Source organism: Pogona vitticeps, chromosome 1 (assembly GCF_051106095.1).
Source record: "Pogona vitticeps strain Pit_001003342236 chromosome 1, PviZW2.1, whole genome shotgun sequence".
In the NCBI taxonomy this organism is placed as follows: Eukaryota; Metazoa; Chordata; class Lepidosauria; order Squamata; family Agamidae; genus Pogona; species Pogona vitticeps.
In genome coordinates this window covers 22504921-22793278 of record NC_135783.1, presented here as the reverse complement: position 1 = coordinate 22793278, position 288358 = coordinate 22504921, and the positions used below count along the sequence as shown (strand labels likewise).

The following is a 288358-nucleotide window of genomic DNA, read 5'->3' as shown; positions in this document are numbered from 1 at the left end:
GTGCAACTTAGACACGGAACGCTGTTACCTTCCCACGAATGTGGTCCCTATTGATCTACTTGCATTTGCATGCTTTCGAACCGCTAGGTTGGCGGGAGCTGGGACAAGTGATGGGAGTTCACTCCGTCACGTGGATTCGATCTTACGACTGCTGGTCTTCTGACCCTACAGCACAAGCTTCTGCGGTTTAGCCCACAGCGCCACCACGTCCCTATTTCTATACCACCTGCCAAATACAAGTTATCAAGAGGGATTATATAAATATAAAGCCAAATACAGTTGTGTAGTATAATCAAGTCTCAGGAGGGGAAAAAAATCACAACAGGTACTGTAAATTCTCAAAATGGATACGCATATGGACAGCTTTTTAACATGCACCTGAACAAGAACAAAGCCAGCACATGCTTTTATTTCTCAGTCATGATATTCCAGAAAGTGGGTGCCACCAAAGAAGGACCTTCTCCAAATTGTCACCAAAAGGATTTCTGCAATATCCCAATCTTCAACTGTATATGGCCTTGTGGGTTAATATCAGAATCTTAAATCTATGAAATGCTACATTTTTGGACTGTAACTCCTGGAATACAATACTTAAGATATGAGGCTACCAATGCATGGCTAGGTTTTCTCTGTCCCTGAATGTTTACGGTTCCTGCACCTGCCAAAGTTGGGAAAAAGCTGTTTTTATCACGGAAGCTACTTGGGCTGTGATGATCAGAGAGCAAATGTTATGGTCAGCAAAGGACAGAAGGGACCCCCTCACCATTGCAGGAGTACTGTATACCGGATACCTTGCAGTTGTGGCCAGGTATACATTGGAACCACAAAACGAAGCATCCACACCAGAATCAAAGAACATGAGAGACACTGCAGACTAAAACGACCAGAAAAATCTGCAGTAGCTGAACATGCCCTAAAACAAACTGGACATGAAATTCTATTTCAAAATACTGAAATACTAGACAACGCCAGCAATCATTATGTCAGACTGCACAGGGAAGCCATTGAAATCCACAAGCACCAGCAGAACTTCAACAAAAAAGAGGAAAGTGTGAAGCTCAACAAAACTTGGCTCCCAGCTCTCAAGAATGCAGCGTGCAAAAGGTCAACAAACTCCACCCAGCCACAAGACCGGGGATCACTACACACAAAAGACCAGCTAATGCCACCCATCAACCACAGTGACAGATAATCTCTTCTACTTAGCACAACAATACACCCACAACAAGACACACTAATCACCCATCTACAGAAAAAGACAATATCACAGCCATAAATACTGCACTCTCTAGCCAACTACACCAGAGCACAGAGTGCTGTCCTCTGAAGATGCCAGCCACAGAGACTGGTGAAACGTCAGGAAGAACAACCTTCAGAGCCCGAGAAACCCACAACAACCATTAGATCATGACCATGAAAGCCTTTGTGAATACAGCAATTTATTTATTTGTTAAAGCATTGGTTGTATGAGTTCAAAAGCATTTCCAGGTTATATAATTGTGGTTTTTCCAGTCATGATGTATGGAAGTGAGAGCTGGACCATAAAGAAGGCTGACCGCTGAAGAATTGATGCTTTCTAATTGTGGTGCTGGAGGAGACTCTTGAGAGTCCCCTGGACTGCAAGGAGAACAAAACCTATCCATTCTGAAGGAAATCAACCCCAAGTGCTCACTGGAAGGAGATATCCCAAAGCTGAGGCTCCAATACTTTGGTCATCTCATGAGAAGAGAAGACTCCCTGGAAAATACCCTGATGTTGGGAAAGTGTGAGTCCAAAATGAGAAGGGAAGGACAGAAGATGAGATCGTTGGACAGCGTCATTGAAGCTACCAACATGAATGTGGCCAAACTCCAGGAAGCAGTGTAAGACAAGAGGGCCTGGCGTGCTCTGGTTCATGGGGTCACAAAGAGTCAGACACAACTAAACAACTAAACAACAACAACAAAATGTGAAGCATGTACAGTGCCCTGCTGACACAGCCTCAGCCAAAATATGGTGCACACCGCTGAGGGCTAATCTGCCTTTTGTCATTTGGAGACACTCCAGTCCCGTTTTGTGAAGCCCATGATGGCATGTCCTGGCAATGCCAGGTCATAGGCTGGATGGTACAGGCAGAACATAAGCATTCCTGGCCAGGGTGGTGGCAGCGGCGGAGCTGTGTCCTGTTTTATTTTTACTTTTCCCCGTCTTTCTTCCAGCCACCATCAACTTCCTAAGACAGTAGCTTCCTAAGGGAAGGGAGTAAGGGAGGGAAATTAAAAGGGCAATGGACACGATACGCTTTGATTCCTCCTTAAATGGGCAAGGCAGAATCCCTCCATATCTGAGTATTTGCCATCCTTTTCCTGGCCTCCACCCAGGCCACTCTCTTTCTGAAACAAGTGCTGCTACAGTCGCACGATGAAGAGTTTGCCAATGACTGTGCAGCTGAAAAGGCAAGGAACGGGCATACTCTCCTTCATCTTCCTTAGTTTTTCTTCCCCTTTAATTGGAACATATGAATGATGATTTAGCCCAAAGTGCCATGGGCTCTTTGTCAGCTCAAAATGCAAAAAATAAAAATAAAAAAATGCCACTGATTCACTCCAAAGACAGTGTGCAGCCCTATCCATTATCTTTTCCCCGGGCTTAACTTGATAGTCAAAGAGTATGTGCCTCTCTCTCTCTCTCTCTCTCTCTCTCTCTCTCTCTCTCTCTCTCTCTCTCTCTCTGTGTGTGTGTGTGTGTGTGTGTGTGTGTGTGTGTGTGTGTGTGTGTGATGGCAAATGCAGAAAGCACAGTTAAGAGAAAGAGCACTTAGGGTAATGAAATGATGCCGCCAGCCTGTTTTCTCAAGAAAAGCAATTTAAAATGACATGATGTTAATGTAAGTCAATCCAGAAATAAAAACAAGAGCATTCACCTGCAAGCAATTCCCTGAGACTGGTCAAGGCTGTCTCACAAATTGCCCAGTGTTTAACTTGAAGTCCATTTGTTAATTTTGTAAACATGGCTGTTTCCATTTCATTTTGACATGATATTGACACTATGGCTCTAATCCTACCAGGAAGGAAGTCTCGGATTTCAGCCAACCATAGTTCTATCTTCACCTGAAGGGCTTGGGCAAGACATTATTGACCTAAGGCAACATTCTGGACTTCAGGATACAGGTGACTGAAGCCCATCTGCCATTTGCACTGCTTCAACACTGGAACCAGATACTCAGTATATTAGACTCAGTTGATCTACCTATCTGTGGATCTAATTAACTATCTACCTACCTATATTGAAATATTTCTCTACTACTTTTTTAAGGATGCCTCCTTGTTTTTAGCCCAAGACGTAAAGGACCAGAAGGAATGGTTTCAGTTACAAGAAAGGAGATTTCAACTAACATTAAGGAGAACTTCTTAACAGTGAGAGCCATTTAACAATGGAATCAATTGCCTCAGAAGGTGAAGCACAAGTTTATTTTATTTATTTATTTTTATTTATTTATTTTATTTATATCCCGCCTATCTAGTCGATTAAGACCACTCTAGGCGGTTTACAACAAAGAGTACAACAATATAAATAAAAACAATTTTACATAAGGGGAAAACTTTCAACAAGATGGGACAAACACTAGGGAGAGGAAAGAGAGGGGAGATTAGGAATTGGCTGAGGGGAAGGCCTGCCGAAACATCAATGTTTTTAGTTGATTTTTAAAAATACCCAGCGAGGGAGCCGCGCGAATATCAGGGGGTAGGTTATTCCAAAGGTGAGGAGCCACCGCTGAGAAGGCCCGATTTCTTGTCTTTTCTTTCCAGGCCTCCCTCGGCGTTAGGCTCCTCAGCCTCACCTCCTGGCTCGCGCGAGTGACATGTGTAAATCTTAGTGGGAGTAGGCGTTCCGCCAGGTATCGAGGCCCTAAACCGTTTAGGACGTTATACGTGAGCATCAACACTTTGAAGTTGATGCGGAATCGGATGGGCAGCCAATGCAGTGCGGCTGGAGTGGGTGAGATGTGTTGGTATTTTTTCGCACCACTAAGGAGTCTGGCCGCTGCATTCTGCACCACCTGAAGTTTCTGCAGCAGCCTCAAAGGCAGCCCCACGTAGAGCGCATTACAGTGGTCTAATCTTGAGATTACGAGCGCATGCACCAAGGTAGTGAGCGCCCCAACATCGAGATAAGTTGAATGGAAACCTGACAAAGTCTTTTTAGCTGTGGGTTTCCTACAGAGATAGGGGGCTGGACTGGATGGCTCTTGGGCTCTAGCTCTCCATTTCTGTGATTCTAAGGCAGAAGCTGCTAAGGGCCATTCAGCCCCTGCAGTGCCTATAGAGACAGTCAAGCCTAGTGTGCAGACCACAATATGGGCAGTGGCTGGGAGGAAGGTGCTGTGGGCCAAAAAAGTAACATTTCAAAGTTGCTCATTAGATTCATTGAAGCTTACTACCAGGTGAAGAGTGCATTGGATTACAGCCCTCGTCTATGCACGGGTGCTTATAGTGTAAGCTCACTTCCCAACCCTCACCTCATTTTGGGAAATGGCTGTAACTGCATAGCACAACACATGGATTGTATGCAGAATGTCACAGAACTGATCCTTGATATATCTAGAGGCAGATGAATTTCCAGTCCCTGTTTGTTTTTACATGCATTCAATCTGATGCATCTCTATCTCTATCTCTCTATCTCTCTCTTTCACACACACACACACACACACCTCTGCTTTCCTGCCAACGAATTATATACTGTTTTACAGCTTCTGAGAAGATAAATTCCAAATAGATGATACTTGAGAACCCTGTGCTTAGCTTATACTCATAATACAGACAGGAAGGCACCCTAGACAAGTGGCATGGAGAAAGCATAAAAGAAAGATAATCTTGGCTTCCTGCCCAAGTTCCAGCCATTGCAGCTAACTAATCTTAAGTTTAAAATAGAAATAATTATATACATACTTTTTGATGACGGCCCTTGTATCTCTGAGGATAATAGATTAGCATGTTAATTTGGGGGTGTTGTTTTTTTTTTAAGACTCAAAGATCTTCTATTGCACACATATCAAATATTGAATTGTTGGCACCGCATTTTTTTTCATGCCATGCGGAGATGCTAAGGATTCTTCGCTCTGTGCCAAAAATCTCACACAGAGAGGTTGTATTGTCCTCTTTCACAGTGATTTTGTCAGGACGGAGAAGTGGCCTCAAGATACAGCTGGAACCTCTCAGCCATTGAATTAAAGCCCCCATTGGCTTGAGAGAGAGAGAGAGGGAGGGAGGGAGGGAGAGATCCTTATCTGTGCAAACTTATACAAGTCACACTCCCCATGTTTATTGAAAGATTTCCATGTCCCCATGAATACTTTAACAAACTTCACACTATTTGTAGCATCATCGGTTCCTTTCCCCCCATTTGCCAAACCCGCCCTTGTTCCGTCTATAGAGAGCTCTTTGGAAGGACCAAGGTGGTAGCCTTATACTCAGTCACACCATTACCCCATCTGGCCCCCGTTTGAGGCAGGATCCTTTCCTAAGCGTATCTGGAGATTCATAGGATTTCTTTAGTGGGCTGCCATCCAAGTGCAAACCAGGTCTGATGCTACTTAGCTTCTAAAACAAGATGAGATTGATATGCTCAGGGTGGTATGGTTGTATCAGAAGAGCTTGGACAAAAATCAGTAACCTCCTGTGCTCCAAGAAGATAGAGGGTTGTACGAGTCTGCTCATCTCATTTGTGCCTGATTTCGTAAAATCCCACCAGTATTTTCAGCCCCCCACCAGCTCTGTAGCAGATTTCAAGACTCCTCCTCCTTCCTTTATGGAAGTATATTTTTGTGCTGATTTTGGACACATTTTTATGCCCTTTTTACTCATTGCCCTGTTGACTAATTTTTTTATTATTTTATTATTTATTTTTTTGCACATTTTATGAAGGTTTTTCTTCTGGATTACGAGCCTCCAGTAACAAGATGTAATTGCCAAGCTAGGGAGATGCAAAAGTGGAATTTTTCTAGGATGGTGTTGAACCCTGTACATTTCTTCTCCATCCTTAGTTGTTATCCATGTATTTTTTGCATTGTTACATTCTTCATTCCGGTTCCTCCACCTTGCCTTGCTTTTGTAGCTTCTGATTTGTACTGTAACTGACACTAAGAGAAACAGAGAAACAGGACTCAGTATCACTACTCTGAAATATGTTGTTTTATGTTACTGTTTTACTAGCTGTAGGATTCTGGATGTTGTAGTCCAGAGCTTACCCACCATAGTCTTGGACTAAGGCAAACCAAAACATAACCCGTAGTTGTGAAAAAGCACTTCTGTATCCAAGTACCACAGATTATTTTTGATTTAACCCAATGCAGTTCTGGGATTTTCCAGTGGAATGACTACAGAAAGGTCCTGAACTGTATGGGGCCTGCCTTAAACAGAGGGATACTCTGTCAAACTAATATATCCCACATCTGGAACTACTGAGGAAAGCTAGGTTTGCTCTTTCTCTGTTGTCCTTCCATTAACAAGCAAAGAGGTTTTATTGAAGCAAGCATTTGGCGTATAAGCTTGTCTGCTCTTGAAAGGGATTTGATGGGGACTACTTATGCCTTTTATGGTATTTTAAATTGTGGGTTTTTTATTTGTTTACATTTTAATCAAAATTTTATTTTAATTTGTATTTTATTATTTGCCACTTTGTATGCAGGTAATGAAAATTAAATAATATTATAAACATTTTCAAAAGCTTGTTTGTGCTGAAAGATCTCTGAAAGAGCAAGAGCAAAAAACGAGAAAATTAAATCGGGAGCAACAAGGGACTTCCCAACCTAGCAACTGACACAGGGTGTGACTGGACTTGTTGAGATTTGTCCCACTGTTGCTTTGCTCTGGGGATGGACTAGTTTGCTTGTTTTCCATTGATCACATAATATATGTACCATCATGAACCAGCCAACCTTGATCAATGCCTATCTGCAACTTTTGGGGTCTCTGTTTTGTGTACACACATGATCACTTTGTCTTGGTACCATTCTAGCAAATTGCTGAAACAAAACCAAAGCATATGGCTATAGCCTAACAATATTGGGAAATTGAAAACTTCCTCCCGCCCTCTGTGGTTGTTGCTATGCCTTTTGGGGGGGGGAATGAAAATTGAAAGGAGGAGGAAACAAGAGAAGACTTTGTTGCTGTTATTTACTTATTTTTCCTAAAAGGCATAACAACCACAGAGGGTGGGAGGAAGTTTTCAATTTCCCAACATTGTCAGGCTGAAGCCATCTTTCTTGTTTTGTTTCCTTTAAAAGGGAGGAAGGCCCAAATAGGGTTGCTTCAGGTGCAGTCTAGTGTTATGACCTGAAAGCACATAGTCATACCAAATGGCATATCACACTTTTATGCAACCTCGAGTGACCCTATTTAGCCCAATCCAATGTGGGCCATCTATTTGCAGTAACATCTCAAAATCAGATCCCCAGAGCTCCTTCTGTAGTGCCTAATCAGAGATACTTACTGAACCCTTCTATGAATCCAGTGCAAGCTGAATGAACCTCAAGATATGGGGAGGAGGACTTAGATCCGTGGGAGGGGGGAGAACATGGAGGACAGGAAAGAAAAGGAAAAACATTGGGATAAAAGTGGATCTTCCAAGTTTTTCATCCAGGTGAAGCCTGGTATGTTTGTTGTAAATAGCAGGCAAGATGCAGTAATTACCAGAAAACCTGCCTACCAACATTTATCACCTTTTGGTCAGCATTCTGCTTTTCTGACACATACTTTGTTTTCCCTCAATATTGCACTCCAGCATCAGAGAAAAGTGATGTAAGCATGGCAACTAAGTGGTGGGAGAAGAGGCACAACAAACTGTGCGACATCACTCTGTTTTTCCAGTCTCGTCCAAAATAGAGCTGGGTAGGAGGGACACTATTGTTACTTAAGTGACAGCAAAGGGTCGGCAGTAAAAAATATAATGAGAGGCCCTTCTGAGGCTCTCACCAGGGTCAGAGGAGCTATCACTATTCTATCATCACAACTGATTGCCGCTGGTTCAGTTTCTCCTTATCTTTACTGCCTGTTCATCTGCCCTCACTAACTGTGCTGACTGGAAATGTGAACAGGCAGCATTGACAACAACATGGGAAAAGCTGGCCTATTCAGAAACGAAATCCACTAGCAGCATCTCATTCATTCATTCATTCATTCATTCATTCATTCATTCATTCATTCATTCATTCATTCATTCATTCATTCATTCATTTTAGACATTTATATCCCACCTGACTTAGTGGGAAGACTAGTCTGAGTAGGCATTATAATAGGATATGAACTTTCATCCCCACCCATCATTCCTAACAGCACACCCCAAACTCACAAGGCAAACGAAATAGACAAATCGAATAAAACCAGGTGGATAAAACCAAGCCTAGTGTGGTTTTCCATGGATTCTTGAATGTTCCTAAGTTTCATGCCCAATTTAACACCCAATGTTAATGTTTTAAGGAGGAAATAAAAACCTCCCTGTCTGTGGGATGGAAACTACTAAAGGCCACTCCATCATCTGGTCTTGTGAAATCTTGTATTTTCTCCTTGTTCCTTCCTGGTATGACATGCTGTGTGACTCAGACAACTACCTGTGATGCAGGTATGAGTCCACCACCACCACCGGGTATCAAATGACTTCTGTCATCCTCGCTCATCACTTCAGATCATTTATTGTACTATTTAGGTTACTTTGATGTGAATGGCTTAGTCTCATACCAGACATCCCTCAACAAAAGCACATACACAGGTGTCTGCTTGGAAGGGGATACCGAGAGAATATAATTGCTGGTCTTCCATACTGTGGTCATTTTATTTATTTTGCAGAAAGCCATTCACTACTGTAATCACTGCCTTTGGGGTTTTGTCTTTTGCGTTTTTTTCTAAAGCCTTTGTACAAAAACCATCTTTTGCTCCGCCAAAGAAATTGCATCGGCTTTTGTCCCTGCTTGTAGGCTTACACTTTGCTTGGCTGAAGCTGTCTCTGTGAATCATCTGCCATATAATTTTCCTCTAATTCATAATTTGTTTCATCCTTTGAAGATTCTTGAAAAGATTACCTGCAAACTCTAAAGACTTTCAGTTGTCGGCCTTGCATTCATGGGATTAGCATTAGTAGCTAAAATAACAGTGTCTTCTGGCATCTTAAAGACTAACGTATTTATTGTGGCATGAGTTTTTCCAGATGTCAATAAACTGAAACCTTGCCAACAGTTTTCTCCCTGATCATTCTCATGTTGAGAAATGTGGTATAAATCTGGCATGAGAGGACTAAATGCTGATATTTAGCAAGTATAATGAGATATCTTAACAGCCAACCTCGACTCCTGTATGCTGGTACATGTTGAGCTTTTATTTCACACATAACCCACTAGTTACTTCGAAAAGGAAAACACAAATCAACATTTTTGGTAAAGGATGTGTGTGCAAAATGTTTGGATTCGGGGTTCACCAATTAAAATTAAAAGGGACAACTCTGAATTCTAAAAGAGGTACCACTCCCATTCAGAAATCAGACGTTTGTCCCAAATCTAGCAGTTTATGACCCATCAAAAGAAACACAACCCTCCAGATGCCCAATATACCCTTTAGAGCTGATGCTTTCTTGGGGCAGCCGGGTTTATTATTAATTAATACGGCCAATATCCTGTTCACCATGGGTGTAATATAATGCTCTGGCCACAGAGCTTCCATCATCTGCATGGCCTTCTTCTGCTCCTCCCACTCTGTAGACAATAATTGTGAAAGGAATAGATGTGCTGCTAGTGCTGTTGTTCCCGTCCAATACTTGCACATCTGGCCCTGAGCAAATCCACCCCATGGTTTTCAGCAGGCTATTACATTTACATGAGATGCCAACACATACATGCTCAGAAAAAAAATCCCACCCCTTGCACTATTGTCCATTGTGCACGTGGTGAAGAGGAACAACAAGATTTCAATCTCTATGCATCCACTTTTTCCCCTCAACAGTCAGCCCTACTATTAGTCAGAGTCAGGCAGATGCTGACCACCAGCTATGGTACCCTCCCAGCATTTTCTCTTTGTTGGGAATCATAGACATGCCTTTCACATGGTCAGTGCTGCGCCCTCAAAGCTATGCTGATGCCTTCAGATGCAACAGAGAGTAATCTACCATTGGCACTGTTTAAGTTAAACCTGATTGCACCCCAATTGGCCCAGGTAGGTGGAATAGAGGAGGTCCATGAAATCTTTTAGGCCAGGTAGCAGAATGTCTTAGACTGACTCTCTATAAAGTGAGAACAAAGTTCTATAATGTGGGACCATCCTGATTAGAAATGCATTTCAGTTTTACCGATTCCACTAAAAACTGCTAGCAGCTTTAGTAGCTCTTCTTATAAGAGTGATTTGTTATTCCCTTCATGCCAATCAAGCCAGAAGAGCCACGGTACCGCTTTCTAAGTGTGGCACACCTACGTACACCAAGAGCAGAGAAAAATCAATAAATCCGAAGACGACGACAATAAATGCGCCTTCTAAGTCCTGGCCTAATAGTGGAGAAGTGCCAAATGTGAGTAAATGGAATACATGTGCAGCCAGTGTCATATTCCTCATAGAGCAGCACCTTTTTAAAAAATCCTCTCGGAAAAAGATGACTCAAAACTAAAGCATAAAACCTATAAGCTTGGAGACTTCACAGAGAGTAGGGCTGGAGTGTGTTTGTACCTTACAATGTGAACAATGACCTCATTAGAACACCAAATAATCATTTGGAGACATCTGCATCGCTGTGTTCCTTCCTGTGTTTACTATTACGTCATGACCAGTCCGGCGGCTGATTCTTTTAGCAGAGTGTCGGTTCTGCGGCTGTATCGCCTTGAGCTCCACTCCCTTTCCATGCTTTTGGTCTGGGCTTTTCATTTTAGCCAATTTTCTTCATCTGTGCAACAATGCTGGTTATAACAGAGAGGCAATCTCAGACCAAAATAGGCATTTGCCTCTAAATCTTTCCAGCTGCCTTCAGGGCCCATATAGTATATGAGGTGAGATATTGTGAAATTTCACCACACAGTAAAGAGCAGCCAAAGGGCATTTTGTAACCTTTTTCTCTTACCTCTTTTTACCTACGGCCTTCTATTTGATAAAAGACTTGAAGGTGCACTTTCATCTTTTGCCAGCCCTGTCTTCCAAGCTGGATCTCATATATCTCTTCCAAGAGAATTCCCTGCTTCTTGTTTGTTTTTGTTATGTGCCTCCAAGTCACTTCCAATTCATGGTGATCCTACAGATTGGTGACCTCCCAAAAATCCTATCATTGACAGCCATGCTCAGATACTACAAACTCAAGGTTATTTTTAATGTTGGTCTTTCTCTTCTCTTCAACTTTTCCATGCATTATTGTATTTTCCAGGGAGTCCTGTTTCTCATGAGGAAATCTATAATAAGCTTCGGTTTAATCATATTTTTTTTCCTAGAGAGTGTTCAGGTTTGATTTGATCCAGTACCTACTTATTTGTCTTTCGGAAGTCCGTGGTATTGGTAAACCTCTTCTATATCACCAGATGTCAAACAAATTTATTTTTTTTTCTCTGTTATTTTTCTTCTATGTCCCATTTTCACATCCACGTGAAATACCACAGTATGGATGGCCTTGTTCTCAAATTATACTTCCTTACTCTTAAGGATCCCCGCCCCCCCAGTTTCCAGGTTTTTCTAATTTCTGCCACTCTAATCTCAATCTTTTAAAAATTGTTCTATGCTTTTAATTGTATTTGTTATATTATAATTTTACCCTCACTTCACTTTATGATTTTTTTATTTTCACATCTATGTGTCAATGTTGCTGTTTGCTTTTTTGTTACTCTGTTGTTTTTGTTATTTGCTGTAAACTGCCCAGAGTGGCCTTGGCTGCCAGATGGGCGGTATATAAATCAAATAAATAAATAAATCTTCTTTTGACTTCTCAGTTGCATCAAATGGAAGTTCCAGGTGTTCAGAAATTTGAATAGCAATCTTAATCCGGTCCCAGATGGAAACAGAGGGGATCCACATCATGTCAGGTTGCATTGGATTCTGATCCAAAGACCAATACAGCATCTGGATTGGATCGGGGGAGCCATGCACACGCATGTGTGTGTGCACACATGCACATGTATGTATGCATGAAAATACTGATTTTCTAATCAATACTCTCAAGTATCCCTTGACTGTTGAGCATTTCTCACCTTTGGGACTGATATCCTCAGGAGTATTAGCAGGAATATTAACAAGGTATAAGCCCTTAACAGGATATTGGCTGTTGTCCTATAGTCTGCTTGGCTAATGATTATTTGTTCTGTGAATACTCGCTACATGTGGAGGGCAACACTTGAGCCCTTCCCTAGACCCCCACCCCCACCCCCATTCTACATGTAGAGAGATGCATGAGTCTAAAGAAAGACTGCTCTGCCATCCGTAGAGGCTCTCCATGCGAGCCAGAGTCTCAATTCTTATTGAGAACACCATGGATAGTACAGCCTTCCCACCTCAAGCCCCTTCAAACTCCAGGTGTGGGAGGGTGATATTTTTCCTATATTTGGTAAGTTTACATGATTAGATAACAAATGAATTATTCTTATTGCTGTTGCTGTTTTGCCTAAATATAAACACTTATATAGACTTAACTTAGCCTTATCTGAGACTGATTCACTCTGGGTCCAATACTATTTTGTATGATTTGCACTAAACTATTTCTTCCTTCAAAAATTTAGGTGAAGCATACAATTTCATAATATATTTTACAACCCAGTAGCAACTATTCCCAAGAATATAATTCCCAGTTTTAGGAAGGTTCAGCTCTTCCATATGGGAGCCAAAGCCCTGTTTTAGGAGACTTGTGTCCAAATTTCCATGGTTAGTAGGGAAGTGCCAACAAATGTGGAAAACAAAACAATGGTCAACAGACTGGAAACATTCAATATGCATTCCAATACCCAAAAAAGGGGGATGCCAAAGAGTACAGTAACTATAGGACCATTGCTGTAATTTCCCATGCAAGCAAAGTGATTCTCAAGGTGTTGCAACAAAGGCTTTTACTTTGTATGGAGCAAGAAATGTCTGATGCTTGAGCTGGATTCTGAAAAGGAAGAGGCACTTGAGATCACATTGCAAATATTCACTGATTATTGGTATACATCAAAGAATTTCAGAAGATGTTTTATAAGAGTCCAGCAAAGCCTTTGACTGTGTGGATCATTCTGAAAGAAATCAGTGTGCCTCAGTACCTGATGTGTAACCTGTATTGTGGTCAAGAAGCTGCTGTTAGGACAGAATATGGAGAGAGGGGACGGCTTCCTATATTGGCAAAGATGTCAGACGAAGGCGCATTGTATCCCCTAGTCTTCAGATTATGCCTCTCTTCCACTTCCAATTTATCATTTGCATGGTCTAATTATCTAGATTGTTTATGAACTGTATCCTTCTTCTTTGTAGAAAGACTTTTCAACCATAGATCATGACAATGAAGCAACAGTCTAAAAATAATCTTCTGACAGTGGGGTGTCAGCATCATGGCTTGGAGGAGGTAGGCTAAGCTACACTTACTGTAGACCTAACAGAAATCAATGGGGCTTCAGCTACTTCCATTTACATGTGATTTCATTTCAGGGGGCCTACTCCAAGCAGGACAAATGAGTGGATCCAAGCATATGGAAATATGCCCCCCAAACCCTTGGTGTTTACATTTCCCCCAAACCTGCAGGCATGCAGTATTGCTTCACATTATCAGTGTAATTAGTGGAGGCATTTTGGCATGAAGGATCTTAACTGCTACGGACCTACTGTATTTGTCATTGACAAATATTTTATTTGCCTTTCCTAAGCATGGTTACAAGAACTTAACAAGGTTGGGATGACATGGATGGCAGCTTAATTCAACTGGAGCATGCTCATTTTTATCAATACTTGGCTGTGAGTTGCTTTATAAGAAACTGATAGATTCCACCATTTGAAAGAAAATTACATTACACCAAAACTCTATTCATTTTTGAAAAATGAAACAGCATTTTGTGTGGATTACTATCCTAACTATGAAACTGGAAAATCATCATCATCATCATCATCATCATCATCATCATCATCATCATCATCATCATCATCATCAGGATATTAGCAGGTTAATTGATATTTCTTCTTTTCATTCTGCAGTAGAAATCCATATGGAACATTTCCAAAGATGTATTCCATATAGATTTTTAATATTCCCATAAGTTGTTGCCTACAAGCATTTTTTTAAATATAGAGGGATCTAAAGTGATCATTTGACGGCTTTGTTCAGCAACCTTCAGATTTACTTCATGAAAAAAAGTACAGCATTCTCCATTTAGTATATTTAGACCATCTGACCCGAACCTGGTAAAGTCTAGATTACATATATAATTCCCATCCTCACTAGCCACTGTTGGTCCTGTCTCTGGCTTGGGTTTATGGGTGTTGTGGTTCAAAACAGCTAGACCAATGACAGATTTGGGAGGACTGGTGTTGGCAAACAATCAGGATAATCTGCCTTGGGTTCTTTTTAAGGGAAAAGTGGGATAAAAATATTTTAAATCAATCAATCAATCAATCAATCAATCAATCAATCAATCAATCAATCAATCTACTAAGCATTCCATTTCAGTTTTGCATGAGGTGTAGAGCTTCTTTTGACAGTATCATAACAGATTTTCCTCTGCCTCTGTAGCTTGCAGGACTTATCCTCATTCTTTGCATAGTAGGCATCCTTCAGTCTTGAGAGACCATGGTAATGCGCTCTGTATGGAGCTCTTGGAACAGCGTCCAGTGTGGCTGAGAAGGCCAATTCGAGAATGACAATTCCTTCCACACTTAAGACAAATACAATCTGGTCCCCTGTCCTGCTCCCTGATTGTGCTGGTTTTGAGACTGCCTCAACGCATATGGAACATGTTCAGCTTCCTCTCCTGCCATGCACAAAGGGTCCAGGACTCACTGCAGTACAGGAGTGTGCTCAGGACACAGGCTCTATAGACCTGGATCTTGGTATATGCTGCAAGCTTCTTATTGAGCCATACTCTCTTTGTGAGTCTAGAGAACACGGTAGCTGCTTTGCCAATGCATTTATCCAGCTCGACATTTAAAGAGAGTGTGTCAGAGATCGTAGAGCCAAGGTACATAAAGTCATGAACAACCTCCAATTCTTGTGTGGAGATGGTAATAGAGGGAGGTGAGTCTACGCCCTGTCCCATGACTTGTGTTTTCTTCAGGCTGATGTTAGTCCAAATTCTTGGCAGGCCTTACTAAAATTATCCATAAGTTGTTGGAGCTCTTCAGCAGAATGGGCAACAATGGCTGCATCATTGGCGAAGAGGAAGTCCCGCATGCATTTCAGCTGGACTTTGGTCTTCGCTCTCAATCTAGAGAGATTAAAGAGCTTTTCATCTGATCTAGTCCAGAGATAGACACCTTCTGTTGCAGTTCCAAAGGTGTGCCTCAACATGACAGCAAAAAATATCCCAAACAGGGTCAGTGTGAGGACACAGCCCTGCCTCACTCTGCTTCACATGTTAAAGGGATCTGATGTTGAGCCATCAAAAACTACAGTGCCCTTCATTTCCTCATGAAAGGACCTGTTGATGTTAAGGAGACGAGGTGGACATCCAATCTTGGGAAGTACAGTATTTTAAAAAGGCCGTCCCTGTTAACCAAATCAAGGGCCTTTGTGAGATCTATGAAAGCCACAAAGAATGGCTGTCATCATTCCCTACATTTCTTCTGCAACTGTCTGAGAGAAAATATCATATCAGTTGTGGATCTATTAGCTCAAAATCCACACCGTGATTCTGGATAGACTCTGTCTGCAGTCACAACACAGGCAAGCAGCTTCCCTACAACACTGAGAAGAGAGATGCCATGGTAGTTATTGCAGTCGCCCCGTCTCCCTTGTTCTTATACAATGTGACAATGTTTGCATCCTTCACGTCCTGTGGTACTCACCTTCTCTCCAGCAAAGAGAGTGGTATAATTATACCAGATGGGCGGGATATAAATGAATGAATGAATGAATGAATGAATGAATGAATGAATGAATGAATGAATAAATAAATAAATAAATAAATAAATAAATAAATAAAAGATTTCACACAGCTCAGTGTTGATCTCTTTACAGCACTGGTTCTTAACCTTGGGTTACTCAGGAGTTTTGGACTGCAACTCCCAGAAGCCTTCACCACCAGCTGTGCTGACTGGGGTTTCTGGGAGTTGCAGTTCAAAAGCATCTGAGTAACAAAGGTTAAGAACCACTGCTTTACAGCACTTCAACAGGGATGTTAACATTCCCAGGTACTGTACCTTGCCAGAGGCAAGGGAATCCAAAGCTGCTTTTATTTCTGCTAAAGTTGCTTTTATTTCTGCTAAAGTTGGGTGCCTGTCTGTCTCTTCCAAGACAGACAGGCACCCAATGTTATTTAATGCCTCTTTGGTTATTACATTCTCTCTGGAATATAGCTCAGAGTAGTGCTGCAGCCAGCAGTCCATCTGCTGTGCTCGGTCCTGGATGACCATGCCTGTAGCAGACTTCAAAGGAGTAGATATCTTCTGTGCTGGACTTAAAGCCTGCTTGATACCATCATATATTCCCTTGATGTTACCTGTGTCTGCTATCTGTATCTGAGAGCAGAGCTGAAGCCAATAATCGTTGGAACATCTCCTGGCAGCCTGTTGGACTTGACTACGAGCAGCTCAAAGAGCTTGCAAGTTGTACTCGCTAGAACAGGGGTTGTGTGCTGCTAGAGCTGTGTCCTTTTTTCCTTGATGGCTGGCATCAGCTCCTCCGAATGGGCTTCGAACTAGTTTGCTGCTTTTTTGGTCTTCTTGCCAAATGTGGACATGGCGGTGTTATAAACAAAATTCTTGAAATGTTCCCATTGAAATGTTCTTGAAATGTTTTCATTCTTTACAGTCAGCACTTATTTGAATTACTGGCACATCTTGTGTTCTGTCACCTTGTGTTCTGTGGGATGATGTTCCTATCAATTTGTGTATGTAATCTGGATTAATCCTTAGTAGCTGTCGGAAGACAGTTGGTGCAACTCACTTTACACTCAAGAAGACGTGTGTTTGCATGGGGCAGATTAGAGAGATAGGCTCTCTTCAGGTTTCCTGGACTGACTGTTACCTGCTCTGACCTGTGTTGACCTTCCTTCAACCTTATATTGCTATCCTTAGGGTTGCTGGTGTTACTTCCTTTCCCCTTACACCTTTCTTGTCCTTCCACAGAGAAGACATCTTCCTTTGTTCTCGAAAGATGAAAAGTGTTGATGCTCACGTACAAAACGGTTTAGGACCTCGATACATGGCGGAATGCCTTCTCCCACCAAGATCTACCCGTGTCACTTGTGCGAGCCAGGAGGTGAGGCTGAGGAGCCTAACACCGAGGGAGGCCCTGAAGGAAAAGATAAGAAATTGGGCCTTCTCGGCGGTGGCTCCTCACCTCTGGAACAACCTACCTTCTGAGATTCGCGCGGCTCCCTCACTGGGTATTTTCAAGAATCAACTAAAAACATGGATGTTCAGGCAGGCCTTCCCATCAGATAATTCCTGATGCTTTTCCCCCCTCTCCTACAGCTTTCTCATTCTGTTTAGTATTTTTGTTGTGTAAAATTGTTTTATATGTATATTTATTGTATTATTTTTCTGTTGTTAGTCGCCTAGAGTGGTCCTGACACGACCAGATAGGCGGGATATAAATAAAATTAAATAAATAAATAAATAAATAAATAAATAAATAAATAAATAAATAAATAAATAAATAAATAAATAAAGAGCAGCCATTGCTCTTGACATTTCCAACTTAGTTAGCTAGAACAAGGAATTCTAATACCTTTCATGTCACTTCATTATTTGAATGGGAAAAAGTGTGACCGTGATTCCAAAGGGGGCAGCATTCTCAGGTAATCAGTCTGCATTTCAAAGGGATGGATCCAGAAGATGATGTTGCTCCAAGTATTGCTGCATATGCACAGTCACTACTGGAGTCAGTTAGGGCAGGGGCAAGCACTTCAGATCTGAGCCATTCCCCACCCCCACCCCAGGTCTCCTGAGGACCACACATAACCCCTCCAGGTGAAAACAGAAGTGACCAGAAAGGAAGTGAATTGGGAGGCCCACCTTATTCTGGAGGCACAATATGAAGACATAGTTTTTGCAAAAAAAGGGGGGGAGGATAGTTTGCTGTCCTCAAGATAGCCTACCTTTAATTTAGGGGCACGTCTATGACCATCTTCTTGGTTTCATGTATAAATAACACACACACACATGCCTAGTGTTTACAGGCCTGAGTTAAGACATTTTTTTTCTTAAAATGGTCCCACCACCATTTTTTTCCACATAGACACAAACCAGGCTGGCAGATTCTTACTTGAATATTGACAGTGGGATTATGTTCTCCACCCGCTCATGGGCAGCAAGCTACTTCATGTTGTTTAGGACAGAATGTGTGACATACACATCCCCTTCTTTCACCAGAGGAAACAGTTGGGAAGCTTAGGAGGAACAGACCCACAAGGATTCCATTGCTGTCTTCATTCCTCAGTAAAGTTCACTGTGGAAGTTAAATCGTGAACTATTTCTTTGCCTGAAATCTATAGCAGTGGTTTTTGTATCATATTGCACCTCCTGTGGTGATGCCTGTAGAATCAGATGGGATACCTTTTGTTGTGTTGCCTCTCCTTTATCAAGAATGTATAGCTTCAGAAATACAGTACGGCCCCCATATCCACAGGATCAGTTATCCATGCAATGAAAATATTAAAACCATTAAAAGAAAAATCTCCAAAATATATATTTTAATGAGGAAGTTACCAGAACTGGCCACTAGAGAGCACCAGAGACCATGTTATGTATATTGTTCACTAGAGAAATATATTTCCATGGTGTCATTACCTAAGCTGGCCATGAGAGGGAGCCAGAAACCATGCTATGTATAACATTTGCTATTATAGTATCCACGTTTTTAGCATCCACAGGGAGTGCTTGAAATTAATCCCCTGCAGATACTGTGATCCTACTTTACCATAATATGCAGTTATGGAAATGCATAACATGGTACTTTTACCTTTCCTAATCCCACTCACATTGCACATGTAAAAGAGCCATAGTGGAGCAGACAAAAAGTCCACTTAATCTATTCCATTCACAGGGTGGCTAAACAGTTGCCTATGGAAAGCCCACAAGCAAGATGTAAATCCATAGTGAAGTAACTTGACATGAGGTCAGAAGCAATTCTGTATTTGTCATGTCTACTCTTGCCCTCAGCAGAAAAGCAATTTGAAAGTGCAGAATTGTGGACTGTTGAGTTTTGAATAGCCTGTGACTTCCTGTAACCAGAATTCTAATCTATACATTTCTACCAAAGAAAGCCAGCGTGATGTAGTGAATACATTACAGTGAAGAGGACTGAAGAGATATGCGTTCAAGTCCCCACTCAGCTGTGGACACTCACTGAGGAGGAACGAAGGTAAACCAATCTTTGAACATCTCACATACCTTAAAAAAACTATATTAGGGTCATTACATGTTGGAAGCAAAGTCCTACCATAACTAAAAACAATGCAAATTTATACACACACAAAATGTCATATTACTCCCTTTTCCATTCTTATTCCATGTACTGTACTTACTGTTCTTGTATGCCATCAAGTCATCTCCAGCTTCTAGTGTTCCAAGTGGGGTTTTTAAGATATTTGAAATGTTCCAAGAGCAGCTGAGTGGGGAGACTGGTCATCCCACTTCCTTGCCAGAGTGCACAACACTGCAGGGAGTTGGGGAAGCTCCTGTTGGGCTCCTTCCACGATAGTGCCATATTTCCAATGACAGCTACATGTGGCATGCAAAGTCTACTAAGTGGACCAGGCTGGTTCTTGTTAGAGGGTCAAAAGATTCCAGCTACCTGAGGTGGCAATATTTGTATTCATTTCCCCTGGGAGATAAATATGAATATGTCATCTCTAGTTACCTTTGTCACCTACTATTATCATGAGTCTCAAGTCTTCATGAGTCTTCAAATCTCAAGTGGAGATTTGAACTCAGGTCTCCTGAGTCCTAGCCCAACACTCTATCCATTAAACTAAATTAACTCACTGCACTTGATCTAATGATAAGGGAGAATGTTCCACAGCACTGAGAAGGTGTTGATTCTATAGCTCTCATTATGGCTAACTCCCCTTCTCCACTGCACAAATACTAAAACAAGGCTACCTCCTTTGGCTCACATTTTAAATCTTCCTGCTTTACCTCAGTGATTCCCAGTGAGTTCATTTCCGCAATGGACTTTGCCCCATTAATGTCCAACTTCTGGTGCCAAGCAATTAATCAAAATGGAGGGTGGGGGAAGGACTGTTTAGCTCCAGAAAGAGTTGGCTTTTATATTTGAGATCTTTCCCTGTTTTATTACTCTAAAATCTCTCCCTGCTCACGCTCCTCTGACCTCATCAATCTCCACATAAAACATCTCTTCAAAGAAATAGCTTTACTAAAATATTCAGGGCTCTTCAGCTAGGGATGTTGTGCCTTGCTGGCTACATTAAATTTGCAAAGAATTAATTATTTTATTTTTGTCGTCAGGAAATACAGCAGCAGTTCTGTTTTTAAGCTCCAAGAGTGAGATAAGAGTATCCATACCACCAGCCATTTCCCAGCTTTGAAGGAGAGACTTTTGACATTCTTTCTGAAAACTGGAACTAGTTTGTGATATCATTGCCAGTCTATGTAGCCAGATTTGGGCACGAACAGGAAAATACCTCAGTGACAGTCACAGGTTAAGTAATCCTCATTTTCCTCTGTTCAGTGAGTGGCTGTGAGAAATCTCTATATATAGCTGAAATTATTTCAAGAAAGAAAGTCTTTATTTCAGTTTACGTGTTTAGTCCATTTTTCCTGCCCTACCTGGTTTCCTTGTCCTCTTTACCACATCTGTGTAATTCAGAATGTGAGAGACTGACTGGGCCAGAGTTACAGGACTAGGGATATAAAGCACACTCTTCTCAATTCTGCCTCCATCTCAGTTCAAACTGTCTCAACATGACAACGAATCCTGACAAGGTCTTGCTTCCAGGTAAAAGGCAAGAGTTTGTGGCCATTGTTTTCCTGTGAAAGTTCTCATAATCTCTGCATACTGTTTCTGCACCAAACTAGCGTCTTTTCCCATAACACATACATAACAAGAGCACTACACCTCACCAATCATTACAAACATTGCATTCAACACCTCGGATCCTAATAAGCTCATGCAACAAAGCAGCAGCTGTCATCATTTTGTGCAATTTCTGTTATTTGCATGGAAGTGGCATTATTCACATTAATACATTATTTGTGCAATCTGCTTTATTTGCCTAAAAAACAGTTTTCATCCTCTTTTGACAGCTGTCTGACAGACAGTTGACAGCAGAATATGCTTCCCTCACACAGGACAAAAAGAATAAAAAAATTTGGTTCCTCATCTTCATTCACAAAAAAGATAACCAACAAGTATTGACAGTCCCCATCAGGATTGGGCTTATTTATATGTTTATTTATACATTTAAATATTTTACCCTACTTTTTCCTCATGAGGACCCAAAATAGCTTGGGTAGCAGTCTGAGCTGAATCAGGCTCTCAGAATGAGGAACCATGAGATAACCAAGTAATCAACACTAAGGAATATGCCGGAACAATCTGTTCCATTGTTGAATAGTTCTTATTTTTAGGAACGTTTTCTAAAGCTTAACTGAATTTTGCTTCCTTCAGTTTTCTAGAACAGTTTTTCAAATCCTGTCCACCAGGTGTCTGGACTCAATAAAGGAAGCCACAGTCCTATGCTTGCAAAAGAGGAGGAGGGTTTTTAACAGTAGAATGTTTTGGACCACTAATTCATAGGGTTGCCATGAGGCAGAAGTGACCTGACAGCTCAGAACAATAACAACAGACCTCTAGGGAGCAACTCTGTTCCATTTTCCTGTTAACAACCTCTGGATAGTTGTTGTCAAATTTCCTCTTCATCACATAGGACTTGGGTTAAAATTCTGCCCTGGTTAAAATTCAAAAGGGCATTTCAAGATCGTTCGTGACCTCCTGTTTATGCCGATTATTTTGGAGCATGCTGCCATATTGTTAACTTTGAACAAGCATCTTCTGCCCCAGGACAGTCATCCAGGACAGCCTGAACCACTGTGGGCTGGAAAACTGGATAATAACCTTCCGTAAACAGTTTCTACTTCCATATAAATAACGGAGTATGGTGGCCCCCTTTAACTTTACCAGATAAATGAACTGTTATGAAAAGAAGATAGAATATCTAATGTATGTTATGTGCCTTGTTTAAGGAACTCTAGCCTGTTGAGATGATAGCTCCCACAAGCTCTTTATGGTCTCCACTCCTCTCCAGTTCAAAAATGTGACCATCTGACCTGCTGTGGAAATCCACACTTTTGGATAGCCTTTCCACATTGATTCTTCTTGTTGACAGTTCTTAGCTTTTTAATGTACCTCTCAGTCTTCAGCCTTGGGGGCACATGTAGCATTATTTTTACACTTTGCTCTTAACAGAAGCTTTGTCACAAATTACAGCACCCTGGCTGACAACTTGGTGTTTTGTTCTTTGTTAAGTTGTTGACGCCTACATTTTCACAGTCTCGCTTGTCTTTATCTCAATGACACCATAGCTATGAGTGACATACTTAGTCCTTCAAAAATACATTTGAGAAGGTGGGGAAGGAATTTACTTTTCTATTAGACAAATGTATGGTTCCTTCCTTTCTCTAGGGAGGATGCCAGTATTTGATCGACCCTGTTTCATACTCATTGACAAAGTTCCTAGTGGTGCTTCCCCCAGTGCTTTGAAGTAACTATCTACAGCTAGTGGCTTAATTCTTTTTTCCAATAACTATGTCAGTTTTATAGTTAAGGAGACAAGGCCTTTCTAAATCTTGGAAAAGAGATCTCACACAATTAAAGTTCTGGCTCTAGTTAAGGTAACAGCTAGATGGAACAGCGTGACAGTGTATTCTATATCATATAGCGCGCAGGATTCAGGTTTCTTTTTTTTTAACTAACCAATGCATGTTATTTTCCCTCAAAACAAACTACAGGATGCACATAGGCATTTATTTATTATACTAATTAATTAAAACATTTATATCCTGCCTTTTCCTCAAGAGGACCCAAGGCAACTTACAATATTAAAATAATATATATTAAAATCAAAAATAATTAAATTATTGCAATATTTTAAAAAGAATTAAACAGATATCAAATTAAAAACAGTTTAAAATCACTGTTTAAAAAAAGCATTTTAAAAAAATCCAAAAAACACAGCAGTCTCATTTTTAAGAATTCCCTCTCCGGCAGCCAGTTGTGGAGGAAAAGCCTGCCTGTAAAGAAAGATATTTGCCTGCTTGCAAAAAGGCAGGAAAGACAGCGCCAACCTAACCTTCTATGGAAGGGAATTCTATAGCTTGGAAACAGTGACAGAGAAGGTCCTCTTTCCTGTTCTAAGGAAAAGCACCTGCATAGCAGAGGGAAAGGACTCCTCTCATGATTTTAAATCTTCGGCAGGCTCATCTAGGGGGATGCGATCTTTTGTAAACCTCAAACTTAAGTCCCTTAGCATTTTATAGATCAAAGACACCACTCTGAATTGAGCCTGGAAACAGAAAGGCAGCCAATGGAACTATCTGTAGTAACAGGGGAGTTGGGTGATCCCTGTAACCGTCACCAGTTAACAATCTGGCTGCAGTGTTTTAGACCGGATTTCCCCTGCCCCCAGGATCTGCATGTTGCACATGTGCAACCAATGATACAACTGCAATTTGTATTGTCAGGATCACATCCCTAATGCGAAAACCCCATAGAATTTATTTTGAAAACTCAGTTGCTTTGGACCTAGATGTAGATGAGCATAAACCTGAAGACAGTGGTTTTTCATGTAATTGTAGATGTGTTTTACTATCCACTTAAAATTCATTTTTAAAAAATCAAAGTGGAAGAAAGTAATCAAAAGCAATGCATGTATATAAAAGTGCAGTATGAAATTACTGAGACACCAAGAATGTGGACTTAAAAGGTATTAGCTGCAGCTCTGTTATTATTTGATGACAGCTGCCAAAAATCTTTTATATAATTATAAATGAGATAAGCACAAAGCAATGAAGAGTACATTAAAAATCTGGCAAGACTAAGGAGGCAGGTGTTTCCCATGGCTCTCTATTAAAGGGCATGCTACACTTAACGAACCTATGAAAGGTTGTCTGTAGACTAGAAACATATGCAATAACAGAGGACGAAAGCACAGAAAGACCTGCAGGTATAAAATGGGTAGGAAAACTGGGTCTGTAGCCAAGTGTGCTGATATGCTACATAGCTTCTCTTAAATCTCCAAGCTGCTTTGAACAAAATGAGCTGAGCTATTGATTTATGTGCTCCCTAGTTACGGAGGAGCTAAGAGCGTCGCTAATTCCGCGGCTGGAATACATTCCAAACATTAGTGTTCTGGATCTAGATTCCTAATAAATTGCACTGGATCCCCTTTCTGCATATCTGTATGCAATATGTAAGTGAAGCCGAAATGATAGATCAGGTGCTTATGTTGAATGGCTAATCATTACTTACCCCCATAAAAAAACACATACTCATCAATGGTATGGAATGTAGTTTCATAGGATAGCAGACTGCTCAATTCTCCCAAATTCAGTTAATTTTCCTTTCCTGTCTTCTGCTCCCTCTGAGAATTGCTATAAACTAAAGCTAGCTAGGAAGGGACGTGGTGGCGCTGTGGGCTAAACTGCAGAAGCCTGTGCTGCAGGGTCAGAAGACCAAGCAGTCGTAAGATCGAATCCACGCGACGGAGTGAGCGCCTGTCGCTTGTCCCAGCTCCCGCCAACCTAGCGGTTCGAAAGCATGCAAATGCGAGTAGATAAATAGGTACCATCTCGGTGGGAAGGTAAACAGCGTTCTGTGTCTAAATCACACTGGCCATGTGACCACGGAAAGACTGTCTTCGGACAAAACGCTGGCTCTACGGCTTGAAGAGTGGGATGAGCGCCGCCCCCTAGGGTCGGACACGACTGGACAAAAATTGTCAAGGGGAACCTTTACCTTTTTAAAGCTAGCTGGATCATGTTGCCTCCATTTTGGATGAATGTATGTCTATCTCGCATGCATTCAAAACCCAACAGCCTAAATCCAATTCCTAGTCCAACTAGAAAATCAATGGGTTTTACATAAATGTTGACTCACTATTCAGCACTTAATTCAATGCTTTTGCTCTAGCTGAAACTAGCAATTAGATTTAGGCCAATTCCAACCTGGAAGCAAACAATAGGGCTGTGGGATAATATGTTTTTGTTTTGTTTTGGTTTGGTTCACATGTTAATGAAAATTCACCTAGTTTTGCTCTTTTGAACTGTTATAGTAATCAGATCTATACAGTGCTTCAGTCCTTCAACTTCTCTGAATTTTGCAACGGAGTTCTTTCAGAACTTACACGAAAATGTCGGTTTTAATGGAAAGTGTGCACAAAAGAGCAAGTGTTACTGGAAAGAAGGATTTGCTTGATCAGTCGTACAATGGGGATGGGGGTGAGGTCTGCCACTTTACACCAGTAAAGTTTATGTGATTTCTGAATGGGATGCTAGGTGAAGAAAACAAACGAGAAGAACAAACATGGGTGTTTTAAAAACTAAAACACAAGGGCAACAGAAAAGGCTAAGGAGAGAGAAAATGATGCTCAACCAGCTAGGAAATAAATAAATAGAGCAGCTACATTCCATCATTATATCAGAATGTTCCTAGATTTTTGAACACTACTATAGTGTAGTAACAAACAGGCCAGCAATGAAAACCTGTTGTGCCTACTCATAAGTGAGATTCACTGAGTTTAATGGAACTTACTCTCAGCTGTGGAAGTTTATACCATTGTACCTTGAGCTACAAAACAAGAAAACTTCCTGGTTTGAACATTCTAAGTGGCCTTTGGTGAACAATTGTCTCTGAACCTCATCACTCAGACACACAACATGGACAGTAACTATACTAATGTACTTCACACAGTTGTTATAACAATGATAGCAAAACAGTGGATGTAACATGCTTTGAGTACTGAAATGCATGGAAAATTCTGTATACAGTAAGTACCATATTCCTATTTGATGGTTATTTTGCTTTTATTACAATTTTATTATAATTTTATGGTAGTGGAAGCACAGGGGCTGTATGTGTGTGTGATGGGGGGAGGGAGAGAGGGAGGCTGTTCTTTCCTGTTACTGTGATGAGTTTTGCGTACATGAATTATTTCCGTTGTTCATAACACATACACAGCTACTGCTGACCATTTCCTTTTTGCTGCTGATTAGTTTTTTAAAGAAAGCATTCCTCTCCCCCAAACACATTTAAATGTTCTTTCCTGACAGAAACCCTGCTCCCCTCAGAGGATGCTACTGTCACTAGAAGTCAGGAAGGTTAGCGGCTTCCATGTCTTAATTTCTGTTCCAGCATGAACTAGTGTTGAGCTGACATTTCACAGAAGACTGCTTTTTTTTCTGAGAAACTTCCTACGACTTTTCTTTCTTCTCCCCACCTGCCCTGAAAATGAAGCTTATGTCAAAGATTTGTTGGCCAATTTGAGACCGTACAGGATTCTTCCTACTCCACTCGTACTGATGTGCTGTTAGAAGCTTGAGTACGGATGGGTGCATGCAAAGGGAAAGCTGATGACCTTGAGTGTGAGATTCCCCCGATGCACCAAGGTATATCTGAAGCTTCAGCAAATGCTGCCAGAGAGCTATCATTACAGGTGACATAATTCATTTTGATAAATCGGCCCCATGAGCTTGTTTTTATGTGAAGTCTTCTGCTCTCTTAGGCTGCAATCCCAAGATGTACCCCAGAAAATCAGATTTTCCATTTTCTGTCCATTTTCTGTCCATGAACACATCCTAACATAAGAATATCCATCCGCTTTTAATATAGCTCCCTTCTGGTTTATGTCATACAAATGACCAACTTACGTACATGTAGGGGTTAAGGTGTTCAAAGGTGCATTTCAGCTAACACTGATTAGCATGCAAGCTAATCTCCTTTGCACGCAAAGTATATATACTAGGAAATGCTTAAATGTGTTGTATGTGTTGTTGTTTTTTTTAAGAAACACAGACCGCTTTCACATCTAGCAAGACTTCGATCTTGAAAAAGACCCCCATTCATCAGCAAGATGGAGCCCTGAGGTGGAAAGAGAGCAGAGGGGCTAAGATAATGAATTTACATTACATTAAACCTGACAATCTTTCCTCTGTGCTCCTATTTGGGTATTGTTGTTGGCAGCGGGGGGGGGGGGGAGGTTAGCAGAAAAATATTATTAGCTCATTTGCATGGCTGGTGCCCTGGTTTCAAGTTGCCCCCAGTAGATGAAACTGCAGGGCTATCAGAGGCATAAGTGTACTTTGCACGCCTGGCTCAGCTGTGGAAAAACATTCCATGAGCAAACTTCCTCTTTATACCCTCATCTTTCTAATCTGACCTGAAGTAGGAACACTGACCTGGGTTCTGCCTTCAAAATAGGCAGGGAGCCAACCACTGCTTTGAAATGCAAAGGTCTGCAAAACAATCAAGAAGGTCGGGGAGAAATCAGCCTTAGTCTCCTTTTTTTTCTTTCTCATGTATCTCATGGTGGCCCCCTGATCAGCAAATTCGTTTTTGTTCGGCCAGGACAGGAGAACATGCAAAAAAAAATATTTTTTTTAATTTTTGTCTCTGAACTAGAACTCCAGGGATTTTGGAGCCAGGATGGCCACTAGTTATTCTGGTCAGCTTTTCTGGTAGGTATAATCCCCAAATGCCACAAACAAAAAATTGGACTACATTCTGTAAGTGGCCACCTAAAAAAGTAACTTTCCCAAGCACAGCAGGAGATGACAGCTTTGAATGGAAGCTAGCATTAGGGAAAACAATATGAGAAGTAATGGAAAAGGAGTTGTTCCTGGAAGGTGGTGTTCTGTATTAGAAAAACAAGAATAGCCCTCATTGATCTGACAGAAAGTTGTAGGGCGGTCACTTACAGATAGCTAAATGGATGAAGAACACAGATGTCCATACAATTTGCATATGCTAATAATGTGTGTATAGTTAAACATTTTGAATGTGTGGCTGCCATTTTAAGGAAAATACAAACGAGGAAGCCTGTGACAAGGTGACCAATATTTTTGCCTGTTCTCCTCAACAGATTGCGACACAACTCTTACTGATTATGTGGTTGCAGTCAGTGGATGGGGAATACTGTACTTAAGAAGGGCTTGTGACTGGGAAATATCAGTTCAGAAGAAGGCAAAGATGGGCAAGGAAAAAAATACTTTTAATTCCCTTGGAGTATGAAGTAAGCCTGTATTGCCCTGATTTACGTGATACGTACATGAGTGTAGAAGGGGCAAATTCTGATAGTGGTTGTCTGTATTTATCCCTGTCCTCATTCATTTGTTCATTTAAAATATGTTTAGTCTGCCTTTCTCCTAAAAAAATGACCCATGGCGGTTGTCCTTGTAATTATGGATTTCCTTGGGCCTTGGGTCATGGTAGGATGGGAAATGTTTGAGATTTGGTTCCTGACATGTTTCAGAGAGAAAGAGAGAGACATGGTGGTGCAGAAGGGTGGATTCCATTTTCTCCATTTGATTCCTGCTCTGATTTCTTGTTTTTTTGTGGAACTTACGGGCAGATTTCTTTTTTTTCAGCCTCCAACTTGCGCTGGGCTGTAGTTGTTTGATTTAAAATTTCAAATCTTTTCCAATATTTATTATGTTTGCAGTGACTTAGAAGCAGCTCCATAGAATCCGGCACACAAACTGTTGATGGACAGCTGAAAAGCACCTGCTGTGTCCAATTTTTACGGCTTTTCCTCATTAAATTGGAAGTGGACTGGACAGCCTTTGAATCAGACGATATGAGGAAATCAAGCAACTTTTCAACACTCTGTGGCTTCATCAGCCCTTGCTGTTACCTGTCCCAAACCCAAGGAATAAATCAAGTCAGGTGTGAATAAAGAAAGAAATATGGAGAAGGAAAGTCTTCCAATATTAAAAGCTAAAATTTACACACATGCCAAACTGTAAGAAGCAACATAGTTCATGAAAAAAAATGAAGTTGTGTGGAGATACTGTATTCCAAAGGATACTGTTTAAATTAATAAAAATGCCTACCTATGACATAAATATAGGGAGAAAGGCAATAAACATAGGCAATAAAGGTGCTATCCGAGAGGGGCATAAACCAAACTAACAATTTTCAGTGTGAACGTGAAAGTAAATCCATGCAAAGACAATTATATACTACTAAGTCAATGAAACTAATTTACTAAGATGGTTTTCAGAGATTCAGACCAACAAGTCTCCTGTATTTTTGCTTGGTGACCAAGTGTAGGGGAAATACTGGGTCCATTTGCTTGCTCAATAAACCTGTGTAAACAGGACCTGATACTGCTATTTGTGACATAAATTAAGGGTGAGGAATCTTTTGCCTTCTATCTGTTTTGAATAATAACTCCCCAAATCCCCTAACCTTGGCCACAGTGGGTGTGGATGATGGGATCTGTAGATCCAGACAACTGAACAACCAAAATTTCCCTACCACCAAAATCAGCAGGAGAGTCAATATATCCAAGACCATTAGATCAAAAGTTACAGTGCATAGTGGTAACCACGATGATGAATGATGGTTGTACCCACCACTGTGATAAACTGTGTAGCATCTTACAGTCCATCTTTAACAATGGCCAAAATCCTGTTGCTTAGTGTAGCAAATAAGACTAGAGTACGCCCACTAAGTCAATGGGGATTTGGTTAGTCAACTAAGTTCCATTGATTCAAATGGGCGTACTCTAAATGTGAGATACTTCAGCACAGTAAGAGGGTAGACATACTAGCATACAGATATATGGATCACTGATGACACAGTTTGGATTTTAAAAAAGACTGTGTCCACAAGTGTTTCTACTTAGAACGTTCCATCCTTCTGCTTTAAGAGATGTCACACACCTTTCTGGCTCAGCAGTAGGACATGCATTATTTGCGGCATACATGCTGTTCTTAGCTGGGAGATAGCAGCCTCAGCTTACAACTGCCAGGATGGCTGCAAATTCCAAGGGAAAGTGAGAAAGTGGGGGGAGAATGAGGGAAGGTGAGCTGGGAGGAGGGAAGGCAGAACACAGAACAGCACCAAGAACGACAAACTGGAGTAATGTAAAAATAACTATAATTTCATTTCCCTTGACCCTCCACAGATGATCAGGAGAAGTGCTTAATTGATGGCTGATCCACCTAGAAGGAGTCATTTGTGTCCAGACGGGAGGAACACACCAGATAGCACATTACTTCTCCCCCTGACCTCAAGAGACCCTTTGTAGCCTGATCCCCCCCCAAACCCCAATGGCCAGGCCCAATGTCATAGTTGGACTCAGTCCGTTAGAATCAATTGAATTCATGGAGTTGACTTATTAAATCTGTTGATTCAGTGGCCCTACTCTAGAACAATGTACTACACTAAACAAATAGATTTAAGCCAATAAGATCTAGAGAAGCTGCATCCATCAGTTATTTTCTACTATTAGAGGGACAGTATTTTGAGGGACCATTGGAGTACAAACAAGAAACCATCTCTCTTCTTAAAAACAGGACAGCATGAGTGTGAATAATACTGCGTATTGTGGAGAAAGGTGTTTTTCTCTTTCCTGTCCCACTAAAAGCCAATACCATTCTTGTGACAAATGGCACTGTTTTAACTACAGAAGCATCCATTTTGGAGAATGACTCTATTGTTAGTATACAAGAAGAGTTAAAACTTCAGGCCCTGGAGCTGGGTCTGATTCAGTCCTCTGAGTTTCCCATCTGGCCCTCCAGGGATTTCCCAGAAGCCCCACAATTTTTCTTCTAACACCATGGTCGGGTGATTTCCCAGATTGCCCTTTGGTTTCCCACATTATAAGAATTTTAAAAGCTGGTCCTCGGGTTTATTTAAAGGCAGTAAGAACTGTATCAACTCTGAGTGCTCACTGGAAGGACAGATCCTGAAGCTCCGGCTCCAATACTTTGGCCATCTCATGAGAAAGGAAGACTCCCTGGAAAAGACCCTGATGTTGGGAAAGTGTGAAGGCAAGAGGAGAAGGGGACGATGGAGGACGAGATGGCTGGACAGTGTCTGCAAAGCAATCAAGGTGAGTGCTGTCCTCTGAAGATGCAGGCCACAGAGACTGGCGAAACGTTAGGAAGAACAACCTTCAGAACACGGCCAAAGAGCCCGAAAAACCCAGAACAACCACTACCAACATGAATTTGACCCAACCCCGGGAGGCAGTGCAAGACAGGAGGGCCTGGCGTGCTCTGATCCATGAGGTCACGAAGAGTTGGACACGACTTAACAACTAAACAAAACAACAAGAACTTTATGCTAAAATATACTGGTATTTTTGCCCCCACTGCTTTGCTTGTGGCTCTGACCACCACTGCTCCCTAAAAACTAAATTAAAATTCAGACTGGAAGATATAACCCACTTCTGGTTTATGGAATGTCTATATGAAACCTCCAGATGCAAGCATAGTATATAATGAAATACTATTTGCTAGGGAACAAATACCTGTAGTTAAATTGTTGCTGTTTAATTCTGCTGTCAGCTTCCTGAATGCATGTGGTTGTCCACTGTGTGGGAAAAACAAGATAGTGAACAAAATTAATCCAGCCTGTTCTTTTTTTCTTAGTGCCATTAATTTTTAGCTGTTGTTTTTTTATGTGACATCAAATCACATCGGACTTATAGCGACCCTTGTAGGGCTTTCAAGGTAAGTGAGATATTTGAGGAGGAGTTTTATTAGCTCCACCCACTCTGTGGCCAATTTGAACCCAGGGCTCTTCAGTCCTGTTACTGTATCCGGTGCACCAAATCGAGTATATTTTTTCAGCTACCGCATAGGACCATAGGACTTAGCTCATGGTTATAAACAGTTTTAAAAGAACACAGAGATTTCATTTTATGTGCTTTTAATCTACCCTTATAATGAAAATGAATTTGAACTCTAATTTGATACAATAACCTTTGTTAATACGTAACATGAATTAAGATGAGCACAGTTCATAAATTTCAGGCCAGCCTCATTATTAAATGCATTTGGTGAGACATATTTCACTGGGAGCCGTGAACACATTTTTTGCCCATATGGTTCTGAAATCAAAATTATCTCCTTGTTTGTGTGACTTACTGCCTGCTCCAAATCAATTTAAACTTAAACCAATAAGCATGAGTAAGTGATAGCTGCACTGAATAAATACAGAGGTAGGAAACCCTTTAATTCGCAAGTGTTTAGCTTTGGAGCACAAGAAGTTAAACACTTTCCTGCAACACGTTGTAAACATGTCAGTGTGTTTAACATTTTTAATGTGTGCTGTTCCCTCTGCCCGTGTGCATAAAAATGAAACAGGTTATGTTGTTTAACTAGCAAATGGATGTATGTGCTCATGCCTAGTAACACTTTTTAAACACTTTGGGATGCTTAAAATTATGATGTGAGTAAGATTTGAACACGTTGGCTTTTCTACACTCTTAATCCAATGAATGGTTGGTGCATTTATTCTGACCAGTATGGTTTGGCCAGTGCCAGAGTAAGACAACTCATCTGGTCACTAGCCATGTTTTGATTTTAAAGCTTCCTCTCCATTCCACTGTTTCATACACAACAGGTGAAACACACCATTGCCTTTCCCAGTTTCTCTTGGCTTTTATAGAATTATTTTGTTTATTCAATGTATTTATAGCTTGCCTTTTAAAAGAAAATTTAGGGAAGCATAACATCAGGGCCCACCCTGTATTTTTTGCCGCCTGAGGCAAAGGACAAATGGCACCTCTTCTATTTGAGACTAGCATTGGCATCATACACTATTCAGGACTCTCCTCCCACTATAACTGAAGGGAGCTGGGTAGTTTATGGTATGTAGGGAAGGTAGGGAGCCACACATAGCTTTGTCCCAGTGAGAGGGGAACACCTGAGGCAGTTGCTTCATTCTACCTTATGAGAGGGCCAGTCCAGCTTATGGCTTGGCTACTATGGCATTCTCTTTCATAGGCCTTCCATTGAGCAATGTCTAGAACTTGTAAAAGAATCAAATAATTTCTGGATAGTGTCTGGTAAGGCTGGACCACTGACCCAGCAATTGTCCTATATCTGCACTAGTTCCCTATAACCTCCCAGACTGAACCAGCATGTGGTCACAAAACTCATACTCTAAATGCACAAGCCATAAGGGCCCGACATTGGTTCCTACTGGCAGCTTAACATAGCAGAGCCAAGGAAGATTGGGTGAAGTCCATTCAGAGTAGATTGCATTGGATCAAATGAAACAATGATCATACTTTGTGTAGAAGAGTTTCACATATTTATCAGGTTAAAATATACTCCAGGTTTCATCACAAGGATGCTAAAATGTTTATCAGAAGAGACCTTCTACCATATAACAAGTGAGAGTGTTCTGTAGAAAACTGCTAGGTGGAGGAGGGGAGAGGAGCACAGTCTTAAGATTTGCCAGCTTTGAATTGAGGAACAGACGTAAAAGCTAAATGCTGGAGTTGTTAAAATTTCTGAATGCCAGCTGCATTTTTATTGGCAGTCTGCAACTTCAAAGCCTTTCTTCCCTCTTACCTTAATGCCTAAACAAGCAAGTTGCTCTGAAATACCTCCACTATGCTGACTAGCCCCCCACCTTTTTCTTTTTCTTTCTTTTTCTTTTCTTTCTTTCTTTTTGTTGTTGTTGTTGTTAGTTGATGTTACCGGCAGATTTGCAGATTTTTAAGCACAGCATAAATCAAACAAAAGTGTGTTTAGGCCCATATTGCTGGGCATAGCGTTGCAAAGTGTTTCTGATTTTTAAAACATGCTTCTAAATATACACAGTAAAAGCATTCATGGGACTTCACTGGATTTACCCCAAGTTCCTTGCCAAATCTTAAAAGCCTGGACCTAAAAATACCTGGTATTTCAATATGATGCCAATGTTTTCTTTTCAAAAAATACTATCTGAAAAATACTTTTCTATGGATTAGTCAGGGATTGGAAAATATACCTTTTTATTGGTTGGTTGGTTGGTTGGTTGGTTGGTTGGTTGGTTGGTTGGTTGGTTGGTTGGTTGGTTGGTTGGTTGGTTGGTTGGTTGGTTGGTTGGTTGGTTGGTTGGTTGGTTGGTTGGTTGGTTGGTTGGTTGGTTGGTTGGTTGGTTGGTTGGTTGGTTGGTTGGTTGGTTGGTTGGTTGGTTGGTTCTTTCATTCATTCATTCATTCATTGGACTGTAGCTCCTAGAATTCTCCACTAGGTTATTACCTCTAGAGGAATTTTGGGAGGTTTAATCATAAATGGTAGGTTTTTTATCTTAAAAATAGGCCAATCATACTGTTTCCACATCAGTTTCACATGTATTAAGTCATGAGTCATCTGTAGGATTTCTGCATCAGTCAGTGAACTTCCACTTCCCAAAACAGACATACACATTATTATTTTTTGCTGGAATTGCCAACAACACATGCATCTTGCGTGCAAATTTACCTAATATATAATTTTTATATTTACTTTTTGAGCAGAGAACCCCATCTCAAAATTCAGAGAGAGGTGCAATCCAAAGGATGGGTTCCATTCTACATGGTCATGTGGGAAGAACAAGTTAAGCTGATTCCTTTCTAGCTTAGTGGTTTGCGTATCTAGCAGCAGAGCCACAGGTTAGAAGTTCAAATCCCCACTATGCCTCCTTGACAGGGGCTGGACTCGATGATCCATAGGTTTCCTTCCAGCTCTGCAGTTCTAAAATTTATATATTTAAAAAGGCAAACTAAACTAAATTCTCCTACATTCCTAGTAGGGCTTTTCTCATGGTTAATTAGAAATCTATAGCTGTAGCCATAGGAACAGAAACATGGCACCCTGGCATTTCTAGGCTGCTTTCTCTGAATGTATCACCTGCTTCACTATATATTTTTATTATCTCAATAACTATCATAGCCTAGAAACATTACCTTTTTCCAACTACAATTCCTGGGGTCAGGCTGGGAGATTCTGGAGGTGTTAGCCTGAAAGGGATATTTCCTGGCTTAAAGAATTCTTACAGCAATCTAGAATGAGAGGTCAGTAATGCTGTTATCCAGATTGCAGATTTAGGAGGTGGACAGCCACGTCTGAGAGACAGTGATGACTAAAGCTATCTAGTGAGATCCACAGGTTTCTTAGCCTACACTCATACAGCATAATCCTAAATACATTTTATTTAGAAACAGGCTCACTTAGGTTCTATGAAATGTGAGCATCAAAGAGTGGTGCCTTGCATAGCGATCGCTCCGTATAGCGATGAAATCGCTTTGCAATGGACTTTTTGCCATCGCAAGGGTGATCGCTTTGCGATGGCCCCTATGGGGAAATTCCGCTTTGCGATGATCACAGGGAAGCGATCATCGCAAAGCCCCCATTTTCGGCTAGCTGATCGGCGGTTCCAAAATGGCTGCCGGGTAAACAAAATGGCCACCCGCTGTTTTCCCTCGCTTTAGAGGCACCGAAAATGTCCGCCGCAATGGAGGATTTTCACATAAGGTTAGTTTTTAAGCCCATAGGAACACATAAAACATGTTTTAATGCGTTTCTATGGGCTTTTAAAAATCGCTTAGTGATGAAATCGCTTAGCAGCGATTTTTGCTGCACGGATTAACATCGCTAAGCGAGGCACCTCTAAAAGAAATATGCATTTGCTACAATAACCACATTTTCTTCCCATTAATGCATGTCTCTGCAATCAGACTTTCAAAGTTTTACCTTGTAATAATCAATCACAAAAAAGAGTATGGTTAAATGAGAATACAGTATGAGAAAATGCATGTGTTATAACAAACATCTTTTACTACTTAAGGGAGCACCTCTTCTTAATACATACCTGTGTTTAGCAATGCTGTTTCTAAATACATACTAAGTGTAACCTCTGGTCTGACATTTTTACTATCTAATCAATGTGCTTGGGATTCTAGCCATAAAGCTGGATTGAGGAATTATAACACCTGAATTAAGGATAGATTAGCCATGAGTTTGCCTTTTTCACATATTTGATGTGATTTTGAACATCAAACTCTTTCTATCAAATTTATGAAGAAATGGACATTTTAGCAAGATATAGTGAGTTAAAAGTGAACCAAAATGAAAATGAAATTTGATAAAGATGAACCCAATAATCTCATATACTTGGTCTGGCTAAATTTAGTACATACATATATTACCAGTCGAGAGAAGGATCTTTGCCTTATTTATTCTCTAACCAGTTGTTAATGGTGAGGAAGAAGTTAGCAAAAAAATAAAAAACCAACACATTTAACAAGATAAAGAGCCACGGGTAAAATTAATCATTAATACATTTTTTAAAAAATATGATTAAATTAGATCTAGGATTAAAGGAAGTTTTTTTTTCACATTTTACATTAATTTTTATTTGGAGTTCAGATTTACATTATTAAATTACAGTTATATCCCATCTTTCTCTCAGTAAGCAGAAGGCCATCTATCTGGCTCCATCCCTTCCCACTTTATCCTCACAACAATTTCACTTGGTCATGAAAAACTCACCGGGTGACCTTGAGCTAGTCGCACACTCTTGTTGTGACCTAACTCACAGGGTTGCTGTGAGGATGAAACGGAGAGGACAGCCATATACACCGCTTTGAGCTCATGGCAGGAATGGTGGGATAGAAATATAATGAACAAAAATTTAAATAAAAGAAAGCTGGTTGGATAGTTTAGTAAGTCAGGTTTGTAGCTGCAGAAGTTGGGAGTTTGATTTCTCACTGTGCCTCCTAAGAGAAACGCCAGCCTGTGTGGCCTTGGGCAAGCTGCACGATTCCCAGGGTGCCCTCAGAGGAAGGAAATGGTAAACCACTTCTTAGTAGTCGCTACCTAGAAAACTCTGGAGGGAAAGGATTGCCAAAAGTCAGAATTCACTTCATGGCACAGAGCTGGCTGGGTAGCTCACAGATTTAGATTGCTGGGAGTTCAATTCCCCACTGTGCCTCCTGCAATTAGAGCCAGCCTACGTGGCCTTTGGCAAGCTGCACAATTCCAGGATGCCCCCGGAAGAAGGGGCATATAAACCACTTCTGAGTATTCTCTGCCTGGAAAATCCTGAAAAGGACTGCCATAAATCAGAACTGACTTGACGGCACATTATTATTATCAAAGTAAAGGAATATAAACAGGCTTTAATAAGTTCATGCAACGAGTGAATATTTCCTTCAGCTTTTATAAAAGCAGAAACACATTCTTGGACTTACGTACAGAACTGGAGTCTAGTGATTCATAATGTTCTGATCAATGTGTACAAAAAGTGTTTTGTAAAATAGAGAAGACGTCTGAAATGTTGATCCTCAGCTATTCCTGGATATTTTATTGGATATTTTATTTCAGATTTTTTTTAGAAATGGGGTGGTAGAGAAAGAGAATGAGTTACTGAGACACTGCTATTCCCAAATATTCTTGAACAACTTCATTCATCCGGGTGGAATGGCTTGCAAGTCAATGATTTGAATCTCTTGTTACAGAAGCCTAGAACTTCTATTCTCATTTCAAAAGAAGGCATAAAGGGAAAAGGGGAGGTCAGAATGTGTGCCCCCCCTTTGGTTTAGGAAGTGCTAACTGGAAGGACAGATCCTGAAGCTGAGGCTCCAATACTTTAGCTATCTTATGAGAAGAGAAGACTCCCTGGAAAAGACCCTGATGTTGGGAAAGTGTGAAGGCAAGAGGAGAAGGGGACAACAGAGGACAAAATGGCTTGACAGTGTCATCAAAACAACCAACACGAATTCAACCCAACTCCGGGAGGCAGTGGAAGACAGGAGGGCCTGGCATGCTCTGGTCCATGGGGTCACGAAGAGTCTTAATGACTAAACAAACAAAAATATAAAGCTATTTTCATCAAATTTATGGGGATATTTACACATTCTGGAAAGCTCTGATGGAAGAAAAGGAATTAAAGTGTCCACTCATAACTAATGATTATTTAGCATCTCCAGGATGAGGAACAAACACGGTGCCTTCAAATATCACCTGGGAGGAAGCCCCAACTGGAGGCAGAATTAGGAAAAATTAAATTTTTGGACTATGCTTGAGTCTGAAAAAGTTAACTGTTTAGACTTTTTGGACTACTGGCTAAGAAATTCTATGTAGTGCATCACCAGTTACTTTTCCAAACTTTGATGGGTGGGAGATGGCCTCTGGCTCCATTTAGGAGAGCTCTATAGATGAACTACCTTCTCATTGTGAGAATGAGCCAGTGTGGGTATCTTTTGGACCCATTTGTGGGCTTCCCAGATGTATCCCATGAGACGGTGAACTAGATAGATACTACCTTCGATCTAGCAGGACTTGTTCCTCCATGTTTATTTATTTATTTGTATTTATATCCTGCCTATCTGGTCAAAATACCACTCTAGGCAGCTTCCTCTTCCTTCCTCTTCCTCTTCTTCTTTTTTAACCACCATAGGTACTCGAAACATTCTACAAAAGACAGATAAGTTGGAAGAAAAGGGTGAAAGCATATTTACTTGGAATTTGGCAAAGGAAGCAAATAGTACCAAACGGTGCATAAAGGATGTTAGCTAATTTGAAAATCGGAGAGGAAAAACGCAGCTTGGAAGAAAAGAAAAACACATTGAGAAACAATAAGGCAGCGCAAGCAGAGTGGGGGCAACAGCACACTCTGGTAACTGGCTGGGCTTCTGAAGAGGAAAGGCTTTGAAGTTACAGACGGCCAATAAAAATGCAGCTGGCACTCAGTGCTTTAACATCTCCAGTGCCGTTTTTTATATTTCTCATAATGAAGCCAAACATCATGCACCTCTAAGATTTGTTGGAGAGTTTTGTCCCATTTTTACCTTTACTCCCCATATCATTAATAAACTGACGAGAGCCTCTTTACAGGAGCGAAATCGAGAGCTAATGTTTATGAAGAATTTGAAACTTTTCCAGCGAAGATCAGCTGGTAAATTTTAAGAGACTTGCGCTTAAGACTTTTCTTACAGGATTTCAGCTTGGATGTTTACAGTTCACTTATGATTGTGTTTAACTTCCCTCCCTCTCTCTACTTTTAAAAGGATACCGATACATGCCTGGTGCAAAGAAAAATGAAAGATTCTTTCCTCTAATTGTTTCATTGTGAAAATGCGCTATGGCATAACATTTAAATTGCAGTTATATGTGGCGTTTGCTTTAGACTGGACACAATTCATCCCACATAGTCTTAATGCAGACTCATCTAATAGATTCTTTGATCTGACACCATTAAAACAGAATTGCAAAATAAGTAAATAAATAAATAATCGAGCAGCCTGTATCCAATTGGCAAAGAGAGACATCCTATGTTTACAAATACAGGCTCAAGAAGGGAGCACTGCCTGCTTTTTCTACTTTCATCTTCAGATGTACAAAAAGTCAGCATTCCCAACAGATCTGACAGAACACTTCCTGTTCCAGAAATAAACATGTCAGATTATTTCTCGATTTAACCTGATGTACCACAGCGATTTCTTCAGAACAGCCAGGGTTCTACTTCTCGTAAACTGTATACAACTTTTATTACCAGAATGGAACAAAGTTTCCAGCAACATCACTCTTACAGACATTTCTTCAACTGTTGCTATGTAATTCCAAATATATAAATCCATTCTCGTGTCAGAAAAACTCTGCTATTGTTTTAAAAGGCGGGGAGGCTATTAGGCTACGACTGCTTTCTAGTTCTATAATTGAACTCCATTTTTATTTGCTTGTTTTATTTTTTAATGTTTTTTTTATTTTTTTATTTTTTTCAAAAAAGAGAATTCACTAAACAATTTCATCCTGTAGTCAGTGACTCAGCCACATTTTGAGATCATAAACAGAAGCAAAACTAATTTCGCTTGAAACCCTGCTTTGCAGAATATATAAAGAATAGCAATATAAAAATCTGTTCTGAATCTTGTGGATCCAAAGTAAAAGTCATGATTTTATCTGCTAACTTGGCAAGCTGCATGGCTACAAATGTTAAGATGGAGAGAGGGATGTGATGGTAACGCTGGGATAAACCAACTTCTTTGAGCTCCAAACATTTTATAGCAGCATGGAAGCGTTATTGGGAATATCACCTCACTGCAATCTCCGTGATTAAGTCATGTGACACTTACTCCCTTATGGATTAATTTAGGATGGAAGCCTTTCCTGCCATTTTTGGCTCGTGGAGAGTTCTGTAGAGCTTAAAACGTACTATATTTGTGTCTTCAGTGATCTAGTAAAGGTAGTGCTGATGTAGGATGTTGTTTCTTGTGAATGGCTCACACAGTTGGAAATATCACAGCAAACTGCCTCTGATAAATTCTGCTGCATTGAGATGAGCATTTTCTATGAAACTGCACTTTGAAAGGAGTCCATCTCTGTTGACCACTAGATATGATTACCAATTTAGCTGTAATTATGTCATCAAAGTGACCAACATGAATTTGACCCAACCCCGGGAGGCAGTGGAAGACAGGAGGGCCTGGCGTGCTCTGGTCCACGGGGTCACGAAGAGTCGGACATGACTAAATGAATAAACAACAACAACATCTTTGTAACTGAGTTTGATACCTACAATTCATTTTCCACTTTTGCTGACACATTAGAATTCCACAACCTCACCCAAGGCAATTGTCCTGTGACACCAAGGCACTGAAATCAAGACATATGTCTACTACTGAGTGTTAGGAAAATAAATGGCAACATCTGCCAGCCCTCTTCACTTTCTTTACTTCTGAAGTAAAAAAATCTTCCTTTGGGGGGGGAGAGTACATTATTCTCCTTTTTTTTCCTGGAGGGGGTTCACACCCCTGCCTTGAGGTGGAATGGGTAGGAGAGAGTGCTGCTCATCCGAGGTGCCAAAATTGTTAGTTGCATCTCTGTGATTGGCAGATCTTTGCGGGAAGGGGGCCAAGCAAGGCCTGTCTTCAGTGAGATGGACAGCTCTCAAATCACTACCCGTACTTCCACTTTCTCCTACAGAATCTAAAATGCCATTTAGTTTTCAGCCAAAGCAATCTCTCATCTGGCCCAATTTCTGGACTTTCTTGCTGAACCCCAAGTTTCATATCACCTTTGCATGATGAAAGAGTTCCTTAAAGGCTTTCCTTATTTGTGATGCTCAGGGTGATACCAATAAAGGTATTGCCCAAATAAGAACTTTAGCTTTATTGAAAAAGGTGAATCTACTGGTTTCTTTCAATCTTCTATTCCCTTTCTGCCCCAAATATTCAGTCAGGAAAATTCAGTTTCTCTTGTTTCTACATCAGTGGGAATACATTACCTATACATTCTTGGGCATATTTCTCCTATTATATATGTTTTGGTTGCCTAATATATAGGCAATATATATATAGTCTTTCTTTTGTTCAAACAATTGTGTCATTACATCCTGAGAAGTTCAAATATCAAAGGACAAATGCCTTCTTCTGTTTCATGCACTAGTTTCTGGAAGTATGAATTTTGTAAGTTCTTATCTACAAGCAGACTGAAGGAAATTCTCCCTGATCCCTTAATCATCATGAACAACCTTTACTAGATCAGAAGTGAGGCCCTTAGTGCAAGATCTATCCATGACCAAGCACTAAGCAAAGCTAAAAATGAAACAGCACTGTGCTGGCTTGAATATCATCAAACATTCTCCAAAGACTTGACGACCTTGGTTATCTCCTCATGGGTTGCAATTTGGCCACACGATCCACTTCTAATGTGGTATAAAATATTAAAGGCATGCCTTTTCAATAATTCATCCCTCTCTGGAGCTGAATAGCTCACTGACAGAGGTCAGCCTGGTTTGCCAAAATTAAAAGTGTCACTGTTATTACAAATATATAAAGTCCTCTTGATTCAGAACTTTTAATGCCTTTCAAATGAGAGAGGAAATTAAACTATTATTTCATTCATCAAGGTAAGATGATGAGTAACAGCAATTCCCATTGCTCAGTCAGTCTTTATTTTGTTTTCTAGCTGGACTGTCTGATGCCTAGCATTTGGACATGTGATCTACAAATGGCAGCATGCTACAGCACCTTCCCTTGGACTTCCAATGTCCAAATCTTTCTCTGCATTAAATAAAGATGTTGTTGTCAAATGCCATCAAGGTGCTTTGTCTTATGGCAACCCTAGCAGAATTTTTGAGGTCCTCAAGATGTTCAAAGAGTATTTTACCATCTTAGTCTGACACTCTATCCACTACACAATATTGGCTCAATAAAAGAAAGGCACATTAACATTATAAAGAATAAAATTCTGGCCCCTCTTGGATGGTGTAACTGCTCTTGTGACTATTATAGGTGAAACAGCATGGTGACTGTAGTGTACCCAACTTATGTATGTATGTATGTATGTATGTATGTATGTATGTATGTATGTATGTATGTATGTATGTATGTATGTATGTATGTATGTATGTATGTACGTACGTACGTACGTACGTACTTACTTACTTACTTACTTACTTACTTACTTACTTACTTACTTACTTACTTACTTTGATTTGCATACAACTCCCATTAGTGCCAAGGCACTACTCTGGGCAGTTTAAGATAAAAAGCAACACAAAAACAGATATAAAAGTAAAACTGCTAAAAACGATTAACAAATAACCAATAAAACAGATGGCACCAAAACAGGAATGTAGAAAAATGATGGATGAAAACTTATCAGTCAACTAGGGTCAGTGTGGAAAAGCCTCCCTGAAAAGCAACTTACAGATAAGGAGCAAACCAAGATCACATGTCAAAACAAATGCCAACAAAAACATTTCGGATGACTCAAACAAATAAGCCATGTCAAAAGAAGGAGGGGAATAGCATCTTTCGGCTTTCAGGAAAAGTGGGGCAAGGAGACTGCAGTGGCTTTTGATCCTTCAACTAATGTGGAAACTCAAGTTGGTACTCCACAGCTTCGCCCTCCCTGCATAAGGGGAGCCCTGAAATGCAGCAGCTGCTTTAGTCCTTGAAACGGAAAGAGGAGCAGGTCTCTGGTAAAGTTAAGTGGTCCTTAACTGCCTGTTTAAGGCCAAACAACCTTCACATACTTTGTACTGCAGAAGTTAGAACTTGCATCAGTAAATTATTCCAGAGCAGACCCACTTCTCTCCCAGGATTGCTGCTCAGCTAAGGGAAAAGTGATACCTCAGAGAGGTGGCAGATAATGTCACAGTCACTGCTCCTCAGAAAGTCCCCAGGCTTTGAGTCCTGGCTCCATTATGCCACCCTCTTGTACATCCCTCCACTCCTTTCTAATACCTTGCTTTCTTCCTGGCCTCCTCTCAAAGCAGGAAATTTCTCCTGAAGGAAGCAGGGCACCAGAAGGGAAGAGAAGGGAAGGGAGGAGAGGATGGACAGGACAGGACAGGAAAGACCACTATTTGGAACATTACTTTTGAAAAGAAACTACTTTGTCCATTGTCATTATTGGTGCAGAAATACAATGAATGAGTTCCGAATTCCTTTAAGTGGCCAATTCTACTCCAGGTGTGTATGATAGGATTGGTGGGAGGCTTAAACAACAGCCCACCCTTCCTATTCTGTGATTAGAGAGTTAATGATGCAGGAATTGTCCTTCTGTGATTCGATTTGGGGTGTGGTTCAAGAGACCGAAAGTGGGCAGCTAAAGGCAAGTTAGAGAAGAGCCAAGAGTAAAATGAAGAAACCCCAATGACTCACACCCACATCATCTTGGGAAAAGCAGCTGGTATGGTACCATTTCATTTGAACAGACCACAACAAACTTCTCCTTCCCTCCCACTCACTTTCAGCCTCTCCCTTGGTCAGTTCATCCCCACCTCACCCATTCCCTTCATTGGTCACTGCCTAATCACTCACTCTTCTTCTTGATCTCCTATCTGATCCTCACTGGCTTCCCAAAACCTCATCCCAAAAGACAAGCAGGCATGTAACTCATTTTTGTAACCCATATTACAAAAGTAACTTGTTAGGAAAGTGAATTACATCCAAGGTCAGGTAGGAGCGAAAGAATTAGAGGAGAGGAAAGAAGAGAGAAAAGACGGGACCATCCACTGCACGGATCCAAAGTCAGGTGAGAGACAGAGGACCTGTGGAGAAGAAATAGAAGGGAAATGATGGGACCTTCCACCCCTCCAACTCCCAAGAGTATATCTATTGTTTCATTTTTATAATATCGGACCTTATAAATCAAGCATTTCTCTCAAAAATATATTCATTTTATGTAGAAAAGCAGGCTTTAATTTGATACATTTTGAGGAAGAATTGTGAACGGACGTTAAGGTGCTGCAAAGGTTGGTTTAATTTTTAAAAATGCACATTGTCATGCATATTTGATATATTAAACTAGTTTACTAGGACTGTGAGAATCCTTTGCTCAAATTATCTGTAGAAACGGCTGATCCCTTAGAGACCCTCAGAATTAAGGACCTGATTCAAAAACTCACCACGCCGACGCTGTATTATTTGCAGGGGGGGGGATAGCATCTGTAGCACAGCTGGAGCAGCTGTGTTGGAAAATCAATCATTTTCTGGCAACTGAGCAACTGATTTTCCATCAATCACTATATGAGGCATTCTGCTCGCTTTATAAAACACATAAATTTTGCAAATGCAATAAGTGGGTTTGAATGGCTGCAGCAAGAGATAAAAGACAGCTTGAAAGCTGCTATCAGAGTTGATTTGAAAAGCGCTGCATTTATACGCACCTGAAATGCTGTATTACAATAGTAAACAGATGAACAACTCAGCCTGAGTATGGTTCTTTTGCAGGGAGGGGAAGGAGAGCGGTGCATGGGGACAGAAGGTGCCAAGAGAGAACCAGAAATGAAGGCTTTCCCCCTCCATTACAAACATATTGGGCTACATGACTCTGTAATTTCTCTTTCTGATAAAACAGCCATTCATGGAAGCAGTTACATCTGAGCGTGCCAAGAGCTCGTAAATCCCCCACTGTAAATTCCTCCAGCTTTAGCTGTTTTCTGGGGTTTTATTGCCCTATCTCATCCCATCAAACTCCACTGCAAATCTTATCATTCTGTTGAGATTACACCAGCTAATGTAATAATTTCAGATGTCTTTTTTCCCCTTAACCGCAAAGGACAATAAATGGGAAAGAGTTTCTTGTAATACAGATATTTGAAGAAGAAATGTTTTTAATGCTAGAAATCAATCAGAGCTAAATTCAGGGCTGGCCCCATCCTTTGGCCATAGTCAACCACCTCAGGTGGCAATGGGCATTTCTTCTGAGCTTTCTTGCCTCCTCAGAGAGGACAGATACGACCTATCTTGAACTCCTTAATTAGCCTGTACCCCTCAGTAATTAATGGTCTGACCCTCAGCTAATTAATGGTCTGACCTGATGCAACACAACTTCTACCTTTGGAACTAAATCAGATATTTCTCTGCTTAAGCAAAATGACATTTTAACAGCGTGATTTTTCCTGTTGTGAAAGCAAAGCAAAGTATACTTGATAGGTTTACCGATAAAAGTCATTGTCATGCACTTTCTTAAGATTTTTTTTTGTTTTTAATTCTTTCTCTGACCTCTTTCACACCACTTTTTTCTCCAGAATATCTGAACAAGACTGGCCAGAATCCAGTTGGTGATTTACACAGGTGTCAGTTAAGCTGCATAACTCATTGGGGTGAATTGCCACTAGCTAATGAGATACTGGGAGCATTAACACATGCCCACCTGTTGCGCTGTGGGGCGTGAACCCCATAATACAACCAGTGCCTCATTAGTTAGGGACAATTTGCTGCAGTGAACTGTGCCTTTTAAATAGCATGTAAATCACAGCAGGGTTCTTATCACTATTTGCCTAAAGCAGTGGTTCTCAACCTTGGGTCTCCAGATGTTCTTGGACTAAAAATCTCAGAAGCCTTCACCACTAGCTGTGCTGGCCAGGATTTCTGGGTGTTATAGTTCAAGAATATCTTTGGATCCAAAGTTGAGGACCACTGGTCTAAAGATATGCATTCCCTTTCAAAAGAGATGAAAGTGAATTGAGAGAGATTTTACTTTCCCATTGTGTTGCCCACACCATTAGCAACAACACTGCTAGTAGGTTTTTGAATAAGCACAAAAACCCATGTAACACATTTATAGTAAAGAAACCAGTAGGATGGAGTGATTCCTTTATCAAGCTACCTTCCATTTCTCTCAAAAACAAAATTTATGGCGTGTGTCTCCAGTTTTAGAATGGCATTGAAGGTGACTTACATGTCATACGAGTGAAATATAAGACCTAAAATCCTGCATGTGACTCACTTTTTCCACAGAACACGGGTTTCTCCTTTCAATTACGTAGCTCAGGAGGAGGAACTAACCTGTACAACATTTGTGACTAACGGTACCCTTTAGAAATTCAGAGAGCAGGACCTTCCTGCTTCACAGAAGACAGAAATGCAGAGGCACATTTTAATTACCTGTCAGGGACTAAATAAAAAAATTGTTTTATTGAATGCTCCCTAGGTGTGTAACATAACTATGGAAACAATCTGAAATCCAATTGCCTCTTTATTTACAGGCTCCTAAAGAGCTATTAAAACATAAAAGTGAACTATATAAAAGCGTTTTGAAGTTTTATTTTTCTTTAATGTTGGGGCTTTATTTTCACCTGCTGGATGATGGTGCACATAAATATTCATCACAGCTCAATGAACTGTGACATTCTGGTCCCCTCTACCCCCAACACACACACACACACACACACACACGCACGCACGCACGCGCGCGCGCGCACACACACACACACACACACACACACACACACACACACACCATGTTGTTGTTGTTGTTTAGTAGTTTAGTCGTGTCCGACTCTTCGTGACCCCATGGACCAGAGCACGCCAGGCCCTCCTATCTTCAACTGCCTCCCGGAGGTCTGTCAATTTCATGTTGGTTGCTTCGCAGACACTGTCCAGCCATCTCATCCTCGGTCGTCCCCTTCTCCTCTTGCCGTCACACTTTCCTAACATCAAGGTCTTTTCCAAGAAGTCTTCTCTTCTCATCAGATGGCCAAAGTACTGGAGCCTCAGCTTCAGGATCTACACACCATGTTAATGTTTAAAATTAAAAGGTAGGAAAATATAACAGTGTTTTCCACCACTTCCTGAAAGTACTAGAATCCTATAGGTACTGGGATAAGATTTACGTAACTTGCTTTGGCTAATTGCAGCTAATTGACAAGGTTTGCGGTTGCATCTTGGTCCTAGAATCAAGCATGTGATCAGGCACATGATTGAGTCGTGTCCGAGCATTTCATCAAACAAAGGTCTCAACATTCTTGGTCCCAGAGTAGCCTCTCCAGCATTCAGACTGTGCTACACAAGGCATCATGGAGGGCCTGAATGGGATATACTTGACTGACAAACCCTATTCAAGCATTACTCCTGAAACTCCTATAGTGCCTTAAAGGGAGATGGAAAAATACATGTCAGCCTTCCCCTCCCATGATGAATGTGATCTGAAGAAGAAGCTGCAAGTGTGTTCAGCTGAATGTGTCCAGAGACTTGCCATGCTCATAAGGCTTTGTTCCAGATCATGGTTTTTATCCTGCAAATGTCTGAGTGATTTCCTACCAAGAAGATAAGGGTTTGTGTGAATCCCAAGTCCCCGTCGCTCTTCTGTCCCTCTTCATGCTTCCAGACACAACAGCTTAACAAACTGAAGCTGAATATGCAGGTGAAAGTCATAGGGATATTAAGTGAAAATGATGGTGATAGTGCTGTTGAGGAAACCCACTGTGATGCAGTGCACAGAATGACAGGCTAGGAGTCAGGAGGCCTGAGTTCAATTCCCTACTCAGCTATGGAAGCTCATTGAAGCAGCAGAACCGGTAAAACCTTAAATATCTCAGTTACCTTGAAAGCCCTATTAGGGCCACTATACGTTCCTTCTGACTTGACGACACATAACAACCACAACGGTGTTGATGGTGATGGTAGAGACAATGATGCTTCCCCCCACTTAGAAAATGTGGGAAGAGACGTAAAATATTTTCAAATGATGGTTTTTATATTCTAAGAAAATCACGTCCCTAATTTAGCTGGATAAACTCCTTTCTCTATGCCTCCCAGCTGTACGGTCTTCAAATGTAACTATGAAAATAATTTGCACAATCCTCTGTATACATGTGGATATGCCTTTAGCCTCTCCACTGTGCATAGGTAAATACGCTCCCCGTTGGGGGCCTGATGATCAGATTATCTCAAAGATGCTGCATTTTTAATTTCTCTCTCCTTCTTTATAAGCAGCGCTAATAAAATCTGCAGCCTCTGGAACCCCCTCTGCTCATTAGCTATTATCCACCCTCCAGCGACAAAAGTCTGTTTACATTACAAAAGAGATGATAAAATATGCTCGTTGCCAGCTAGCCTATCCCTGTGGGAGATGTTATCAGGAGACTCTGCTGTCGAATGATCTCTTCAACCTGACTTTCAGCTGCCCTAGGATAGGTTTCCTTCATTTAGCTCTTTCGGACTTTTAACAAACCGCTACAACTACCTTAGATCAATTTCTTCAGTCATAGTTTAATTATTTAAAGGGAGGGAGTTTTTGCTGTCGGTCGAAATCACACCCCTGTCCCCCACCCCCACAGAACAACATTAAATCATTGTTTAATCCTTATTAGTGCCGTAGGCCTCTTCTGCCTACTGCTACACTGCGGAAACTTAATTTCAATATTTACCACTTAGATCACTTAAGGGCTGTCAACTTTAATAACATTTTATCAATTGGATACTTATATTATTCACAGTTTCATAAAAATAAGAAGGCCTGGCTCTGCATTTCAATTGGGTCTGGGCTAACTCCTTCAACGACTCAGGGAGTTCATTATTTCTAGTGTGCAACGTGAGTGGTTTTCCTAAGCAATGCCTATTGTACACAACTTACCGAAGAGTATATTCATGTTGCCGTTTTAAGATTTCCAGGGCTAAAACACCATTAAAAAAAGAATGGCCAGGAATCAATTCACCAAATCACAAACAAAACCTTCATGCTCTCTGTGCAAATCAGGTTCACGATGCTCAGAGAAGTTCATTTTAAAAGACTTCTAGTTTGAATGGCAGTGGGGGGGATGATTCTTTTTAAATATGGTGTTGGAAGAGAGCTTTTGCCATGCCTCTGTCCTTTGGTGGTTCTTCAGCATCATTATGTATTTTACCCCTAGTTTGAAATACTCCTTTCAAGACAAGACAGAGCAAGTACAAGATAACAGTGGTGCCTCGCATAGCGAGGTTAATCCGTTCCGGATTAACCCTCGCTATGTGAAAACATCGCTGTACGGAACGGGGAAAGCCATTGGAACGCATTAAACTTAGTTTAATGCTTTCCAATAGGCTCCAAAACTCACCGTTCAGCGAAGTTTGTCCATAGCCGGCAGCCATTTTAGCGCCCTCGGTAAGCAAGGGGAGGGCGCGAAAATGCTGCGCGTGGCCATTTCAGGGCTTCCGGCAAGTATTTTGGAGCCGCCGAACAGCTGATCCGCGGCATCGCTTTGTGAAGATCGGTAAGCGAAACGCTTACCGATCATCGCAAAGCGATTTTTGGCCATAGGGGCCATCAGTATGCGATCGCATTTGCGATCACTGAAACCTCCTCGCTATGCGGATTCGTCGTTCTACGGTGCGCTCATTAAGCAGAGCAAGTTATGGCAGAGCAAGTATGAGGAAGCACAGTAATGCCCTGAAAATGCTATTTCACTGTCTCATGTTGGTCCTCCACCATGACTGCAAGACACTCTAATTGGATGGCCATGTATCCTCTTTTAGGGAGGACACTCCTCCATTTGAAGAGCCACTAGAGAACAATCCTTCCGCTGAAGGCATTCTTCATTTAAATGGCTGTGCAGTCCATGTCTGAGGGTTGAAATCCACAAGGAGGGAGATCAAGTGCCTTGAAGTTGCCCATCTGCAGTGAACAGCTGACTCTGTAGGTGCACAGGTCCCCTGATAGCCTGCTCCCTCCCATCAAGTGTGATGCAGGGTAATTCTCTTTATTATATAAGAATCCCATCTCATTTCCCAACTCTTCCTGTAAATCAATGCATGCAGTTTTATGCAAACCAGTGTCCTCTTCTACCTTTCTTTTTGATAATGTCCTCATATTTGATGGGGTGTAGTGGCCACCCTCAACTGCGGCATTATCAAATTTATATATATATAAGAAATCTGTTGCATATTTAAAGGAAGGCGCTGGACCACAACATAATAATAGATTACTACTGTGTCAAACTTTTTCATGGTCAGTGGGTCACAGGCAAGAAGGAGGCTCCACATGTTGGTTAGCAAACCAGCCGTGTCTTTAACAAAAAGCAGGTGCGTCAAGAGGGAAGTCATGTAATTTGCTGGTTTATTCATGTCATGCTCAATTCCCCACCATTTTCTCAGAATTGCATCTCCAGCAGAGACCATTCATGTGGCCTAAATTGAATGCAACAATCCAGATGGCAGTCCAGCTAAGTCTGCCTCCTATCAACCGGAGAGTTACACAGCTCAGGTTTCCTGCTTTGAATGCATATTGAAAAAGGAGCGCTGAACCATGTAGAGATGGGAGTTCATGGGATGTCCCCAGTGTTTATGTTGTCCATAGGTATTTTTTGTGACCTTCCAATTATGTTGAGGATCAAGCTAAAGCTGTCTTGAAGCAGAGCTTGGAACAATCAAGGAATATTTAAAAACCTATAACCCCATAATCCCCCAGCCGTTGTAGCTGGGCGGTTCTGGGATTGTAGCCTTTAAAATATAATTTCTGAGCTGTACATTAAATACTTCAGATAAACAGGAGATTGGTAGAATGATGACCACTCAACATGAGTTTTTTTGTTGTTGCTGTTACTAATCTCTTTCACATTGATTTGTAGAAGGGTGGACTTAATTAGTACACTATAGAGGTCAATCAGCCGTGAAACACTGATCTGCCCCTGCCCTCTTTTAAATTTAATTTGTATCTATGTTCTGGTTTATTGTGTTGATTTATACTAGAAGCAAATACTCTTTCCATTGCATAAAATTCAAATTAAAAATTGTTTTAAAATCTATTTATTATTAGAGTAAAGCACCCATCCCAAATGCATACTTAACATCCTGCAGGCAATGGGGACATTACTTTTCAGTTCTCAGCATTTAGATATGATAATGAGCTTCTTATAAGATCTTCCAGGTAGGCACTCCGCTGGGCCCATCACCTTTCCCAGGTACGTTTGATGGGGACCCAGGAGAGGACCTTTTTGGTGGTTCCTCACCACCACCAAGTTATGGGATGCCCTTCCCTGTGAGGACAGGCTAGCCTCCTCTCTCCAGTTCTTTTGGCCACAAGTGGAAACTTTTCTCTTCAGCCAGGCTTTTAATAGTTAAGTTGAACATGGACGCCCTAGGCTTGGTTCTTTTGTATTCTTCTTAATAGCTTCTTTGTGTTTTCATGTTTCTTTCAAAGTGTCTTTAGATATATGTTTTAGTATCACCATGCTTAATAACTTTTTAATGGCTGAAATATTTCGTTTTAATTCAATAACATTTGTTTTAATGGCATGGGGAGCTGCACTGCATTCCTTTACTACAAGGAAGGGAGGGATGGAGGGAAGGAGGAAGAATTTGCATAGTATAAAAAATATATGAGCATATTTACATTCCATATAAATTAAGCTCATTATTTGTTGTACTTGTTTTCTTATAATATGCTTCAGCTTGACATAATTTATATAGGAACTGCTGATTTGGGAGAGCCAGGGTAGTGTAATAGTTAGAGCAGTGAATTTGAAAGAGAGAGTCCTGTGTTCAGATCCTCACTTACCACTGTCCTTAGGCTACTCAGTTCTTCTCAACCGTAAGTCCCTTACACAGTTGCTTTGGGATTAAATGAGGAACGGGGGTGTATGTAAAAGCAGCCATGTGTATTGCTGGTGCATATGTGAAAGTAAGGCACTTCTGTAACACAGAATAACATAATATCTGGTGTTACTATGTTTTTTTCCATGTGTTTACAGATGGGAAAAATCCCTTACAAATCTACAAATCCATGTGAATACTACAGCAGTCCCCATGAAGGACATACCACCATCTGATTTGTAGGAGGAAATGCAGGGAAAAATGAAGGTGGACTGCGAAAATCATAACAAAAGTGCTGATGTGTGATTTCCTTCAGAAATGGAGTAAATATTTTATTATACTAGAAAACATTTGTTTTTTGTTTTTTGCTGTAACAAACTAAAACAGCTCTCTCCTGAAAGCACTGAAAGAGGTTCCTCCATGAGCCCATCCAGACTGAACATTGTGCTTCAACTTTCTTTGCCCCCCCCCCCAATATCAGTACAGCATCCTGTTGTCCACATAACACAGGGCTGAACCTGTGTCAAGAAAGTGTCAACAAAGCATGACAAAAAAAACACCTCTTGCTTTCTAGATTTTATTTTGCTTTGCGCACTTTGTGAGTGTGTGTGAATTTGACCCAACTCCGGGAGGCAGTGGAAGACAGAAGGGCCTGGCGTGCTCTGATTCCTGGGGTCATGAAGAGTCGGACGTGACTTAACGACTAAACAACTAAGTATTGAACTGATAAAATGTTGTTAAAGGCCCTCTCTCTCATTTGTTTGCACCAAGCTAACCTGGGAGGGTAGTGGGATCAAGCAAAAAAGTTTCTCCGAAAGACCGTAAGAGAGGGTCATATGGGGAAATATGGTCCTTCAGAGAGTATGAACCTGTCGGCTTAATGATTCAAAATCAACAGGTTGAACTGTACCAAAAAATGAAGCAGTATTGCCATGCTAATTCTATTGCAGCAAAGATAACAGAAGCCATGGTGCTTTAAATACAAATACTGTAGTTTATTGAGGCACCAACAGTTTTTATCCAGCTACAAACCTGTTCAAACCCCTCCCCCCGGCACCATTTCCTATGATTTTGTTTAGTCTCTATGCCCCATTTGAGATACGAAACAGATTTCATCTAGAGGTAAACCAGGTAGGGCTAGGTGCAACATAGATCGTGAATTGGGAGAGGATGGGCCTTGAATATATAAATCTGTCAGATCTTGTCAAAGCAGTGATGGCTTCATTCATCGGCAAAGCGCTGTGAAAGACTTGTCCCTAGCAAAAAGAGAGGGGGGGAAAGCTGCCTGTTTTGCCTCACGTTGTGGCTTCTGTGAGGGTGAGAAACTTGAAATAATTGGAATCCAGGGCAGCTGACAGTCTAAATAGGCAGCAAGTGGCATGATTAGAATCTGGGTAAAACTAAAACAAGCAGGGACTAGGGCTGCCTTAGCAGAGGACTGGGTTACTTTTAAGCTGGGAGGTTATTGACAGGAAGCTGGTCCGTTGGGAAGTCTTTGGGTCAAAGGTAAAGGTAAAGGTAAAGGTTCCCCTTGACAATTTTTGTCCAGTCGTGTTCGACTCTAGGGGGCGATGCTCATCCCCGTTTCCAAGCCATAGAGCCAGCGTTTTGTCCGAAGACAATCTTCCGTGGTCACATGGCCAGTGCGACTTAGACACGGAATGCTGTTACCTTCCCACCAAGGTGGTCCCTATTTATCTACTTGCATTTGCATGCTTTCGAACCGCTAGGTTGGCGGGAGCTGGGACAAAGCGACGGGAGCTCACTCCGTCGCGTGGATTCGATCTTACGACTGCTGGGTCTTCTGACCCTGCAGCACAGGCTTCTGCAGTTTAGCCCGCAGCGCCACCACGTCCCTTATCAAAGCTGAAGTCCAAATCTGACTCTTTGGTACAAGTCCCAAGGCTCAAGCCCCAAATCTGAGTTCCTATTAAAAAGAAGATTTCTTCCCCAGGGAAAAAAAGGGAATGTTTGGTGGGTTCCAAGTTGTGAGTTGAGTTTGAGTCATGGGCGGGGAGGGGGAATAGAGTCAAGTCACCGGTGCAACAAATCCAATTTGATAGCGAGTCCCACAACTGGAATCTTCATTCCTGATAGGAAGGACAAAGTGCATCAGGAAAAGATTGATTGTACCCTCATCCAATCACTGACCAACGTTGGCCTTCGTTTGTGTCTTCACATCCTGATTCTTCTTACTATACTATTATTACGTGAACTGTCATGAAGAAAGGAAGGAAGATGTTACATTTCCCAAATCAGATCTATATTCCCTCTCACTTCATGTGAGGCTCTTTTCAACACGAGGCTTCATCTCCATCCACATTCATTCAATTAAGACGAAGACGAATTGCAGCTTGCTTTTATGAGCGTCCCTCCTGTTTGAGGCTGGAGCTTTGAGAGACTCTCCAAGCCTTTCAAGGAACTAATTCTCAGCCACTTCCAATATGTCTCCTTTTCTTAATTTAATCCTTTCAGAAAGACATAATTGGGCTGGAGGGGAGAGTTTCCCCTCAAATTGTGAATTTCCTCCACAAACACAAACATGAAGGCAAGCTAATACATTGAGGGAATATGGGATTAATTTTGAAATTTGTCTGATTAGTGGGTTTGCTACCCACCAATAATTGCCTTATATTTTCCCTAGGCCCTCTCTTTATTGGAATCTGGCGAGAGCATCTGCCTACGGAGTCTCTCAATCAGGTCTCGCAGCTGGGAGGGCCTTTGAAGGAGCTGCTGTTGCGCGGCCCACTGGGGCAGGTAGTTGCACAGAGCAATATATACTAGCCATGCAAATTGGAACAATCCAGATCCAATTTATGACATTTTCATTGCTAAACGGTACACCATAAAAGTGAGCGTGAGATCTTTCTTTTCATAGTGATGAAATGGCTACTGCTGCCCAACCACCCCTTTCCACAAATTAATACCAAAGAAATGATCCCAGGAGTCTGGAAGAATCTCAGGATGAAATCAGATGTCACTGTGAGTTATGGCCAGGTCATGTCTCCTCGTGCAGTACAATTCACGCCTGTGGGCAGAAGTAGCTGGGAGCACAAAACAGCCAGGATTTGAAAAGGCCAGTAAGAACACAATAATTGGTAAACAATAAATCAGTAAATTTATAGAATGGCTTGGTTTAAGGGATAAATTATAATCTATCTGATGCATGTAGGTTAATATTACATCATTAATATATTTCCAAAGTGATTTTTAAAATACAAAGTGCTAGTTACTGTGAAGACCTGAGCTATTCTCTTATGCTTCTTTTATACAGTTATTGTTGTACTTTAAACTCCGCTAATTATGAATTGTGTGCTGCCTCCACACTGGTAAAGGAATTATCAGTTATCCACAACATAGTATTACACATGTCGATCATATCTTCCCTCACTTACCTTTCCCCACCCCAAGCTAAACTGCCCCAAAGACCAGCAAACCTGACTACTACCCTGATTGGGAGTGGGCCTCCACGATTTTAGACACAGATCTTTCCTTTTTAATATTGGAGACAACAGAAAATGATCTTGGAATCTCTGCATGTGAAGCATGAGTTATGACACTGAATTTCACTCCATCATTTCATCATCGTCGTTTAGTCGTTGAGTTGTGTCTGACTCTTTGTGACCCCATGGACCAGAGCACATCAGACCCTCCTGTCTTCCACTGCCTCCCGGAGTTGTGTCAAATTCATGTTGGTGGCTTCGATGACACTGTCCAACTACAGTATCTCATTCTCCGTTGTCCCCTTCTCCTCTTGCCTTCACACTTTTCCAACATCAAGGTCTTTTCCAGGGAGTCTTCTCTTCTCACGAGATGGCCAAAGTATTGGAGCATCAGCTTCAGGATCTGTCCTTCCAGTGAGCACTCAGGTTTGATTTCCTTCAAAATTGATAGGTTTGTTCTCCTTGCAGTTCAGGGGACTCTCAAGAGCCTCCTCCAGCACCACAATTCAAAGGCATCAATTCTTTGACGGTCAGCTTTCTTTATGGTCCAGCTCTCACTTCCATACATCACTACAGGAAAAACCATAGCTTTGACTATTCAGACTTTTTTTTGGCAAGGTGATGTCTCTGCTTTTTAAGATGCTGTCAAGGTTTGTCATCGCTTTCCTCCCAAGAAGAAGGCGTCTTTTAATTTCATGGCTGCTATCTCCATCTGCAGTGACCATGGAGCCCAAGAAAGTAAAATCTGTCACTGCCTCCATATTTGCCAGGAGGTGATGGGACCAGTGGCCATGATCTTAGTTTTTTTGATGTTGAGTTTCAGACTGTTTTTTGCACTCTCCTCTTTCACCCTCATTACGAGGTTCTTTAAGTCCTCCTCACTTTCTGCCATCAGAGTGGTATCATCTGCATATCGGAGGTTGTTGATATTTCTTCCGGCTATCTTAATTCCAGTTTGGGATTCCTCCAGTCCAGCCTTTTGCATGATGTATTCTGCATATGTTAAATAAGACGGGGGACAATATACAGCCTTGTTGTACTCCTTTCCCAATTTTGAACCAACCAGTTGTTCCATATCCAGTTGTAACTGTTGCTTCCTGTCCCACGTATAGATATCTCAGGAGATAGATAAGGTGGTCAGGCACTCCCATTTCTTTAAGGACTTGCCATAGTTTGCTGTGGTCCACACAGTCAACGGCTTTTGCATAATCAATGAAACAGAAGTAGATGTTTTTCTGGAACTCTCTAGCTTTCTCTATAATCCAGCGCATGTTAGCAATTTGGTCTCGAGTTCCTCTGTCCCTTTGAAATCCAGCTTGTACTTCTGCGAGTTCTCGGTCCACATACTACTGGATCTTCCCTTGGAGGATTTTGAGCATAATCTTGCTAGCATGTGAAATGAGTGCAATTGTACGGTAGTTGGAGCATTCTTTGGCACTGCCCTTCTTTGGGATTGGGATGTAGACTGATCTTTTCCAGTCCTCTGGCCACTGTTGAGTTTTCCAAACTTGGTGGCATATTGAATGTAGCACCTTAATAGCATCATCTTTTAAGATTTTAAATAGTTCAATTGGGATGCCATCACCTCCACTGGCCTTGTTAGCCAGGCTTTCTAAGGCCCACTTGACTTCACTCTCCAGGATGTCTGGCTCAAGGTCAGCAACAATTATCTGCACACCCTGTTTTGGTATGTGATCCGTCATCTCCTGGATAGAAGCAAAGACCATCATCATCATCATCTCCTCCTCCTCCTCCAGTTGGAGCATAGACTTGAATGACAGTAATGTTACTACATAGGATTTTGAAGAAGTCTTACTGATATTATTCACTCAAACTTTCCATTATAGTTCCTGTCAGAGCCACACCATATCATCTAAGGTTTTTGTTTGTTTGTTCTTTTTCTGGAGGAAAACATTGTAATTATCTGACAGAAAATGTCCCATACCTGTCACTTTAGTTTGCCTACACCAATTACGTACTTCAGTGTTTAAATATTCCATTTCTTGTGATACTGTTTCCAGTTTACCTTGATTCATCCTTCTCAAATTCCAGGTTCCAGCAGTATATGTCGTGCAATATTGGCTGTTCCTTTCACCTCAGGGTGAAACAACCTTTTGGCTTTAAGTTGCTTAATTAGTGGTAGTGCTATTTCTTCTTCTCCTTAGTTGATTGAGTGGTTTCTAACCTTGCAGTCTCATATTCCAGCACTACCTCTTCTTGTGGTATGAATTGTGTCACCATTGAATTTTTGCTTTCTAAAATATTTGGAAGTGGTTTACACTTGTCCTCTTCTGCACAGTACTAACAAGAGTTAGCTTGAGCATAATTGCTACTGTCTATGCAAAATCCTCTGCCACGATCACCCCACACTCCTGCTGCTATCAAGCAACTACCCTTCAAGAATTCCTCTACCCATAATGGTATAGCTCTTCTCTCCTATTCTCTAGACAGTAGAACTCTCAGCTTCCATGATACACTTAAAATCCTTCTCCACATTTAGGTGTGCACGCAAGAGACAAGGCAACATAGCATATACCTTTTAAAAAGAGTGAGAACTCCAAGAAAAAAAAAGATATATTGGATTTAAAAGTGAATGTTAAAAGCTCATCAGCTTTGCAGCTCTTGTATGCCATGTGGGTATGAGAGATGTGGCCACTGAGATGCTGTTGAATGGTATCTCCTGTCATCTCTCACATTGACTCTGCTGCCTAGGACTGGAAAGGCCACCCAGGAGGAAGTACAATGTCTTCCCAGGCTACAAAGCAGTCCCATACTATAGCCTCCTGAGCTTTAAGTAGCCTTGTAGGTCTTATCTGTAATCACTGATCATAGATAAAAGTGGAAGAAGCCTATTGACTGAATGGGAAACCCTATGAGTTGTATCCGACTCATGTTTCAAAAGTTCACCACCTTTAAACATTCCCAGCTGCCTTGGTGGAAGAGGTCTGGGCAAAGCAGGTGGCCTCAATGAGGGGCTGAAAGTCAAAGAGGTCTTACCTCAATTACACTTACAATGTACATTTTCTTGGCCTCTCGCAAAAGAAATCAGGCTACCCATGGTAACTAGTCTGAGTTCCTATAGATTACCACTGTTAACTGTGACTACAATACCTTTAAAGGACAAATATACAGTACAGTTATAAAGACGATTAATGAAAGAACCAATCTCCCTCCTCAATACTGACAGACAATTGATGCAACATTTATTAATCGGGGGGGGGGGAGCATAGCCATATAAAGCTTAATCACGTACATGCCATTTTTTAAAAAAATGAGCCACAATCACATGCTTTTCACATATGTTAAAAGCCATAAAATAAATGATATCATTTTTTATATCTCACATCAATCTCAGGGGGGAAAAACCGCTAACATTTGGCCAAAGAAATCTTGTGTAACATGAAGCTGATACATTCCTGCAATTTATTTGCTAATCCTCTTATTCCAATCAGATAGCTAGGTGATAAATTGTTTGCGACAGAGGGAAACAGTTGTATAGTTGCAGTTTATAGTATATGATACATCTAATAGTCCATCAAATGCCTGTGATGAAGCATCCCTAAAAGCTCATTATCAGCAGGCACAACTGGGGACGATTTTAATGCTGGCAGCAATTTTCAGAAATTAAAAACGTACTCCCTCTTCTTGTGGCCCCCAATGGCTTTCCCCACAATGAAAGGGTCCCAAGGGGGAAGGGACTCTTTAATTACTGAAAAACTGTTATGGCTGTTGAAGGTATCAGCCTTACATGGCGTAAGCCATGCTGCTGGACTTCAGTCATTGACTTCAATAGTTTTATGGCTACATTCCTTCTTATTTTATTTTAATGAGTATTTTATTTATTTATTTATTTATTTATTTATTTATTTATTTATTTATTTATTTATTTATTTATTTATTTATTTATTTATTTATTTATTTGTTTGTTTGTTTGTTTGTTTGTTTGTTTGTTTATTTGTTTATTTGTTTATTTGTTTATTTATTTATTTATTTATTTATTTATTTATTTATTTATTTATTTATTTATCTATACCCCGCCTATCTGTTCAAAATGACCACTCTAGGCGGCTTCCAGACATATAAACACAATAAAATGTACATATAACAAAAAACCAATATACTATACACAATAACAATAAGCAGCCAACAATAAGCAGTAGACATATTTTCATGATGGCAATATAACAAAAAATAAATTAAAGAAGAAAAGGTTAAGTGTTATATGGAGGGAAAGCCTGCTTGAACATCCAAGTTTTGAGATGGGTCTTAAAAATACCCAGCAACGGGGCCTCACAAATCTCTGGAGGAAGGTTGTTCCAGAGGTGAGGAGCCACCACCGAGAAGGCCCAATTTCTTGTTTTTTCCTTATGGGCCTCCCTCGGTGTCAGGCTCCTCAGCCTCACCTCCTGACTCGATCGAGTGATACGGGTACTTCTTAGTCAGAGTAGGCGTTCCGCCAAGTATCGGGGCCCTAAACCATTCAGGGCTTTGTACGTAAGCATCAACACTTTGAAGTCGATGCGAAACCGAATGGTCAGCCAATGCAGTGCGGCCGGAGTGGGTGAGATGTGTTGGTATTTTTTCACTCCACTAAGTAGTCTGGCCGCTGCATTCTGCACCATCTGGAGTCTCCGCAGCAGCCTCAAAGGCAGCCCCACGTAGAGCGCATTACAGTGGTCTAATCTTGAGATTATGAGCGCATGCACCAAGGTAGTGAGCGCCCCAACATCGAGATAGGACCGCAGCTGGGCTATCCACTGAAGGTGAAAAAAGGTGGTACGGACCACCGACACCACCTGAGTTTCCATAGTGAGCGCCAGGTCCAGATGGATCCCCAAGCTGCGGATCCCATCCTTGGCAGCAAGAGTCACCCCCCCAAAGAAAGGGAGTTTCCCAGGCCCCCAACTGTGGGGGCGCCCACCCTCAGTACCTCCGTTTTGTCCGGATTCAGCCTGGTACATGGTTGGAATTATTTTTCCATATTTTTATTATTTTTATCATGATGATGGTAAACCACTTTGGGCACTAATTATGGAGTGGAAATGCAGAATATTATCATCATATCAATAATAACATTAAACTAGAAATTGGCTCCCAGAATTACTCCAGCCAGCATGGCCATTCATATACAATACTAGTAATCACATGTTCTCAAGACAATTGTGACTTAGGGAGACCCTTTTCAGAGTTTTCCAAGTAGAGTATACTCAGGAGTGGTTTACCATTCCCTTCTTCTGGATGTGCCCTGGGAGTGTGCAGCTTGCCCAAGGCCACACAGGCTGGCTATACTTGCAGGAGGCACAGTAGGGAATTGGACTCCCAGTCTTTGGTTCTGCAGCAGCTCAATACCAGATGCCATTCTTATAGCATTCCGATAATCAAACAGGAATGTAAAACAGGAAGAATCTTGATAGCATTGCTGCATTATTGGTAGCATTGCTATATTATGGAGTATGAAACAGTAGTTGTAACAAATGCTCATAAAGCACACAGTCGTTAATTTTCCTACAAGGAGTTGCACTTAATATAATTAAAGCAGAAATATTTAATATATTCCTTCCAACAAGTCAGGTCTCTTTTTTTAAACCACTGCACAAGGGGACCACACAATGAAAGGAGTTCCCAGTTCTTATTGGAAAAACATGTGGTACGATTGTTCCTTAAGTCTCTAAGCAAGGAAAAGCCATAGGAAAAACTATAATAGGCAGACTATGATGTCAGGAATCTGAAAACCACAATGTCTAAAAAGGAAATTGATTTTGAAGATAATAGAAATGTCCAATTTCCAAACTGCAAGCCAGCATGGGAAAGCAAAATGTTTGCTTTTTGAGGGGGGAATAGGAGGTGGGAATGAACACTTTATGAAAAAAAAATCCCAAAATCTTTTTTTCCTTGATTCACTAATGGTTGGTAAAACTTTGTTAAGGTGTCATAGACAAAATGATTTGCTGAAACTGAAGAAAACCAGCTGTTCAATGACAAGGCTTTCCCAAGATCTTTTGCAGCCTGAGACAGAGATCAAATGCCCCCTCACCTAAAGCCAAGGTGTATACTCCCCTGTGCCATTCAATTTTTTTCATAGAATCATAGAATATCTGAGTTGGAAGGAGCCTATAAGTCCATCAAATCCAACCCTTGCTCATGGCAGGACTCCAAGTCAAAGCAGATCTGACAGACAGTTCTCCAATTTTCTCTTGAATGTCTCCAGCATTGGAGTGCTCACCACCTCTTGAGAAAATTGGTTCCACAGTTGTACTACTTTAACAGTTAAGAAGTTTTTCCTGATTTTTTAACCAATTGGAGTTGAAAAACTTATATGAACTGACAACATGAAAAAAATATCAAATATTATGAAATGACGTCATTTGCCATTTCTTTCCCTTTCATGGCGCTCCAATTTTGCCAGCTTACTCTTCTTAATTCTAAAGATGGCCCTGGGAATGACATTTTTATCTATGCTTTACATCCACTTCAAAAAGGACTTTATGTGTCCCTCATTTTGTTTCTACTTGAATCAAAATATTTTCTTCACTCCACCCTATCAGCCATCCCAAATCCCATTCCCCCCCCCCCCCAAACACCATTCTGCTGGACAAAGAAGTGTACGTTGTCATACAGTCTAACCTGATCTAGACTGGTCTGCTAGAAGATGCTATCCCATGGACAACAATGATGTTTCAATCAGCTTCTGGATTTAGAATGGGGAAGGGGGTTATTTTATCCTTTGCCCCAGGCTACAAAGCAAAGCAAAGCGTGCTGCTTATATACCACCCCATAGTGCTTCAAGCACTCGCTGGGTGGTTTACAAGTTAATTATGTAGGTACACATTGACCCCCCCCCCCAGCAAGCTGGGTACTCATTTTACTGACCTCAGAAGGATAGAAGGCTAAGTCAACCTTGAGCCGGCTACCTGGGATTGAACCCCAGGTCGTGAGCCACAGTTTTGGCTGCAGTACAGAGGTTTAACCACTGCACCACGAGGCTCAACAAATGTCCTGTTGTTGTTTAGTCCAAAACTTCATGACCCCATGGACCAGAGCACACCAGACCCTCCTGTCTTCCACTGCCTTCCGGAGTTTGGTCAAATTCACATTGGTAGCTTCAATGACATTGTCCAACCATCTTGTCCTCTGTCGTCCCCTTCTCCTCTTGTCCTCACAAGAGGGCATCAGGATCTTTTCCAGAGAGTCTTCTCTTCTCATGAGACAAAATGTCCTGGACCAGCACTATTTCTTTACCTTGCATGGCCCAGTGGTCTGCAGAAAGACGGATGTTAGAGAAGGAATAACCTAGTGCTTTGAAATGTTTCCTTTTTTGGACCACATATCCCAGAATTCTTTCCACAACTTAATATCCAGACTTTAAAAATCCAGAGCTGAGGAAGTTTCTTTTTTGGACTTCAACTTCTGGGATGCTTCACCCAACATGGTTGGTGGCCATGCTGATTGGGGGTATTTTGGGACGATAGTCCAGAAAAGGAACTTTCCTCAGCCCTGGAAGAAACCTCTTTCTTTTACTCTTTCCTTACTGCTGCCACCACTCAGAATCTACCTAAACTTTAACTAGTTCAGAGTGAATATGTTAATAAGACAACAAGAGCAGTCACCTAATACAGAAAAATGACAGGTATCTGGCCAGTCTCCAATCAAGCTGTAGATCCTACATCACAGCTTGTTTGCTGCAACATGAGGCTTATCCTGAGATGCGTTTATTGTGTCATCTGCTAATTTATTTTTAGGGCAACTGAATATGGTGCTATTTATTTCCTCTAAAACAATAACCAGGATACCTAAGTGATGTTGTCTTCTCATGTGACTCTATCTTATAGAATCAGGTCCTTTTCCACTGACTTTAGAGGCAGAGTTGGTGACATGTGACTATAGACAGGACACCCTACTCCTAGATGCTGGCTCGCCTTCCTATTTATTTATGTTCCACTGGAATCTGAAATCTTTCTAAGTAAGCCTTTTATTGCCCAGAATCCTGTTGGTGTTCACACAAGGCTTGTGTAACTTGCTGTGACTAATTCATAAGATGATGGAACTCTTCTTCGTTATGTGGTTGATCATGTGATAGATTATGCAATTTACGCATTCTGGCACCTCATCGGCCGCAATTAGCTGCAGTAAGTTACAAAAATTTTGGCAAACAACAAGAAAATTCCAGTCATCATATTTCTGTTTATTACCATATTCTGTTCTTGTTTATTTTGTTCTGGTCTCTAGCAGCTTTCCCTTAACAGTGCTTCTGATCTTGACTGTGCTTGAATTTACTTTGCTGTTTTAACTGTGGTGTGCTGTTAGTTTTATTTTTCCTGTTACTCTGCTAAAAGTACTGTATAGATACTCTGCAAAGGAATTTTCAAGAGCTGTATTCTACCCCTTTCTGTGATGCTATTAAAAACGGGGATATTCATACTGGGAGTAAAACAAAACCCAGCAACCAGTCAGCCAATAAAAAAGCTAACAATATTAAAATGCAGAATTCAAAACAAAATCTTGATTAAAACATAGTAAGAAAACCAGTCAAGTAAGAACACAATTGAAAGAATCAACTATGAGAAAGAGCCAACAGCCAAGCAATTAGACCCCCTTCAACAAAATTTAGGGCAAAGATACACATGTGTTAAAATCTCCAAAAACCTGAAACAAAGGACACTGTGAAATTTCAAATAAGGAATCATCAGGACCAACTGAGTGGCAAAATGCTGATATTTAAAAGGTGGCCAGTTCCATCCTATTAAATGCGTAGGAGCAAAGGAAAGTCTTCAAAGGGCTGCTGGCCTGAAGAAAAAGCTCTTTTTGCTGGTGGAATGACTGCAAGAAATTCAGCCTAACTTTTTTGGTGCTGGGGCAGAAACAAGGAGGCACTCCTCTGAGTCTCCTTGTCAGCGCAGGCATGGTTGATGGGGACACGAGAAACGGCCTTCTCTGTGGTAGCTCCCAAGTTATGGAATGCTCTCCCTCGGGAGATCAGGCTGGCCCCCTCCCTCATATCCTTCTGCTGACAGCTCAAGACCCATCTTTTCAGGCAAGCTTTTAGCAATCATGACAGAGTCCCTGAACGCCATTTTAAAGCAAAGATGGTTTTTAATGTTCACTTGCTTTTAATTATTCAGTTGTATTTTAATTAGAATACAGTTTAATTGTTTTTTAATGTTTGACTTATTATGTTTTTAATTCTGTTCTTTTTATTATTGTGAGCCACCTTGGGGTCCTCTTATTTGGGAGAAAAGTGGCCAAAAAAATAAAACAAATAAATAAACTTGTCTAGATGCTGTTCTGAGGTAGCGTGTATGTGAATCAGAACTACAAAATTTCCCTTCTCCCCTTTTTTTACAGTCAGAATTGCCAGATTTTTGCCCCTGTATCTACATTGGCTGCTGGAAGATGAAGTCCACGTGCGGATCTGAATCAGCTCCATTATTCTATGCCTGTTGGTGGGAACAGGAATGAGAAAGGATTATTGTTTGCTAGTTTCCCAGAAGCTGTCTGAGGGACTTGGGAGCTGGGTTATTCCATTTTCAGGCCAGAGGAAAATGTGTAGAGGTGTGCCCAGTCTCCCTCCTTCCCATGGAAAATAAAAAAATGATCACTCTGAATGCTTCTTGGTTAAAGAAAACAAACAAAAACCCCACCCCTCTATTTACAGATCACAGCTTTGTTACTACAGTGTGTTTCTGTGTGTGAAGGAGAGAGAATACAGCAACATCTCTACACATCTGTTTCTTTGGAGGGCAGGAAATGGAGGAAAAGCAGATAGCAAAGGGAAAAAAAAAAACAGGAGGGAAAGGGTGGCCTCAAGGACTCTGAGGAATGGAGAAAACTTTAATGTTAGTAGCAGGTAAAAAGTGTGCTCTTCACAAATGCCGAGTGTTAAACAAAATCCATTAAGTGGCCACCACTCAAAATAATACTGCTGAAGTAATAGGCCTCTTGGTCTGATCTAGCAAGGCTCTTTTTACGTTCTGGGATTTTCAGAAAGCCAGGTTGTCGCTTCCCAACCCACACAATAGCAGTTCCATACATAGAACCCAGGCCGGTATTTCCACAGGAAAGGTGCAGCTGCTGTCAAGGCATTTGTGTCAATGGTGGGGACAAGGGGACACCTCTCCCCGGAAACTTAGATTTATGTATTGCTTTAATGTGTACATAGAAACACTGGCCAACAGCCTATTGCAACCGCATGAACATCTCTCCCTTTCCTTGCAGCTCCAGTAAACACCTGGTCACATGTCCATGCTTATCTTGCTTCTGACATGGTCATGTGACGTCGTTTGTTGGGAAGGGGCTCTTCAGTGATTGCCCTTCTGCTCTTTGTTAAGGCAGGAGGATATTGGCCCCTGTGTTATAGTTGCACCTGCTATGCCCGTGCATTATCCTAACATACTGCGATGCAGGTTTACCCTTGCTCTGGAACAAATGCTGCAGACATTTTTGAGTCCAAGTCCCTTCATTTGGAGTAGCTTTCTTCCTGGACAAAGCACATGTCAAATAAAGCAAGCCTAGTCAAGAACAGAGACTTTGCTGCGGCTGCTTCTGCTTCTGTTCAGGATGGGCTGCAGTTTGTCCCCCATCGTATTGGAAAGTGCTTTTAGCAGCTGTAGATTATTAGATAGGAGAGTCAACCGTGCAAGAATCTCAAGGGTACTTACAGTTACCATAGGTTCACCAAGACATACTAGTGGAAATGATATTTTATTGTGCAAGTCATCAAAAATACACGTTGTTTTCTCTGCTCTGCTCCCCTTTGTTAGCTGAATTTAGCTCCAGCCGGCTCATTTTTAGCCAACTGATGACCTAATTCAAGGAAAAAAAGTAGTCCATTGAGGATAACATCAGGTGATGAGGTCAAGGAATATTAAATGTATGTCACAAGATCTGTTCACCTATGAAAGATGATTCTGTGTCCGACTAGACATATTTTTCCTCTGTGAGCAGGACCAGGACTCCCTCTTGAACCACAGCTCCTGGAACTCCCTAGCTAGCAAGGCCACTGGCTAGAGTTGTGTTCCACAAACCTAACATTTTCAAGTCCTGAGCAATATGGAAGCTTTATGACAGTCAGTAACAAAGCAAAGCAAGACAAAGCGTGCTGCTTATATACTGCCCCATTGCACTTCAAGCCCTTCCTGGGCAGTTTAAAAGCTATAGTAATTATGCAGGCTACACATTGCCTCCCTAGCGAGCTGGGTACTCATTTTACTAACCTCGGAAGGATAGAAGGCTGAGTGAACCTCAAGCTGGCTACCTGGGATTGAACCCTGGGTCATGAGCAGAATTTTGGCTGCAGTACAGCACTTTAACCACTGCACCACAAAAAGAGTTCAACTCTCTTTCTCTCTCCCTCCTTCTCTGCCCAGTAATATTTACTGGGACATCATATGGATATCATCAGGAGTGAAGATGTAGACTAATGTTTAGTCCATGCATTTTAGTAATCTCAAAACTGCACAGCTGGAGGGGACCCTGTGGATCATCAAGTCCAGCCCCGGTCAAGGAGGCACAGTGAGGAACTGAACTCCAAAACTCTGGCTCTGCAATTAGATACCTAAACCTCTCAGCTATCCAGCAGATCATATCACGGGAAGAACATTTGCCAATCTAAAATGCAGACTGGAATGTGGCTCTTTTTTAGTTTCTATACTGCTCCAAATTCTGCAATCTCAGTGTCCAAAATGTGTATTTAGGAAAGTTGTGTCCAAACATAGGTAGGATGCAGGAAAAAATGCAGATGAAAAGGTGTAAAATAAAAAACAACTTATGCAAGAAAGACAGCTCAAATATCCCTGTCTTTACAAAAATGTAGAATGTGTGATTTTCAAAATCTGGTTTTAAACAAAGGCTTTGATGCATTATATTATTTCCTTTTAAGAGGTATGCCCTACCTTTCTCCCAAGTTCTGAGCCTTATTAGCAGATCAAACTGCACCCCCCCCCCCAAAGTTTTATCATATGTTCAGATTCTGGTTCTTTTTGCTATTTTTGCTCAGCAGTCTTTCTGTGGTAGCCTCTGTCAAGAATCATGCCAGACGTTTTCCACTGAAAACCTTTCTAGTAACAGCTTCACCTAAGAGAAAGGGTTGGACTTATGTGTCATGCTGAAAACAGAAAGTCTACTTTAGAGGAAAAGAGTTATTAATTTTGCCCCCATCCATTATGGAATGTAGTAAGTTGAGGGTTCTTAGATGAGACGTTAATCATCTGGGTTATGGTTCAAATACAAATTTCTGTGCTGTATTTTATATGTTTTATTGCTGGCATAAATTATAAGGAACTCACCTGTCCTCTTATAAAACAAATCATGTGTTTCCAGGTGCAGCTTTCCATTAGCCATGAAAGAGTAAAGGACTAGCAAAACCAGTTTTTATTACTCTTCAACACTGCCAGTACGCTTTTCACACCACCCTGCTAATCATGACCACAAAATTAATCTAAATGGCCTATCTCCAAAATGTATAAAGATGGAGTGCAAAATAATTTATACCTTTCTTCCTGTGGAACAGATAGTTTTGGCAGTCGTCCCAGTTCATTTAGAAGTTCATTTTCACAAGACAATGCTGTTTAAAACAGCCTCTTTAGTACTTAGATCCCATTTATTACACCTTTCATTAGTTCTAGACTTGTGCACATGTTGTGTTTGGGAGGATTTAATGACTTAACAGTAATGAATGTTTTTGTCATTATTTTGCTGTCTCTTCTGATGAATTAGCCTGGTACCAACAGCAACGTGTGCCAGAACTGTTTAACCATGATTAACTCCAGCTAAGAGCCCAAACACCGAGTGAAATTAGGACTGCCACTCAGTTTAACAAAACAATTAATTCGGTGCTTGAATTTAATAGAATAAACACATTTATATTGACATGTGTCTGAGACAACAGGCTCATTTTCAGCTTCTGTTCTACAACAATTCTGAGATCCTTCTCACTCGTAATAATACTGAGCCAAGTATCCCCCATGTAGTAACTGTGTGTTGGGTTTTTCCTAGGTGTAGAACCTTGCACCTCTCTCTGTTAAATTTCATTCTGTTGTTTTCAGCTCAGTGTTCGAGCCTATCAAGACCTTTTTGAATTTTGTTCTTGTCTTCCAAGTTATTAATTATTTTGTGTGATCTGCAAATCTGATTATTCCTGCACTCCCTCATTCAAGTCATTCCTGCACTCCCTCATCCAAGTCAAAGAGAACTGTGCCTAGGACCAAGCCTTGAAGTACCCCACTTGTTACCTCCTCCCAGTTTGAGAAGGAGCCAATATTCTTCTTGAAATCAGAACTCTCCATATTCAGTCCCTTGCCAGATTAAAACATACTAACATGCTATTCAGCAGTTCCCAGAACAGGGTCAGCAACTGGCAGCTCCTAGGCCTTAACTGATGCTTAAGAGAAAAAGAAATGATCTTCAGAGTGAATAGTGATGGAGTAGTGGTTATAGCAGCATACTTACTGGTAGGATGGGGAACTAAAGCCTTGGTCCCATTTTTTCTCAATAGGCGGCTTTTGTCATTAAGGGAACTTGCTTGCTAAAACATTTTCACAGAAAAATCGGCCGCATGTTGCAATCAAGTGTCAGTAGGTATTTTTTAAAAAAACTCAGACAAAGAATAAAGTGTATTCTTTTTTATTTTAATAAAAGTGTTTTTAAAGAAATCATTGGACAATTTCCCCGTTAAACATTTCCTTGTTGTGTTTCAGAAGATAATTGAATACAACCATATTCTCTAGCTCAAATAATTTTTTAAAAAAATCTGCACCTATCCTGGAGTAAAAAAAAAATTCTCTCCTTTTTTTAAAAAAAGTTGCTACAATACAGTTCTTCTTGTTTTTTTGGACCTCAACAGTTCTCATGTCATTTATTTTAAAAAAAGATTTTAAGCTGGCAAAACAAACAAAACCACTTAACACTCTTAAAACAAATATCACGAAAACAAATCCATGGAGCCATCATTACCTAGAAATGAGCTGAACCCCCACAAACAGCAGACGTTAGCTATAACAAAGAGGTGAGCGATCACTTCAAAATATTATTCTATAAAGAACATGGGTTTAAGTCAAGCCACAATCATAGTAACTCACTGGATAATAAACCTGTGCTTGGACTATATCAAATTATACTATAGGTGTGTGGGTATGTTTGGATGTTGCAGCATACAAACAAAACAACCTGTTTCATTAGAAGTAGCTAGGACTAGTCCTAGCTAGTCAAGGTGAAGAGTGAGTGGTTAGAATATTTTTCATTAATATCTAGTTCTGTACATGTAGGGAATGTTTTATGTCAAACATGGGAGCCATGTTGCCAATCCAGATGTTGCTGGACTCCAGTCCCATCAACCCTACTTAACTTGATCAGCAGTGAGTTATGACGGGACACAGCTTCTCACACCTCCATTTAATATGGAAAAGCATTCAGACAAGTGGCTCTCCATCTAAAAGTAGTATGGCTCAGATCCATGTTTCTTATAGTAAGAATATAATATTTTGATATTATATTTTCACTCACATGTATTTAGAACAGAAAGAGTCTTTGCTCTTTTTACATTTCTACAGAACATCAATAGGAATACAGGGCTGGCTCAGAGCACAGCAATGGGGAAACAGCTGAAGACATAAATCTTCATAACGACAGCATTATCAGGAACAACATTTGGAACCTAATAATCAATTTCTGGAGCTCCGAACAGCCCGTGTCTAACAGCTGCTTAATTATCCCAACATGCTTTCCCCAACATTACATGGCTGCATCTGAAACACACATGTATGGAAATGAAAGCTAGGGGAAATCCTTAAAAACTAACAATTTCTGGATGATACAATGAAAAACTTGATTAATAAAAAAGATTTGCTGGAGTCACCCACTGTAATTTTTGGTCTGATTCTCTGAGGTTCTAGGTAGCCCAACATGTTCCAGCAGAAATAAGAGCATGCCATGAATCTGAGCTGGTATCCCATTGTATTCTACTAATCACGGTGCAGATAGCCCTTAAATTAAATAGCTCACAACACCCGTATAAGGTCCAATGTTATCCTAGACTGTGGGATGTCAATTTTAAGCACTCTGACTTCTACTTTTTCTCCTGGGCCTAGGCCAAGGCTCCTTCTCTTCTTTGCTTTTGACAGCTTGTCTTCAGTTATGCTCCGAATTGGAATCAGCCCTCCTCTGCCAACTCCAATGTCGACAAAAACTCCAAAGAGAGTAGCATTCTCAACTCTTCCTGTAAGAACCATTCCGACTCTCAAGTCTTCAAGACAAACAATACTCCTCTTGAAATCAGGTTTATCAAAATCTGCAATACAGTGGGTAAAAAAAATTAAAACACAACTCATGAGGGCAAAGCAAAGTGTTATAGAGAAGAGTCCAAGTTGCACTATGGTCAAACCACACATGTCTGTTACTTGGTTTTACACAAATAATCAGAAGTTTCACTCAGCATCCCCTCAAAATGATTGCTCACCATTTCCTAAAGAATGCAAGATATTACAAAGCAATTACATTCCAAGAAAATACAAGTTGAACATCAGCACACTCACCACTTCTGTTGGGGAACAGTGGGTGCTTTTCAAGGCAACATTGTAAGCAATCAGACCAAAGGATTAATGAATCCTGTCTTCTTTTCCTAGTGTTGAATCAGGTGCTTCTGGGAAGTTAACAAGTGTGGCATGAGCACCACTATAGGCTTTCCTCCTCATCTCTAAACACGTAGCATTCAAAGGCATGCTGCCCCTGATACTGGACATGATTCACCATTGGAATGACTAGTAGTCACTGACCTCCGTAAGTATATCTAATCCCTACCTATGCTGGTGGCCGACTTGGAAGTACAGTGGTGCCCCGCATAGCGACGATAATCCGTTCCAAAAAATTGTCGCTATGTGGATTCATCGCTATGCGGGGCAAAAAAGCCCATAGGAACTCATTAAAACACGTTTAATGCATTCCTATGGGCAAAAAACTCACCGTTCGGCGGAACTCCTCCATGCGGCCACCATTTTCGCTGCCCGGTAAGCGAGGAAAGGGCACGAAAACACAGCGGGCGGCCATTTTCTTTACCTGGCGGCCATTTTGGAACCGCCGATCAGCTGTTGGAAAAACTTTGTTATGCGATAATCGGTAAGCGAAACGCTTACCGATCATCGCAAAGCGATGTTTTCCCATTTAAAACATTGTTATGTGATCGCTTTTGCGATCGCAAAAACTCAATCACTATGCGGATTCATTGTTAAACCAATCGCTCGTTAAGCAAGGCACCACTGTACTTCCTTTTAAGACCCCTGGAATTGTCTATCATAGAATCAAAGAATAAAGGAGCTGGGAGGGGACTATAAGGTCATCAAGTCCAACTCCCTGCTCAAAGTAGGAAACCAAATCAAAGCAGATCTGACAAATAGTTGTCCAATTTTCCCTTGAATGCTTCCAGCGTTGGATTGCTCACTGGAAGCATTCAAGAGCTTCATTGCATGATCCATGGTTCTAATTTTTTTAGAGGGGGGAATTCTTCCCATCCTCTTTCTTGACACCATTAATAATCTCACAATCCTCCGCCAAGAACACATCTTTTTCCTAAAATGGAAAGGTTTGGTCCCCTAGTAAATACTGAACACATAACCCTAAACGATGTTGTTAACTCCTCTGCAGTGGCTCAAATCCTCTGTGGCAGATATGGAAGGCTGATGTGAAAGGACAGAAAGTCTGCAGATCCTTTCAGCAGCCAACCGCTGTTTTGTTAACCTTTTGATTGGGTGCCGAAAGTGCTTCACATTATATGTTAAGCTAAGCACTGCAGAACTGGTGGGACCTGTAAAAAAAAAAAAAAACAAAAAAAAAAAAACAGGGCAGGCTTTTGGTTGTTCAGCTATACTAGAAATACAGCCCCCATTTGTTCAGGTGTGTGCATGTGTGTGACTACTTATACTGTGTTTCCCCGAAAATAAGACAAGGTCTTATATTAATTTTTCTGTAAAAAAGTATTAGGGCTTATTTTCAGGGGATGTTTTATTTTACAGTCATGTCATCTTCTGGTTGCTGCACAATGGTGGAGGGCGGGGTTTCACTTAATAGGGCTCATTTTGGGTGTATATTACGAGCATCCTGAAAAATCGTACTTGGGCTTACTTTCAGGTGAGGTCTTATTTTGGGGGAAACAGGGTAGATGGTTTATATTACAGCTGTATAATCAAAATTATATTTGCATGTTTGCGGTCTATATAAACATGCAATCCAGCCAAAGATCTCTGCTGATATTATAAACAAATGAACACACACATATTCATATCCCATACATTCAGAACTGAACTGAATTTTGGTTCATTAGAGTTGCTGTATGGATACATTTCCAAAATAAAAGATTCCTTGAGGCTACAATTCTAAATACACTTCTCTGACAGAGGCCCGACTGAACACAATAGGCCTAGTTACTTGTGCCGTAAATGCACAGCAGCTACAAGACAGAGAATCTCTGTCAATGTGGCTGATGATCAGAACTGAGCAAATGCTGTTCCCCAGTAAAGGAACATCTTCAGGACAGCAGTGTTAAATATAACCAGTAGTTTCTTAGTTTTTAAGAAGCACTCTGTGGGTACAACAACAGATAGCAGAATGCAGCTTCTGTGCACACTGCTCTCTGTTGCTATCTGTTTGTGCCTTATATGGATCTTATATCTTTGTGGTGGGGGTTCCCACTTCAATCGTAAAGCAAAGGTTTGGTGTTCAAAAGGGACCATGTTCTATCTTTGGAACATCTGATTAGAAGGCTCCGGTGAAATATCTCTGAGGAGCTTCTGCCAACATTGTAGAACAAAGTGAACAAGTGGCAGCCATCGAAATAGTCTTGGGCGGCATCTCCCATCAGTTCTCACCAGCAAAATCAATAGCAAGGAATGCTGGGAGTTGCAGTCCAACATTATCTGGAAGGGGGCATTTTGTTCACCACTAGTTGGGAAGGAGAGAAAGTCAGCACTTCCTTATGTTTCGGTATCCAAATAAGCATTCAAATATGAATACAGAATATTTATGTAGCAAATAATGGGGTCATTTTGTAGATAGCATGTCCCCCCCCCCAATTTTGGGCCAAACGTTTGGTAAATAATATTTTTTCAAAAGGCAGAATAAAGACAGTGTGGGCTATTGAATAAAGACAGTGTGGGCTATTGTGCATGGCTGGAATTACATGAACTATAACAGCCTGAAGATGCCATTTTGGTTTCTTCTCACTTTTATGAGCAAATTCCATGGTATACTTAACACAGTCCGAAGACTCTTGGGGACTGATGAACCATGTTTCATCTGGACCCCAAGCCCAGTGGGAGCTGAACTAGCTGATTTGTATCATCAAAATCATTTTAAGAAATGGGGCCTGTAGAATTGACTTGAAGGGGCATGAGTCCCATTTGTTGACCAGCCAGTTACAGAATGTTGATACAGTAGTGCCTCGCATAATGAGCGCACCGTTTAACGACGAATTCGCATAGCGATCCGTTTTTTGGGATCGCTAATGCGATCGCATACCGATGCCTAGATAGGCAAAAACTCGCTTACCGATCTTCGCATAGCGTTTTTTTAAATCAGCTGATCGGCGGTTCCAAAATGGCCACCGGAAGACCCAAAATGGCCACGCGCAGCATTTTCGTGCCCTGCCCTCTCTCACCGAGGGTGCGAAAATGCTTGCGCTATGGAGGAACATCACATAACGGTGAGTTTGGGGCCCATTTGGAACGCATTAAACTTTGGGCTTTTTTGTTCCACATAGCGATGTTTCCCCATAGCGATGGTTAATCCGGAACGGATTAACCATCGTTATGCGGGGCACCACTGTATCTGCAAATAAAATGGTAGCAAGTTTTTTCAATATTTTTTGGGAACCTGGTGATTTGGGTCAAAAGTACAGTGGTGCCTCGCTTTATGATTGCCCCGAATTACGACAAATCCGCTTTACGACAATTTTCTCGCATTTCAATGTGGTTTTTTATTTCGCTTTACGATGTTTTCGCTTAACGGCGATTTTCCTGGAATGGATTATTGTCGTTAAGCGAGGCACCACTGTACTACATACTCTTTTCTTTTCTTGGTTACTTTTGTTTTTTGAATATCAGATTTCTCTTTTCCTAGCCCACAGCTTGTATAGTAAAAATGTGTGTATGCATCCATGAGGGGGAGGGAAGAAGGGAGGGGGACAAACTGATTTGAAGTAAGTGGTAATGTTTCTCATATTTTTGGAAGAAAGAGGAGAATGCAACACAGTCAAGGCCAGCAGTAGTAACAGCAGACTGCATGACATCAACATTTCCAATGAAGAAATGAACCTAATTACTCAACTCCCAAACAGTAAAGCTCCCTGCAATATTACACGACGTAGTGCAGGCACTTTCCATGAACACACGAACATACAGACAGAGGCAAATTCCAGGTAAACAGCTTGTAATGGTTACAATGAATATTGGCTTAGGCAGTAACTCAAGAGCCACTTACATGTTTCGCAAGCTGCTCCCTCCCCCACTATTCTTGGCATGTCAAAATGTCTTTGCACCCCCGAATTTGCCCCATTTATATAATTGGCTGTTAAACATTTGAACATGAAAAAAGGCACTCATTTTGTGCGGTCTGTTACACAATTAAAGCTTTTGGCTGCAGGAGCACATATACTATATTTTCCATTACTTTTATTAGCTCTCTTCACTGATGCTGGCAGCTCCAAAATCATTTACTTTCTTATGTTCTGTTAAGCAAGTAATTGAGTTTTAAATAAGAACGAGTACGGGTTCCGAAATTATGTACTCACTATAATAAAGACTGCTTCTGAAGTGTGTTACTGTGCGACAGTAGTGCTTGTAAACATAAGTTGCAACTGTGGTGCGTAAGGTCCACTTTTAAAGGTTTTTCTTACACTAATGGCACATTATTTTGTTCTGTCTTAGAGATTAGGGGAGGTGAAAAGGGTGAGATACAGGGATTCTTATTTTTCAAATGGTTGCTTGTTATCAGTGTTGCAACATGATGTTAAACAACTGAACTACATTTTAGCGTTATATTCCATGCATAATCAAAGCCATAGTGAGTCTTGGTTATGCATGGAATTCAAAAATGGTTGCTTCCAGTTTCCATCAGTGACTAACTTGCCACCTGAACTCTGAAATATGGTTAACATGGACTGCAGGCTAATTATAAAACAAGTCCTGGTTCATAACCTCAGAGAGCCAATGCATTATAGTGGATAGGGTACTGACTATGACACAGAAAACCTCAGATGAAATCTCCATCTGGTCATGGAAACTGATGGTATGGTCTGGTGATAGTAATCCATCCTTGCACATCTCATGCTATCTTGAAAACTCTGTTAGAGTCTGTAAGTTTGAAGGGACTTGATGGCACATAACAACATGGCTTTATAACACGTCATTTGAACTTGGATTTTTCAAACAAACCATAGTTAACATTAAACACAGTTTGGATGAAATGACAAGTGGGAGTTCAAGCAGAAAGGAAAGCATAAGCTTCAACGTTCCTCTTTCAGGCTATATCATAGAGAAAAGGGGGGCAGTTTATGAGGCTTAAATTTGCTCATTAAGCCTAAACTTCTACTGTGTCTCCGTTTTTGAAAGGGCATGCTTCACTTCTCACTTCACATTTCACTAAAATGTATTTAACTATAGCTTATGATGGACTAGGCAACTTGTGAACTTCAAGGACATTTTCAGCTTGCAAATCCTAATACCATTGACTATATCAATCTGGTTTGATAGGAGCTGCTTTTCTAGAGGCTCACAACTTGCCCGTCTTGGCCTAGGGGACAGAGGGATAGGGAAGATATGCTCCAACTGGATACTGGCAAGTCTGAATAGGTTTGATGGGAAATTCATACATGCTGCAATGTACGGGGAGATGCATGACAACCTCCTCCCTCAAATGAAGGCATGATTCCAATCAATTGCATCGTATTCCTGGTTCTGAACATTCTTTAAAAAACTGAAGAACACATTGTATTCTTGAAGGTGTTCACGGCCGGGATCCAATGTTGTTGTAGGTTTTTGTGGTTGTTTGGCTGTGGTCTGAAGGTTGTTCTTCCCAAATAACACATTCTTAAGAGGAATCTGATTTTTATGAACTTTGATACACACACACACACACACACACACACCGATTAAAGTTTGGCAATTAGCTTTTGCAGCTCTTGAATGTTCTGACATAGTTTTAAAAACATGTCAGTGCAGTATAGGTTTAAAGATACATATTTTGGAATAAAATATTTACCTTTAAAAAAATGACACTGACTTAATAAATTTACAAAAATAAACAGCCAAAATGGAGATGACGAGTCTGTCTTACCTGTTCGGAAGTCAAAACCTTCAGGTTGAGTTAGCCCATCAATGATTATTTGTAACGTTTGTCCAGTTGTATTCAGCCTTTTCGCTATACCCTCCACTCCTTCTCTTTCAATTATTGCATTCACTTTTTGCTGCATTTCCAGCTTTCCAATATCAGAAGGATTTCCTTCAATGAGTGTTAAAAACCTTACATGTAAAAAAAAAACAGTGAGAGAGAAATAGTGAAGAGAGAATTCTATAGGTTACAGCCTTCTGCTTAAAAGTTCAGCATTTTGAAGCTTGTAGTCCTTCTAGGAAAACTGTAAAATGTAATCTCTTAGAAATTCTAGTCAACACCATGTTTTAGCTGATATCATTCATCCTGTTTCCAACCTGACTGAACATCATAGCAATAAACAGCCAAAAGAGCAGTGGTGACCCTTGCTAATAGTTCTTTTTGTGCATCTGGATCGAACTTGAATCAGAAGTAGGGATATAAATACCATTTGAAAATATCAACTGTATTTTCATTGTATTTTTCTGAGTCTCACCTGTCTTCCTATCTCATTCAAGTTCTGTAACAGTTTGTAAGACTTCATCAACCCCTAAATATACCTGTGCATCCTAGAATTTTTGAAAAAGGAAAAACAGTACAGTACTTGTGGTTTCCTCCCAAAAATGAGGGAAAAAAGATAAAAAATACAAGTTAGACACCAAAAGACATTTAAGTTAACGATCTCACACAGCATTAACTGGATACATTCGTAAAAAGGATGCTGCTTTTATGATGTGCTCTCCATCCCTAGCCACAGGTAGATTTCAAGATGCGAACAAGGTCCAGGACCAGAAACGAGGAGTTGAGAAAGGGAATCCAAGTTAAGTGACTAGAGCTGAAGAAAACTCAAAAACACGCCAAAGTCGACTTAATCTGGTAGCTCAGGCAAAGTCATAGCTTTGAGGTCCAGTCACAGTCAGGGAAATGCTCCAAATTTCCATAAGTTGGGAGGAGACTTGACAGCAATTCCAAGGAATGGCAGAGTTGAAGATAAGGAACTGGAAAAATGGACAAGATACAAAGACCTGACAATAGAAATAACTTGCTTGTGGATTAAACACATCTGGTGGTCGCCACAGTCATCGCGGCATTGGGAACAAATGCAATGGAATTGTATAACATATTATAATAAGCGGCAGATCTGCGAAATAACACCATCAGGGCTGCAAAAAAACAACACCTCAGCAATCTTAAGAACAGCATACATATTACACTGATATTTAACTGTTTTTGATTAAAATGTGTATCTGTTATATAATACCAGATAAAGGCTGTGTCTTGCATTTTCAAATAATAATAACATATGGAATACCACTTAACAATGGATAGTGAGTTTTTTTCCCATTTCGAACATCTAGGAATATGGTATGTCAAAATCAAGTGCTGGGGGCACTCATGTGGGCCAAGCAATGGCCAAAAATAAAATTAAATTAAAATTTAAAAAACCACATAACCTAGATATCTTAGCATTTGGTTTTTTTAAAAAAAGAAAATTAAAAATGCCAGACAGAATATTTAGCATTTGAGTGAGAAGTATCTTGAAAGGCAATGAGGTAGAGGCATTGGTTTAGGGGTTGAAAAACAAGTACTGTTTCATTTCTCTTTATAAAGAAATTAGATTTTTCTTTTATGCAAAATGACCTTGCTGAGAAACCTCTTGACACTGAATCAAAGCACATCAAGTGCCTTCATAAATTAAACACTTGGAATGCCTTGGTTATTGTACAGCTAAATAACATTATGTTACAATTTTAAGTACAATTTTTTTACTACAAAACTGTTCTTCAAAATATGGTTCAGATACCAATATGTTTTTAAATTTCATTTCAGATCTCTAGACAAATTCATAATGGAACTTGTGATTAGCAGGTTAAAGGCAGATAAAGAGCAAACACACCATTTTCTTTTGAAGAATAGGATGTATATGCTTGGATAACTGGCCATCCTACTTTGATTTTAACCATTATCACCTCTGTGGAAGAACAATTCACCTTTGGAAGACGAATGAGGAAACATAAACTGAATTCTCAGGGAATAAAAAAGCTGCTGCTACAGTTTTCAATATTTAGTTTTGCTGTTATTCTGATGGTTCATATACTACATCTGTCTGTGTTTCCCGGAGCTAAGGCCGTATTAACAACAATGATCTACAACTCATATCCTAAGAAAGATTGCTCAGTTTAGTCAAAAACATAGTAAATAAACAAGTACTTTCTCTACGTTGTGCCATGAGCTCTCATCCACAGCTTGCTTCAATGCAAAAATGGGGAAACATGTAGCCCACCAGATGGTGTTGGGTAGTTACTCCCACGAATCCTCATCACCGGCAAGGGTTGGTGGGAGTAGCTATCCAATAACATCTGGAGAGCTTTGACACCTCTGGTGTAAAGCTCCAGAAAGAAAGGGCTGCTATGTTTGCAGAAACTGTGGAACAACGGTTTTACAAGAGGAAACAAAAGCAGAGGTCTGGATTGAAACCTACAGAAGCACCCTTGAGTCCCAGGAATCCTCTGTGCACAAAGCTTCAAGAACAGGCCGCTTGCTAATTCGGAAGCCATAACATACAGGAATGCTTAAGTCCACTGTAGTTCAGTGTACCCCCTTTTTAAAGGCATAGTAAGTTATCAGTAGAAGGGCACCGAAAACAAGCATACATCTGAATGGTGCTCAATAGCCATCAACTCCCTGAGAGGAAATCGCTGAATCCTAGTGTTGATGGATAGATGATGACACACCAAAACAATAGTGACAGGCAACAGCTGTCTGAGCTCTGATTGACGTGGCAGATGTGATGAGGACAGTCTTCTAGAAGCAAAAACTCTCATGCCACGACAGTCTAAAAAATATACCCTTTCAGAGGGAAAGCTGATAAAACTTCCTTACATTGACAATCCACTTTGCTGAAAATATTTTACACATGCACTTCCATATTCCTTGAATGATTAATTAAAAATGTACCAGTTGAAATCTGCGATTATGGCTAATTTTTAAAGATAGACATGTACAAAGGTAGCACATAAAACAGAAGTATGACTAACATACTGTAGTAATTCAGCATGTTTAGTTATAAGGGAAACCTAGAAAACAATAAAGAAATCTAACATTTTGTTAAGATTTCTTTTAAAAAATGAGCATTACTTGAGTTGCAGTTGCATTTAAACTAGATCAATTAACTTTAATCCAAAAAAATCTAACTGATAAACAAAGTCTTTACACATGCTATTGTTACTCTTTCCTTATATATAGTATATAAAAATAAAACCGTGTGCCCAATAACATCATACACAATTCACTAAAACTGTAATATTAATATATTGTTTCAATACAAATGTTTTTTTTTTAAAATCAACACCAGTTACATCTATAGAATGTAAACTGCCATCAGTTAAAAAAGTCAATGAAAAATCTAGGTCTTTAAATCTTGCTTAAAATTAGTCCAGGAGACAGCCAGCTGAACCTTCAGTAGAAGTGCTTGTCAGAAAGATGGGGCCACCGAGGAAAAGGCTCTGCAGTTCTGCTCACAAACACAGATTTTATAAGGAGCGACTCCAAAACTGAACTCAAGGCCTGATAGGTTCATACAGTTGGAAGCATGCCTTCAAATATTGTTCTAACTCCACATGTACGTTGAGCTAGAAAGGCAAGGCTTTGAATTACATATTGCAATCTTTTGAAAACTGTTATCTGTCTGTTGACCTTGAATATCTATTGTAAAAATATATACAGGGCTTTAGGGGTTTATTCACCTGCTAGCTTTTTCATAGCAAGATTCCTCTGTGTTCCACTGGAAACCAGAAATGAAACTTTCCAACTAGTTGTTGCTTTGTGGGAAAGGAACACGTAACTGCTAGAATGGGACTCTCTCTCTCTCTCTGTGTGTGTGTGTGTGTGTGTGTGTGTGTGTGTGTGTGTGTGCGTGCGCACGCGTACTACAGCAGCTTTAGCCGCCCCACCCCAATTCTCTCAGACATTTGAAGTAAGTAACAGTTGATGAATAAATGAGAAAAGATTGCTCCATTTCTGAGCCGTGAGGCTGTATGACATTGGAGAAATTGACTGGATGGGGTTAAGCTCTCTGGATACTGCAAAGCATTAGGGGTATTGTAGTCTCCCTGCCCATTATGGTCCATACAGGTTGCCCATCAGGAAACTACAAAGGACAGATGCTTTCTCATTTGTTCAGGAGCTGAAAGTTATTTCAAACACCTGAGAGGGCTTTTGTTTGTGTGTTAAAGCTGCTAGAATTCTGTCTCGGGGAATTCCAGCACCCTTGTGGGTGCTATCGTCCAGAAATGTACAGAAGTTCCATCCCTAATGATGAGTTGAGAATGATGAATGAATCACTTTCATGGGGTTCCAGAATATAAAGACACCATAGCAGCATGCAGCCTTTTCATGTTGGAAGTAGCCTGCTATTAATCTCTTAGAATTCCTCTAATGTTTTGATTAAATCTGTTTCAGGGAAAACAAGACAAACCCTCCTGGCATCTTACAGACTAACATATTTTATTCGATATAAACTTCTGTGGAGACTGGTGACCTGCAAAAGCCTACGCTACATACAGCTGGGTAGTCTTCAGGTTGCCACAAAATTCTTTCACCAGAATCCAACAGTGGCTCTCTGTTGGATCCCAATTTTCTCCAGATTCAGTAGCCCACTTTTCCATAGCCCCCTGCCCTGTGTCCCAGTGTCAGAAAATCCTCTGGAGAAAGTTATCTAATAACACAGAGGATTGTAGAAGGAACGGGAACAAAATCCTATGTATGGTGGTTGTTGGATTTCCAAGCACAACACTGGAACATGGCCTTTGTTGGTTTCTGCAGTATTTTAGAAAAGTAAAGCCAACTCCAGAATAAAATAAACAACACAATGCTATCTTCAAAGGAATATATATATAATTTTCCCACTCCGTTTCAAAGCCTCACTCAGTTTAGGAAAAGTAGTGACTTCCATGTCAACAGTGTCCTTAGTGATTGTATATGCATTTCCCCCTTTTTTCTCTAAGAGAGGAGTTGTTTAATCTGGTTACATATTTCATAGATCATTTTCACCAAAATAAAAGTGCTTGGAGGGCACTTGTACCAAAGATCAATATTAAAACACAAAACTCCATTTCAGCAGTAATGCATATTGACCACCTCTATTTTTAAATGTCATTGCTAAGAACAAAGTGAAATCCTTTTGCATGTCAAAAGAATATCCTCAAAGTGACACAGCAAGGCCCTGGAAAATGGAGCCAGAATATAAGGATATCATACACTCAAAAAAAAGGGGGAAGAAAAATAGCCTGTGTCACAAGCAACTTCCTCTTCATCCCTGGCTTGGTTTGGTTTTTGTTGGGTTGAACAATTGATTGCCAGACTCTATGTGACACAAGAATGTTAATGGAGAACTTCCAGTTGGCTATAGAAGAAGAGAAAATGATAGACTTTCCAATAAATAAATACCTCCCTCCCTTAAATACTGCAGGTTCCTTTCATGTTTCGTATAACCAAGCAAGTGCTCAAGAGTGACAAATTGCAATTAGGCAGTTAGGGGCCCCTCTTATCAATATCAAAGGCATATAAAACTTTATTTTAAAATAAAACCTAAAATGAATGAATACATGGCTGCAAATCCCTGCTAAGCTCTGAAGCAAACATTCAATAGATGGCATTCCTGTATTTCAGAAAACATCTTCTTTGGGCAGAAACAGAGGTTATAGATAGCCTGTTGTTAGAACTGAAAACATGTTAGTTCTGGAGACACATGATTCAGGTAAACTTTGTTGTTTGAGACATGTGACCTGAAAAGAATCCTTTGTTTAAGTCCTGTACCCCATCACAAAACAAAATAAGCTAATTTACGCATTACATAGGTAAGAAATTTTGCTATGTATTTAGACTCTTTCAGCAGTTAAGGAATTCCCTCTTCATGTGATGGATTTTCTATAATGTCTAATTTTACGCAGAATTACTTATCTGAAGTGGTGGACTACTATCCATGAAAAATTATGTTGAATAAAATTTACAGGCCAAAATCCTATGGCACTTTTACCCCAACAATTTGTATAATCTTGGCAAATTGCTTCAAGTAAAAAAGTCAACACAGGCATTTATAATTCTGCACTGAGTCATGAGATCTGGTGTGCAACAGCAAATGCTTATGCTAACTTCTTAGCTTGTAACAATTCAACCAACATGATTTACAGTATGTCAATTACACCAGGGGTCGTCAACCCCCGGTCTGTGGCCCAGGGCCGGTCTATGGGCTTGCCGGAACTGGGCCGTGGATACGGATCTCCACCCCCCCTGCACACACGCGGGGCAGGGAGCATGTCAGGCTCGCGGGGTGGGCGTGTCGTGCCCACAGACGGCATGTCACGCTCATGTGGTGGGCGTGTCACGCTTGCATTGGGGGGCGTGTCGTGCTCGCAGTGGGCATGTCACACTCACACAGTGGGCATGTCACGCCTGCGGTGGACGTATCATGCTCTCACCCATGCGCGGTGGGCATGTCACTCTCCCACAGTTGTGACACGCCCCCTGCATATGGAGCTCGCTCCCCCCAGCTGGTCCATGGCCCCAAAGAGATTGGGGACTGCTGAATTACACTAAGCAGGTAGACGTAACTAATAGGATTTGGGATGTTAACCTTCAAGGAACCACAAGATGCTTTGTATATATATCATGGGTGGGGAACATGTCGCCTTCCAAACTTCAGTTGACGGACTGCAATTCCTAGCTACCCTAATCAGCTAAGCTAACAGTGCAGGCTTATGGGACATGTAGTGCAATATTAGCCAGAGAGCCATACCTTTCCTACCCCATTATAGACATCTTTTATGAAGTCCCATTGAGATCAATAGTGCTTCATTCCAAGTGCTTCATTCCAAGGCCTAAAGCCTTCCAAAGTTCGTTACGGACTATTACTATTCATATATGAATTCAACAGTTATCACATTTGGATACTCAGTGCAGCATATATACTGAGACTGGATTTTATTATTCATTATGTTCCTTATATTCTTTAGTGAATTTGTTCAGGCTTAGCTGATAAAATGAAATGCCAATTGAAGCTGTGATTTTTTTAAATGGAGTAAGCTAGAATATCTTCTGGAATTAGTGAAAATTATCATTTCCAGAGAAGTTTCTACAGAGGTTAGAGATTTGCCAGCAATGGCCATATCTCATACAGCAAATAGGCAAATTATTCTTGCAGTATGTACATCTGAATGAAATTACTACTACAGATGCTATAAATATGCTGATAAATAGAAACTGCTGGGTAGAAGACCGGATTAATGCATATTTTGAACCCAGTGTGACAGATAGTATTTCTAGAGGTATACAAAGGAGGTAGTTTTCTTATCCCATGTAATAACTAACCTGGCTGCGGATTAAGTAGTAAAGATACAATTTCCTTTGGTTTTATCCAATGTTGTGCAAGTAGACTTCCATTCTCTCCCCTGATAGGTTTTTCTATTTATTTATTTCTGTTACGGTCCTGAAATTTTTCTTTCTTTCCTTCTTTCTTGATGCCTCCCCCTCAGTTCATGAGCCACTACTGACCAGAATCCTTTGCTTAGTGCAGTAAATCACACCAGAATAGGCCCTCTGACTTAATAATGATTTGGGGGTCAGCTCCTCTATAAGTTCGAGGTTTAGGTGTGTGCCTGCTGAACCAGAGATTGGGAGTTTGATTGCCTGTTGTGTCTCCTGCGAGCAGAGGCAGCCTGTGTGGCCCTGGGCAAGGTGCACAGACACAGGGCACCCCCAGAGGATGAGAATGGTAAACTACTTCAGAATACTCTCTACCTGGGAAACCCTGAAAGGAGCACCATAAGTCAGAATTGATTTGAACAGCACATCATGATGATGATGATCACTGTAACTGCACCTTACTGTGACTTTGCATGGAAGTTAGAGTAGGCCTATATGAATCAATGGAATTTGCCGAGGAGCTGATTCACCAATCTCCATTGATTCAATGGATCTATCTAGCGTGTCTTATGTTATGTTAACCATCAGGATTTTGGCTACTGCAATGTCTTAACAAGTGTTGTGTTACTTGCTACTTTCATGTTACTTTTTGAAGGAAATCTGACAAGAGAGAAGAGAATCACATAAAACCATGAAAACCTCTTTAAAAGCAACCAGGAAATTTCAGTGGCTACAGCAGGAGAGTAGCTTTGTTTACCCTCATTACCCTGCTTTTGGAATGTAACTTTACTATGTCCTCATTATTCCCTAAGTAGCTACATGCAACTTCATCACACATTAAGTCATTTCTCTCATTCTTTCCTAAGCTGTAAGGACATAAAGTCTCACAATGACACGGACATGTATTATTGCATTTTTTATGTTTTAAGGGTTTCCTGTGTAGTTCTGTTAAATTTTGTTTTGTAATTACGTATTTAAAAAAACACACGAAATATTCTATTACTACTGTTCTTGTTTCATCTCCATCCCTATGCATAGAAATAAGAAGGTAGGCTTCTGTCCTGAGAGTCTGTAACTCAAGAGAGGAGACAAGAGAGGACATGGAATGAAAATAGAGACAGAGGTAGAAAAAGAGTCTCTATTTATTTCCACTACATGTTCTTCAGCTTAGTTACTGTAGAAGATTGTGACTAAGGAGTTCTGCCAAATGTATTCTGATATATCAGATGCAGAGTATGGCTGTGCCATACATTTTACAATCAGCCTCTTCTTAAGGACATAGTGGGAAACTAGGGTGTGGGCCGAGAAGAAAACAGTGAGACAAGATTAACTGGGGTAGTCATGGCACTCGAGAGCTATGTGGTTTACAAAAGGAGATTCCCATATATGAACTGTTTAGGGCACAAGACTCCTAAAATCTCAGTCCACATTAAATGAACTCCACAAAACAGACGCTGCAAGTTCACCACATGATACATATGATCTGCTTAATATCCTATCTTAATGAGCGTTTTCGGTCTAGGATTTTCTTTGTGGGAGCATTTAAATTCCATTAATGAAAAAAGAAACCATCTCTGCCAGCAGACAAGTACAATGCAGCACATAGCATTGTGTATAACTCCCGCAAACACGCAGGGTGGGTCCATTTAATCATGGAAACTTGTAAATGCTCCCTTGATCCTTTTAGTGTAATATTTTTGCAATATACCCATAGAAACTGGATAGTCTGTCCAGACTGTATTAAACGCCAGAGCAGGAACTGCCACTGTAATCTGCTTTTTACATATAGAGTTCCTTCTTAGTTTTAATAGGCAGTCTTACGATTCCAGAAGAATAACCAGGCTGGATATAGATGAGACTGTGCAATTCTAATTCAAAGGTATACAAGCTTGCAAGGATTTGCAATACAGTGGTGCCTCGCTTGACGATGTTAATTCGTTTCCAGCGAAATCGCTGCAGAGCAAAAACATCCTCAAGCGAAATAAAAAACCCATTGAAAAGCACGGTTAAGCGGATTCGTAGTTAAATGGGGTAATCGTCCAGCGGGGCACGACTGTATGTTGAACTCTCTTCTGCTGGCAGAACTGCCTTGGTACTGGCAGAATCTACCATTCACCCTGCTGGGAGTTGTAGATTAATATTAGCAGTATATGGGGGAGTATTACTGCTGCCCAGCCTTGCTTTAAATAGTAGCGATGCTATGCTACTGTTAATACCAGGTAACTGCTATTGAACAACACAGATTAAGTCACCGTTTGCAGTTAGGAAGGACTTTTATTCTCATCTCTTAAGCAGAGTGCCTTCACTATCTTAAAAAACAAAACAAAAAACACAACCCTCTGGATACAAGTCAGTGGAAAGAAATTGGAAACTTCGAGGTGTAATCTAGCAACCAGGCATGGACTGTTTGCCAGAAATCATAAAATCCCTTGTTGGATGTTTCCCAGGATCCCATATGGCCAACTCATGTCAGAAACCCAGCAGGGGTTGGCAATGAGATACTCCTAGGATTATGGTGGATATGTTAAAAGTGGAGAACTCTTCCCCTGCTCCTCCTGTGAGTTAAAATGTTATGGCCGTTATGGCCACATTTCCCTGTGTCAGGAGAAAATGCGGGGTGGGGAAGAGGGTTGGGCCCTGAAGCATACCTGCTGTGCTATCTAAGCATGCTTACACAGGAGGCAAGGTGAAAAACACATGACATTAAATGTGTCTTTGCACATACCATGCAGATCTCTTAATGATGGACATAGCATTAGTCGGGCAAAAGGTTACCAGTCATTAGCAGGATTATAGCAGGTATGAAGAGCAGGCTTTAACTGCTGGCCTCCCAGCTGTTGTTCTGAAGAAAATCACTACTGCATAGCTAACTAGCTACTGTTTTCATGGGGTGGAGGAATCCCCCACTGGCACTGAATGGGGATTTTCCTTCATCAGCCACAAAGTCTATGGCAGATGTCTTTAAGGAGCCAGTCGCTCAACTTTTATTTTTAGACTACAGGCGGGCATTGGACAGCCTGCAGCAGCTAACAATATTAAAATTACAAAGAATATTAACATAAACATGCCGCCTCATGGGGCCAAGTACTTCTTCAAGAAAAATTTTAAAAAATTTTCTGAAAGAAGATTTGACTCATAAATCCCTCTTGTGCCCTCTAGGGGGAATCCCCCCTCCCGTTTCCCCATGTTCTGAGGGAGACTCTGCACTTCTGGGGCCTCAGTCTTTCATTTAATTTTTTTTTCAAAATTTGGCCACTGGAAGACACAAAGTGGCTTTTCAGTTGAACCATTAATTTTGTAAGAACAAAAGGACACGGTGTTTGACTGCAAGAGCAGGTCCAGTATTCTATGATCCTGAGATGGCATGGGAGGTTCCTGGAACTCACTCACCCTTGCCTCAGGCCCTTCAGATTTTGGGAACTGAAATCCCATCATCCCCAGGCAAACCATAAGTGCTGCTGAAACAAGAGGCTATTGAGTGGCTTTTGTATATCCCTCTACAGTTATGGGAACTGTGTACTTGCTTAGGGACAAAAAATGTGGCAATACCGAGTGGCATTAACACCCCATATTATTTCTCCTTAATTGGTTATAAAGAATTCTGCACCTACTGCTAGCATAAAAAACATTAATTGCAAAGGAAAAGCATAAGTTGCAAAGGAAAGGTAAACATATTAATGGAAAGAGAAGGAAGCTGACTACCACTAAATTAGGCAGACATTTCATTTGCAAATCCACATATATTATTTATTCCTTCTACGTTTGGCCTACTCTTTCTCCAAAGAGGTAAGGGTAGTTTACATGATCCTACTCCTCTTTAATTTTCACAATACGGCTGTGATTGCAGTGTTTCCGTCTGGTTCAAGACTATTCTGTGAGTCTGATGGGGATTGAATCTGGTTTTCCCTAACCCATCTGACACTCTAGAGCAGTGGCTCCAAACCTTCGGTCCCCAGATATTCTTGGGCTACAATTCCCAGAAATCTTGCCCAGCACAAATAGTGGTAAAGGTTTTATGGGAATTTCAGTCTGAGAACATCTGGCAATTCAAGTTTGGGAACCACTGCTTTAGAAACTACATGTCTCCTTTCATGATTATTCTCTATCCACAGCTGCAGAAACATAACTTAGTATTTACAGAGGCGTAAATTCAATTGTTAAGTCACATATAGAATAGACCACTGAATTAATGGGACTTATGTAAGTGCTGACATACCATGTTTAAGCAGAACTGTCCAAAACTCTTGGAACGAAGAATTAGATGTAAGCCACAGTTTTATTTTCTATTGAATGGAATATATAAATAGCTGGCATCATGGGTGAACAACCAATGGACCTTCCATTGGACCTTCCATTCCACCACATAATAGTGGAATACAATTTCTACCATGTTTCCCCGAAAATAAGACAGGGTTTTATATTAATTTTTGCACTAGGGCTTATTTTCAGGGGATGTTTTATTTTACAGTCATATAATCTTCTGGTTGCTGCACAATGGGGGAGGGCAGGGTTTCACTTAACTGGGGTTTATTTTTGGAGTAGGGCTTACATTACAAGCACCCTGAAAAATCATACTAGGGCTTATTTTCAGGTTAGGTCTTATTTTTGGGGGGGAAAGGGTATCATCCCTGATCACTGGCCGTGATGACTGATGACAGTCATATTCAACTACTGTAATATCATGTGGGACACAGGTTGAGGTTCTTCTTTCCACTTTTTCCAACATCTAATTTGCATTCACTTGGGGCAAGGGAATGGGTCCTTGGCTGCGCCTAGTTTGCAGAATGTGTGACTTAAGATAGAGGACTTTGTGCAAAGCACTCAGATTTGGAAACAAAGCCAGGTCCAAAAGGTGAACCACAAAACCAAGCAAGTTAACTTGTATCCAATACACCAATCGCACAACCAAGCAAGGTAAACTGCAAGCTGCAGAAGGCATGAAAATCTCCTGCTGTGACAATCATACATCTCTCACACATCTATCTTTTCAATAGATTTTCTGTAATACACAGTACTGTATATACAAAGTAACTTTTACTTTTTTTTTGACAGGCCTATGAGCAGATCGGTGCTACAAGATCTGGTTCAAGAACAATTTCTCTTATATACCCAGAGATACTTATCCAGGGATAACAACTATTAACTGTGCATTAATGTGTTTACATACAGTATCATTTATAAACATTAATATGCATGCTTGATACTGATGCAACATAGACAATGCATATTTTTTAAAAAATCACAAAATTCCTTTATGTACTTGTAAAGTTCCAGGAAGTTATCAAGTTATCAGGGAATAACATTCTTTAATGTTCAGTGCCTCCGTACATTGGCTCAAAAGAGAATGAAAGGCTTCCAAGATACACCTCTGACTTCACCATCATTACAGTGTAAGCTTTACCGAATTCAGCATATTGCTCTCTAGATTTTTCCATTATCCATGAATAAGAACTGATTCCTGGATTAAAAGCTGCATTAGCTAACTGTAGGCCCATTGTACGGTTGCTTACCTCATTGCAATATTATATGATTCCGGGTGGATGCAAGTCTGATCCAAAGGATTTGGCCGCCGAATAGTATTTGCTCCTGCTTTAGTTTTCTTTTTACCCTGTTTCTCATTTGTGGCTCCTTTGTGGCTCCCAGCTACAAGCTCTCCCTGTTGACTGATGTCCAAAATCAGGAAAGAGGAGAAAGAGTTGTTATAGTGCAAAAAATGCTACTAAGATGTAGGTTTTCTTTGTCCTCACCCCATGCAAAGCAAAAGCATGAACTTCAAGAATTCTGTAGCTACAACTAGTTTCACAAAGAACAACAAAAAGGCAAATCTATGAATAAAAATAAATTTGGTAATTAAGAAAACTTAGAAAATTCTGTTTGTAGTCATCCCAGGAACATAATAACCACAGAGCAGCTATCATGTTTGCCTCACTTAAATGATCTACAGAGCAAAACTTTTGTGGGTCAGTCCACAACCCAGTATTATTTATTTATTTTCTATCAAACAGATTTCTCTAAAGATTGTACTTTTAAAAATAATAAATTTTCAGGTACAGAAGGATTTAGGTTTAGTTTAGGTAAAGGATATCTTTGCTTCCATAGTTGATCTGGAAATGCAGATACAAGCTTAAATCCATTACTAAGTTACAAATAGAGTAGGCCCATTGAATCAGTGGAGATTTGGTGAGTCAACTCTACTGTAAGTTCCATGGGTTCAACAGGTCTACTGTACTTTTGACTTAATGCTGGATTTGAGCCATAGCCTCTTGGCACAGAGCTGTAGCACAGGTGAAGTTAGCTTGTAGGTTGAGTCCATGTGTTTCGGTTTCATTCAGCTCCGGAAATTTTTGTACAGTGGTACCTCGCAAGACGACGACCCCGCTAAATGACGAATTCGCATAACAATGACTTTTTGCGATCGCTATAGCAATTCACAAAACAGTCATTCCAATGGGGGATTTTCGTTGGACACTGATTAGGTCCGTGCTTCGCGAACCATTTGTTCGCAAGATGACAATTTTTACAGCTGATCGTCGGCTTTGCAAAATGGCTGCTTTGTGTTTTCCGGACCCATGCTTCGCAGGGCAGCCATTTTTACAGCTGATCTCAAAATGGCTTCCCTATGGGCGATCTTCGCTGGACGACGAGGTATTTTCCCCATTGGAATGCATTAAACTGGGTTTCAATGCATTCTAATGGGGAAACGGATTTTGCATGACGACGATTTCGCTAAACAGCAATTTCAATGGGACGGATTATCGTCATCATGTGGGGCACCACTGTACTATAACTCCCTGACCGTCCCAGAGAGGATATCCAATAGCTATATGAGGCAGGGGATTATAAGAGTTGTAGACTTTAAAACTAACTTTCCCAAGCTTTGTTGATATCTATACTTGAACCAGTGTTCAGAATGAGTCTTATGCTCAGTTCAAGATGAAGTTCCGTCAGGTCGCTTTTCCACTCCAGCTCTATTTAGAACTGGACTGGACTGTCATAGAGTCCCAGCTAGGCAGACAATGTCTGTAGCTGCCAAGGTGCGAACAAGACTAAAAGAGAAAGATGCTGTATAGGAAGACCAGTTACTGTAAATGGCAATGTGCAACAACACACATACTTTCCCTTACATGTCAGTCTGCATTTTGACCACATCTTATTTATAACTATATGGATAGACTGTTTAAATTTATTTATGGTCTTTATTATATTTTTATACTGTCTTCTCTTGAGGAAGCTTGATTGAGTGATTGGTCGAAATTACCAGGATGCAGCTCCTTCTTAGGTGGCTTATGTTAAAATACATTAAACAGACATACACACAATTAATAATACCAATATATCACAAGTCATCAAAGACTTCCCACAGAACAGTTGGGGGTAGATGTCTCCAGGGAGAGAAAGGCAGGAGCAGGGTGTGGGAATCCAACTGGAATTAATCTGTTCTTGCCTGCCTCCTTTCTTCTCCTCCTTTTATTTCCTTACATCAAGATACATCAACTAGAGCAAGGTCATACAATAAGGTTCCCTAATAAGAGCTAGGATATGAATATTAGCCTTCTTACTGCTTGTCTTATGTGGTACCTATGAATAAGCAGCACTATTGTACCTCACTAGATAAGACCCCCTGGAAAAGACCTTGATGTTAGGAAAGTATGAGGGCAAGAGGAGAAGGGGACGACACAGGATGAGATGGTTGGACAGTGTCATCGAAGCGACCAACATGAATTTGACCCAACTCCGAGAAGCAGTGGAAGATAGGAGGGCTGGTGTGCTCTCATCCATGGGGTCACGAAAAGTCAGACATAACTAAACGACTAAACAACAACAATTGTACCTCAGGAAAAACAAAAGCGCATGGCACTTTCAAGACACTTACATTTCAGTGTGAGTTTTTGTGGATCAAATCTACTTCTTCAGGCAATAGAGTAAGGATATCGGACTGGTACATCGATTCATTGCCCCAGGACCATGTGGGGATACACTCATCAGACTTGCAAGTCAACTCTACCCTTGCAGGACCCATTGTGGGCCACATGGCTGCTAATTTGGTGTTTGTTTTTTTTAACAGAGGACCTGAAATTCCCATTGAGTTTAAATAACGACATATTTTTTTACCAAATCAAAGTACACCCCTTCTTTTACTGGAGAATCATACTTTGTTGAAGTATCTAGGAGTATGATTCTGCTTGTTTGGCATCCAATTTAGTGGGTGGGAATGTCCAGGGAAGATAAAAATAAGGGTGGGTAGACATGTATGGCTATGGCCATATGCTGTCTTCCTCCACTCTAACTCCTACAGCATACAGACACTGTGAATTTCTAACAGTAGAGCAAGTAAGGGATTCTCTAGATCTCCAAGTGCCTTGGACAACTCCCAGCAGCTCCAGCCAACTTTATGGCTAGTGCTAAGGGACTGTGTTCATTGTAGTCTAAGAATATCTAGAGGTCACATGTTCTCTACTCTTGCACTAGATTATAAAAAGAGCACCAACATTTTGCAACCTATTTTCAAAAGGTATCTCCCACTTTGGAGACAGAGCCTCAAGGCAGGGGGGAACTGTTGGTTGGGTTTATTTCTTTGGACCTCTGCGTTCCAAAGGGAAAATAAGTGAACCTGAACCTTCATTTGAATGTCACCTAAACAAAAAGGGAAGAAAGAACCAACCCCATAATCTGTACTCCACACACCATCTTTACCTGCAAAACGCTTTGATATATTCCTGGTTAATTCTTATAAATCCAGCACACTGTTGATAAGATTTTGGACCCAGTCCTTTGACATCTTTGAGCTGTTCCCGATTAATAAATGGCCCATTCTTCTCTCGCCATTCAATTACATTTTTAGCTCTGTTGGCATTCAGTCCTGCAATATGTCTAAGAAACATAAAGGGGAGGAGAGGCCCCCGAAAAACAAAGATAACAAATTACATACAACACAATTACGTAAGCAATAACTAATGCAAATCTAAATGGATAGTTTGTTCTGAAGCAGGTTTGGGCAACTGCTAACTAAGGCTGGACACAGGGATCACACAAACCATCTCTTGGAGCAGCTTCACTCGCTGTTGATCCATGCCCAGGCACAAATCAAAGTGATTCTAGCCTATAAAGCCCTTAGCACCTTGGGACAAAGCTACCTCAAGGACCACATCTCCTGTAATGAGCCTGCTCGAATGTTAAGATCATCAAGGGAGGCCTTTTTCTCGATCTCGTCACCTTCAGAGGTGCATTTCGTGGGTGCATGGGGGAGAGCTTTCTCTGTTCCTGTTGCTCCCAGACTCTAGAACTCCCTCCCACAGGAGAACAGATTGACACCATCTTTACTGCAAGCAGGCAAAGACCTTTCTTTTTAGGCAAGCCTTCCCTGAGCAAATGGATGCCAAGTGGGGTTTTTAAAAATGGATTATAATACCTTACTGTATTGAATGTATTTTGGTGTTGCTTATGGTTTTTTTGTTTTGTTTGTATGCTGAACTCGTGTCTGGACCTGATAATGGACTGGATGAGGGTTAATAAATTGAAACTCAATCCAGACAAGACAGAAGTGCTGTTAGTGGGCTTCGCCGGACAGGTTGGAGGGCCATTTCCCTGCTCTGAATGGGGTTACACTCCCCCTAGGGGACAGGGTCCACAGCCTGGGAGTGCTCCTGGACCCCAGTCTAACTCTGGAAGCCCAGGTGGACTCGGTGGCCAGGGCAGCCTTCCTTCAGCTGCGGAAATTGTACCAGCTACAGCCCTACATGGGCAAGCGGACTCTCATGACAGTTACACATGCACTGGTAACATCCTGCATAGATTATTGCAATGCATTCTATGTGGGGCTGCCTTTGAAGACGGTCCGGCGACTGCAACTGGTCCAGAATCGAACTGCACGGCTGGTGAGTGGTGGAGTCGCTAGAGAACACATCAAGCCGATTCTGTTTAAGTTACATTGGTTACCAGTTGCTGCCCAATTCAAAGTGCTTGTCTTGACATATAAAGCCCTAAACGGCTTGGACCCTGGATATCTGAAGGACCGCCTCCTTCCATATGAGCCTACCCGGCAGTTAAGATCTAGCCAGGGGGCCGTTTTGAAAGAGCCGTCCTTTAAGGAGATAAGAGGGAGGGCTTGTAGACAAAGGGCCTTTTTGGCAGCTGCCCCCAGACTATGGAATGCTCTCTCGACTGAAATTCGTCTGGCGCCGACACTGATGACATTTTGGCGCCAGGTCAAAACCTTCCTGTTCCAGAAGGCTTTTAATTGAAATAACATCAACTGCGGGTCCTGATGCCAATTTTAATTGTATTTTAATCATTTTATCTTTTTATTGTATTTTAATTGAATTTTAATTGTTGTAAGCCGCCCAGAGACCTTTGGGTAGAGTGGGCAGCATATAAGTTAAACAAACAAACAAACAAACAAACAAACAAATAAAATGTATGTATGTATGTATGCATGCATGTATTATGCACAGTGGAACCTCGACTTACGAACATCCCTACTTGCGAACAATTCGAGTTACGAACGGCGCCGGTCATAAATGTTGCTTCAACTTGCGAACAGAGCCTTGACTTACAAACCAAAAAAGAAAAAAAAAACCTTTCCTGCCCTTTTTTGACCCAAGTTCATCTTTAGTAAAATGAAGAAGAAAATAAAAAAATTGCCCCCTAGTGGTAGAGTATGGATTAACCGGCTTTGCATTACTTCCTATGGGAACTAATGCCTCTATCTATGAACAGCGCCTCGACATAAAAACGAAAAACAGCAGGTACGGATTAAATGATTTTCAATGCATTCCTATGGAAAATTTTGCCTCGACTTACAAACTTTTCGATGTACGAACGCTGTTCCAATATGGATTAAGTTCATAAGCCGAGGTACCACTGTATGTATGTATGTATGTATGTATGTATGTATGTATGTATGTATGTATGTATGTATGTATGTATGTATGTATGTATGCATGCATGCATGCATGCATGCATGCATGCATGCATGCATTTGATTTTTATACCACCCATCTGGCAGCCAAGGCCACTCTGGGCTGTTTACAAAAAAGGAAACAGACATTGATCATTGATCATTCATTGATCTTTTTACTATTGTATACTCATTGTCACTAACTTAAATACCATTTTTCTTTGTTGTAAGCTGCTTTGTGTCCTTTTAAGAAGACAGGTTACAAATATATTAAGTAAACAAACAAACCTTTGTGGGCTCAGGGTACAAGTTCCACCCTCTAGAAACATTTGAGGTCTAACCTTTGGATTTACTGAAAGCAGCAAAAATGTGTATCTTGTTTCTCAGACTTCCCAGAACTGCTATTAGCCTTGTAAATAAGACACACATACCATAGAACAAGGGTCCCCAAAACTCAGTCCCCATATGTTCTTGGACTAAAACTTCCAGCAAACTTCACCATTAGGTGTGCTGGCCAAGATTTCTGGGAGTTGGAGCCCAAGAACATCTGGGGACACAAGGTCGGGGAATAACTACCATAGAAAATATGCTATAGAAACTACAGTGCCTTTTTTGATCAAGCTAACAGTGCTTCTAGGAAAGTATGGCTTGTTGGAAATAGCATGCACATCTCATTTTGACACTGCCACCTTGCTGTAGATCTTAGCTGCACTCATCATAGTAGGTATGATTGTGTCTTGATTTTTCAAACAACAATATCCTTTTGTACTTTTGGATCTACAGACAGTCCTTTCATTCACAACACAGATATGCTCACCATAGGGATTTTTCTCCTCTGAGAAGGACTCCTTGTGCAAGTGCAATTTTCCTCCATGAACAGAATTTAAAATGAGGATCCATGCCACTGGTAGGTCTGAACACATAAATCCATATGACCAAAATGCATGTACCAACTAAAACAGGGAATTCTTCAAAGCTCACCTTAATAATATTTCTGAGCAGATATTGATATCAACTCCAACAAAGCTGACACACTCTTCCACCACACTGTCCAGGGTAGCTTTGAGCAGGGTCTGAGATACATCATGCTGCCAGTAGGAGGTAAGGGAGAAGAGAAAAAAACTCAAGTACTGAGTAACGTAAAATTACTGAAATACGGAAACCATACAGAAATGCGAATTCCAGAGAATGACAGGTTACCTACCTGTAATTGTAGTTCTTCGAGTGGACCTCTGTGATTCACACTATGGGTAATCTGCGCATGTGCGAAGCCTCGTCGGAATATTCTAGAGCTTTGGCGGTAGCAAAGGAAAATACATTAGCATAGGCCCCTCCCCCCTGGTTTATGTACCTTGGAGCCAAGGCTCTCCCTTCAGTTAGGTCAACTGCTATATAAAGAAAAAGGTGTGACAGTGGGGAGGCCGGGTTGGGATGTGTGAATCACAGAGGTTCACTCAAAGAACTACAATTACAGGTAGATAACCTGTCATTCTTCTTCGAGGCCTCTGTGAATCACACTATGGGTGACTATAAAGCTACCATACCCGTGGTGGAAAGTGGACATCTGTGGTAGAGGTGTGATAGCCCCTGCCGGACCATGAACAGCGACTGGCCGATAGTGTTTGGCGGGCTTCTCCATTAGGTACCGATTGGGGCAAACAGGATCCTGATGATGGTGCTGAGCGTGATCTCTTTTCCTGTGAGAAGGCAAGTAGATGCTCATATAGGCTTGATGCCTTTGTTGATGTGCCGGAGGCTGAGGTGGTAGGCCTAAAGGGGCAGAGTAAGGCACAGTTTCTGGTTGCGTTTAGTGCCATGGATATCTGATGAGGCAATTTGTGAAGACTCACTCGGAGAGCCCGAGGATTGTTGCGGGCTATCAGGGGAAGTTGTGAGTCGATCAACACGCTGTTCCCATTTGGAAGACTGCAATGGTGAGGTTGATGAGGTGGAAGTGTCTCCTCATCTGAAAAAGAACCAATGTAGATGAGGTTTCTAGATCCGGTGATTGTGGAGTCGGGGAAACAGTTTTGGGAGCCTTCAATTTCAAAGACTTAGCCTTCTTTGGAGGTGATGGTTCCAATGCTGATGTTTTCTCTTAGAGGCTGTTTTCGATGCTGAGGGTTTCAACGTCGAATGTTTGGCTTTGTGCACTCGCGTGACTGTCGATATCAAGTGCAGAGGAGGTTATTGATTGGAACAAGATGGAGTAGCTGACAGGCACTGTTTTGTCGCTTCATAAACAGCTTCATCCATGGCTTTAGGGATTGCTCCGAGAGCCGAAGCTTGACTCCACATTTAACGTTCTTGCAGTGAGGGGATGAGGAAGTTTGATGGCCTCACCAAGGCAAAAAAAAGCATTTAGATCTCGTTATTGCAGGCTACGCCACTTTTAAATGGGCCTGAAAAGGTTGTGAACCAAGAACCGGTTTTAAAAAGAAAGCAACGGAAAGGTGGGGGGGGCACTTTGGCCCTAAGGCCGGAGCGTATCTTGTTTTGAAAATTATAAGGATAATAATAATAAATAAAGTTCAATAACTTTCCTGCTTTCCTTTTCAGATTTCTCACAGAAGCAACGATCAAGGCTCTCAACGTGGTGGTTGAAAGAAACTGAAGGGAGAGCCTTGGCACGAAGGTACATATACTGAGGGGATAGGTCTATACTCATGTATTTTCCTTTGCTACCGCAGAAGCTCTAGAATATTCTGATGAGGCTCTGTGCATGCGTGGATTACCAGTAGCGTGATTCACAAAGGCCACAAAGAATGGCAATTTAAAAATATTTACTTTTATCTTATGAACATATGAAAGAGCCCAAGAGATAAATATCTGACGCATTGCTAGTTATCATAATGTAGCACACCTGAACCTACCTTCGAACAGATTGTTTTCTGACATGCAAAGCAGACTGCCTATCATGATTCCCTTTAAAACAGAAGCCTAGTACCAAGAAAGTGCTGGTTTATATTATGCACGAAAACAACAACTGTAGAAATCATTAAAAGGAAAGTTGCCTTGTGGTGCAGTGGTTAAACCACTGTACTGCAGCCAAAACTGTGCTCACGACTTGGGGTTCAATCCCAGGTAGCCGGCTCAAGGTTGACTCAGCCTTCGATCCTTCCGAGGTTGGTAAGATAAATACCCAGCTCGCTGGGGGCAGGGGCAATGTGTAGCCTGCATAACTAATTTTTAAACTTTCCCAAGAGTGCTTGAAGTGTGTATATAAGTGTAGCGTTCGGCCCTGCCCTCACCTGTCCGTCGCAGCTGAGCAGTGGAAAAGCAGCCAATGAGGGAACAGAAGGTGGTGCTAAAAGGGGAGGGGCTGGGATACAGTATAAAGGTGTGTGTATGATGTATGTGGGAGATTCGTGAGTCTGTGGGCCTGTGAGCCAGAAAGTGAGTGAGAGTCGGGTTCTGTATGTTAGTGAGTGAGAAAAATTGATTATCAACTTGTGATTTACTTATTATATATTACTGATCAAATAAACAAGTTTCAAAGTTACACTTGTCTCACTGAATAATTAGTATTGAAACTGAAATATTGGTGGCAGCAACTGTATAGAAGAGTGAGCACCTCTTGAAGGCCTGAGATAATAGAGGCTTCAGTGCGCTCGCTACAATAAGCAGCATGCTTTGCTTTTTTTTTTTTTTGCAATACAGTACTCTGTTTTTGCTTGTGTGTTTCCTCCAGTCCTCTCATTAGAGAGTACTACTGCAGCAAAATACTCAAGATTACTCATTACAAAAGCTACCAATGAATCAGATGCAGCACTCCTATTTAGCTAACAGCTATTTGTGTTCTGAAAGAGCAGGATGTGGAAATAAACAAAGCCTAATATGATCCACCAGCTGCAGCAACTATTTGGGCACAGGAATGGATTCTGCTCTGCCAATCCATCACCAAGTTAGTGCAACTTCAGCTTCCTCAAAAAGGCTGCACACACACAGTTCTCCATACTACTTAGTGCACACAGTCTATATTTGGTAGTAATTCTGTCTTTTCAACAATCCATTAATTTTAAATAACTTCACTTGTTATTAAAAAAGCAAAATAGAAGTGCTTCTTTGCAATACTGAAAGAAGCATGTACCAGTCAGTAAATAACATTTAATTTGCAAAAGCTGCCTGTCATATTTTTTAAAAACCCACCTCAATTATTTGTTTTAATTAATTAATTAAAGCAACACAGAAAAACAAAATAGTCTCGAAAACAGAGATGTTTCTATAACTCACATCTTAAAATTTACTATCTCAGATTAAAGCCCCCAGTACTTTTAATCAATCAATCAATCGATCGATTGATCGATTGATTGATTGATCAAAGGTGACTTTCAAAACACCTTTCCCAGCAAGATGCATTAGGTTTATGTAGAAGTAATTTCAAACAGATCAGCAGATGAATGGGTAATAACTATTAGCTACTTACTATCTATAGTGCATTGCTTTAGGGAGGGCAAGGCTAGCATGCCCCCGCATATGTTTTGCTAATGATTTAATAGAAGGCCTGAATGAAAGTGAAATATTAATGCATTTCATACATAACAATGGCTTTTAGTTCCTCTTCCCAGATCAAACCATTGCTCTCCCTGAAAACTCAGGCCAAGAATAAGATCAGACAATCAAAAGCATTAATCCACACAGAAATACAAAAGTTTAAACACAGATTTTAAAAAAGAGACCCAAACTGCATAAATGATTTATTTTAGAAGCCAACCTAGAGTTGGTTCAACCACTTAAGATGACCAATGAGCACTAGTGGACAGAGGCCCAGCCCTGCCTCCTAAACCATCTCGCTACTATTGTACCTCTATCAGAGGACAGAGCTCTACATACTACATAGTCTCCCACTGTACTCTAAATAAGCCTACTGACTACTTCAAGTGCAGTGGAAACCACTGTCTTAACATGAGTGCTGGAGTAACACTAAAATGGCATTGTTATAACCTCTCTTTCTACACCTTAGACCAGGGGTCCCCAACCCCCGGTCTGTGGCCTTGGCCAGACCAGGCTGCAGAGAAAGATCTCCTGCCCCCCACGCACTCCCCCTGCACGACCACCCCCACAACCCCTTTGCGCATGTGTGCAAGTGTGTGCCCCATGCCTCTGTGCATGCGCACAAGTGTGTATGCCTGCTGCGCGAGTGCCCCACCCCTTTGCGCATGCATGCAAGTGTGGGGGTGCCCACCGTGCACGGACCTACATTCCCCCCAAACTGGTCTGCAGTGTCAAAAAGGTTGGGGGCCACTGCCTTAGACAACCAAATCTCTTGGACAGGTCCTGTTCTCCTTTTTCAAAATGGGATATAATCTTTGAAAATTAAAAAAAAAAAATTAAAACCTTATCTCTCCAAGTGTATAGACCTTCTCCCTTTTGCTTTCTGGAATCTACACTTCCATCCTGCTTTTTGTCTTCTTAATACAATTAATATGACAGCATCTTCATGATAAAGAAAGGAGGTTAAAGGCCTCTCTGATATGACATTCTGTAAATGGAAGAGCCAAACAGTTGCTTCTGGGAAAGCCCACCAGCAAGAAATGTGAGTGAATTAATGCAAAAGTAAGCAAGTAAAGCTACAATCCCATACACCCTCCAGGGGAAAACTCCGACCTGTTGGTTCAGGTATGTGGATGACACCTGAGTGAAGATCAAAATTCAGGAAGTACAGGCCTTCACAGACCAGATAAACACAGTGGACCCAAATATCAAGTTCACCAGGGAAGACACCAAAGACAACCAGTTGGCTTTCCTGGTCTGTGCAGTCATCATAGGATCTAATGGCAGTTTAAGAATAGAAAGCTACAGAAAACCTACACACACTGATCAATACCTGCTGTTTGACTCTCATCACCCATTGCAACACAAACTAGGGGGTCATCAGGACGCTAAACCACAGACAAGAAACATGCCCACATCCACAGAAGCCAAGAAGAAGTAAGATGGACATCTGAAGACAGCCCTGAAGGCCTGTGGATATCCAAAATGGGCCTTTAACAAGGCACCGTTTTGACCCAGGAGGACAATAGAATAGTATGAGACCCAGAGATGATGGAAGAACCTGGTCATTTGTTACATGGCAGGTGTGTCGGAAAAGCTCAAAAGAATTTTTGGTAAACAGCACATACCCGTGCACTTCAAACCCACACAAACACATTAAGGCAGCAACTCGTCCATCCAAAAGACCGGATCCCCAAAACACAACAGGAGCAATATAGTATATGTGGTCCAACGCAAAGAAGAGTGTTCAGAACTCTACAATGGAGAAACCAAACAGACACTAAAAAGGAGAATAGCCCAGCACAGGAGGGGCAATGGCTGAGGACCACAATCAGCAGTGTTCCTTTATTTGAATGACAAAGGACACTCATTTGATGACCAAGATGTAATCATTTTGGACCTAGAAGATAAGTGGTTTGAGAGAAGGGTCAGGGAGGCCATACATGTGCATACAGAAAATCCCTCACTCAACAGGGGTGGAGGCCTTAGAAGCAATATGTCTCCTGCTTATCATGCTGCCTTTTCATCCATTCCCAGAAAGATCAGGACCACATCCATCAGAAAGACCACTGTTAACGACTGTTAATGACCGATGACAATGGGTGGAGAAGGACTGCAGAGGAGGGATTTTTACTCACCCACCCCATCCATTGTCCATCTAAGGAACCTATTCAGACCAGGGGGAAGTGAAACCAACAGCGGAGGATATATCAGGGATCTCCTACCAACTCTCCTTAGACTGATGAAGCTGCTTGGATGAGTAGCGAAGCATTTCAACCCAAGAAGAAGTCCAGTTGACATGACCCAGCTTCCAGATAACCTCACCTGGAGGATTGAGAATATTCACAGATAAATCCCACACAAACCTATGTAAAAATAAGCCCCATTCAATATGTAGCCCCAATGGCTATTAACATGTGAAACTGAAAATCGTTCATTTCTGGAAAGTGGATGGGGACTTCATCTACTGTTTCAGTACTGTCCATTGCTTTTGTTTGCTCATATTTTTAATATCTATGCTTTTCAAGAGCGGACAGTTCTAAATCTACCTTACTCTTCTTTTTCTGTACTGAGTGCATGCACTTAAAGCTGCAAGAATGTGAATTTTATGGCACCAACCCATCAGAGCGAAGAGGCCTGAATGCTTTGTAAATGCAGGAGCTAATTCAATCACCATGTTGGCTTAGCTCAGAGGCTCTTACAAGTCACTCATTTAAATCTGGGTTGATCTGCAGCGGTTTTGTGATGCATCTGCTTGGGACATCATGCTGGCTCAGAGCCAAGTTCCCAGATTATTTTACCCCATAGTTTGTTTTATCTTCTAAGTCACTGAGCCCTTTTAAAGTTATTTTAACAATATATAATATACTACCAGTAAAAGTCTCCATTGGCTCATATTTGTAATTCATTAAGTTGTGGTTGATATCAGATCAGATCCCTAAGCTGCCTTTTCCAAGTAGACTCCATTCCTTTATCATGGTTTACTAAACCTAAGTATATAAAGACCATAAGAAATGGCAAAAGGATGAGATGCATGTGATAAGCTAGGAAAACATAGCTTACACTAATACCAAATGCCATAAAAGTTTCGACTGAAGATGATGTTGGTAATGTGTCATAATCCTCATTTGTGTATTCAGCTATATAAACTGAAGGTCACACATTGAACCTCAGACATTAAGAACCTGTATAAATACCTCTGGACACCAAGAATCTGCTACCTATCTTAACAGCCTTGTGCTGCAATGGTTAAACTGCAGTACTTCAGCCAAGACTCTGCTCATTTCAGTCCTGGGCTCAGGTAACCAGCTCAAGGTTGACTCAGCCTTCCATCCTTCCAAGGCTGGTATCTTGGGTACACAACTTGTGGGGGGTGGGGGACTGTGTAGCTTGCATCACTGAATTGTAAACCACCCAAAAATTGCTTTAAGTGCTATGGGGTGTTATATAAGCAGCACTTTTTTTAAAAAAACTGTGGCAGCCAAATTAAATGAGGGAAGAGCTGTGTTCAAATATCCACATAGCTACAGAGCATACCGCATGTCCATTATGAATCACTACTAAGTCATTACTGTATTTGTAATTCCAGATTACCCCATGGGTACTGTTGTAAATAAAAGGAAAGACAATGTTTATGTACCTTGATCTCTGGAATAATTCTCTGTTAATTCATTCATCATTTATCTGCTGCAGGCTTCATCTTGTTTTTCTATTTTGTTTTTTTAAGTCATTCTTTTATTGCTTTATTTTGAAGCACTGATTATTTTGTATTAAATAGGTAATTCAAATATATATCAACTAGAATCCTGAGGGTGTGAATTAAATGGATAAGTCACTGTGGCAAATTGCTGTTAACTCACAAGTAACTACACACATTACAAGGTGCATGTTCAAGTATGCAACAACTGCATATCAGAAAGTGTGTCACTGGGTAGCAGAAAATTGGTGTGATAAGGCACACAATTTAAGTTATAAAGGCATAAATCATCAAGAGAATTCTTGCCATTAAATGCTGTGCATAAATAGGTAAATAATAATCATATGTAATACTGCTGACCATCAGAGTCCAAACGAATCTGCCCCAACCTGGTTTCTTCCAGATTTCCTAGGCTACACTCTTATCACATTTAAGCATTGACTTGCTTGTTGTGAATGAAGCAAAGTGGACTGGAACAGGACGCTTTCAATTAGAGAATTACAAAGTGTTTTTAACTTTGAAAAAATAAACTTAGAAGAAATTGTATAGCTCTTAACAGTGAGATGAGACAGAGCACAATCAGGTAGGAGCTATACAGTGGGGTCTTGACTTAAGAATGGCTCGAGTTAAGAACATTTTGACTTAAGAACCACTCTCATAGGAAAATATTGACTTGACTTACATACTTAGATTTGAGTTAAGAACTAAAAAAAACCCATGTGGGAGGCAGGGAAAGTGCAAAATGTGAACTTTCGGTTAACTGTTGGCCAGTGAAAAGGGTGCCTGTCTGCTTCCTCACTCCTCCCAGCGTTTAGAGAGTGGATTGGGAGACAGTCTTCGGACTGCCTGGTACTGTACTGCCTGGACTGTATTTTCCCTGCCTTCCGTGAACCTTTCTTGACCTAAGAAAAAAAGAAACAAAATATCCCCCTCTAGTGGTCGAAGGCGGAATTGCAGCTTCCCATTAGTTTCTATGGACGGAAAAGAGCAGATACGGATCAAATGGTTCTCAATGCATTCCTATGGGAAATGCAGATTTGACCTGAGAACTTTTTGACTTGAGAACCGCCTTCCAATACGGATTAAGTTCTCAAGTCAAGACCCCACTGTAATTGAGACTATGGCCATTTCAAACTTCATGGAAAGACTATCACCATGACTGCCATTCAAATCTATATTTCAAGTACACGTGCTAAATAAAAGAAATTGAAAGTTTTTGTGCTGGTGTGCCAGATAAAACTTATCACAGACTAAAACAGGATGTACTGAGAATCCTGAGTGAAAAAGACAGCAAAAGCAGGAAATAAAGGAGAACCAAACACTATTTGTGAACTTGGCCTTTGAGTTAGAAACAAAGCAGGTGAGCAACTTGCAGAAATGTTGTGAAACCAACTACAGTATATGTTTATTGCAAATGTATGTTTCAGCCAACCAAGCAGGTAATAGTATATGTGGACATCAATGGATGGTGACCACACGTACAATCATCTAGCAGATGGTGTATTTGGAAGCAGAAGACAAGGCAGCTTTATCTCCTCTGCAAAAACAAGGCCAGGAGTGAACTGTGGTACAGACCATGAACCGTATCAAACATTAAAATAAAAACAAAGACAAATAGCAAAAAATAATGCCAAAATATGATTTATATAACATTTGTAAAGAGTTAAAAGACCATGTAAAGAACAAATTTGCATGGTTAAACTACAACTGACCACAAATCAGAAAACTGAAATAAAACCAAAGGCATTTTCAGGGAAGACTGCAAAAAGAGGACTCCTGCAGTCAAAAGAAGAGACATAACTTGTTGGATGACTGGGGAAATGTTTTAAATTGTTAACAACAAATGAAAAGCAAAAGTGAAAGGTGAGAGAATGGGCTCAGGACCCTAAATACAACTTTTCAGCAACTGGCATTAGGGAAAAAGAGAACTATTGTAACAATTGAAAGGAAACAGAAGAGGACAAAAGCAAAGATATATCGCTGGAGTCCAAAGTCAAGATCTAGTATGGCATTCCTGAGCAGGACCGATGGATGTGAAAGCTAGATAATGATGAAAGCTGATGGGTGGTGGTGGAAGGGATTGATAATTCAAAATGTGATACTGGAACAATGATTGATAGACACCATGAACTGGCAGAAAGAAAGAAAAATGGAATCCAGATCAAATCAAGCTTGATCTCCACTAGAAGCTGAAATGATTATGGCTTGGTATTTTAGTTATACCCTATTTTTTTTTGGGGGGGGAAGCACAATTATTCTACTTAGGTTTTTTTGTAAGTCAATTTGAATTTTTTTGTTTTCAAAAACAAAATGTAAAATGACAGCAACTGTTTGGAAAAAAAATGGAAGCACAGCTCAAGATAACCTATAGACTTTTTTTCGTATCTACAAAAATAAAACAGTTTGCAACATAACCCCCCCCCCCAAAAAATCTAAAACAGTAGTAAAAAAATACAGACCATTCCCATCAGCTAAAACCTACAGTCTAACTCAGTGAGTTAGGGATCTGGCTGTGGAGCCAGAGGCCAGGAGTCCCCCACTGAGCATCCCAGGAGACGAGCCAGCCTGTGTGGCCTTAGGCAAACTGCACAGTCCTAGGGTGACTCTAGAAGAAGGGAATGGTAAACCACTGATGGAAAATCCTGAAAAGGGTTGCCATAAGGCATAATTAACTCAATAACACATACTTATTAAAACAGAGTGCAATTCTATACATGTCTGCTCAGAGGTTAAGTCCCACTGAGTTCAAAAGTAGGACCAGGATCAAAACTTAAAATCAGCAAACAAATGCAGCTGTGTATTTGGTGGTAATTTCAAACGTTGTTCAAAGCAACCTCCAAAGCCGTTTTCAGCAATCCCATGTAATAAATAGGAAAGGAAGGTAGCAATGCACTGGCTATCCTTGATTTACTTTTAGACCGGGGAAGATTCTTCACAGCTACAGTGGGCATGGTAGAATGCATTTAATCATGCTACTGCCTGCCTCTTTGGTCAGAATGAGAGTGCTTTGACCAGAAAATGGGAAAAAGTTCCTTTTTTTCTGGATAGTAACTTCCCAAATCTCCTGCTTATCTGGTCGCCTGGGGGATCTTCAGAGCTACTGTTGAAAAATAAAATTTCCAAGCTGTGCATTTTTCTGTCTAGAATCAGTTGGGCTCCTAGTGCACAGCCATGAACCTCCCTAGCAGCAGCAATCATTCTGCATTAACTGGTGAAACATATACAGTGGTGCCTCGTATAACGAGCGTCCCGTTTAACGAAGAAATCGCATAGCGATGGCTTTTTTGCCATCGCTATTGCGATCGCACTACGATCTTGCCTATGGGGGAAAATTGCTTTGCGATTTTTCCCCATAGGCACCATTTTCCCCCAGCTGAGCGGTGGGAGCTTTGAAGCCCCGCCGCTCAGCTGGGGGAAAATGTCGGCAGTGGGCTGCGGCCTCAGAAGGACCCCGAAGCCACCGTCCCCTGCCGACAACTCCCTTCCAAGCTCTCAAAGTGCCCCCTCCGATATTGGAGAAAGCCCTTTGAGAGCTCGGAAGGCTCTCAGTGGCAGCGGGGGAAGGGTACGGGGGTGTCGAAGGCTTCCATGCCTTTGCCTGGAAGCCTTCCGGACACCCCCCCACCCTGTCCCCGCCGCCGGCAGCCTCCCCGTGGCGCCTCCCCCGGCCGTTCTCGGACTTCTGGAAGTCCGAGAACGGCTGGGGAAAGCGGCGCGGGGAGGCTTCAAGCATCGGGGACAGGGTGGGGGGGGATCGGGAAGGCTTGAAGCCTACCCACGCCGCTTACCCAGGCCGTTCTCGGACTTCCAGAAGTCCGAAAACGGCCTTGGTAAGCGGCGCGGGTAGGCTTCAACCCTTCCCGATCCCCCCCACCCTGTCCCCGCCGACAGCAGCCTCCCCCAGCCGTTCTCGGACTTCTGGAAGTCCGAGAACGGCCGGGGAAAGCGACACGGGGAGGCTTCAAGCGGCGGCTGCAGGGTGGGGGGGTGTCCGCACCCAGCCTCCCCCCATGGCTTGGATCCAAGCCGTGGGGGGAGGCTGGGAGGGTGGTGGGATTGGGATGCCTGAAAGGCATTCCAATCCCACCACCCTCCCCCCGCGGCTTGGATCCGAGCCGCGGCGGCTACCCCAGCCATGGCCAGACTCTAGGGAGTCCAGCCATGGCTGAGGTAGCTGCCGTGGGTCAGATCCAAGCCGCGGGGGGAGGGAGAAAACCGGATAATCCGTTCCAATTGGAACGGATTAACCGGTTTTCAATGCATTCCTATGGGAAATGGTGCTTCACATAACGATGTTTTCACATAACGTTTTTTTTCGGAACCAATTAACATCGTTATGCGAGGCACCACTGTACTGTACTACAATTTCAAAGGAAATATGTATGGTTCTGTTTGAAGATCATCAAGAGGAAGTCAAATCTAGAGGAGATTGTGGAAAATTCTAATTCCACGAAAACCCAAGATTCTGGTCTATGACTCCCAAAACACATTTAAAACAGTGTATGCTTCTGATACCACGATTTAAAGATATGGAACCACCTAGCCCCACCTGTTGCCCTCAGAAGACTCATAAATTTAGGTATAAACATGTAACCTCCTGTTGGATCTTCTTGCATTTTTCTTCCCTTTGGAATGACAACTTGACCTAAACTGGTTGAGAAGTGACTCTCATTTTTACTTATTTATTTAGATCTTTTGCAGACAGAGCTGCCAAATGCAACACCGCAGCTTCCTGAGTAAACAGTCTTAAGCAAAGGATTAAAACTGACAATGGTTTGTGCGGAACAGTTGATTAGCTAAGAAGCTCTAAGACACAGGACAGCAAACTGAGATAAAGTTAATAGTCATACGGGGAATCTAAAGTGCAGTATTCACCTCCCTCTCCAAACAAGGACAGCTAGGGTAGAAACAAACAAGCCTTTAATTCTCTATAAACGTCCAAATTTCCATGGAGGTAATCTCTTGGGACCAGATTAACTGATGGACCCAAAGACACAATCCCCATTCCCCCTTAGGAGGGCTACCATTAAGAAATTGCAGTTTCTGAATGAAAAGTGAGGACCGCACCATGGCTGAAATCCTGTTGCACAACTGCTCCAAAAGAGTAACATTTAGAGATGACTTGCCTCAAATTCAGAAATCTCCCTTATCTGGCACACATAGACAAAGCATGTGATTCTGTACACAATATATGATGTTTAGGGCAAATCAAGGCAATTTACTTCCAAAAATTATGCCTCTATCCTAGAACTGTAGCAGGATTTCAGATCAGGAAGGTGCAGAAGATGCCGGGGAGTTCCAGGGGCCCCATATGATGGGCTTGGAGTAACATTATTATTATTATTATTATTATTCAAAAATACCAGGCACAGTCAATCAAAATTATAAAAACATTATTATCAATATTATCGTTTTTGCTGTTGCTACAAATACAAGACACAGTCTTCGACTGGTATTATGTAACAGATACAAGTTTTAACCAAAAATCAGTTTTATTAGTTAAATACCGGTGCAATATGTATGATGTTCCTAATATTACCAGCTCTGAGGGTGTTATTTTAGAGAGCTGCAGCTGATTATAATCTTTTATAAAATTCCGCAGCATTGTTCCCAGTGCCCTTATTATTACTATTATTACTGTCATCTACCACAATGGTTTTCAAACTGGGATCTCCAGATGTTCTTGGACTGCAATTCCCAGAAGCCTTCACCCCTTGCTGTGCTGGCCAGGATTTCTGGGAGCTGCAGTCCAAGAACATCTGATGACCCACGTCTGAGAACCACTGCTCTGCTGCATATAACTGCCACTCCTCCTCCATATGTCATTTCCATTTCAAAAACAGCCTGAGATCTCAAAGCAAAGTTTTCCCCTGCCTTTTAAACCATGGACCCATTGTCCATCTCCTCACCCTGCCCACTCACCCAACTGTTTATTTGTCATGTAATTCTGAGGAGTGACTCGACTGTCTGTACAAACAGTCTGGTGAGCAAAGCATGAAGAGGGAAGGAACAAGGAACCTTTTGAAAGACATTGGTATGTATATATTTCTGTCTTGCAAGACGGATTATTAATTCTTCTTCTCAGCATGCCACAGCCATGCCCAACAAACGCATGAAGCTTAACACCTGCTAGAATAGCTCTAAAACTTTCATTAAGAAAGAGGCACCGACAAGTTTCGAATATTCAATAGATAACAGCTGTACCAGATGGAAAAGACATCTGCTGTATATCTAGGCACCATGGGGAAGGGGTGGAAGAGACAAAACTTGACATATTTATAGGTAATCTACAAGATCCCCCTCCCTGCCATGCTACAAAGATTATGGACAATGTCCAATTCGTGAAGCATTATTTTTGGTAATATTAGATTTCATCACAAGATAACTGCTGATAACATTTGCCAATACCCATGATAAGATAGCTCAATGATGACACAAAACAGACAAAATTTCAGCTTTAATTACATGTACAAAAGTGGCATCATTTCTGTCCATCTAATTAGACACTATGTGGCCAAGCCATAAATAAGCATCTTCATGTCAATGGTATAGTTTACCAGATTGAAGGAACTTATTTTTGGTTGTTGTGGGTTTTTCGGGCTCTTTGGCCTAAAAAAACCACAACAACCATTACATCCCGGCCGTGAAAGCCTTCGCGAATACATTGAACTTATTTTTCTTTAATGAAAGCTCCTCTTGAAAATGTCATGACTGCTCCATCTCTCTGGGGGAATGAACAATGGAAACCTTCTATTTTCATGGAACAGTATAGTATGTAAAGCAAAGTATACTTGCTTTCAAAGTGACATCATGGAGATCACAGGCTGAATGTATATACAGAAATATAATTTCGCTGAATGAGAAAAGCTAAGATTAGGAAAGCAGCTGTCACAGGCTCCTAGCCAAAAGAATAGGGACCACTGTCTTTGTACATGGGCTTCTAATTCTTTTTATTATCCATCTATTGGATTTTTAACCTTTTCAGTAGCAACTGCTCTCCAAGTAATGAACACTTTTAAACAGTTAGAATCTTATTCGTTTTTACTGCATATACAGTGATGCATGTAGTTCTTCCCTTGAAATTGGCAAGAGGCTATTCCCTACCTGCTTTCATAAGCAGATGCCTTCTACAGGACTTCGAATGGGCACACTCAAATTGCACCACAGCAAGTTGAAAATTCCATATAGTTCTCTGTTCATAGAGTATTATGCTCTGCATTGCCACAATAAGATTTTAGTGAAACAGTTTAAAATAAACTGCACTAAAAGAAAATCATCTGAATTAATTAATGAAAAATATAGCCATGAGTGGAAACTAGAGAATAGCCCAAAGTTGCAGCCCAAAGAAAAAACATAAAACAGATTCTAAACAAAAAGCTCACAGTGTGAATCTAACTAGATTATATAACTTTGGGCTGCTGCCACTTTCAAGTAAGGAAAAATGTTCTCACTGTTAATGAAAAAGCATGTCTCAAAAGAACATGGCACTCCACTTGAAGAATTTTTAATATTCTTGGAGGTTTGTCACTTCTGCACAACAATGAAAACACTGCTGCTCTTAAAACAAACAAACAAACAAACAACAAAAGAAAACTAATCAACAGTAACATTAACAGAAAGGGGTTTGTGCAAAAACAGCATTTACTATAGAAGCTTACATTTTGTCAAAATACAAGAATTAATATTCAGAACAAGTTCTTTGTGTAAAAAACACTAGCATGCTTTCTTTTGCAAAACAATGTAAAATGCTAAACATTCAGGAAACCTCATCTAATCTTGATCAGTGGAGAAAAATCCTTTGATTCCCCCCCCCCCCCCGTCTGTGAGAATAAAGTAAACAAAGATTTACATCCCTAGGTATTGAAAATGTTCCTTCTAAAATTACCACCAATTTAATAGGTAGGACCATCAGCTTTTCCATACAAGATCTTGAAGACCAGGAAAATGTATACCAATATAAACTAGGCCCAGGTTTAAGCACTGAGCTAAACTGGCAAGGAAGAATTTATTATTTATTCCTTGAAAATATTTTGACCTGCTTTTTGCCTTTAAAAGGACCCAAAGCAGCTTGCAACAATTAAAATACAATATTTAAGTTAGTAACAACGAGTATACAAATCTAAAAGGATCAATGAATACAATAGCGGAGAACATAAGCAACACCGAAATATATTCAAAGCGGTAAGGTACAACAATCCATTTTAAAAAACCCACCCAGACAACCACTCAGTGAGGAAAACCTTGACAGGGACTTCCCATTTCTGGGAGCAGCCACAGGGAAGGCCCTCTCCCATGGCCCCACCAAATGCACCTGTGAAAGTGCCAGGACCAAGAGGAAGGCCTCCTGATGATCTGAACACTCAAGCAGGCTCATAAAGGGAGATGCAGTCCTTGAGAACGCTTCGGCCCAAACCATTTCAAACTTTGTAGGTTAGAACCAGCACTTTGAATTGCTCCTGGAAACAGATCGGCAGTCAATGGAAATGGCAGTAACAAGAGGGTTGTGTGATCTCGGTGTCCGACCCCAGTTATCAATCTGGGGGCTGTGTTTTGGACCCACTAGAGTTTCCTGACACTTTCTGTAGACAGTCTGTCGGAAAGTGTGTTACAGCATTAAGGCATTAATTACTGAATTCCTGAGTGTGTTACAGTAGTGCAGTCATTAAGGCATTATTGCAAGCACTGAAATTAAAAAAGAACTGAGAAGACTAGTTAGGCCCCGGGTCTAACCCAGAAAAGTTCCTCCTGTTTTGGTTATGATACTTGGCGTCATTTGACCCAGGCCTCACCTCACAGGAGAGCAAGCCAAGGGTGCATGACTGCCATGCATTCCATGAATTTTAAAAAAATATTTCTAACATGCCATTCTTTACATTAAAATAGATTTTACCAATCTTTCCAAACAGTGAAGGGGGGGGGGGGCTCACAATCTGAAATGGCCCTGGCCTCACCTGAGCTTTTGTTTGTGCAGATGAGGCCCTGGCCATTTCAGATTGTCTGCCTGCTTGTCAATGTATTTAAACATGGCATCCCAGAATGAAGGCACGGTTTCCTAGCCCAAGTGTTTTACTACTTGCACAGGTACATAAATGAATTTTAAAGTTCCAAGGAACCCAAATTACTCCCCCTCAAACCTTCACACCAGGAAACTGATGTAATTTATATATGTTTTCACAGATACAGCCCATCACAGAAAATAATTCTAAACCAACATCCCTCCCTTGCATTGATCTCTACTGAGGAAACTGGTCCACCTGGAAACATTGCTTAGAAAATACCTCATGGGATTTTTCTGATACAGCAATCATTTTTTTAAAAAAAACCCACACATTTTTTTTAGAAGAAGCTATTAAGAATATACTGTTTTGCTGAAATCACCTGGGTTTCTAAGTGAGACTTTCGGCTCTCACATTTTAAGGTTATCACTAACAAAACAGGAAGTACCAAAGGATAAAATTAGATCATTCAAATGTCTGGTTACAACTGCACCAAATAAAATAAAAAAATAAAGTGTTACACATTGTAATTAATCATCAAAGGAATTTCTGATATTAAAATTACACTTCGACCTGTAAGCTTTATATCCAGCAGCTTGTAAACCTGGTTTATACGCCTGTCTCCCCTTGAAGTTACTGGTTACTCAAAAGAACCCCTGGACTGTCACGATTTTTGGTTTCCATGGATATTGTCTTTTGATTATTTCCATTACACATGTGCCAACATTACAAGTAAAAAGGAGATTGTGAATACACACATGCACCACAAGGCAAACGATCACTGGACAGGTGCTCTTCCTCAGATGAAATGGCAGAAACACTGTTATCCCAGCCATTTTACAGACAAACATGATGTTTGATATAGTGTTAGTCCCCTTCCAAGTAGCAATGGTAAAAAAAGGAGAAGATATTCTGCAAACCTCATACTGGGGAGTTTTCAATTTGACTGAATATGAGATTTGGAGAAGGAAATCTATTTTCCAAAAATCAGAGATAATGTCTTCTCCTATCCCCATCTAGAAGAAACTGGAGATGCTCTGCTCTCTGTAAGAACTTAGGATGATGCACTGTACATGGCCAAAGAAAAATGAACACAACAGGAGACAGACTTGCATAAAATTCACCTGTGCTAAGAGAAATCCACCATTCAGAAATAATGAGGCTAACTGAACAAAAATACATATTGCCACAGCAGGAAACTTGGAAAATTAACTTTTCAAAGTAGTTATCTGGAAGTTGAGTCATGGCAACTGGACTTCTTTCTCGCTAGGTTGAAACATTTCGCTACTCATCCAAGCATCTTCTTCAGTCTGAGAAGATTTTCTGATATATCCTCCACCTTGGCTTCACTTCCCCCTGGTCTGAATTCGGCTCATTAGATGGTCAATGGATGGAGTGGGTGAGTGAAAATCCCACCTCTACTGTCCTTCTCTACCCATTGTCATGGATCCTTAACTGTCACCTACCTATTCTTTAAAGGTCATTAACAGTGGTCTTTCTGGTTGGTGCAGTCCTAATCTTTCTGGGGATGGATGAAAGGGCAGCATGATAAATAGGAGACAGATTGTATCTAAGGCCTTCACCCCTGTTGAGTGAGGGATTTTCTATATGCACATGCAAGGCCTCTCTGACCCCTCTCTCAAAATACCTATCTTCTTGGTCCAAACTGAAAGTAGTTTCAAAGTAGTTGTTCCTTGCTATATTTGGTGAGTCCACAGATTGTCATTATGTGTTAGACTGTCATGTATTGTTTTATTTTGTATGTTTTTTCAGACATACCTTAAGACTGATAAGAGAATCATTCAGAATTCTTTATCTTTAAACTAGAATTAAGACCAGTCACCCCTTCTAATAGAGAAATATCCTCCATCACTGATCAGGAAGTTCACATGTCTGCCCCAGGACGAATTCAGAAATGAGATCATCCACAAGATATTTCCTGAACTTCTCTGGGCATCTTAGAAGCCAGCTCAGTATAGTGGTTAAAGTGCTGGACCAGGTCTCAAGACACCAGGGTTCAAATCCCCAGTCAGCCACAAAATTCGGAAAATCAACGTCTCTCAGCCTGAGTTAACTCATAGGGCGCTTGTGAGGATATGGGAGGTGGGGAGAGCCATCTGTGTTGCGTTCAGCTACTTGGAGGTGAAGTATAAATGTAATATATAGCAATAAACATACCTGGCTCCCTTTTTACAAGACATCACCTCTCTCCACAAAAACTGCAACTTAACAATCAAAACATATGAAAGGCTAATAGGATACAAAAACAAGCAACACCTTTTAATGTGGAGAATTAGAAAAAACACAGGCAACAGAAGAGAAAAAAAATACATACCTAGCATCTTCAGACAGATATCTCTGAAAGTTCAAACCAGGGCTTTTAATCTTCAGTGTCTGGTTTGGAAAAACCCCTTTCAATTAGATTCTAAGAGCACAGGCTTACCTCTCTGATGTATGATAAAAGACTTATTTCAAAACACCCTTTTGAACACTGGGGTTTTTTTTTGGGGGGGGGGAATGTGGCCCCAACCCCATTGCAAATAAGGACACTTCTTGTTCTACTTTGTACTTTGACTCATGTCTCATCCTTTCAAAGTGAAATGCTATTTATTTTTAATAGCAATATGCAACCCAGAAATATCCCCAAAGGCAAAGAAATTAATTTTTATTTCAATCAATCAAAACAGTTGCCAAACCTGAATATACCACGGTGTTTTAAATTGCTTGTCGGATTACCCATCTGTCTTGAATTTAGCAAAATAATTTTTCATTCATTTTGGGGGGAAAATGAAGAAAACAACACCAACGTTGATGTCTGCTGTAAGCACGGCCGTTATAAAATAAGCAATGAAATATTGTTCATACACATATCATCCTGAGGCATCCTGATCAGCAACTCTAGGAGTTTAAAAGAAACCAATGTCAGTGGAGAAAGCAACTTCGAAGAACCTGTACTATCTGTGACATTTCTGAAACAAGTAACCAGAGCTTAAGAACATCTGCATATTTAGATAGCTATAAAAAGGGTCAACACTGCATTAAGAGTCAGCAAACAAAAGCAACACCAAAAACACATTCAAAGCAGTAAGGTACAAGCATCCATTAAAAAGATTCCCTTGATCAACGAGCCATTTAAAGAAAAGCCTACCTGAAGAGAAAGCTCTTTGCCTGCTTATCGAAGGACAACAAAGATGGAGCCAGCCTGGCCTCCTGTGGGAGGGAGTTCCAAAGTCTGGGAGCAGCAACAGAGAAGACCCTCTCCTGTGTCCCCAATCAAGTGCACTTGTGAAGGTGGTGGGACTGAGAGAAAGGTCTCTCCTGATAATCTTAACATTTGAGCATAAAGCGAGATGTAGTCCCTTAAACCTAGATTTCCTAGGACCTCATTTGACACACTGTTCACTACACTATGCTGGTTTTTAGTTCCTCAATCAGACTGCTATAAATTCTAAGCTGTACATACACAAGTACTCCTCTGAGAATTCTATTGCAAGTTTCACACCTTTGCCTTGCCTTAGTGGACCAGATAGTATCCTTTACAGACTCAATTTATCTCAGAGATCTCTAGCTGTTCATAACTGTGAATCCAACTGCAAATCCTATACTTGGACAGCTTGTGGACCAAGAAAGGGGGATGCACTATCTGGGGAAGAAACCCTTAAGTCATCAAGCAACTATACAAGTGTAGGAGTACACTGATGGTGGGGAGCACGGATGGAGAATGTATTGAGTATTTTATGTTTTGATTTAAATTGGTTTCTTTTTAGTTTTTATGACAGTTGAATTTTCTTTTGTTTTTGTTATATTAAGTTTTCATATGATTGTGTATTATTAATACTAACATTATAAAATTTTGGTATACATTTAATATATAAATGTATAAGAATACATTAGTAGATTACAGGTAAAATCAGAACAGCTCTTTCGAAGTGGGCTGGTGCATGTTAAATAGAGTTGCTTGGGGTCAGGTGGAGGTGCAATGTTATTCATTCAATCATTCATTCTATTTGTATACCACCCAACTTAATGCAAATCACTACTCAGTACAGTTAACAACATACATAAACACAAATATATAAAATACCCCAAATTTCCAACCATATGATTAATTAAACAAAAACACTCAGGCAAAAATTAAATTAAACCTAAGATGCCAATAAGAGCAACTAGTGATGGTATAGAATCAAATCCCCTGAATTTGGGGTGATCCTCACATCTGAATGGCATATTGATGCAAGTGAAATTGTTTATTTGTTCTGTCTGCTTCTGGTTTGAATTTACAATAGAATGAAGAGGTTTAATAAGCAAGCCACTTCAGGATATCGGCAAACTGAACACTTCCTCTGCTGCTCCGTGCGGAGGAAGTGATAACATTAAACAGACAGACAAAACAATCTATATATATCTGCCTTACTATAAACAACCGGACAAGAAACTGCCTGCAGCCATATCTGTAGATTCAGCTTCAGGCAGTTTCTCACAGAATGGATTTAATTTAAACCAAATTGATTTAAATCATTATTCAAATTGATTTCAGTCATGATTTAAATTTTAAAATTGGCTATTTTTAACAACATTAATTTTTAAAAAATCAATCTTTAATTAAATCATGATTGAAATCAATTTGATTACAACAACTTACTGATTTTATCCACCCTGATTCTCAACTGTCCCTTGAGAGAAAGAAAATATTTTTTAAAGTTCTTATAACTGATGCAGTGCATCACTGGTGGTCTACTGCAGTCTATTTTTTTTTCATTTCCTCTGCCCGTCTGGCTGAAGTGTTACCTTTCCCAATACCCTGAAATGGCTCGCTTTTGATCTGTTCCTCGTGATTAGACACACTGAAAATGGATCAAACCATTATGATCCTGTCCACACCAAAAAAGTAGAATCCCCTGCTAAGTGCTCAGAAAGGTGCAGAGAGAAACGCTATGGTGATAATTTGGTTCACTCCAACTATTATAATGTGATCATCAGAAAGAGGAGTGAACCAACCCATCTCCACAGTGGACCAAACAGCAGACTAAATATCTTGGTTTCTATTATTATCAATGTTGTTGCTAGGCTTTATTGTACTCTATCTTTTATACAGAGTATTTTATTATTATACTATATGGATTGTTTTTGCATTGTGCATTTTTTCGGGTCTATCTGGCGAGAAGTAAGGCATATGAATGAATGAATGAATGAATGAATGAATGAATGAATACTGTTAGATACAGGGGGTGCACACTCTAATGAGCTGTTTCATATTTTCCCAGACCATAATTCAAACATATATAACACATTATTTCACCCTGTATTTTTGCCCAGTTGCTTCTGTTAGTACATTTGTATGAAGGAGGAAAACTATATTATTCAGGTGACTCCTAGGCTGAAATCCAGTAGTAATATGAAAAAAGGCTAATCAAATCAACTGAATTTATATAGAAGTTAACTCACCAAATCCCCAATAATTCAACAGGCCTACTCTAGTTGCAACTTACTACTAGATTATAGCCACAGAATAATAATAACTATTACTGGGATTATTTGATGAAATTAGGATGAAGAAAACCCACACATTATGGCACAGACTCCATCTGTAAGGAAGAGTAGTGGCCACATTTGAACAAACAGGGAACTCCCACGGTGTGTCTAGCAAGGATGAGATCCCTCCAAATGTTTTATTATTATTTTTTAAATGCTTGTTTTCTTTACTTGCAGGAACACTTCCCATTTCCATTTGATTGACACACGGCAGTGCAGAAAAGCCACCCAGGGTTGTGCGGGTAGAATGACCCGTGGAAGACTGAAAGTTGACCAGAGAGAACATTTGGTATAACAGCAAAGGCGTGATTTCAGTTCAAGCTTCCCGGGGATTCTCCAAACAGAGCATATAAATACACATTGTGTCATTCGCAACTGGTACCAATTTCAGCACAGCTTATTTCACACTCCAGTTGCCTCCACTTACAATTGCAGGAGGAGGAGGAGGAGGGAGTCCTTTGTGTTAAGGCTGCAAATTATTTTTTTCACTACCTTGAATATCTCTAGAAAAAAAGATGTAAGATCACAGAGGGGAAAGCACGGAAGAAAATAACAAGAGCTGTGCCAGACCACACAGCTGCTTCTCTTCTATCGACTCCTATCGAACAAGACTGTGTTCCCAACCAGATGACTCTGGGAAGCCCACAAGCAGGATGCAAGAATAACAGTACCTTCTTGCTCTGTACACCAGTGACTGGCATTCGAAAGCACATTGCTTATGGATCCTGAAGATGGTATGCTGCCAACAAAACTAGTAGCCATTCATATCCTTACCCTCTGTAGGTTAAAAATGAAATACATTGTTGCTGTCCCAATAGAATGCTGGAAATGATTTTTGGATTATAATTCCTAAAATCTAGACGTTATCTAGTGTGCCTTCATCAGGTTTGAATACATACTACAGATTCCAAAGGTGGTCCAAAGGTAGTACTGTATGTTTACTTTTCAATAATTTTCAAAATACTATTTTGGAGATTGTGATGAGAAATCTAGAGCTCTCTGCCATGGGAACCTCAGCCCCCTTATTGTCCTGTTGACAGGCAATGTTTTCTGATACAGGTAGATCTCTAACATATACTAGTTGCAGAGGAAGCTGCTATCATTCCTTTTCATCAGTTATGTGTTTTTAATTTGCATTTTAATAATTGTTCAAATTGTGCCTGTAATTCTGCTTTGATCTTAGTTTTTCCAGTATTTCTGCAAGGTACTTCACTCATTTTGGGAGAAAGGCATATAGAGTATACAGTATATCCACCCATCTTTGACCCATATTAATTAATTAATTAATTAATTTTATTTATATTCCGCCTATCTGGTCGGGTGAGGACCACTCTAGGCAGCTAACAGTCAAACAATAATACAATAAAATATAAATAGAAAGTTCTAAGTGATAAAACACTACATTACAACCCACAATGTGCAACAAGGAACAGTAAAGAAGAAGAAAGGGGGTCAGAGTTATGTGATGGGAAGGCCTGCCGAAACATCCATGTCTTTAATTCCTTCTTAAAGGTACCCAGCGAGGGAGCCCCGCAAATCTCAGGAGGTAGATTGTTCCAGAGGCGAGGAGCCACTGCCGAGAAGGCCCGATCTCTTGTCTTTTCCTTCCGGGCCTCCCTCGGCGTTAGGCTCCTCAGCCTCACCTACTGGCTCGCACAAGTGACATGGGAAGATCTTGGTGGGAGTAGGCGTTCCACCAAATATCGAGGCCCTAAACCGTTTAGGGCTTTGTATGTAAGCATCAACACTTTGAAGTCGATGCGGAATCGGATGGGCAGCCAATGCAATGCGGCCAGAGTAGGTGAGATATGTTGGTATTTTCTCACTCCGGTGAGGAGTCTGGCCACCACGTTCTGCACCACCTGTAATCTCCGCAGCAGCTTCAAAGGTAGCCCCCCGTAGAGCGCATTACAGTGGTCTAATCTCGAGATTACAAGCGCATACACCAAGGTAGTGAGCGCCCCCACACCAAGATAGGACCGCAGCTGGGCTATCCGCCTGAGGTGAAAAAAGGCGGTGCAGACCACCGACGCCACCTGGGATTCCATAGTGACGCCGGGTCCAGATGGATCCCCAAGCTGCGGACCCCATCCCTGGCGGGCAGAGTCACCCCCCCAAAAGAGAGGGAGCTCCCCGAATCCCCAGCTGTGGGGGCATCCACCCTCAATACCTCCGTCTTGTCCGGGTTCAGCCTGAGCCCGTTCTCCTGCATCCATTGCAGTACAGATCCCAGGCAGCGCTGAAGGGACAGGACGGCATCTCCTGTAGTTGGTTCATATGCTGCCTTTCCTCCAAAGAACAAATGGGAGAATCCGCACATCTTCCTCCATTTTATCCTCACAATAAACTAGTGAAGTAGAAAGTTGAGAGATACTAACTGGGCTCAAGATCACCCAATCGGTTTGTGGCCAAGTAAGGATTTGAACCTGGCTCTTGGCTCCAACAACTCTAACTAGCAAACTATAGAGGAGGAACCAGCTGATATTTCTCTCCCTGACTTCTATATATACATCCCTTCTTTTTGCCCCATGTTGGGCTCCTGCCACATGGCTTCCTCATCACATTTTAGCAAACTTTGTTTTGTTCTGTGGATTTTCTGCTTGGCATTGGAAAGCTTCCAAAGGCAGGGGTCTATCTGCATGCTCCAAAATAGGATTGTGGCAAAAGCCCTTATTGACCGAGGCATTTACTGTTCAGGATGCTATATTGAAGACTGCTCATAGTTCATTGGTTTGAATGCAGAAATCACAGTGACTCTCTCCAATGGTTCTCTTTAAATTTAAATAATATAGGTGAATGCAGAAAATAAATTAAATTAAATCACCTCAACATTTTCATGTATTCTTTTGTAAGTGCACAGTGTATTCTGAAAATCAATATAATAGCTATCATTATAGAAGTTAGAACTTATCATTTCCCTCATATAAAAATATAATTATCCAGTATGTGCTCAGACGCATACTCATAGAATCATAGAATTGTCATAGGGTTGGAAGGGACCTTGGATGTCTTCTAGTCCAACCCCCTGCCCAAGGTAGGAGACATCATACCATCCCGGACCTCATACCATCAAGGACAAATGGCTGTCCACTCTTCTTGAAAAACTCCAGAGATGGGGCACCTACAAATTCAGGAGGCAAGCTTTTCCACTGCTTAATGGTTCTCACCATCAGGAAATTCCTCCTTATTTCCAGGTTCATGTGTATATATGCATGTGTGTGCATATGTAAGTATGTACACCTATATGTACACCTATATGTGCACCTAATGGGATGTGGTGGCGCTGCGGGTTAAACTGCAGAAGCCTCTGTGCTGCAAGGTCAGAAGACCAGCAGTTGTAAGATTGAATCCACGCGATGGAGTGAGCGCCCGTCGCTTCTCCCAGCTCTTGCCAACCTAACAGTTCGAAAGCATGCAAATGCAAACAGATAAATAGGTACCACCTTGGTGGGAAGGTAACGCTGTTCTGTGTCTGGTTGCACTGGCCACGTGACCACGGAAACTATCTACGGACAAACGCTGGCTCTATGGCTTGAAAACGGAGATGAGCACCGCACCCTAGAGTCGGACATGACTGGACTAAATGTCAAGGGGAACCTTTACCTTTACCTTACACCTATATTGCATGTGTGCAAAACTATACAGTGGTGCCTCGCTTAACGAGCGCTTCGTTTAATGACGAATCCGCATAGCGACGATTTTTTTGCGATGGCAAAAGCGATCGCACTGCGATGATTTAAATGGTAAAAAAATCGCTTTGCGATGATCGGTAAGCTGTTTCGCTTACGGATTTTCACATAGCGATGTTTTTAGAACAGCTGATTGGCGGTTCCAAGATGGCTGCCGGGTAAATAAAATGGCCGCCCGCTGTGTTTTTGCCCGGATTCCTCGCCTACCGGGCAGCGAAAATGGCCGCCATATGGAGGTTTTTCGCTTTAAGGTGAGTTTTTTGCCCATAGGAACGCATTAAACGGTTTTTAATGCATTCCTATGAGCTTTTTTTCGCATAGCGACGATTTTTGCTGCACGGATTATTGTCGCTATGCGGGGCACCACTGTATATCATTATATATAACATTATAAATAGAATATCCACACAAATAGCTATTAATAAAAAAAATCCTGAAAATGCAAGCACATATTAAGAGCAATTTTGCAAGTTAAATTGTGTGCAAAATAACCATCCCTAAAATATACTTTCAGTGGTATAACAATGGAACAATTTAAAACACCCCTGGAAAGTGTGACATTAAATTCACCAAAAGGGAACAATATCCCCCAAAGTATCATCTATCAAATAACTTTATGAATATATTAATTCTGAAAGCAATCCATTGAGGCTGCAATAATCTTGCTTTTCAAGGTTCTGTAATTTATTGAAACATCTGTTCAGAAGGACAGATTCCCAAGATCTCCACCACAGAGTTTTCATGTGTGGCTCATTCACTCCTATGCAAAAATGAGCTGGAAAATGATGGAATCACCTTTACATGCACACTGCAGCCATGGCATGTAGGTGTGAATGACTATATAAGCCATTCAACAGGAGAGAATTAGGTCATCGTATCCAGCTAATAATCCAAAGTCACTACAGCGTGCTGATGAGTCAATGCTCTCTAATTAGGCAGTTTGTTTCATGAGCCTAGCCTGGGTGTTCTAGTAACATTTTAACAGCGGCAGCCATTAAGTAATGCAATTGTTTTCTAATCACTTATTTTCTGTTTCATAGTATAACAGCATATTTAGTTTTACAAGTGACCTTAGCAGAGCCAGGGAGGGTAATATGGCACTCACAAACACTTGTGTCTACACGCGGATGCCTCGTAGAAATCTACAAGGCGTAGTTCGGACTGGTACTCAATTTGTCCAACACTGATCTTCAACAGAAGGTCTCAATGGAGGTCCTGTTGCATTTAATAGGAAAAACGCTATTGCTTAAGTATGTAAATACAACAATGTTATGCTCGCCACAGCTATCATAGCACCAAGGCACAAAGCATTTCTTTGCAGGGCACAACGGACATTGGACAATTGAACTGCATAATCTCAGGCACAATACTCAGCACATTTACCGAGGCATAGCTTTACATTATGCCTCCACAAATGGGAACTTTGTCCAATGAGAGATTTGGCTGGTGAGCAGAGAAGATACAGCTGTTTATGTAATGGCACCCATACTGTGGAACCCCTTTCCATGGGAAATCAGGCTGGCTGAAACCTTGTTTGAGCTTCTGACAATCACAATCTGACAATTGTGAAAATTACATGATTTTATCAGTTTTTAGGTTTGACATGTTTGTTTTTAATCTCTTCTTGAACTATGCTTTTTTCGTGTTCTATTTTTAATACTGATATGTTACTTTGGGTGCTCTGGTCGTAAGATGACCAATTTGTAAAAGTTATTATCTCTTCAGCATGCCTGAGAAGTCATTTTTCCAAAAAGGAAACTTGTAAACTTTTAGATGCTATTGGGCTCCAACTTCCAGCGGTGTGAGCTAGCCTGGCCAATGGTCAGAGATTATATAATCCAATATCTGGAGAAAAAGAAATTCTTTGTTCTAGATCTAGACACTCCTCTCACCATGATGTTTTTGCACCCTTTAACTGCTGACACAAGAGACTGAAACTGGGAGCTTTATATTCACAAGAGGCCTATATGCAACCACTTAGCTTACAGCCTTTGAACAGAAATTTCTGGCTTGAATTACAATATGCCACGAGCAGCACAGAGTGAGGCCAAAGGGTAAGTAAGAGAAAGAAGAGAATATGCTTTGGAGGAGTCCTCGGAGGAGAATACACAGTGTGATCAAAAGTATTCAACTCGTAGTATTTAATTAACAACAGTACGTTTAGGCTGCAGCTGGAATGCAAGCCTCATCTTTTTTGGGAGGAAGTGCAGACTTAAGATACTTATTAACTTGATTTTCCAGCTTATTTTTGTGTAGAATCTAACTCTTTCTCATTTTCCCCCACCACATTTACCAGTTTCATGTCATAACAGTTCACAAAAAAGCTGAGTTCAAATAATACATCTGAAGTTTGGGGTCAAGTCTCAGCTTGTTTACCTCATGAAAACATCGCACGGGACGCTGCCTGCAGTTCTTGAGGTCTTCCACATAAATGGAATATAAAGTTCAAATACATATTTTGCTAATGGGGAGGGGGGAGAGATCATGGCTGGCATCCAGAAGAGTGCATGCATACAAAGCTTCCTTTCTCCCCCCCCGCCACCATCAGAACTATCTTTTTGAAAGGGATCTTTACAGAATCATCTGAACTGCTCCCTGATATGTGTTCAACTTTAAGAACCAGTTTAGAAGATGTTGTGTTGCTTCATAAAGGAAGAAAACTGAACACTGGCAGTTTTATGTCTAAGATTATTGCAATTCAACATACATTAGGCATTAATGTAGTGTTTGCGTGTTTAGGAAACCCAACTACTAAGTGGTAGAGCAAAAGGTCTAACTGCAAAGGATCTCAGATTTCAGCTAGTTACCAATTTCCCACATTCCACAGTTTACTCGCATATTTACCGTGTTTCCCTGAAAATAAGACAGGGTCTTATATTAATTTTTTGCTCCAAAAAACGCATTCGGGCTTATTTTCAGGGGTTTGTTTTATTTTTTTCACCTACAACATTTATTCAAATACAGTCATGTCATCTTCTTCTGGTTCTGCACAATGGTGGAGGGCGGGGTTTCACTTAACTAGGGCTTATTCTTGGGGTAGGGCTTATATTACGAGCACCCTGAAAAATCACACTAGGGCTTACTTTCAGGTTAGGTCTTATTTTTGGGGGAAATGGTATTCATTTATTATTTTATTGTTTGTTTGTTTGCTGCTTTTCTTCCCATAGAGCAGCGGTCTCCAACCTTTTCCCAACCGCGGACTGGTTTGGGGGGCATGTTGAATTCACGGGGGCCATGTTGTGCTCGCAGGGGGACAGTTTACAGGGAGCAGGAGATCTGTGTCTGCGGCCCAATCCTGCCCAAGCCATGAACCACTGCCGGGTCGGGGACCGAGGGCGGGGACCCCTTCCATAGGGGACTCAAGGTGGCTCACAACAGCTAGGACTATAAAACATCAATATTTAAAATATAAATATTATACTAAAACAATTGAAAATATTTTAAGATTGAAAACCAAGATTTAAAACAATTTAAAAACATAAACCAGTAATATTACAAACAATGCATTTCCAATCCACTTACTTCTTAAAAGCCTGACTGAACAGGAAGTACTTTAACTGATGATTAGAGATGGGGATTGTCAGAAACTCAAACTTGATGGCCCACGAACCACGAATTGCCCCCTGTGACCCAACGAACAACAAATCAATTCATCATTTGTTCGATTTTTTTTTGTTTCCCTCGATCCCGCAGCACTTTGATCCCTTTCCCCCTCCTCTTACTAAGTCTCACGGGGCGTAGCAAGAAGAGGCAAAGCAGGGATCAAAGCAATCCTGCAGCAGCTGGGGGATCCCTTTGATCCCTTCCTTCCTCTTCTTATGCCGCGCGGGGAACCAAGCCATCCCCCAGCCCTGGGGTGGGATTCTCTTCGGGCAGGCTTTAGCAAGCCACCCGAAGGCAAAGCCCTTTTCTGCATATGCCCCCCAGGAACAACTGAATCGGGGGGGGGGGTATAAGCAGATAGGGAATGAAGGGACAAATATAGGGTTATATTCATTGCTTTGTATTAGTTGGGGGTCTTTGGATCCCAAGAATACGAAGCAATGAAGATCTGACAAATCAGGGATATTTAACAAATATCCTTATTCATTTATATATTCATCCCCATGTCTACTGATGATGGAAGGGGCCAACCTGGCTTTTGGGGCAGTGCATTCGTCTACACAGAGACTCTGGAAGTGTGTAGCAATTGTTTTACTCCTCTGTTAGAGGTGGTCCACTATATGCCGCCATATTCAGTCTTTTTGACCTACATTGTGACCTCACTACCTGGCCTGCACAGCTAGTGATGATGAGGGATTAAGAGCGTTGCAGCACAAAATATCTGGTGGATCACAGCTGCCCATCTCAGATTAATGTTCATGGAGCACATGTGTGGACTGTTCATATCAGCAGTGGCTCCATACATTCTGTGCAGTTGTCATACCTGCTGCTAACAATTGCCTCTTCAGCCAATTCGGTTCTCAGGCTCTCAGACCTAAAACGGTTCTCCAGCTTTCTTTACGTTCTATTGGAGGGTTACCCTAGGCAGAATGGTCAACAAAACTCCAGACCAAGAGGCTTCAGAAACTGTCACATGAACAGAAGAGAACTGAAAATTCCAAAGATAATGTGGGCAGAGAAATTCTGGTAAGACAGCTACTGAGCAGCAAAGTAGAAGGGGATGTTGCAAGGGGATATTTCATGGAAAATAGCAGTGATACCAAGCTAACTCTTATTAAATCATATCTTTCTGTATATAATCCCTCCCCCACTTTTCTAACCCCAAATTAAGAAATTTTAACTTAGCTTTGAGTATTCAGCTTCTGGGTTTAGAATACTCAGACATTACGAGTCCCTGTTGAATTTGAGCACTGCCTACAGGCTCCACCTCCAACGAGGTGTGTTCCAATTGGTTTGTACAGCATCAGCTGACATCAGTTACATAAGGCTCATGATTGGAGGAACCTAAGTCTCCTGACTGTAGGAAGCTAAGCCTTGTGATTGAAGGAAGCTTGTTTGCAGAGGCAAGGTATGGGCTGTTTTGTTTTGACAACCCTCAATTTTTAGTCTAAAGATTTTAGACAAAAGTATCATCTTATACACAGAAAAAACGGTACTATTAGTACTATGAAGAAGGTGAAAATGGTAAATGATTTTTGCATACCTCAAAAACTATGTCGTGAGATGATCCAGAATGAAACAAGAGATAGTGCTGAAAGAGAAGTATTCCACTTTGGAAGACACTCAATCAACTACTAGAGAAGAGCCAAGGATACATGTAAACGGTGCTGTTGCTAATGAACCAATTGATTAATGCCAAAGGGACATGCAACTGTTGATATCCACAGAGGCAAAGAGAAAATCTGATGCTTCATGGCAGATAGAATTGGGACTAAAATGAACTATAGAACTTTTATAAAAACCATTGGAAAATAAAATAAAATAAAATAACAACAAAGGAAAAACAAGTGATATCTTCCATAATACTCAAGAATCCAAAGTGTATTTTAACCCAAAGAGAAGTTTAATGAAGATTAAGCCAGGATTAAGGCAAAGGCAAAGGTTCCCCTTGAAATTTGTCCAGTCGTGTCTGACTCTAGGTGGCAGTGCTCATCTCCATTTCCAACCCATAAAGCTAGCATTTGTCCGCAGACAATCCTCTGTGGTCACATGGCCAGTGTGGCTAGACACGAAACGTCGTTTACCTTCCCACCGAGGTGGTACCTATTTATCTACTCGCATTTTTGCATTTTGCATGCTTTCGAACCGCTATGTTGGCAGGAGCTGGGACAAGCGACAGGGGCTCACTCCGTCGCATGGATTCGATCTTACAACTGCAGGTCTTCTGACCTTGCAGCACAGAGGCTTCAGTGGTTTAACCCGCAGCGTCACCATGTCCCTCAAGCCAGGATTAGGGATCCTGAAAGATCAACAGGGGAACATATTATCTGATCACAGAAAAAAAAGGTGGAAACACTATAATGAAGAACTATGGAGAAGACATTCAGAGAGGACAGATTCTTACAAAGATTGAGAACAAGAACCTGTAATTTTAGGAGGTGAACCCTGCTGTCAAAGCACTTGAAATACATACATCACCAGAAGTAGATGGGACAGCAATAGAACTACTGTATTTCCAGTTATAGAGACTGAATCTATCAAAATCCTAAAAAGAATATGCCAACAACTATGGAAAACAAAGCAATGGACCACAAGCTGAAAACACTCAGTAAACATTACAGTCCCCCCCCCCCCAAAAAAGCCATCAAGGAGTGGAATAATTATGAGACCACTGCATTAATTTCCTCTGCAGGCAAAGTAATGCTCAAGACTTTGCAACAAGGACTTCTACCACATCTGGAACATGAAATGACAGATGTTGAAGCTGGATTCAGAAACGGAAGCAGTACTAGTGGTCATAATACAAAGTGTATGTTGACTTCTTGAGTATACCAAAGAATTTCAGAAGAAAATCATTTTGTGGTTTATAAATTCCGCTAAATACTTTACTGTGTGAGGAAACAGATATTGATCCACAAAAACTCACACTGAAACAAATCTGTTGGTCTTCAAGGTGCCACAACATTTTGCCCTTTCATTTTGTTTCTGCCCCCTTTAATTTGATGAACATGCTGAAACAGTCAAACATAGCTACTTCTTTCATAAAATCTTTGTTCGTTTAGTCATATAGTCGTGTCCGACTCTTCGTGACCCCATGGAGGAGAGCACGCCAGGCCCTCCTATCTTCCACTGTCTCCCCGAGTTGTGTCAAATTCATGTTGGTTGCTTCAATGACACTGTCCAACCATCACGTCCTCTGTCGTCCCCTTCTCCTCTTGCCTTCACACTTTCCCAACATCAAGGTCTTTTCCAAGGAATCTTCTCTTCTCATGAGATGGCCAAAGTATTGGAGCCTCAGATTCAGGATCTGTCCTTCCAGTGAGCACTCAGGGTTGATTTCCTTTAGAACTGATAGGTTTGTTCTCTTTGCAGTCCAGGGAACTCTCAAGAGTTTCCTCCAGCACCACAATTCAAAGGCATCAATTCTTTGACGGTCAGCTTTCTTTATGGTCCAGCTCTCACTTCCATACATTACTACAGGAAAAACCATAGCTTTGACTATTTGGACTTTTGTTGGCAAGGTGATGTCTGTGCTTTTTAAGATGCTGTCAAGGTTTGTCATTGCTTTCCTCCCAAGAAGCAGGTGTCTTTTAATTTCGTGGCCGCTGTCTCCATCTGCAGTGATCATGGAGCCGAAGAAAGTAAAATCTGTCACTGCCTCCATATCTTCCCCTTCTATTTCCCAGGAGGTGATGGGACCAGTGGCCATGATCTTAGTTTTTTTGATGTTGAGTTTCATGCCGTTTTTTGCACTCTCCTCTTTCACCCTCATTACAAGGTTCTTTAGTTCCTCCTCACTTTCTGCCATCAGAGTGGTATCATCTGCATATTGGAGGTTGTTTATATTTCTTCCGGCAATCTTAATTCCGGTTTGGGATTCCTCCAGTTCAGCCTTCCGCATGATGTATTCTGCATATAAATTAAATAAGCAGGGGGACAATATACAGCCTTGTCGTACTCCTTTCCCAATTTTGAACCAATCAGTTGTTCCACATCCAGTTCTAACTGTTGCTTCCTGTCCCACATTTCGGTTTCTCAGGAGATAGATAAGGTGGTCAGGCACTCCCATTTCTTTAAGGACTTGCCATAGTTTGCTGTGGTCCACACAGTCAAAGGGTTTTGCATAGTCAATGAAGCAGAAGTAGATATTTTTCTGGAACTCTCTGGCTTTCTCCATAATCCAGCACATGTATCCAGCAATATAACCAGCACATAATCCAGCAATTTGGTCTCTAGTTCCTCTGCCCCTTCGAAATCCAGATTGTACTTCTGGGAGTTCTCGGTCCACCTACTGCTGAATCTTCCTTTAGAGGATTTTGAGCATAACCTTGCTAGCGTGTGAAATGAGTGCAATTGTACGGTAGTTGGAGCATTCTTTGGCACTGCCCTTCTTTGGGACTGGGATGTAGACTGATCTTTTCCAGTCCTCTGGCCATTGTTGAGTTTTCCAAACTTGCTGGCATATTGAATGTAGCACCTTAACAGAATCATCTTTTAAGATTTTAAATAGTTCAACTGGAATGCCTCCACTGGCCTTGTTGTTAGCCAGACTTTCGAAGGCTCACTTGACTTCACTCTCCAGGGTGTCTGGTTCAAGGTCAGCAACTACATTATCTGGGTTGTCCGGGATATCCAAATCTTTCTGATATAATTCCTCTGTGTATTCTTGCCACCTCTTTTTGATGTCTTCTGCTTCTGTTAGGTCCCTCCCATTTTTGTCCTTTATCATGTCCATCTTTGCGCAAAATGTTCCTCTAATATCTCCAATTTTCCTGAACAGATCTCTGGTTTTTCCTTTTCTGTGATTTTCCTCTATTTCTTTGCATTGTTCATTTAAGAAGGCCCTCTTGTCTCTCCTTGCTATTCTTTGGAAGTCTGCATTCAATTTTCTGTAACTTCCCCTATCTCCCTTGCATTTGATTTCCCTTCTCCTCTCTGCTACAGTGGACCCTCTACTTAAGGAATTAATCCGTATTGGAATGGTGGCTGCAAGTCGAAAAGTCTGTAGGTCGAATCTCCATTGACCTACAGTGCATTGAAAACCGATTAATCCCATAACCAGCGGTTTTTATTCTATTTTTGTTCCATTTTTGGTTTTTTTCTGGTCTGTAAGTCGATTCTCTGGCTGCAAGTCGAATCTAAATTTTGTAGCCAGAGAAGTCTGTAACTCAAAAAGTCTGTAAGTCGAGCCGTCTGTAAGTCGAGGGTCCAATGTATTTATAAGGCCTCGTTGGACAGCCACTTTGCTATCTTGTATTTCCTTTTCTTTGGGATGGTTTTTGTTGCTGCCTCCTGGACAATGTTACGAGCCTCTATCCAAAGTTCTTCAGGCATTCTGTCCACCAAATCTAGTTCCTTAAATCTGTTCTTCACTTTCACTGGCGTATTCATAAGGGATTTGGTTTAGATTATACCTGACTAGCCCAGTGGTTTTTTCCTACTCTTTTCAGTTTAAGCTTGAATTTTGCTATGAGAAGTTGATGATCAGAGCCACAATCAGCTCCAGGTCTTGTTTTTGCTGACAGTATAGAGCTTCTCCATCTTTGGCTGCAGAGAATATAATAAATCTGATTTTGATATTGCCCATCTGGTGATTTCCATGTATAGAGTTGCCTCTTGTGTTGTTGGAAAAGAGTACGTATTTGTGATGACCAGCTTGTTCTCTTGACAAAACTCTTTTAGCCTTTGCCCTGCTTCGTTTTGAACTCCAAGGCCAAACTTCCCTGTTGTTCCTTTTACCTCTTGACTCCCTACTTTAGCATTCCAGTCCCCTAGAATGAGAAGAACATCTTTCTTTGGTGTCAGTTCTAGAAAGTGTTGTAAATCTTTATAAAATTGTTCAATTTCAGTCTCCTCAGCAATGGTGGTTGGTGCATAAACTTAGATTATTGTGATGTTGAAAGGTCTGCCTTGGATTCGTATTGACATCATTCTATCATTTTTGAGATTATATCCCATTACAGCTTTCCCCACTCTTTTTGTTGACTATGACTAAGACATAAAGTCTTAGACTGCATCAATCATGAAAAGCTATAGATTCAGCTAAATGAAATGGATGTACCACAACATTTGACTGTCCTGAAACACTCTGGATAAGAGGCTAGTGTTAGGACAGAAGATGAAGAAACAAAATCGTGTCCAACTAGCAAAGTGGGTTGTAGATCAAATCAAGATTGATCTCTCACTAGGACCTAAAATCGATAACTGAACTTGTATCACGCTTTCGACATACCAGAAGGCAAGACTCTTAGGGAAAAAACTGTACTGCTAAGAAAGCAAGAAGGCCACAGGAAAAGAAGATCTATGAGGACCATTTACTCAATAAAAGCAATTACAGCTTTTAGTCTGCAAGAGCTTAGCTATTAATGACAGGATCATCTAGAGGTCATTAATCCATAGGGTCACCAAAAACTGGGAAGTGATTTGACAATGCACAAAACAACAGCCTGATTAGGAAGGATCTGAAGAAGCAGATAGATGCAGGATGGGTGGGAGAATTTTATGAAATTTTTGGAGAACCAAAGCAAACCAGAAATAGACAAATAGTTATACTCAATATAGGGGGGGGGGGAGCAGATGTGTGTTGTTGTTTTAAAAGATGAAGGAGAAACAATTGAGTTGTTTTGACCCAAGATAACTTGATAATAATCATCAAGAAAAATCCTGACTGACCTTTTTCAGGGTTTTACAGGTACAGAATACTCAAAAGTGGTTTATTACTCTCTTCTTCTGGGGATATCTTGGGACTGCACAGCTTGCACACAGATGCTAGCTCTTCTCTCTGGAGGCACAGTAGGGAATCAAGCTTCCAACCTCTACTTAAACCACTGAGCTATCCAGACAGCTGAAGATAACTTAGGGGATGTTTAACATCATCAATACAACAGAAGCCTCCCATTTTTATTTTATTTTCTTTCTTTCTTATTATACACTTAAAATACCCCAGCAGAATCAAAATACAGTGGTGCCTTGTATAACGAGTGCACCGTTGAACGATGAATCCGCATTGCGATGCGGATTTTCCCATCGCTAATGCGAGGGCATGCTCGCATTACGATGGGGGAACAGCTGTTCAGCGATTCCAAAATGGCCACCGGAACACAAAAAATGGGTGCCGGTACACCCAAGACGGCCGCCGGGACTCTCAAAATGGCTGCTGGTACACCCAAGATGGCCGCCAGAACACCAAAAATGGCCACCGGTACACCCAAGATGGTTGCCGGAACACAAAAAGTGAGCACCGGTACACCCAAGATGGCTGCCGGAACAAGGGAAAACATCGGAGAACGGTGAGTTTTGGGCCCATTTGGAACGCATTAAACTTTGTTTAATGAGTTCCAATGGGTTTTTTGGATCCGTTTTACGATGTTTTCCCATAGCGAAGGGTAATCCGGAACGGATTAACCTCGCTATGCGGGGCACCACTGTACTCTGAAAATAACATGAAATTTTTTAAAAAAACACCAGTATTCCTGATTAGCAGGCGCCATAAAGACATCACATTTCTGTCATTCCGATCTAATGGCTTCACCATTGTGGAATTTTATATAAAAACATGCCCTTATCCCTGCATAATTATACTGTACTATTATACAACAAATAGGAATGCACCCACTGGGTTGAGATGAATCAAAAAACAGGGGTAAGGTTTTACATTTCGTTTCAGATTCTTTGATCACACTTCCAAAGAGATCTGTGGATGCTGGATAGCTCGGTGATTTAGGTCTCTGGCTGCAGAACTAGAGGTTGAGTTTGATTCTCCACTATGCCCCCTTGATAGGGGCTGGGCTTGATGATCCAAAGGGGCCCTTCCAGCCCTGAAGTTATAAGATTATCATCATTTTCATTATTATCATATACTGTACTAATCATCCATTTGAACAGATCAGAGGAACAGAGGTCTTCCATATTCATTCTTGTTTCCCTCATTCATTCATCTGGTATATGTAAAATATACCAGGGTTTCATTAATGATTTGTTGGAGTCAAGTTAAAAATCTCTAGTACAGTTTCACGTTTTTTAACCAAATTTGACTTATTGTTCCATATTTTCTTTCAAAACATTACTTAATAATCTGGTTGATTAGGTGTTCTGTATGAATACAGAAAAGTTATCAAAGATGATGATAACCCTGATTATAGATTTTATTTATTTATTTATATTTATATTTATTTATTTATTGGATTTATATACTGCCCCATAGCGCTACAAGCTTATGATATGTGGAACTTAATATATGTTTGGGCCCAGAGACAGACCAAACGATAGGGCAAATTGATTGATGTGGTTTTTTTTTCCTTCAATGCTCTCTGGAAACTTGGGAAATTTGGGATTCAATGAGGTCTGAATCTCTGTCCTCAAAGGGGGAGGGGGGATTTTTTTTTCTTTTCTTTTTCTTTTTTTCTCATTTTTCTATTTTATCTTATATTGCGCATTTGTTTGTAGCTGATAGATTCATATGTTCAAATTAGATAAAAATGAAATTTAAAAATAGATTTTATGATATGTATGCATGGCCTATACAGTATAAAACAATGGGTATGATTTGAACCAACTTGCTTTGATAGTTGAAAGGGAAACCAGAACAGTGTTACCATTATGAAGCATTCTCAAACATGATTAATTTACCACACACGCTTCTAGTAAAACTGGTTAGCTGGGAATTCTCTCATCATCCTCCAGTTCTAGTTAAACACACATTTCCATGATGAAATTTATGGTGCATGATCTGCACCATAAATTTACGATTTATAATTTTCTCTCTCTCTCAAATGACAAGTTCAATTAAGTTATAACTGCAATATTCATCTAAGGCTTCCAAATTTAATGTTCTGAGGGAAGGGAGTGGAGAACTATTACACCGTATTGCATAGGTTTAAAGACTGGGCACTGATAGGTAAATATCTCCTTCAGCTGCTTCCAAACTCAAACCCACTAAAATCCAGAAATAGTAAAATCAGGCCACCCTTATATAAAGCAGACATGTGAAACTTTGTTCAAGAGTTTCCCTAATGCAGAACCTATAATGATTCAGGCTGTCGCATTAAGCACCAGGAATAAAATGGCCTGAAATTATTTAAATATGCAGACACCAATTAAAACACAATTAGCTATCATGAAAATGGTATGAACTCAGCACAGAAACACATGTTCCCTAAATTCAGACAACGTTCATTTACACTGGCATTTTAAATATGGAAATATCACCACAAACATATTTTTCCCAAAGAACTGAATCTTGAGATACTCTTGAACATGCACTCAGAAGAAATATCATTATTTCCCAAGTCATAATAATATAGGCAGAGGACTACTTATTTGATCCAGTTCAGCAATCTGCCATGCTGGTTAGTTGATGCTGGGAGTTACAGACAAGACAAGATAAAACAAAACAGCTTTCCAAACTCCAATGCCATTTCCCCAACCTGAAATTTATGGCACTGGGAAACCAAGCAGAGCTTCAAATACCAGTTGCTGAGTACTTGTATTCGGTGGCATGGCGCCTCTTAATGTGAATACAGTCATCATGGGTGACCACCACAGATAGAATTATCCTCCATATTTCTGTATAACCTGCTTCTAAAATCATTCTGCAGCAAGGAAGATAGGTTTAATACTCATGAACATTTAGCCAGATACAGAAAAGGTTCAAAATTGGGAAAGGAGTACGACAAGGCTGTATATTGTCCCCCGGCTTATTTAACTTATATACGGAATACATCATGTGGAAGGCTGGACTGGAGGAATCCCAAGCTGGAATTAAGGTTGCCGGAAGAAATATCAATACCCTCAGATATGCAGACGATACCACTCTGATGGTAGAAAGGGAGGAGAAACTGAAGAACCTTGTAATGAGCGTGAAAGAGGAGAGTGCAAAAAACTGGACTGAAACTCAATATCAAAAAAACTAAGATCATGGCCACTGGTCCCATCACCTCCTGGCAAATAGAAGGGGAAGATATGGAGGCAGTGACAGATTTCACTTTCTTCGGCTCCATGATCACTGCAGATGGGGACAGCAGCCATGAAATTAAAAGACGCCTGCTTCTTGGGAGGAAAGCAATGACAAACCTTGACAGCATCTTAAAAAGCAGAGACATCACCTTGCCAACAAAAGTCCAAATACTCAAAGCTATGGTTTTTCCTGTCGTGATGTATGGAAGTGAGAGCTGGACCATAAAGAAAGCTGACCGCCGAAGAATTGATGCCTTTGAATTGTGGTGCTGGGGAAGGCTCTTGAGAGTCCCCTGGACTGCAAAGAGAACAAACCTATCAGTTCTAAAGGAAATCAACCCTGAGTGCTCACTGGAAGGACAGATCCTGAATCTGAGGCTCCAATACTTTGGCCATCTCATGAGAAGAGAAGACTCCTTGGAAAAGACCTTGATGTTAGGAAAGTGTGACGGCAAGAGGAGAAGGGGACGACAGAGGATGAGATGGCTGGACAGTGTCTACGAAACAACCAACATGAATTTGACCCAACTCCAGGAAGCAGTGGAAGATAGGAGGGCCTGGCGTGCTCTGGTCCATGGGGTCACGAAGAGTCGGACACGACTAAACAACTAAACAACAACGACGAGAAAAGTTTTGATCTTGCAACATGGCAATCACATCCACAAAACAATTAAAAATACTGAGGAAAAAGGATCTATTGACTTCTTGGGAAAACAGCAGAACCCTTCCAACAAAGGCATTTACATTATAAAATATCTGATGTTCAAGCTGAATTTTGAGAAGGAATAGGTACTCAACATCACATTGCAAATATCCACTGGCTACTGGAGAGCATGAAAAAGGAAGGAAGACCATGTGTTGACATCAGCAAGACTCGTGATCAAAGAAAAGTGGAGGAATTTGCCCAAGTGCTTGAGGAAACCCTTCCAGGGCCGGCTGATGCAAATGCACCTGAACGATGGGAACATTTCAAGAACACTGTGTATAACACCGCCTTGTCCACCTTTGGCAAGAAGAAAAGATGGCTGATTGGTTCGAAGCCCATTCAGAGGAGTTGATGCCAGCCATCAAGGATAAGAGGAGAGCTCTAGCAGCATACAAAGCCTGTCCTAGCGAGTACAATTTGCAAGCTCTTCAAGCTGCTCGTAGCAAAGTCCAACAGGCTGCCAAGAGATGTTCCAACGATTATTGGCTTCAGCTCTGCTCTCAGATGCAGATAGCAGAGGACACAGGTAACATCAAAGAAATGTATGATGGTATCAAGCAGGCTTTAGATTCAATACAGAAGAAATCTGCTCCATTCAGATCCGAGCACAGCAGATGCCAAGCCAAGTTTAGTATAGGCATCCTTCAGTCTCGAGAGACTATGGTAGCATGCTCTGAATCGAGGAGTGTCCTCTCCAGAGCATGAAACCCGGGTAAGGTAATATGGAGGATAGGCTGTTACCCAAGCAGCAGATCCCCCCTATCCACATTGCTGAAATGGTCCAATGGAAAGGCAAGAGCCAATACAACTGGTTCGCTTTCCTGAGTAAATCTCACTTCCTCAGGCTGGGTACATTACTTCATAGATACTAACTAGTTACCTCAGTAACTAGCTACCTGTGTGTGGGTTTTGGATGGATTACTACTTTGATGTATGGCTTCAGGAGTCAACCTCGAGGCAAAATCCGGAGCTGGAGTCCCGAAGGCAAGCCAAGTTTAAGTTTATTGTATTAGCTAAAAGCCGTCACAATTGTTTAAAATACAAGTATAATCGAATAAAACCAGAATAATATCACGGAGACATAAAATAAGAGACCGTTCATATCTGGGAGTCTCCAGCACAATTGATTGCAATGGCTCTCAGGGAATTAGCGCAACTGTTTCTGGCCGCTTTTGCAAACAGCACTGTTCTGTAAGTGATATATGGGTCACAATCCAAAAGTAACCTGACCACCTTTGTCTGGGGGCTTTCCTCCTGTAGAGCAAACAAAATGTTACCCAGGAGCACAGCAGATGGAATGCTGGGTGCAGCACTACTCTGAGCTATATTCCAGAGAGAATGTAGTAACCAAAGAAGCATTAAATAACATTGAGTGCCTGCCTGTCTTGGAAGAGCTGGACAGAAATAAACCTTAGCAGAAATAAAAGCGGTCTTGGATTCCATCGCCTCTGGCAAGGCACCTGGAAAGGATAACATCCCTGTTAAAATGCTGAAGTGCTGTAAAGAGATCATCACCACCGAACTGTATGAAGTCTTTCGTCTTTGCTGGAGGGAAGGTGGAGTACCACAGGACATGAAGGATGCAAACATTATTACAATGTACAAGAACAAAAGAGACGGGCAACTGCAATAACTACCGTGGCATCTCTCTTCTTAGTGTTGTAGGGAAGCTGCTTGCCCGTGTTGTGCTGAAGAGGCTCCAGGTGCTTGCAGACAGAATCTATCCAGAATCACAGTGTGGATTTTGAGCTAATAGATCCACTACTGACATGGTATTCTCCCTCAGTTGCAGGAGAAACGAAGGGAACAACAACAGCCACTCTTTGTGGCCTTCATAGATCTCACAAAGGCCTTTGATTTGGTTAGCAGGGACAGCCTTTTTAAAATACTTCCCAAGATTGGATATCCACCTCAACTCCTTAACATCAACAGGTCCTTCCATGAGGGAATGAAAGGCACTGTAGTTTTTGATGGCTCAACGTCAGATCCCTTTGACATCCGAAGAGGAGTGAAACAGGGCTGTGTCCTCGCGCCAGCCCTTTTTGGGATCTTTTTTGCTGTCATGCTGAAGCACGCCTTTGGAACTGCAACAGAAGGTGTCTATCTCCGGATTAGATCAGACAGAAAGCTCTTTAATCTCTCTAGATTGAGAGCAAAAGCCAAAGTCCAACTGAAATGCATACGGGACTTCCTCTTCGCAGATGATGCAGCCATTGTTGCCCACTCTGCTGAACACCTCGAACAACTCTGCTGAAGACCGACTCACCTCCCTCTATTACCATCTCCACGCAAGAATTGGAGGTTGTTCATGACCTTGTGTACCTTGGCTCAACAATCTCTGACCCACTCTCTCTAAAAGCAGCTACCATGTTCTCTAGACTTACAAAGAGAGTATGGCTCAATAAGAAGCTGACGACATATACCAAGATCCAGGTCTATAGAGCCTGTGTCCTGAGCACACTCCTGTACTGCAGTGAGTCCTGGACCCTTTGTGCATGGCAGGAGAGGAAGCTGAACATGTTCCATATGCATTTTTGGCATCACCTGGTATGACAAAGTTCCAAATAGAGTAGTCCTAGAACGAGCTGGAATTTTTAGCATATATACATTACTGAAACAGCGACATCTACGTTGGCTTGGACATGTCATGAGAATGGCTGATGGTCGGATTCCAAAGGATCTCCTGTATGAAGAATTTGTGCATGGAAATCACCCCAAAGGGAGACCACAGCTGCAATACAAGGATATTTGCAAGTGGGATCTGAAGGCCTTAGGAATGGACCTCAACAGATGGGAAACCTTGATATCTGACCGTTCAGCCTGGAGGTAGGCGGTGCAGCATGGCCTCTGCCAATTTGGAGAGACCCTTGTCCAACAGGCCAAGGCAAAGAGGCAGTCCCAAAACCAGCAAAATCAGGGAGCTGGACAGGGAACAGACTGGATTTGTCTTCAGTGTGGAACGGATTGCCACTCTCTAATTGGCCTCCTCAGCCACACTAGACGCTGTTCCTAGTCCTCCATACAGAAGCACATTACCATAGTCTTTCGAGACCAAAGGATGCCTAACTCAACTAACTGGAGCTCACAAAATTATTTCAGAAGATCAATCTGTGCTTTATAGAATACAGCAAAGCCTTCGATTGAGGAGCTATGGGTGGTTCTGAAAGAAATGGGTGTGCCTTAGCACTTGTTTGTCCTAATGCCTAACTTGTATTATAGATAAGATGCTACTGTAAGGACAGAACATGGAGAGACAGAATGGTTTCCTACAGGCAAAGGTGTCAGACAATGGTGCATTTTATCCCCTTATCTCTTCAATCTATATGCAGAACATATCATATGGAAAGCCAGTTGAAGGAGATTTATATAAAGGAGTGAACATTGGTGGAAGAAATATCAATAATCAACAAAATGCAGATGATATTTTACTGACAGCAAGAAGCAATGACTTGAAATGACTTCTAATGAAAGTGAAAGAGTCAAAGCAGGACTGCAGTTGAACAACAAGAAGACAAAAACATGACTACAGAAGAACTACACAATTTTGCAATTGACAATGAAGAAACTGAAAAAAGCAAGAGATTTTGTTTAGCTTGGTTTGATCATCAATCCAAACGGAGATTGCAGTCAAGGAATCAAAAAAGACTGAGACTAGGAAGGGCAGTAATGAAGGAACTAGAAAAGATCATTAAAGTGTAGGTATGTCACTGAAGACCAAAATCAAAATCAACCACACTCTTGCATTTACAGTCACCTTGTACGGGTGTGGAAAATGGATAGTCAAGAAGGTGACAGGAACAAAATTGATTTGTTTGTAATGTGGTTAAGGAAGATTACTTTTGAGCCTCTGCTGCCAGAAAGACAAAAAAAAAAAATAGTCTTAGATCAAATCAAGTCTGAACTATCCCTGAAAGAAAGATGATGACCCTGAGGTTGTATTTCTCTGGGAACATAATGAGAAGGCAGGATTTCCTGGAAATGGTGGGAATGGTGGGATGCAGCAGGAAAAGAGGAAGATGAAACACAAGACAGACTGATTCCCTAAAGGAAGCCACCGAGTTCAGTTTGGAGGAACTCAGCAGGACAGTTGAGGTCGGAACATTTTGGAGATCGCTCATTCATGGGGTTGCCATAAGTCAGAAGTGACATGACAGCACATAACAGCAACAATTGACTTATATATTATATATATATTTGGCATGAGTATAAATGGCTGTCCAAGACAGGCTATCTCATTGTACCTGACCAGGAGGTAGGCAGGTGAGGCCTTGATAAGTATTTCTATGAATCATAAAGATAGAAACAAAAAACACTTGACATTTCCTCCACAATCGCATAGACAAACTGAGGAAAATCTGTTAAAATAATGTATTTTTAAATTTGCAAATGGCCTGGAAAAAGGAAACGCTGAGAGAACTGCTATTAGTTCTGGCCCTTTCAACAACTACCTGGGACTTTAATTCTGCAGCCAAAGAGTTTGGCTTGATTTCGATAAAACAAGGGAATATTTTGTCATGGAATTTCCCCATTAAATTTCCGGCCAGAATCCAAAGTCATTTGTTTTCGATTTCTGAACTCCTGCCTACCTGTAGCAGCTCCTCATTCTCTGATTTTCCACCAAGAAAAGCTGAATTGGCCTAGAGTTCACACTAAGTGCTCTGTTCCATTTCTTCCTCTTTTGAGGATTGTCAGTTTGGGATGTCAAATTTTTCCTCTAAGGAAAAATAGTCACAGAACTACTCCATGTGCCAGTGACAGACCAGCCGACTTATCATCCACTCGTTCTGAAAGAAACCTGGCAAAATCTTCAGGGAAAACCCGAGATGCTTCATATAAGCCAAGAAAGCTACCTCCCCCATTGTTAATTACTGCACCTCAGCAAAACAGTGGAAGTTGCCATGGTTCATTTAACAGCGAGAAGAGATGGTCAGCCTCAGATTTCTTGCTCCTTTTCAGTTACTTTGATTTTGTGGCTTGGCTCCAGATATTGAACAGCTGTTTCACTAGCACACACAAAACACAGTGATCAACTTTCCACTCCATCTGGACACAGTTTCTGTCACAAAGTTTAAGATACCCACCTCACACTGTCAAGGAAAAGAAGGCACATTGAGGTCCACCTTTGTCCACTGACCATACTCATATGACTACCTTCTTAGTGTGACTGAAACGGCCAAATGGAAACTTTGGTGGGGAACATTCACAGATTTGGTTCTCAAAATAGCTGCCACCACAACAAGGAACAGAAGAATTGGCAGGACTTTCTATCTCCCTGCTCGTGGTCAACTGATGAATAAAAAAACATGAGCCGAGAACACTGAATGATCCCGTCACTATCTGTTGTACTGGTTTCACTGGCAAAGCCAAAGTTACAGACCACAGTTCATCCTAATCTAACCTTATCTACGCCCCGGTCTACACAAATTGACGCCTCCATGAATCTGGTAGTCTTCAAGGCACAACAGAAGTCTTTTTTCCTTTAACTGTAACAGATTAACTAAACAACCCTTGCCCAAGGTATAATTTGTAGCCAAATATTTATTTATTTACAAGATTTTTTAGCTGCACCATTACCAGTGGTCTCTGAGTGGCGTACAACAATATTAAAACTTTAAAAACATTAAAACCATTAAAAATAGGTAATATTATAATAATATCCTATATTAAAAACAATCATTAAGACATTAATATTAATAAATCCTGCTGCTCATATGGCCAGCTAAAGAATACTATTTAATTAAAATGCTGGCTAAACAGAAAGGTCTTTGCCTGGCGCTGAAAAGCCAAAAGTGTTGGAGCCAGGTGGATCTCTATAGGGAGGGTTCCAAGGTTGGGGGGCAACAGCCGAGAAGGCCCTATTTTGGCATGCCATTCCCCTCACCTCTTTTCAGGGATGGCACCTTCAGGAGGGCCTCCTGGCCTGATCTTAGAGGATGGGCAGGCTCGTATGGAAGAAGGTGGTCCTTTAGGCAACTAAGTCCTAAGCCGTTTAAGGGCTTTATATGCCAAAGTAAGCACTTTGAATTGAGCCCAAGCAGCAACCGGCAGCCAGTGTAAATTTTTCAGAACTGGTGTGATACGAGTCCGTGCACTTACCAGCCGCACAGCCCGGTTCTGTGCCAGTTGCAGTTGCCAGACCGTCTTCAAAAGCTGCCACACATATAGCGCATTGTAGTAGTCCAGTCTGGTTGTTACCAGTGCATGTCTGACTATTGCCACGCTCCGCTATCCAGGTAAGGGCGAAGTTGATATATTATCTGCAGCTGCAAGAAGCCACCCCTGGACAGCGAGTCCACCTGGGCTTCCAAGGTCACACCCAGGTCAAGGAGCACCCCCAAGCTGCAGACCCTATCCTTTAGGGGGAGTGTAACCCCGTCTAAGGCAGGGAAATGGCTCTTTAACCTATCTGGTGGAGCACCTACCAGCAGCACTTCCGACTTGTCTGGATTGAGCACAACCTTCTGGACTCGATCAGCCAGGAAGGAATGGAACCATTGTAAAAACGGTGCCTCCCATTCCCATCCCGGCCAATCTGTCCAGAAGGACACCATCATCGATGGTGTCGAAAGCCGCTGAGAGGTACAGGAGAATCAACAGGGATGCATTCCCCCTGTCTTTCTCCCGGCAAAGGTAGTCAAACAGGGCGACCAAACCAGTTTCCATCCCATAACCCGGCCTGGAGCCAGATTGAAATGGATATAGATAATCTGTTTCATCCATGAGAGCCTGGAGCTGCTCAGCCACCAAGTGTTCCAACACTGTGCCCAGAAAAGAGAGGTTCGTTACTGGTTGGAAGTTCATCACTAGACCTGGTCCAGATTAGGTTTTTTTTAGGAGTGAGCAAATCATTGCCTCCTTTAATGGGGCGAGGACCACTCCCTCTCTTAACGAGGAGTTGATGACCTCCAAATGAAAGGTGGAGCTTTTTCTAATTGTCTACTTTTTAGTCTTAACACTCTGCACATATCAGCCACCAGGTTATATATTTGAACTTGACATCCTGACTCTGAATAAGAGTTTGGCATAACTCACAAGTCTGCTTAAATCTTTGCTCCCTTTCCCACTCCATTAATTAGCCTGTTCAGTTTAGTTCTATTTGTTGTTTAGTCGTTAAGTCATGTCCAACTCTTTGTGACCCCATGGACCAGAGCACGCCAGGTCCTCCTGTCTTCCACTGCCTCCTGGAGTTGGTCAAATTCATGTTGGTACCTTTGATGATACTGTCCAACCCTCTCATCCACTGTCATCCCCTTCTCCTCTTGCCTTCACACTTTCCCAAGATCAGGGTCTTTTCCAGGGAGTCTTCTCTTCTAATGAGATGGCCAAAGTATTGGAGCCTCAGCTTTAGGATCTGTCCTTCCAGTGAGCACTCAGGGTTGATTGCTTTCAAAATGGATCGCTTTGTTCTCTTTGCAGTCCAGGGGACTCTCGAGAGCCTCTTCCAGCACCGCAATTCAAAAGCATCAATTCTTTGGTGATCAGCCTTCTTTATGGTCCAGCTCTCACTTTCAAATATTGCTACTAGAAAACCCATAGCTTTGATGATGCGGACCGTTGTCGGCAAGGTGATGTCTTTGCTTTTGAAGAAGCTGTCTAGGTTTGTCATCTCTTTCCTCCCAAGAAGTAGGCATCTTTTAACTTCATGGCTGCTGTCATCATCTGCCGTGATCATGGAGGCCAACAAAGTAAAATCTTTCACTGCCTCCGTATCTTCCCCTTCTATTGGCTAAGAGTTAATGAGACCAGTGGCCATGATCTTAGTTTTTTTTTGTTTTTTTGTTTTTTTTTGATGTTGAGCTTCAGACCATTTTTTGCACTCTCCTCTTTCACCCTCATTACAAGGTTCTTTAGTTCCTCCTCACTTTCTGCCATCAGAGTGGTATCATCTGCATATTGGAGTTTGGTGATATTTCTTCCGCAATCCTAATTCCGATTTGGGATTCATCCAGTCCTGCCTCTCGCATGATGTATTCTGCATATGTTAAATAAGCCGGGGGACAATATACAGCCTTGTCGTACTCCTTTCCCAATTTTGAACCAACCAGTTGTTTCATATCCAGTTCTAACTGTTTCTTCCTGTCCCACATATACATTTTTCAGGAGATAGATAAGGTGGTCAGGCACTCCCATTTCCTTAAGAAATTGCCATAGTTTGCTGTGGTCCACACAGTCAAAGGCTTTTGCGTAGTCAATGAAGCAGAAGTAGATTTTTTTTTTAACTGTCTGGCTTTCTCCATAATCCAGGGCATGTTAGCAATTTGGTTCTATTATTCTCACTTTATAACTGAAGAGAGATGAACAAGATATAGACATTAAATCATCATGCAGATAAGCCACCATTAGAGTGACAGAAGCTTACTAATTTTTTTCTCTGTTTTTAAAAAGTGCGTGTGTGTGTTTAGTCGTTTAGTCGTGTCCGACTCTTCGTGACCCCATGGACCAGAGCACGCCAGGCCCTCCTATCTTCTACTGCCTCCCGGAGTTGTGTCAGGTTCATGTTGGTTGCTTCGCAGACACTGTCCAGCCATCTCATCCTCGGTCGTCCCCTTCTCCTCTTGCCATCACACCTTCCTAACATCAAGGTTTTTTCCAAGGACTCTTTTCTTCTCATGAGATGGCCAAAGTACTGGAGCCTCAGCTTCAGGATCTGTCCTTCAAGTGAGCATTCAGGGTTGATTTCCTTTAGAACTGATAGGTTTGTTCTCCTTGCAGTCCAGGGGATTCTCAAGAGCCTCCTCCAGCACCACAATTCAAAGGCATCAATTCTTCGGCGGTCTGCTTTCTTTATGGTCCAGCTCTCACTTCCATACATCACGACAGGAAAAACCATAGCTTTGACTATTCGGACTTTTGTTGGCAAGGTGATGTCTCTGCTTTTCAAGATGCTGTCAAGATTTGTCATCGCTTTCCTCCCAAGAAGAAGGCGCCTTTTAATTTCAGGGCTGCTGTCTCCATCTGCAGTGATCATGGAGCCCAGGAAGATAAAATTTGACACTGCCTCCATATCTTCCCCTTCTATTTCCCAGGAGGTGATGGGACCAGTGGCCATGATCTTAGTTTTTTTGATGTTGAGTTTCAGACCGTTTTTTGCACTCTCCTCTTTCACTCTCATTACAAGGTTCTTTAATTCCTCCTCACTTTCTGCCATCAGAGTGGTATCATCTGCATATCGGAGGTTGTTGATATTTCTTCCGGCAATCTTAATTCCGGCTTGGGTTTCTTCCAGTCCAGCCTTCCGGATGACGTATTCTGCATATAAGTTAAATAAGCTGGGGGACAATATACAGCCTTGTCGTACTCCTTTCCCAATTTTGAACCACTCAGTTGTTCCATGACCAGTTCTAACTGTTGCTTCCTGTCCCACATATAGGTTTCTCAGGAGACAGATAAAGTGGTCAGGCACTCCCATTTCTTTAAGAACTTGCCATAGTTTGTTGTGGTCCACACAGTCAAAGGCTTTCGCATAGTCAATGAAGCAGAAGTAGATATTTTTCTGGAACTCTCTGGCTTTCTCCATAATCCAGCGCAAGTTAGCAATTTGGTCTCGAGTTCCTCTGCCTCTTCGGAATCCAGCTTGTACTTCTGGGAGTTCTCGGTCCACATACTGCTGAAGCCTACCTTGGAGGATTTTGAGCATAACCTTGCTAGCGTGCGAAATGAGTGCAATTGTACGGTAGTTGGAGCATTCTTTGGCACTGCCTTTCTTTGGGATTGGGATGTAGACTGATCTTTTCCAATCCTCTGGCCACTGTTGAGTTTTCCAAACTTGCTGGCATATTGAATGTAGCACCTTAACAGCATCATCTTTCAAGATTTTAAATAGTTCAACTGGAATGCCATCACCTCCACTGGCCTTGTTGTTAGCCAGGCTTTCTAAGGCCCACTTGACTTCGCTCTCCAGGATGTCTGGCTCAAGGTCAGCAACTACATTGTCTGGGTTGTCCGGGATATCCAAATCTTTCTGATATAATTCCTCTGTGTATTCTTGCCACCTCGTCTTGACGTCTTCTGCTTCTGTTAGGTCCTTCCCATTTTTGTCTTTTATCATGTTCATCTTTGCGCAAAATGTTCCTCTAATATGTCCAATTTTCCTGAACAGATCTCTGGTCTTTCCTTTTCTGTTATCTTCCTCTATTTCTTTGCATTGTTCATTTAAGAAGGCCCTCTTGTCTCTCCTTGCTATTCTTTGGAAGTCTGCATTCAAGTTTCTGTAACTTTCCCTATCTCCCTTGCATTTTGCTTCCCTTCTCCTCTCTGCTATTTCTAAGGCCTCGTTGGACAGCCACTTTGCTTTCTTGCATTTCCTTTTCTTTGGGATGGTTTTCGTTGCTGCCTCCTGGACAATGTTACGAGCCTCTACCCAAAGTTCTTCAGGCACTCTGTCCACCAAATCTAGTTCCTTAAATCTGTTCTTTACTTCCACTGTGTATTCATAAGGGATTTGGTTTAGATTATACCTGAGTGGCCCAGTGGTTTTTCCTAATCTCTTCAGTCTAAGCTTGAATTTTGCTATGAGAAGCTGATGATCAGAACCGCAGTCAGCTCCGGGTCTTGTTTTTGATGACTGTATAGAGCTTCTCCATCTTTGGCTGCAGAGAATATAATCAATCTGATTTCGATATTGCCCATCTGGTGATTTCCATGTATAGAGTCGCCTCTTGTGTTGTTGGAAAAGAGTGTTTGTGATGACCAGCTTATTCTCTTGACAAAACTCTATTAGCCTTTGTCCTGCTTCATTCTGAACTCCAAGGCCAAACTTCCCTGTTGTTCCTTTTATCTCTTGGCTCCCTACTTTAGCATTCCAGTCCCCTAGAATGAGAAGAACATCTTTCTTCGGTGTCAGTTCTAGAAGGTGTTGTAAATCTTCATAGAATTGTTCAATTTCAGTCTCCTCAGCAATGCTGGTTGGTGCATAAACTTGGATTATTGTGATGTTGAATGGTCTGCCTTGGATTCGTATTGACATCATTCTATCATTTTTGAGATTGTATCCCATTACAGCTTTTCCCACTCTTTTGTTGACTATGAGGGCTACTCCATTCCTTCTACGGGATTCTTGTCCACAATAGTAGATATGATAATCATCTGAGCTGAATTCGCCCATTTCTGTCCATTTTAGTTCACTGATGCCCAGGATGTCGATGTTTATTCTTGCCATCTCCTGTTTGACCACCTCCAGCTTCCCAACGTTCATAGATCTTACATTCCAGGTTCCTATGCAGTATTCTTCTTTGCAGCATTGGATTTTCCTTTCACTTCCAGGCACATCCACAGCTGAGCGTCCTTTCGGCTTTGGCCCAACCACTTCATTAGCTCTGGAGCTACTTGTACTTGTCCTCCACTCTTCCTCAGTAGCATGTTGGACGCCTTCCGACCTGAGGGGCCCATCTTCCAGCGTCATATCTTTTAGCCTTTTGTTTCTGATCATGGGGCGTTCTTGGCAAAGATACTGGAGTGGCTTGCCATTTCCTACTCCAGGTGGATTGCGTTTAGTCGGAACTCTCCACTATGTCCTGTCCGTCTTGGGTGTCCCTGCACGGCATAGCCCATCGCTTCTCTGAGTTACTCAAGCCCCTTTGCCACGACAAGGCAGCAATCCATGAAGGAGTTAAAAAGTGCAACACATATTAAAATTGCAATCTCACACATACTCACTGAGAACAAACACCACTGAAATAAGAAGGGACTTACAATTCCCCTGCATCTTATTCAGGAAATGTCTTCCTCCCTTAATTTCACTCAGCTTTTGAGCATTAAGTTTCCTACCTATACAGGTAATTCAAAATTCTTTTTTCTACAAGGAACTACAGCAGTGAATAAAGTTGCTTCTTGAATGGCATGGCAGAATAGGGTAAATGGCCACATGCGTCTCTGACGCTGATCAAGAGGAGCCAACATTACAAAACCAGTCACCGAACTGAAGGAATGAGCTGTTAAGACAATAACAGCCGTGTTTGTTGGCAGGGGAGCTTGTCTGTTTTGTTTTCCCAGCTGATGAGAGGATATATTAGTATTCCTTTGGCCGCTTGGAAATCACCCAGCGTCTCTCCAATTTTCAACCCCTAGTGCACAGTCTCTCATTAAGTCTCTGTATGCAGCATGAGGAGTGGTGGAATCGATATTCTTTGGAAGCCACTGGTGGTGCCTAGAGGGCATTATCTCAGTGACAGGCTGAGTTACTCTAAGGCATGGTACCTCTACTACTATTAGAACTACTACTGGAGAAGGATGCCTACAGAATGAAAGGGAAGTCATACTATAGACAAAGGCTATCCTTTATCAGATTAGGCATCCTTCAGTCTCGAGAGGCTATAGTAACGTGCTCTGTATGGAGGTCTTGAAACAGCGTCTAGTGTTGCTGAGGAGGCCAATTTGAGAGTGACAATCCCTTCCACACTGAAGACAAATATAATCTGTTCCCTGTCCAGCTCTCTGATTTGGCTACTTTCAGTACTGCCTCTTTGCCTCAGCCTGCCATACAAGTGTCTCCTCAAATTGGGAGAGGCCATGCTGCACTGCCTGCCTCCAGATTTCAAGGTTTCTCATCTGTTGTGGTCCATTCCTAAGGCCTTCAGATCCTGCTTGCAGATATCCTTGTATCGCAGCTGTGGTCTCCCTTTGGGGCGCTATCCCTGTGCTAATTCTCCATATAGGAGATATTTTGGAATCCGACCATCAGCCATTCTCACAACATGCCCAAGCCAACGTAGACGTCGCTGTTTCAGTAATGTATACATGCTAAAAATTCCAGCTTGTTCTAGAACTAGTCTATTTGGAACTTTGTCATACCAGGTGATGCCAAAAATGCATCGGAGGCAATGCATATGGAACATGTTCAGCTTCCTCTCTTGCTGTGCACAAAGATTCCAGGACTCACTGCAGTACAGGAGTGCGCTCAGGACACAGGCTCTATAGACCTGGATCTTGGTATATGCCATTAACTTCTTGTTAAGTGATACTCTGTGAGTCTAGAGAACATGGTAGGTGCTTTCCCAATGCATTTATCCAGCTCAACATCAAGGGGAGAGTGTCAGAGATCATTGAGCCAAACCTCCAATTCTTGCATGGAGATGGTAAGAGAGGGAGGTGAGTCCACGCCCTGGCCCATGACTTGTGTTTTCTTCAGGCTGATTATTAATCCAAAGTCTTGGGAAGCCTTGCTAAAACAATTCATGAGTTGTTGGCGGTCTTCAGCAGAGTGGGCAACAACAGCTACAGTGGGGTCTCTACTTAAGAACTTAATCCGTATTGGAAGGTGGTTCTCAAGTGGAAAAGTTCTTATGTAGAATCTGCATTTTCCATAGGAATGCATTGAAAACCATTTAATCTGTATCTGCTCTTTTCCATCCATAGAAACTAATGGGAAGCGGCTATTCCGCCTTCTACCACTAGAGGGGGATATTTTTCTTTTTTTTTCCCCTTAGGTCAGGGAACAGTGTTAAAAGCACTTCTGACTAAGCTAATTTTGAAGCAATGGACTGAAAACCAATTAATCTGTTCTGGCTGTTTTTTTGTTATGTAGAGGTGCGTTCGTACATTGAAGCATTAGTTCCCATAGGAACTAATGCAAAGCTGGTTAATACGTACTCTACCACTAGGGGGAGAACTTTTTTTAACCTAAGATGACCTAAGGTTAAAAAAAGAGCAGGAAATTTTTTTTTTCCTGTTCTTATCTTGGATTTTTGTTCTCAAGTAGAAGCAAAATTTAGCAAATGGAGCTGTTCTTAAGTGGAATTGTTCTTAAGTAGGGACGTTCTTAAGTAGAGACCCCACTGTACATCATCGGCAAAGAGGAAGTCCCGCATGCATTTCAGATGGAAGTTGGTCTTCGCTCTCAATCTAGGGAGATTAAAGAGCTTTCCATCTGATCTAGTCCAGAGATAGACACCTTCTGTTGCAGTTCCAAAGGCCTGCTTCAGCAAAAAAGATCCCAAACAAGGTCAGGGCGAGGACAAAACCCTGTTTCACTCCTCTTCAGATGTCAAAGGGATCTGATGTTGAATCATCAAGAACAACAGTGCCCTTCATTTCCTCATAAAAAGATCCGATAATATTAAGGAGCTGAGGTGGACCTCCAATCTTGGGAAGTATTTTAAAAAAGTCATCCCTGCTATCCAAATCAAAGGCCTTTGTAAGGTCTATGAAGCCCACAAAGAGCGTTTGTTGTTGTTTCTTATGTTTCTCCTGCAACTGTCTGAGGGAGAATACCATGTCAGTGGTGGATCTATTAGCTCGAAATCCACACTGTGATTCTGGATAGACTCTGTCTGCAAGCATCTGGAGTCTCTTCAGCACAACACGGGCAAGCAGCTTTCCTACAACACTGTTGTCACGGTAGTTACTGCAGTCGCCCGTCTCCTTCGTTCTTATACAATGTGACAATGTTTGCATCCTTCATTTCCTGTGGTACTCCACCTTCCCTTGAGCAAAGACAAAAGATTTCATACAGGTCTGTGGTTATGATCTCTTTACAGCACTTCAGCAGGGATATTATCTTTCCTAGGTACCCTGCTGGAGGCGAGGGAATTCAAGGCTGATTTTATTTCTGTTAAGTTTGGTTCACTGTCCAACTCTTCCAAGACAGACAGGCATGCAACATTATTTAATGCCTCTTTGGTTATTATATTCTCTATGAACTAGAGTAGTGCTGCACCCAGTGGTCCTTCTGCTGTGCTCACGCCTATAGCAGACTTAGAAGGAACAGATTTCTTCTGTATTGGGCCTAAAGCCTGCCTGATACCACCATACACGCCCTTGATATTACCTGCGTCCTCTGCTATATGTATCTGAGAGCAGAGCTGAAGCCAATAATCATTAGACCATCTCCTGGCAGCCTGTTGGACTTTGCTATGAGCAACTCTAAGAGCCCACAAGTTGTACTCACTAAGACAGGCTTTGTATGCTGCTAGAGCTCGCCTCTTTTTCTTGACGGCTGGCATCAACTCCTCTGAATGGGCTTCGAACCAGTCAGGTGTCTTTTTGGTCTTCTTGCCAAATGTGGACAAGGCAATGTTATAAACAGTGTTCTTGAAATGCTCCCATCATTCAGGTGCATTTGCAACAGTTGGGCCTGGAAGGGATTCCTCAAGCGCTTGGGCAAATTCCTCCACTTTTCTTTCATCGCGAGCCTTGCTCAACGTGGTCTTCCTTCCTTTTTCTGTAATACAATCTCTTTGTCCACAGTTTTACTCTATTACACACCAGGGAGTGTTCAGTATCGCAATCAGCACTCTGGTAGCTGTGTGTGATCATAATCCTAGGAAGGCTAGAATGTCTAGTGAGGATCAAATTGAGGTGATGCCAATGCTTGGATCTTGGATGTCTCCAGGAAACTCTGTGTTGAAGCTTCATATTAAAGAACGTATTGCTGACACAAAGACCATAATAACAGCAAAACTCCAGCAAGCATTGGCAGTTTTCGTTCATCTTCCCAATGTCAAAATGGCCTAGACATGTGGGCCAAGAATTGTGATTAGCTCCAACTCTACCGTTAAAGTCTCCAATAATGAACAGTAGCTCCCTTGCAGGGATTTTTTTTTTTTATAGCAGCTGCCAGATCATCACAGAATTTGTCTTTGACTTCTGCTGTGGACGACAGTGTTGGTGCGTATGCACTAATGAGGGTGATCAGTCCTGCTGATGAGTCGAGCTGCAGAGACAGGATTCTTTCACTCCCCACAGTAGGTGGAACAATGGATCTCAGCAGAGTACTTCTGACCGCAAAGCCAACACCATATTCCCTGGTCTCATTCAATGGTTTTCCCTGCCAGATGAAGGAGAAATTTTTTACTTGACAGATTCCATGTCTGGCAATCTCGTCTCTTGCAGGGCAACAATGTCCATCTGCAGCCTACTCAGTTCCATGTTGATGACATCTGTGCTGCGCATGCAGTCTATTTCCTACAGGTCATCAGAAAAGCCAGGAGTCATTGTCCAATCATTCCAGGTGCCCAACTTTAGGGCAGAAGTTTTTTTTATGATTGTTGCATGGTGCAGGGTTATCAATCTGCTTATCAGCTTTCACCCTAAACCCCACGCACCCCGTGAGGTTAACAGACCGTGGTGAGGCAGCACCTTACTGGCTGGGAGCTGCCCAGCTTAAGGCAGGTGGTAGCTACCTAGTGAGGTGCAATGCCTTCTCCCACCGTCGGATCTAGCCCCTGGCGTCATGCTCTACGCCAATAGAGCAAAGACTTATAACTGGTAACTGCTACTTCCTATGTTATTTCAACGCTGTATGTGAAGCTGGAGTGTCCTCTCTAGAGCACGAAGCCTGGGTAAAATAATATGGAGGACAGGCTGTTACCAAAGCAGCATATCCCCCCTCTCCACGTCGCTGAAATAGTTCAATGGAAAGGCAAGAGCCAATACAACTGGTTCCAGCGATGTCGCAGGAGTTGCCAGAATGGCACGAACTGCCTCCGGGACTCCAGCACCGGATTTTGCCTCAAGGTTTACTCCTGAAGCCTTTTCCATCAGTGGATATAGCCACAAGGCCGTGGAGGTTTAAAATCGGAGTTTTCCTTCTCCTAGATGGGCTGCCTTCCAGGGCTGAACGAGTCCATCTACCCAACCTGTTCCCTCATGGCATGGACGGCGATGGCGTCCATGCCATGAGGCGGCGCCTCAGTGAGGGGTTTGAAATCAGTGAGGGGTTTGAAATCGGAGTTTTCCTTCTCCTAGATGGGCTGCCTTCCAAGGCTGATGAGCCCCACCTACCTGGTATCCTTTATATCAGTCACAGATATCCTTTCCAAAGTCAGGGCCACATTCCCTCGTGGGAAGCATTCAGAGGGTGCATAATAAAAGCTTTTCTGTGCAAGCAAACAGGCCCAAAAATACGAGTGGGTCAAGATATCCTTTCTCTCACACACATGTACACATTCACACAAAGACTCATTATGGTTCACCAAACCATTTGGGGCCAATATCCTCCTCTCATCCATGACACAATCATGGGTCCAAGAGAAGCATTCCAGAGGTACCACTCCATTTGCTATGCTATTTGCTTGCACCAAAGAGCTACCACGTGAGGAGGTGCTATAGCCCCTGATCTTTACATCAGGTCTACATCTGCACAGCCGTACCTCCTTGCCAGCCTGAGGAAGGAGAAGATGAATATTGGGGGAGCAGATTAATGATTTTGTCTGGCAACACAGGAACAATGGCAATCCCATATTCTTGCTGCAGACCAGATCTCTTATGTTGGGAAACCAGAGTGAATCTGATAATTTTCTCTTACAAAAAATGAACAAAGAAACTAAAGGATTATATGTGGAGATATGATAGCACTTCTCAAATACTTGAACAATGGTCATAGAGAAGATGGGCAGGATCCATTCTCAGTCATCTCAGAGTGAAGCACACATAGTAATTATGGGCTGAAGTTACAGGAAGCCAGATTCCTGTTAAATATCAGGAAAACCTTCCTAACCATCAGAGCAGTATGACAATGGAAACAATTACTGTACTGTACCTTGGGAAGTGTCAAGATCTCCAGTGATGGAGGCATTCAGGAGAAAATCAGACAACCATCTGTCAGATATACTTTGATTTAGATTCCTGCATTAAACAGGGGGTTGAATTCAATAATCTTATAATACACTTCAAACTCCATTATTCTGCGATCCTATAATTTACATATGTGTCACCAAGGAAGACCATAAAGATAAAAATGCAGCTGACAAATGGAAAGGAATGGACTTCACCATGTGTTTATTAGATGATTAGATTTAGGTTCCTTTTCATATTTTGCTACATCATGTGTATAATAATATCAGTTCTAGAAATAAAGACAATGAATATATCAAAGTTCTAAAACTTTGCAATTTAGAATTTGAAATGGGATTGCTTTTTATGTTGAAAAAGAATGACATTTGTGGAAAATGGTCAGATGCCAACGAAGGGGCCATAGTTGTTGGATTTCAAAGAAACTAATATATTTGAGCATTCTCAAATATCAGAGTAACTTGGTGGGATTCAACAGATTGTGCATCTTTTGTAACTTACAGGGAACATGAGGTGTATTTCTTCAATCCTGAGAAGAAACACCTTTTAATAAGGAAATTACAAACATGGCATATTATTGTCTTTGCCATCAATGTCAAAACGATACCATTCAAATCTGGAATGTATATTCACCAGTTTCATTTGATCAACATGTGTTTTAATACAGCCAAATACAAGGTCATGCATCAAAGAATGTGGGTCACACTTGAAAGAAGGGATGCTGTATCCTGGCAAGATTACAAGAAAAAGGCTCTAGGAGCAAAGCTACATAAACCGCCCCAAAACAAGCAATCAAGATGACCTAGAAAGACTAAATGCTATCCCGAGATGGATAAGTTGGCAGAGGTTTCAAAGGACTACATGGAGATGGTATAAGTTGAAGGGGGATGAAAATACATCTTGCATTGAAAGGAGAGCTCTTTCTTTCAGAGAAACTTAAAATGATGCAGTCATAGATTGCATGGATTACAATACCTAATACTGCAAGCTGGACAGCCATAAAGAAGAGAAACATCACAGCCTGGTTGTTTTAGCATGATAAATTTTATGTCTCTAAAACCCAGCAATAAATGTCCAATCAACAGCTTCAGTGGCATCGTTACTCTGGTTCTTAAAAGTCCTGAATTCAACTGGTAGTGCCAACTACAGCAGACTCATTGAATAAATAGGATTTACATTAGTATTGACTCACCATTCAATGAATGCTTCAAGGGGTCTAATCTAGTTGGATAACACATACAAATTTAGTATTTTAGAGAAGATACCAATTTAGGGCAGAATCCCTTTGGGTTTTTAGGTGTGTGCAACACAAATCATGAAACTGCCACCACTGATTGCAGCTAATTACTAAAATGCAGACTGCACAATCAGATAGATGATTAATATGGGACTGGTGCCTTGTCTGTTAGCAGCAGTTGCTTCTGCAAGTGCTGTTATGTGTGTGTGTAAAAACAAGTTCTTATTGAGGAAATATTGTCTCTAAGATAGCGGAAAAAAGGAAATCATTTTTCTAAAAGCCATATACAGTATCAGATAAGGACAATGAACCAAAAGGATTGGAAGGATGGAAAATAACAGATTATAAATGTGGAAATCTCTGGATCTATCATTTACTGTACTTAAGAATCAAAGACCAGGACGGATCTATCATTATAACCTCTTTCACCAGAAGATTCAAAGATGTGGACAAGTTCTAAAAGAACTGAAGGGGTTTTCTGAAAACTGTTCACTCCACATTCAAGGATGCAGCTGAAGAGAGCAAGGACTGGAAAGCAAAAATGCCTCTAGTTGCAGGTCAAAGTACCACTCATCACTCAAACAAAAAAAAAAAATAAATACAAACATGTCCAATGTCTTCCCATCATAAACTGACCAAGCATCAATAAAAAACACACATTAAATTTGATTGGCTGGCAGTTAAAAGAAAACAAACAAAATAAAACACAACCACCCAAAGCCCCAGAGTGCATTTATGACCCCCAATAATATACTACACAATCCCATTAATTCTGAATCCATCAGCTCAGCCGCTGTATTACATTAACACTCCAGAAGCTGTAATATTAAACTCTCTAGGAAGAAACGTGCATATTGTATATCAGTACAGTAAAGATAATATTTGTAGAATTTTACCTTTTAACACACAAGCATGGCACCGGTATACGTCAAAGTAAAGGACTCAAGAGTGCTTAAATTTCTATTTTGTTTACTTTCCTTTACTTCTCTTAAGCAAATAAGGTCATGAATCCAAGACGTTAAAAATATACTTCCTGCATACTTCATTTTAGAGCATGGCAGTGCATTCAGAAAGGGAAAGTGAGCATTTGGATGGAGTCTTTCCCATATTTGCTTGACTTTCAAATAGCTGGCAGGTCATTAAAGAAGTGACTGGCAAAGATTAGGAGAAAATTATGATTTATCACTCACTAGTATCTCAGTTTTCAGCTGGGATGTAAAATGAAATCAGTGTTGTGAGGACTGGCTAGGATTATGGACCTCTTTCTTTGTTAGCACCTCAGAAAAGGTACACTGAAGAAACAGAAGCCAAACATGTTTCTTTTTTCACTTTTAAGAGATTGCCGATGAAGTAAAATTTGAAAGCGAAAAAGTAGTTTCACACCTGCAAAGAATGGGACACATCGTCCAGCACTTGGACCAGGTACGGAAGAATTATCTGCTCAGAGAAAGACAACTAAAATAATTATACAACAAAACATTTTTCAGGAAGAATATTCATTGAGTCATGTTTAAAAATGAATCACAGCTACCACTGTTAGGAGCTGCACGCTCACTAGGCTGAGCAGGACTATTAAATTCAGATGCAAGGTTCTGTTTAGGTTGGACAGGTCCCAACAGTAGAACAAAGTCAGTCTGTCTTAGTACCATAACCAAATTCTACAAGTTAACAGCTTTTCATGAAAAGCTGCCATTTCAGAATGTCAATCAATACGGAATATAAGTGGGAACTCCTGCAGAAATAACCAGCTGCAGGTTTGAAAAACATTTTTTTTCCTTTCTCCTCCTCCTTTTTTCTTCCTGCTGAAACTGGAAACACAAGAGATATTTGAATGGGATCTCTTTCCAGTCATGTAACTGTAGATGACCATTTTCATAACATCAAGGACAAAAAATCCAAAGAGAAAGTTGCAAACGATGTCTTGAAAACGGCCATTTGGGGGGTGATGATTGATTGAAGGTACAAATGAAAGAATTATTAGCAAATGGAAAGTCATTAATAAGAAGGGAATATGATTTCTCTTTTATGAGATGGCCACTGGAGGCAACCATTTTTATTATACCTGAATTATTACTGTATAACATAGACTGGGTTGCAGGGTTTTAAATTGTTACCTAATTGGTACTTATCTTCGAGGATACAGGATAATGGGAACTGTAATCTAAATGAATACTTTAGCAAGCTCCGGTTGTATTCAGAGTTTCTCACTTCATTTTCATTAATTAATATTTTATATTTTGCTTATCTTACATGACGAGTAGTCCAGATAGGAAGGGTATAAATCAAATAAATAAATCAAATAAATCAAATAAATCAAATAAATAAATAAATAAATAAATAAATAAATAAATAAATAAATAAATAATGCATAATTAATTTAAATGTCAACCTCCAAAAATGACCAGTAGATCACCATTTTCTAAGGGCAAAAGTCACACATCAAGTTGCTTGCACAATGGAGTAGGAACTGAAGAGTTGCTGGCTTTCCATTCCATCCCATTCTTATTGTGAAAATGTGATCTTAAGAGTCAGGAGAGGCTCAGGCATGAAGCTCAGAGGATTTTAGGAAGCAGGGAGAATGGGCAAAATTCAGGGGCCTCCTCTTGTGCAATGTCTATTCATTCAAGAAGCCCTTGGGATCCAGTCTACTGTTCTGAAAAAGCTACATCACTCAGATGTGGATGAACAGCCTGTGACTTCTGCCAAAGAGAAAATATTATTTGTACTTCCTCTGTAAAATACTCTTTGCAAAAAAGAGGTTAAGCAGTTAGATCCAGAGCTTGGTGCTAATGAGGTACAAACAACATAGTTACTGTAGCGATTTATCTTATTTTATATATAAAATTAAAATATAACAAAGTTACACTGGTAAAGCAGTGTAACAAGGGGGAGCTAAGTTACTTTACGATGATATGAATAATGTATTCTAGTTAACATTTAAAGTTCTTTTTATGGGACATTTTAAAAAGCATTTTGAAAAACTTTTTTTAAAAGAAGTTTACACTATTCCCTTACCAAATGAAAGAGTTACTTTTGAAGAAAATAATGGAAATGGAAGAGTAACAAGCGGTGCAACTATCAAGGAACCAATTAATTCTTTACCACCATAATAACTAATGACAATTAACTGCTTGACAAACACTATACGGTGGTACCTTGCTAGACTATGACCCCACTGTACAATGAATCCGCAGGACGGTGACTTTTTGCGATTCGCTATAGCGATCGCAAAACAATGTTTCCTATGGGGGATTTTCGTTTGACAACGATTAGGTCCGTGCTTCGCGAACCATTTGTTCACAAGACAATGATGTTTTCCGGCTCCGCAAAATGGCTGCCATGTGTTTTCTGGACCTATGCTTTGCAGGGCAGCCATTTTAACAGCTGTTCGGCACTCGGAAAATGGCTTCCCCTATGGGCGATCTTCGCTGGATGACGAGGTAATTTCCCCATTGGAATGCATTAAATGGGTTTCAATGTATTCCAATGGGGAAACTGTTTTCGCTGGATGATGTTTTCGCTTAACAGCGATTTCAGGGGAACGGATTATTGTCGTGGTGCAGGGCACCACTGTAATGAGTAACAGGAACAAATCACTTTAGAAAGTAGCTTTCCAAGCTCTGGTTAAATCCAGCAGTGTCTTCATTGGGGGAGTGGGTCTGGATGCATCACAAGCTTCTAGTGCAAAAAATGATAAAAAGATTTTTGTTATTTGCCATTTCCACTAAAGCTTCCCTCTGCCATAATATGCACAAAATGTTCTGTGCAATACGTTTTAGGGCCACGAAGTGAAGAGAATAATTAGTGAAAACGCTCTTCTTTTTCTCTATGCATGGAATACAGCCATCGGTTCAACCCAAGGTGAGCATGGTTCAGATTTTCTGCTGAATTTTCACAATGGGAGTTGAAATATCAAAAATGCATTTATAAGGGCAGATACCTAATTGGAAAAAAATCTAACTTCTGGTTTACAATTGTTATATCAGTTAAACTAATTGTATATTACCAAAATCTTCAGACTAATCGTACTTCCAAAGACACTGAACACATATTCTTTTAAGCTTTGACAATTTAACAGGAAAGCATCTCATGGGGCAGTGGTTACATTGCTGTACTTGCAGTGAAAACTGTGCTCATGACCTGCGGTTCAATCCCAGGTAGCGACTCGAGGCTGACTCATCCTTCTATTCTTCCGAGGTCAGTAAAATGAGTACTGAGATTGCTCTCTCTCTCTCTCTCTCTCTCTCTCTCTCTCTCTCTCCCTCTCTGTGTGTAGCCTACAGAATTAACTTGTAAACTGCCCAGAGAATGCTTTAAGTGCTTGGGATGGTATATAAGCAGCACACTTTACTACCTATTGTTATCTGTTTTTGTGCATCAGACATTTATAGATATGGACTTTCTGTGAAATCATCAGCTTTTTTATTCAATAAATAAAGCTTTGTGTATGTATGATACATACAAACACAAAATAGAAGTAACGCTGAAAGAACCTTCCCTTCCAGTTAATTCCTGTTATGCTTATGTTGTAAGCCGCCTAGAGTGGTCGAAATGACTAGATAGGCGGGGTATAAATAAATAAATAAATAAATAAATAAATAAATAAATAAATAAATAAATAAATAAATAAAACCTGCAGTAAAGAATATATGCTATAGCAATCCCTGCCACCCTGACGCCCTCCAGATATGTTAACTCATAATCTTCATCATCCTCATGAATGAATGAATTTATTTATTTATTTATTACAGTTGGGTGACCAGCTTATAAAACATATTATATGACTAAAATATACAAAACGTAATTTAAAAAGCTGATTGGAGATAATAGGAATTATAATCCAATACATCTGTAGGGAAGGCTGTATATAAAATTAATACTGGCAGTAATAATTTGGAGCAACAGTAGTGTATATAATGTCAGACTAGTATTTAGGAGACATGGATTTAAATCCCTGCTCAGCCATGGAAATTCACTTTGGGCAGGCAGTAGTAAACCACACTTCAAGAACCCTATTAGGGTCACTACAGTCTGGAAGCAATTTGGCAGAACATAACAACAACAACAACAATAGTACATACAGATATATATAGCACCTTAAACCTAAAATACTATTTTTGAATAGGCAAATGGCTATTCCAAGAATGAAATCAAAAGATCCATCAAACCAAGAAAACAACACCAAACTGAAAAGGAAAACCAGCCACCCACAAATAAAGTATTTCTTCCATACATCAAAGGGGTCACAGACCGCATGGGGAAACTTTAGAAAAAACACAACCTACAAACAGTATTCAAAACCACAAAAATACAACAAATGTTACAGTCAGCAAAGGACAGAAGGGACTCCCTCACCACTGCAGGAGTACTGTATACAGGATACCTTGCAGTTGTGGACAGGTATACATTGGAACCACAAAACGAAGCATCCACACCAGAATCAAAGAACATGAGAGACACTGCAGACTAAAACAACCAGAAAAATCTGCAGTAGCTGAACATGCCCTAAAACAAGCTGGACATGAAGTTCTATTTCAAAATACTGAAATACTGGACAACACCAGCAATCATTACATCAGACTGCACAGGGAAGCCATTGAAATCCACAAGCACCAGCAGAACTTTAACAAAAAAAGAGGAAAGTTTGAAACTCAACCAAACTTGGCTCCCAGCTCTCAAAAATACAGCATGCAAAAGGTCAACGAACTCTACCCAGCCACAAGGACCGGGGATCACTACACACAAAAGACCAGCTAATGACACCCATCAACCACAGTGACAGATAATCCTTCCTCCTTATCACAACAATACACCCACACCAAGACACACTAATCACCCATCTTCTGAAAATGACAAAAGCCTATCTCACAGCCATAAATACTCCATTCCCAAGCAAACTACACCAGAGCACAGAGTGCTGCCCTCTGAAGATGCCGGCCACAGAGACTGGCGAAACGTTAGGAAGAACAACCTTCAGAACACGGCCAAAGAGCCCGAAAAACCCACAACAACTATTTTTGAACTGTTTGCCTGTGGCATAAAACCAAGATGACTATGTTGCATCAGCAGCAACAAAATTGGTTAGCTTTCACCAGAATGCATCAGTAAAAGTAAAGCTCATGTGCAATCATACAAACATGATATAATCATGAATCCACAGACTACAAGCACTCTTTAGGAAGAATTAATGAAGATTCCATAAAGAGAAAGGGAAAAAAATATATTTCAGAAAATTTCTCAAAATGGAACAAGCCTCTCTTTTTCGTTCTTTTTTTTAAATGCTGGAGTTAGCGATTGTTAAACCACGATTACTATTCCGTTTACAGGGGTGTTAAGAATGTAAATGGTTAACAGTAGTATAAACTCTGTACTTGGTTTAAGTTTGAATGTCTAGAGCCATTACACACAGCATTCATCTGAATTCCCTGTTTATGGGAATGAAATATGTAGTCATTTGAAGTCCACAATATGTATACTGTGTTTGTAATAACTGCAGATTTTACAAGCACATTATTCTTTCCATTAGGATTAAAACCTCACCGAATAGCAATTTGTGAAAGAATTCTAGCAGAGCCCCAAGCCCAGAACTCTGACCTCTGATGAGATGCTTGGCAGCAACAAACTCCAAGTCTAGGCAAAACATCTGGTTTCAGTTAAACTTCCTAAAAAAATAACCCCTGTACTGGGGAAACTGGTATTCACTTAGCTTTGTCTATATACTTTGACTGACTTCAGTGCTGCCGCAGGAAAAGGGGGAGACAAAACCTCCCGACCAGGATGGCTGTCAATCATTGCAGGCTTCTTGGTGGCCTGTGCAGAGGCAAACGTTTACATTCGGAGACACTGTACACTATTTGTTCATTTTCCTTCTGTTTTTTCCTTCTATTGCCGTTTGCAGCTCCAATGTTTATTTCACAAGTGATTGCCAACTCACCACTCTTCCGTCCAGAACAGTATTTCAGTTTTGCAAATGAGTGGCAGGGTGGGGAACAGCTGATATTATCTATTGCAGTTTTTATCCTTCTCCCCCGCATATCATATCTGTGGGAGAATTGTGTATGAGCCCAAGTTAACTGCCAAAACATAATAGTTGGCACACTAGAAAATATTTCAGAATGAAACTGTACAAGGTTAGAGTGAGAAAGGTAACAGAGCATAGTGGGCAAGAGTTATTCATCAGGAAGTCCCTGGTTCAAATCTCTTCTATAAACTCAGTAGATGGCCTTTGGCAAGCTGTCTCTCTTAGTCTTCCTCTCCACATATACAATATCAAGGTTAAACAATGAAGACTTTCCTTGAAGGGGTGCTGCAAGGATTACAGCTGGATAATTCATGGCAAGCAGTTTTCAAATTGTACACCTATTGCTAATATTCTTACTCCTAATTAATACTCAATGTTATTAAAACTATTGAGATGTTAATGAAAAAAAATGAGAAGACTTAATAGGGATAATACCCTAGTTGCATGTACAAATAAATCCATGGTGCTTAAGTACTAGGTACTAAACAAAATTACAGCCTAACTGTGCTAGTAGTGAAACCACAACCATTCAGTTGCCATTCACATCCTTAAATCTAGGGCTGATGACCCTCCCCTTTTAAAAATCACAACACTTAAGCTCGATAGCATATGTTTCTCCAAGCAAGCTCTGACATCTTTATATTCTGCCCTTTATATTTTCAGATCATTCCAGGGCACATAACACACTGCGCACATTGCTGGTCTTGGCATTCCTTCACATAATGCATGAGTACTTACTTTGAAATGATGATGATGATGATGTGCTGTCACGTCAATTCCAACTTATGATGACCCATTCCAGGGTTCTCCAGGTAGAGAATACTCGGAAGTGGTTTCCCATACTCTTATTCTGAGGGATTCCTGAGACTGTGCAGCTTGCCCATGGCCATACAGACTAGAAGAGCCTCGTGGCGCAGTGGTTAAACCGCTCTACTGCAGCCAAAACTGTGCTCACGACCTGGGGTTCAAATCCCAGGTAGCCGGCTCAAGGTTGACTCAGCCTTCTATCCTTCTGAGGTTGGTAAAATGAGTACCCAGCTCGCTGGGGGGGGGGGGGGCAATGTGTAGCCTGCATAATTAACTTGTAAACCACCCAGAGAGTGCTTGAAGCGCTATGGAGCGGTATATAAGCAGCACATTTGCTTTGCTTTTAGTTCTACTTCCAGGAAACACAGTGAGGAATCAAACTCATTCAGGGGATGAGTTATTGAAGGCAGCTTTATATAATTTTGTCTTCACTAATTTTATGAACATCAGGAACTATGATCATAATATCATTTCTGCATAACCTAGATGTGCTCTCACTGCCATAAGATAACACAATGGAGGACCATCACCTCATCGCGGAGTGCCTCACATGTGTTTTGTATCATGTTTATTGGGCCCAAATGTAACCGTTGTTGTTATAAAACAATTTGAGGAGAATCAGTGTCTTCTCAAAATATGGATAGATTTTATTCCCTCCCTTTTTCATTTGCTCAAGTTTGGGACTGTGTGATCCAAGTGAACTAGATTAATTTTTCTTCTTCTTCTTTGCATTTGCCAAAGAAATCTAATTCAGGTTCACATAACTCCATAAAACATACAGTGTTTATTACTTTAGTTTATTTATATTTATTTAAGTCGCCAAAGTGAAACTCCAGTGGCGGCAGTGTTACAGTTCAAACAAGCCAAGGCTTATTTTATAAATGTGCCTTTGTGAATGGGGTGGTTGCATTTTGCATAAATATAAAAGGTTAGTAATCATGACCATGCTGTTTCTTCATGGGGAGGCCAGAGAAATCCAATTTTCATTCCATTATAAAAAATTTACTGTAAGAAGGGGTACAAAACCCTTACACTTGCAATCATGATTCAATAAACTGAGATGAGAACTCAACAAAACAGTAGTGTCGTAAAGTTGCTGTGAGGTTTGGAGGGTGTGTGTGCTCTTTTTAAAAGTATATGTAAATGAAAGAAACATTTTAAGATACATTCTCTAAAATGTATACTTTAATACCATACACACATTTATTAGGAATTACATTTGTATCTTGACAAGTAACGCCAGCAATGGCAATACATACTATAATGAAAAATTATAATCTTATCCACATTCTTGATCACATGGAAGTGTTAAGAATCATGCCTTGACAACCAGGATGGGAACCTCAATTTTTATTTTTATTTTATTGTTATTTATTTTTTGGGCTGGTGGTGGGGTTGATTTTAAGACATGTGGTTTTATTCCACTTTAGATATTCCATGGAAAAGCAACAAGGAAACTATACTGAGATATAATGTTTGAAATCCTGTTGCTTAGTGCAGTAACTTGCAACTAGATTGGACCCATTTTATCAGTAGGGATCTGGGGAATCAGCTGCTCCATACATTCCAGCAATTCAATAGGTCTGCTTTCTAGTTGCAATTTGCTAGGCTAAACAACAGGACATCAGCCAACAATAATAATAATAATAATTAGTAGTAGTAGTATGCAAGGACAGGCAGACTGGCACCCAAGGAACCTCTACGTACTGCCACCTTCAGAAGCTATATAAGTAGGTTTGAAAGACAGAACCTTTTCTCTCATGACACCTGCTTTATAATGCATTAGGTACCAACAGGTCGCTAGTCGGTTCTCCCTCATTTTGGACAGGATATAATTAGGCCACATTCATGGTTTTTAACTTTCTAATATGGATGGTGTTCTGCTGCTTTTGATCTTAGGCTGCTTTGTTTTGCATTTCATGTTTCCAATCATTTTTGAATGCAATCAGATTGTATATTTTATATTTAAACAAAACACATTTCCATTCACACCAACCCCACCTTACAATAATGGGAGTGCTTTACAGTAAAGAAAGCCCAAGCTGAAATTGTTCTTATCAAAGCTGCTTGCTCAATTTAAATTTGCAGTATGCTATATTAATAGCACTCGGGCATGAGACCCTTCTTTAAAACCAAAATACAATGACCAGGGTCCAAAAGTTTCATTCTTCCACTGGAGTCTTTTTTTTTTTTTTTTTGGTGACAGAAGGAACCCTTTGCTTCTAAACCAATTTTTTTTAAATCTGTATCTTTTCCACTTTAATACTAATTTCAGAAATTGAAGCCAAGCATTTCTTGACTGAAAAATCCTCAGGATTCCTAGTCGCATTGTTTAGTCTTGTAATGAACAACCTTGTTTGAACTCAACTCAATTCAAAGAAATACAGAGCAAAACAGAAACTGGCAACTATCTATAGGCACAAGATTTTGCAAGTTTGAATACCATTTCAGAATCATCATCTGGATGACAGTAATAAAGACAGTATTCATCTGTAACCTTAAATATACACTGTTGAATATATTTGAATTTGTTTTGATTTAAGGTCTTCCAAAGTTGAGGCCAACCTGCTGAAGAAAAAACATTAAACTATCTGTAACCCTGTGTCAACATATGATGCTACTGGGAATGGTAAGTGAATTAATTTTCCAAGGAAAATTAATTACTTATGACTTACAGTTGTAAAAGCAAACAACGTAACTCTGGATTAGGGCACATTTAATTTCTGTTTAGAGTAGTGATTAATTTAATTTCTTATAATTCATGGTATGTAATAGAAAGCAGAACAAAGATGAAATTTTAGACAATGATTGACATACAAAAAAGTGTATATTTATGTTGGTGATCCAAAAATAAGGGTCAGAGATAATAATCACTGTGTAATAAAACAAGATATTCGTCTCTGTGACAGAGTGTTGTGGAGGGGGGGGACTACTCAACAAGAATTATATTAACTAGATAAAATCAGGAAAGTAAGAAATTTTAAAACAAGACAAACCAATATATGCTTTGTATAAAACAGTAGAAAAGTGACAAGAAAAAGTATAAATGAAATGTTTATCATATGATAAGTTACAATATTTTGCTAAGCCATAGGATGAAGCTGAGTATTGGAACACAGTTCTTAGGAAGATGCAGAAAATAGAAAATGAAGAACAGATATTATAATCATATAATTGTCACCTTGAATGCTAAATTATACAGCAGTGCAAAAATATCAGGAATTTTAGAACATTCATCCAGCTCTGAGAACAGAGAAAGTTTTTCTCCGTATGGTTTTAGATCTATATACAATGTGTTCGGGTGGGAGCATTTATTAGAGTGCCCATCGCAGCAGAAACATTAAAATCTTACAGTAGATTTTTAAGATTCTACCTTTGTTCAGCTACTTCAATAGGGATTCAAGGGAACTGTACCCAAAGTGCCACTTATAAAACAGAAAGGATGGAACATGTGCTGGGAATGTGCAATAATTAAGTATTATCCTCCAAGCTGAGGCCATGCAACTGAATGTCCCAGTTTGACCCATAAGACTATATATCACTAAAATGTCTGAATAGCTCCGTTGTTTGTATTCAGTGATATCAATTACACACAGCACGATCTGCAGCTGATGTTCTGTTTGACAACAGTAAAGTTAGTGCTTCTTGACTGCCAAGTAATAGGGGATGTCGGATATCATCTACTATGAATGTACAGTAATATAACATGTGCTGCTTATATACTGCCCCACAGCACTTAAACCACTCTCTGGACAGTTTACAGTTTAACTATGTAGGCTATATATCCCCCACTTCCAGCAAGCTGGGTACTCAATTTACCAGCCTTGGAAGGATGGAAGGCTGAGTCAGTTTCAAGCCAGCTACTTGGGCCCATTGGATCATGTTGTTATTTTAATGCAGCTTTTATCTATTTGTTGCTTTTAGATTGTTTGTTCATATCTATTCATCTTTTTTGGGGTGTTTTAATAGACTGTTGTAAGACAAACTGGTATGTGTCTGAATGACAGAGTATCGATCTTAACATGCGTACGGAAACCTCATAAAGCTTTTACTTATAATGCCATGTCATATCCCTTCGTTATGAGACAAAATATCCAAGTACAGTACATGTGCTTCCATCATCCTAGGTTCAAGGCTCTAGGGGACAAAGGATGCAAAAATAGCAATTTTGGAGACATACCGCACATTTTACCATTGACAGCAAAATCCCACAAATCAGACCACAGTACAATCATTTCCCTACAAATGGTGTGGTTTAAGCATATCTAAGCAAATGGCACACTGCTTGCTGGAAGTTTTGCTCACCTCATAAATTAACCACCTCATTTCCCTCATCACACGTGCACACAAAATATAAAGCACCTTCATACATATTTGTTTTAATAAAAGCAATAAAGCAAGTCCAGAAGTTATACTTGTTATGACATAATCACGCCTCCGAGATTTGAAAACTACTCAGTTGCACATCATCGTTCAAAATCACTTTCTGCAAGCAACTGTCTCAAGACACCAGGCTTCTATTGTACCCCCCAAATACACAGTACACTAAGTAGAAAAACACATCTATCTGTATAAGCACTATTAATCAGCTGGCATACATGAATCATAACTAGTCAAGTAAACACAGTACATCTGTGCATTCAAAAATAAAACCAAAATAAGCTGCAAGAAGCTGAATATCTTAGTAGCTGTGAGTGTTAAATTACAGTTAATTTTAGTGTTATAGGAATGAACTGATATGATGAACTAATATGAGGTTCAGCTTTCATGATCTCAGCAATCCTTCAGCACATCCAAGAGATCAGAAACTTCCACTTCAGAGTAAATTTAATTCAGATTGGATTTTAAATCCTAAACTACCGTAAGTCGAAATTATGCCTAATGCAACAAAACATGGGTTGACTTGACTTGTTTCCAGTATTTGTAGTTAACCATGATTTGGTTGTTGTAGGTTTCTCGGGCTGTTTGGCCATGTTCTGGAGGATTTTCCTCCTAAAGTTTCACCAGTCTCTGTGGCTGACATCTTCAGAGGACAGGAGTTAGAACTCTATCTGTGTTCTATTGTAAAGTGTGAGATAGTAGACCAGAACACAGACAGAGTTCTAACTCCTGTCCTCTGAAGATGCCAGCCACAGAGACTGGTGAAATGTTAGGAAGAAAAAGCTCCAGAACACAGCCAAACAGCCCAAAAAACCTACAACAACCATTGGATCCCTGCCGTGAAAGCCTTCGAGAATACATTAACCATGATTTGTTTGGGCTTAAGTGACATAAACTGTGATTTAACATAGTTTCTGAAAATTCCAAACCTCTTCCAGAGAGGGAATACATCAATTAATGTAGACTAGCTCATTTTCATTCTGCTTAACTCTGGTTTAGCATTTTACCTGAACTAGACCGTTTTGTGAGCACATAATGTAATTATATGTAGATATACATATGCATCTTTTTTCACTATAACAATATTTTTAATATTTGAGAGTTTTATCAGGAAATATGTAAACTGAAAAGAAGCTGTTTTGCCTAACCATTCCGTATGGAAATCCCAAATATATGGAAAATCCACAACCTTCTCCACAACTGTTTGCAAGATGTATCTTCCATTAATTTCTCTAAAGTCCATCTAACATCATCTAATAAGTAGACATCAATACACCTTTTTTACAATGAATAACTATCTGGCAAATATATTTGCATGGATGCTTTCAATAACTACAATTTCACAAAACTGTAAGCAAATAAATAAACATTTTAAAATGCAAACCAGTTTAACAATAAAAAAAACTAAAATGAGGGGGAAAACAGTGGAAATAATTATTAATGCAGCATAAAACCAGCAAATTATAAATACTACTGGTTCAGCGTGCACCAAAACTGAGCCACAGTTCAGTCTTATTTGGATGAGATAGAATCTTGACTTTCAGCTGGCATGCTCGGCTCTCTCACCTCTTCCATGGCATGGCTGGGCAAAAACTGGTATCACTTTGGATTATCCACTGCCCAAGTATATACTGTAGCTAATTTTAATTACATTTTGCTCAATCAAGCTTTGTTAACTGTGACTTGAAGCTGGCTTATGTTTTGGCAAACCTTAATTATGACTGAATAACACAAGCAACTACATTTAATTTGAAAAAAAAAAAACACCACAACCATCAAAGTGCAATTTCTTGATGAAAACTATGGTTTAAAGTTATGTATGAACCAGTTCATTAAAATTAAAAGCAGTCTTCATACACAGACCAGAGCACAGTGCTGTCCTCTGAAGATGCCGGCCACAGAGACTGGCGAAACGTGAGGAAGAACAACCTTCAGAACACGGCCAAAGAGCTCGAAAAACCCACAACAACCAGTCTTCATACAACTTAACCAAAATGGCAATAAACATTGCCACCGGCTCTTCTTACCTGAAAGCACATAATGCACTTCTAATGGCAGCAGAACCTGAGGAGACCAAGATTCAAAATTTTGTTTTTATTTTGTTATTTTTAAAAGTCAATGCGACCAAAGAGCTGAAATAATAAATAGCTGTGCAAGTCCCTTATTCCAGCATGTATTTTTAATTCAAAGATTATTTTTTGACTCAACTTGTGGTACAACCTTCTGAGCAACTGCTAAAAGAATATTATTTGCACGATACAGTTCTAGAGTGTAGCCTGAGAAGGATTTTGAGATTTTTCTCTAACACAACCTGACCTATCAATGGCTTGGCCAAAGCACAGCACCTCATACTGAGGGGGATGAAGGAAAACTTCCACTCTACTTTCTGGGAGAAAAGAACTCTTGATTTCCCCTCTGGGACCTAACCAGGAAGACCCTTGCTATGATTTAATAGGTCTATTCATGGCATAAAATTGGGGGGGGGGGGAATGAGAATTGACTTTATATTCACATGACAACAATACCAGTCAGACACTAGAGATTATTAGAGGAAAATTCCCACTGTCAGTTAAAGGAGAAGTGACTCTTTAAGAAAGAATGGTCCCTTAACATCCAACAGGTTATTTTAAGAAACAGGTCTCCAGCCCCTTTCTGTCAATCTTGATCTTTTTTTCCCCATGATACAAAAAAAAGCTTGATTGAAAAATATCCAGTTTCATTTTGGAATGGTAAAGGTCCCTAACAAAAATGTTTGAAAGGGGAGAAAGACAGAGACCCCAATGCGTTAAAGCTATCAAGGGAAGGGAGAAAGGGCAGAGGAGAAGGCCTGGTGTTACCTATTGTGTTTAAACTTACGTTAGACATTCCTATTATACTTTATAAAATCTTCCTTTGATCAGGACCCTGGAGCAATACAAGGAAACCAGGGAGAGAAATTAGTTGAACTGTTTTTCTTAAGGAGCCTACATATAAAAGCATTATTCACAGATTTTATTTGACAAAAAAATGCTGCAGTTACATCTGGAAAGAAGTATGCTTCTCTTCTGGGGGTTTCCAAAACAATATGTTTTATCTCTTCGAAGGATGCTAATTTCCCAAGTGTACCAAGGAGAGAAAATGTTTAGCACATAGAACGTGTAGGAATGTACTACTGAAATGATCTTTTTCCTTCACTCACAATTGTAGTGGTCAATAAATTCTGCTGGGGAACCTTTGAAATAGGCATATATTCTTACTTGTGTTGCTTCTGTGTTATAGCAGATATAACTATGTAAAAAGCTTCTACATCAGAGGCCCTGGACCACATAGGAGGAATCGGAGTTATAACGTCGCCTCAGACAAAGTTGCTCCTCCCACAAAGGGAGCCAATCCTAAATAGCCCCATTCAACTGATCTAGATTTATGCTGGACTGCAGTCCTCCCACATCTCTATGAGTAAAAAGAAAAGGAATTTTCACAATTTTCAAAAAGTCAAATACAAAAAGATGTGTGCTTTAAAAAAATAACAAAGTCTAAATCTTGACTTAGCAGGGATGCTTATGTCTGCAGTGACAGTATGAATGTAGACACACAAACACACACACACACATTTCTAGCTGAAAATGATGCATGGTCAAAGCAAAAAAAATTCCATATTTAAAATTACACTCTAATTAAAAATAATAATGGTTAACTGCTATCACAATTAATGGATACAGTACAAGTCAAATCCAGCAGTGGTATATAAATTTATCCAAATGACTATATCTATAGAAAACATATAATAAATACATTATTGCTGTTAAACATTGCTTCCAACTTAAGGTGGCCCTAACGGAATTTTCAAGGTATGTGAGTTTTAGCATCGCCATTTCCTCATAAATTTCTATTGCAGAGCTGAGATTTTTGTACCCTAGTCTACTGAGTCCTACTCCAAAAATAATGTTGACTCACTAAATGTCATAAACGGAAGCTAGCTTTCAACTGCTGCATCAGGCTGGACATTACAGAACTCATGACGGTGCAAAAGAAACATGAATATTCCTAAATCATGGCTAGATGTATGGGCCACCACTGTCTTCAGGCTGTGTACAAGAACTCATAGCTAGTTCTTTTCATTTCTAGTTGTTGTAATCCTACACCATATTGGTTTTCATCTAGACACACCCACACAGAGTTGGAAAAGGCTGACTTACAGCTCTAGACTATTTCTCAAAACACTCTGGAACAATATCTTGTTAAAACAAAATGGACAAAATGGCACCACTGGTTAAGGTGCTACTAAAGCAGCACATTGGACATATCACTGGAAAACAAAGTAACAAAACGTAGACTTAGTTATTTCGGCCATGTCATGCAAATAATTCCATTCGAGAAATACATTATGCTCAGAATGGTCAGTGGTAAAAGACGACGAGGACACCAAAGACCGCATTGGTTGGATGTAATCAAAGCAGACACTGGTCAAAAATATAAAGCAGCTGAAAGAAGCTGTACAAGATCAGAAATCATGGAGAGAGCTGGCTCATGAAATTGTCAAGGGTCAGATATGACTGAATTGATAATTCAATAAGAAAGCAACACACTAAAACAATGACAAAGTTTGCATGTTAAACCTGACTAGCTTTAATAACTCATATTGGACATGGTCTAAATCAATAGGGGGAAACTGTTTGAATTTTACAAGACTTAAGCTCTGAAACGGATTGTGTTCATGAATAAAAATAAGATCCAATACAGGTTACGTACATCACTAGTGTTCTCAACACTTATCCACACATACCAGAACATAGGCTTAATCTGGCTTCTACCTGTTGTGCTCCCATGAACTATAATTCGCAAGATTTTCTCTGTAGGTGTTTTATATTTTGTTTGTTTGGTTGTTTGTTTGTTTTCAATAGTACAATAAAGTTACCACTGCATTCACCTCAGCACTGACTTATCTGAGAAGTCTTTCTCCTCTTCTGCCTCAAGATTTTCAGTTGAAAACAAATAACTCAAGCCTGCTTCAAGGAAGAAAAGTCATAATCACTTAATCTTTTTGCTTTAGACTTGTTCTGTTGCCCAAGGATAATCACTTTTTTGACACACAAGTTGAACAATTTGTCTCCCAAAGTGGCACTGAATGCTCCGGTGATTCACAATTCCTTTACATCACTGAACATGCATCTTATATACCTTCTGGGGCAATATATTCACTTAAAAACTTCTGACAAGAGGTTTTGCCAACCTAAAGGTATTCTTTGCTGTCTGTTGTTCCTGGATGAGAGGAGAGGAAAAGGCAAGGCAGATTTGTCATCTTGCCAACATCTGAGTATTTATTTAAGTTCCTTTTCTCCTCAATAGGCCTGCAGAGCCCTTAAAACACCGGAAAATCCTTCCAAGGATCCCACAGCAATGTTCTAGCAACCGGCAGGAGTATCAAATCACGTATGCAAGCCCATTCCTATGCTTTTCAGCTATGTTTTCTCAGATGTTTCATGAATCTAACAAAAGAAAGACTAACAACTGAGTCTATTTGCAAGCCAATACAAAAAAATTACATCTATAGCATCCCTCACCCAAATGTTTGGTTTCACACTAGTTTCTGTTGTTGACCATAAAGGAATGGCATCTCTTGTTTGTTTTGTTATATTTATACCCTGCCTTTCCACTATAAACTAGCACTTATAAAACTATAAAAAAGCAAGTAAAACAAAATTTAACCATAAACTCATTAAAAACAAATAAAACCCAACCCCACCATATAAACAATAAAAATCAACTCAGCACACAGTTAAAAAACAACACAACAGACTATACATTACACACCAGTTTTAAAAGTTTGGAAGTGTTTCTATCTGCTCTATAATTAAAGAAGCAGGAGTAACATGCTCATTATTTCACAATGAGCAACAAATGTGTTTTTCTAGAATTTTCCAGTATTACTAACTGCTACCAGAAAAGCAATTAGCCCAAGCATTGTAGCTTGTAAGCATTTGGCACACCTAAATCTCAAATTACTCTCTGTTTGAGGCATGCCTTTAAATAATGGAATTTGGGTAAAGATGGATCTTTAATAATAATAATAATAATAATTTATTGTCATTGTAAGTATATACACATACAACGAAATTCACAGACACCCAGAGACCAGACACATGCACACACATAAAATTCCCAAACACTCCCCACCCACTAAAAGTCCCCCACTAAAAATACAAACATCTACACCGCAGGCCAAGTTACACAGTCCAACTAATTATTCACTACTGGTGGTCTTTAAGCTCATTATTAATTGCAATTATAGCTCTGGGATAAAAACTATTGAGAAAACGTGTGGTCCGAGTCTTAATTGTTCTATATCTTCTGCCAGATGGTAACAGTTCAAAAAAGTTATAAGCAGGATGGGAAGAGTCTCTCAGGATGCTATGTGATTTCCTTAGACAGCGGGATGTGAAGATGTCATCCAGGGTTGGTAGCTGGAGCCCGATGATATTCTGGGCAATTTTAATGGTTCTCTGTAGAGCTTTTTTGTCCGCTACAGAGCTACTCCCAAACCATGCCAGAATGCCATAGGTTAGGACACTCTCAATGGTGCTACGATAGTATGACAGAAGCAAATGCTGAGATAAATTTAACTTCCCGAGCATTCTCAGGAAATACAGCCTCTTCTGTGCCTTCTTCATTAGCATGTTGGCATTTATAGTCCATGAGAGGTCCTCTGAGATGTAAGTACCCAGAAATTTAAAACTACCAACTCTCTCCACTTCCTCACCGTTTATGTACAGTGGTAAATGTACATATCTTTTCCTCCTAAAATCAATTATGAGTTCTTTAGTTTTTTTGATGTTAAGTGTGAGATGATTTTCTTTACACCAAAGTATCAACCTTTGTACTTCCTTTCTATAAGCAGACTCATTGTTCTTATTTATGAGTCCCACCACTGTGGTATCATCCGCAAATTTAATAATTGCATTGGTGTTATATAGTGGGGTGCAATCATGTGTGTACAGGGAATAGAGGAAGGGACTTAGCACGCAGCCCTGGGGAGCTCCTGTACTTAGTACCACGGTAGAAGAATGGTGGGATCCCATCCTTACTGACTGTGGCCTATCTGTCAGAAAATCCTTTATCCACATGCAGATCTCCTGAGGTAATCCCAGGTTGATCATTTTAAAAAACAACCTATTTGGTAGAATGGTATTAAAAGCAGAGCTATAATCCACAAACAACAGCCTCGCATAAGTTCCCTGATGTTCTAAGTGGCTTTAGCAGGCATTCTGCAAATGCCGACGTTCCCTTCATCTAGAGCAGGGGTCTCAAACTCAATTTACCTGGGGGCCGCTGGAGGCAGAGTCTGGGTGAGTTTGGGCCACATCAGATTTTCCACCAAGCAGAGCAAGAGCCTAAGGAGGATGCCCAAGAGTTTCCTTAGCCCCGCTGGGACTCCGAGGAGGAGGAGGGGTGCGCGAGCCCTCGTCGCCGGCCACGACCCCCTCCAGCTCCTTCTTCACTACCACCACCACCAGCAGGACAAGGAAGCATAGAAGGGAGGGAGCGCCGGTGACCGCCTAGCAAGGGGGAGGAGGGTATGACATAAAAAAAACCACCCTCGCAGATTTTGCCTTGCCAAAGGAGAAATGTCCCCAGTGGTACCCACAAAATTAAACAATGGGGGGGCCCACAGGTGCACGCTCATACACGCACACAAACACACATACACACACACACAGAGGTCCGGCAACCTTCCTCTGAGGCCCCCCTCAAAAAAAAGGTTCACCCAGCAGCAGCAGCTACCCCCACTATGACAGGCGGGCTGGCTGGCAGGCTGCAGTTCCGGATGGAGGGTGCAAGAGGCGCTGTCTTGAGAGAGAGCTGGCAAGCAAGGCGAGGCTTTTTTGACTCTTGACAGGAGAGGACGCGTGGGGGCTTCAGGGGGGCAGGCAAGGCGGGGGCCACAAACTATCATCCGGTGGGCCACAAATGGCCCCCGGGCCGCATGTTTGAGATCCCTGATCTAGAGCCTTTCCACAAGTTGAACGTTTTCCTTCAAGTCTTGTGATTTCATATCAAAGAACAAAATGCTAGGATAGTTTCCATATTAAGACATTTTATATCTTCCATAGATGTACATCATATTTAATGATTTGTACTATATTGGCTGGTGTAGCACAACAGCAAAGGCCTTGAAGTTAGGAAATTATATCTGGCCCATACTCCACCAAAAGTTGCTTTCTGCCATTCGCTCAACCTCAGGACCGAACCAGATGATGAGGAAAACATGTCAGATGTTATGACTGCAGTTTGGGTTTTGTATTTAAAACAGAAACAGGTGCAGAGGGGGGCATCTTCGTGATCACATCACAGCCCGTGACAAAAGGAGTTTTAACCCTCCCCATTCTTACTGATACTTGGATTAAAACCTCAATCCAACTGTTATTGAGCCAAGAAGGACAGTTAGTATTGTCATCAATGGGAGCTTTCTATTCAGGGTTTACACAATAGTTTTGGAGATGGAGAAGATTTTCACCAGGACTACACCAAGAAAGAAAAGGGTTGAACCCCGATCTCATCTATTTTTGAAACCTATGTAGGGTCAGACCTAATTAGCACCTGGACAAAAGAATACCAGGGATCCCCAAATAGGACAAGAAAAGGATCTACCTGAAGCAGTTGAAAATACTTGGTGTCTTATATTCTCACCCTGTACATTACACTCTCAACAAAAACTATGAGTGATTGTGGCTACTATTACTTTTAAGAAAACAGTTGTTGGTTAGTGATATGTTAAGTGCCACATCTAGTTTGGTCCTTAGTCTTACATCAATGGAAACATCAAATAATTGCTTACCTGACACCGTAAAGCTTATGTTATTATTTTAAGAATGTGAGGGTTACTGAAAGAATATTTATTAAGTGCTATTATAAATGTCAGGGTTATCTTTTGCTGCTGCTGTGGCCAATCTTGTAAGCGGGCAAAAGATATATCCTGGTATTTATAATAGCACTTAATAAATATTTCCTGTACGCAGGGCAGTAAATACAAAAAGAGAATGTACACACACACACACACACACACACACAAGCAAACACACACTGTCTAGAAAAAAAATTATGGATCCAATCCAAATTGGAATACTTAGAAGCCTTCACCTAATAGATTTATCATCCATCATTTGTAAGTCATTCCTTCTTAAAAAGACATACACTCTCAACAACATTTCATTTAAAATTTGCCTTGCACAGCATCTATACATAGTTCTTTTCTCTGCCATCTTGACTCCATGTAGAAAAAGTGATCTCTAAAGCCACTGTTTGAATTGGGCACACACACCCTCTATGTTTCAAAATTCAGTTATGCCACATCACAGAGAAAATTGATTGGGGCAGCTTAAACTTACATTTATGAACACAGCTTTTCAGTGCAATGGATGGTCTCAACTTCAACCACATGTTTACAGAGAGATGGTTAGGTACAATTTACAGCAAATGTATTTTCAAAATTGTTGGAAATTCCCACTATGTGCTAGCATACAGTACACGTTGATACAAAAATTTCTACCAACAGTCCCTATTTAAGTAATTAAAGGGCTCTGAAATAAACACTTCCACAAATATTAGCTGAACAAAGATCACAGACAAGGACACCGGCCCACAGCTTTTGAGTGGAGAATCAATGTCTTGCAGTATTTTCCCAGGAGAACTTAAAAAACCTCCATTGTTGCAGCTATGCAAGAAGAGAAAGCTTTGCGGATCACGTTACCAGCCTGATCTGATGGGTTTTTTTAATAGACAATAAATCTGGCTGCAGCCATTGCTAAGTCTTAGTTGCAATCATTAAAGCCAGAGAATTTTTAGAGAAAAAAAAACCTGCACAAGGACTTATAAATATTTATTACCATTCCACAAATCTTTTAAAGTAGACATATAACTAGTTGGCACTTAATTACCAAGCACTTTTTCACTGTTGCTTCATATCATGTTGGATTATACTTAGATAAAAATGATCTGCATTGCCTTACCTGGTACATTCCGACTCCAATGTGTTTGGGCTCAATTTTCACTAGCTCAGCTAATGGGTCCTGTACGCGTCTAGCTATGGAAACTGGGGGTGGGGTGGGGAGAGAGAGAAAAAGGGTGTTCTGTAAATACCGTTCTAAGAAAGTACAGTAGTTTTAGTTGTGTTTTTCTACCTTTGTGAACTCTCATTCTGTTCTTTGCTGCATGAAGAAAATCCAGTGTTAATGTAAATGAAGTTTCAAAAGAAAAGAGCCATTTACTCCATCTACAAGTGGCAAGTTCTTCAGAAATAACCCCAACATTGCTAGTCATGGAAAGTACTGTATACTAATTATACACTGTAGGGAACAAAGCAAGCAACAGATTAAGAAGACCATATGCTACAGTAATCTGATATTAACAGTCTCTGCTAACCTCTCAAGTTAATTTACCTACTGTAGCCGAAAGAAGAAATGAATTGTTTGTTTCATTTTTATTTTTATTTATTCATACACAAGGAACTTCTTACCCAGCCTTTCAGGGCCTCTGCCCTACCCATTGTGTTCTGTTGTTGTTGTTTAGTTGTTACATCATGTCTGACTCTTCGTGACCCCATGGACCAGAGCACGCCAGGCCCTCCTATCTTCCACTGCCTCCCAGAGTTGGGTCAAATTCATGTTGGTAGCTTTGGTGACACTGTCCAACCATCTCATCCTCTGTCGTCCCCTTCTCCTCTTGCCTTCACACTTTCCCAACATCAGGGTCTTTTCCAGGAAGTCTTCTCTTCTCATGAGATGGCCAAAGTATTGGAGCCTCAGCTTCAGGATCTGTCCTTCCAGTGAGCACTCACGGTTGATTTCCTTTAGGATGGATAAGTTTGTTCTCCTTGCAGTCCAGGGGACTCTCAAGAGTCTCCTCCAGCACCACAATTCAAAAGCATCAATTCTTCGGTGGTCAGCCTTCTTTATGGACCAGTTCTCACTTCCATACATGGCTACTGGAAAAACCATAGTTTTGACTATGCAAACCTTTGTCGGCAAGGTGATGTCTCTGCTTTTTAAGATGCTGTCTAGGTTTCTCATTGCTTTCCTCCCAAGAAGCAGGCGTCTTTTAATTTCATGGCTGCTGTCACTATCTGCAGTGATCATGGAGTCCAAGAAAGTAAAATCTGTCACCGCCTCCATATCTTCCACTTCTATTTGCCAGGAGGTGATGGGACCAGTGGCCATGACTTTAGTTTTTTTTTATGCTGAACTTTAGATCATTTTTTTTGCACTCCACCATGCTCCATAACTCCATAGTGCACTACAACATTTTAAAACCATATCATAAAATGACATTAAAACACATTAATACAAAATTTAAAATTTTTTTACTTACTTGGGCAGAGACCACAGATAAACTATAGTTTTTAAATAAAAGGGGTGTTGAAAATCTGTGCATTGGGTTATAAAACACACACACCTGCAGTATAAAAATGGAGCTAGAACATGAATGGCTAAATTTCTATGTATTGATTTAGTCAAACAAGAAATTCTAGGTAATAATTTATTTTATTAACATTTTAACTTATAATTGTTAATTGTAGCTGCTCTGTCTCTAGCATGTTGTTATAAATAATATATCTACATATCTAAAGCAAGATAACACTTTGAAGAATTAATCATTAAAACATCTGTTTTTAGTATACTGGCAAAATATAAACTATTCATCATGCATTTAATTTGTCCTGAATGGATCATGTACAGTGGTGCCTCGCTTAACGATTGCCTCATTTAGCGATGTTTTCGCTTAACGATGGTTTTTTAAAAAGAATTCTATGCATCATTTAACGATGTTTCCTATGGGCGATTTTCGCTTAGCAATTTCGGGACCATGCTTCACATAGCGAATGCATTTTTAGGTCCCCTGTTTCGCTTAACTATGTCTGTTTTTTCAATTTTAAAAGTGTCTTAAAATGTTCAAAAATGTTTTAAATGCTTGGAATCGTTAGTGCACCTTCTAAAACGTGTGCAAACTTAATTTGGCTTTGATCTGACTTTTCGTTAATTTTTGGTGAATTTTTTTCTCCCCCATAGGAAAGCATTGAAACCAACTTTTGACAGCTGTCAAAAGTTGGGCTCAATGCATTTCAATGGGGGAGGAAAAATTCACAGAAAATTAACGAAAGTCAGCAACTGTTTTAAATGCTTGGGCTCGTTAGAGCACCTTCTAAATCGTGTGCAAACTTAGTTTGGCTTTGTTCTGAGTCTTCGCTAATTTTTTGTGAACTTATTTCTCCCCCATAGGAAAGCATGGAGCTCTCAAATTTTGACAGTTGTCAAAAATTGGTGGGGGGAAAAATTCAGCAAAAATTAACGAAAAGTAAGATCAAAGCCAAATTAAGTTTGCACCCGTTTTAGAAGGTGCACCAACAATTCCAAGCACTTAAAACAGTTTTTGAACCTTTTAAGACACACTTAAATTTGCAAAAATGAACATCACAAAACCATTGAAATGTATTGAATAGGCTTCAATGCATTCCAATGGAGGAAACATTGTATCTCTTAACGATGTTTCCTATGGGTTTTTTCACTTAAGGACGGCAATCTATGCCTATTGGAAAGGATTAACCGGTTCTCAATGCATCTCTATGGGAAACGTGTTTCGCTTAACGATGTTTTCCCATAGCAATGTTTTTTTAACCAATTAACATTGTTAAGCGAGACATCACTGTATTCTGTTGTATTACCGCTTTGGCTACATACATTGCGCAAAAACATATGACTAGGCAACTATCTTTCTGACATTGCATGGCCCCTCTTGTGCACTTCTATTATCATTACTAATTCTTATTTTGTATATTTAATACATATACACATTATAATTGTTCATTATAATAGATACTCATCTATAAATACCTTCATACAATTGCTACTAATATTTCAACCTATGTGCTAACTAAGGTAATCAGTTTATCTGTGAAGATTCTCAGCCATCCAGGTGAGGATATCTGGAAGTTGAGTCATGTCAACTGGACTTCTTTCCTATTAGGCTGAAACGTTTTGCTACTCAGCCAATTCTGGAAGCAAACCAAACCAATGCATACTGCTTATATACCACCCCATAGCACTTAAAGCACTCGCTCTGTGGTTTACAATTTAATTAAGTAGGCTACACATTGTCTCCCTGCAAGCTGAGCACTCAGTTTACCGACCTTGGAAGGATAGAAGGCCGAGTGAATCTCAAGCCAGCTACAAGTGATTGAACCCAGATCATTAGCAGAGTTTTGGCTGCAGTACTCCAGTTTAACCATTGCACCACAAGGATATGTACCCAGTGATAGTTGTGCTATCCAGTCCACCCCTAGTTAGCTTGCTAACAAGAATATCACAGGACACTTTGTCTTCAGCTTTGCTGAAATCAAATTATATTATGCCTGCAGCATTCCCACCATCTGCCAAAGTTAACCAATAAAAAAATAAGATGTGATTAGTCTGGCAGAGTTTGTTCTTGACATATCATTTTCACTTCCGGTTATTACTGCATTGTTTTCAAGGTGCTTGCAGAGTGACTCTTTTACAATCTGCTTCTGAATTTTCCCTGGGATTAACTCCAGGCTGACAGGTCTGTAGTTCGCAGGTTCCTCCCTTTTGAAAACAGGGACAATGTTAAGCCTCATCTAGCACTTCACCCATCCTCCATGATCTCAAGACAATAATAGGTAGTGGTTCTGAGAGTTCTTCAATCCTTTCAGTCAATATTCTTGGACACAATTCACTGGGCTTTTGAATTTTGACGCATCAAAGTAAGAAATCATTCCCATTTGTTTATCAATCTCAAACTGTTATCTGATCCCCTCCCTTTGTACGTTACATTTGCCTGGAGAGTCATAGACTGTCTTTTGGAGGAAAATTAAAAGTAAAAATTGAGGCATTCTACCTTTTCTTTGTCATCTGTTAATATTTTTCCAACTCCATTGAGTAGATAGTATTTCTTTTTTCTGTCTTTTGCTACGTATGTACCTAAATCTTGTATTCTTGTTGCTTCTAGCATCTTTTGCTAATGTCAGCTCACTTTCAACTTTCATATTCAACAGTATTATTGCAATTATCAACTCCCAACAGTATTATTTTTTGTATATTCTTAATAATTCTGCTGCAATTGTTACATACTGTACTGTACTTAGAATACCCTAAATGAGAAACAGAATAACAGAGTACCCATAAACACATAAATGGGGAAAAATGGGAGAGAAGGCTCTTATTACGGTAGGAGGTAGGATCTTTGGTGGAATGATTGGTGGGATATCAGATATGAAAGGTTGGAAACTACCAGTCAAATGATTTGCATAGCAAAAGCAGGACCCTGAACAAACGGGGACTTGTGCAAAATACCTTATCTAAAGGGACCGATGTGGCAAACCAGAGCTTTGTTGTTCCAGGAAGGTCCAAGCACACACAGGAAGCTTGTCATAATCCTTCATATCAAATGTCAAGTTTGGGGGAGGGTCAACCTGGAACCTGAAAGGTCTTCCTTGTCAAGCAAATGTTTGGGATTTCAGTTCTGCTAGAACAGCTCATGGGGTGGCTGCACACAGAACTAAAGATTCTTAAGTTCATATACAGTTAGGAAGGAATTTGGCCAGGAAAAGGGAGAAAAGCAGGTACAAGTAACTCTAGAAAGCATCCTTCCAATTAAACTACATTGATCTGACCTAACCTGACCTATCCTAAAGCCCACTGTCTACAGCTAAGCTCTCCAATATAACTGGCTTTCTTCAGAACCAAAGGACACAGACTCATAGGAATTATAGGAGGCATTTATTAGACTACTTTTACCCACCCAACTTGATGAAAAAGCAAATTGTCAGAGCCAGACTGATATTCAGGAACAACCTGCTTAATGACAGATCTAATACAGTGAATGACACAATACCAGTAAGAGTCACCTATAGCACCCAATTGGGATGATTTAGATGTGTGATCAATGATCTGCAGCCCATTCTCAACAATAAGTTTTTTTTTCCTAGGGGGTGGGGCGGCCTGCACTTGCATATAGACAACACCCTAACCTTAAACAAATTGCTAATGTTGAACTGGCAACAACATGGAAAGGGAAAAGGGAACAAGACCCTGTCACAAAACTAGACACCAGCTGCTCTCATCCCATATCTGCACTGACGCACCACCATCAAGGGTCCAAACATGTCAGGTACAACAGTAAGGTTTTGTTTACTTGTTCTTACTCTAACACGATTTACATCACCTTCGCCAACACAGCCCCTGTGGACATTCTGTTTTGCAAGAAAAGAGAATTATAAAGGGAGAACAAGAGGGAGACAGCAGAAATTGGCTATGTAAACAAGTTCCAGGGCATCATGAAGGACCTAAATAGTGATCAAGGATTTTTAGTTCACTACATATATTAACAATCCAGTAAACTCTTGCTGTTTCTCCTGACAGACTTTGACCTGGCCCAGAAACAACTCAGCATTTTTGCAACAGCCAAATATAGCAGGCATAAAGCTTATTACACTGGCTAGAGTCTGTAACACGAAGTAATTGACAGTTTGACCTATTCCAGTGTTAAGGATACAATGCTTTGTCTGTTATCTATATACTCACCTGGTCATGCCTCTCACCACTGTGGAGGTATATAAAAATATAGAAGACAGAGAATGTGCACACCTCGTGTCTGAAGAAATGGATTTTGATCTATTTAAGCTCACACTGAGATAAATCTGTTAGTCTTTTAAGTGCTACAATGCTTTTCCTTCTCTCTCTCACTTTGACACACACACACACACACACACAAACACACTGAAAGAGAGAGAGAGAGAGAGAGAGAGATTCATCATGAGCCATTTCACATTCAAAGATCTATATCCCTACCTTCTGCTAAAGATAAAGAGGCATAGTTAACATTAAGTTCATTGCTTGGTCATGCACAAGTTTTCACATCTTTTATTACAAGTTTTAACATACACAAACAATGGCAGCTTCCAAGCCTGGCTTAGAAAGAACTGCACCAGTGACATCTGATCTGCCGGCTTCTATGACAGAGAACCTGTAAATTCAAAGGCTTTCACCTATGCCTTTCTTGTCAAAATCACAAAAGGTTAATCACTGCAAGCACTACAGCTTACAAGAGAAATGCCTTCCTAGAATAATCGCTCACATAATTGCCAATTGGAGCTTCAGTGGTACACATCAAGAGCTGCCTTTAAAAGACAGTACTATTTTACGAAGATGAATGGGAGAGAGGGTATGAAGAAGGGGTGGGGTTGAAAGGTTGGAAAAAGAGAAAGCGATGAAGGAAGGAAGGAAGGAAGGAAGGAAGGAAGGAAGGAAGGAAGGAAGGAAGGAAGGAAGGAAGGAAGACAAAATGACAAAAATGGAAAAGGAAATCACAGTTGCAAACACCATACAGAACAAATCTAGCTGATCAGAGAGAGAGAGAGAGAGAGAGAGAGAAGCGCAAAATGAGATAGTATCAACCAAATTCTAAAACTACTACAATTTAATCAGCAAATTGTCACTTCATGATAATTTGATGTTAAAACTGACAGTAAGGTTTCAATCCTCCCTCAACAACAATTGGTCAGAATCCTATCGGTGTGCACATAAGGTTTCCGTAACTTGTGACATAATTTGAGCAAGTTTTTTTTTTAAACTTTGTCATTTTCAACAATCCTAAATTGCTGTTGTTTTAAATGGAAAGTAGTAGAAAAGCAATGACCTATATAATGCTAAACATGGCAAGTTATTTAACAAGCAATGGCAATGAATTATTCTTTAGGTACCATGAGGAGTAGTGGAAATGGAGTAATGAAATAAAAGTTTTAAGAAATTAACAACCTTGGGGCTGTTGTGTCCAAAAAAGCTCATACTATAATAAACCCCTTCATCTGAAACATACCATGCAATTCAGGGCTCGATATTCATACACACCACTTTTCAAATCTCTGAAGTCAGTGGCACGGTTTCCGTTCTCCCTTTCTTCACATAAATCTTATATACAATACATGTGTGCCCCACAGATGTCTGTTATGACTAGCAAAGGCCTACCAAGAAAGTTTCATAGCTCAGTGGATACCTTAATATGGATAAAACCAGTCCAACTCCAACATAATAAACTAGGGACCCTCAATCTCTCAAGGCCAGTGGGTATATTTGAAATTCTGAGCAAAAGTCCAACAATGAGGAGGGTTGGGGAAAGGCAACCCATGTACATTGTGCAAGTGTACATTGTGTACACTTATTTAAGGTTACAGAACTCACTGAAAGAGCAGAACACAGTGACACTGTCTTTCACATTATTAGCGAATGTGCCATCTGTGCCCTGATTCTTCTTTCACCTGATGCTTGGTCTGATGCATGGAGGAGCAGGCTTCTTTGTGGGCCTAATGGGTGGGCAGGAATCTGAGCGACTCAAGCAAGAGAGAAACTAAGGAGCCAACACCAGTGTGGATGCCAAATAGCATCTGCGCAGATAGATATCTTGTCCCTCAAAGGAATTTCTTTCCTCAATCCTTCCACAAACCACAAAACCACTTAGGCTCTGAACATCATGAAGGGAAAATGTGTTCTGAGCCACAAAAACTTATAGAGCAATGTATTTCTTAATCTTTGCTAGCATGTATTAAAATGGAATTTAATACAAGGAGAAGTGCAAAGTGCTGCACCTTGGAAAAAGAAACCAATTGCACAGTTACAAGATAGGGGATACCTGGCTCAGCAGAACTACAAGCAAGAAGGATCTTGGAATTGTCATAGATCACAAGCTAAATAAGAGCCAAGAGTGTGATGTGGCTACAAAAAAGGCAAATGCTATTTTAGGCTGCATTAATGGAAGCATCATTTACAAATCCCACGAGATGCTAGTCCCCCTCTATTCAGCACTGGTTAGGCCTCACCTTGAGTATGGTGTCCAGTTCTGGACACCACGATTCAAGAAAGATGCTAACAAATTGGAACAAGTTCAGAGGAGAGTAACAAGGATGATCAGGGGGCTGGAAACCAAGCCTTATGAGGGAAGGCTGAAAGAAAAGTCTCAGGAAAGGTCTTGAGAAAAGTCGACTGAGGGGTGGTATGATAGCACTTTTCAAATATTTGAAAGGCTGTCATACAGAGGAGGGGAAAGATCTGTTCTGAATCATCCCAAAGTGCAGGGCATGCACCAATAGGCTCAAGTTAAAAGAAGCCACATTTCAGTTGAATATCAAGAAACTTCCTGTTAGAGCAGTACGGAACCAGTTACCTCTGGAGTTGGTGAGTGCTCCAATACTGGAAGCATTCAAGAAAAACTTAGATAATCACCTGGCAGATATGTTTTGACTGTATTCCAACTGTGGTTTGGACTTGATGGCCTTGTAGGCCCCTTCCAATTTCACTTTTTAAAATTAAAATATATTTAAACATTCTCAAATATGTCAGCTGGGATCCTTTAGAATAACTGTAGAGTGTGATGTTCCTCTAGTACTATCTGGGCTGTAGCAACCTTTTCCTTATGCAAGTGGAGATTCTCTTTAAAAATATCAAACCTACATTTGCACAAGGAGGTCCAGGACTCCTGCTTGCACAACTGCCAAAAACCCATACTATTCATGCTATGGCTGTTAAAATAAACAGTGTGATTTTTAAAAAACCAAGCTATAAATAAAATAAAGCACTAAAATATTAATACTATCTTATAATTTAAAAGAAAATACTGGAAATGAAATTATTTCTATATTGATTTATGAAAACAACATAAAACAAGCGTGTTCCTACTAACTGCTTATAATAATCCTGATTCTCTTTCCATTCATAAATATATATTTTACTTTTCATTAGAAAAATACGAAGAGTTTAAAAATGAATGTTATGAGGATAGTAATATTCCTAAAGTTCTCATGAAAGGCTACCCAGGACACATCATAGACCATTCGTCATCTTTAAAAATGCAATTGTCAGGATGAGACATGTGAAATCCAGAAGTGTGAAGAGAAACGTGTGAAGCCAAATGCTAAATTTTATATACCATACTTCTTTTTAAATTAAAAAGCACAAAACAAAGAGTGATAGCAGGGTTCTGACTTCCATGTAAGGCTCTTACTATTTATTCAGAAAACGTAACCTGAAGATCCCAGCTATCAAGCCGAGGCAAAACCTTTTAGGTCATCAAATAGGAATAAAACATGATGGCAACATTTCGTCTGACAACAACATATTGTGCTGTCACACGAGAAGCCCATGTAAAATTTCAGAGCTGGAGGGGAAGGGAGGAGCCAGGTGGCAAAGCAAATTTCACACACACGCTTTTCACCTCAGCATCTCTGGCACACAACGCAGACGTTTCAGTCCGGACACCATCTTATCATCTTAGATGGCTTGAGGCACCTGGCAAAAGGAGGCAATTTAATAACAGTGTGGTGGTTTCAAGTTCTACCTCCTCCTACATATTTGAAATGACAAAGCCACCACAAGAGCTGAATATTTCTGCCAAGGAGCGCTGAAGTGCCTTGACAGTGCTGTCGGGCGAGAACAGGGAAAGAAGGCGAAGCATACATGGAAAAGCTTTCAGGATTTGTTTTTAAGCGAAGTCCAAGCAAACAGTATCAACTATTTACTTCCAGGATGATCACTAACAAATTAAGACCACTGTTTCCAGGCAAGCCTTTTGGCAATTAAGCTGAGTTTCAACCAGACGGTTGCTGTTCTTTCTTTTTCTGATGGATTTTCAATTGTGGCTTTAATCAATTTTATTTTAACTGTATTTGTTTTTATCTGATTCACATGAGTGCCATTTGTTGCAAAAAAAAAAAAAGGGCAGCACATGCAATAAATGTATCTCAAAACCATACAAATTCTCTTTCTCTTATAATTTTTTAGCCCTCCCACTCACAGGCAGTAATACAGCTGGTAAGTAACACATGCTATCTTGTTTCTCCCAAAATAAGACCTATCCTGAAAATAAGCCCTAGTATGATTTTTCAGGATGGTCATAATATAAGGCCAACCCCAAAAGTAAGCCCCAGTTAAGTGAAACCCTGCCCTTCATCATTGTGCAGCAACCAGAAGAAGATCACATGTACATGGAAAAAAAATCCACTGAAAATAAGCCATAATGTGTTCTTTTGGAACAAAAATTAATATAAGACCCAGTCTCATTTTCAGGGAAACATGGTACGTATTTATCTTCCAGAAAAACATCTGCTTCTGCTTCATTGACTACGCAAAAGGCTTTGACTGTGTGGACCACAGCAAACTATGGCAAGTCCTTAAAGAAATGGGAGTGCCTGACCACCTTATCTATCTCCTGAGAAACCGAAATGTGGGACAGGAAGCAACAGTTAGAACTGGATATGGAACAATTGATTGGTTCAAAATTGGGAAAGGAGTACCACAAGGCTGTATATTGTCCCCCTGCGTATTTAACATATGCAGAATACATCATGCGAAAGGCTGGACTGGAGGAATCCCAAACTGGAATTAAGATTGCCAGAAGAAATATCAATAACCTCAGATACGCAGATGATACCACTCTGATGGCAGAAAGTGAGGAGGAATTAAAGGACCTCTTAATGAGGGTGAAAGAAGAGAGTGCAAAAAATGATCTGAAGCTCAACACTGGTCCCATCACCTCCTGGCAAATAGAATGGAGGCGGTGACAGATTTTCCTTTCTTGGGCTCCATGATCACTACAGATGGTGACAACAGCCACAAAATTAAAAGACTCCTGCTTCTTGGGAGGAAAGTGACGAGAAACCTAGACAGCATCTTAAAAAGCAGAGACATCATCTAGTGGGTTTTCCAGTAGTGATGTATGGAAGTGAGAGCTGGACCATAAAGAAGGCTGACCGCTGAAGAATTGATGCTTTTGAATTGTGGTGCTGGAGGAGACTCTTGAGAGTCCCCTGGACTGCAAGGAGAACAAACTTATCCATCCGAAAGGAAATCAATCCTGAGTGCTCACTGGAAGGACAGATCCTGAAGCTGAGGCTCCAATACTTTGGCCGTGTCATGAGAAGAGAAGACTCCCTGGGAAAGACTCTGATGTTGGGAAAATGTGAAGGCAAGAGGAGAAGGGGATGAAAGAGGACGAGATGGTTGGACAGTGTCACCAAAGCTACCAACATGAATTTGACCCAACTCTGGGAAGCAGTGGAAGACAGGAGGGCCTGGCGTGCTCAGGTCCATGGGGTCACGAAGAGCTGGACACAACTTAACGACTAAACAACAACAAACATCTTATACCTGGAAAAATAAGGTACATGCAAGCAGAAACTTTACACAACGAGGCAATGACATGTTGGATCATAAAGCCAACACCACCACAGCCTTTACTACCCTTTGCCATTCGCCTGTGGTAATGATACTGAACTGACCCCCCCCCAAAGGTTTTCCCTATTTCACCCCTTCTGGTTATGAAAACTAAAATAACAGGGCAAAATACTTAAGTGGAGAAGCATGGAGAATCCCCTTTCCTCTTTTCTCCTTATTCTTAAAAATCAAGATTAAATCAAATGTTTCTAATTAGATATGCAAGTTTCTTTCCTGGATTCCGTACTTTCAAACAAACACTTTGAACAGTTACCCAACAAACCAGAATTACTTGCCAGGCAACACCAACTGAAATGGCTTCCAACAGTCTAAGCCAACAAGAACGGTTGTGTATTTAAATATTATGAGCATTCCAGATGCTAGAGGAATAGGCATGATTTTAAAAATGACCATATAAACAAACATATGACAACCACAAGCTATTAGTCTAGGATTAGCTCAACCTCAATCTTCCCATAAATAAGAACATTCCGTATTTTTTCTTTAAGCCTTGGTATTTTCCTCGTGTTGAAATGTCCAAGTATAAAACATATGTCGAATGCCAGAGGATTATATTTCCTTTCTTTAAAAACCTAACTTGACTTTTTTTTAAAAAAGGTGCTTTAAAAAGAATTCTTAATTAAAGCTGTATATACCACAAATGTTCTTAGAGAGAGAGAAGCCTAAACAATCTCCTTCGAAAGAGAAAGTTTCAGCGTATCATCTAATGCAGCCAGAGAATTCTTAAGCCTAGGTTTAGAGGCCTGCCATAGGATATCCCCAAATTCCGTCATACCCTACCTGCATTCTGTCATATTTCAGAATGATCAAGAAATAGAACATGGGATACTAAAGGCCTAGACTCCAGAGCGTTCCCTACATTTCCCTCAACTCTACCCAAAAGAGTACTGAAATCCCCACCCACCTGTGATCAATTTGTTAGCATTGTAACTTTCTACTTGAGATTTTAAAAAGTCTGGTCATATCTTAATCCATGTTTCCTAGAATGAAAGAACCTGGCTGGATAGCTCACTAGTATAGGTTATCTGGCTGTAGAGCTAGAGGTTGGGAGTTAAATTTTTCACTGTGCCTCCAAGGCAGAAGCGAATGGTAACCCACTTCTGAGCACTCTCTACCTAGAACACCCTGAAAAGAGTCACCGTAAGTCAGAACTGACTTGACAGTGCATGATTTCAGCCATCTTGGATCCTTTAGCAGAGAGACAGCATATATATAGTTCTGGCTATTTCTTAGTGTAATATTGTTTTTACGCTGCTGAATAGAAGTATTACGTTCTGAAATAAGCTAACTTTTGCCTGATCGTATCAGTTAACATAAAAAAAACATATTTGTTGTTGTTTAGGAATTAATGGATGCAAATGGAAGAAAAAGAAAATGAATGCACTACACGAAATGAATTAACAGAGCTATAAATTACATTTAAAAGAGGAAATAAGCATGATGCAAATGGAGGTAATTGGAACTACTGTACTGTGAAACTGATTTCAATCTTTATTTTACTATTCTATTTATTTTGCTTTATGTTATTTTACTGTCCATATTTTACTACTAATATCTTAGGAGATCTGGTGTGATGGCAAATGGGATAGAGCAGAAAGAAAGAGGGGATGGAGTATTGCCTGAGACTACTTTGAGGAGCTGCAGCATCCAAGATCTTCCAACTCACATGGCTATGGATCACACTGGATAAGGGATTCTGGGAGTATCAATTAAAAATGTCAATTTACATGCGTTGGCATGCCTCCTTGCCACCACATTCTCTCTTTCTCCCATGAGATCTCAAGGGCCTTTCGCTAGACCACAACAATATTTTACTCAAGTGATATACTGTTCAGGTTTCCTGTGCCCTAAGAGACTTCAGTCGTGTTGACCCAAATTTCACCTTCTTAGTAAAGGATACAGTGAAGAATACAGTAGTCTTTTTATTAAAAAGTTGCTCCCAGTAGGACAGGATTTGTGGCACAAATTCAACTCCTCATACATCTTCCTGGTGGGGTTAAAACAAGTATCGTCTTAAGCAGCTGCTCAACAGCTGCAACACATCCAAATCTCTTATTCTGTAAAAGTTGTCAGCCATTTGCTTTGAAACGATTAAAGTTCGTATCACCCCTGACACTATAAAACCTGATAACCTGCAACATGGCTATAATTTGTAAAAACAAAATGGACAGTTTTTCTGTTAACATGCAATACTTTTTTCTAGACAAAGCGCTAGGAAAAAAATGAATTAATTAATAGGAGGGATAAAATTTAGAAGCAAAAATATATTCCAACCTCTTTCTAACATAACTAAGTTATTGTTTAGATACAGAGCACAAGAAATAATAAAGGAAATATTTCTACAACTGAGGAATTGTTTAAAAGGAAATTTCTGTATCTCTAAAGAAGACTTTTTATCATCTTGGCTTGTGAAAGGGGCACTTTTGAACCACAATATGTAAGTTCTGCGTACAGTGACATGCAATAGATTTTCTAAATCTGTATTCTAATGTGGAACATTCTAATTTAGCAAAACCTCCATTGCTTGTGCCAACTGAAATATTATCTCTTCTTGGTGCGCAACTGCATTCAAAGCACATTTATTGTGGAGCAAGGCCTGCTTAATACTGTGGGAATTCCAAGTAAATATATGCACATATGTGACTATGTATGCCAAAGCTAACTAAACTCAACAGCAACATCTCAGTTTCCCAAAAATTTATTTCACAGCTTTTATTATGCAAGTTACTAAATCTTAGTGCTTTCCAGTTAAATCTTGCCATTTTTATTTCGATTCATAACTGTAACAATTTGCATGGTTTTTCACATTTTATGACACATTTTTTCTTATATTTCTTTGTTTGTTTGTCGTGTCACCTCTCTTCCCATATGGGACTCAAGGTGGCTCACAGTCAATTAAGATGATACAGTAATTACAAATTTAAAAACCATAAGTTGTAACACATCTCTAAATACAATACTGTAGATGCAGCATTCCTTAAAAGCCCCAGATGTCAATTAAAAGGCTGTCTGCAAAGGAAGGTCTTCACCTGACAATAGAAATATAAGGAAGCAAACTGGCTTCTCTGGGCAGTACAGTCCATCCCATTCCACTACACAGGTGTTTTTGTACTACAACTACCACAATTCCCCAAGCAGCTATGCAGTTCAAAGAACACAAACCTGCACATCTCTAGTGGAAAGGCTGCTTCACAGCAGAGTGGGAACTCATGGGTCTCCCAATGGAACAAGTGTGACTTCCATCAGGTCTGGCCAGCATAGTTCATAAAAGAAGTACTGATTCCCCATTCCTGTTTTTTAGTATTAGTCAAGAAGACTACAGTACATTTATATCCAAAGGATGCTGCTAGTGTAAGTAGAGAAAAAGGAACTCCTACACTGTTGTGCAAACTGTTGGACAAGCCTTTGTAGCACACAACTACCTGTCCATGGATCCCATTTCATCTTGTGGTCACAATAATCTGTCGCATCTTCTCTATACTTGACATACATTACAACAGTCTGACAATGATACTATTTGAGGATACAGAACAGCAGAGGAGAAAAGCCACCACTTTTCTCTTGAAGGAAAGGTTATATGATAATAGCATGAGGAGAACTGCTAACTTTGTTGAGTGTTTTTGTTTAACTGTCAGAATGAAAGTCGAATTCAAGATTTATAAAAGCTTTGCTGTCTAGCAGGCTTTCTCCAAAAAGAAAGAAATAAGCTAAGCGGTAGGAAAAGTCAGAACTAAGATACTGTACCCTCATCATCACTGGTGTAGGCATATCTCTGACTGCTAGACCCTGTCTATGTTTTTATCAATTATGACAGATAACACAGAGCAATTGCTGCTAGTGTACAAAACTCATTAATCCCTTTGCAAATGATGGTTATTATTATTCCAGTTTCCAGATTTATTGCATGTTAATTTTATAGACAGGAAATCATGTTGCAGGCTATGAGTCACAAGTCTAATTCCGACATTGCAGAACAAAATGTAAATATGAACCCAGGTACAAGAGCTGCTTCCAGCTTTTGTGAGGTATCTTACTCATGAAGAAACTTGTAAAAGTAATAATCACTTCAGGAGATTTTATATCTTCTGCTACATATCATTAAAGAAGACATAAGCAAACAAAATCATAATTAAATTCCTGCTCTTTATTTTATGGGTCAAATTCAACCTTTTAGAATTACCCCTGGAGTTCCGCCAGTATCTTTTGAGAATATGTAACATACAGATACTCCCCCCCCCCCCCAAAAAAAAGCTGTGGGATGGGGAAGGAGAAGTCTTTTAATTTCTGAAAACCACTGCCAAAGGTAAAATCATCCCAACGGTGGTGTTTTTCAGAAATTAAAGACTCCCAACACCCATCTCTTACCCTCTAACAACTCCTTCACAATGAAAGGATTACAGAGGAGCGACAGTAGTTTCGGGAGGGAACAGGGTCAGAAAGCTTCAATTTCAGAAAGCCCACCACATCTAATGACATTATCAGCCATTAATGGTGCCCCTTAAAACAATAGGATTTCAGCCATTATCTATGGCTTCCACATTCTCTGTCATAAATACACACATGTGAAATATGTTACAGCATAGATTTCACAGAAATTGCCAGTCACCAAACTACTTAATTTTAAAAACTGCAGCAGCAAATATGTTATGTAGTCTACCAAATTCCTCACTTATTTGTGAACACTGCAATAACCTGAGGCCAAACAGAGCTGTCAAAAATACAGCCATGAGGTCTGAACTATGGTGCCTCGCATTACAATGTTAATTCGTTCCAGCAAAATTGCTGCAGAACGAAAACATCGTAAAGCGAAATTAAAAAGCCCATAGAAACGCATTAAAACCCAATTAATGCATTCCTATGGGCCTGAAACTCACCGTCCAGCGAAAATCCTCCATAGCACGGCCATTTTCGCTGCCCGTGCAGTGAGGAATCCATCCCAGAAAACAGTGGGCGGCCATTTTTTTAAACCTGGTGGCCATTTTGAAACCGCCGATCAGCTATAGGAAAATCGTCGTTTTGCGAGAATTGGTTCCCGAAGCAGGGAACCAATCATCGCAAAGTGAAATTCCCCCATAGGAAACATCGTTATAATCAAGGACTACCCACATAATCAGTGTATATTATTGATAATGTGGTTTTCAACCAAGGGTGAGGACATTACAACAATAACAATGTCAAAAAGGTGATAAAGAAGTACAGTGGTGCCTCGCAAGACAAAAGTAATTCGTTCCGTGAGTAGCGCTGTCTTGCAAAATTTTCATCTTGCCAAAAACAGTTTCCCATAGGAATGCATTGCAATGGGAACCTCGCAAGACGAATGAATTATTTTCGTCTTGCAATGCATTGGTCTTGGGGGGGGAATCATCTTGCGAAGCATGGCCATAGAAGAAGCCATCTTGCGAGGCATGACAGCGATCGCAAAAACCATTTGTCTTGCGGGTTTTTCGTCCCACAAGGCGTTTGTCTTGTGAGGCACCACTGTACGTTCATATGAAACATCATGAGTGAGCAGCATACTGGTTCATAATGTGGAAGAGCTCCAGTTGACCGAATGAGTGGATTAAAAGAGCATCAAGCAGCTTAGCTCTCTGGTTGCCTTACTGCCCAGTATGACAGCAATCAGCTTCTCTTTTTGGCTCTCTCAACAAACCAAAGACAGAAGCAAGAAATAATCCAGGATTCTTTCTCTAGTTTATTGAAGGAATAAACCACAGCAATGAAGATAACTCTTAAAAAAATGACACAGTAAGCCAATTCCCTTGTCCATTTAGCTAATTCCACTACTCATTCATAACAAACCAGGGTACCCATGGAACCCTGGCTTGTCATGTCAAAGCAAAAACAAAAAGCAAGTGAAGGCTGTAAGACACAAGCCAGATGTGGTACTTTCCCCGTGTATTCCTCCTTTATGCATGGAAATCAGATTTCAATATGCATTTCTACTGATATCAGTCATCACATCAAGTACTTTGTAAGTACTGTCAAGAGGGCATCCCTACTATATCACAAGATGTGGGTAGCTACACAACAGAGAAGATGCTCCATCAGGTAGCATCCAGGTCTAAGGCATGTAGGACTTTCTGTGTCAACACCATCACTTTGGATTTGACTTGAAGCCTTTACTTTCTAGAAATCACTGAAAATGGTAATATCAAGCAGTAACACCCCCCCCCCAAAAGGGGAGCTCATACAGACATACAAAACTGTATAAAGTTATCAGGAGCATTGCACCTTTTGGTTCAAGGGAAAACTATGTGCAAATATTTTAACATGCATCTAGAAAATGTTAACATGAATCTAGAACATACAGTGGGGTCTCGACTTACAAACGGTTCTAGATACGAACTTTTCAACTTACGAACCGGCCCGATAGGAAATTACATACTCGACATACGAACTTTCCTCGAGTTACGAACAGGAAAAAAGTGTCCCCTCCCTCACCTTAGAGGCTTCTGCAGGGGAAAAAAGGTCAGAAACTTAAAAATAAATAAAAGAAAGTCACTTACCAGGCCTTGGTAGCCCCCGAACTGCAGGAAAAAGAGCAGCAAACAAATAAAAGCCGACACCCAGAAGGGAGACTGGCAGCCATTTTGTGCTTTTCTCTGCTCCTGCCCCCTCCTCTCCCCACCTAACAGCTGATCGGCTGGCTCTGAAAAGGCTTGGGGAGGCTTGCTCAGCACCTAAAAAGCCTGCCTGTGTGTCTTTGTGCTGAAAAAATCAGCACAACATGCTTTAAAATTGGCTTCATTCAAAAAAAGATTTCAAAAGTGCTTTTAAAACTGTTCCCTGCCTCCCCCCTCCTTTCCTGAACTTTTCTTGACCTAAGAAAAAAAAGAAAAATATCCCCCTCTAGTGGCAGAGGGCGGAATAGCAGCTTCCCATTAGTTTCCCATTAGTTTCTATGGACGGAAAAGAGCAGGTACGGATTAAATGGTTTTCAATGCATTCCTATGGGAAATGCAGATTCGACGTACGAACTTTTCGACCTATGAACCGCCTTCCAATACAGATTAAGTTCGTAAGTCGAGACCCCACTGTAACCCAAGAAGTCATGTTGGCTGACAGGAGAAGGTTCAAATTGTGAAAAATGCTTTCAAAGCAAAAGCAAAGCGTGCTGCTCATATGCCACCCCAAGCACTCTTGGGGTGGTTTACAAGTTATTTATGTAGGCTACACATTGTCCCCCCCAAGCGAGCTGGGTACTCATTTTACTGACCTTGGAAGGATGGAAGGCTGAGTCAACCTTGAGCTGACTACTGGGGATTGAACCCTGGGTTGCGAGCAGAGTTTTGGCTGCAGTACAGCAGTTTAACCACTGCACCTCGAGGCTCTTTCAGGCCAGATGTCTGTGGCAGATCATACTTCTGGGACTATGGCACTACTAAATCACTTATCCTATTGCTCTCACCCCATCCCCATTTACATCTTCATTCTTCCCAATGCTTTGAATTTCGTCACAGGTTTCCCAATGCCCTCAACAGATCCTGCTAAGCAAACGAAACCACAAGAAAAATATGTAACTTTCAAAGCAATGCAATTTTAGTCACAAACATATATTTAGTTCCATAGTTGGCTCTCTGTTTACAGAATGAAGACTGATTCATATGACTTGGGTTAGTTTTTGCTTCGGGGCACACACTGATTTCCCACTTTGTCTAAAGGGAGCATTCGCTACAAAAAAATCAACTTCATTTGCTTAGCTAAATAAAAACATACCACAAGTAATGTTAATATACTGTAATGTTCCAATTAGCCTTGATATCATTTCAGTGCTTGCTGAAGGATCCAGCCCTTTTTGCCTTTGGATGCAAAAGAATATAGATATAAAACAACAGAATCCAGACTTATTCTTGATGATATTAGTCTCACTTAAGTAAGACTGTATTTACGTTGCAGCTTATTAAATAAATATAGTTGCTTGGATCCAGACAGTCCTTAAGCAAACAGATATTTTGTCTATGCAAGGGGAAGGGTTACAAATGTTCATCCAATCCCAGGTTCAGTCATTTGGATTACATCATAAACCATTCTGGAGAATCACATGGATCTCAGGAGCAGGATTTTTTTGTTCAGTAGGGGGATATTATTTAAAGAATACAATAGTGTTGTTCAGGACCGATTCTGCTCTGCTACAACAACCCAACTGATGCCTGAGCAGGATTGAGCATGCTCTTTGTTTCTACATATGTCTCTCAGTGAGTAGCCTAAGAGAGCTCATTGCATGACCATGGGTAAATTTTAATCTGCAGTGGTCTGGGAATTATGATCTGAGTCATTCTGGTTAACGTTTCTGCGAGAAGGTAGCTGTGATCATCTTCTGCAGCAAAACACATTAAGTCTTGTAGCATATTAGAGACTATTAACATGAAAGTTTTTAGTGATTCCTTTCACATGTATATAAAAAGGATATAATCATCTCATTGAAGTGTGGATCTACTCTTGTCATAACAGAGAAGCAGCTACTTCTGCACCTATCCTGAAAATACTGTACACAATATAGTACATACACCTGCTTACTTGAATAACGATATGGCTTAGCCCTATTGATATGTTGTTTCTAATCACGCATTGGCTCTCTGTAGTTAGCTGCAAGTATTTCCCACTTAAAACCACCTCTTTCCGGTGGACTGTTAAGTGTTCCGACTTTTCCCCGACAAAGTTTGCTAAAAGTGACCTTCTCTTTCAAGCAGCCAAAGGGGAGCCGTGCTCTTTGAAAGAAGCCGAAGAAATTAGCTCAAGTAGACATAAAGGCACGATGTCCCACACATCTAATCATCAAATGGTCTTACTTTCCCCAAGATAAAGTCAGAAGAAATTATATTGTCTCTGATCTTTACTTTCCATTTGCTGGGCACTGTGACAGCTCTGAACGGTTCTGTCTCTAGCCGTAAAAGCACCCAAGGGTACGAACCCCTTCAGCGTGACAGTCTCAGTCTTAACAAGCCCCGAATGCCTGAAAGGCATTGTCTTGCCACGGAAGTACAAATGGTTTGCTGAACTTTTGAGTGTACCATAATCCAATGTATTCTGCCCTGTGGAGAGAAGACAAGCAGATGGGACTTGACAATGCTAAGCCAAGCTGTACAGCATGACCTTTTGCTCTCCTTCTCTCTTCTTTCACTCAGAAGCCATCTTTTTTAATGGCAGCTCCTTTCCTTATAGTTATACCTCCAACCAAACAGAGGAACACTTGCTCACCCTATACAACTTCTAACTCAAGAAGAATACGAGGCTAGGCTACACCAGCACTTCCGAAGAAGACCAGACCACATTTTGTCTTGTGCTTTCTTTCTCATGTCCCCTCCTTAGACTGCTCTGTGGCTCACATTGCTCTGCATCATTAGGAACACAGGAGTCTACCTTACACACTGGCCCATCTAACTCTGTACTGTCAGATCTGACTGGCAGCAATTTTCTAGGCTTCAGACAGAATTCTTCCACAGCTTTACCAGACAATGGGGACAAATCTTTTGCACAGCTACACAGGAGATGTAACTTTTGGAGGCCAATTGTCCTAGTTAAGAAATCGCCTTAAAAATTATCAGTTGCTTGCTGAGTCATACAACTCAGTATGCAACAGAAAATGTCTATGGTGATTTTTTAACTTAGGACAATTTGCCTCCCAGATTTATGCCATCTGTACACCAGCATAATTATGTAAGAGGATTTCAGCTGCTGCTAGATATTCCCTACTATTTCCCATCCAGGTATTAACTGGCCCAGTCCTGACTAGCAGGCATAGGAATTTTGGAACTATAACCCCCCCTCCAAGAAATCTACATGAATTCCCACCCCAGGCAGACTTCTGGGGGCTATAGACAAGAAATCAAAGTCCCCACAACTGGTTTTAATCATCTACAGGTGGAAAATGGAGGGTCATGCTGCTGTGTCCATGTAGACAGAGGAGGTGGCTGAGAGGGGGCAATCTCCATGGAGCTGGAAAGCATTATGGGGCTGTAGCCTCCATGCCCATTATTGTCCATACAGGATGCCTCTCAAAGAACTACCAGCTCCCTAATTCCTTGCAGCTCATATGGAGTTTAGCCCCTCCCAGCCACTTCTTCCATCTACATGAATTCAGCAACATTTTTTTAAATAGAAGTTGCATGGCCATCTGTTAGGGGTGCATTAACTCTGGATTCCCACATAAACAGAGGGTAGGACTAGATGATTCTTGGATGCAATCCAACTTGATAACTCGATATCATTATAAAAAAATATTTTAAACAAAATAAATATTTGTTTTGGTTGTAAAATCTTCTAAACCATGGTTGCAGGAGAATTGGAAGTGGGCCACTTATCTGAGTAAAACAGAACAACTTATTTGCTAGTAAATATCATAAGAACGCTCACTTATGAAGACATGCTGTCATTTGCATTCCAACAACTAACTTCTGCCACATGGCAAGACAAGCTGCAGCTGTAAACTGGAGACAGGCTTCCAAGCCCTGACTGCCAGCTTTGGAAAAAAGTGGGTCCATCTTGAAGGCATCGCCATCTAACAAAAAAGTGTACAATGTCCATTTAACAGGTGAAATGGAAATTAAAATGAAAGTGTCCCTCTGTGCTTCACTGCACTAGCTTACAAAAGTAATACAGACACACTTTACTAAGGAGATCTCTTTTGACATAGGCTGGTATAAATGCCCTTGTCGGTAAGAGGAAATGCCCTTTCCTATCTTATTCCATGTCAGAAGAAATCTTTGTACTGTGCCTTGTCTATATTTCTTTCTGTGAGTTAGTGCAATGAAGCACACTAAGTTGCTAGCTTGGTTTTTATACAGTAAAAGAAGCATCGCCAGAAATTTGGGGGAAAGGGAGACCTTTTGTCAATAAGCAAAACAATTTTTTTTCAAAAAAATTAAAACCATGTCTGATATCTTGCATTGGCAAACATTCTTCAAATAATGAAACCTCAGCTGAGCCAATCAAAACACATGGACTAATCTTTCTAACAACTGGACTACATCATAACAGACATTATCATATGCTGGTTTAAGGAAATGTATCTTTAGGTATTTGGCAGCATTACAGTTGCTTCAGGTTATTATTATGAAGGGAAAATGTTAATTTCAAAAGTCTTTCTCTCCTACATACAGTAGCTACAGCTAAATGTACAGTTCAGCTCAGTTGCTGCCTATGCTGTGAAAGCAGCCAAGCTCATTCAGAACATTTTTGTACACAACATTGCAATTTCTCATTAGCCTATGACCCAAATGATCACCATTTCTATACTTAGGCTTTGAGCTGTGTAATAAAGTTTTTAAAGGACATCATTTCTGCTGGTTTAGATCAAAGATTGATCTCCTCTATACTTCCATCAACAATGGCAAGCCAGCTGCCACATTCTACTTGCTGTTTCTAAAGATAGAAATTTGAATTAAGAAATGGTACCGGCATGATACTTCAAAGTATCACTAATGCACAATGGCCACAACACAGACAAAGCAAGTATGCCTTAAGTTACATTGAAATCAGCAGGATAAAATTGCACGATTAAGCACTTAAGCCATATTGATTTCAGTGGGACTTGAGAGCTTGCTAACTGGCTTTGGAGTGGACCCAATGGCTGCCATCCAAAGAAACACAGTGGAAAATCACAATCAGGGGAAAGTTAAAGACAAGAAGCTATCTTACAAAAATTTGATAGCACCAAAAGGTTTTTGAGTGAACTAGGCAACAGGAACAATCATGGGGAACCAAAATTACATATAACACTGAACAATGCCACAGGGAAAATATCTCCAGGACAGCTTCTGGAAAAATGCTGCATTTGTCGTGACTAGAAATGGGGGTATTTGTATACGAATATCCCTGCACAGGTGTCCATAACAAGGGTCCAACCCCATGGGGCCAGATGGTCCACTCACCAATCCGCCACTGCCACTGCGATTCTCCCAGTGGCTCTGCAGATCACGATCTGTGAGCAACTCTTCAACCTTGCATTTAGGTTTGTCCTCCTGCCAGGAGTAGCTATCTGATTGCGATCTGTGAAGCCACTGGAAGAATCCCAGCATCCGTGGCAGCAACAGATCAGTGAGTGGACCATCCGACCCCATGGGGCTGGACTCTCGTTATCGCCACCTGTGCGGGGATATTCATATTTGTCTAGTCGCGCTGGCCACATGACCACGGAAGATTGTCTTCGGACAAACGCTAGCTCTATGGGTTGGAAATGGAGATGAGCTCTGCCACCTAGATTTGGACATGACTGGACAAATTGTCAAGGGGAACCTTTATCTTTTACCCCCATCTCTAGTCCTGACCAAAAGCAGTCAATTTTCCAGCAGTCAAACTGGAAAATGGAATCATCTTTCTTTCCCTGATGCCTCAAGTTGAATACACTATGGAATCAGGAAAATGATGATTTCCTCCATGTAATGGCCCTGGGTTTCTTTCTGTGTGTGTGTATACAGAAAAGGTCTTTTTCATAGGGTATCATAAAGAATCATCAATTGATGAAACTCTAATTGCAAACTTACCAGTCTCAAATATCTGGATTCACTGAGAAGTAAGACAGAAAGAAATGTGTAAGTATAGAAAAGAACTATGCCCAGCTTCAAAATAGTACATGTGAAACAGTTCTTGGTATTGTAAGCAATCACAAAGTGATGCAAGCCAGCAGTGTCATGTTGCTGCAAAAAGTGCTAATGCAATGAGAACCACAGTCAAGTTCCAAGAACTTCATATATTTCATAAGAAAAGAAGACTATAAGGGATGGGCAGGGGGAATAGCTGTCACACAGGATGGCACAGAGCAGTTCTTTGCTACCATGGAGAACAGTCCTAGATCCAATGCCCTTGCATTACATGAGAGGAGATTTTGACTGAACATTAGAAGAAATTTACCTATAATAAAAAGCAGTTCAACAATGCAATCTATTGCCCAGAAAAGGTGAACTCTCCCATACTGAGTTCCACAACAGAGGCTGAGGATACGCTATCACTAGATTTCCTGCAAAAAGCAAAGGTTGGACCAGATGGCTTACAAAGACCCCTTTAATTCAAGGGTTACATACCTTGCATGCTGAAAATAGAAGAGCTCAGAAAGACCTACTGCTTGAAAAAGTTACTTGGCATAGCCAGATGCCATGCAAGCCTGGAGCTGGAGTTCCCAAAAATTACTCTCCTGAGCTCTGTTCAGACTCCAGGGAGCTAGTCAACAGATGACAATACTTGGCTAGATCAGTGGTTCCCAACCTTGGGTCCCCAGATGTTCTTGGTCTACAACTCCCACAAGCATTCACCACTAAGCTGTGCTGGACAGGATTTCCGGGAGTTGTAGTCCAAGAACATCTGAGGACCCAAGGTTGGGAACCATTGGACTAGATGAATCAACCTTAAGTAAAGCAATATCCTATTCTGTCCAAAGTTATTGCTGCTGCTGTTACACCGTAACTAATTAGATCTCCCTTTCTTTATCCCAATTTTTGTGAATTGAACTGCATCTGGGTAGGAATCGAGGGACTTTATTTCCAAGAGAATGCTTCTTCAGGTTCTGCTGGAGGTATCTTGTACAGAAGCAACTGGATAAAAATGTCTTTTTTCCACACTTTCCCTAAACAACAGCTGCTCTGGATTAGAGCATGCTTATCGCTATGAATTCATATTAGTGGAAGACTTCATTCTTTTTTTTCAGAACTCTACAAATCTGAGAACAAAAATATTTGGATATGAAATATGAAAACACACATCTATCAAAATCACAGTTTTCTGCCACTGCTCTTTGAATTTTTGGCTCACTTTTTCCGTTCTTTCTTCCCTCTCACAGATCTCCCACCCAAAAAGAGTAAATAGCATACTCCTTCAGGGAAATGAAGTATCCTTTGGGCCAGCTTCGAGACCTGCCCAGCCGCAGAATCTTGAGTTCTGGCAGAAGAGGGAATAGGGAGAAAGGAAGGCAAAAAGACAACCACATACATTCCCCAATGGTAATTGGGGCAAGTTGAAAACTTTCAGGCTGCAAAACCAAAGGTCTCTCTAGAGGAATATAGACCGAAAACTCTCAATGTCCCAAGCAATTCTAGAAAACCTTGTCCCAGTCACTCCATCCACCTATCCCTAGCAACACAGATGCAAAAAAAGACAATGAAACAGGAAAAAGATTCCAGTAAATGAATGTCAGCCAGTATGCCCACTGAGCAGGAGAGGCTGGTACAGAATGAGGAAGAGACACAGAGAGCCTTGGGTTTTTGTAATAAAATAGTCGTTCTACAGGGCAAGAAGCCGCTTAACATTAAATAACTTGTTTTTCTTTCCCCTCCTCCTAAACCCCTTTTCTTTCATGATTTAGCCTTCCAGATTATAATCTTCAGGGTAGAGACAACTGTTTCTTTCTTATTGACGGGTCAGTCACTCTGAGAACACCTGCAGCTGTAGTGATAGATAAATGTTCTAAATGAATAAATACACGAAGAACTTTTTTAAAAAAAGCTCTGTTTGAACTTCCTGGGGACTCCAAGGTACAGTCCCTATTCTTTCCTGAAGAGAGGAAGGCAAAGTTATGGCAGTTCTGTAAAGCACCATAACTATTGGCAACACTAAATTAAGAATCATTTTGAATGTATTCTATGCATTTGGTTTTAAGAAAGCATATGAGCCATAAAGAATTAATAACAGAACTCAAGATAAGTATAGTTCAGCCCTCACATTCTCACTTTCTCACACATGGACACAGAGCACTTGATTTCTCACTTTATGGCCACTCAACACGTGATAACTCACAATTGAAAATGTGTGAAGAGATGGCCAGCAAGAAAAACAGGGTAGCATCATCTGTTCCACCCTCACAAGAAGAGGATGCAGTGCTTGCCTGCTCAATAAATTGGATGAAGTTGGGGTGGCTGATGCAGTGGGTGCATAACCGTGTGCCTCCCTGCAAATAAGGAGGGCGTTGGAATCAGTGATGAAGTGATACATTTAGAAGGGCAGATACTCGACATGGCAATCCCCACAAGCACACTTCCAAACACACACACACACACACACACACACACACACACACACAGAGAGAGAGAGAGAGAGAGAGAGAGAGAGAGAGAGAGAGAGAGAGCTTTAAGTGCTATGGGGCAGTATATGGGGCACACATTCCTATACTGTTCTTGCAGAAATTTAATTTTTCCCTACTACTGTATAGTTTACAGCTAAGAGAGGCCTGAGGGAACCAGAAGATGACATCACAGTCCCTGATACAGTGGGGTCTTGACTTGAGAACTTAATCCGTATTGGAAGGCGGTTCTCAAGTCAAAAAGTCTGTAAGTCAAGTCTCCATTGACCTACAGTGCATTGAAAACCGATTAATCCCGTAACAGGCCATTTTTGTTCCATTTTGGTTTTTTTCTGGTCTGTAAGTCAAATCTCAGTCTGCAAGTCAAACCGAAATTTTGTGGCCAGAGAAGTCTGTAACTCAAAAAGTCTGTAAGTCAAGCCATCTGTAAGTCAAGGGTCCACTGTATTCAAAAACTCCTCAACTGCAAGCTGTGGCTACCCTACTGGTCATAATACCATGGCCACTACACTCCCACTCCTTCCATGGTCCTCCAACACTCCACTGCTGTCAGAGTACTATGTAAGGCTTCCTGCATCTGCCCTATCTCTGAGGGCCCTCAAAGCCAGCCTTGCAGTAAACAAGCCAGCTCTGGAGAGTTATACAAAGCCTCAAAGGAAGCTCACGTCAGCACCTGCCGCAATCCGCTGTGCAGGCAAGGCTTTGGGGCAAAAGAACTGGAGCTCTCAGTGCCCCATTACCTGAGGCAACTACCTCATGGTGGGGCGAGTCCTCCATCAAAGAAAACCACTTGCCTTTAAGCTCAAGCAATCCATTTTGGTAGGGTTTTTCTTCAACAAGCACTATGTTAAATAAAAGCAGATGTGGCTTTTAAACGAAATGAAAATCAGAATTATAGCAAGTAGTGAAAATGGATCTAAAAGAGCTACCACACAGTGTGCAATTACCATAAAAGGCCCTGTCTGATTACGTTTACATAAATAGCCTTTATTAGCAGACACGGGTCTATTCCCTTTATTTTGCCAAGCCGACCCACCTCCTCATTTGCTGCCTCTTTACTGAGAGAAAATGTTAAAGTGGCAAACCACGTTAGGATCACAGCTATCTTGTGAAATGCTTGCAAAACCTTCAATCCAAACTCCAAATGTCACACTTCATCATGCAATTGTCAGCTGTTGTTGCTTTTTAATGTGCTGAATTTAGTCATGTAGACACAAGGCTCGGCGTGGATTAACACAACAATTAGAGCAAGGCGAGCAGGGGGGTGGATTCAACTTTCCTTGTGTCTGTGTGTTCCCATGATCTGCGATAGCAAACAATAATTGAAACCAAGTAAAACTAGAAAAACAAGCCATGCCAGGAACTAATTTCACCACAGACACTACACGTCTTTCTAAGCCTACAGGGTGACCAGCCAAATGCTGTCACTTCTCTTAGGAATCAGGCATTTAATGCCACATAACTGTGTGCAGGGTTTTGTTTTTTTCTCTGCTCACTGTGGCCTTTCAAGTAACTTGAGGAACAACGATTGAAATCACCTCACTGATTCTATTATTTATTTACTCATATGATTAACTGGAGGGTTTCTGCAAACCTCTGTTGGCTTAGAAGTATAATGGAATTTTTGATTTTAATTTGGGGAGAACAACCGGGAACAGGTCCCTGGTCAAGACGAGCCAGCGAAACTGGATCTGCTTGGACTTCTTTGAGGGAGTGACAAAATGTCTCCCTTTTCTCTCAAGGATTTGTAGCTCTTGCAGATGGAAAGGAGAGTGGAAATACAACAGGTGGCACAGAAACAACACATTGCTGTGTACCTGAACTCAGAACCCAGGAAGGCAGGGACAAAGAATCAGACTCTATCTCCTGGAATAGAAGGAATCCAGTAGATGCCCAAGGTAAGATATGGAGTTAGTACCAACTAAACCTTCTATTCCCAAAATAACTAGACTGATGTGAAAAAATTTATTGTTATATGAAAGATGTTGCAAAAATTCAAAAGAAAATAAGGTTCAAAGGAGCTTCAAAACTCAATTCAGAAAGTTCAAAAGCAATCAAAAATTGTGAAGCTAATACACATTCAAAAAGATTTGAGGCCAGGGCAATTCTAGAACAGTTCCCAAAGAAAATAATAAAATTCCCTGGTCTATTCTATTACAATCCAACAGAAATGTAGTATAGTTTCAGAGCACGGGCAGAATGCAGACTACAGTAAGTAGCAAGACTGCAAATGACCATAACCATCTCCTCAAAAAAGTTAAGCTAAACTAACTAAATTCTCTATGCCATTTTACACTCACCATCCACTTTTCCCAATCTTTCAAGGGAATTCCACCAATCAGATGCTCAGTTATCCCAAACCTTCCAAAAGGGAGTACTTTTTTTCAATGTAACTTCACTCACCTTACGTATTTTCCCTCTCCTTTTAGTTTAGCTGATGATATGTTATCACTTAATTAACATACCAGAAGAAAAGTGTTTCATAAACTTGGACACATTGCTACATCCAGTTGCAAAATTCATTTGTTCATTCGATTTATATACTGCCCCATTAGTGCATGCACTACTCTGGGTAGTTTACAATTCAAAAGTTACAAGTTGAGAGTTAAATTGTGTTTTACAGTGCAACAAAAACTTGTAAACCTCTCTTTTGCTAGTCTCCTGACAAATATCTGAATGATTCAGCAAGAGCCCGAAAAACGCACAACAACCATCAGATCCCAGCCGTGAAAGCCTTCGAGAATACGATTCAGCAAGACTTTGTCAAACTGATGGTAGTACCACTTGAGCTCTGATAATGGCTGGTAAGTTCCACCTTGGAATGGAACTGATCATTATCTTCCTGCCCACTTCAAATTCAGAGATCTGTTCTGCCCTTCCTTTGGTTTCCCTCAGAGATCCGCCAGGGGAATATTGGCTTAATAGTTGGCACTAAAAAACTGGTTACAACCATGGCAATGCATGAATGCCACTACATATATGTTGAAATCCTGTTGTTTAATATAAGTTGCAACTAGAGTGGGCCTATTTCATTGGTCACCTTCTCCACAAGTTCCAGTGATTTCAGCCAGAGTCAAGAAATTTCACTGATCTCCTGAAATTTCTTTAGCTTTCACCTTGGATGAAATTTCACAGATAACTCTAGTTTCCTTATTGTAGAGTCAATTTCAGCTCTTTGTCTAATAACTTTAGCCAACCTAACACATAACAAAATTTAGGGCTAATATAGAAAAGCAGAGCAAGAGAAACCAAGATAAGCAGGAAGGTAAGGGTCACAGAAAAGCTGTTCTCACCCCCAACAAATTTTAGGTTTTCCATAGCAATGTCCATCTTTCAAACTAGAAAAGTGGAATCTCACAACATATGATGAAAATACCCTGTTCTTCTCCAACTTATGTCTATCTACCCAGCATCTAACACCTTTGCCAAAAACAAGAGCAAAGTATCACTACATTTATTCCACAGTTATGTGCTCAGAAAATGCTTTTGTTTTTGTTTTTTAATGGCTTTTTTATTTTACTGATGTTTCACCTACCTTTGCTCATGCTCTAAACCAGTGGTTCTTAACCTTTGTTACTCGGATGCTTTTGAACTGCAACTCCCAGAAACCCCAGTCAGGACAGCTGGTGGTGAAGGCTTCTGGGAGTTGCAGTCCAAAACTCCTGAGTAACCCGAGGTTAAGAACCAGTGCTCTAAACCTTGTCTTGCATTTTAATTTGCAGTCTACGTTTAACTGCCTTCAGCAACATTTGGTAGAAAGGCGGATGCAAAAATGTACTGAATACATACATTTATGCAGGTCAGTACTTTAAACATAGAAGATGTATCATTAATGATGTCCTGAAGAGAACAAGATTCAAGCATTCACATCCTTCAGAAAAAGCATGGATTTTTAGCACTTAGGAAATCATCTCACTTCCTTTTTTGTTCCATTTTGTGTGGAAGAAGAGTAATGTAATATGAATTTGGGCTTTACATGAGTAAATGTTATTCAAGGAGTGTACAGAACACCTGAAATATTATACAGTAAGCATGAAAGACAGGAAGGACAGACAACCTTGTTCTTAAGAGATAAATCATCTGCAGTGAGTATATGAAGCAGAGCACTGTGTCTTATTGGCTTAATTTTGTTTTAAAGCTTCATGGAAAACTACGTAGTAGGATTAATGAAAATAGTAATATATTTTCTTGTTTAATTGACTTTTTAAAATTGTTTTGTCATACATATTTTACTGACTGTGCTCCATAGACTTACAATAAAATGTAGAAAAAGAAAACTCAAAATAAAACAAACAAAACATTGCTGGAAAAAGGAAGCAAAAACATAGCAGAGCTGAATAGAGAAGAGTTAGGTAGTTTTCTAAACAGAGAACAAGTAGCAGCTGGTAAAGATTTCTGGAGATAGCATTAGACCTTCGGACAGGTGCTTTCAATGCTGTTCCACACTTCTCCATTTCTAATTGTAATTATTTTATCTAATAATTTTTTTAGATGTTTGCAACTTCATTTTGTTCAAATGTGACAACTGATTTACTTATCACTGGAATCTACAATCCACTGTTCGTAACGGTAATTTTATTTATGCAGTCTTGGGTGCCGATTTTTGAGAGAAAATCAAGGTGGAAATCATAAATGACAAATAGATAGGAAGCCATATGATGAGTGAAAAAGAATTAGATTTTAAAAAAGATAAACAATGTGGAAAATATAGACAACAATACAGGAGACAATATAGATAAGGGTGAGAAAGAAGTACATAGCAATAGGTCAGATATTGAAAGATATGTCAGAAAGAAAGTTAGTAAAAGAAAGAACATTTTTGTATTATTCTAATTCTTTAAACTTAGAAAGAGGTAAATGGGGGAAAAGTTTAAAAAGTATTGTCAAAAATATCAAATGAACATACAAACCAAAGAGAGTCAATGTTACCACTGTATTTTCAAATGGTTGTGAACATAGTACATGAGCACAGATGAGAAATCCCCAGTTTCACATGTCCTGGCCAGTCCCACATTTATTCTTAAATTTTTGGCTTCCAACACGAAAGTCCACATTAGTAAAACTGCAAATGTTCCATAGTCCATGTGCTTTGGCTTGTCCTGCTCTGAAGAAGAATCCGCTATTTAAGGAAGCGTCATTTCTAAACTTCCAAGGGAGATAGGTAATTCAGTATTTCAAGGGAATACTGAATCACCAAATTTCTATATCCTGTGGCAGCGTTGTTACAATTTTGACCCTCACACCATCCCACAGAGAGTCACTAAAGAGAGAAATTCTGAAAAAGTTATTACAATCAATTGTTCATCCATTTAACTTCTCTGCCTGAGTTATTCCTACAGCTATGCAACCCTCAAGAAAAAGCCTTGACAAACATCCCAAACTACAGATATTGTATAGGCTGGAGAAGCGAGAATGTATACAGAGTCCCAGTGATTTTCAAACTTGAGGCCCTAGATACTCCAAGATTACAGTTTCAAAAAGTCCTGCCCATTGGTTGTGGTGGCTAGGGTTTCTGGGAATTGCAGTCCAAAAAGGCCTGCAGCCTCAAGTTTCGGAAACATTGTGCAAATACATTTTTGCTAGGTATTGTACCACATATATAACAGTGCGGTGGATATTCCCAATATGCTTTCTAACAACAAGTAAGTTGTTTAAGATCTCTCAATAAGGAAGCTTTGTACAAGAACCAGGCAAAAAACGAAATTCGGATTTCAACATTTAAGGAACTAATGGGATGGAAACCATAGAGATATAGATTTTAAGTCCTACTTAAGCTGTAGCACTTAAATACATTATCACCATTTATTCAACACACACATGCATTCTAATTGTCATAGGAACAGGAAAGTAACCAACAATTACCTGCACTTCGTAAGTTGGGGTCTAAATCAGGCATTTCTTTACACGCTTCTGGACTTACACTATAAATAGAAGCACCTGCTTCATTGGTGATGCTGTAGAAAAGAAAGCACATAATCAAAAAGATGCAGCACACACTGTCTGAAGCAGAGGACAATTCCTTTGATTTAAATATCATTAGTACAAATTGTAATACAGTATATGGAGACCAAATGCTTATAAAAATAGGAAGATCATCAACTGAAATATATGAATATGCACCTCAGTAATATCCCAGGCTGAGATTCTACACATAACATTTGAAAGCACATTGATTTTCAATGTATGGCATATAGTTTCATAATACACGGCCAGGGTATTTTGAGAATCATAAGTACATCAAGGTTTCCACACAACACTTTCTCCTTTGTTTCTTTGAACAAAATACCGATATATTCTTTTCAGTCCCCTCAAACAACAACAAAGAAGTGAAAATCCTTAGTTTTGGCTATTTCCATATGTTCAAATTCAACAGAACATGAGCAGAAAAGACTGCATCCAATCAGTACAATACATTAAGCCAGAGACAGCTCACACCAACTGTTATTTAAGAGAGACCTTTTGTGAACATACCTCAAAATGGATGTACGTATCCGAAATAAAAATGCTCTATACTGTAAATGCAACTGAATGAGGCAATGCTACTAAATAATTTTGGAAGCTGAAAGTGCTTCAGTTGTTAACATGAGCTTGTTTACTTTCTTGTTATAGTCACTATTTAGATGAAATCTGATTTAAAAACATTAACAGGTCAGTAACACAACGTGAGAGAAATAAGGTACGATTTCCCCTCTCACCAGAACAGCTCACCAATAATTTCCTAACTGCTACATACAGATCCAGAACTATAACTTGCAGAACTGTAGGTGCCTTGCCATCGATAGCCATTGTAGGAAAAAAAATTTACACACTTGAACTACTTGTGCTCATGCATGCTGTTTCTCTCTCTCTCTCTCTAACACACACACACACACACACACACACACACACAGAGAGAGAGAGAGAGAGAGAGAGAGAGAGAGAGAGGCACACAGACATACAGATAAAACCAAACTTACACATTCTATATGCATGTTTAAGCATTCCTAAGTATGCTTTAAATATACAGAAGCTTACAAAATTATAAGAAAACTAGACATTTCTCTTGCTATCCTGTCTCACCACAGGCCACTCTGTGGTGTATTTTCCCTCTATAGCTGTCTCCTCGAAAAGCTATCGAAGTCACAACATCCCACAGAAGGCTGACCTTAATAGCTGAAGTTACCAAACCCAAAATGCAAACTCTCAAGGTAGGAATATCAACTTTCCTTCATTTAGCTGCGCTCAAATGCTCCCAAAGTACTAGACAGAGTCAGATATGAAGGAGAATTATACCAATGCACAAAGTTGCTTTATACAAAGAATATTTGAGGAAAGGACCAAGCTAAGAGAAAATAAAATTCTTTTCACTTACTATTAAAATTGACTATACTGATGAAGACCAATGACATTTCTGTTTATATCTGCAGGTCACTGGAAACCACACTACTTTTTATTCATATATTTCAAGTCTGGGTCGTGCAAGTTGCCAAAGAAACCACTTTTATAAAATATGCTTTTATAGATGAATAAAAATATGACTATCAACAATCCCTCCCCCATGATTTCAAACAAATTTGGCGTTCACTCTACCAGGTTTAATACAGTACGAACATAGCAAGGGAAATAAAGCAGGACATTTGAAAAACTTACAAATTATGCCGAATGACACATAAAACCTCATGAAGAGAAAACAATCCAACTCCTTACTATTGCAAGTTTCGAAAATAAAAAGAAGGGTAAAAATGAACTTTTAGAAGCTAACTAAACAAATACCATTTTTCATAAAAACAACCACTTTAAATAACTTCCCCTCCTCTTTGTGCATCTCTAATTCAAATATTAAACAAACATTGATTATTCTGTTTCAGAAAGTCATTTTTCCACATTCTAATGTGCATTAATGGCATTTACAAGCAATGCTCTGCAAACTAAAAGGAATTTTTAGCATGAGACAGAGAAAGACACTACACTGCTCAAAAATCATTTCTGGACTCTCGGAAATATACAACATCTTAACTACTGATACCGAATAGCACTAAATGTTTTGCAGAGAAAAATCCCCCATTTCTTTTCTTTGGGATCTACAGAAGGAATCACCCTTCAGAGAATTTCTCTCAACACTCTTGTCAATTATAGTTGGCTAATCACATGTGTTAAAAGCAGGCTATGTTTAACACAATCTCCCTCCCATGAAAACATAAACAGAATTCCACATAGTGACACACCTAGATTCTCAAAACAGCATGCTGTAGAAGTACTTATCCATGTGCATGTGGGCACATGTGCTTAATTTTAAAAGCCGTTTAACAGAAATCAGAATGTCATCTGTCTTTTACTAATTTTCATCTATGCATGTTTGATAGATTCATTTGACCAATGAACACTGATTGTTTTGCCCCTTTACCCATTATCACTTTTGAATCGCAAGGGGAAAATGCTGTTCTAGTTAAATCAGAGATCCCCAAATCCCAGTCCACAACTCGGCAGCAGTCAGCGGTCAAGGCAGGACCAGACTGCGGAAACAGATCTCCTACCCCCGTAAGTGCTCCCCCCACATGCGTGCAAGTGTGCTCCACCCCTGCAATGTGACATGCCCCTGTGTGCATGTGCGCAGCACGACACACCCCTGCGAGCACGACACACACACACACACACACACGTGAGCACGACATGCCCCCTCAACCGGTTCGTGGCTGGGAAAAGGTTGGGGACCACTGGGTCAAATAACTTTAAATTAATACATTACATACTTAAAGGTAAACGGAATTACAAAACAATAACATTTGCTTCCACAGAAAAATATGCATTATATACTAGGTTTGTCTGGCCGGCTAGCCATCAAGCTAAGGCAAGTTTGGATTAATCAAATGAATAATCCAAGCTACCCATTGAGTAGTGTATGGTAACTAAGGCCATTTAGGCTAGCAAAGGCCCCTCAGGTCACTAAAGGATGACAGTATAAAAATAGAGTTCTTCTCTATTTTATAAGAGTTATATATATAGTATATTTTAAATTCTAGCTGTTTTGGAACTTGTTATATATGGTTATGAAGATGCTGTTTTGTTGACTTGTCATTGGTTTTGTGTATTGACTCAATGTTTCAATGGACTTTGGCTAAAATTTGAATAAAATTCATTCATTAACTAGGCTTGTTGACTGTTTTCCTCAAAATAAAAACACTGAACGAGATTCACACACTCTGGTGTTTAAAGAAACCCTGCCACACATTTCAAAATGTAAAGGTTCAGAAAAGCCACTGCCTCATCCCTCAAAACTTCATCACACGTAAGTAATAGAAAGAGGACATAAATATATAATAACAAATATATAATACAGAAGAATAGAGTTCTATCATCTTTTGGGGGTTACAAAATTTTGCAAACTAATGCCAGAAAAATTAAAAACATTATCAGGGTTAGTTTGTATGTTATATATTTATGTTTATATAATGAAATATATTACAAGGATGATAATGCAAATTCTGATTCTGCCACTGGGAAAAAAATGTAATTAACGTTTATTGCAGCTTAAATTTGAAATAGGAGGGTATTGTGAGCAAAAGGGGAAAACCGACACCAAACGTATTGGTTTAACCCATTTTAAGACTAGATTTTAGAGACTTGCTGAAATGTATTTCCAAACTGGAAGGACAGATCCTGAAGTTGAGGCTCCAATACCTTGGCCATCTAATGAGAAAAGAAGACTCCCTGGAAAAGCCTCTGATGTTGGGAAAGTGTGAAGGCAAGAGGAGAAGGGGACGACAGAGGACGAGATGGTTGAACAGTGTCATCGAAGCGACCAAGATGAATTTGACCCAACTCCGGGAGGTAGTGAAAGACAGGAGGGCCTGGCATGCTCTGGTCCATGGGGGTCACGAAGAGTTGGACACAACTTAACGACTAAACAACAACAACAATTTCCAAACTATAGGATAGGTCAGTTTTGCAGATCAGAAGATTCCAATATTCTTAATCATAGCTATCAACTGGCTGTTTTCAAGTAGTGCAGGACAAATCACAGATAACAGTCTCATTGTTTTGAGATTTTCCTAAATTGGGGTGGGACTGGGCAAAATGCCCTTCTAGGTCTTTTCAGGAGGAAAGGGAGCCTTAGAGGTACAGTATATTTATTTTGAACAAATGCTACTGAATCCAGCTTAATTTTAAAGGAAACTAGCTTGATGCTTCATTTTCCCATTTTAGGCACTAGTTCTGGACCACAGGGAAAATTAAGTGAAGAATGGGGCAGACACAAAAAACAACAAGGTGTATTGTTTGCAACAAAGGACTTAACATTTGAGGGCCTGACTGTCAGTAACAATGATGCAGGAGATGCTTTAGTTTCTGATAGGACTTTTTAAAAATAAAAACCAAAATACAAATCTGTGTGCACACATTGCTTAACTGGTTTCTTTAAACGATAAGAGAAATATCCTCACCAGAGAATTCCGAGATTCATGAAAGACCAACATCACTCACCTTTACTTCCAAAAAGAATTAGGAAGTGAAGTCCTTGGTGAAGAACCACCACCACCACCTTAGAATTGCAGAGCTGGAAGAGACCCTATGGATCACCCAGCTTCTGTCAAGGAAGCAAAGTAGGGAACTGAACTCCCAACCTGTGGCTCTGGAACACTACTGTTGTAAATTTAGAAGTGGAGTTGTTCATCGTGACAGTCTCGAAACCCACCCATTCCAATAAGAAGGGTGGGAGAATCAGCCCATGCCAATAAATGAGCATTGGGTCTTTTGTAAAGTCAATGGCTCTTAATTGCTGGTTCAAGACCAAACCACCATCAATTATTTTCCATATACTATCCTTGGAAAAACCAACATCTCTTCCAGATACTGTGAGGACTGTAGTTAAGCTCAAGGGGAACAGGAAAGCCTCAAGTGTGTGGCAGATGTGTTATACGCTCTTACCCTCAAAAACTCCAGGGGCTTTGACCCCACAAGATCTGGCTCCCCTGCATCAACCCTGCTGAGGTATACTATCGAGACATACATGTTCAAATTCACCACCCACCATAAAAATAACTATGAGATCTTGGATCAACTTCTGCCTCCTACAGGGAATAAAATGTCTTCAAGGAGATGATCTTCACAATCAAAACTACTTGGAAAAAGAGAAGGATAAATCTACTATATCCTACTATTCCAAGGATAGTATATGGTCATATATCGTGTAATAAATAATCACCACCACTCTATTAAACTCAACCTGAGTTTCAGCCCCACCAGCTCATCCCAGTCCTTCCACTACAGTGTCTCAGGCAGTGCTGAGCTGGGATATATGTACCATGTGTGTGTTGCAGACATGTAGCATACAATCTCAAGTGCTGGATATGAAGAGACTGTTCACCCTACATTGCTATCTGGAGATCTATTATGGTTGGGAATTCCAAGCACTAAGCCCTATGCACAGTCTGTGCAGACTGATGTAAATAATACTGTGGATCATTGGGATGAGATAAAGGTAAAGCACTTCGCACGTTAACAGATGTACAAATGATAAACAAGCAGTACTAAACAGCACAGATTTTCAGGGCAATATTAGAAACAAATTCATAACATAGCATTAGCAGAAATATCAATTATCAGGTTTCTAGGATTAATTGAATCCATAGATTTTTGCCTTTGAAGTTCAATATGTAGAAGCCAGTGATTTTAAATATTGGGAAGAGTACTGAGAAACAGCATGCCTCATCTGGATTTTTAATCTATTTATTTTAATTGCTTTTTTTAACAGTGGAAAAACTGAGCATGAATTTGGCATCCACTACATATCTTACTCATTACTGGTTGCTTCAACAGATATATATACACATACACATACACATACACACACACACACACACACACACACACAGAGAGAGAGAGAGAGAGAGAGAGAGAGAGAGAGTAATGTATAATATATATATATAACAGGTGAAACAGAAATCTTTTCACTGAAACCAGCTGCTATTCTTGTAAAATAGGCAAATGTTTGCATTCACGGATCTCTTTCTAAAGTTCATCCTGCTTGATGAACTATCTTGATTGTATAATATGTGTGCACTCTTACACAATAACGGTTAACAGTCCACTACCTGGCTGGGTAGCTTAGTGAGTTGGATACCTGTGGAACCAGTTGGATGGCTGTAGAACCGAAGTTTAGGGCTTCAGTTTTTCTCTGTACATCCTAGGAAAACAGCCAGCCTGCATAGCCTTGGCTGAATTGCACAGTCCCTGAGCACCCCCAAAAGAAGGGACTGTAAACCACTTCTGAGTATTCTACACTTGGAAAAACCTACAACGGGAGGCCACCAGCCAGAATCAATGTGATTGCATGTCATTATTGCTATTATTATTACAAAGATATTAACCTGTATGTTTTTCTGTCCCAAGTTATACACATCTTGAAGACAAAATGATGACCCATGTTTTCCTTCCTCCTTGTTTTGTTAACGGAATTTCTTCCATAGAAAAATATCATTGCCTACATATTTGTACTTTGCCCCATGTTTTAATTACATTAGGAAAAAAAGGATGGTCGAAATATAGAGATAGAAGACACACCTTTTTTCTACTCCACAGACTGCCACCCCAAAGCCTGGATGCAATATTAGTAATATTTTACAAGAGTTACACAGCTCAAGACAATATATTCACTGTCTGATACACAAAGTGTACAACATATGTAGGCTGACAATATGTTTGTGTGTATTACTTGAGAAGATATATTCCTTAAATATACATTATGAGGAAATATTTTTCTCTTAATCTTATGTCCTTTTAACCTATACAAGCCTTCAAAGGGATACTTTTAAGTGCAAGTAAACTTATTTGAATACTTTTAAAATATTACACTCTCAGTTTTTCATGGATTGCCTATACAAGCCAAATTAAAGGAACACTTCTGAACAGTACAAATCTCAAGTAAAGTTACCCGGCACTAGTACTAAATGACTTTATGTTGGCCACCAGACCTTTAAAAATGTTGCTTTTCCACCATCTGGTGGCTGCCAGTGCTTACTGCAAGAAATTCTGGAAAGAAGGAAAAATTAAATCTGCTGGGCCATTTGTGAGTATTGCAGTCAATATTCCAAAATATATACTAAGGTGATGCCTGTTTTAGGCCAACCAGAAAGGCACAAAGGACTTCAAAAGCACAAGCAACTATGCAAACCTTGGAGAGAAACGCTGTTACAATTGTCACTGCATGCTGTCCAATATGAAAGTTGAAATATTTCTACATTTCCAGATTTCAGCGATTCTATGGGCTAGACTCCCCTTCTTGGATGCACACCATAATGTGGTGAGGGGTTTGTCCCATAGAAGCCGTTACGGTGAAAGTGATGAATCAGAAAGGGATGATGCTAACTTACAAAGAACTACTTAATAGAGAACAAAATATAAAAAGTAAGCAAGAATTAGAGGAACTAGGGGTGGCAACAGACTGGTGGTCATTGAATAAATTAGAATCAAGATACAGAAAAGATAGAAATTTGGGTTTTTTTGAAGGTGAAGTACAGGTAGATAAACTCTGGATCTACTCTGATGAGAAAATAATAAAGAAAATGTATACATATTTATTGGAATATGAATTGGAGGATGAGAGGGTAAAGGAGACAATGATAAAATGGGCAAGGGATTTTGGCTATAATATTGACATTGATCACTGGACGATGATGTGGAAAGACTGTTATAAAATGATCAAGCCAGTAAATTTAAGAGAAAATATCCTCAAAATGTTTTATAGATGGCATTATACTCCCATAAAACTGGCAAAAATGTCAGAAGGAAGCAGTAATATCTGTTGGAAATGTAAAAAAAAAAAAGTGGAAACTTATTATCATATGTGGTGGTCATGTGAAAAAGCCAGGGTATATTGGTCACAGTTGTGGGAAATGATAAAAGGAATTATTCAAAAGAAATTAAATTTTAAACCTGAAATAGCATTATTAAACATTATGCCAGAAATTACTGACAAGAAAATTAAATATTGTTTGATGTATATATTGATAGCAGCTAGGCTACTCTGGGCCCAAAAATGGAAAAGTGAAGACGTACCTACAATGGAGGAGCTCCTGAAGAAGCTGTTGGACATTATAGAACTAGATACACTATCAGAAGCGCTACGAGATCAACCAAGAGACTATGCAAAACAAAGTTGGAACTTTATACATGCTTGGGCCCAGAGTCAGACTTGAAGATAGGGCAAAATGATTGATGGGCTTTGTTTTTTTTAGGTTTGTTTTGCTTTTTTCAATGCTCTCTGGAATTTGGGGACGTTGGAATATAATGAGGTCTGAATCCCTGTCCTCAAAGGGGGGGAGGGTTTGGGGGAGTCTGTATTGTATTTTAGATATGTGTTTGTAGTTGAAATAAAATTTTAAAACTAAAAAAAAAACCATTAAAAAAGAAGAAAAAAATGTGGTGAGGGGTTTGCTTATGTCAGGGAAGCTATGAGCAATGCCACCAGGAACCTAGATTCCATTATGGGCCTGAACCCCTAGCAGGGCTACTCAAAGTGGAATGTTCACAAGCCCCAGCCCCAGACTAAGATGGATCCACCCTTGTCAGGACTAAGTCACATCAGCAGAAGAGAATGCATTGTTCCAAGTGGGGAAGGGCAGAGAAATGTCTGGAGGGCAGCCACTGGGCAGCAAAAGTAGATGAATGTGACGCTGGCAAATGAACTTTCACAGGTAACGGCAGTAAGGCTCAGTACTGTGCAGAAGAAGAACTGTGGATTAAAACCAGATATATTATTAAGGAGAACGCAGAAAGGTAATTTGTATTGTAGAAAAGAAAAGAAAAATCTAGATGGATGATAGAAGAAATGTTTAAAATTATGAAGGAAGGCAAGATGCAAAGGTGGCAGAAACAGGGTCAGAATTCTGAATGCAGCTTTTCAGTAACTGTCATGTAGAGACAGAAAGAACTATTGTAACAGCCAGTGCAAAGTAACAGAACAGAACAACAAAAGAAGGGAAAGAAGAGATATATTCCAGAAGATATAAGAAAACAAATGGAAATTTCAGCCTAGATTAGGAATGCTGAAAGACCAGCAGAGAAGCACACTATCTAACTAAGGTCAAATAGAGCAGGTGGAAATAGCATACTGAAAACCGTTATAGAGGAGATAAAAGGATGACAGAGCCCTTTGAATAGGAATCCTATGCTGAAGAACCTGCAACTCAGGAAAATGAAGTGAAAGCTGCCCTGAAAGCACTGGGAAGAAATAAATCACCAGGGGTAGTTGGGATACTAACAGAACTATTTCAAGTCACAGAGACTGGATTTGTCAAAATCCTAACAAGAATATGCTAACAAATATATATGGGGGAAAAAACAATGTCCCACAGACTGGAAATGTTTAATATACATTCCAATCCCTAAGAAAGAAAAAGCCAAAGACTGCAGTAATTATATGATCATTGCTCTAATCTCACATGCAAGCAAAGTGATCCTCAAGGTATTGCAAAAAAAGGCTTTTACCTTATATAGAGTGAGAAGTGCCTGATGTTCAAGCTGGATTCTGAAAAGGAAGAGGCACCTAGTATCATATTGCAAATATCTGCTGCCTACTGAAGTGCAACAAAGAGTTTCAGAAGAAGATCAGTTTATGTTTTGTGTACTACAACAAAGCCTTTGTGTGAGTCATGAGAAGCTATGGGTTGTTCTGAAAGAAATGGGTGTGCTTTGGTGCTTCATTGTCCTGATATGTAACTTGTACTGTAGACAAGAAGCTACAGCTAGGACAGAATACGGAGAAACAGTATGGTTTTCTAAAAGGCAAGGGTGCCAGGAAAGGATGTATTTTATCTTCCATTCTTTTCAACGTGTTCACATGGAACATATCATATGGAAAGCAGGACTCGATTCAGATAAATGAGAACATTGTCGGAAGAAACATGGAATAGCAGAACAATAGATTTGGAAAAGGCCTATAAGGCCATTGAGTCAAATTCACTGGTCAATACAGGAACCCAAGTTATATTAAAACAGGCACAAGGCTGCTTAACTTTGTCTTAAATGCCACCCCCCATGTTGGACGGCTCATTGCCTCCCTTTTCTTAATTTTTTAAAGGCTCTAAACATTTTACAGATAATGCACAGATGTCAATACCCCAAATCCAGACACTGTGTTTTTAAAAATACAGCTTCTGCCTGGACATTTCAAGATAAGAGCAGTCTAGATTGCCAGTGGTAGGGAGGCAGGGCAGGGTGCAAACATGCATATTCCTACAAACTGCTGGGCTGCAAATATGAGCCTTCCTTGCTTCTGCCAACACTGTGCTGGAATACTGAGAGCTACAGCTCAAACACATCTGCATCTTGGCTACCCCAACTTAAAGAATTTTCTTCCTTGGGTAGTTGTTCCCATATTTATTAGAGGAGCAGGTTTAGGGATCAACAATGCAAGCAAGACACCTGCTTCTGATTACCCTAGAGTGATGGAAAAGTAATTGCCACTAATGTTCTTTCAAGAAAAATACATATCTTGTCTTTCAAAACCAAAAGCACTCTATAATATGATCAACATTTACAGCCAATCTAATCACTAGATTTACAATCAGCTCACACATAGAGTTGCTGATCAACACAGTTGCAACAATTGGACTTCAGTTCTTTGCAACTAATTACTTCCAAGGTCTCACATCAGGTTAAAAGGATTATTATTATTAATAATCAGTCAAGAGACTGGTAATATGCTCTGTATGGAGGACTTGGAACAGCGTTTAGTGTGGCTGAGGATGCCAATTCGAGAGTAACAATCCCTTCCATACTCAAGACAAATACAATCTGTCCCCTGTCCAGCTCCCTGATTTGGCTGGTTTTGGGTCTGCCTCTTTGCCTTGGCCTGCCGGACAAGTGTCTCTTCAAATTGGGAGAGGCCATGCTGCACCACCTGGCTCCAGGATGAATGCTCATATGTCAAGGTTTCCCATCTGCTGAGGTCCATTCCTAAGGCCTTCAGATCCCGCTTGCAGATACTGTATCCTTGTATCGCTGCTGTGGTCTCCCTCTGGGGAGCTTTCCCTGCACTAATTCTCCATACAGGAGATCTTTGGGAATCCATCCATCAGCCATTCTCACAACATGCCCAAGCCAACGTAGACATCGTTGTTTCAGTAATATATACATGCTAAAAATTTCAGCTCGTTCTAGGACTATTCTATCTGGAACTTGGTCCTGCCAGGTGATACCAAAATGCGTTGGAGACAATGCATATGGAAGGTGTTCAGCTTCCTCTCCTGCCATGCACAAAGGGTCCAGGACTCACTGCAGTACAGGAGTGTACTATAGACCTGGATCTTGGTATATGCAGTCAGCTTCTTATTAAGTCATACTCTCTTTATGACTCTAGAGAACATGGTAGCTGCTTTGCCAATGCGTTTATCCAGCTCAACATTTAGGGAGAGGGTATCGTTGAGCCAAGGCACACAAAGTCATGAAGCCGCCCCGAGTAGACATGGTCTAGAGGGGCGGGGTATAAATTTAGTAAATAAATAAATAAATAAATGAACAACCTGCAATTCTTGCGTGGAGATGGTAAGAGAGGGAGGTGAGTCCACGCCCTGGCCCATGACCTGAGTTCTCTTCATGCCGATTCTTAGTCCAAAGTCTTGGCAGGCCTTGCTAAAATGATTCATGAGTTGTTGGAGGTCTTCAGCAGAGTGGGTAACAACAGCTACATCATCGGCGAAGAGGAAGTCTCACATACATTTCAGCTAGACTCTGGTCGTTTCAATCTAGAGTGATTAAAGAGCTTTCAATCTATTCTAGTCCGGAGATAGACACCTTCTGTTGCAGTTCCAAAGGCATGCTTCAGCATGACAGCAAAAAAGATCCCAAATAGAGTTGGCGTGAGGACATAGCCCTGTTTCACTCCGCTTTGGATGTCAAAGGGATCTGATGATGAGCCATCAAAAAATACAGTGCCCTTCATTTCCTCATGAAAGGACCTGATGATGTTAAGGAGATGAGGTGGACATCCAATCTTGGGAAGTATTTTAAAAAGGCCATCCCTGCTAATCAAATCAAGGGCCTTTGTGAGATCTATGAAAGCCACAAAGAATGGCTGTCATTGTTCCCTATATTTCTCCTGAAACTGTCTGGGAGAAAATATCATATCAGTTGTGGATCTATAAGCTCAAAATCCACACTGTGATTCTGGATAGACTCTGTCTGCAAGCACAACACAGGCAAGCAGCTTCCCTACAACACTGAGAAGAGAGATGCCATGGTAGTTATTGCAGTCACCCCTGTCTCCCTTGTTCTTATACAATGTGACAATGTTTGCATCCTTCATGTCCTCTGGTACTCCATCTTCCTTCCAGCAGAGACAAAAGATTTCATACAGCTCCGTGGTGATGATCTCTTTACAGCACTTCAGCAGGGATGTTATGCACTCGATGTTATTTAATGCCTCTTTGGTTACTACATTCTCTCTGGAATATAGCTCAGCGTAGTACTGCAACCAGCGTTCCATCTGCAGTGCTCGGTCCTGAATGATCACGCCTGTACTAGACTTCAGGGGAGCAGATTTCTTCTGTATTGGGCCTAAAGCCTGCTTAATACCATCATGCATTCCCTTGATTTTACCTGTGTCCAGTGCTATCTGTATATGAGAGCAGAGCTGAAGCTAATAATCGTTGGAATATCTCCTGGCAGCCTGTTGGACTTGACTATGAGCAGCTCGAAGCTAGACCTCTCCTCTTATCCTTGATGGCTGGTATCAACTCCTCTGAATGGGCTTTGAACCAGTCGGCCATCTTTTTGGTCATCTTGCCAAATGTGGACAAGGCGGTGTTATAAACAACATTATTGAAATGTTCCCATCGTTCAGGTGCATTTACATCAGCCGGGCCTGGAAGGGTTTCCTGAAGCGCTTGGACAAATTCCTCCACTTTTCTTTGATTGCGAATCTTGTTGATGTCAATACGTGGTCTTCCTTCCTTTTTCATGTGATACAATCTCTTTGTTCGCATTACTCTACTACACACCAGGGAGGGATCGGTATCACAATCAGCACTCTGGTAGCTGTGTGTGATCGTAATATATCATTATCATTATTTTTTTTAAAAGTTGGGACACGTTGAGATCTGAGCATTCAGCCTCAAGGCAGGTGGTGCACCATGGCCTCTCCCAATTTGAAGAGACCCTTGTCCAGCAGGCCGAGGCAAAGAGGCAGTCCCAAAATCAGCCAGATCAGGGAGCTGGACAGGGTACAGATTGTATTTGTCTTGAGTGTGGAAGAGACTGTCATTCTTGAATTGGCCTTCTCAGCCACACTAGATGCTGTTCCAAGACCTCTATTCAGAGCATGTTACCACAATCTCTTGAGACTGAAGGATGCCTACTGAAAAGAATAATAATAATACCATGCTGTCAAGTTGATTCTGACTAATTGTGACCCTTTCCAGGGTTCTATGGAGAGAGTACTAAGAAGTGATTTACCATCCTCTTATTCTGTGGGCTTCCTAGGACTGTGCAGCTTGCCCAAGTCTACATAGGCTGGCTCTTTTCCTGAGAAGCACAGTGGGGAATTGAACTCCCAACCTCTGGCTCTGGAACCAGATACCTAAATCACTGAGTGTCCAGCCAGGAAGGTTAAAAGCAGGATGGCTTAAACTAATACACCAGCAGTTTCATTTTGAGTTTTATTGTAATTTCCAGGTGATGAGATTAAAAAGGCTCGTCCTAGAAATGGTATGTATACTCCGAGGGAGGGAGGAAAGAGGGTGGGCTGCCTAGATGCTGCTGATGAGCAGTAGCTGGAAGGGTGCTGGTACACAGCCAATGTCTGAGCTAACAAAGAAGAATCACATACAAAGAACAGCTCCCCTGATACATAAAGAATCCTTGAACAATCCACTGTTCTGCGGGTGCTAGCAGACCATGTCACTGCCAATGTCATTCCATCAGCAGACCTCTAGCTGTCTAGAACTTTGTTCTATATAGGATACCTTAGCATCTATGCAATTTCAGAACCAGCAACAAATGAGCTTAGAAATCCAAAGTCACCATAAAGGCACATGGGAGGGTTCAAGAAGCCTTCCCTTTTAACAACACATTTAGGAGAAAGCAAGCTATGCAAGGACATCCTGGGACCTAGCTACACACTTCTAGAGATGTTTTGACCAGTCTGGGTGCTACAGATTCACATTAGCACACTGTGGATTCCTAGATAGGTTCCCAGGTCAGGTTCATGTACACTTTCATCTTCTGGGGCTTGGACTAAATGGAAAGGAGCATACCTGTGAATTTCCATGCTGCTGAGAGGGTGGTTATCACATTTGTTTCTCCTGAACACTGTATGGTATCTGGACCAAGGGCTCGTTCCAGTTCTTATCCACTGCCACCAACCAGCTTGTCTTCAACTTGTTTTTCTCAAACAGCACTCCCTCCAGTGTTGCATAGCTCATGGCTGCCAAATCTCAGTGGGCACTCAAAATAATGTCGCAATATGTCACAGGATGTCCCACTGGGCTTGTCCAAGCTCCCGGCTATTCACGAAGTTGATATTTTAATCTTTGTCTTTCTGCCCCTCTAGCTTTCCAATGTACATATATTTGTTGCATGTTTTCCTTTTCGGCGAATGCACTACAAAAAGATAACATTCTCCAATTTAGGCCTGCACATCTGAAATCTGAAATATTTCAGATGTGCACTACAATTGCCTACACTCTGGATAGCAGAATTTGCCTCACCAGTAGCTGCCTTCACTGGACAGTGAGATAATGTAAGGCACGAACAGAGAAGATGTGCCCCACTATGTTTTTGAACCCCTATTACCCCACCCAGCATATTTATTGTGCAGAAATTATGGGACTGTAATCTGAGAACATCTGGAGAACCTCAGCTTCCCTACCCCAGATGGGAGAATGGTTCTGTTTCCTTCTTTAAGCAAAACGTTTAGCAAAAATTCAAATTTCCCCTTGATATATTTCATTTCTATGCAATTCTGTTGCATGCCAGCGCGCACGCACACACACACAGGTTCTGACACCTGCTCGGTTCCGCTTCATTTCCCTCCATTATTGCGCCGGCGCTAAAGCACTTCACCTTTCAACACGCCACCCCAATCTCAAATCACAAGCCAAGCACAATGCGCTCATCAGGCTTGCCTTTCCATCTCTAGAGAATGAAGCCACATGCCCTTCATCAAACAGACATAAGTTCTGGCAGCCAAGAGGTCAGAAGCTTAAGCCTCCTGCCACCCCCACCCCCACCCAAGAAAGCTAACCTTGCTAATTTATTTCTTAAGTGTCGCACTCTCAGAGCAAGTGCTTCTGCACAATCAAAACTGGGCCACCATTCCAGAAGTGTACTTTAGGCACACTGGCAAAACCGTAAAACATAATCCCATCTCACTCATCTCCTTTCTCTAAAGGCAGATTCTCAAAACAGAAAAAAGAAGAAAATCTTTCCCTCTTGTAGAATGAATGCATTCCCACCTAGTACTCCACTGAATTTAAATCCCCACTTGAGCTCATTCAACACTTTTCATTCTTCTCCCCATATAGCCGTACAAACATTTGCAAATACACACTTTTCAAGGTTACGCCAAATGAGCTCTTGTAAATGTGTCACGGCGAGTGAAAGAATAGGAATTTGAAACTGAATTTCTGCATTCATTCAGAAGGAGAACTCGATTTCAATGTGGGCCTCAAAAATGGTAAAAAGAAAAAAAAAGAAAGCGCACAAAATTTTTATTTTAATATTGCTCCCCTGTTCACTTGAAGGACTGTTCCAAAATTCAGCTTAAAGTAAAGCTTTTCCTATATAAACTGAATTGACATGGTATGCATATAATAAAATGCATCACTGGCAATAGAAAGCTCAGAGAAACAATAACAACAGTACAGCACATATGTAAATACCACAACACTCTACTGGGGAAAACCAAGAATATAAGGACAGTTTAGCAAGGAGTTTCCCTGGTCTCCTGTTGTCATCACTCTGCTAGGAGAACAACCATTTATAGAACCAGTACATAGATGCAGGGAACCCCAATGGATGGATGGCTGAATGGAAGCACTGGTGGTAGAATGATTAGCCAAATTGGTAGAACTGCTTGTGTGACTGGCCTGACATAGTTAGTTGCACAAGGCAATAGGTTTTGCCCCACAGATATAAGAAAAGCGAACAAGCAAAAAAAAAAAAAACACCGGATTTTCCATGTATAAGACGCCCCCCACTTTTCTAATCCAAAATTAAGAAATCTAAGTGGGGATTAGCAAGTGTAAGGGGAAAGGGGTGAAAGCGCTGAAGAATTGCTTTGATCCCTGCTTTCTCCTTCACTTGTTTTTGTTCTCTCCTCAGCTTACGTCCATGTATAAGATGACCCTCAATTTTTAGTCTAAAGATTTTAGACGAAAGTATAATCTTATACACAGAAAATACGGTATGTTGGAGATACATAGCATCAGATATATTCTGTATAATTCTAAACCATGTCTGCCTCTTCTCAAAGGCTATTTCTCAATGATTTCTTCTCAACAACACTCAACATCTTTTTTTTAAAAAATGTGTCCACATGTGACCACAGATAAATAAATGAATTCAACTCCAATTAGGTTAGCGGAATGTTGGATTGACAGCTTGCATCGCTACAGCCAAACCAAGCTGTAGCACAGAACCCTGGAGGCAACACCGCAGCATCCACTTACACCAGGTCCTTGCTTGGCAGCTAAACTTGAGAATGAATTTGAATGCCAGCTGCGGGTCAAGAGAGGTGGCATATGTCTCAAAAATAATGCATCTCAGAAGGGAATTGTCAGCCGTGCAATGTGCCATTATCCTTGCTTTGCAAATCCCACCATGAAAAAAAAAACATTTTATTTTCACTTGTGTGGGAAGAAAAGTGTCATGATTTGACATTTCATTGAGGGGCTATATTATCGTCCAATTTTATTATTTTGTTAACCTTAGGATCTTTTGGAATAACACTTGTATCAACTACTGAGGTATTTAATCATTCTCTCACATTCTACAAAGCTATTGAAAACTCCTCTGTATAATAAATGTAAGAGAGTCAAGGGAAGTTCAAGCAAAGCAGTGGAGATAGGATAGGTTCCAAGCACCCTGAAATCTGAGAAATTAAAGCATAAAACTGTTCTCTTTTGACCCTGAAACATAAACCACTGATACTGTCTAACCAACAGCTTCACACAGGGAAAAGTTTAAAAGGCACAATCAATTGCTATAAAGCTGAAAACTTGCAATGCAGGAAGATTAAGACACCCCAAATGTTACGTTAAAAATTCCACCAAATCCACACATACCAGTTAATATTTATTTATTTATTTATTTATTTATTTATTTATTTATTTATTTATTTATTTATTTATTTATTTATTTATTTATTTATTTATTTATTTATTTATCATGTCCACTTTTGTATCGCCCCAATAGTGCAAAGATGATTGCTACTTTCACATGATGGCACCTGTTTTCTGAAAATGGGAATACTGTATTCCTGTTGTTCCCTTGCAGCAGAAAAAAAAACAGAGCCTTGAGACACCTTCAAAACAAACAAGTTTTATGTAGCATTGTGGACTACTGCTCACTTCATTGGCAATATCCCGTGAATCAGTTGAAATGTAGTTAATGAAAGCTTAACTCGAACTCTTAGCATGCAAAATTCTGTTGGTGCAGTTGCTCTGGTGTAAACTGAATCCAGCACTAGAAATAATGAATTTAAATTAACTGAAAGCTTCTTCTTCTCACTGTTTCAGCTTCCAAGACTCCCTGGGTCTTTCCTTTCTCCTGAGAAAGTCTATGGGTGCCTCAGGATGGGAGAGAGAAGCTTTTAATAGTAAAAAATCACTGCCAGATCATTGCTGGGATCGAGACTGCAGGATTTTGCCCTGTTTGCCACAAATCTATTTTCTATGGTATGTTTCCAAACTCTCAGTATGAGTATAAACCACTTAAGAGTTTTTACTACATCAAGCAGTATACAAGTACTAGAAAATAAATTCTCATAATAGTATTCTGTAATATTTCCAGACAAGGCAAAAATGAAGCCGCAGTGATTGGTGTCAAAAAAGACAGCCCATGTCTTCCAATTCATCCACTGCAGGCAATCACAGAGCTTTACTGCAAAATAGGCAGTGGTCCAAATTAGATGTGCTGGAAAACGTGGACTTTCCTTTGTTGATACCCATCACTGTGCTTTGATTTTTAAGTCAGCCCTCAGCAACACGTGACACCCCACCAGCTGTTTTGTACTACGGCTCTCACCATCATTGGTTTTGCTGGCTTGGGGCTGATGGGAACTCTAGTCCCAAACACCAGGAGGAATTATAGAAAGGCTGCTTTCAGCGCTGATGCATCTGTGAAGGTGTAAAAAAAGGGGGCTCTGAAACTCTAGGTAGAAGAGTCAGCATAATGAGCTGTATCATAGAAGGTGTCACTAGACTCGCCTTGTCCACTGACTGCAGCAAGAGATAACGACCTGAGAGATTTACATGATGCCTTCACAGAACTTGCATGTCAAAATCAAAGTGTTGGTATCCATTTCACATACAAGAGTCCCAAAGGAACTATTTGACTTGTTTTATATATGCTTAGAAAAAGGAAGGTGTTTTCAGTGAAAAAGGAGAAAACAGCATGTCCCAATTAGAGAGATAAGACATCACTGTATACGTACATGAGGATGTGGTACGAGTGGTCATTCTATAGCAGCTCTTCACTCATGTCATAAAAAGGCAGAAGGCACGGAATAACAATTTGTGGTACAGTCTTGCATCACAGTCTTCAATGCATGACATCAGCAACTATAGATCTATACATTTGGCACAGAACAAATGTATGGGAGCACATTGGATGGGCTCCAAAGGTGCCTTTCCACATATTGAGGCTGTCTTCTACTTGTGGGAATGATAGGGACGCACATTGTTTGTTTGTTATGTCACCTTTCTTCCCATATGGGACTCAAGGTGGCTCATAGTCAATTAAGGCTACACAATAATGATAATTAAAAATATCACAAGACATAAAATCTCTAAATTCAATAGATGCAGCATTCTTTAAAAGCCCCGCCTGTCACTTAAATGCCTGCCTGAAAAAGAAGGTCTTCACCTGACAACGGAAAGACAAGAAGGAAGGAGTCAACCTGGCTTCTCTGGGTAGTACATATCAATCCATTCCAGTACACTGGTGTTTTTGGACTACAGATACCAGAATTCCCAGGGCAGCTATGCAGTCCAAAGAAAACAAACCTGCACATCTCTAGTGGAAAGGCTGCTTCCTGCCAGAGTGGAAACACATGGGTCTCCCAATGCAACAACCATCAGCAAAATCCATGACAGATTTACCTATAAGCCATATCAGTGTTTGACCATTAGGCAACAAGAGTACATTTACATCCAAAGGATATGCTACTACATAGGCATCCTTTAGTCTCGAGAGACTATGATAATATGCTCTGAATCAAGGAGTGTCCTCTTCAGAGCATGAAGCCTGGGTAAGGTAATATGGAGGATAGGCTGTTACCCAAGCAGCAGATCCCCCCTCTCCACATTGTTGAAATGGTCCAATGGAAAGGCAAGAGCCAATACAACTGGTTCCAGCAATGTCACAGGAGTTGGCAGAACGACACATGCTGCCTTCGGGACTCCAGCTCCGGATTTTGCCTCGAGGTTAACTCCTGAAGCCTTTTCCATGAGTGGATATAGCCACAAGGCAGTGGAGGTTTGAAATCAGAGTTTTCCTTCTCCTAGATGGGCTGCCTTCCATGGCTGACAAGCCCCACCTACCCGGCCTGCTCTTTAATAGTGCAAAAGTATGATCTGATCCTTAAAACTTTCCTGACTCCCCGGCTTATGCAAATCTAATTGGCTTTCCTATTTACCATATTAAGGCCAGATACAAAATTTGAGAATTTCTGGGACACACTCTTTTAAAGCAGGAAGTCCCACCCCTAGGCCCCACCCCCAGGCCATGTGGTCAGGAGACAAAAAGAAAGCACAGGGGAAAAAACTCAGCAAGGCATCCATGCAAACAGACCTGGCCTTCGCCCTCAGCCCAGCTTCCTAGGGAAAAGGGTCCAGGGTCCTGGGACACGCTCTTTTAAAGCAGGAAGTCCTACCCCTAGGCCCCACTCCCAGGCCATGTGGTCAGGAGACAAAAAAAAAAGCCCAGGAAAAAAAACTCAGCAAAACATCCATGCAAACAGACCTGGCCTTCGCCCTCAGCCCAGCTTCCTAGGGAAAAGGGTCCAGTGTCCTGGGACATGCTCTTTTAAAGCAGGAAGTCCCACCCCTAGGCCCCACCCCCAGGCCATGTGCTCAGGAGACAAAAACAAAGCCCAGGAAAAAAAACTCAGCAAAACATCCATGCAAACAGACCTGGCCTTCGCCCTCAGCCCAGCTTCCTAGGGAAAAGGATATGCTACTAATGTGAGCAGAAAAACAAGAATTGCTATGGTGCAAGCATTGCACTGCTGTGCGAACCGCTGAACAAGCCTTTGTAGCACACAACTACCTGTCCATGGATCTCATTCCATCTTTTGGAAGGAAGGTCACAATAACCTGTCACATCTTCTCCATACTTGACATACATTACAACAGTCTGACAATGATAATATCTGAGGATAGAGAACAGCAGAGGAGAAAAGCCACCACTTCTCTCTTGAAGGAAAGGTCATCTGAAGATAGCATGAGGAGCACCACTAACTTGGTTGAGTGTTTTTGTTTAACTGTCAGAATGAAAGTCAATGTCAAGATTTATAAAAGCTCTGCTGTCTAACAGGCTTTCTCCAAAAGGAAAGAAATACGCTAAGCAGTAGGAAAAGCCAGAACTAAGATGCTCTCATGATCACTGCTATAGTCATATCTCTGATCCCTAGAACCCTGCTCATGTTTATCAGATATGACAGAGGACACAAGGCAATTTCAAGATCACACATTTATCCCTTAACAAATAGATTAAATTGTACAGCAATGGCCACTCTGTGATTCCAGCCATAAAATATCCAAGATGATGAAAGCTATAGTCTGAGAAGATATCATAGCAACTGTTTTCCATTGATGGAAGCTTTGGATAAAAACAGGTGGTACTGTATCCTTTTTAGAGGGCAAGTGATATATCACCAATACCTATATTTCAGAGGACTTTCTGAATCATTATGTGATAGAGCATGGGGGACTCCAAACAAAGGGTTGAATTCTGCACCCCCCTCCATGCACACATAACTGGAAACACCACATATAAATAAATGAAAGCACAAGGGACACTTTCAATCCATAATTTTCATGAACAGTTCTGGAAATACGGGTTTAGGTGACCTTTCTCCAAAAAGCCTTTTCTCGTAGAGGCAGCCCTTTTTGGTCTTCTTTTATGTGGGCCACACAATTAAACCAGGAAACCATTAATTAATTGCAGATGTTTCCAGGAGTAGTGCCACATTAATCTGCATTCTGTTGCAATAAAAAGAGCAAAGGGACTTGTGGTCTCCTTCAGCTGGACAAGCAATCATAGTTTTCCATTTCGTCTAAATCAGGGAGAAACTTTCACCGGCATGAGAAAAAGCCAAGAGAATAAACCAGCTACAAATCATGGCTAACTACGGCCTTCCTGGCTTGTCTGCTTGTGCTGAAAGGAGTGGCACATAGCAAAAGGCCTATTTATATCTGGTTATTAAGAAGAGATAGGATCATCCATCTGCATACTAAATAAAATATCACAGGATAGCAGTGAATTCTTTTTCACCCCCACCTTCTTTTAAAGATACCATAATAAATCACCAGCAATTATTTGCTCCCTGAAAAACAAATGGGAACCGCAGTGCCATGTTTGAACTATAAAACTAAATGCTTCCTTTTATTTCTTTTGGAACACGATCTTCCAATCCAAAGCATTAAGCCTTCCTCTAGCCTGGTAAACCAAATGTAGCAAACTGTGCAACTGGAATCCTTTATCCATTCATCTATGAACCATGCCCTCAGCCCATCTCTGCAAAGAGAAGGACGATCAGATATCTGTCTTCATCTTGTCGGAAAATGATGACATTTCTCTGCAAGAAAGGGGTCCAAATGGCAGGTGTCAAAGAGCTTTAGCTTCACACGTGGTGCTAGGAGGCAGAAAAAACAACAGCAGCGTGTGGCCATGTCAGAACTACACAGTAGCTGCCGCAATAATGCATATCTGAAAAGAGCAAACCTCAGAGTCTGTTAAATCAATCCAGTGCCAGATGCTGTTATCAGAACAAAGCTGGTGCCGGAGATTCATCCCCCAGCAGAAATACACATCCCAGGTTCCTGGTGGAAAGTGGCATCTTGGAACTGCAGCTCTTATGCTTAAAAGGTGACAATTACCTGCACTCCCACAACAGTCTATTGGAAGGATAAGGATGAAGCTAGCCTTGCGGGCAATAAAGCCATTCTGACTGGAATCTCTTCCCTTATTGGAAATATGACCATAAACACAAGATTTAAGATCTACAATCTATTTCTAGATTATCACTCAAATAACCAGAATAGTATTTTGACTCATCACATCAAGCCATGGTTTGATGTGATGACTCTAAATTTGTGACCAGGACATAACATAAAGGACGTTGTCTCCTTTTGTTTTCTTGGTCTTGTCAAGACTCCACTCCCTAAATACACCTCCACCCTTGTGATGCAAGAAGTCTCTGGAGGCAGAGATAGGATGATAACTAGGGTTTGCCCAGAACAAGAACTGAAGTGTGATTTGCCAGCTGACCACAAATCATACTGACCGAGAAGCGAATATCCCCCTTTTCAAAGCAACATCAGTAACACTGGTCTGCAAACCAATGGTTTGTAAAAGACAATTATATTTAAGTATTACTACAGTGCCCTTGCATGGATTTTGAAAACTCAGTTCACTAGTAAGGATAATAAAGAGTACTATTAAAATAAAGTGTACATTTTAAAATGGCAGGTAAAAATATGACAAAAATGGATTCTATACATGCTAAACAGCAAAGCTCATCAACAGTCCTCTGACAAATCCAGGCACAGAAAGATGGAGTCAGCATAACATGGTACATCAAATGGCTCATACAGAATGAAGTCAAGTGACCCTAAACAAAGGCATCCCAAACACACTGCTGTAATGGAAGCAATTCTCAAATTCAAGCTGAATACTCATGACAAGCGAGTCACTTCTGAGACTCAGGAGAATTTCAAAAATAGCACGTGGCCAAATAAACCTGATCTCAAAAGAAAATAAATCTCTATGGTCTCATGCCAGTGCAAGAATTTGTCTAAAGTAACTCACTTGCTCCTTGCAAGCCTAATAATATTTATGGGTAAGAGCTAGGATCCAATTTAGTTTCCTTGCTCTTCTGGACATTAAACAAAATGAAATTTATCATCTTTTCGGTTCAGTTCAGTTTCTTTTGTTTTTCATTAAACATCTCTTATGTCATTTGAGATGAGATTTTTTTTTAATCAAAAATAATTCCAATCCCAAAGCCTTCAAATGCTGCAAAGTGATACTAGGGGGGTTCTGGGACTTGGAAATAAGTTCCACTGAATGTAATGGAATTGCTTCCAAGTAAGCGGACAAGAAGGATGGGGATGTTTGAAGCAATACTCTTTAGCCAGAATAGAAGCTAAGGGATAGAAAATATGACAGACTGCATGACTATTTTCCCCCCAACCTTAATCTTTATTTCATTAGCTTTGGCTTCTCCTGCACAAAATTCTAGAGGTGGCAAAAAGAGTCCTCCTGCAAACCAGTTGGAGTCTATATTATTTTTTCCTCCAAAGTATGTCAGAATCTTCAGACCAATCTCATTTTGAGTACTAGCGGTACATTATAACACCTACATTTTAATCTTGATTTTACATTCTTTACCTTTGCTTATCAAATGTCAACAGTATGATTCAACTGAGCTTACACTGCTTGCAGTGTTGGTAGGCCACAAATGTGTGTGTGTGTGTGTGTGTGTGTGTGTGTGTGTGTGTGTGTGTACACCTTACCATCTGTCATAAAAATATTGCTGTTTACCACTAGACAGTGATGGGACTGAGCACATTTAGTCAATACAGTGGTGCCTCACACAACGATGTTAATTGGTTCCAAAAAAATCAACGTTGTGTGAAAACATCGTTCTGTGAAGCACCATTTCCCATAGGAATGCATTGAAAACCGGTTAATCCGTTCCAATTGGAACGGATTGCCATCGTTCAGTGAAAATCCCCATAGGAAACATCGTTGAGTGAAACGTCCAATACATTTCAATGAGGAAAAATAAAAAAATTAGCAAAAATGAACGAAGACTCAGAACAACACCAAATTAAGTTTGCTTACCTTTCACAAGCTGGACTATCGATGCCAAGCATTTAAAACAGTTTCCTAACAGTTTAAGGCACTTTTAAATGAGGGAAAAGGGACATCGTTATGTGAAAATCCCCCATAGGAAACATCGCTGTGTGAGGCAGCAAATTGATCAGAAAAAGACATCGTTATGTGAATTCATCGTTGTGTGAGGCACTCGTTGTGCGAGGCACCACTGTATATTTAACATCCAGCAAAACAAGAGAATAGCAGACTCAAAAGTGAATTTGCACATTTTGCTAGAATATACTTGTGGGAAGCAAAAGAAAAAACCTAAATTAAAGGCTAAAGAACTAATAGAAAGTCAAAAAAAGTAAAGGTTCCCCTTGACATTTTTAATCCAGTCGTGTCCGACTCTAGGGGGCGGTGCTCATCCCGTTTTTCAAGCCGTAGAGCCAGCGTTTGTCCCAAGACAGTTTCCATTGTCACGTGGCCAGCGTGACTAGGGAGCGCCATTTTACCTTCCCATCAAGGTGGTACCTATTTATCTACTTGCATTTATATGCTTTCGAACTGCTAGTTTGGCGAGGAGCTGGGACAAAGCAACGAGAGCTCACTCCGTCGCGTGGATTCGATCTTAGGACTGCTGGTCTTCTGACCCTGCAGCACACGCTTCTGCGGTTTAGCCGACAGCGCCACCACGTCCCGTCAAAAAGTCAAGCCACACACCAAAATATTACATACAAAATGTGTTTGAAAAATAGTTTTTTAAATTATTTATCATAAGCCCTAGCAACCCACATCTTGTGTGAATATGTGAGTGTGTTCCAATAACCACAGGGATTCTATGAAATAACTTTTTAAATGATGCATTTGTCGTCCTTCAGGCCTCTTTTTCATGTCTTCTCTACCATTCCTCATCGCCAGAGTTCTAAATATTATTTTTGCCAGTTATTGAATACATCTGCGCGGCATCTGTCATCAGCATCTGAATCAAGCCGGCTCCAACTATCAGGAAATCTGAGAATTGCCACGGCTCTGTTCTCCAAGATAGAAGAGCAAAGATATAACCCTATTTTCAGAGATCACACTTACTTCACATTAAAGCTGTGTTAAATCAGCCCAGGGTGTTCCAGTGACATCATATATTTAATCACAGTAGATCTTTAGAAATTCTTTTCAGGCAGCTTAGGAAATGACAAACATAAGACACAGAAAGACATTGCTGGGAACAGTCAAAGATTCTCTAAAATCAATGACAAACATAAGATTACAATTACAATTTTATAATTTGTTACTGTTTTAATAACCATCTTAGAACTGCAGAGCAGGTACACACTCTATGGATTATGGAGTTCAGCCCATGTCAAGAAGACAACATTTGCCTCCGCAACCAGATGCGTAAACCAGTGAGCGACCCAGCAGTTTTACTGAATGGTATTCCTACATAGGTGCTTTGAAGGTCAATGAAGAGGTGAGGAGGTGTTGAACCTCTTCCTTCTGTATCATTTCCAAAATGTTAACTGCCTCCTTTGACTGTCATTAGATCTCTGGGGGAAATAACAAAATTGGAGGCGATTTAGATGGGCGAGAGGCTGAAATCCCATCCAGCAGCCAGGGGCAGTTTGCTGTTGCTAGTTCCAAGCTACTCACTGTTTCCAAATTTCCTACTCTGACCTGAACATCCAGCATGGCTTTATAGGCAGGAGACACAAAATCTGAAGCTAAATATTTCTTTTCAAACCAGCGTTTCTCTAATCATCTCAAAACTTTGAAGCGGCTGTGCAAGTTAAAAGAGAGAAAAGAAAACCTGACATTCTAACTACTAATCTTCCATGTTAGATTTAGTGGAGTTAGTTTATACTCTCTGTCCAGTGAGAGATAAGTAAGGAACAACAAAGGTATACTGGTCAATTTGAAAGTGCAGGTCCTCTTCATAACACTGTACTGAACCCCCCACTAGAAGAATCCAAAAACACAGGCTACTAGAGTGATCCATATCAAAAAATGAGAAGCAGATCTTTTGTGAAACCAATGACTCTTGATTGCCCACTGAAGATCAAACAACCCTCCAATACTCTGCATTGCAATAGGTATACTGTCCTTGGAAAAATCCATTTCTTTTCCAACCACTGGCACCACTGTAGATAAGCTCAGGGAGGACAGGAAATCTGGGGAATGGCAGATTATGCCATTTCATTTATGTAAGCCGCCCTCAGTAGACATGGTCTAGAGGGGCAGGGTAAAAATCAAACAAACAAACAAACAAATAAATAAGGCGCTTTCTCAAGCATCTTTTTAAAGCCTTGTTTGCTTTAAACAGAAAAAAAAAATGTCCGTCCCAAGGAGCTTGGAATGAGCCACAGAGTCTCAAAGCACGTCAAAGGTGTTGACCTGGGTTATAGCAAATAATATATAAAGTGTAATTAACAGAGTCTTTGCACAGCCGTTTGCAAATGTATTGATTAAAAAAAAAAACACTTGCAGAGTAGAAATTTATATTCTCCTTTGTGTGTGTTTTGTGCCAGCAACTGATAGTGAATAATCACTTGGTCTTTGTTAAAACATGAAATAACTTCTACTGTTTAAAAACATATATTGAATATAATAAAACTCACTGTGCCTAGACATATTGGTACTTGTTGTACATATACTTGTCTTAGTTATGTTATTATATCATCTTTAAAACTTGACAGACATAGATTCTCTAATAAACAACTCTCACATCCTAACACTATTACACATTGAGCCATATCTCACCCTATCAAATCCTGCCAGCCCTTATCTGACATATTTAGCCCTAGCACTTACTTGTCCCTACCTCATGCTATGACCCAATCTGAGAGACTACTGACACCTGCTTCATATATCTGTCTGGCCGATGCCAGACACATTCTGATTGATCAGAAAACGCCACTATGCAAATAACACATTCTAGTCCTACCATACAAACACACACACACGCACGCACGCACGCACGCACGCACGCACGCACGCACGCACGCACACACACACACACACACACACACACACACAATGTGTTGTATGATTACATATACCAACAAAAGGCACTTAAATTCTATCTGCAGCCTATGGGAGGGCTCAGCCATGGTATGAAATCTCATGCCACAGCAACGTTGATGCAAATAAGCAGGTCTAGGCAATGCTTGCAGGAGCATTCAAGAACCCCATGTGCATCCACTGGAGATCCCTGTAAGAAAGTTAAGGCACAATTATTTATAAAAACAACTACCCTGAGAGGTTGGCCAAGTTGACAGAGGATGACTGGTACTAGATCACCCTGTGACTTACATAGTTCACTGGGGACTGGAACCTGGGTTTCCCAAATCTCACTCCAACATTCAACCACTACACCTCTGTGACCCTGCATAAATGCCAACATCCTGATACCCAACAAAGATATAGTTGGCTGAAATGTGAGAGAGGGTGCTCTCCCTGGCTGACAACAAAAACACATTGAAAGGAGTAAGGCACAACAATCCATTTAAAAAAACCCATTTAGGCAACCAGCCACTTATGGAAAGGTCGCCGGCTTGCAGAAGGACAGCAAAGATGGGGCCAGCCTGGCCTCCTGTGGGAGGGAGTTCCAAAGTCTGGGAGCAGCAACAGAGAAGATCCTTGTCTGCATCCAGCACCCCCAGTATGGCTACTGGATCCTCCTGATCAATTCGAATGGAAAATTATTTGAGGTTCAAGATCTTCCTGAAATATAATGTATTGCTGCATCTTTGGTGAGACTTTGGGCCTGACCTATGGCTTGCTGCTCCTTGACTCTACTTCCTGGTCTGATCAGTAGTCCTGACTATTGGCTTCTGCTGCTTCTCCTGGCTCATTTCAAATTGCTGCTTACAGGACAGCCATGATAATTTGCCTGCAGACATAAACAGGAAGACGCCCACATGTTAACAAAGAGGGCCATTTGTTTGTTTGTCTGTTTGTTCGTTTTTACTCCGCCTTTCTCCTGGAGGGACGTGGTGGCGCTGTGGGCTAAACCGCAGAAGCCTGTGCTGCAGGGTCAGAAGACCAAGCAGTCGTAAGATCGAATCCACGCGACGGAGTGAGCGCCCGTTGCTTGTCCCAGCTCCCGCCAACCTAGCGGTTCGAAAGCATGCAAATGCGAGTAGATAAATAGGTACCATCTCGGTGGGAAGGTAAACAGCGTTCTGTGTCTAAATCACACTGGCCATGTGACCACGGAAAGATTGTCTTCGGACAAACGCTGGCTCTTTGGCTTGAAGAGCGGGATGAGCGCCGCCCCCTAGAGTCGGACACGACTGGACAAAAATTGTCAAGGGGAACCTTTACCTTTACCTTTTTTCTCCTCTTAAAAGGACTCAAGGCGGCTTACATCATTAAAAGATGATACTACAGCTAACAACAGTGAGCATACCAATATACAAAAGGCTCAAACAATACCATACTAAAAAGCATAACCAATGAGCACAAGCCAAGAGATGCACGTAAGTGTGGGTCAGATTCCTCCTTTCAAATGGATAATGAAATTCCAATGTGAAGCTAAATTTCCATACTGCAAAAACTTACACATATAACTGCAAGAAACTTACACCATGCCCTGTTATAGTCCCAGAGTGCAAGGATGCAATAGCCATACTGATCGCGTTTACTATACTGCTGAGAGGACAGAGAAAAAGTATGATTTTTTTATAAAAAAATGCAGAACCAACAATGGAAATGTGATGTTGGTCTTCCTGAAACAACTAATTCAATTCCCCCCCCCTCACTTTAAAGGAAGGGAAGTTGAGACAAGAGTGTTCCAGTCAAGACATATGTCTAAACCGTTTCCGCGAAATATTGCTCACCCGGTTCAAATGTCAAATAGCGTCTTATCAAACTGCTAAATCTAGCGCATCCACCAAAAGTACTAAATAGCTTCCAATTTGCAAGCTGAGTAATTTACTTGACTACAAATTAATTGCACTTAATGAAAGGAGACAATCTAATTGGGCTAGAGAAGAAAGGGTACCGTTTGATAAGAATGTGGTCTGTCGGCACCAGGAACAGTTTCTGAAACAATGAAATGGGGAGAGGCCTTCTGGAAAAGGGGAAGCAGGGCCATTCTAGGGAAAGGTGAGTCATTTGGAATGAGTAGCTTCCTGGTTTAATCCTGAATTCCCTTGGGTTGACTCCCCTCATTGGCAAAAAGAAAGGGGTGGCTTTCATCAATTCCCCTTTTCCCATGTATTCCTTGAAATCTGCTCTGTAGAGTTGGGGGACTATCCCAATACTTTTTTAGAAAGTAGTTTATGGGGTTGCAGCAGGACTTTGCTCTATTTTGTGTTGCGAGGGTAAAGAGTTCTACTGAGAACAGAAGGGAGTCTTTCCATAAGCAGCAGGGCAACTGAGAAACAAAACCTCTCAACGTTAGGGATACAAATCATTATTTATCTTGGCCTTGTGTGCAAGAACAAGGAAATATAAAGAATATTCTTGTCTGCAAAAGAGACAGATATCCTTCAGGCTCAACACGTTTATGCATTTGGAATACAATTTTCCTAAAAATAACAACAACAACAAAATCTTCCAAATAAGAAATATGAGATTTTTCAGAACATTATCAGAGTGTCCTGATAAAGTTGGGACAAACCACCCTGAAAAGCAATTTGATCATGATGTGCCCCTTCAATGCCCAGCCACAGGGAAGGACTGCACACACTCAACAGTATAAACTCAGTCGACAAGGATTGAAGGCAAGACTAAAATGTTTCACCTACATGCTGCATGACCTAAGAATATACCCTAGAAAGCACACAAGAATGCCTTCAGATAAAAGCTGCAATTTTTCCTAACAGCAAATTCAAATGACTTGAGCATCAGTTAGGAATTGAAATAGGAGCTGCGTTTGTGCTTTTTACATATTTGGTGTGCAGAAGTATACACTTTGAAAATTAAAATATAGTTCTTCAAAACACAGCTAATGATACCCATCAACCACAGTGACAGATAATCTATTCTCCTTAGCACAACAATACGCCCACAACAAGACATACTAATCACCCATCTACAGAAAAAGACAAAAGCCTATCTCACAGCCATAAATACTGCATTCCCAAGCCAACTACACCAGAGCACAGAGTGCTGTCCTCGGAAGATGCCGGCCACAGAGACTGGCGAAACATTAGGAAGAACAACCTTCAGAACATGGCCAAAGAGCCCGAAAAACCCACAACAACCACAGCCTGACAAAGTTTCTGAGAGTTTCTGGGATAAACAGAATGAGGTGTACAGAGAAGATCAGAGAATCGACCTGTTGCACAAACCTCAAACAATTCAGAATATATCCCGTAGAGGAATAATGTTTGGTCATGAAGTTTAAAAGCTGACAGCACCATGTTGACAGAAGTGGTCTTCTCACAGACTGTTTGGATTTGACTGTTTTGGGTTCGGCATGGAGAAACAAGCAGGACATACCTGGGCAAGTGCTTTGGAATAGCAAATGGAATGGCTTCACAAAAGCTATTGGTCTATACAAAACACATTCTTAAAATAAATTCAGGTAACACTGCAGACCTGCCAGTACCAAGAACTTAAAACAAACAAGTTTCAGTATGGTTTCAGTTACATTGATGGTTCCCAATCTTGGTTCCCCAGATGTTCTTGTACTAAACTCCCCAAAGCCTTCATCACTAGCTGTGATGGTCAAGATTTCGGGGAGTTGTAGTCCAAGAACATCTGTCAACTTAAGGTTGGGAACCACTGAGCTACACGTATGTGTTCTCTAAAAACCTGGATAATCTGTGATTCCTTCAAAGCCAACACTTCCATTGGTGTAGATGAACTCTTCCACAATGTACTATATTCATAATTGTCATGAGCTATCTTCTCAAAATAAACCCCTCTATATTTATCTAGCTTGGCCTTTCCAGGAGCAGTTCAGTTAAAGCTTGCGCTCCAGTGGTACTGCCTTAGAGAGCCCAGGGTCCCAATGCCAATGTCAGGTAGCAGAGAACTTCCTGGAAGAAGCATTCCATTTCATTTTCAATAGTAAAAATGAAAAACTATACTATTGAAGACAAAAAAGAATAAGGGCTGCGAAAAAGATAAATCACACAAAACCATTTCTAAGATTAGTTTTAAATGTCTGACTCTTTAATGTTTAGTACATTCCAGGACTTCCTTTGCCTTCTGAGTATGAACAATATTTAAGAGTATCTCCTTTCCAAACCTCTAAAACGTCAAAGTTTCCTCAAATATATGGGACACAGCCCACCGTGTGGGACTGTAACCAATACAAGCAATTTCACATAATGATCCATGACATCTGTATAGGGACTGGCCTCCCAAATTACGAAAGGTAACACACTGGATTTGCATTAAGACATGTTTAAAGCAAAAAAAAAATTTTTAAATAAACTGCTGCATAAGGCAAAAGAGTCCCAAACCCTCCATCTGAAGTAAAAACTGGGAAAGAATGCATACACAGAGAATTCTGCAAGAAAGAGGAAGGAAATAATCAAGGTTGCCATCAACTCCCCAGGACGTCGCCCTGTCTGCCAGAACTGTGGGTGAAACAACATAATACGCTGAATATCTATGTTTTTCATCAATTATCCAAGTATGGGAGGGCATTGCTTCAGGAGACGGAAGGCGATAGTAACCACTTTTTCATCACATTCTGTTGCTTCAGTCAACCTGTATGGAATAGTATTCATTCACATATATCTGTTTATTTTACCACCTACATCTACCGAAAGTATTACACTCCTACATCTGAAAAGTTAATTGTAATTCATGATTGTCCACAAAGAAATGAATTTGTTGGTCTTCACTACCAGCTGTGTTGGCCAGGATTTCTGGTAGTTTTAGTCCAAGAACATCTGGGAACTACTGGTCTAAAGTAACAGAGACTCAGTCAGCAACAAATGATTCTACTGAAAGCACATACAGCTTCAATTGCAACACTGCCCTGGATTCACAAAACTTGCCTCCATTTATATCATGTCTTGCTTTCACTCTCAGGCCTCCTTCCTGTTAGACCAAATTAATAGTATTAAAATAAGAAAAGTTAAAGCTGCACTGCAGTAACACAGATTCATCCCCCTGCTCAGTCACTCAGCAACATACCTTACATAGCCCAACTCTCTGGCCATTATTGCTCATCCTTGGGCCATGTTGACTGGGATGATGGGAGTTGTAGTCTCGTAAATCTGGAGAACACCTAACGAGGAATACTATACCAAGACACCTAAAGTGCCTTCCCCCCCCACCCCATTTTTCGTTTAATGGGAAATTTATGTTGCATTATTATGTATAGTATTCCTTTTTTTCCCTAGTCTTTTCTTCACTTTATTTCAAAATGGCACTACATGCTATCTCTGGCACAAAAAAGGAGGAAGAGGAAGAAGGTGTGATGTGTGCCAGGGGTTCCCTTAAAGGCTAAGTTGCCAACAAGCAGATTAGACTAACCGTTGCCGATCAGCAGTTGCTGGTTGTTCACCTCTAAGTGGAGTTCACAGCAGTGATGATCCCCTTTTAAAGTTCAAAGTGGGATGGACCTGGCATCCTTGTGGGATTTCATCCCACATGCATATTTCATACACTTGAAATCTGATGAGGTTGCTTTACAACATGCTCCTATTTATGAAAGGAAGGTATGTAAGGGCATGGAACAGGGCAACCTCTCTTAACCTCAGTGATGTTGTCCAAGATAGCTCCCATCAGCTCCAGTAAGACCGGCTCCTCTTTAGCGATAATGGGAATTGCATTCTCCTACATCTGGTTGCATATTTAAATATCTGTAAACACTTTTAAAATTGTTGAGACAATCCTTAATACCAGCTGATTTTCTAATTAATTAAATTTTCTAATTAAATATTGTTCTCGTTTTCTTACTTTGCTATTCTGATGTTTTGAGACATTGCACCTTACTGACTCTTTAAATTACTCTATTCTGGATTTCTATATATTTCTGTAAGAACTTTTTAAAAGAAAGCAACTAATAGACACGCTACAACCCTCCACAAGGTTCAGTCCTATACATACTTAAGGTAGGTTGCAAGTCTCCCTTGAATTCAATAGGACTTCTAAGCTGACATATATAAGTTTGCACCATTTACAAAGGACTGAAATAACTTTTAAGGCAATTCCCCAACAATGACAAAATCCCCCCCTTCTATGCCCCCACCCCACCATGAAGCAAATTGATTTAATACACCAGGCAAAAGCTTGTAAGAAGATGCAAGACAGCTGGAACATTTGACAGACATCATTAAATGCCAAGGGATTTGTATCAGCCATGTTACTTTAAAGGGGACTTTGAAGCTGACTATCTTTCATGTATTTCTTTCATGGCACATTAACAAAGAAAACTGAGTGGAGGTAAATCAAGTCCCAAGGTCACCTCTAGAGTTACAGCACCCTAGGTACCTGGTGAATTAAGAATTAATACTGCATGCGTAGCAAATACAATATTTAAAAAAAAACTGTTAACCAATCTAGTTTTACAAATGGATCCAAACCCTTTTTATCTACAATCAGAGGAAAGACACCCTAATCCTTCCTGCCGTGGTCTTGAAATATAATTATGATAATGTGAACCTAGATGCTAACTCACCCTTCCAACCAAGGGAGTGCTATGAAGCAGAAAAGTAAAAGTAATTACGCTGGGTGAAACACTAGAACGAGAGGAAGCAAGGGGACTTGAGAGTGGTATTTCTTAAAAGTCCAGAGAGAATAATGCAGATACTCAGCAACTGTAATGCACATGGAGGTCAAAAGGGGCACATAAAGGTTTGATCCGACACATAAAAATACAAAGGAACTAGGCCACTAATCTAAAAGTTTCACTAGTGAGCGGCACCACATCAAAACTAGGAAGAGACTCCATTAAGGGAAGAAAAGGTCACAGCGTTGATTATTGATATTTAAGTTACTTAAACAATTAAGTAGAATGTACTGTAAATTTTACAAAGAGTGGAATTTACTTAATCTGTTCTGGAATACATAAATGCTCCCAGATGACCAGTAGCTCCTAATACTGGCAATTTTTAAGGTGGGTACCAAAAGCTGAATGAGTACACGCATGATTCAACAAAATAAAAATAAGACAAATAATAAAGGTGTGCCTCAAAGATGATGAAAGAGATACTTACAGGAAATTAAGACACATTTTTAATTTGACACATTTTGATCAGTGAAGGGGCCAAAGATGCATTGAGAATTAAAAGTGCCACCTTAACTGACAATACAAATTTATGTATGTCTACTATTCAGAAGTACTGTAAATCTACTGAGTCTTAAGGAACTAAATCACAGGATAAATGGATACAGAACTGAAGATCCAAACAATTAAAATTCCTTCTGTTTAAAAGCAATTATCTAAAAGAATATCAACTTTATTTCAGTGACAAGCTGGGCTCCACTTCTATATTTACCTGGTACCTGTAAATTGCAGGCCTAAGCATTCAACTCACTATTTACTGAAACAACCAGCTGCCTTTGGACTTGACAATAAACTATAGCCTAACCAGACACACACAAGGGGTGGGGAAGAGAGATTCTTTGTGGCCATGAGCACAAAATATATTGGTTCTGGTTTAAAACATAGCTTAGTGTTACATCTCAACTGAGATGCTCAATCGCCAGATCCTCCAGATGTTTTAGATCCTGCTTCCATTAAGCTTCAAGCATGGAAGTTGTAGTGTAGACATCTAGAAGGTGTCAAGTAGCCTACCTCTGCCTGCAATTTTAAACTGTGACAAATCTTTATGTCCGATGAAACAAGTGGCTTGTTTAAATCAAATGACAGTGAAAAGTAGCCACCTTTTCAGTTTGAATTAGACAACAATCTGTTATTTAAAAATCTGCTTATACATTGCTGCAGCAGAGGAAGGGAGCGGTAGGTTTGTCCCTGTTGCAATAAACCACGGTGTGACATCCGAATACATATACTCTGGGAGAAAATTAGCATGGATTTTCACTCTTTCAAATTTTATAGCAATATATTTCAGGCAAGAACCTAAACGACAGGTTACCCACCTGTAATTGTAGTTCTTTGAGTGGACCTCTGTGATCCACGCCTGCGCGGAGCCTCATTGGAAAGTTCTAGAGCTTCTGTGGTAGCAAAAAACACATTAGAATAAGGCCCCTCCCCCCTCGCCAAGGCTCTCTTTTCAGTTGTGTCAACCGCCGCTACATTAAGCAAAATGGCGTGATAATGGGGAGGATGGGCAGGATGTGTGAATCACAGAGGTCCACTCGAAGAACTCACTGGAAGGACAGATCCTGAAGCAGAGGCTCTAATACTTTGGCCATCTCATGAGAAGAGAAGACTCCCTGGAAAAGACCCTGATGTTGGGAAAGTGTGAGAGAAAGAGGAGAAGGGGATTACAGAGGAGAAGATGAGAGGACAGTGTCATCAAAGCTACCAACATGACTTTGACCAAACTCTGGGAGGCAGTGGAAGACGGGAGGGCCTGGCGTGCTCTGGTCCATGGGGTCACGAAGAGTCGGACACGACTTAATGACTAAACAACAACAACAACAACCTGTCGTTCTTCTTCATGGCCTCTGTGAATCACACCCTGGGTGACTAAAAAGCTGTCTTACCCGGAGGAAGGGTGTCACTCCAAGGTACAGGCTAGAACAGCATGTCCAAAGACCGCATCAGAATTCTGCCGGACATCAAGTCTATAATGTCAGATGAAAGTTGATGGCTGTGCCCAGTTGGCAGAGGCACAGAAGTCTGGAAGAGGTACACCATGTAGGAATGCCATAGAGGTCGCCACTGCCCTGGTGGAGTGAGAGTGCAAATCACCTCCGGGACTGCTTTGCATGCCAGCTGATCTGCAAAGTGAATGGTTGAAGCGACCCATCTAGATAGTTTGAGATGTCACCTGGTGACCTTTAGTAGGTGGTTAGTGACTTATGAATAATCGAAGCGAACGCCTGAAAGGTTGGGTGCGTTGGACGCAAAAGACAAGGGCTCGCATAACATTTAACATATGGACGATTCTTTCTTGAGGAAAGAAATATCCATGGGTAGTTTGACTTTGTCTGGAAAAAAAACTGTAAATAAGAATAGTCGTGATGTAAGGCCGCTAACTCACTAGCTTGTCGAGCTGAGGTGATGGCGACGAGGAAAACTGTTTTAAAGGTAAGTAGCCGTAAATCAATTGAAGCTAAAGGTTCAAAAGGAGCTTTAGTAAGTTGTTGCAGTACTAGTGTTAGTGACCAGTGAGGGGAAGGCGGGCGGATATCTGGGTAGATATGAGATAGACCTTTAAGAAAACGTCTTAATGTTGGATGCTTGAAGAAATCAGCTGCTGGAGAGTTAGGGGGCTGACAAGAAACTATGGCGGAGAGGTAGACTCTCAAGGAAGAGAAGGAAATGCCGCTAGACTTGAAGCAAAAAAATGTAGAACAGTAGCAAGTGATGAGTATTACATGCACTTTTCTGAGGAAAAACTGAAGAGACAAATGTGTGATACATTGTAAATACTGTACCTACTTTTCTGGGGAAACTACAAGGAAGCAGGAGACCCACAAGACCACTGTGAAAGAGAAAACAAGTCTAAAGTCCCCTTGGGCTCATACAAGGGATTCTACTTTTTTTTTTATCCTGCCTTTCTTTCTCAGTTACAAAAGAGAATTCAGAAACTGTTTCCAAGTAAGACAGTTAGAATCAAGAGATCTATTTTCTTAATTAAGTCCTATCAAGACGTCACTCTGTAGCACTGCACTCTTGTTATCTGAGCAGGAGATATGTAGTTCTTTCAATAATGTTGGGGCTCTTAATGAACTTTGGATTTTGCCAGAACGAAACAAGGGAGTCAGAGGAACCCAAGCTGCTGTTTTCTGACAAATGAAACCAGGTGAGGTAGCCCCATGTGCCTCTTAGATATAAAGCTATCAATTCCCACTGAAAATGCACCAGAGGGGTTGGAGGGAAAACAAAATGTCTTTGTTCCCAAATTAAAACCAACTGGGAAAAGCCCATAAAATCCCAATATAAATTATCCAGCATGACAATCATGTATGGACAACAGTTGCACTACCATTTTCAATTCAGTTAAAGATACAAACTTGTCTAAACACAACTGGCTGGAGTACACCCTTGTAGGAGATCTTTGAAAGATATTTCAATCAGATTCTAGCCAGGTCTGTGGATTGTTGTTATATCCTGGCTGAGTAAAAGGAATTCTACAGTATGTCTTTAAATTATTTATATGGTCTGGATGATCAGGCCACCTTCTGAGGATTTCCCATGGGCAAGATTTAAATTCAGTTAAACAAGTTTATCTGAAAGAGGAGGTGCCACAAGCACTAAGAAAGGACAGAACCCTTACAGGGTTCAGCATGTGCGCGGGCCTCAACCCTGATGAAGTATTCAAAAGCTCTAAAGCAGTGGTTCCCAACCTTGGGTAACTTAGGTGTTCTTGGACTGCAACTCCCAGAAACCGTAGCCAGCAAATTCTGTTCCAAGAGTACTTGGGTTACCCAAACTTGAGAAACTCTGCTCTAGATGAAAACCAGAAACGTCCTGGTTCATTGCTTTTATTCCACCACCACCCTAGCTCCACTTCCTAGGACTAAATCGTTTTCAACTCAAGCCTCCTAATATCAAGACAGGGATTATTACAGGCTAAGCTCACCTTTTCCTACAAAAAGTAGCCTTCTTTTGGAGGTCCCCCCCATTTTACTCACATATTCCCCCAGCCCTTTAGGCAAATCAAAAACTTCTACTCCCAGTGTATATGCTGGATAAGACCTTTAAACCAACGGATAAAGATCAAAGAAAAAAATCACAACAGTATTATTTAAGTTTGAAGCAAACACTGGCAATTGGAAGGACTGAAACAGTACTTGCCCTAAATCACTAAAGCATCACGTTAATTGATTAACACCACTCAATAGTAAGACATATGCACCTTCTATATATACACAGACCGATAGGCACGTCTTATGTTTTTGCTCTAGCGTGATCTTTGCCTCTGTTGACTACCAGCCGCAGCTTTATCTGACATTTTATGTCAGGAGGTTTTCTTAAGAGAAAAATGAGTGAGTCTAGGTCTTCCATACACTCATCACAACCTATCACAGAAGGCTGGTGCATAAAGGATTGTGTTGGCCTTAGGATCTCTGTTCTCTTTCAGTAGCTGAAATCTAGCTGCAAAATGCTAGCCTTGAAGCACTTCTGCTGGTGTATCACACAATCGGTAAAGCAGGAACTGCACAACTGATTGTGCAACTGGCTTGTGCAGTCCTTGTTCCTGGAGGAGAACACTAAGTACATTCACAGTGGTCTAACTTTACATTACACCTTGACGCACTGGATTCTGGCCAGCGTGAACAGACAGCTATTGAAATCACACACATCCTGCAAGCCAATAATACAAGACCTGAAAAAGGAGGATGATCAAAGAATTCTGTCTTTATATATATATATATATATATATATATATATATATATATATATATATATATATATATATATATATATATATATATATATATATATATACGGTGTATATATATATATACGGTGTATATATATATATATATACGGTGTATATATATATATATATACGGTGTATATATATATATATATATATATACGGTGTATATATATATATATATATATATATATATATATATATATATATATATATATATATATATATATATATATATATATATATATATATATATATATATATATATATACGGTGTATATATATATATATATACGGTGTATATATATATATATATATATACACAAGCACCCCGTAGATAATAAATAACAATAACAACACAGTTCAGTGCTTTTTTATATATTTGTTCCCAGGCTGCAAGGTTTGTTCTCACAAAGTTGAAAATAACCTGAGTCGGAAAGAGATATGAAACATTTTTGCTGAAAACCAAGAACATAAACTTGCTTTCTACAGTATATGCTCTTACCAGTACGTAACATCCAAAGGCGTGAAATACTTTCTCATAATTAAGTCAGCGAAGTAAGCTTCTGTTTCCCTGCAAGCCGTTCCATTCCCGATCACCACGGTGCTACAACTTTTAGTGGAAAGAAAAAGAGTATTAAAGCTCAGGAGTCTAAAGTGGCGACATCGGGTATCATTTGCTTTCCCTACCAAACAAGCATTGAGGGGTCAGAGGAAGAACAGTGCTCCTGCCTCAATAAAATAGACCTAACAGAACAGATGTGGTCTATTTCCTGGGTCCATGACTGGCACTGAATCATCCGAATCCACCTTGTTGCTGCATCACAGCATCTGCTGTTACATAAACAGATCTAGTTTCCTTTACAAAAAAAAATGCGGAGGGAGTATATAAAATGTTTGTTTTGAAACAAGGGGTGGGAAAGGTGCAAGGTAGATAAAAATCTATGATTTTTTTTTCAAAATCAAACTGAATTAAATCACAATTTAAATTGAAAAACAGATTTTTCAAAATTTAAATCATAAGAAAAATCAGATTTTTCAAATTTAAATCATGATTTAAATCAAATCCGTTCTGAGGCATGGCACAAAATTATATAACATGTTACAGTAACAGCGTAATCAGCACATAGACTCTGCTGTATTAGTTGGTTAGCAAAGAGCTGCACAAAATCTGGCCATTGCACCAGAAATCCAGAAATCATGGGCAGAAAGATCTAAAACAGGATAAAAATTAATTCAGTTTTCAAGGAGTTTTGTTTGAAGAACCTGTGTAATAAAAACACAGTAAATGCTGCAATAAAAGACTCAAGATAATAAATAAAACACTCTTGATGGCTTCTACTTCCCCTACTTCAGAAGGGCAGATCTCCTTGTGGTGAAGTAATAACATCTTCTCTCCAAAAGTACAGAAGGTTGGACATTAAATTGGGAAAAGGAAATGCTTTTCTGATCTTTGGAATTAATAAATTAGCCAAATATTTTGCTGGTGCAAACATCATTGTCCTAGGGTAATGGTATTTTGTAACCACAATTAGGTACGTCATAATTCTTTTAACCCAATTTCTTTATTTGATAACGATTTTGGCATTCTGGTATCCAGGGTCTATTAAACGCCTAGGTGTTAGCCCATACGTCCACAATTCTCGATCATTTGTCTCTTCCATAGTAAGTGAAACGCATCTGACATTGCAAATGGCACAAAGCTGATAGGAAAAGGCATCCTTTAATTTAAAAAAAGAGATTATTCTATATATACAAGCTTAGGTCTCCTCAGAAATTAAGCCCACCTCAACATGAAGTGCCACATTAGAGGCAAAGGACAGAAAAGAAAGCAAAAACTTCTTTATCATACTTGTAATTCAGCAGAAGTTTCCGAATCTTTGGAGCTTCATTGAATCCTTTACCAGAATGTAAGTAAACGATGTCTGTATGGAGTATCTGATCTAAGGTTAAAAAAAAGGAAAATCACTCTTGTTTAGAAGAAGAAACTCTGCCACCTACTCCATACATAACATTAAATTGTGGTTTAACAATCTGGGAACAAATCTCAGCAAAACATGGCCTTGGGTGCTCCTCCCTAACATCTGCTGTTGTAGTGCACCCGCACCGAGACTAGAAACTTCCATTTCCTCTTCTAAACACACTACAGTTTTCCACAGCACCAAAAGGGGGAGAGATGAGAAACCTGTGGTTACTTGAAGCTATGCTTTGTTGAAACCAGAAGAAACAAGTTACAAAATGAATTACCTGTAACTACTGTATTTTTCCATTTATAATACACCCCGGTTTATAAGACACCCACACACACACTGTTCTAACCCAAAAATTAAGAAAACTTAGCTTTGAGGATTCAGCCTCTGGGCTTAGAATGCTCAGACATTACAAGTCCCTGTTGCATCTGAGTCTACAGGCTCCACCTTCAACAAGGTGTGTCCCAATTGGTTTGTTCAGCATCAGCTGACATACGTTCCATAAGGCTCGTGACAGGAGGAAGCTAAGTCTCCTGACTGAAGGAAGCTAAGCCTTGTGACTGAAGGAAGTCTGTTTGCAGAGGCAAGGTACGGGCCATTTTGTTTTCTCCTCAACTGTCTCAGCTTACTTCCATGTATAAGATGCACCTCAGTTTTTAGTGTAATGATTTTAGGAAAAAGTAGTGTCTTATACACGGAAAAATATGGTAATTCTTTTTTACAATAACTATGGCATATCTAAATCATGTTTAATTTCAGGTTGTACGCAAGTCACGTGCAATTAAACAAAATCCAAACAGGAACTTTTTAACTAGTGGCAAGTGGCTGCTGCCTGTGACCTCACTCTAATTGCACCAGCAGAGGTATGGAACAGGATACTGGCCCAATAGTTTGAATGTCATCACTTTTGAGTAACAAGATAGGAGGATGTTGAATTTTTTTCTCAAAACTGTCACCATGACAGTGATACCAAAAATATGAACCTCACTAATGACTTAAAAAACTCACACATTCTGAGCTCTGGTTAAAACATGCCAGAAACAAACTACAGTTAACCACAGATAAATCAAACCAATATTCCCCAGTGCAAAAACATATCCCAATCCAATGTCACATGCAGCTTTAATGGATTTTCTCCTCTACTCCACTGCAGCCCTCCAGAACCCCCCAAAAACTGCCCCACATGTTATCCTACCTCTCTGGAGCAGGTTTTGAAGAGGGTTCAGGGAACACCCCTCCTCATTCTATTGAGGGAAATGATCCTATTAAGACAACTACTCAATATTTTAAAACAAGCTTCCTACCTCTCCTTTGCAGCCATTATTTTAACAGAGGCATTTATCGATTTTGTTCATATCAACAAAATAAACTGATTAATTCTTGATCTTCAGTTATTTTCCTCTGGTCTTAAATTCAAGTACTTCCTTAAAGCTTACCTGGTCACTCTGACCTATCCTGGTTGACCCATCTTTCCTTTTATTTACTTGTTAATGTGACTTGTGTTTACTTTTACATTGGAAGCTATGTTAAGAACCAAAATCTTTTCACCAGCAGAAGGGAAATGGTTTAACTTGGTGCAGCAAACTGCTGCTACTTAATGAGTCCTGGCTTGGATTCCTGATATATGCTAAGTCATCCAACTGGTGTGCAACTTGGAATCTAAGTGGGAACTTGTTAGTTCATAGCAATTTACCACCACGAGTTATGCAGTTTCCCTTCCACCAGTATAACTATGGAGCAAGGTTTTGAACACTAAATATCTAAGGTCTAGCAATTTTATGTCCTTGATTGATGATGATGATGATAATTCAGAGATAAGTGTAAAACACTATACCGTAAAATGTAAAAACCTCATAGCCACCTAATCTGAAACCCAACTTACTCTGAAAGGAACTACTATGCATCAAGAGTAGCTCTTACCAGAAACATTTATGACCTACCAGCCCAACTAGATCCACTCAAAGCTTAAAAGAAGACTTACTGGTTGGTGAAATGATAGCCAGTTTGCAGCCATGTTTATAGCCAGGATCAACTCCCATCAAGGTTCGTCCTCTCACAGGGCTTGTAAGAAGCAACTGACGGAGGTTTCTTCCAAACATCATTACAGATTCTTTCTCTGCATCTGAAGTCAATTTCGATCTAAGACAGTATAACAAGAAAAGGTTGCTTGCCACGCACATGAAAAAGAATGTTTCCATTCTCGTGCCAGGAGATTTGTCAGGACGTGATACTTTCTCTATTTAAGAATGTTAGAACAATTATAGGGGTTATAGAAATCAGACTAAAATTGCCCTAGAAGTAAAGTACTTTGGTTGTGGCATGAAGATATTGTTTACTACAATTTTTCTAAATATAATTGGCTACAGCACCAGCAAGGTCATTGAAAGAAAGCAATTTTTGGCAATCTATTCTGTTTTGCTTTCTAAGTCATACACAAGAGATATGGAAACAATAAATAGTGACATCTGATGGGTAATTAGTATAAATAGATTTTGTTTTGCTTAGAAGCAACTTGGTGACATATAGATAGTTTATTACTTTTCTTTATTGGCAGTCATGGGTACTATCAGGCAATTAACATAAACAAAAATCCTGCCTAATGGAAACGACATTGCTTAGAGGCAGGGATGGGGTATAGCTGCTTCTTCTTGGCAAATTAGGTAACCAAAACTTAAAATATATATACACTTTGTTTTTCACACCGCAATCAAAAAAGCAGTGAGAGACACAATAACAGAAAGTCATTAGAACAGCAGAAAGATAACCAGAATGTCAATCATGGATTTTGCTTAAGATTTTTAAATGCAACTCAGCTAAAAATGGATGAGAGTATTATGTATTGATTTTATGTGTGTCTCAATATGCTTAGAGATAAATAATGCTTTTTGTTTTATATATTCTTATTTTAAGAACTTTGATTTTTTTTCCCCCTATGCTTTTTCAAGACAGCTTTTAAAAGCATGGGCTAGTAAAATCATGATGCTATTTACTTTTAAATGATTTACTTTAGAGATGTGTTCTTTGGCTTTATAGGCTACAAGCTCCTGTATTGTAAAATGTATGTTCAATTATTGTACAATGATGTTCAATAATGAACATAATTACAACATGACTTATGTATGTGCTTATACCTGAAGTTCAGTGTTCTTGTATTTTATATGATGGGCCTACAGTTCTCTACAACTGGAAGGATAATGTTTGCAAAATGAAATGAAACACCTGTGAGGTATCAAAGGTTACATGTTACTACTGGATTTCATGCTATGCGTATAGTACTTAGAAACAATGTAGATAAATAAAGCTTGAAAAACACAAGCTTTGGAAGTTGCCTTACATTATTGTAACAAAGAAAATACATATACCTAAGATACCTAGAAGAATTTTGAAATGTTTGTCAATGAACGTCTGATTTTATTCTGGCATTAACTCTTTACTGGGGTAATGTCAGCTATGACAAACCTCAAAAACGTTTCTCAGATATAACCATATCTGCTTCGTTGATATGCCCTGTAGACCTCCCTTTATGTTCATTAGTTAGGAAGAACGTACAAAGTGCCTCCAAGTGACGTCTGACAAGACGGTGTGGCCCGCTTTAATGAGACTACATTTCCTTGGAACCTATGCTATGGAAATGTTATTGTCAGTGGAACAAGAAAGGGGATGTTCCAACCCGTATTCTTGATAGTTTCTTGTGAGACACCTCTGAACCAGACTTTTGTGGTGCATAGAGGGCTATTGTACTAAAAGATGTCCAGTAATAATATATCAGATGTAACTCTTCGGTTTTTCTTCCTTCCTTTACTTTTCATAAGCATGTATTTACAAAACACTTCAAAAAACTGACATTCCACTGGCCATATGACTCAGTTCTTTACTGCTTGAACAGAGTGCATATCATTGCCAAGGCATCTTTGCTCATGAGATTGTATCTTTGTGCTTACATGGACTGATAGGCACTGGCTATTTCCAGTGGCTAGTACTAACCAGAGAAAACCCCTTCAATTAATGAGCCATACTACAAAAGATCTGTTAATTATCTGATCTGCTCTAGTTGAGATTCACAATTGGCTGAAATCCTGTTAGTTATGCTTTCCAATATAACTCAGTCAGCCCAGATCTCAGCAGCTACTTATTGCAAGTTTAATGATGTAAGCCGTCTCCTTTTTTTTAAAGAAGAAATATTTATTTAAAATATTTTAAATAAATACAGCTACAGCAATTTCCCACTGGGGTGTAATAATAATAATAATCTTAGAAGTGCAGAGCTGGAAAGGGCCATATGGATCATGAAGTCCACCCTTGTTAGGAAGGCAGAGTGAGCAACTGAACTCCAAGCATCTAGCTCCACAGGCAGTTATACTGAGTTGTGCTGGTGTATACTAGGATTCTGGCCATAATTTCTGAACCCCCACTTCTGCAAAAGGGTTATAAAATCCAACAACTTGACCCTTAAATGCATTATTGGAACAACCTGTTTGCAATTAAATCTACATTGTATTCCTGTGGTGCCAAAATGGCACTTTGGCTCTTAACAGAAGTAATTATATTTTCTCTGCTAAAAGAGATTACTTCATACTCATTGTCATGAATGTACCTACGAGCATAACACAGTTGAGTCCAATATTATGATTATTCAACTGTTAATTTATGAAGGTAGAAATGATAGACACGAAGGCACTGATAGCTACAACAATTAGCTTCCTTGATGTTCTAGAGAGAAGTAAGAGAAATGGCATTAGAACAAAATGATGGGGAGTTTACTGAAAGCATGATTTTGAAATGGATACAATAAAACAATTTCAGCAGCACAGCAGTTTGCATCAAAAGCATTGTAACGATCTGATCAATTTCTCAATACAGAAGGGAAGTGAAAAAAAAGCACCCAGCTCCACTGTGGCTGAATGCCACACCACCCCTGTCCATTATGGCACTGTCATTAGAAATGTTAGGCAAATTGCAATGTGTACGTTACAAAGTGTCAACTCCCCCCCATTTAAAATGCATTTTCATTCATTAAAGTCTTTTCCACCACCCTAAATGCCAGAGGAAAATGCCCTTAACTTGCCAAATTTTGCATTATTCTTAAAACTAAAAAAAACAAATTATGAAATCATCCCTAATAAGAAAGGTGTCAGAAAAACATTTGCTACTCCAATCCTATGTGCATTTACATGGAAGTAACGCAATTTATTTTAGTTAAACTTCCTAGCAAGTGTCCCTAGAACTACAATAGTAATCAGCGTTTTCACATCTCACTGATGCTCTTTGTAATACACATATTGCATTAAAAATCAGAAGTAATTACTACCTCTTTCGGAATAGTTTAGATTTTTAAAGGTAATCCAAGGCAGTTTACATTATTAATCTAATATCTCAACTATTCCAAAAGAGGCAGTGGCTGGAATCCTATTACTTATATCCACCAGCATAGAATCATAAAATAATTGATTTGGAAGGGGCCTATAAAGCCATCGCCAGGGACGTGGTGGCGCAGCAGGTTAAACTGCAGAAGCCTTTGTGCTGCAAGGTCAGAAGACCAGCAGTCCTAAGATCGAATCCACGTGACGGAGTGAATTCCCGCCGCTTGTCCCAGCTCCTGCCAACTTGGCAGTGCGAAAGCATGTAAAAATGCAAGTAGACAAATAGGAACCACTACAGTGGGAAGGTAACAGCGTTCCGTGTCTAGTCGTGTTGGCCATGTGACCATGGAAACTGTCTTTGGACAAACACTGGCTCTATGGGTTAGAAATGGGGATGAGCACTACTCCCTAGAATTGGACATGACTGGACTAAGTGTCAAGCGGAACCTTTACCTTACCTATAAAGCCATCAAGTCCAAATCCAAGGAATAAGTCAACCAGCCTAATAGGAATAAGTCAAACAGTGTAAATCACAGTGGCCAATTGCCAAGGCTTGTATTCCTTGTGATAGACCAAGTCATACAACAAGTGCACAGGGAGGAATACAAGTCTCGACTCCTTAACTAGATGCAATTCACTGCTGTGATTTATGCAATTTGACTTACAGCAGCCCACATGGATTCTAACCAATATATTAAATAAATTATCTCAAGAAAAACGTTTCCATTTAAGTTAAACATTTCAGAGAAGATTTATCTGTAAAAGGCATAAGGCTGAATTAGATGCAATGTTAACCCATAATTTGATGTTATAAGAATAAGTCCAGCATCTCTTAAGCTTCCACATTCCTATTTTTGCACTGGCACCAGGCAAGGAAGAGCTTATAACTTTCTATTTCCATTTTTGCTTGGAATTTCATCTGTACTCAGACAACCATGGTTAATTCCCATAATGTTTTAAGGGAACATGGCAACTTCAAAATAGCCTGTAAGCCTGCTGGTTTGGAAGGTCCAATTTAAGATAAGTTGGATTCAGACAACACACTGAACTGCTATTAAACCTAAAGAGGAAGATTCTGGCGTCCTCACAGTCTTTTGGATAAACATAAATTAAACAAAGTGCTTCTATATGCATCCCAGTAAATTTGGTCTAATTACAAAAACTGAGGTGTATCTACAATGAGCCAACCTCAAGAGCAGTCCATCTTGATGAATGCTCACATTTCTGCTCCCTCATAAACTGATTTAGCACAGCGGTCCCCAACCTTATTCGGTCCGCGGACTGGCTGGGGAAGCTGGGGCACCCCCCCTGCACTCCTGCGCATGTGCGAACAAGGACGCACTCTCTCGCGGGTGAGCGCCGTGCCGCCGTTTGTGCATGCGCATGAGAGAGGGTGCATGTGCACATGCACAACCGGCAGTGCGGCACTCACACAGGGCACACACGCTCATGTGCATGCACAACTGGCGTCGTGGTGCTCACACAGGTGTGCTGGAGCACGCATGCGCACAGGCGCAAACGGGACATGTGGGGGTGAGTGCATGCAGGGGGTGGGACGGGAGGTCTGTCTCGGCGGCCTGGTCTGGGGGTTGGAGACCTCTGATTTAGTGGATAAGGATCCAATGGCTATACAAAGCTTTGAAGAAAACAGTGATGCTTCTCACCGTTTATTTGGTAAAGGGGATGGTACTTCCATACAAGCAATTCTGGGGGCATATTAGATGGACCTTATTCAAGTACAAGGTTCTCTAGATGTTTAGGGTGTCAACTCCCAGAATCCCTGATCATCAGCCCTTCTAAAAAGTGAAGTCCAAAACATCTGGTGGATTAAGGCTGGATCAGGCTGTGCATTACCAAGAGGCCAATCTATCAAGCAGAAATAGTTTTAAAAGGAAATTAGACAACCCATTGAGGACACGGCCATTAAAGGCCATTAGCCATAATGACTAAACAAAACCTCCCATGTCCAAAAACAGCATGAATACCATTTGTTTGAAGGAAACAGCTGGAAAGAGCTGTTGTTCTTATGTATTATATGGCTTTCCCTGGGCATGTGGGAAAAAGACTAGACAAGCTTTTAGTCTGCACCATTATAGAGCATCTTAAGTTCTTATTTATCCTTGGTTAGTGAAAATGCATGGCTTTACCTGAATTCTCTGCAGAGAAGTGGATAAATGAGCCGCTTATATGAGTCTTCTACTGAGTAACGAAGTACCTCCATTAGCTCAGGGTTCGCATAGCCCTTTGGTCTCCACCTGCAAAACAAATATTTTTATGATTCAAGAGTATTTGGCAATATTTTAAATCACAACCTGCCAAGACCCAAAATCATAGCTGTATCAAAATGGAAAGGATGGACTGATAACCAGTAGCTTTATCCAGTGTTCTTTTTGAAACACTCCGGATCAGCGAGGCTGAATGAGGAGGAGTGCAGTTCCATACACCCAGTCTCTGCACTCACTGCTTTCCAGATCTTCAGCAGGAACATTTATAGCAGGATGCTTCTTCTATCTGGGGAAGAACCCTGAAAAACCATTCCATATAGCGATGTTTCCCCATAGCGACGATTAATCCAGAACGGATTAACCTCACTATGCGGGGCACCACTGTATAGGCATAATGTACACAACCGGATTGGCTAATGCTTTCCAAATTTACATCTTAATCCTAAGAAGTCAGAAGTATGTTAATCCAAACCTTATTCTGAAATAAATGTAACTAAAATTGCAGCTTGAGATCAGAAAACAGGAGAACAGTTTAAGAAGTTTAAGAAGAGTTTAAGAGGTCTTGTAGGAAAGTCCTTCTCAAGCAAATGACCTCCAAATGCATTGTACTACAACTCCCATCATCCCTGCTAGTTAAGAATTGTGGGAGCAGCAGTCCAGCCTATTTGCAGATTAGCAGCTTCGAGAAGGCTCTTGTCGGTAACCAAACCTCTATGCAATGCAGGCCACACAGAGCTAAGCATCTGCAGTAGCTAAAGAACCCCAACTCCTTCAGCAAAGCAGCTTTTTAAAAAAAATATAATGCACTCAAATGCACCACACTGAGGAAAATCAAATAAAACATTGGGATGCACATGCTTGTGCCCCATGTACGGACCTTGTATTTACACACCACCTAGAGAATTCATTCTTCACCCCATCAGGAATGTTGACCTTCACTGTTAGGACTTTCAGATGCTCCCCTCGGTTAATGGCTAGTATCTAAAGAGCAAATATAAAATGGCAAAATTATGACACACGAAAGAGGAAGAAGACATGCCAGTCAATATCTTCAAAATCATGTCAGTTCTGTTGCCCATAGGGTTCCACTCAAAATATAGGCAGTTCCATATATCCATACATAAATGAAATACTGTTGGTTGAAGTAAGGCTGGCCCTGCCATTAGGCAGAGTAAAACAACAGCTTTAAATGGCACTGGAAAATAGCAACAGCAGCTCTTCCCAGGTGTTTCTTCTGACCCCACTCCTTGCCACTTATTCCCCAGAGTTCCATGATAAAGCTCTGTAAGTTAACTGGCTAGCCCTGTTCTCCCAAATAATCAAACTACAAATATAGCTGAGAACTTAGTATCTGCTGTCAGTTTAGAAGGAAGATTGGTTCACCTTGTACACATGGAGTGTGTGGCCGGAAAGATGCCACCTATTCTTCTGACTGAGACAGTTAAACATTTTGGGCAGACTTGGGCTGTCCAATATCTGCCCAACTTCACAGGAAAAGTGCAGAATGTGGCTGCAAATGCATATCTCAGTGTGTTCTAATTTCTTTTGATTAAAAATCAAGATTCTAGACCTCAAGGTGCAGATGCAGGCACAGCCTCCCAAAACCTGAAAACCTAGAAGTGGCTAAAAAATATTTGGTACTCAAGAAGTCTCAAGTCTTACCTCTCCCATGACAACAATATCTGAATTATGGAAAAGAGCAAAAAATGCAAAAAGTTTGCAAAGTGAGAGAAACTACAGTGGTACCTCGCAAGATGACAACCCGACTAAATGACGAATCCACATAACAATGACTTTTTGCAATCGCTATAGTGATTCGCAAAACAGTCATTGCAATGGGGGATTTTCGCTGGACATTGATTAGGTCTGTGCTTCGCGAACCGTTTGTTCGCAAGACGATTTTTTCCACTGACCGTCAGCTCTGCAAAATGGCTGCCCTGTGTTTTCCGGACCCATGCTTCGCAGGGCAGCCATTTTTACAGCTGATCGGCGCTCGCAAAATGGCTTCCCTATGGGTGATCTTCGCTGGATGACGAGGTATTTTCCCCATTGGAACACATTAAACTGGGTTTCAATACATTCCAATGGGGAAAGGGTTTTCGCATGATGACGATTTCGCTAAACAGCGATTTCAATGGGACGGATTATCGTCGTCATGCAGGGCACTACTGTATATGGTTGTGCTTCATCTATATAATGTATATCAGATGCATAATTCAGTTTTTCTCAGCAACATTTGATTGTAGGGACTGCAAAATATTATTTTTAATCATGGATACATATAGCTTTGGGCATTGCTATGTTTTTACAAAGAACATTTGGCATTTAACTATGTAATCATCCATCATGCAGTTAAAATAAAAAGTGAAAGTATGCCCTAATCATCCCACAGAAACAAATGCAGTTTATATATTTGTTTAAAGAAATATTCACTCTCCCTGCTAATGAGTCACTAATGGGTGAACCAGTAAATCAATTAGTAGTAATTACCACTCATGGTACTGGAAAAACTGCAGCAAACAAGTCCCCCTCCCCCCTTTTTTTAAAGATGCTGAATTAAAACACTCCACCAGGCACAAAGATGTATGACAACAATACTAATCATCTTAATTTGTTAGAAGTTCAACCTGTGAGCTTTTCCTCCCACCCCCAGGAAAGTCTGTGATGTGATGAAAATATGTTGCACTCAGCCTTTATTATTATTATTATTATTATTATTATTATTATTATTATTATTATTATTATTATTATTATTATTATTATTATTATTATTATTATTATTATTATTATTATTATTTCCTGTGTATCTGGTCATTGTGATGAAACCCGAACTACTGACATTTTCCAAAGGCACAACTCAGAATTCTGGGGGGGAATGACAACTGCCAGATTTCTTCAGACAGTAGTCATGCTGTCTGAAGGATTCTTGGAGTAACTGAGCAAAAAAAGTAACTCTTTTCAAACTTTGCACAGGAAGGCAGGACGTATGTAATGAAATTCATAATTACAGCAGTGGAATTCTACCTGCCGTGCACGTTAGGCTAGCAAAGACGAGAAGCTCGAGACGTGTGTACGTATAATAAACACATCTCAGTATGTAACACTGCCTGAATCAATCAACTGACCTCTCTGGCAGCAGGTCTGATACTCAGGGAGAAGACAAGCGCACAATGGATCAAATGCCACCCAGTAAAAAAAAAAAAACAGTTTTACAATTAGTATTTAATGCAGTGCTAACCTGTATTAAATGTGATGACAAACCTAGACAGTACAGTATCTTAAAAAGCAGAGACATCACCTTGCCAACAAAAGTCCGCATAGTCAAAGCTATGGTTTTTCCAGTAGCAATGTATGGAAGTGAGAGCTGGGCCATAAAGAAAGCTGACCACCGAAGAATTGATGCCTTTGAATTCTGGTGCTGGAGAAGGCTCTTGAGAGTCCACTGGACTGCAAGGAGAACAAACCTATCCATTCTGAAGGAAATCAACCGTGAGTGCTCACTGGAAGGACAGATCCTGAAGCTGAGGCTCCAGTACTTTGGCCATCTCATGAGAAGAGAGGGCTCCCTGGAAAAGACCCTGATGTTGGGAAAATGTGAAGGCAAGAGGAGAAGGGGACGACAGAGGACAAGATAGTTGGACAGTGTCATTGAAGCTACCAACATGAATTTGACCAAACTCTGGGAGGCAGTGGAAGACAGGAGGGCCTGGCGTGCTTGGCCCATGGGGTCATGAAGAGTCGGACACGACTTAACGACTAAACAACAACAACCTGTATCTTAGGACAAAGAAGGTGAAGCTGGCAGAGAAGCAGGAGAGATGAACGCCATCATTCTATCACGGAGAGACTTTGTCGCGACTACTCAGCCATCTCTTCTTTCCTTTCCCGTCACTCCGCCTTGTGCCATTGCCAATCACTTGTGTTGTGTCATCCTCCTACCACTTCCCTTTTCTTCACCCCCAACCACACATTTGACTCTCTCTTCCTACCATACCTCCTGGTCCACCTCCCAGTGCCGCCACCACTTTCACCTCTGTTCCCCCCTCGCCGTGCCACTATTGAAAGGCTGCCCTCCTCCTCTCGTGGGAACCTTCACCCCACAGGACTGGTTTATCAGTCTTGTTCGTCAAACCCAAGTTCCAGGCCACTCTCTCCTTCACTACACAAAAACAGCAGAACAAGTAAAGTATCATCGTTTTACAGTAAACCAGTTCCAAATAGAGTAGACACCAAATGAATCATTGAATGGTGCATGACAACCTATGCATACCCCTTCTTTTATTCAAGTTCAGAATGTACAAAACCTTAGATAGCCAGGCCTCCAGCTCTTAAAAAGCCTTAGAGACGGTCATGAAGCTAGTCCTGCCATAACGAGAAAATATGGGAGACAAAGAAAGGTGAGGCACAGGGAGTTATGTGCCATCCAGTTGCCTCCAAACCTATGAATGGGCAATCTCCAAAGTGCCCTGTCGTCAACAGCCCTGCTCGCATCTTCTAGCCTGTGGCTTCCTTTTAGGGAGTCAGTCCATCTGATATTTGGTCTTCCTCCTTTCCTCCTGCTACCTTTCACCATTCCCAGTCCTACAACCTGTCTTTCTAATAGCAGCATAGAGAGTTCATCTCCTTCAACTCTCCAATGATAACAGTCCTTTGAAGAAGGTCAAGCTCAGAAAAAAAATAAGTAGTCCAGTGCTTTCTAATGAGAATTTCATGGCAAAGCAGGAATTTGAACTCAGTTCCCCCAAATCCTAGTCTGCCTAAGAGAGATGTACTGGTCCGCGGTCCTGACCGAGCCTTTCCAGATCTCATCAAGTATTCTAACCACTGCACCACACTGAGCACCATACGTTTCCCATCTGATTTATTTGATGGGAGAGAACAATTTCTGTGAAATGATAAATATGCATTTTAGCTGCCAGTACAGATGAAAAAGATGATTGCTACGTACCCCGCTGCCCAGATGCCCCCAAATGTGAACAAAACCGTGCATTTCTAATACATTAGACTTGCAGAAACCATTAAAAAGCTGTTAAAAGTTGACATCCCTGTGTCGTCGCGCATGTTGATGTCTGCTATGGGCCCTCAGCCCTGTCACAAGCAAGCTTTCCATGTCAATCATGAACTTTAATTCAATCACTAGCTAACTCAGACATGTCACATATGTTAAACACAATGGTCTAAAAATGACCCCGGGACATTGCACCAATTCAAAACCCTCAGCTTTTCATGTGCTTGCTGACATACCAGGCCTGACATATCATTGAACAAGACAAGGAGTAATAAAAATTACATGTGAAATATTATAGCATCAGGTACCTTGACTGCCAAAGCAAATGGCAGGAATTAGGAGGATGCACATTAGCGAACAAAGCAAAACACACTCGTGTTGAGTCCACACTGACAGCAGAGACAAAAGCGAAAACGTTCCTCTCAAGGGAAACTAAAATTACATTTTTTTAACCAGACAACTTCGTCAGATACACTAGTCATGCCATCTCAGGGATTCTAGTTAGTTAAAAAAAGTTTTCTAAACTCTAGACCAAGTGTGGAAAATAATTGGTAAAGAAAAAGAGAGATTATACAGAGAAGAGCTATAGCGCAGATGATGCCAGAGAAAGCTGACTTGAAAAAAGAAACACCCCCCCTCTGTGTGTGTGTGTGTGTGTGTGTGTGTGAGTGTGTGCACTGCTCCTCTGTTCAAATAAGCACGCAGCACAAGAAATCCATTTGAAAAGTCTCTGGAGAATTTCAGGAAGAAGGTGAAAGTCAAGGTTAGCAACTAAATCCTGAAACAGCTTTTTCATTTCTTATTTAACAGAAGAACGAGCAAAAAAGCATAACCTGCCGTCCACATTTCAATTACTCTGTCCCAAGGACAGCATGACATTTCCCAACCTCTGACAGTGCTGTCCTCTGAAGATGCAGGCCACAGAGACTGGCGAAACGTTAGGATGAACAACCTTCAGAACACAGCCAAAGAGCCCGAAAAACCCACAACAACCACTCTGACATTGTGTTTAAAAAAATCAGCAACACTCCAAAGTTCCATACAACTGTATTCCATCTCTGTTCTTCTTGTACATATTTCCTACTCCCTTCCCTTTGTACCAACAACTGCAGGGTGGCGTGGCTTCACCAGAGTTTAAAGCAAAGAAATGTGCTGCTTATACAGTCTTCCACCCCATAGCACCTGAAGCACTCTCTGGGTGGTTTACAATTTAATTATGCAGGCTACACACTGAGCCCACAACAAGCTGTATACTGTATTCAGTTTACCAGCCTCAAAAGAATGGAAGGCTGAGTCAACCCTGAACCACCTCCCTGAGCCCAATGGAATCACGAGTAGAGTCTTCACTATACCATTGCAGTTTAACCACTATGCCACAAGGATCCAGTTTAAAGCTGGTTTCCAATCTCCGACTGAAGGTTAACTGAGGTTAGCATTAAACATGGTGCAAATGTAATACTGCCCCATGGTTAAAAATGAAAACAGAAGAAGCGGTTCATGTGCGACGGAAGGGGCAGAAAAACTCCTAAGACATTCCCAGAGAGATGGGGATTCTGAGAGTTGGAGTCCAAGAAAGTAACAGTTTAAAGCACTGGGGGGGGGGGGAAGGTTTCTATTAAATCCATTAAGCAGGCTTGGTCACAAGTTTGAGGGGGGGAACTGTAGGGTCTTCTGGTAGGCCCTTTCCAGACTAAAGAACCTCCCCCGGCAGGTTTCTCCAGTAGCACTGCTCCTCTGTTCAGCACAAGACAGACACCATTTTAATTTCCCGCAAAATCCACAGAAACACTTCACAGGAAGTTATAAAGGAATTTTATAGACAACTATAAAGGAATTTTAAAGAGGGAGTTGAGAGGCTGTTGTATGGCAATGCTTGGGAAACTCTTAACCACATTTCGAAAGTCCTTGTAATCTGGTTGCAACACATTTGGAATAAAACATTTCCAAACTGCTGGAAAACGTGCACTGAGGAACAGCCATGTGATCAATGTGCAGAATCATTCAAGTATCAAGTCCAAGTTTCTTCAGACTGGATGATACAAAATGTAGGGGACAAAGAGTCTAAAAAACTCAGTGTCTCTGACACTGACTTCCAAGGTGAAGACTTCAGAATTTCAACAGAAGAAAGAGGTGTCAGGATGTTCGCTTGCAGAAAAGGGAACCAAATACAGCTAAGATAGACTAGAGAGAAAGAGAGAGAGAGATGCCCATAGCTTTTAAGTATGACAACTTTTAACTATAATGACTTTTCATTATAACTTAACTCTTAACTATAATAGTTTGAAGAGGTCTGAAAAATATAGCAGGGTTAGAATCCTGCTGGTTTACATGATGTTGTAAGGCAGTCAACATTGGTGTTGACCTCTTTTCCAGCTGCCTGTCTCCTTCTGGCTGTGGAATCAATTGTGCAATGGATCAGGGGTTTTTTCTGCCTAAAAGGCAGAAAAACAAATCCAAAACCACTTCAGCAAATGACCTTATTTGTGTGGGAAAGCTCAGTTGGACTTTTCCCTAATTTTTTCCCAGTGTTTAGAAGTTAGTAGTTACTAGGAACTAAGGGCACATACTAGTTATTAATAACTAGTTATTTGTTTTCAGTTACATTTGCCAATAATTAAGGAATAATTATGTTAGAGCAGGAAAATGTGAAGACAGATAATGTCATTTCTTCTGCAGTATAACTATAATTTTAATGGAGTCTCACTAAACAGCAGAGAAGTATCACACTGCAAGCCTTGTGATTTTTTTAAAAAATGTGCAACCATTGATTCATCCTCAGTTGTGGTTCTTGTCACAACAACAACAGGGGGAAAAGAGCATGCTTTCTACCAGGCAGTCCCAGGTCTCTCTTCCAGCTCTCTAACTGCTAGCAAGGAAGCAGACAAGCATCCTCTTCGCTAACTGAAAGTTTGAATTTCCCCGCTTTCCCTGCCTTCCCCGCATATTAGGTATGCTAATATCTGTGCACTGGAGGATTGTGGGAGGAACATCCAGCCCCTGAAGGGGTTCCTGTGGGGCACCCCAAAACACTGAGTAGCTCTCTTGGCCTCTTTCGGGACTGGGGCTGTGCAGCCCTGTTCTGATCAGGAGGTGCAGCCGGGGGGGTCACCATGCCTTTTGGGGGACAGGGCACAGAAAGGGGCAGGTGATTTAGGGGCCATTCCAACTCATACTTGGCAGGGGAGATACCACTGGTGTAAAAGTGGTTTTCCTGGGGTAAGGCTCATCTATTGCATTCTAGATCTGCTGACCCCTGTGATTTTCCCAAATGTGGGGAAACCAACTGCCTAATTGGGGGACTATGTTTGTGATTTCCCCTGTTCTTTCTAGAATTACTCTTTCCTCTTTGGTCCTTGGCTATTTTCACTGCCTGCTACCATAGGCCTGTTAGCCTTGCTGGTTTTCCAGGTGGGCTGCAGGAAGCAGATCCTGGAAAGCCAGCAGTGCAGAATGGTGGGGTCCAAACAGCAAGCAGTCTCTGGTGCTAGTTCAGAGGCCTCCCAGCATGGCAGTGGGAGGTTTCTGGGTGGTGGTGGTTGAACCCTGTTTTTCTGTATTCGTTCCATAAGACGCACATACTTTCTCCCCCACTATTTGGGGGGGGAGTGCGTCTTATGGAGCAAAAAATACGGTACATTAACAAACTGCCTATGGACACTTTTAACTACAGTATTACAAACAATCAGCTATGCTTAGAAGTAACTTTCCAAGTTCTGCCTTTTTCCCCTCCACCTTTGCACTGAGAGCATTTAGCACAACTATAAAGTTCATGATTTTCCTATACAACTATAAACCTGCCATCCTTTCAGGCCACCTTTAACCACAATTATCTAACCTTTTCTTGCTTTTGCAGACCAATTTTAAGTGACAGGTTTAATGCTGAGTAGCTCAGAGCATCCTTCGATCACAGGGATGCTCTCCAAGCCATTTGGCACAGCAGCAATTGACACAGGAAACATGACATCAGACAAGAGGACTGAGGTTAGATTTAGAAAACGGCACAGCACAGAACGGAACAAGCCGGGGCTTAGGGCACAACTCAGAACAGCAGTGGCAGGTGCAGAAAAGGGAGCAGGTCAAGGAGGGGAGAAACCAAATGGCGCATTCTGAATGATGGCGGGTCCCAAGAGGAAACGATTCAATGTTCCCATCCTTCCAAAATCACTGTCCTGGAATAACAAGAAATGTTGTCTTGTCTCTCTGGAGAAAGAGCTTGCTCTTCCCAAAGATCTTCTGCCAAGCTTTCTCGTGGATCAACAAGCAAGAAGCACAGCTGAGTCTATCTTCCCCTCCATCACCATCCTCTCTCCTTCCCCCCCTCTGCCCCCACCCAAAGAAAGCCAAGGGGCTCCAGCATCATTTCCCCCTTCCAGGCCACCAAGGAGCATCAGAGAGTGGCCTGAATCATTTGTTGGCCGCATCTCTATTCTGTCTTCCCCCCCAATGAGCCCAAAGCAGCGCATGTGGCTCTTCTCCCATGCCTCTTTATCCTGACAACAGCCCTGTGAGGTAGTCAGGCTGAGCAAGTGTGACTGGCTCCATTCCCTTCAAAGCCGAGGCAGCTCCTCCCACCAGCAACTCACCCTGAAGAATTCAAATGCCTCACCAGGAACATGTCAGTTTACACACTGAGAATGAGAAGGAGTAGGCGTGGGGATAAAAAAAGCGCAGAATGTTGGATCTGGACCGGGAAGGTCTGAGTTCAAATACCGACTCAACAATGAAGCTCAAAAGGTAAACCTGTGGCTATTCCTTAAACCAGCCCACCCTGCTAGACTGTTATGCAACCAGAAGTAGGATTGATGATATGCCTACCACCTGTAATTTCTTGAGGGAATAAAAATATGTATTGGTGGAGGCAAGGGTCAGGGAGAAAAGGAGGGAATGCCTAGAGGTGAGGAAAGGTTTCTATACTGTAGGACCCTTTTATCCACAAGATCTGTATTCAGTGATTCACTTATCCATGGTTTGAAAATCTTAAAAATATTTTAAAAAAAGAAACGGGGGGGGGAACTATTTTCACATGTATTACCAGAACTAGCCACTAGAGGGAACCAGAGACTGTGCTATGAATATTTTTTTAGTGAAAAATACATATCTCTAGTAGCCAGTCCTGGTAATTCATGTGAAAATAGGGCATTTTTTTCTGTTTTACTTTTACCATGGGATTTTAGTTTGCTTTTTCCAAGAAAACAAGTTTACTGCAGAACAGGTTAAGGAGGAGTCCTTCAGATCTTGCTGGACTGCAATTCCCACCAGCCCTTGCAAGCAGAGCCAATAATAAGGGGTGGTGTGAATTTCAGTCCAATATCCAGAAGGTCACCACTGCCATAACAACAAACAACAAACAACAAACAACAAACAACAAACAACAACAACAACAACAACAACAACAACAACAACACACTATCAAGTTGATTCCAACTTATGATAACCCTTTCCAGGGATTTCTAGACACAGTATTCAGAAATGGTTTACCATTCCCTTTTTCTGGGGCACCTGGGACTATGCAGCTTGCCCAAGGCCGCACAGGCTCCCTTTTCTCCTGGCAGGCAAGAGGGGAGAATCAAACTCCCAACTTCTGGCTCAGATCTTAAGATACCTAACTCACTGAGCTATTAAAATATGTATCAGGAAATACCTGCCTATGGGAAATTTACAAACTGCCAATCTTTTTATTTTATTTTCAAAAATACATATATCGTGTTCAGAACCCACAATTAAATGCGTACCTGGTGGTGCTGAATGTTCTTTATATTGCAAGAAAAATTCTGATACAGATGAAATTTGCCCACATCTTTTTCGTTTACATTTTTGGAGGTCACTTTTGCCAAAGATGATTGAATGCAAATGTACTTCCTTTGACATCTACATTTGAAAAATGTTATAAAAGAGAACAGAGTTTTCACAAATATCTGAATAACAGTATTAATGCTTAATGGGGAACTGCTGCTCAGAATTTCATGTTACACTGTAAAGAAAAACTACAACCATTTAATTGGAAATGCCAGCAGTTACATCTGGGACCTTCTGCATGCAAAGCTCTATCAGTAAGCTAGACTCCTTCCTCATTAATGCACATCATGACTGAGCAAACATACCTACACGTCCTTTCCTGAGAAAGAATCACTTATTGCTGCTATGCAATTGAGTATGGATAATATTTTTCAGGAAGTTAAAATAATCAAAGCAAAGAATTATCTTCCCCTTGCACCAGAACCTGGTAACTCCTTTCAGGGGTAACTGACCTCCAGAGGGCCAAGGGCCAAACATGCCTACCACCACTGGAACTTGGAGGGCTTTGCCCACTCCCATGCCAAGCCCATCACCAAAATATTTTGGTTTTTTCTTTTTTAAAAACCATACATTTTTGTACATAAAATGAGTTATTTTGCCCTCTAGAGGCTGAAAATAATATTTTAATTTACAGCAAAAGGTTTGGGAGGTCCAGAGGCACTAAATTGCCTCCTATAGAGGGCACAAGGGGATTTTAAAAGTACTTTTAATAGGGGAGACCAGAGAGGGTTTGGGGAGGCCATCTGGATTATGTGGGTTGCACATTTGGCCCAATCCCGGTCTGCACATAGAGAGAAAGGTAAATCCACAAAGGCCACAAAACAGGAATGCAGTGAGCTGAGACAGAAACAGTAACAGAAATACTTACAAATCTCTAATGAAATCCAGTGTGTCTTTATCTTTGGCTATCATGTCAGCTAAAATATGCTGCACTCCAGATTTTACCTCCTCAATGGTGGAAAGTCCTGAAAAAAGAATTTGACCCCTCTACATTATTGGCTAAATTATTTAAAAAAAAAAAAAACTGGTAAACATGGCATACAATTTCTGAAAATATTGATCATATTAGATTTCAGAAGCTAATAGAGACCAGAATTCCCCAGGTAACCCCAGGATATGATCCTCCCTGAAGTTATGGAGACTGTCAGATGATGACAATATTGGTTACAATTCAGATCTGATAAAAATGGGCTAGATGGAGCAATGGTATCACTCAGCACAAGGTGGCATTCCACGCTCCTACTGTTAGTGGACAACACATGTTCATACTAACCTGCAATCCAGATGCTTGATGATGCATTACCATATAGCAAAGAAGGAACCAATTTGTAGTGCAGGACTGATGGCTCGGGGATTAAGCCAGCTTTTCCATTTACAACTCTGTGGGTGTGTCCTTGTGTTTAGGAAACATCTATGCCTCCATTTACTTTGCCATCACTGCTTAAATAATAGTAACTGCATATTGTCAGGTCAATTTTGATTTATGGTGACCTTTTCCAGGGTTTTCCAGGTAGAAAATACACAGAAGTAGTTTACTATTTCCTTCTTCTGGGGGAACATTGGGACTGTACAACGTGTCCATATCTACACAGGATGGGTCTTCTCTCAGATAGCATTGTGGAAAATTAAATTCTCAACCTCTGGTTCCGCAGCCAGGTACCTAAATCAATAAGCTATCCAGGCAGCTCAGTCATTAGTTAGGATACTTTAAATTGGCATAACTCCTTAAACAGGACACTTTAAACTAGCATAACTCCTCATCGGCCATACATAATTTTATCTAATAGGTACAAACTGAGAATTTTATTCCAAATACAGTACTGCTCAATATTAAAAAATGTAAACAAATTTTAACAATGGATCAGAAAATTGGTATTCCATATTCAGTAACTTCTATTTAAGAATAACATAAAAAACCCACACATTTTATTTCATTGTCTAAGATTGCCCCCTACAGATTTATCTACAATTACACTACAAGCTGTATGCTAGATACATATAAATGTTGTGATCTACCAACATAAGCAAAAAAAGAGAGGAGAGTAATGATAGGCTTAATGCATCAAGAGCCATAAGGTACAGTCCAAGTTGTAGATTATATCACGTTAATAGAAGATCCAGGTTCAGTTCTCCTAATAGCCATGAAACTCCATGAGTGAGCTTGGACTTGTTACTTTCCTGCAGCCCCTTAAAGCAGGGCCTGGGACAAAAGAATGTTTCTTGGTGGTAAATTAAAATTTGGAGGGGGGTTCCTTCAAATATGACTTTTGGGACCATACTTTGCACAGCTCAGCTGCAAATTAACACAAGCCTTTTCAATCCCAACTCTGCAAAGTTGTAACAACATAGAAAGCTGCCCTCTATCATGGCAGTCCATTTTTCTATGTAGCTCTGTATGATCTACAGAGGCTACACTGGCACCCCCTGAATTCCCCAGATGTGGAGACCACCACTCAAAACTTAGCATAGCAGGAGGAGCAAGGACCCAGAAGGCCTCTGTTTAGTCGTTAAGTTGTGTCCAACTCTTTGTGACCCCATGGACCAGAGCACACCGGGCCCTCCTGTCTTCCACTGCCTCCTGGAGTTGGGTCAAATTCATGTTGATAGCTTCGATGACACTGCCCAACCTTCGCGTCCTCTGTCGTCCCGTTCTTCTCTTGCCTTCACACTTTCCCAACATCAGGGTCTTTTCCAGGGAGTCCTCTCTTCTCATGAGATGGCCAAAGTATTGGAGCCTCAGTTTCAGGATCTGTCCTTCCAGTGAGCGCTCAGGCTTGATTTCCTTCAGAACGGATAGGTTTGATCTCCTTTAAGTCCAGAGGACTCTCAAGAGTCTCCTCCAGCACCACAGTTCAAAACCATCAATTCTTCGGTCACTTCCATACATCGCTACTGGAAAAACCATAACTTTGACTATGTGGGCCTTTGTTGGCAAGGTAATGTCTCTGCTTTTTTAGATGCTCTCTAGGTTTGTCATCGCTTTCCTCCCAAGAAGCAGGCGTCTTTTAATTTCGTGGCTGCTATCACCATCTGCAGTGATCATGGAGACCAGGAAAGTAAAATCTGTCACTACCTCCATATCTTCCCCTTCTATTTGCCAGGAGGTGATGGGACCAGTGACCATGATCTTAGTTTTTTTGATGTTGCGCTTCAGACCATTTTTGTGATCTCCTCTTTCACGCTCATTACAGTGGACCCTTGACTTACAGACTTTTTGAGTTACAGACTTCTCTGGACGCAAAATTTAGGTTTGACTTGCAGACTTTTTGAGTTACAGACTTCTCTGGCCGCAAAATTTAGGTTTGACTTGCAGACTGAGATTTGACTTACAGACCAGAAAAAAACCAAAATGGAACAAAAACGGCCTGTTACGGGATTAATTGGTTTTCAATGCACTGTAGGTCAATGGAGACTTGACTTACAGACTTTTTGACTTGAGAACCGCCTTCCAATACGGGTTAAGTTCTCAAGTCAAGACCCCACTGTATAAGGTTCTTTCATTCCACCTCACTTTCTGCCCAGAGTGGTATCGTCTGCATATCTTCCGGAAATCTTAATTCCGACTTGGGATTCATCCAGTCTTGCCTTTCACATGATGTATTCTGCAAATAAGTTAAATAAGCAGGGGGAGAATATATAGCCTTGTCGTACTCCTTTCCCAATTTTGAACCAATCAGTTGTTCCATATCCAGTTCTAACTGTTGCTTCCTGTCCCGCATATAGATTACTCAGAAGATAGATAATGTGACCAGGCACTCCCATTTCTTTAAGAAATGCTAGTGCACCAATCCAAACAGGCAGCTTAACCAGCTTCCTGTTGAAAAAGCAAAACACACTCCAACAAAGCATGCAAGCTAAAGCTGTACTAAAGAAAGTGACATTTAAAACCTAGCAGTGTTTAAATTTCAAAGCAAATTTGAAATGGGCAATCCTTGCAAGTTGGATATTATTCACAAACTGTACCGAACTGTGACTCATAACAGCATTCATTTCTCATACGTAACTTAATATCCCACACTAAGGACATTTCACGTCTCAGTATTACAGAAGTGTTGTTGTAACATGCCCCTGAAAGTTTTTCATAAGCAGTCTTTGATGTTTGCAGTGATCCTTCCTGGAAGAGTCATCTCTCTGCAGCCAAAATCTAACTAGATAAGTGCAATGGCACAAATAGCAGCAGCAAATTGCAGCTGCTTATCAAGTCACCGCTTCCATCCCTCAATGAGCGCCAATAACAAGAGCAGGTGCATGACGAGAGACAGAAAAACCACTCAGCAATGAGTGGCAATGCAATCTATACCACTGCACTTGTCCCCATGTAACTTATCAATAGGACTCTGGTCCCTATTTATTAAGTGACCACATTTTAAACTTTTTGCATATTGTTGTATATGGCTGTAAGAAGGAGAGTGAGAGAGAGAGAGAGACCCCTCTCTCGAGAGTGCCATCCCTCCCACCAAATGCTGAAAAAGAGAGCCAGACCCCACCAACCTTTTGTTGCAGTTCCAAAGGCGTGCTTCAGCATGACAGCAAGAATGATCCCAAACAGGGTCGGTGCAAGGACACAGTCCTGTTTTACTCTGTTTTGGATGTCAAAGGGATCTGATGCTGAGCCATCAAAAACTTACAGTGCCCTTCATTTCCTCATGAAAGGACCTGATGATGTTAAGGAGTCAAGGTGGACATCCAGTCTTGGGAAGTATTTCAAAAAGGCCATCCCTGCTAACCAAATCAAGGGCCTTTGTGAGATCTATGAAGGCCACGAAGAGTGGTTGTCATTGTTCCCTGCATTTCTCCTGCAACTGTCTGAGGGAGAATACAATGTCAGTGGTGGATCTATTAGCTCGAAATCCACACTGTGATTCTGGATAGATTCTGTCTGCAAGCACCTGGAGTCTCTTCAGCACAACACGGGCAAGCAGCTTCCCTACAACACTGAGAAGAGAGATGCCACGGTAGTTACTGCAGTCGCCCGTCTCCTTTGTTCTTATACAATGTGACAATGTTTGCATCCTCAATGCTACAGTAAATTGCAACTATAACAGACTCATTTGAATCAATGGAAGTTACAGAGGCATTGACTCACCAAATCCCCACTGATTCAATAGGCTCACTTTACTGAGACTCACTAGTAGCCTCATGACTCAGTGGTTAAACTGCAGTACTGCAGCCAAAATTCTGCACACAACCTGGGTGCAATCCCATGGAGCCAGCTCGAGATTCATTCAGCCTTCCATCCTTGTAAACTGAGTACTCAGCTTGCTGGAGGAGGGCAATGTGCAGCCTGCATAATTCAACTGAAAACCACCCAGAGCACTGTGGGGCAGTGTATAAGCAGCACTCCTTGCTTCTTTTGCTTTTACTACTCTGAGAAACAGGATTTTATCCAATAAGCATCAGCAAAGTTCTTACAGCTGTGTATAGATTCACCTCCGCATTCGTAGGAGAAGTCACAGAAGACTTTGGTGTCTCTGAAACCATCTTTATAATCCTGTGAGCAACTCTATGACTACATATCTGAGATGGCAGCAGGGAAACATCACACGTGAGCCTACATGTGTGGGTGCAACCAACCGGTATTTTAAAATGTGAAGACAGGAGGGTGCCCTCCATTCCTCCAAAATGCCTTTTTTATTCAAGCCATTCTCGGCAAACATCCAAAGAAAGCATTGAGTGTCTTCTTATTGATGCTGGCAGGTAGCATTCCCCCCCAAGATATCACTCAAGCTTCTTTCATACAGACTGAGACTGGAGTTGTCTGTCTGAAAAGCAGGTGCTCTGCAGCCCCACCATTCAAGGATCCACCGTTTAACAGGTTCCACAAATTGGTAAAACAAAAATCCACATAGCCCTTTCCTTTTCCTGCTGGAAGGAGCATTCCAAATTATATTAGCAATTATGAGAGGTACACACACTTACCGTCAACCCCTGACTTGACGTATGAATTTAAGTTGAGCTCTCTTGGGTTCTCAAGGAGCAAAGTAGCTGCAGGTTCAAGTCCCAGCTGCCGGGCCCTTTGCGCTTTAGTTCCTTTGCTTCCAGTTTTATATGGTGCATACTAGGAGGGAGAAGACAGGCTGGGTTCAGCTGAAGACAAGGAGAACCATGCAAACATTCTTGTGAATTCTGCTGCCCACTTTTGTGATCTTCCCATGCTTCGCTATTTCAGAGGGAGTGATCACAGTAACAATACAGCACCCGGACTGCCAGGATGCTTTACAGAAAAATGACAACAAAATGCACACATTCAAGTCTCTCTAAAAATACATTTCTTTTAAAAATGAGAGAAATAAGATACAAACAGGGAGAAAATGTTCTGCAGTCTTCAGCATGCTTATAGAGAAGGAAGACACATTTCAGGGATGGGCCCTCCAGATATTGTTGCTGTCAACGCCTATGCGCCTCCCTCAGTGATTATGCTAGTAAGGTTTGGGTAAGTGGCAGTTCAGAGACACCTACCACATGCTACCCACCCCTACTGCATGTTCCCCATTCCTGTAATGCATAGGTACAATGGGAGCAGCCACTTTATTTAAACAAGGCGGCCAATACATTTTCCATGAAATCTACTAAAATCTATTAGGATCAGCCATTCTGACAATTCTATACAGTCACAGGCATCTTCGATTTCATTTCATTTTCTTTTGTAATAAGCAAGGGTCTGCAGATCAAATGTACACAGGACAAAGCAAAAGGTTCTGGAAGGAAACAGTATTAAAAGCCTACAGAGAGCAGATATTTAAAGAGAAAGGGAAAGGAAGTGATACTGACCACATGATCCAGCTCCTCCACAGTTCTGCAGTTTAGCAAAGCAGTCAAAAGGCTTCCCGACAGTTTTCCTTCTTTCTTAAGCTTCTGTATGGCGCCATGAACTTTTTTTATTACAGTGCTAAGACAAAAGCAGAGAGGGTGACAGTCATTTAAAAACAGTTTTAGAAGTCCGTCCTTCGGTTAGTCTGTACTAACATGTCATGCAAAAAAAAAAAAAATACCCAAAACCAAATAAATAAAGAAGATTAAAATGTAAGTAGCACCTTAAAGACTAACTACTGCATTTTAATGAGAGCTTTTGTGGGCAAGTCTGCTTCTTTGGAAGTTTTGCATAGCTCACTTTGGTATAGAAAGTCTGTGTACCTGTGCATGTGAGTTTATGTGGTGTAGTGATACAGACTGGAAGAAGCCTGCAGATTTAAGAGACAAACTGTTTTAATATCAGGCAAAAACAAAACAATTTTTAAAAAAAGAAGACAAAAACACTGTGGCACCTTAAAGACTAACTGTTATATTTTCCTGTGAGCCTTCGTGGACAAGTCTACTTCTTCAGAAGAAGTATGAAGCTGAACAAATGAAGACCAAGACAGGCAAAAAAAAAAAAAAAAAAAAAAACAACCCCAAAGTGTGCTGCTTATATACCGCCCCACAGCACTTAAAGCACTCTCTGGGCAGTTTACAACTGAATTGCACAGGCTACACATTGACTCCCCACTCCTACCCTGAAGTGGGGACTCAATTTACTGACTTCGGGAGAATGGAAGCTTAGTCAGCCTTGAGCGGGCTACCTTAATATATCTGAATCAAACTCAGAATAAATAATAGTAAAACCCTGGAGGCTACAATAAGTTGGTTAAATAATGATAAATGAAATGAATAGATTGGTACAGCCAACAGTTCAAGGTAAAATAAAATTGGAGAAGTAAAGCAGGGAGAAGTTCTTGAGCTTCAGCATCCATAGTCACAACAGTCATGGATAACTTCTGACCTCTTGCACGAGAGGAGGAGGAGGACTTTATTTCCCCCTTTCACATCCTACCTCCCGCACCAAGACCACACTTACTGAAGCTCTTCCAGTGTTTGCTGTATTTCACGCAAGGCTTCGGCTTCCAGATTATTGACCAGCTCTTTTCGATACCGTGCTATGAACGGAATGGTGTTCTCGTCGTTGAAGAGGCGGATGATATTTGCACACACCCATTCTTCAATGCCACACCTCTGTGACAAGACCTGCAGCAGCAACAGAAAACCTACAATGCAAATACAATTTCTGCCAGAGAAAATTATTTTCAAAACCATCAATTTGGTGTGGTCCATTCACATTTGGGAAAGAGCAGGCTTGCATGAGGAGTAACAGTCGGAGATGAGAAACATTACTTATGTTTTAATTATACCTCCTAGAATTCCACAGTAAACATGACTTTGAGGATTGGTTTACTTCAGCGTTACAGCAAGCAGTTATGACTTCCTGTGCAGCCATCACCCTTTTTTATCATTTTTTTAAAAATACAATCAATGGTAGTGAGGTTTTTGTATCCTGTAATTATATCTGCATTCTTAAAAAATGAAAACAAGAATGACTTAGCTCAGATTGTAGCACGTCGAAGAATATAGTGTATTTTTATTACAGAATTCCTCAGGTAGCTATCCCAACCAGGAAGCACGACACAGATTCCCACAAAGTAGCTTATAATTTAGGTGGAGTATTAGGAAAAATTCTTCACTGTTAGAGCAGTACAACAATAAAACAAATTACCTTAGGAGGTGGCGAGCACTCCAGTGCTGGAGGCATTCAAGAGAAAATTGGAGATGCATCTGTTAGATGTGCTATGCTTTGGATTCCTGCACTGAGCAGGGAGTTGGACTCATTGGCATTATAGGCCCCTTCCAACTCAAATATTCTAGGATTCTATAACTCACTGGCTGAAATCAATGGATTGTACCAATGGAATTTATGGATCTGACTCATCAAATATCCACTGACTGAAGGGGCTTACTCTAATCGCAACATACAATAAGATTCCAGCCTGAGTGACCTACTGTCATGAAGGTTGTGGGTTGTTTTTTTTTTTAGTTGTAGGATTTCCCAAGCTCGTTGGCATCCTGTCTCCTTTATGACTCTTCAACTTCCCAACATCCCATCTTTCCTTTGCCATCTTTCAACTCCCTTTTTAAAAAAATCAATATGCAATTCAGAACTAAAAATAAACCCCAAAACATGGTTTCAAAAAATAAAATTTTTAAGGCAAAAAGTTTTTCTTCTCACAAAAAAGTCTGTAAAAATGTGATGTACCTTAAGGAGCAGAAACAAAATGTAATGTGAAGGATGATGAAAATCTCCATCTCCTTCCCCCCCTCCCCCCAAGAATGTCTATGCTCCTCTGTGCAGGCACCTTTCCTCAAATGAGAGGAAAAGTCAAGGAAGGTGAGGCAGAATGAGCCCTCAGCCATTTTGTGTAGCATTAACATAAACCAACCCCAATGTGCAAAACTTTCACTGTCAACTACCAAAAGGAGCCAAAAATCTCCCTCATGCACTTTAGCATGACACAAAGATTTTTGTAGAAATAAGGATAGGATTTACACCACAACTCTAATAAAAATGTCAGAAGCTCAGCAGCCATCTTTTATGAAAAAAAATTTAAAAACCAAGCCACAAAATAGATCTTTCATTTCTACCACCTTCCTACCTGTGTCGCTTTCTAATCTTGGAACTTTGCCCCAAGCTGGGGAAGCCAAATAAATGAAAAAGGATAATTCCTCTCATGAGTTCCCTTCTACTCAACAATATCAGAAGGACTTCCTTTTTATATTTTCTTGTGAAACCTGATACTAATTGTAACCTTCCTGCACTTTAACTTATGCTCAGAAGTTCTCATCAAAAGAAAAGTATGCAATTTATTTTTTAAAAAAAATAAAGAAAACGCCAATTTGCTTTCTGGAATGCATCCAGAACTGCTATTATACAGAACAGAAACCAAATTTATGCGCTGGCCTGCAGCACAGACTCTCTCTGGGCAATGGAGGTTCAAGCAAGCTTTTTAATGAAAGGAGTGGAATTTTTAAAAAACACCTTATACCTGCACAATGTCCCAGTTCATTTGAAGGTCTCCTCCCACTTTAGCAGTTGGTACAAATTTTACAGGGTTTCCTTGCAGGCATGTTGCCGACTTAATTTTTTTCAGAGGAGGTTCATCAAATGTGAAATCTTCCTGAGACTCTTCCGCCTTCACTTGCTGTTTAAATGCTGCAGTACTTGTGGAGGGTTCTTCAGCATTTTCCAGGCCATAGGGAGGTTCTCCTGGAGAGACCCCAGTGTTTTTCATCAGAAGCTTTGTCGAAATACCTCTGGGCTTTGTGTCCTCTTCTTCCTTGGGCCACTGTAGTTGAACATTGCCTTCTTCTGCGCCAGGGGCACTAACAGGAAAAGATGTATCCTGCCCAAGTCATCAAAATAGGTTAAAAACGAATGTGCATAAAGGATAAAAGAAGGCCTAAATGCAACTATCAATCTCAAACAGAGCAGAACCACAGAACCAATGGGATTTACACAAGAGCTGACTTGCAACTGTGTAGGCAATCATGAGTCTAAAACTCTGGTCACCTCATTTCTTAAATATACAAATGCCCATTATACCTAAACTGGGAACATGTAATTTAACAACGTTACACAAAGCATAACCCAGGGATAGCTCAGTGGGCTGGGTATCTGGCCTAAATCAGAGGTGTCTCCAAAATTTTTAATTATGCATTCCAGGGCCAATTTACAATGTAATGAAATATAGTACTGCAATCCATTCTGCCTGTTCAAAATAGGGTTACGCTCCCTCTAAAGGAGCAGAGAAAGAGTATGTTGCCCTGTTCCAGCTAGAAGTGTGTTACTCCAGATCAGACCATTCAGATCAGTCCATTAAGAACAGACTTGCTGATAAGCAGTGCAATGCCAGAGTCTTGGGTGGAAAAGAGGCTCTTCTCATCAGTTGTTACATGATTGTTTCTAACGGGAAGCAACTGAACCTGTGATATGCAAAGCGTGTCCTCTAATATTCAGCTTTGGTTTATCATCTAATCTCTATCAGACTTTTAAGAAAAGTGAATAAAAAGACAGGGTAAAAATATCCAGAATCCACCTACTAGTACTGCTTTTACTATTACTGTTATATTATTTTAAAAAAACCAACCCATTTGGTACTAGTAAAAATCTAGGAAACAGTACGCTTATAATTATCACTCTAGATAAAATTCTTTCTTCAAAAACACCTCCATTCTCTCTCTCTCTCTCTCTCTCTCTCTCTCTCTCTCTCTTTTAAATCTGGGTACATTTAGGATTTTAACTCATAAACCCTTTGCCCAAACTTCCCCAAATGTGGCACAGAGCAATAGCAGACTGTCTGCTACAATTGTGCCAAATATGATGGTTTTAAGCCCCGTTTAAAAGTACTAATTTTTTGTTTGGGCTACCCCTCCATTTTTTAAAATTGTCTTACAAAATGTTGATTTGTTCTGCCACCATAAGACCACTGCTGCACTCACGTACAGCAAGAATTCAGTGGCTCTGAAGTTTCTGTTCTGTATACACGTGGCTCTAATGCACATGCAGATGTTCTGTTATGACAGCTGTCAAAAATTGGTTTCAATGCTTTCCTATAGGGGAGAAAAAAATTCACCAAAAACTAACGAAAAGTCAGATCAAAGCCAAATTAAGTTTGCACACGTTTTAGAAGGTGCACTAACGCTTCCAAGCATTTAAAACATGTTTTGAACATTTAAGACACTTTTAAAATTGAAAAAATGGACATCGTTAAGCGAAACAGGGGACCTAAAAATGCATTCGCTATGTGAAGCATGGTTCCAAAATCGGTAAGCGAAAATCGCCCATAGGAAACATTGTTAAATGATGCATAGAATTCTTTTTAAAAAACCATTGTTAAGCGAAAACATCGCTAAACGAGGCAATCGTTAAGCGAGGCACCACTGTATAGAACCTCCCCTCCCAAAGACAATTTGTATCCATTCCTTCCAATGGTATGAAGAGGAAACCTCTTCGAATGTTCTATTACTCACCGTTTCTTCCTTGACTGCTACCTTCTTAGTTCTTTTCCGAGCCGCAGATGGTTTCTTCTGGGCCGTGGCAGGTTTTTTCGCTCTGGATGTTTTTGGCACTCTGGCCTTCTTTGCAACTTTCTTTTTGGGCTCCCATTCATCTTCATGCTTTTCCTCTTCTGATTCTGAAGATCTGAAGAAAGTAGGAGCACATTTTAGAGGGAATGGAGTCTCACAGAATACAGTTGATAAAGAAAAGAAGCAACCTGTACATGGGACATGCAAAAAAAAGTACTGGAATGATGACTAAGTGGAAAGAACAAGATCAAAGTGGCAGGTTACTTCCCAGAAGAGGTAGCAGAATACCTATATGTAACTCAAATTCTTAAATTAAAGCCACTCTGAAATATTTTATATAATAGGGGGAAATAGCTCACCATAATATATTTAGCTACTGTAAGAACTGGAATATCCAGGGGACAGCTCAGCAGTTTCAGTATCTAGCTGTGGAGCCAGAGGTTGGTAGTTCAATTCCCCACCATGCCTCCTGTGATTACAGCCAGTTTGTGTCGCCTTGAGCAAGCTGCACAGTGCCCCCCAGAAGAAGGAAATGGTCAACCATTTGTGTATTCTCTTCCTAGAAAATCCTGGAAAAGGTTGCCATAAGTCTGAATTGACTTAACAGTACATGATTATTTTTATTAAGAACTGCAGCTAAATTTAACAAGAAAGCTTAACTCTCATGTACCAAGCTTTTCTTTTTTTAAAAAAGAGGGTGAACTTTGTAAGTTCTGGGGAATTTTCTGACCCACTTAGAATTTCAGCAGTTGTCAGAATGGGGCCAGTTCACTGAGAACCAGAGTATGTTGCCTCTACCTCTCGGAATCACGGCTTGCCAAAACATGGTGTGGAATTTCATTAAGGCATTATGTTGACTGGATCAGAAAAATATCTCACTGGGAAAAATCCATGTTGTCGGGACATATCTTTCTAGTCCCAGTTGTTTGGGGATTAAAATAATAACAGCTATACATGGCAAGTGCATGTAACATGAGGAAGTGGTTTACAAGAGTTGAGACGACAATGCTGCAAAAGGTCTAGCTCAGAGGGGACTCCAAGTGACTAAAATGTCCTATCCAACAAGCAAGTTTCAGATGACATCATCATCCAGGCAAACCAAAAGGGTTCAGTGTTTGTGCGTCACCAATGCCTCTATCATGCCAGTCAGGGGCTCAGTATAGTCCGGTACTATTCCTGGTTCTGCAGAAGCTGGGTTTATCTACAATCTCATTGGCACAACCCAGTTTAGGCTTGCTTATTAGCCTGGATATGGCAGCTCACTGGAAGGACAGATCCCAAAGTCAAGGCTCCAATACTTTGACCATTGCATGAGAAGAGGAGACTCCCTGGAAAAGACCCTGATGTTGAGAAAGTGTGAAGGCAGGAGGAGAAGGGGACGACAGAGGACGAGATGGTTGGACACTGTCATCGAAGGGACCAACATGAATTTGACCCAGCTCCGGGAGGCAGTGGAAGACAGGAGGGCCTGGCGTGCTCTGGTCCATGGGGTCACAAAGAGACAGACATGACTTAACAACTAAACAACAATGGCAGCTATGAATCACCTGCTTTAAAATTTTTCCCAAGCCCTATCACAACACTGTGGTCAATTAAAATGGCAGGCAGTTCACCGACACCCACTGCCTCCAAGTTAGGTTGCTTGGGGAGACACCAAGTTGTAAAAAAGTGTCTGTTTCCACAATCCCCTTTAAACCTGTACCTCAACCTGTTTTCTACAGGTACGGTTGAGATGGCACTGCAAAATAAGCCATTTTGATATTTATATTATTTATACTATTCTCCACAGAATCATGACACAAAACAGGGACATAATTATATTAGTTATAAAAGCTAGGGTAATGCGAGAAGTAAAAATCTGAGACACAAATTCTCAAAAGTTAAGACATTTGCATAGGCCAGGACACACCACACAACAACAAATGCTTACACTGACTTTTAATGCGCAACAACTTGCCTCTGAGATTTATGCTAAGTATTCTGCACCAGAATAAAAACACAGTAAGGTTTGGGCCACAGATCTCTTAGGCTATGAACACCTTCCTAAGCATCAAGTGGAATATAATGGTGTTTACCAGTATTGCTAACATGCGCTGGATTACGGAGAAAGCCAGAGAGTTCCAGAAAAACATCTACTTCTGCTTCATTGCCTACGCAAAAGCCTTTTACTGTGTGGACCACAGCAAACTATGGCAAGTCCTTAAAGAAATGGGAGTGCCTGACCACATTGTCTATCTCCTGAGAAATCTATACATAGGACAGGAAACAACAGTTAGAACTGGATATGGAACAACTGGATGGTTCAAAATTGGGAAAGGAGTATGACAGGGCTGTATATTGTCCCCCTGCTTTATTTAACTTATATGCAGAATACATCATGTGAAAGGCTAGACTGGATGACTCTGAAGCTGGAATTAATATTGCCAGAAGAAATATCAACAACCTCAGATATGCAGATGATACCACTCTGATGGCACAAAGTGAGGAGAAATTAAACAACCTCCTAATGAGGGTGAAAGAGGAGAGTGCAAAAAATGGTCTGAAACTCAACATGAAAAAAAAAAACCAAGATCATGGCCACTGGTCCCATCACCTCCTGGCAAACAGAAGGGGAAGATATGGAGGCAGTGACAAATTTTACTTTCTTGGGCTTCATGATCACTGCAGATGGTGACAGCAGCCACAAAGTTAAAAGACACCTGCTTCTTGGGACAAAAGCGATGACAAACCTAGACAGCATCTTAAAAAGCAGAGACATCACCTTGCCAACAAAGATCTGCATAGTCTATGGTTTTTCCAGTAGCGATGTATGGAAGTTAGAGCTGGATCATAAAGAAGGCTGACTGCTGAAGAATTGATGATTTTGAACTGTGGTGGTGGAGGAGACTCTTGAGAGTCACCTGGACTGCAAAGAGAACAAACCATATCCATTCTGAAGGAAATCAAGCCTGAGTGCTCACTGGAAGGACAGATCCTGAAGCTGAGCTCCAATACTTTGTCCATCTCATGAGAAGACTCCTTGAAAAAGACTGTGATGTTGGGAAAGCGTGAAGGCAAGAGGAGAAGGGGACAACAAAGGACGAGATGGCTGGACAGTGCCATCGAAGCGACCAACATGAATTTGACCAAACTCCGGGAGGCAGTGGAAGACAGGAGGACCTGGCGTGCTCTGGTCCACGGGGTCACGAAGAGTCGGACATGACTTAATGACTAAACAACAACAAAAGCCAGTATTGCTTTCATTTTAATGGAAGTCACTCTGAACTCGATTCATGGGGTTGGCAACTGGAAGAACAATATAAACTGAATAATAATAATACTTTAAAATTTTTGCTAAATCAACAGCCACAAGATGGTGCTATAGATCACAATACTACTACACTTCTCTTTGAACTTTGATACGTCTGTATCAGTATTCATTTTGTCTTTATAAACAAGAAGTTGTTCAAAGAAAGATGCTGTCAATTTATGTACAGTCTCATTTTCATAACCTCCCATGGATCCAAAAATTCCAGCAACTTCATCCAATGTTGCCTTCGCTTTTGGCAGACTGTCCTTATTTGAATCCAACACTGGTTAGGGTTCATTTCAAGTACGTGTCAACACTCTGGACACCGCACTCTAAGAAGGATGCAAATAAACTGTTACAAGGTCAGAGGAGGGGAACAAGGACAATCAGGGGACTGCCAACCAAGCCGTATGAGGAAAGACTGAAAGAACTGAGCACGTTTAGTCTTGAGAAAAGGAGAGCGAAGGGAGGTACAGTAGCACTCTTCAACTACCTGAAAGGCTGTCATACAGAGGAGGAACAGGAACTGTTCTCAATCATTTCAGAGTGCAGGTCATGTAATAATGGACTCAAACTACAGGAAGCCAGATTTTGGTTGAGTGTCAGGAAAAACGTCCCAACTGTTAGAGCAATACGACGACGGTACCAGTTGCCTTGGGACGTGGTGAGTAGAGATGGGCACAAACCACTGGCTTGGCAGTTCATGCTGGTTCAGAAGTGCTGAACAGGGGTTCAGCACTTCTCAGCCCTGCCTCCTCTGGCAATCACCCAACTCAGAGGCAGCACCTGGAGGAGGCAGGGAAGTTGGGGCACTGCCTAGGAGCGGGTGCCCACTAGAAGAGGCAGGTCTGGGAAACATCAGAATCATCAGAAGGACGAACCAGCACAAACCACTGAACTGGCTGTTCCTGCCCATCTCTAGTGGCGAACTCTCCAACACTGGAGACATTTCAGAGGGAGCTGGTCAGCCATCTGTTAGATATACTTCAACCTGGATTCCTGCGTAGAGCAAGGGGTTGGACTCAATGGCTGAACGCCGTTATTCTATGATGCTATGAATAAAAATGCGCTAAACAAAAGGCTTACGATTCAAGAAAGGAAGGAAGCTCCTCTTCTGCAACAGTTGGTTGTGGTGCTTTTCTAGCTCTTCTACAAAGAGTTGTCATCTGAGGAAGAAAAAATAATAAATACCAAATATTTTTCTCTACATTTTTAAGAACTAGTGTATTATGATGATGATGATGATGATGATGATGCATTTCTCCCAACAAGTGACCCAAAGCACTGTATAACTCTATTTCTATTTCAGTCCTTATCATAATTTTTATTTTGACTTTGAATTCGCATAACGATGTGTTTTTTAGAAAATAATATGCACCGTATAACGATGTTTCCTAGCGAAGTTTGGGACCATGCTTCGCATAACGAATGCGATTTTAGGTCCCCTGCTTCACTTAACGATGTTTCTTTTTTCAATTAAAAAAGTGTGTTAGAAGGGTCAAAAACGGTTCTAAATGCATGGATTCGTTAGAGGACCCCCTAAGTCATGTGCAAACCTGATTTGGCTTTGATCTGACTTTTCGTTAATTTATGGTGAATTTTTTTTTCCTGCCCATAGGAACCAATGGACCTGTCAAAATCTGACAGCTCAATGCTTTCCTATGGGGGAGAAAACAATTCGCCATAAATTAACGAAAGTTCAGATCAAAGCCAAATCAGGTTTGCACACGACTTAGGGGGTCCTCTAACGAATCCAAGCATTTAGAACAGTTGCTGAGTCTTCGTTAATTTTTTGTGAATTTTTTCTTCCCCCATAGGAAATAATGGAGCTGTCAGATTTTGACAGCTGTCAAAAGTTGGGGGGAAAAATTCACCATAAATTAACGAAAAGTCAGATCAAAGCCAAATTAACTTTTGCATCCGTTTTAGAGGGTGCAGAAGCTAATCCAAGCATTTAAAACCATTTTTGACCCTTTTATGACACACTTAATTTTGCAAAAATTGACTTCGCAAAGCCATTGAAATGTATTGAGTCAGCTTCAATACATTCCAATGGAGGAAACATTGCATCGTTTAACGATGTTTCCTATGGGTTTTTTCGCTTAAGGATGGCAATCCGTGCCTATTGGAACGGATTAACCGGTTTCCAATGCATTCCTATGGAAAATGGTGTTTCGCATAACGATGTTTCACATAATGTTTTTTTTTAACCAATTAAAATCGTTATGCAAGGCACCACTGTACTTATATACTTCCATTTGGATTCCTGCACTGAGCAGGTGGTTGGACTCAAAGGTCTTAAAGGGCTTTTTCGATTCCATTATTCTATGATCATTTCATTTCTGGAAATGATTGGAGTACAAGGTTTGGACAGTACAATTTGGACTTTCTGCAGTGCAGCTCGTTCTTAGTAAGATTTTAAACACAAAGTTGCCCAAAGCTCCCCTTTCTCAAAGAATTGTTCACACTGGACTGCATCCTCTTTCTTATCCCGAATACGTATGTTGAGGTTCCAGTGACAAAAAGAGCCTCTGTGGCATACACAGACTGCACTGCTCTGTAGCATATGGAGAACACCTGTAATTATTGCTAGCTTTTGAAAATACATTTTAGGACTACCTGTATTCAACTTTTGCAAAAATGAAAAGCCAAGGCATGCATAATTATTTTATGCAGTATAGGGGTGATGAGCTGGTCAAAAACTAATGACCATATATATATAAGTATTCAAAAATACCAGGCACAGTCAATCAAAATTATAAAAACATTTCCTAGTATTATACAGAGTTCTATAATACTAGTTTTAACAAAAAAAAATCTAAGTATCTGTTAAATTAAATATTGGTGCTGTATGTATCCTGTTCCTAATATTGCCGTTTTTGTATAGCTCTGATGGTGTGATCTCTGAAATCTGCAAATGCTTACAATACCGTGTGAAATTTCCTGATATTGTTCCCAAAGTCAGAATGATTATGGGGACCACTGAAGTGTGTTTCTTCCAGAGGCAAGACATTTCGATTGCCAGGTCTCTGTATTTTGTTAGTTTTTCCGATTCATTATTTTCAGCTCTAGCATCCCCGGAATTGCAATGTCAATTCTTTATTCTATCACTACTATATCTAGGATGTTATATTTGAGGTTTCTCTCAGTTTGGATCTGGAAATCCCACAAGATTTTGGCTTCCTCATTTTCTGACACCTGCTCTACCTGATGTTTTCACGGGTTTTTTGAGACTGGCAAGTTATATTTTTTGCATAATGACCAGTGCATTAATTTTGCCACTCTGTCATGTCTAACTTCTTATTGTTGTTATTGTTACAGTATTTTGTTCATCAGCAAATTTTGTAAATAAATAACACTTCTGGATAGGAAGAATTAGCCAGCTGCATACCATTGCCTGGGGGAAACCTCAGGAATGCCTTCCACCCTTCAAGAAGGTTTATGTTAAGACAAAGTACTGGAACACTGCCTTATCCCAAAGTATTTAGGTGTCACTCTGGCTCAAACCCTGACCTACAAAAAATACTGTCTAAACACCAAACTAAAGTGGCCACCAGAAATAACATACCTAGGAAAATTTCTAGGTTAGACTGCGCACACAAACAATAAGAACAACAGCTTTGTCCCTATGCTACTCCACAGCAGAATTTGCTAGTCACATACGTTATAAAGCAGCCAAACAAGTAGATGTAGCTCTTAATGAAGGATAATAATGATGCAGGTATTACTGGCTACCTGTAACTTACCCCTACTGAAAAAGTATATTATTTGGCCGGCACTCCCCCTTCAGAAGTACGTCAAGAGCTGCTAGCAAATAATGAACAAAATAAGGTAATACAGCACCAGACTCAAATGGACTGGCACCTTGAGCGTAATATATCAGAAATAACAATAACCGAACAAATAAATGTTTGCATGATTTACATAGCAATTCAAGGAGGCGGCAGAGTTGAAGACACAGAATTTGAAAAATTAATATAATACAGAGACCTGGCAATAGAAATAACTTGTGGATGAAACACATTTTGGTGGTCCCCACAGTCACGAGAATTTTATAAAACATCATCAGTTGTCGATCTCTGAAATAGCACCATCAGAGCTGCAAAAAAATGGCAATATTAAGAACAGTGTACATATTATACTGCTACTTAGGTTTTTGGTTAAAACTTGCATCTCACAACATGCAGACTGTATCCTGTATTAGCAAATCATCATCATCATCCTATGGATCCAAGGATCCAGGAGCAATAAGGGTATAGCCACATGGAAGAGCAGAAGGGAAGCAGGAAGTGCTGGTGCCCCGTTAGTTCCCTATGGAGTCGACGCTTATTTTACACCCCCAGGGATGTTGAGGGGAGCCCCCAATCCTACGAATGCAGTCGCCAAGGGAGCGCTCCCACTCCTGTTCCCACTCACCTTCCTGGGTGAAAAAAGGCGGGAGTTTTTAAGGCGATGTTCATTCACAGGTTGCGCTGGTTGCGCGTGTGTCTGCGCGCCCTGCCCACCAGCCCGGCTCTCGCCGCCTCCATATTTGAAAGCGGCGCCTTTTGCACCACCGGAGCCGGCCAGGCGCTCCAACCCCCGGCAAGCCGCGACGGGAGCAGAAGGCAGGGCACAGGAAATGAGGGCTCGACGTCGGAAAAGGAGGCCCCGGAACCGGCCCGTCTCCAATCAGCTCCCGCAGGCCAGGGCCCCGAGCGGGCTGAGGAGAAGCGCCGTGCCTCCCCCGGGGCGGGCTGGCAGCGAGGGAGCGCCCTTTTGGGGTTAATGGCAGGAACGAATCCGAGCTCAACGCTTGGGAGGAAAACCTTTTTTTTTTTTTTTTTTTTGGACCACAGCTCCTAGAGTTCCCTCGCCAGCGTGGCCCCTGGTTGTGTTTCTGTGGCATTCTGGGAGTTGTAGTAAAAAAAAAAAAGATCCCGCCCATTCTATTCAAATCAATTCACTTCTTCTGAGTAGTACTCTGTACCTTGGAAATCCTGATAAGGGTCTCCTTCATTCAAAACCGGCACGCGATTATTTATTATTAGAGATGTCAAAATGCGTGGTAGGGCAGAAGAACCGTTCTTAGGTCGACCCACTGAACACAGTTATCTCTTATTGTGCCTTCCTGGTTGGCCTTACAAAAGAGAACGGAAATTTGACATTTTTTTCACCTCAGATCATCTGTTTCTTGATGATCTGAGGTGTATGATTGGTAGGGTTGATTCCCTACTATCTTCAGTTAAACTTACAGTACTGCCATGATGTGTTCGGGATTTGAGGCTTATGGTTTTTTTAATTTTTGCAACTTTAGAC

The 288358-nt window shown here is 40.7% G+C and overlaps 1 protein-coding gene and 1 pseudogene across 1 annotated transcript; one reads left to right on the top strand and one right to left on the bottom strand.

Moving 5' to 3' along the window:
• Positions 1 to 68902: 68902 nt before the first annotated feature.
• On the bottom strand, positions 68903 to 287728 carry SRBD1 (S1 RNA binding domain 1). Its single transcript, XM_020800533.3, has 21 exons — positions 287477 to 287728; positions 284147 to 284226; positions 279715 to 279886; positions 277731 to 278087; positions 275714 to 275880; positions 274651 to 274768; positions 273799 to 273937; positions 268748 to 268844; positions 267816 to 267951; positions 257953 to 258056; positions 256998 to 257105; positions 251472 to 251629; positions 249373 to 249463; positions 248026 to 248133; positions 208720 to 208811; positions 176568 to 176650; positions 95942 to 96048; positions 92758 to 92934; positions 89574 to 89726; positions 76609 to 76793; positions 68903 to 70576 (listed from the first exon to the last, which is right to left on the bottom strand). The coding sequence occupies exons 2-21, from the start codon at positions 284224 to 284226 to the stop codon at positions 70287 to 70289; spliced, it is 2922 nt and encodes a 973-aa protein (XP_020656192.3). The 5' UTR covers positions 287477 to 287728; the 3' UTR covers positions 68903 to 70286.
• Positions 265249 to 265403, top strand: LOC140703538 (U1 spliceosomal RNA; annotated as a pseudogene).
• Positions 287729 to 288358: the final 630 nt, after the last annotated feature.

What these genes read in the sequence shown, in the direction of transcription:
- SRBD1 (XM_020800533.3), bottom strand. Translation starts at nt 284,226, where the DNA reads ATGACAACTCTTTGTAGAAGAGCTAGAAAAGCACCACAACCAACTGTT. An exon ending in CTGGATTTCATTAGAGATTT is followed by an intron (nt 267,952 to 268,747) that starts GTAAGTATTTCT and finishes TTTCAAATGTAG; the next exon opens with ATGTCAAAGGAAGTACATTT. An exon ending in CCTTTGGATGTTACGTACTG is followed by an intron (nt 208,812 to 248,025) that starts GTAAGAGCATAT and finishes TCTTTTCTACAG; the next exon opens with CATCACCAATGAAGCAGGTG.